General features: G+C 40.6%; 2 protein-coding genes and 3 long non-coding RNA genes across 6 annotated transcripts in view; 1 reads left to right on the top strand and 4 right to left on the bottom strand.

The window, feature by feature from the left end:
- Nucleotides 1-4,487, bottom strand: part of LOC130606555 (uncharacterized) — a 12,744-nt gene extending 8,257 nt beyond the window's left edge. The window contains exon 1 of the long non-coding RNA XR_008974009.1: nt 4,155-4,487. This is a non-coding gene — a long non-coding RNA (uncharacterized LOC130606555). The remainder of the gene's footprint in view (nt 1-4,154) is intronic.
- An 8,242-nt stretch (nt 4,488-12,729) lies between these two features.
- Nucleotides 12,730-18,216, bottom strand: LOC130606585 (uncharacterized). Its single transcript, XR_008974018.1, has 2 exons — nt 18,103-18,216; nt 12,730-13,195 (listed from the first exon to the last, which is right to left on the bottom strand). It is a non-coding gene; the product is annotated as an uncharacterized LOC130606585 (long non-coding RNA).
- A 124,167-nt stretch (nt 18,217-142,383) lies between these two features.
- Nucleotides 142,384-228,507, bottom strand: GALNT1 (polypeptide N-acetylgalactosaminyltransferase 1). Its single transcript, XM_057423045.1, has 13 exons — nt 227,961-228,507; nt 203,266-203,440; nt 186,253-186,482; nt 181,010-181,184; nt 167,300-167,466; nt 160,957-161,164; nt 159,218-159,388; nt 157,830-157,947; nt 156,726-156,906; nt 147,039-147,178; nt 145,959-146,057; nt 145,287-145,421; nt 142,384-144,047 (listed from the first exon to the last, which is right to left on the bottom strand). The coding sequence occupies exons 3-13, from the start codon at nt 186,389-186,391 to the stop codon at nt 143,901-143,903; spliced, it is 1,680 nt and encodes a 559-aa protein (XP_057279028.1). The 5' UTR covers nt 186,392-186,482; nt 203,266-203,440; nt 227,961-228,507; the 3' UTR covers nt 142,384-143,900.
- A 2,519-nt stretch (nt 228,508-231,026) lies between these two features.
- Nucleotides 231,027-251,974, bottom strand: LOC130606606 (uncharacterized). The gene is made up of 3 exons (XR_008974025.1): nt 251,748-251,974; nt 236,827-237,055; nt 231,027-233,166 (listed from the first exon to the last, which is right to left on the bottom strand). It is a non-coding gene; the product is annotated as an uncharacterized LOC130606606 (long non-coding RNA).
- Nucleotides 251,975-252,646: 672 nt separating this feature from the next.
- Nucleotides 252,647-283,525, top strand: INO80C (INO80 complex subunit C). 2 transcript variants are annotated; one of them, XM_057423066.1, is made up of 5 exons: nt 252,647-252,867; nt 273,411-273,521; nt 276,268-276,379; nt 278,069-278,136; nt 282,922-283,525. In XM_057423066.1, the coding sequence occupies exons 1-5, from the start codon at nt 252,730-252,732 to the stop codon at nt 283,051-283,053; spliced, it is 561 nt and encodes a 186-aa protein (XP_057279049.1). In that variant the 5' UTR covers nt 252,647-252,729; the 3' UTR covers nt 283,054-283,525. The 2 variants fall into 2 exon arrangements, with proteins under 2 accessions (XP_057279049.1, XP_057279050.1); XM_057423067.1 differs by lacking the exon at nt 252,647-252,867 and adding an exon at nt 253,448-253,495.
- The last annotated feature ends 4,833 nt before the right edge of the window (nt 283,526-288,358 follow it).

Raw genomic sequence — 288,358 nt, 5'->3', positions numbered from 1 at the left:
CTGAGTTTAAGCTGAGAAGAGCTGTTCATCTAGCAGAAATGTAGTCTTGCCTTGGGGTTGATGGCATGTAAGACTGTGAGCTGAACACATAATAAAACTGCCAGCCTTTGGCTACAACACTTTCCAAGGTCTGACCAACTGTTCAGACAGTGGGAGTGCTGCTTCTGATGGTTTTCAAGCTGGTTGTTTGCCTAAGTCTTTTCCCAAACAAGGGAAATATTGCATCAAATACTTTAGCCTGCTTGTTTGGGCTCTTCCACTGTTTACTACAGCAAAGGGTTGCTCAGATGACCCTTCCTTCTAGCTGTCTGTCTGCAGTGACTGGCATATGCTGTAACCCTTAACCCTCTGCCAGTCAAGCCCACAACACGCTAACCTGTGTGAAAACTCAATAGCAATCCCTGTACAAAAAGCCAATAGCCTAAAAGGAGAGCCCTAACAAGTAGAAAAAAATAGACAAGAAGGAAAAGTACCAAAGAGCAAACAAACAAATCAGGATGATTTGACTTGCCTAATTTTGTAATTTTGCTCTAGGTCTGCAATCTTTTCATTGCCCAATGAGGGCAGGTGAGGAAAGATTTATAACTAAAAATTGTCAACAGCACCTACAACAGAGGATGTTTTTTCTCCCTGGCAAATTTCAATTTCTGCACTAGAAAGGTGAATATCAGAAAATAGTCCAAACATAGTTATACTTCAGTAGCTTTTCAATGGAGAGCTTCAGTTCTCCCCAGACAGCTTTTGAAAGGGTATTCAGCAAAAAAGCAAAAAAAAAAAAAATGCCAAGAAAAGTAGAATCTCAAAGTTTGTTCTTAGCACAGTTTTCACTTGTTCTGTATCATTCCTGTTTGGTTTTGTCCTTTAAGTTGTGTCTCTGATACAGACTCTTTAGCTTTTTCCAGATTCCTGAAATATGTATGCTCCTTGGAGCCTGCTAACTTTTGTGTGCCCTGAAAAGCAGTACTTTAAAACTGATTTCCATAAAATCAGGCAGATAAGAATATGTCATGTTTCTCTGAGACAAATCCATCTTCCTATCAATTGGTGCATTACATGTCACAGAATCATAGAATCATTTAGGTTGGAAAAGACCTTTATTTTTCACTGTCTTCAGACTGTTACCTTTCAGGCAGTTTCTTCTATATGTTCCCCAGACTGCTGGTACAGATGACAATAATGAAGAGGCCACTCAGTAGAAGAGAGGCTTTTTAGTCACTGGTCTTTCCCCTTATTTTGGGAATGGCTGTTGAAAAAGGTGAGCTAGACAAAGGCAGTATGGAGGAAATCACATCAGCCTTGCCTTTCTTCCTATGCCGTCTTGGTCATAACTGCCAATCAAAATGTTGCCAAAAGCAATGATGTATATTCTGGCTTTGAAAAGGGTATAGGTTTAAAGCACAGAAATGAAGCCAGCTACAGCACTGTGTGCTGCAAGAGATGGCTCCTTCTATCTAGATGCCAAATTCCCATCAGCACTGAGTCACGACAGAGGAGGAATTAAGCCTTGGTAAATGTGCAGCTTGGGGAAGGTGTACCCAATAGACAGCTGTGAAAATGGATTAATTTGTTTTTCAAGCTTCAAGTCCAGAATAGGGTGTTGGGGTTTTTTTATTGCTCTTTGAGATGTTTGTTTTTATTCTTCAAGGTTTATTATAATTTGTAAACCCTTGATTTTGTACTACACCAGATTAAGAGTAACAGTTGTTCGTGATTTAGCTGCCAGGAACTTCAGTTTGCTTTTTGTGGCCTGCCTGGCAAACAAAAGGTGCACGCAAATTTGCTATAATCGTTAGGAACTGATGACTTCCAGAAAGATGAATGCATTGACAGAGTTTTTTTGCGTCCTGTTGTTCATGAATCATCCTGTCACATAATAACCATGACCAAAGTTTTCAAAAGCAGCTGGCAATGTGGGAGACTGTGGTCCCCCACCTTGAGACTCCTGCACTGGACTTCCTTCCCTGAAAGCATCCCTTCCTGAAGACATCTCCAATCAAGCAAATAAAATTTCAGATATACCCCATATCATTAGGCACCTTTGAAGCAAGCAACCTTAATCATCAGAAATGAAGAATGTGGTCTTAGTAATTGCCAGTGTGATCCTATTGCCCATGGCATCTGCAGAGCTCTTTCTGAAGGGTAAAAAATCTTGCTTGGAAGTCTCCTGGGTGATTCTATTATAGAGAAAATAAAAGAAAGTCAGTCCTTTTAAAGTGATAGCAATCAGAACATAGGCTGAGGTATGATCTTTTTTCTTGCCTAAAAGGAATGCAAAAGGAAGAGAAAAGACTACAAAATAAGGCATCTGCTTCTGTCTTAGGCTGGCCAAGGTTGGGGAGGAAGCTGATCTCCATCTCACAGTACAGCACCATGCTTGCAGCCCCCAGGCTTGACAATGGACACAGCCTGTCCCATGCCCTGCCATGGGGGTCCATCAGTGTGAGAGCAGTCCCGTGCTAACCTGACACATCCACCACTTGCTGCTGGCGGGAGCCTTGGGCGAGAGCCTCGAGCACTTGCACCTCACTGCTGGCAATTCAGAAGCTGAGTATCTGTGATACATCACCCACAATTCACCACACAGCTTCCCATCTATTCCCAGTGCTATGGAAATTGTTTCTTGAGGCAGCCCTGATTTTCCTTTCATCAATCAATTAGGGGCAGGCTTAGCACTGGGTTGTCTGTTCTCCCAGCACTGCACCATTTGATATTATTTTCTCCATGACAAATTAACCACAGCTGGACTGAAAGAAAAAAGAGAGAGGAAAAAAAAAAAAAAAAAGAAGGCACAGTAAGCACGAGAAGCAGGAATAAAGAGATATTTTGAAGGGGAAGGAATGGCAAGAGCAGGGACTTGACAGCTGCCCAGGGAAGAGGGTGTTCTCTGGTTGCCCATCTGGTCAGTCTCGCCATCTTCCAGGGTCAGGGAGGCTAACAGTGTGGTGCAAAATCCATAGCTCCCAGGTGTATTAGTGGTGATACTCCTTGTTATGCTGAGCTATGTAACCAGCTGGGAGCTTTGTGGAAAAGTCTGGTAATGAGGCTCTCCTTTATCCCTTTACCACAGACTCAGTCACACCAAGACTCCCATGTTCTACACAGGGATATGTTCTCTTAGGGAATAAAGGAAAAAAACAAAAAATATTCGTTTTGTTGTTTTCTTTTTTTTTTTTTGCTACTATAACAATCTGGTATCAGGAGCTTTGAAATTCTCACATCTTCAGCTCCTATAGTTCAAACAAACTTATTTTACATTTTCCCTCTGCTTTCCCCCACCTTCTACACTTCATTGCTGCAACAGTCTCCCATAACACATTCACAGATTAAAAACAGCCTTCTGCCACCCTTCATCTACTTTGGCCAGTTTAAAACTAGGCAAACTACCCTAGGCACTGCAGAGTAGAGAAAGCAATGTGTGCATATGGACTCTAACCTAAAGGGAACAATTCTAATAGAAAGAAGCAGCAGATTATTCGTATTTCCAAGATTTCTGATTTTGCACCCCCCTTTTCTGCTGCTTTTTTTTTTTTTCATTATGCTAAAACAGTCAGCCAAAGGTCCAGAAAAGCAATAATTACAGTTACTGTGTGGTGGGAACAATGATTCACGAACAACAGGACACAAGAAAATCCCATCAATGTGTTCATCTTTCCTGAAGCGATAGGGTCCTAATGATTAGAGCTGAGAGAGCAGCAGGGAGAGTGATGCATGAAGAGCAGAGCTGTGTTTTGAATTGGCCCTGAGTGCAGATGTTTCTTGAATAGTTCTTGGGCTATTAACTGCCAGCTTGAGCCATATTTTGGGAGGACCTTTGACTCACAGACATTAGCGAGGAGTGAGCACAGCATCATATGCAGTAGCAGGTATGACCCTGAAGCAATTGCAACCTGTATGCTGGCTATACCTACCTGCAAGGAAAGGTGTAAGGAATCCAAGGAATACAAGGTCCTGAAAATACATCTTAATATCATAGATGTTCTTGACAAATGAACTGTAATGACTGTATGAGAGGAGAATGTTGGACAGGAGCAAAAAACCTGTGGGGTATGGGACAAAAAGCAGCTGGGAGATGCATCTTCTGTCCAGCCAATGACTGAGGGCTCAGGTGCCTAGACAAGAGCAACCACAGCACCCCACTAGTACACAACACTCACCTGTAGAAAGGGCCATGTAGTTGGGCTGCGTAGCTGAGCAATTGCCATCCCAGCTCACAGCCACCACTGGTTTTTATGCTATGATACATCTCAGTCTTCACACAAAATGTTTTGTGAAGCAACTTAACATACAAATCCCTTTAGCAAGAACGTGGAGCAGGTTTTTCTCAAATGATTAATAATCTGGTTTAAAGATCACTTGTGCTGGCTATTGAGTAATGTTAACCAGGTTCAATCAATCTAGTGACCGGGCTGGATGGCAAATTATAGAAATTTCTGGGCAACCTGAGCTGACATAAAATCTGTTTCCCCATTTGCTCCCTTGAGCACGTGCAAAAATCAATAGCTCAGGAAGCCTTTCAATGCCTCTGTCCCCGTGTGAACTCCATTTTTTTCCTCAGCTGCTACTCATTTACCTACCAAGGCAGACAGATGCTTTCCTGTGGTTGCTGCCAATGTTGCGTCATCAAAGGTGAACTGCTGTCAAGACACTGCAGAATACACGCTGAGAGACTGAGCTTATTCGGAAACCATTGTTTGCTTCCCCAGATCTTCACACACATCTGTACTTATTCACCCATGCACATAATGCTTAGAAGAGCAGCTGTTATGGGGAGAACTGTCTCAAACAGATGCATCTTGTCTGATTCCCCCAGCCCACACCTTCTGCCTCCCTCCCTCTGTGAGATGTACCAAATTTCAGGGCAGACCAAAAAATCCTGCTTGTTTGGACCTATCCAGGAATTGAACTTGATCAAAAAGGCATCCCTGCCAAAACGATAAAGCAAGGAAGGTTTGGAAGATTGCTGTCTCCTCTGACTTGATATAGAGCTGTTCATCGCATGTGGAAAAACATAACATCTTGTTAGACAAGTCCTGGAGCACTCTACTCTCTCGTGTTGCTGCATGGCTTCATGTCTGGCATAAATCAAGGACCCTAAGCTGATCTCTTCTACTTAATATGCACAGTTTTTAATGATATGTTTAAGATTGTTTGTTTTGTTTTTTTCCCCTTCATCTGAATTTGAAAACAGTTCCTGGCAATGGAGTATTGAACAAAAACTTTGAGATTGATGGATTTGGTTGGTTTCGGGGGAGGGAGGTAAAAGACGTGTCAGATCTGACAATTGGACTTTATATCCCTACTTAGTAGGTAATTCTCCTTAAGATTTAAATACTCTCCCGGATGGAATTAAAATTGTACTTTTCCAATTTAGTGCCCATTAGGACTTGTAAATTCTCTGGTGGTACAACAGCCTGGGGACAATGCCCATTAATATCTGTTATTTTCTTGCTATCATAATTCCTAAGGCCTGTTCCACAAATACTTCACATAAATGCTTAGTGGCAATTCCCTCAGAGCACTTAGGATCATTAGAGTGGCAACAGAAAACAGTTATAGCCTTGGCTTTTTTTATTTGCTCTGCCAAATCATTTAGCAAAAAATATTAGAACCAAGATAAGAGCAGTCATCTCCCATTCCCCTGCTCTGCAGCTCTGAACTGAGAGCTCCCATGTTTTCTGCTTTGGGACCAATTATTTTGTGTTATTATACATTCCTTTAAAATTCAGCCTTTCTTTCATGCATGAAAATTTCAACACGGTATTTCTCAGCTTTCAGCGTTACTGAACAGCAACAAGAGTTCCTGGCCACCCTGATCTGCACAGCCCTGCTTTGTGTGGGGAAGATGCTCCCTACTCAGTACCGCCTGTCTCAGGGGAGAGGCGGCTGTTGTGGGTGGGAGTGTGGAGAAGACATGCCCACTGTCCACTGCTTTTCTGTGCAGGTAAAGCCTTCAGCTTGACTGGAGTCAATGGAAATCTGGTCTCCATGCCCACACGAATCACACTGCAGTCTTGGGGTTTAATTCTGCATAAACCAGAGGTTTCCTCCCTGAGGCACCCTTATGCTCTCCTTCTTCAGTAACCAGCCTCAGTTCAGGAACCTTTCTGCACTGGTTGGGTGTCAGCTGATTGGTACTGGGGTTCTGGAGGCCTGGATGATGAAATGCCTGATCCATGGCTGTCCACAGTCTCGTGCTGGTTCCTCTCTGAAAAAAACACTCCATCACTGACATCCACTTGCTTATCTAAATCCAGGCTAACTTTTTGTCTGTTTTCTCTGAGCTGCTGTGGGTTTTGTTTCCAGTAGGCGTATTACTTGATTAATGAGCTCTCTGTTAACACTTGCTCATATTCCATATGGGATCTTCTTGGGTTATCTAAATGCGCAAATACTTACAACAACCTCTTTTTTTTTTTTCCTCAGCTCAACTGTTTTCAGTAGCACAGTATATTTCTCCCCCCTCAATAGAAAAAAGAGCATTTTTCTAGCTTGTCCAAACTCACATTGAACATTACTTGTGATTCATGTTGTCACCTAGTGCAGTATTCCAAGGAAACAGCATGGACAGGCTCTGTCAAGAAGGGTTTTATAATGTATTTGTCATTTCTCTTCTGTCTAGATTAAGGGCTAAATTTTGTGATGGTAGATGAATTTGTAGACCCCATCTCTCTGAAATCACACCATCTATTCTAAAGAGGGACACTGCTTTTCTTTAAGCCAATGATAATAGCACTTTCCTGGATGCAAGTCGAAAAATATTTACATCAGTATAAATAAGCGGTGTGTAACTATAAATAAAAAGCACGGGTAATAAAGTGTTATCATTGAAGCTGAAATTAAAATTGAATCCTGCCAAGCCCTAAACATAGATCATGACAGAAAAATCCAATACACTCTTTTTTTTTTTTTTTGGAGGTGCTGTAATTATGGACTAGGTAAAGGAAAAAAAAAGATTATACAGCAGACATGATTTGCAATGATTTCAGAACATTTCTGATGTAATGCTGTGAAAAGAATGACCTCTTGTGCATAGCATCTACACATGCTTCTGCATGCCATTGCTGAAAGGTGTCATCCGCAGCATTTACCTTTTAACCCAAGCGAAGCCATGGGCTGCATGACCACGGGCTGTATGACCATGGGTTGTATGACCATCGCTGTATGACCACATGCTTGTTTCTGAAGAGGATGCACTGGGACCTGCCAGGGCTGTTCCCAACCTTGACCCCTGCAGCCTAGTCCTTCAACCTGGGGAAGCCCACAGAAACAAATTGGGAAGAAGTTTCCAAACCTGTGGAGAAGCGCCATGTAACCAACAGCGAGGTGACAGCATGCTGACTGTGATGTCATGTGGCTGTGGCATGGGGCCACCCCTCCATCCCCACAGCTAAGAGATTCCTCTTAGCCCACCACAGGCTGTCCTGGGGTCCTTGCTCTCAGCACAGGTCATGCTTGCCCTCCCTGTCTCTCCTCCTTGCAGGTAACTAAGTGCTTGCTGCCTAGTGGTTTTGCAAAGGGAGATAAACCAAGCCCTGGGGCAGAAGGGTTTGTATGTTGTCTACACTTAAACGCAGGCCTTTTATCTTAAAGAAAGTTACTTCTTTATCTCAAGAGCTTGGTCTGAGCTTTGTGCCCTTCACTGGCAGAGCAGGAAAAGATTTGTATCCTCTGGGAACATGGACTGGGGTGGAAAAGCACAGGTGGGCTCAGAAACGCCCCCAGAGCTGTTGGCTCCAAAGTGGAAAGCATTCTCTTTATCTTATCAGGAGTGGAGTCTCTTGTCACCTCTCTGGAAAGCAAGGCTTGAGGCCAAAAGCAATTTCTTGTACTTCAATAGCTGAAAATAAAGCTTTAAGAAATAAGAACATGTCAGGAAATTAAATGAGAACCACAATTTAGCAGGGCTAGTGATTGCCCAGGAGAATATTGAGGAAAACTGTATAGAAAAGAGGAGTTTTGAGGCACAGTTAAGTGAATTACTGGTCCCATCTGTAACATTCGTTATAGTCTCGGCTGCTGGATATTCACTTTCAAAGAAATCAGCTTCAGCTACTGTCTGTTGAGGAACCCTCAATCATATGTGCAAATGCAATTACTGAAAATGAATCTGTCAGAGCAAATCTTATGTAATGAAGGAGTCCTGTTTGGGCTCCTCTTCTGAACTTATTTAACCTCAGGGATAACCTAAACCAATGTTCCTGTAACCCACTGGGAATGAGCAACACAGGTAGAAGGCTGACTTACTAAGAGGGTTAATGAAACTCAAAAATACTTGCCATGAGCTGGTAACGGCATCTGGGAGTCAGCCATCCACAGGGGACATTGTATGGTGTTACCTTAGGATCTCTATAGAAAAATCAGGATTGTTTTAGTGCCAAGCAGCAGGCATAGCCTGATGCTGTTTCAGAAGCACAAGCAGCCCTTGTCAGACACCATATGCGCAGAGGTCCTTGCACCTTCATGCAGTAGCAGGTACTCAACTTGACAGGGCTTCGGTGCACAGCACATGACATGATCTGTAAAGTGAATACAGCTGAGGAATGGCCATGAGATCTTCATTTGGTCCTCTGAGCTAAGCCCATTGACTTGGATCTCTGAGGTCTTTCTTCATTTAACTAGACCTCTATTTAGTTGTGCCTTTCTTATTATACATGGGATTGCCCACAGCTTGTCTTTGATCTATACAAGTTTCTGCAGGAAATTATGCATAAATATATCAAAAGCTATTGACAATATCAAGAAAAGAGTATGCTGATATTTCTGGGCTTCAGACATATTTTGGAGGTTTTCGTTTTTCTGTTACTGTTGTTTTGGGTTTTTTAAATGAAACTTTGCTCAAGGGACTGCTGTTGACTGAGGCTACGCAGCATATGCTTGCTTCAGTCCCTACTCCACACAGCAAAGACTCATGGAAGCCCACTGAACCACAACTTCTGATTAACTTCAGGCAAATGTTTCAGAGTTCTTCTGAAAGATGATGAACTGTTTTTCAGAGCAATGATTTCTGTACTGCAGAAAACAAGGCAGGTATTGTCTCCTCACAGCCTTTGCTAGAATTACTCAGAACACCTTTGCCCCCAAAGACTGTGTAGCTCAGATGAAAATGCCCACATCAAAGTTTAGATTTTACAAAGACTTCCAACTTTGTTAAAAACAAAACAAAACAAAAAAAAGAAGATATTAGGGTTTGTTTCTTTACCTTCTCTCTTTTTAGCCAAGTTTGGGCAAGAGGGAAAATTTTAAATACAAGTCTCATATTTCATGAAAAAAAGATTGTCTTTTTCTTACTTTTCCAAAAAGAATATAAATCCTACTTTCAATTATTTATCCTAATATTTTCATTCCCCTCTGTACTCTGGACATTTCAACTATACGAGGCAACTATGTGTTTAACCTTGCTAACACTGAAAGCAATAAAATATGAAATGAATAGGTGAAAAGGGATAGTAAATCCCTACTGCAGAATTATCTGGCAGGTTTCAAGTCACAGGAAGATGTCAAACAACATAAAATATATTTAATATTGATGAATGTGACAGTAATGCACCTGGAGAGAAATAACAATCAGCACAGACATTTAGAAAACATTAATATAGGAAAAGACCTTGGGGTTATAGTGGGTAATGAAAAAAGTAAGAGCTCACATTGTGAGGAGAGCAATTATATCCCACCGTGTATAGAGTAAAGAGGGACCTGTTGTGTGACAAAAAGGGAGAGATGAGTGCAGCATTATACAGTCTGGGCAAGGCTGGACCTGGAGCACAGCACGCATTTTTAAGCTTCATTTTCTAAAAAGGACACTAAAAAGTGGCAGAGGACTTAAGGATGAGCAGCGGGAATGGTGAAGGGAACTGCAGGTGACAGCTGTGATGGAACGCAATTCACAGGGTGGGCTGGAGCACCAGGTAGCAATGGGACAAGAACTAATATTTGTGTGCCATTAAGATGGACCTTCCCTGCAACAGAGATGGTAAAAGGAACCTGTATTAAAAGTGGAACAATCCCATTTAGATATAACAGAAATGACTTAATCATAAGCGCTGATACACAGGTAACAGAATAAGCTGTCTGGTGAGAAACTGAATGCAAGTCACTGTTAGTTAAGCGTTTCCGAGGTGAGACTGGAAAACATAGCAGTGGGATTACTGTAGAAGAGGTCTCTCAGCATTGTTTGAGCACAGCTGATCTAAAAGATCCTTTGCTGTCATTTTCATCTGTGATTCTGGGAATGCAAAAAGTGACTTTACACGCAACAGGAAAGGCGATACACTCATTTTATTAGTTAAATCCATCTGCCACACATGATAAGCCTACACCATGATAGGGACAAAAGGTCTAGCCCTACAAGCCTCACCCCAGCTATCCCATCTGCTCTACAAGTGCTTGTATGCACAGGTCCAGGAGCTAGAGATGCTGTTTTCAGAGTCATCCTCAGAGGTGGCTTTTACCACACGCATTTGCAGAGGAAGCTGGCACAGCTCCTGTCTATTTTGAAACGTTTGCTTCTGGAATTTGCAATGCTTGTACCAGTTAAATACTAAATTATCATAAAAGTAATTTACATGTTTCCCAAATAAGGGAATGCGAGTGGAGAAGAGGGTTTTTGAATGTTCGTAGTTCCAAATTAAAGGAATGTAAATGAGCCTGCTGTTCAATTCAGTGTGTAATGTGTTATTTCACGGTTGTCTCCTTGATATTGCAGGCCCCTTTTACATTAGACAATGTCACACCCCACCCAAATCACCATGAGATAAAGATGTTCCCCTTTAATGTAATAAAGGACAACAACAATATTCCAACAGAGAAAACAGCATGCATACAGATTTGGTACAAATGCATCATCTCCTGCTGGAAAGACTCCATCGTGTCCCCTTCACCACAACATGCAGTGTTACGTAGCACCTTTCATCAAAAAGCTTTTCATGGCAAAGCTCCCGTTGGCTCCCCATCCCTTCCTACAGCTTCCTGAGGAAGCAGCTTCTTCAGCTTTCCACGGAGCGGTCTGTGTCCTGACAGCATGGGCGTGATGTTCGGAGCACAGCTCAGCCTGCTTCTTGACAGAGGATTTTTGCTCTGCTTGTTTTTCTCATGTCCTTATAGCCAAGCAGAGAAAAATTATAGGATGGCTCAAAATTCATTCATTAGGGGCTGCTGACAACTGTTCCCTCCCATCCTGGTTATCTTTAAAGGAAAAGCAGGCTCTGTGTGTAGTGTGGTTAAAAGGCCAGTGGGAGGAGAGCAAGGGAATGATTTATTAGACTTTAAGTCAATCATAGCTCAGTCTGGACAACCATAAAACATCTTTACATCTACCAATAGGTGAAATTTATAGGGCTGTTCATTGCAAAGTGGAATGCTCCCACAGGGTGAGGGGAAGTATCGAGAGTTTCCTATTCATTTAAGGGGAAATGTGTTGCTCCTTGCTCTTCCCTCCCCAGTTTTACTTTCCTGCAGACAGCCCCATAAATCTGTTTCAGTGACAGCCCTTTGGTGGTGTAGTGAAGCAGAGCAGGGAACAGTGCATTAGGGACCAGGCAGAGCTCACACCCTGCTGCTCATGCAAAAGCCAGTCCTGCAGGGCTGTTCCAGTCCCTGCCACAGCCTCAGGGTTTGCCTGGATGGCTGAGAACAGCCCAGGAATCTGCTTTGACCATTTCCTCACTTCTCTGAACTGCTGGACCTCTTCGGGTGCCCACAGTGACAAGGGCGTTGCAGCTGCCCCTGCTTGTCCCCAGTATGCCACGGGCTCCTTTCCGCAGGGCCTTGAGAAAAGTGGGAGAGGAGCCTCAGGTTCCCTTTGTATTACCGACTCCCACTATTTGCACTGTCCCTCCGGGAGAGATTTCTCCTTCTGGATCCACCGTCCTCTACTCTCAGCTGGGCAAGGAGTACCCAGCTGGGCAAGGATGCATGCGTCCTCCTCAAAGGGACTGACCTAGCACATTGAGCCCTCATGTCCTCCGGAGAGTTGTCAGACACATTGTTTTGGGAAGGAGGATGGCTTCCTCACCCAGGAGTGTAAAGAGCATCCAGAGCATGATGCTGTCACTCCAGGAAACGTTGGAAAGTCCTGCACCATTTCCTTCAGCTCCTGACACCATAGGTAAGCTGTACGAGGCATTTTCTTGGAGGGAAATAGGTGGCCTCCCAACAGCTTCCAGATGGACAAGATCCTCCTGCTGCCTGCAGGAGCTTTTAAACTGAGCTGGTGGAGGAGTGACAGTCTGGGGGAACTGACCCTTTTCTGTGCCTTAGTAGGAGCCAGCTCAGGACAAAATAATCCTGTTATCCTGGGTCCCTTTCACTTTCTAACATTTGCTTTGGCTGTGCGAGTATGTCTTTACACAAACAGAACTCCTGTGTGTGATTTTCCCATCTTCCTTTGACCATATTAACAGCTAAATGATGGGGCCTGCAAGGAGCACATCCTGCAGAGAGGCAAAACTGCATGACACAACACAGGCCAAATAATGACTGGGTGACCCTGATGTAAATGCAGCCCCATGACACTTATATTCATGTATCTTCCAGATTCACATCATTATCTCTGAAAACACCCACTGCTTTTAATACCGCAATATCTCCCCACAGACAAGGGTAAGGCAATGTGCTGAAAGCACAAGACACTGAGCACTTGTGTCTTGCGCTCAGCTCTGTCACTAATTTCACTTTAGCTTGCCATGTCTTGTCTTTCCTGTCTGAGAAGATGATGTTAAGGTGCTGACCTGGTTGGCTGGTTGGTAAAATAATTTATTCTGGCTGTAAAAGGTGATATGACAGAACGAGCCTTTCATAGGAATGTAACTGTCATAACAATTTCTGTGTGGCAGGCAAGGTTCTCTGGTCCATAGGGAGATGTCCCATTTCATCAGAGCAAGTGCTCTGCATCAGCTGTGGAGGAGTAAGTGAAAACAGCTGCTTGGTGCTCCATGCACAGCAGCAGGGAGTTGGCACATGTTGTAATTCACAAAGGAGAAGCAGGTGAAGATCATCTGCTCTCCACAATGTCACTGGGAGGGGTGAAGGGGCAGCATGGCCTCTCGCAGAAGATGGCAGACCCAGATCAAGCCTGCATGAGCCAAAAGAGGGATTCAGAAGTGCATCTTCCATCCTCCAGCCAACTGCTGGGCCATAAGCCCACAGAACTCCTCTCATCTAGTCAGTGTGAACATCTCTCTGGACAAGAGCAAAATGACTGCAAGCAGCACAGGAGTTAGGGTACATTTAAATGCAAGGCCTACTTTGGGCTTGAAGGCAAATCCCCCTCAGCTTGGATGTGCTTAACATATGGTGTGCTAACTGTCTTCCAGTTTTTATTAGCATTTTTGAAAGGCTGGGTTTTATCCCACTCCAGAATGGAAAAACCCTGGATTTTGGTTTAATGAACCTATATGTGGCTAGCTCTCATTCTGATCAGCATAAAATGCTTTGCAAGTTATCAATGAAGAGCACTATTTAAGAGCTGTTATTCCTTGGGTGTCCTGGAAGACTTAACATTTACTCCGTATGCTCTAAAGTGTCGTTAGTTTGCAAATACAAAATACCATTTCAGACAGAACAAAAGCAGTCCTCTTCAGCAAGTACTAATTTCACAGGAAGTTTTAACTTCCAAAATTCATCCATATTTTAGCGTAAGTTTCATTTGCAGTTATTTCATGCAGTTTTCTGCTTGAAAAAACTGTGTTAGCTTTAGGAGATAGTATATCTTGTCAGCCTTCATAATGCAAAAAAACAGTTAAAGCTATTACTTGGCTTAAACGCTTGGGAAGAGAATTCCTCCTCAAAGAAGTTTTGCAAAACTTGAAAGAAAAATGGAAACTGAAGCTCAGGATGGAAATAATTTTGCAGCCTGAATTGCAGTGGAGGTGAATGATATGGGCTGGAACATAAAATTCTTATTTCTGCTATTGCAATGCTGGAAGGCAGATGTTATTCACCAGAAAAGACGAACATCATAAGCTCCAGCCAGTCGAAAAATAAAAAGGCTGGGTTTTGGAAGGGGACTCTCTTTTCTAAACAGTACTATCATAGCTAAGTTATTCTGTAGTGTCAATTGACTGAGGCTCACAATTGCTGCACTCCCTACGGCAGCACAAATGCTGTCGGACAATCAGGTTAAAGTGAGCAATTGCGAGTCTAACCCATGAGCCACCATTAGCAGCAGTTCCCATTGCAGCAGAACCACCTTGAAAGTCTTCCTCCTGCTCCTGCGAAGTGGCAGCAGGCCAAAAAGGATTGAATCTGCTGCCTCTCATTGTTCTGACAAAATTGAAATAAAGGTATCCAAACAGAAGAGTGTCCCAGATCAATGCTTCCTGCTTTGAAAGTAAACATTCCAGCTTTCCTTCTATATTCACTGAATTTGCCATTTATGCCGCAGCAGGAGACCATTATCTTGTGACAATGTTCTGCTCTACTAACATTACCTCTTAATTATATCTTCATTAAAACCAAATTAGAAAGCGGTCAGGAAAGTTAAGCCAACTGAATTGCTCATTTGGCTGAACATCCCGACACCTTATTTTAGAAAAGTGATGCTGGCTCACGCAACAAAACATTTAATGATCCACCTCGCTGCTGGGAAGTGTTTATTTTCACTTTAAATGATGAACTTGCTGCTCAGTCACACTGCATTCCTTCTGAAAGGATCATGCTTAGTTAAATACTAGCATGGCCTTATAGCTGGTTTTGCCCATACCTGCAAGGTGGGGATGTTAGATTGTGTTTGCCACTGTTATCTCTTTACATCGTTTCTTCATTAAAGCTGAAATAACCTATGCCTGATGAGTACGGAAAGAACCAGGAAATTTCACTCCCCAGCAACAGAGAAATTGTGTTCCCCTGCAGCAGAGCCGGTACCTGCCCATCACCCTTCCTTCCCCTGCACTGGGAGGACAGCTACAGAGGGATGCCGGGACAGACATCAGCTGAGCCAGCCAGCTGTTGGAAACTTCTCCTTCTCTTGAAGGAGCCAGGCCAGCTGCAGAGGTGCTCCCTGCAGCCCCCCCACAGGAGAAGGTGCCACACACTGCCAACAACTGGCTCCTATGGCAGGCTTTTGGGCAGCCCTCTGTCCCCTGTCTGTGTGGACAACCCTTCTTGTCCTTCATGTACTGTGGGAGTTGAGCGACAGTGACCCATGCTTCACGCCCAGGACTGGACAGACTTGTGTGACCAACATGGGAGGCCTCAGACCTCCAGTCCTTCAGCTATATCACCTTTCAAGCCCTGCTCCTCTCCCCAGGCTGCAGCATCCCCTAACAAAGATTCCTCCATAACCTACAACAGTCAGACTCTTTGGGAACAAGTTGCAGCATTCAAACCTATCAGTTTAGGTATTACCTGTCAAGTGCATCCACAAGACATATCACAAATATCGTAAGCCACACGAACCTGTCTCCACCGGGAAGACAGAGATAATTATCCTCCATGAACCTATAGACTCAAAGTTCCACAATTGCCAGTATTTGGCAGCACAGGGACATGCTCCCTATTACCCAGTATTCTTGTCATCACAGTTAAATTTTGGGGAGCAATCAATTAATAGTTAAGTATAATATGGGGAAAAATACTTACAGAGCTATATTTTTTTTGAGGACCTATTCTACATAAAGCTATATAGGAGAGAAAAAGAAATGCTTCACTTTGAGCAGCTAATAGAAATCAGACCACTTATAACACAGGTCTTCAAGTGAAGAGTGTTTGCAGAGTTTCAGTAAAGAAAGCCAGAGGCAAAGTCTACCTGTGAACCTGGACAGCTCACCATCGTTCATGCTAAGCAGCTTTGACAGCCAGAACTGCACAGGAAGATGGGAATTCTAAAATCATGGATTCCTTGGTTCCAGTGATCTGCAGCTGCAGTTTAAGTAAGGGAAAATATACATTTTTGGTCCGAAAATAGATGGCAAAAGAAGAAGAGGTACTAGCTCCTTTATGTTCAAAGTTTAGAGTAGGAAAATTTGTAATTCTATTGCATGGATGTTACCATGTCAGATCATAGGGGAAAACAGCACCCAGCTCCCTATTATACCTTTGAAGGGTAATTTAATATGGAATTTCCAAAGACAATCGGTGCTGGCACTAATGTTGGTGAATGTACCACATACTTACAATGTCCAACACACATAAAGAGAAATTTCAGCAGTTTGGAGCTCTTGGTCCGATCCTGCTTGTCCCTCCACCTCTCAGATGCATAGCTGCAGGGAAATGACTTCACCAGTCACAATGTGCAGTAGGGAAGTAATTCTTAAAAGATGATAATCTGCCCAGGGTGTAGTGGATGGATTGTGTTGCGTTTGAGGCGGAGAAAATAATCAGAAGAAAAATGAGCACAAGGAGAATGATACAAACCTATCAATCAAGGAGTTATAATGGATCTCTTTGGTTTGCGTAAACTAATGCAAAGGACAAACATTGTGTGTCCAGCCAGGCTATTGTTTCTGTCAGGGCTGTACCTTACATTTTGTAGCTATATTTTATAGATAATTTTATAGATAATCTATGATGCTTCACTTCTGTTCAAAATAAACCTGAATTAGAAGGAAAAAATTCAGAGAGATAGAGAGAACATGCAGCACAAATGAAGCTGATGCAATCATTTCCAGTTCTAAAACAGAGCAGGTAAGATGAGGATGTGGCTGGTTTAGTGATCACTGTAATCAGCACAATTGACTGCTTACAGATGACTAATTTTCAGTTCTAGGGAGGTAAATTGAGACTTACATATTTCAGCTTTATCCTAGCACTACAGGTAATGTAAGACAAACGGTCTGTGAATTCCTAATACCAAAGACATTTGTGGGTTATAAAAGAGCACAGAATGTAGATACGGGGTAAAGTTAAGGAAATACAGATTTGTATTCAGATGAAATTTAAAACAAGCCTTGAGGTGAATTTTCTTTCAGTTTAATTATTCCTTGGATCCATTCAGACCCATCTGTATGTTAATCAAAAGTGATCATAACAGTTTTGTTGGTAAATGGAAAATAGATCTTGATAGATGCTCATTATACTTAATTTTGTTAACAGCTGAAGAATCAACAAGAGGAATGAACTTAATACAGCAAGAAATGAGGTTCTGAAAAAGAGGAATGAAGAGCAAGATAGAAATTATTAAATTAAAGAACCAAAGCTGTGCTGGACATCCTAATTAAAATATACAGAGAAATGATGGAGCAGGGGACATACAAGAACCAAAAGATGTGGATAAACAGCAGAGGAGGAGAGCATGGGAAGTTATCCTAGGAAAAGAAGGGTAAGACAGGACACAAAGACGAAGTGCCTGGACAGAATGTATTCCTTCTGTCCAACAACAAGGACAATGATGCAGGGAACAGAAGATACAGAACAGGGTGCAGGCTATGGGAGTGTGACCCCAAAAACAAAAGGATAAGTGGCAGCTTTTGGTCAGAATGAAGCAGGTGGGAGGTAGGTCAATGCACTGGCAGCAGCTTGCAGAGTCCTCTGACTAAGATAAACCACCGCTGCTATTTTGCTCTCACTCCACGCTGACATTACAGCCCTCTGACTAGGAGGAGTGACCAGGTTCATCCTAGAGAAAGGAACACATTCAGCTCTGTGCAGAGTTGAAACACTTCATAGGAAAATACACCAATTCATTTTTTATATTTGTACATACTTTTACTGAAAAAAAAAAAACCAAACCATGTTGTCTGAGTGTCAAACACAATTTTGCTAACAGATAACAGGTCATGCCTTTGAGAAATCTGAGCCTCCCTGGGTTCCATGAACAGCACCAATGCATCTAAACTAGTCTTCTAGGATGCTTTTGCATAAGGTCATGTCAAGGAAAATCACCAACATGTGCTTCTATTTACAGTCCCTACTTCATTAAGGCAAAATCTAATCTTACCCAAAGCCACTTCTTAGCAGAGGTGACATTATAAGAAAAGGGGATTCTTGCTCCAGCCCTTACCAGGTGCATTCTTGCATGGCTTGCTGGCAATGTGTGGTTGATTGGGCTGTGTCACCAGTGAGCCACAGAGTACAGAAAACACAGTGGTTTGGAGCTCTGAAACTTACTTCTAAAGAGGAAAGGCATTGTGTACTGCAACAGCCATAGAAGGAAGACATGACACTCACAGCCTTCCAGAAAGACGAAGGTCAGCCAGGGAGAGGAGGTGGGGAACAGTTCTCTTCAAAATCAGAGGAAGTGTGATGGCCCACAGTTTGAGGAGGATGGTGTCATCAGGTGTTTGACCGTGCAATGATGTCCCAGTGGAAAAGTACCACCCCAGCTGCCAGCACCCTGCAGGGACCAAGAGATAGGCCTGAAAGGGAGCATCAAGATAGCAATGAGGGGGTAGGACTTGTCCACAGAGGACATCAGGGGACAGGACTGGGGTAGGAGAAAGCAGGCTACCATGCCTTTGCCTTATGGCTTACCATAAGATACTGAGGGAAAATGGGCAACAAGTTATAGAGGAAATCAAGTTGAATGGGTGATCCATATCAGTCCACGCTGAACTTCCAGTTTTATGGGGAGCATTTCAGGAGTAGAGACAAAATCCACTGAAGAGAAGGGAAGCAGAAAAATAACAAAGCAGTGAAAATGGCACATAATAGTTCTAGGTGAGAAATTAAAATAATGAAGTGGAAATGAATAATGTTACAAAGTGATGTTTAATGACTCCAGCTTTTGAGTTGAAAAGACAATAGAGCCTATACACAGCTGATGAGTAAAAAATCTTCAACTATTAGCACATCTTTATCACAGGATGGCTCTGCAAACCCCCTTTTTTTTCCTCTACTGTCTTTCCCCAAATCATACTAATGCCACTAAATCCTAGCCCCCAGGAAAAATAAGTAGGTTACGTATGCCTAAATTTTAGCTGTTGTTAGCACTAATGTCACTGAAGTCAAAGCATGGACTTCTTGATGCTGGGCAGCTTCCTGCCCATGCTGATTCTCTTCTGTTTTGACGTGAGGTGCTTGAAATATCACAGTTTTAAATCAAAAACATTAGTATATTAGTACCTTATAGTGATAAATGTCTACATTATCCTCTTTCTTGAAGAAGGCATTGCAGCCATGAATTTTTCATGTCAAAGCTAATATAGTCACCCATGGATTAAATTACACTGTTGACAAAAAAAAAAAAAAAAAGAAGAAGATTAAAAGAAAACTATTTTTAGCTATTTAGAAACAAATTTATCTTAAAAGCCATGGCAAAGCTGAGGGATGGAGTGATGGGACAACATCACAAGCAATTCTCTGCACAGTGGGCAACTGAGATAACCACTGTTACTATTTGATTTTTCTATCTACACTGAGCATTTCACCTTTAAAGAACTGCATGAGGAGAGCAGTGGCAGTACCGTGATCACCATCCTCAGTGGATGGCACATGTCACAAACATATCAGTCTGCCAGTAGGATGTCCTCTGCTTTTGACTCAGCAGGGTATCTCACAGATCATGGGGAGCTAAAGGCTGGGACAGAAAAGGGACTCCTGCCACTGTTGGAACAAGTCCAGAGAAGGGCCACGAGGATGATCAGGGGACTGGAGCACCTCCCGTATGAAGACAGGCTGAGGAAGTTGGGGCTGTTCAGCCTGGAGAAGAGAAGGCTGCGTGGAGACCTCATAGCAGCCTTCCAGTATCTGAAGGTGGCCTATAGGGATGCTGGGGAGGGACTCTTCATTAGGGACTGTAGTGACAGGACAAGGGGTAACGGGTTAAAACTTAAACAGGGGAAGTTTAGATTGCATATAAGGAGGACGTTCTTTCCTGTTAGGGTGGTGAGGCACTGGAATATGTTGTGAATGCTCCATCTCTGGCGGTGTTCAAAGCCAGGTTGGACGAAGCCTTGGGTTGCATGGTTTTAGTGTGCGGTGTCCCTGCCCATGGCAGGGGGTTGGAACTAGATGATCTTAAGGTCCTTTCCAACACTAACTATCCTATGATTCTAAACAGGAAAAACATGAATTTTCCTTCTTAGCCATATATTAGTCTTACAAAGCGAGCTTGCCTAAAGTTTGAGCAAGATTGACGCAGCAACCCCCTTTTGCTTGTTGTCCAACAAAGATCAATTTATGAGTAATAAATGAGAATTTGCATATATGTCACTTCTAGGTCCTCTTTTTCCTCTTTCCCCATCATCCTACCTCTTCAAACCACAACTCTTCCCATGAGATGCCCATCCAGCTCTTCCCAATTTTCAAGCTTGCTGCACTCTAACCTCATGCCTTGATCCTTCACCACATCATGCAGTTCTACTGGGTTCCTGTAAGCTCATTGGTAAAAGAACCACTGCATTATTTGGAGGCAGGACACAAAAAACCAACCAAATAATTGGTGCTAATTTCCTCCTTTGACACTCTTTCACAGGGCTTGAAGAGATTCAGCAAGACCTAGGCATTCAGATGCATGCTGTGTCTTTTTTCTGTGATAGGCAGATACTTCCCAGTGTTCACAAATACACTTGAAAATTAATCCATTGCTCTACTTTTGAGTAAATATGTTGCATTTTCAGCCTTGCTGGAACCTAGCATTGCTGCTTGCAGACAGAAGGTGCTGTCATATTCCTGCAAGCATTTTTATTCCTACAGAATTAATTACAGCATCAAATAGAATTTGACTCTTCTCTGGCACCCAATTTGCACCCACAAGCCAGCAACTAGACACGATGACCCAAGTGAAGGGACAAAAAGCCCAGCTACAGCTGTAGCTGACAAACAGAAACCTGCTGTTTTGAAACTGCCTATCGCAGACAACAGCACTGTGCTCCTTTTGGCAAAGGAAACCATCCTGAGAAAGAATTTATCTGGTGACTGACAGGCAGCAGTGGGCTATGAGCCTAGAAGATAATATTTTGGCTACATCATTTCTCCTCCTCAGAAACTCTCTCCTGAAGAGCTGTGTGCTGCACAGCACTCACAAAGGTAACCAGTAATGAGGTTGCATTTTGATCTTGTTTATACTTTGTAGAGATTTTCCCTGTATATAAACCTACTTTTAAGGTTACAAAAGGTGAGTACTGTCTGATCATTCAGATAAGAGGGTGTGCTTTTAACACAGAAATTTCCTGTGGTGCTCATGCCATGTCTGGTCAGGATCCAAACTTGACGCTATATTTGGTTGCCCTGGAACATTTATGCTTTAAACATCACCTCACTGTTGTTTGTTAAGCTGACAGCATTGCAGAGCTTTCATTTGTAACCTCAGGTGGAAAAACTGAGACTCACTTTGATAGCAGAGGAGGATATCTTCACACCTGCTCATTTTGAAATGCTTTTATCAGAGGTCCAGATGTTATTACCATGCTTGTGCCACGATGAGGTGGGAGAAAGAAACAAGATAGGGAAGGAAACCCAATCCAGGACTTCTGACAGCAAAGCATGCATCGTCATTGTGCTTTGTCCTTAATGAGAAATGAGGCTGGTGTTCTGAAGCTGGGCACTGCTGTCAGATGGACTTGACCTTCTCTTTGCTGATGAATGGTGGTTAACCAGGAAATGGCAACTCTGCACTAAAAATCTTCCTAAGCTAAAACTGTCTGCCAAGTTGCTAACCAAAATATTGCAGAGATTTAAGGAAAGCAGACAGGTGGGAGTAAATAGACATTGCTTGATTGACCCATTACCTACGTTTAGACTGATGAGAAAGCTATTGCCAGTGCAGCCACATTGAAATCCGGGCATGGGTTTCCAAGGGTTACACACCTGCCCAACCATGCTTTTATTTCCCTCTTCAAGGTGAGTCCTGAGCAGGCTATATGGATTGCTCCACTGTGTTTGTCCTATGTCCAAGAGAAATGAGGTTGAAGATGCCTGAAGGAGCTGTCTATTTTCTTTCTGTCAAAATGCTAAGTTTTTAGAGCTGTATTAGTAAAGTCCATCAAGGTTATCTGAACAAATCTTTCGGTAACTTCATAATCACTTAACATATGTGTGAACTGAACTGTGTTATTCCTTAGCTAAAACACACAACAGCTGACTAACACACAGGCAAGTAACACTGTTGGTTAATGCAGTTTAAATCCAGAGGGCATGTGGGTAAAGAAGTCATCCAAGGACCAAAGTCATTAGAACAAAAGATGCCCGTCAGCTGTCGTGAATTTATGAGGACGTGGGAGTGGATTAAGAGAGGGATTTAGCCCCTTCAGAACATCTTCCATTAGCAGAAAGTAAAGCCTCTCTGAGTGGGCACCACAGCAGCATCTAAATTGCCTGATCTGAAAGTGCTGCTTCCTCTTAGCTGTCACCATTTTCTCCAGCTTTAACTCAGCAGCAGGTCAGCAGCGAGCACAACCTGACAGCCATTACCAAGCTACCTGTGACTGTGTGTGTGAGCATTTATCATGTGTCTACTTCCATTTACTGCCATTTCAGGACAGGGAGTAGAAGAGAGGGAACATTGACAATATTTAGGCCCCCAGTCTGCCTGGACTACAGTTTCCCCCACTGGATCACAGAATACTGTTGTTTCTTTGGGCTCTCTCCAGCTGTGTCTCAAGAAGAGCTGTGCCAGCGTAGAACAACTTGACCTATAGATTGTGGCAGGTAGCGCTTCACTTTCTGGTCTGGGTTCAGCAAGAAGGTATTTACATGGAGCTTTGGCCCATAGGGTTCACTAAAGGGAAGACAAAAGGCTAGTCAGATAATTCTCACCCATCCCTGGATCTTGTCCCTCTTCCTTCCCTCCCAACTGATAGAAAGCTCTGTGATGATGGATTACAGAAAATACAAGCATTGGATGGAGAGAGCCACACAGAGACAATGTTTTACATGCCTGGTCTTGGCATCAGCCTCACCTCAGAGAGGTGATAATGTAAAGCATTATCTCAAAGATTAATTTCACTGCAGCAACATGCAAGAGAGAGCTCACTGTGTGCCCCTGATGACAGGGAAAACTCTTCCTTTTAAGTACTGTCATCCAGAGCAGTGTCAAATCAAGGAGAGATCAGATGCCACCATCCCCATGTATACAGATGTACTGTGGAACAGCAGGTTCAGTGATTTTCCAAATCCCACTTCAAGATGATGTGAATGAGCCAAGGGAGCTGTGCCCGGGTATGCAAGCATAATGCTGTATGCTCAGTGTACAACCAGACAGCTGGTTTCCTGAGGAAGGTTGCTAAATTGGCCAGAATGAAGTGAAAAGAAAGAAGATAGTTTAGCAGCTGGCAAGGGGCGAATAGGAAGGCAGACCCTTTGGCACCATGCAGCAATGCCTCAGTGACAAGATGGTTCTTGGTTGGCACTAAGAAGAGCAATATGCTCTGAGACAGGCCCACACCTCTTCTATACCTTTCTGCAGCCAAGAAACTGCCTCATAAAATTATTATTGTACCCCTGCATAGAAGCGATTTGGGATATTATTAAGAGGCTGACTTAATCATCAGGATTTAGGGCACGGCTAGGACTTCTCCAAGGTGATAAATCAGAGCTTACCAATTAGAAAGAATCATGTGCAGCTTCAGCTTGATTTAAAAATCATCTTAAGTGAATCAGAAAGCAGATGTGCCTTTAGCTGATAACAGTGAGGAAATTAAGTCTCTAAGACCCAGCTAGGGAGGCTGAGTGGAGGAGAAACAGAATTAACGAGCAGCAGCACCTTGTGGCAAATATCTAGGGCAAAACCTCTTCTTTCAGAAGTAAATTCAGTTGTCAGGATTTAAAGGCAGAGTCTGGAGAAAGCCCATGTAAGACCTGAAGTCTCCTATAATCCTGTGTACACTTTGTTATACCAGATTATATACACGCAAGGGTGAACTTGAAGCTGGATCCTCACTCACTATGGATCAGTGCAACTGCCCTGAGGATCTGCGATGACACATAAGGATCTGCTTGTTTGCCTGTATAATATGGGTTTCAGTGTTAATGACTGAGCCCATTTTTACAGATATTTCACGGAGAATGGGATTTTTTCCTTGACTTCTAGGTAGAAGTGCCAAGGCTTCCTGCTGCATAATGTTTCCTCTGACTGCACGTAAGCAGTATCTTCCTCTTTTGGTGAGCAGAGTACTTAAGCAGTGTTTGCCATCAAATGGGAAAACTCCGGGACTCTTTTGCTTTGCAGACATTGTTTCTTCAGTTCATTATCTATTTATAGTTCTTGCCTTTGATCGATGTTTGTATTTAACCTTCTATTTCTTAATTTGTAGGTCAGTCCACATTTACCATGGTTAATTTATTAGGGCAGATTCTTCTTCTCAGTCAGCTTGTTGGGGGAGGAAAGTGTATTTAGGAACTGTAAATCATTCCAAGCAGATCTCATCTTGTAACCTTAGTAACCAAGTTACGTACTGAAACAAGCAATATTTTTATGGTGATATTTTTTCAGTGTGAATAATAGGAAAATAATGATAAAACAATCCATCTGGGGATGGACTTGCCAGTACAAATTGCTATACAAGCAGCAGCCTTGTTTCAGAGAAAAATTCTAGCCAATCCTTTTCTACAACCTCTGTAAATTGTCCCAGAACGAAGCTTTTCTCCTGTGTACACAGTAAGCTAAATCCTCTATTACTGGATCTTGTAATGCAGAATGCAAGCATATTTTATAGAACCTTGAGTCACAAGCATCAGTAAACTGTAATGCACATGGATTGTCACTTCCATCAAATACCACTTTCTATGACAAAGAATAGGTAAATGCTTTGAAAAACAGAAGGAATCTTCTTGACGTATGAAGATAATCCTGAAGGTCTATATAAGCATGTTCCAGTTCTCTGCATGATGCCAAATCTAAAACTGCCTTTAGAAAAATCTTCATCTGGCCAGGAAGCCCCAGACTGCTGACTTCAGAGGTGTGATTCCTTCCACGCTCAAGCGTCGCAAATGCCTAGAGCTTAGGTTTTTGCAAATACTCCTGCCTTGGGCTTAACACCTAGTCTATGGCCAGCTACAATCCCTATGGTGAAACTAGACCTTTAGCTATGATCCCCAACATAGCTGATCTGAGAGGTGGTGGCAGAACATGCTTAACTCATGTTGCATGCTCAGACATCAGGCTATCTTCAAACCAAGCAGTGGGAGAAAAATGGGGACTTCTTTTACAATAGCAGGCAGCCAGACTCCCTCTACCCCCCGTCTCCAACCTAGGAGGCACAAGACATCATCTGGGTGGGAGGCAGACCCACACGTGCCATGCCTTACCCCCAGTCTACACGTCCTTATTTGTGTGGATTTGGTCCCTTCCAGACAAATGAGGGAATGAAATCTTGCCTTCTTGCCTCTTCAGGAAGCAGCTCTAGCCATTGCCACCAGCACCTCTCTTCATTTCTTTTAAGGAAAAGCCAGAGATGCACGTTCTGGCCCTGAACATGACGACTCCTGAAGGATGGAGGCGCCACCCTGCTGCCCCACAAGCACACCCCTAGGCTCATCTACCTTTAGGTCAGCATAGGCTGTCTTCTCAGCATGCTGGTCTGGGAGCTCAGGCACAGGACTTCCCTTGCACACAGGTGTCTAATGCAGGTCTCTAGGCCTGGATTGTTCATCTCATTGCAACATCTGACTTTTAGACACATCGATACCTTTTTTGGGTCTAGCATGCTGGAGCTTTTCTCAGCATACTGTGAGGTTTTGAATACAAACCATAACCATGGTGACCCTTCACAGACACAAGTATTCTGCTAAATCAGTTCTAAGCTAAGTTTCATTACACAACCTATCATACTGCTACATCTGTGCTGAAACAATTTGCTATTCAGTACCGTGGCCCTCACAAAGACTGAAGAATTATTTGGGCCAAGAACAGCAAAATGCCATGGAAACTGAAGTGGAACATAATGTGTTCACACAGGGCAAGAGTCATCAGCTTCCTCTGCACAAAAAGTGCTGTCAGCTCTTGAATAACAACAGGCAGTCAGGACTTCATCTCCTGCCTCATCATAAAAATAGGCTAATTACATTTTCTATCGCTCTGCTCATTTACTCAGTTGTCTTTGTGGTCTTCTCTGGGTATATAATGAGCGTCACATTTGAAATCTGAAGCACGCACCAGGCTCTGTGTCCTATCTCTGTAAGCAGCAGGTAGCAGATGGGACTGATAAAGGCACTCAGCAAGAGAGGCAAGGCAGAAGGAAACAGGACTAAGGGTAGCCTTAGAGCTAGCACAGCTTTTCTACCTGGAATAGTGTGGCATGCTTGGTGGCAGAAGTACTCAGAAGCATCTCTGCTATTTCTGAGGTGTTGTATGATGGCAGAGAGAAATTGCAGGAGCTGAAGGCATTCAGCACCTGAAAAAATTTAATTCTTCAAGATTCAAAGCCAACTATAAAGATCTTTCCTTGCCCAAAAGGGGAATCACAGCACTTCTTTCAAAGACCCTTAGGAGAAATGAGGGTAACTTTTAAATGTTGCTCATCAGCCTTGAAGCTTTCCCAAGAGATCGTTTTCTGTTTACTTCCCCCATCCCACCTTTAAATATGGGACTGAATTGTTTTTCACCATATAAATGTCAGAAAATCCTTGCATCAGACCACTTGAAGTTTAGCTCTCCCATGATACCAAGACCGTGAATTAAAGTTTGCTTTTGGCGAGCTCAAAGTCTTGGCCCCTATCTGCTAAATACATTATGTTTCCAAAGAATTTCTCAAGCTGTTCCAGATAAGCACACAGTAAGTAGGTGAGGCAAATAGACTTATGGCTTCTGTTTTTTTCCCAGCCAAGTTTTTCATCTCAAAAGTTACAGCACAAAAATCACTTGGACATTTCTGTTACCAGTGACTTCTAGACTATGCTGCCTTTCAGCTGCAAGCTAACATATTACTGGAGAAGGACACAGCAGAACTGATGTGGCCACAGCACCACAAAACCCAGTAATGCCCTCACACAGCTTTTGTGGATGGGGCAATGGAGAAGCTCGCAAACTCAGGCTGGGATATTTGTGGTTGCTGACTTACTACAACAGGGGAGCCAGAGGAAGGGAGGTGGGAATTAAGGAGGGGGTCATTTCTGAGTGTGAGTTGACCACAGGTGCTGGTGCTTTTGCTCCTTGTCTAGCAGAGGATGTCAAAAACAGGGGAAAAGACTGCAGCTCTGAAATTTTAGTTCTTAAATTCACTCACTCATAATCGGTCCTGAGAGCACAGAGGTTACATTTATATTTGTTTAATATTTATGAGCCATGAAACAAGATGTTTCTGGTGAATAAAAGGTGAACTTCTATGTGAGCATGTAAAACTGAACTCTGTTTGGCCTTGATATTTTAAAGATAAAGTGTTGAATTTGAACCCAGAAGAGGAATTTGCCTAGACCCTCTTGACCAGAAAGGTGGCAGACGCTTGCCCAACTGAATTAAACTACTGCCTTTAACCTCTCGGTGCTGCTGTCGACACTCACATCACGACTTTGCTGTGAACAGTCCATCCCCTTCGTCAAGAAACTCCAGCTCCTGTCATCAAGGGGTTCATTAGTTTGAAATGAGAATCTCTGACCCAGTTTGGACTTCTTCATAACCCTGACCTTATCAGTGATCCCATTATTTTAAGTGCTTCCTTCTTGTCAAATTGCCTCCCCCGTTACTCTGATGTGCCTGTTTTCGGATGTGTCCTTCATGTAAGGAGCCAAATAGCTTCTGTAAATTTAAACACTATGCTCTCCCCTCCCTTTTCCTTTCACATCTCCCAGAAAAAGCAAAACCAAAGAACAGCAAAACCCATTCTATCTGGCACACAGTCCTGTCCCCCATTGCAGATCGTGCCACCCCCCCAGTGAGAGAGACTGAGACTTTACCTGTCACCTCACAGCCCCAGAGCAGCCAAGGGCTCAGACCACCCTGAAGAGCACAGTGGTGCCTGATGCAGCTCAGGAACACATTTCCAGCACACCTGCACTGAGTTTGGTTTCCCGAGAGCAACTGGTGCTTACATACATAAGTCTTATTAAGAATGGCTTCCTGGTCACTGCTTGTTTCTCTTGGCGTGAAGCTAATATTAAGGCTGCCAGCCTCTATTCCCTGTGAACACATGCTCAAATAGGTGTGGATCTCCCACTAGAGCACATTGGCACCAGCTGGCAATGACTGTCAGCCTATGCCTCTGTGCCTAATCAGTGTGGCAACTGCAGAGTATTTGCTGTGGGCACTCCACACCTAATAATACTTCAGCACCTCTTTAACTGCTTTATCCACTTTTACCCATTCAAAAGCCTCAGGCTCCCAATGACAAGTAGATGGTAAGTGGAGCTTGTAAATTAAAAACCTACCTGCTGCAGGCTTTTAGCATTAAAGGACTCCAAAGTTCCCTTAGTTCATACTGTCTTCCATTAACATCAACTCCATTGTCAGCATGTAAATCTGGTGGCATTATCTGCCTATTAAAAAGTTTATCACAGGTTTCAATTTGCTATCGCTTTCCAGTGTTAAAGAGCAAGTTCAGAGGACTGCAAATACCCAAAGTGTTCTGCCCAAGGAAGACAAATGTCCATTTTTAAATCAATGTTTGGTGACAGAGAACTAGAAAGACTTAAAGAAGAAATTAAATTTGTTTGTCCTGGGATAAACAGGTTGCACTTAATGGGCTTTTCTGATACCATAGAGGAGGCAGGGTGTCCAGCCACAGCCCCAGGAGGTAAGAACAATATTCTTATCTCAACTTATCTATTGATCTGCTGGGTGGCCTGGGGCTTGCTGTTACTCCTGGATCTCTCAGCTGATGAGAAGACCAGGAATCAGAACAAACTGAATGTATTTGAACAGCAAGGACAGTCATCCTAGCAGCCCACCTTTAAAACATAGATCAAAATCTTTGCTTTTTCCAGCTTTGTCCCAGCCTATGATGCTCTCTGGGAGACTGTTCTCACTGCAAGCTTTATCCAAGTAAGTTTATGATGGTGAATAAATGGATGGTTCCATTCTCATTCTGGTCTCAGTCATGTTTTTGAGAAAAGTAGAGAGAACACATGTAACAGCTTTGAAACAATGAAAAACTGGTGTCATATTGAGTGCATGATACGCAAAACTTTTTAAGCTTTGTGCTTTAAATCTTACATTTTCTGACCCAATCCATGGGAATATTGCATATCCCACAGGAATACTGTGAAAAGTAGCAAGGGAGTCACTGGCGCCGTCAATTATTTTTCAGGGGATGAAGTTGGGCCATGTTCTGTCAGGGGAGTTGGGAGAGCTCAATTACCATGTAAGTACAAAGTCCTTTTGAAATGTCAAACCTGGGTGCCAAGCCTGGCAGGGTGGACTGATTCAAAGGCACAGGGCAGAACACTTCTGGAGTGCTGAGGTAATGTTCGCTGCTTTAGTGCATATAAAAAGCATAGAATAAAACCCAGTTCAAATAAATAAGATCATCTTTCTTATGAAAGAGAAAGTGGTATTTAGTATTTCTCCCTCAAGGCTTATAAGCAGCTGCCACTCAGGCGGAATAGATAATACAACTTTCAGACTAATCCATGAAATCAGGAATTGGAATACAAACCTTTCCAAATGTTTTTCCTTCTGGGTACCTTCATTGCTCACTGCGGTGGCTCCACTGCAAAAGGGGGCTCTCAGCACTCTGCAAGATGCATTCAAAATTACAGTGGAAGAGTCTGTCTAAGAATGGAAAGTAGAAGAATATTTTAGATAGACAGAGATCTGCATACAAGAATCACTGAGGATCAGTTTATGAATATGTTCTGGTGTTATTAAAGTCTCCTCAAGCATTAATGGCATCCCACACTAAAACCAGGTAGATTTTATCTTTGTTGGCAGGGATCAAATTCAGATACTGAGCAAATTCAGAAGCTTGCAAATCCGTGCAGGTCTTTGCTAACTGCTGGCTTTTTTCTCAGTAACTTCACAAACTCACTGGAACTTTCCAGAAGCCCGTAGTTGTGGTAAATGTGCATGCCTTGTGCTCCTCCTAAGCTGGGTATGGAACCCTCGCATCAGGCTGGCAGCCCCTTCCAGTTCTGGCCTGCCCTCTGGTTACCCTGCTCTCCTAGCTGCTGCAACCGTCCTGGCACTGGGAGCATACCCTGTGCTCAAACAGGCTGGGAGCACAAGTGCCTCAACAACGGGCAATGTCAGGGACAGCCACAATGAGTTCCACATTCCCCTGAGCTATGGAGAACCATTTTCCAGGGTCTTCTGAGCCTTAAGCTTTGGGTGGGATCAAGGAGGGGGGATAACAAAGCTTGTTTTCAGTGACCAACTTACTTATGTGTGTGGAGAAGCATCATGGCAGGGACAGCTGTGATACCTATGTTGTCACTCAGGCATACAAATTCTGGCTGCTTCTCTGTCCTAGAGAAAGTCATAAACAGAAAACAGCCAATTAACTTTCTCAGTTGGCCAGGGAACCAGATTGATAGGTTTTGGAGAGAATCACAGCCTTCAGGCAGGGGCTGTGGGTGAGAAGAATAGAAAGCGGTGAAGTAAGGTTTTCCATTAGAAAACTAACTTGCTGATGTACTGTGAAAAATTGATAATGAGTAGTGGTATTGCAGCATTCAGCTGAATTGCTTCTCAACAAGCTCTAGAGTGAGCAGAAAAAGGGTGAATCTCCATTTTCTCTACCAATAGGTGAAGACTGAGTTTCTTCCTAGGTCAAAAGTAGAGAACTGAACTAGAGCAAGGTGGGAATGAATTCATTGACCTGAGGAGGCTTCTTTTGATACCAGAGTAGACACTTGCTTTCCTCTACTTTGTCTTTCTCTCTACTCTGCAATAGCACTTAATTGACTGAGCTGTAGTCATATGGATGTTGAGAGAGGTCTTTGCAAAGCCTGCATTTGTGTAGGAGCCAGCATACTTATACATGGGAAAAGTCATTCCTTACAGAGTCATTCTTTGTCTTATAATCAAACCCAGGCACCTGAGACCACACATTGACCTGGGCACAGCCTGGGCAGCATGAATGGATCAATGAAGTCTGCAGGAAATCTGCTGAGGAATATTTGGTTGGACTTTTCAGCAAGGAGAGACTAGAGATGCCTAGAGACTACAAATTACTTCATAAAAATAAGCCTGTGCATAACTCATGAAAAAGAAGATAAGTGAGTAATTCATCATTATTTGCATTGTACTTTAAACAAACTGGATTCAGTCATGTGGAGAAAAGGAAACCTCTCGCCTCATCTTTTTTCTTGCAAACTAAGCAAATAAAATCCAGGAGTTATGGAGAGATTATAAATGCAGAAGCCAGGGTGGCATGGGATAGGACAAATGTTAAAGATTAGAATTTTACTTTATGCATAAAATTCTAGAACTTGGACATTTTTCTTTCATTTTTATAGTAAATTTGGCTTGGAACTTTTCATTACCTGCAGTATCATACTGCAAGCCAGCAGACAATCCCTGCAGCAAATTTCCAAGGGTCTCCTCAGCATATGTTCCTCTAAATACGTTGAGAATTTACTTATAAATAAGAATTAGCAAGGCCTGAGTCCTGGGGAGGTCTTTCAAAATGAAATAATAATTTAAAAAGTTGGGAACACTAGAAAAGTATTTGATACACCCTGGTTTCAGCTGACTTTAGGTAATATCCTTTAACCTGCACTTTCATATGCAATGAATGTCATCTTGACTATACATTGAGAGGTGTCCCTGAGCCCCTGCCACTGCTATGACCCAGTGCGATGACACTGATGCGGATGGCAGTAGCACCATAGGGACTCCATGTAACATGTGCTAGCCAAAGGAGAGGTGTGTGCTTACTTTGACTCCAAAAGTAAACTGTCAAGGTTTACCGCCGTTGTTCGGAAGGGGAAAGGGAAAAGATAATCAGGGTAAACAACTGAGTTGCCAGTCAGTCATTATCTGCAGTGCTGTGTGGTGCATTACTGGTGCAGGCGTTGCACTCGCCAGTCCTGCAGGAAAGCATGCCTTCAGTATGCAAATATTGGATGCTTTGGAACACACTCAGCAGCAAGGAAGGGAAAGGTGTTTACCATTGCTGGAGAAGGTCCTCAAGTGATGCTCACCACCAAATTATTTATTTATTTATTTATTTATTTATTTATTTAAAAGTTAGTATTATTTTCTTTAAATAAGCATCCTCAAGTAATTAACTTTTAGATGAACAATTTCATACCTCAAAGAAAGATTGCCTGGACCCAAAGGTTGAACCCCAAACTTTCAATGACCCTTGCTCATCTAAATTCTAATTGAAACAGGAATGGGGACTACACCGGTTGCATTTAAAAAGGAGTTGAGAGTGTGCTGACTAAGTACGTTTCTTTTTGATGGCTTAAATCAGATGTGGAGCATCCCTATAGCATAGTTTGCCTCTCCTATCTGATGTGTGTTTTCTTCATGCTAAAGTTTTCTGTGGCGCATTCCTTAGAAACAGAGTTTTAGAGACAAAGAGCTCTCTGCTGGGCATATCTGAAACTGCTAGGCCTAGAAACAAAATAACTGGGACTTCATATTCATTGGGTTTGCTGGAAAACCCATGATAGAATTTACTATGCTGTTTAAGCAAAACCACACAACTTGTCCCAGGCCTGGAAGACTGTTTTTTGTCTGAGTTGTACATGTTTTGATTGTCTAGGAAGGATCGCAAACATAGCCAGGCGATTTTGGTAAATCAGAAAATACTGCAGTTCAAGCATGTGAAGCTGCAGCTCTAATAGCTGTTTCAAGCACCTAAAATTACATGCCAGCAGGTCCCCTGCTCTTGGTAACACTCTTATTCATTATTCTTCTGATGTGTCCAAGTTCCAAGATAAAACTATAAACTGAGTAACTGGTATTTAGAAAGGCCTAAATACCTGAACTCATTATGCAGGGAAGATTATCTCGGAACGGCATGTCATCTCTAAAGTGGATTTTTATGCAGCTTGGGATTCAGAACCGCATTAGATTTAAGATTATCTCACATTGGACCAACACATTGTTACAGAATCTATTTTAAGCATTCAGAAGTGTCATTATCACTATTATTATTGCTCATTACCTAGACTAATAGGAACTCCAAGCTCCTGCCAAGGTTGTAGAGCCAGTACAAAAGGAACTTTACAGTGATCGTATATTTTGCAGTTCAAAACCTCTAAAATCTTTCAAAAGAAGACAGTCCATTTTCTTCCAATTCAGCTCGGAGGGTTTTTTTTTGCTTTGTTTCAAAAGAACAAAGCATCATATTTTAAAAGATATGCAATCAGACCAGGACTGAAAACAAATGTAGCAGTATGACCTGCTGGGAGATAGAAGGTACAAGAAATTATTTTCTGAACAGTGTTGCAACAGAAAACAGATTTGGAAAAGATAAAGAGGAACTTTCTCATTAAATAACAGGACTAGAGGAGAATCTGAACCTTCAGAGCTCGCCTGCCTTTTCTGTCTTTTTTACACTTTGTCTCAGCCTTAGCCTTGGCAAAACACCTGCATTTGGTGTGGACTTGTTATCTTTCAGGCAGCCCATAGCTACAAGGAGAATTGGGAAGATAAGCACAGGTGTGACAAGATAACATATAACACACTTCAGTGTGTTATAGACAGAATGTCAAATGGACCCAGCATCAGTGAGTAAATGGTGTATGAATGCATCCCCCCTCAGCTGCAGATTTGGTTGTGCAGGGACTCCCAAACTGATGGCAATGTCTAAAGAGAAAACAGCTGACAACCAGCTTGGCACTGGTGTGTCAGGCTGGCAGAATACATCCATCTCCCTGTCTGCAGTGACCTACAGAAGGGTGCATCTCTCCATTGGATGCAGTTTAACCATGAGCAGCTTCCTTGGGGCCTTCACAGCCCTACTGTGAAACTATTGGTCTAGCTAAGACTGGGACAAAGGCTGCCTGAAGAGACTGCTGAGCTCCTGAGCCACAACAAGGATAGGTATTGGGAGCTGCTTGCCCTAAACATTCACACTCAGAAGTACTGCTGGGGGGTTTAATTGAGGAGCTGCTATGTAGGAAGAAAGCGTGGTGTCTGAAGTAGGAGCTGAAGGGAGCTCCTGGCAGATGGAGCACATCATGGAGTGAGGGAGTGTCTCAGGAGCTTTGTAAGGGGTGAAAAATGTTTGGGAGTTGATGCTATCCAGAAAAAGCATAAAAATGTCTTCCTTCCATAACATGGAAATTCGTCCACGAGGACTATACTAAATTCATTGGTGCCAGAGGACATACTTTTAGAACGGCAGGAATGTAGATTTAAAATATACAAGCAATAGGGAACTCACCACATAGGCAAAGACATTCAAATGACTAACTGCTCTCATAGCTAGAAATGTACTTCTTATTTCTGATCCAAACTCACAGCACTTCATTGCCTCAGTGCTGAGTTTCACTTACTGATTCTGTCTGCTGAATTTAAGAACCTTCTACTATCAGCAGTTCTATATGTAGCTATGAAATAGTTATCAATAAACTATGTTCAAGTCACCTCCTAACCTTCTCTTTGATAACTAAATTCTTGGAGGATGATGTTTTTCACATTCATATTGTCCCTTTTTCCATTTTTTGGTTTGTTTGGGTTTGTTTGGGTTTGTGTTTTTTTTACATTTCTTTGCAGCTTTTTATTATCCCTTCATCATCAAGGACACTAGAATTAGAAATAAATGGCAGGGCTGGCTTCAGCAGCCCTGCACGCAGAGACGAACCTCAGCTTCCATGGCAATGGTGTGCATCCTCCTAGGTGTTTATCCAAAGCCAGTGTCTGCTTGCTCTCTGAGCCCCATTAGAATTTGGGAAACTTCCCTTCCCTTGACCATCCTCCACAGGACCTCATACATTTCAAGTGGGAGTGCCTAATGAACAGGTAGGTTTTCAAACTGAGTATGCTGAGTATGAAGCAACATGGCAAATATTAATTGGGAGTCTATTCTTGAACGTATGAGACAGCAGGGAATAAAGAACAAAGTCAGTGTGGGTGAACTGCCTGGAAGCAAAAGACACTGCCACTGACGACAGCAAGTCACCTACTGTATTAACATGTTGGACTTCTATTATTTCTTTTGGATTTAGTGGGAATTTCTTCCATACATAAAAAAAATATTCAGTCATGCAAGAAAGAAGAGTCCAAGTTCACCCACTTTTTTCACGGCAATAAGGATGCTCACTGAATGTGAATGGAGTCCTGCTCACAAAATAATAGAAAAGCAGAGATGGGGCAGTATGTCCAGGGACCGTCATTGTGATTCTTTTAGCAGGGTCCTTGAAACACAGCTTTCTCTTTTGAGCAGTGACAGGATTTAAAAAACATGACATGAAACATGTTTGTTTCATCAAAACAAAGTACGGAAAGGTTTAACTGGGGACATGAGCTGCTTCTGTCAGGGCAAGATAATAGAGTAGTAGTAGTAATAGATGAGCAAGCAATAGAGGAGCCAACAAGGAGAGGTGCCATGCTTGACCTCGTGCTCACCAACAGGGAAAGGCTCAGTGGAAATGTGATGCTCCAGGGCAGCCTTGGATGCAGGGATCATGAGATGGTCAAGTTCGAAATCCTCGGGACAGTGAGAAGAGCGTGCAGCAAGCTCACTGCCCTGGACTTCAAAAGAGCAGACTTTGGCCTCTTCAGGAACCTGCTTAGTAAGGTTCCATGGGATACAGCCCTAGAGGGCAGGGGGGATCAAGACTGTTGGTTGATATTCAAGGATCACCTGCTACAAGTTCAGGAGTGTTGCATCCCAACTAGAAGGAAGTGCACCAGGAGAGCCAGAAGACCTCCTTGGGTGGATAAGGAGCTCCTGAGGAAAAAAGAGGCTTATAAAAGGTGGAAGCAAGGACAGGTGGCCTGGGAAGAATACAGGGATGTTGTGCGGGAAGCTACGGATCAGGTTAGGAAAGCTAAGGCCCAGTTAGAATTAAACTTGGCTAGGAATGTGAAAGATAACAGGAAGGGATTCTATAGGTATGTAGTGAATAAAAAACAGACTAGGGAAAACGTAGGCCCCCTCCAGAAGCTCTCGGGAGAACTGGCTACCCTGGATTTGGAGAAGGCTGAGGTTCTGAGTGACTCCTTTGCCTCGATCTTCACTGGCAAAGTCTCTGACCACACCACCCAAGTCTTGGAAGGCAGATGCAGGGACTCTAAGAATGAAGACCTTGTGCCCACTGTAGGAGAGGATCTGGTTCGAGACCATCTTAAGAACCTGAATGTACACAGGTCCATGGGACCTGATGAAATCCATCTGCGGGTCCTGAAGGAGCTGGCAAATGAAGTTGCTGAGCCACTGTCCATCATATTTGAAAAATCATGACAGTCAGGTGAAGTTCCCGATGACTGGAAAAAGGGAGAGTGCATATAACCCCCATTTTCAAGAAGGGGAAAATGGGTGACCCGGGGAATTACAGACCAGTCAGTCTCACCTCTGTGCCTGGCAAAATCTTGGAGCAGATTCTCCTGGATGGCATGCTGAGGCACCTGAAAAACAACAAGGTGCTTGGTGACAGCCAGCATGGCTTCACTAAGGGAAAATCCTGCCTGACCAATTTGGTGGCCTTCTATGATGGGGCTACAGAACTGATGGACAGGGGTAGAGCAGTTGATGTCATCTACCTGGACTTGTGCAAAGCATTTGACACTGTCCCACATGACATCCTTGTCTAAGTTAGAGAGACATCAATTTGATGGATGGACCACTCGGTGGATAAAGAACTGGCTGGATGGCCGCACACAAAGAGTTGTGTTCAATGGCTCAGTGTCCAGCTGGAGACCAGTAACGAGTGGTGTCCCTCAGGGATCGGTGTTGGGACGGTCTTGTTCAACATCTTCGTCGCTGACATGGACAGTGGGATTGAGTGCGCCCCCAGCAAGTTTGCCAATGACACCAAGCTGTGTGGTTTGGTTGATACGCTGGAGGGAAGGAATGCCATCCAGAGGGACCTTGACATGCTTGTGAGGTGGGCAGATGCCTGCAGAGAAGGACTTGGGGGTGTTGGTTGATGAGAAAATGAACATGAGCCAGCTTCAGTGTGTGCTTGCAGACCAAAAAGCCAACCGTATCCTGGGCTGCATCAAAAGGAGCATGACCAGCAGGTTGAAGGAGGTGATCCTGCCCCTTTACTCTGCTCTTGTGAGACCTCACCTGGAGTATTGTGCGCAGTTCTGGTGTCCTCAACATAAAAAGGACATGGAACTGTTGGAACAAGTCCCGAGAAGGGCCATGAGGATGATCAGGGGACTGGAGCACCTCCTGTATGAAGATAGGCTGAGAAAGTTGGGGCTGTTCAGCCTGGAGAAGAGAAGGCTGCATGGAGACTGTAGCAGCCTTCCAGTACCTGAAGGGGGGCTGTCAGAATGCTGGAAAGGAACTCTTCATTAGGGACTGTAGTGACAGGACAAGGGGTAACGGGTTAAAACTTAAACAGGGGAAGTTTAGATTGGATATAAGGAGGAAATTCTTTCCTGTTAGGGTGGTGAGGCACTGAAATGGGTTGCCCAGGGAGGTTGTGAATGCTCCATCCTTGGCAGTGTTCAAGGCCAGGTTGGATGAAGCCTTGGTTGAGATGGTTTAGTGTGAGGTGTCCCTGCCCATGGCAGGGGGGCTGGAACTTTATGATTTTAAGGTCCTTTCCAACCCTAACTATTCTATGATTCTACGATTCTAAGATGCACAACATGCATTAAACAGAAAAATGATGAGAGATGCACTTCTGGAGCAGTATGGTGATAGAGGTTACCCAGAAAAATCAAGACAGTGAATAAATTAAAAGTTGGAGATTTTTTTTCTTTTCTTTTTCTTTTCTTTCTTTTTTTTTTTTAATTAAGCTCCTTGTTTCCAGCCACACCATCTGTGATATCCTGCTTGGTCTTTATAAGGTACTCTCTAAAGACAGATAATTATGAATTTAGTAATAAGATAGTACTTTTAATATTTCCTGTAATGCGTTTCTGAAGTCACCCATATTTTCAGAAGACTGTATCAGAGATAATCAGTGGGAAGTCATGAAAATGGTAATAAATATGTGTGGTAGAAAAGCTAATCAAAGCATCTTGAAGAGAAAGAGAAAACATAATGGTGTTCTTCACCCAGCCCCCTTTCCTTTACTCCTCTAAGAGCTGGTGACATGTTCATGTCCAAGTAACTGGTCACAGGAGCAATAAAAGCGGTCTCCACCATGAGGAAAATGAGCAAAATAGAGGTATGTGGACATGAAACAACATCAAAGAAGAGAATAAACCATTTCCTCCCTTAAAATTTTAGGATAGCAGTGGCTCTAAATGACAAACAGCTTGTGTGAGCTCCCCAGCACACTATATTAGATCACTTTACTCTGAGGACAACACAACAACCCACTCTGCAATCTGCACAAGCCAGTTTGAGAGGTGGTACCATGAGTAGCAGGACAAAGAAAAGTCTGCCCTAAATCTGGAAAGAGTTTGTGACAATTATCTATTCAGAAATACTTCAAGCACAAGAATAGCGGCCAAAGCACAGCTTGTATACTGTCATCATTTATTAAAGTGAGAGTGTCTTGTAAGCTAGGAACTATAAAAGTGAGCCTCTGGGAAAATGAAATGGCCAAGAAATGAAGGAGTCAGAGGAAGATGTTGTAAAAGGTAAACCATTTCAAAGAAGTTAAAGATAGAAAAGTCCTTCTAGGCCATGTAAGTCAGTGCCCTTCTGAGTGCATGAGAAAGAGGCAACAACAGAAGAGCTCTGGGCTCGAACATCATACACTAGCCAAGGTCAAACAGCAACAAATTAAAGAGAAAATGGGCACCCACCTCCAGGGAGGGTCTCTGCCATGACCTGAGGGGAACTGACAACACAGGGCTCGCTTAATTCTGGCACCTGTCTATTATGTCTCTCTTGGAAAGAGAGAAGCATCTTGGATAGACAGTCATAAATATTTGCCCTAAAGCTATTCTTTTTCCATTGCTGATAAATAAAAGAAAGTGAAAAAAGTCCAGGTGTGAGAGGACACCAGGTCAGTGCGGGAGAGGTGCAACAAAATTTGGTGATGGGTTATGTCCTTCAAGCCCAGCTCTCTTTCTAACTATTTGCAGGAATAGATCAGTGATTGCGACACAAGCTGCTTCACTCAGAGGTTAACAAAGCTCAGAAATGAGCACAAACAAATAGAAAAGAAATTGAAGAAAACAGGAGCAAAGAGAAATAGCAGTGACAGGAAAAACTTAGCTGAATTTATGCTAAACAAAGTACCATTGGGGAATAAGAATGGCTTTGCAAATGTCTCGTAGGGGAAAGGAAATCCAGCTAGAAAGAAGTTTCATTAATAAGCCAGAAGAAGATGAAACAACCAGTTTTTCTTCAAAGGCCAAATTAACCCCTTACTATTTCTTTCTTGACTAAAAAGGGAAAAAAAGATGTAGCATTGGGAATAACAAATATCCTTCAGGAATAGCCATTAATGTAATGCAGGTTAAAGAAACAGCTGGAAATTTTGAATATCCACCATACATGTTGGCTGGGCTGGTTGCACTCATCCCAAGGTGATGAGGGAATTAGCCAGTTAATTTACTGAACTATTGGCAATTATTTTTGAAAGTCATGGAGAACTATGGAAGTCCCAAAGGCTGGAAATAAAGCAAATATAGTATTGATTTACACAGAAAGAAGAATGATCTTGGCAATTACTGCCCTCCACTTTTATCTTCAATCTTCAGTAAAATAATTGACCAGGCAATACAAAAAGAGCTATTAGAAAACTTCAAGAGGGTATTGGAAACACGAGCAACAAGTGACATGGAACAAAAAAAGAATCCATTCTAGAAGGAGTTATTGATGTTTTATGCATATAAGACTAGAATCAAAAGGTAAGGGATAAAAACAATGAAATCGAAATAGAAGACTCCCTTCAGCAGAGCACTTAAACACATGCTTAAATCTTTCCAAGTAAGTTTTGAGCAACCACTGGATGAAAGAACAGGCTTGTTTGCCTTCTCTAAGTTCAGCAATGAGCATAAATGATTTGCTTAATCAAGACCTACAGAGGAGCAGCGGCAGAAGGGAGACCGATAAGGAACTGTATGCAAAACTGCAGGAGAGAGATTGAGAAAGAAGCAGTAAAATGTTCACAGGGTTCCCCCCAGTTTTGACTGTGGGTAATACCTTCATTAGGGATACAAAGGAGGTTGCAAAGTTCACACTCAGGTACTGAAGAGAAAGAGCAAAAACATGGCAACACATAGGTATCTAGAGAATTACAAGTAAGAAGTAACAAAAGGCAATCCACTGTAAAACAAAACCTACATTCTACCAACACATCCAGGGGGAAATAACCCAAAGCAGAGTTAAGCAAGGAGAAGGAGAAAAGCAGAATAAACAATGATGTCAGGTAGTTAGGAAGAATAAAACTGGTCAACAAATTGTTTATTGCTTATAACTGACGATAAAAAAAACACTGTAAAGCCACCAGGTCATAGTGAAGAGGGGTGACAAACTTGCTCAGTGCAAGGGAAGGGAAGCCCACCCTGAGAACCCTCACTAGGTACCAGGCCACCTAATTAGAAAAACTGGAGCAGGTGCAAAGAACAAAAGGCAAAAATGATTAAGGTGTCAAGGTACTGTGTTTGAAGAGAGATTCTGACATTAAAGTTTCATTATACAGTGTGGCTGTGTTATGATAAGACTTCAATCGTGCCTTCCACTGCATGTCCTACGCAGAGAAAACTGCAGAAAGGATGCTTGGGGCTGGTCACATACAATCACTTTTTATGATGCCTGTAGCTCCATTACTAGTACAGACACAACTCTAACAAAAATTCTGAGTTTACCAAAACCCAAATACCTCCTTTGAAAATGGAAAAAGGCAAGGAGCGAGACTCTGTTGTGCTTCTTACAAAAGTAGAGCTCAGACTTTGCAGCTTAGAGGAAAGCAGAGTGATACAGATTTAAGCCACACATTCATGTTTCTAAATCTGTATGACTCCAACATTTTATATGCATACTACAGAGCTACCTTTGAGACTGCTTCATGGGAAGCATAATCTCCAAAGCCCTACCTGAGAAAGAAGCTAACTGTACATCGGATATGTTCCTGGTATTGGAGATTCCTCAAGAACACTAAGTGTGACTTCTGCAACTATCTTCTTACTTTACTTTGTCTTAACTGAAGCTAATTCCCCTTAAATTATTTCCTTTATTTCTTGTAATTTTCACTCAGGTCATCCCAATTATTCATCATTACTCCTTTCTTTTTAAATATTTAACATTTTTTTAAACAATGCTTACTTCAGCTTTGAAAATGAGTGACAAAGTAATTTTGACAGTTTGTTGAAGAAAATTGTAGGTAGATAATGGTGAGAAAATAGTGACAAAATAACATGGAAATCAGGGAATGTATATGGATGGCAAATATATGATATGTTAAATAATGATATAACTGCATGGCAGGAGGTCATGAAGGTGGTCAGCCATCATTTCTACACACCTGATTTAATTCAGTTACAGGTCAGAGTTGCCGGAAATCTTAATATCCATTAATAACTTTGTGTTGCCAGTTCAGCTATAGTTATTAGTGGAAAAAAAAGATGTGGGTTGATGCACATGCCTGGTTGCCAACAACTAAACAGGTCAAAACAGGTATGAAATATGCTTTTGATGGCTAAACATCAGCTCCCAGTTCAGGACTGAGAACTGTGCCTGAAAGACATGGAGAAAGAGCACTGTGGCTGCATTCACTCTGGTATTTCCCTTTGGAAGAGGATTTACCAGGGAGACTACAAAAGACACAGAAGCCTGCCCGTTGCTGCATGTTTGTATCCTGACATGGAGCTGGAAAGCAGCTGTGTTTCTACAGGGTCCCCCATCCTTATCACAGCTGCCAGCCCCATTTCAGTCTTTCAGTAGTAACATCAATCCCCCAGCTTTTCTAAATATCTAATTGCATCCTCCCACGTAATAATTAAGGCCACAATAGCAGCGCGCAGCTACGGCTGCTGCAGGATTTTGTTTCCAATAACTTGTTTTCATTTTCTCACAAATACCTGTACCCTGAGCCAAAACTTCCCAAGATTGCTTTATGCCTGAGGGAGGATTTTGTTTTGGTTTTTTTCCGAAAGCTTGATCAAATGCCGTGCAGCCAGGTTTTTAGAACAAGGAGATGAAAAGAAAATGGATGTGGTTTATATATATATATATATATAAAAAATAGTTGCAACTTTATTTGATCCTTCTTTATATTTTCAGCAGCAAAGAGATCAACCTCAAAAATATTTAACAGGATGGTAGCTTTTACAGAAGGTATTATGAGGTTTAGAAAGTCATATTTAGTGACGCAGGGAATTTTGTGCACACTCTCTCTCCTGTCTCAGTGCTAACGCTTCCAAATGATACCAGTTCCAGAGAGGGCTGCTCACTGAGTCAATCTTTCTGACTTTGCCTTTTTTAATTTTGAAACGCTTTGTTTTGGATTCAGACAGCTGTTGTGAGAGAAAGCAGCGCTCACACCTATCCGCATTCAAAACAAAGGAGTGAGAATGGGAAGAAGTCCAAAAAAAGCCATGTCACAGTATATATATTCAAATCCTCCAACACATTTAAGGTAATATTATCTCAGTGGGTTAGATCATAGAATCATAGAATAGTTAGGGTCGGAAAGGACCTTAAGATCATCAAGTTCCACCCCTCCCTGCCATGGGCAGGGACACCTCACACTAAACCATATCACCCAAGGCCTCGTCCAACCTGGTCTTGAGCACCGCCAGGGGTGGAGCACTCACAACCTCCCTGGGCAACCCATTCCAGTGCCTCACCACCCTAACAGGAAAGAATTTCCTCCTTATATCCAATCTAAACTTCCCCTATTTAAGTTTTAACCCATTACCCCTTGTCCTATCACTACATATGTTTACTTTTGACACTTTTTGGCATGTTCTCTGCCTAGATGAAGCACTAGCTTGTGACCAGTTATAGTTCTGTCCTTTTAAGGAAAGAAAAAGTAATCAGGAAATGGTTAATAAAAGCAAGCAATGGGTTATTTTCCATCAACTCAGCTGCAGTATTTTTTCAACCAAAATGCCTGACACAGCAGCCATCACATTTCTGAGAACTCTCCAAAGATTTACAGCAGTTTATTCTCCAAAAAATTAAAATCTGAAGAAATGAAATCTGATTTTAGGAGGAAGGAGATGGGGAAAGTATTGCCTGAAGGATTAAAAGCAAAAAAAACACCCTCAAACCCTCACTGAAAGTCTGGGTAATAAAGTTAGAGTCTTTCAGCTTTGGCTGGAAATAGCATTCATTGGTGGCATTTTTCAAATACATACATGTTTTAATATTGTAATATTTCTACTGCTCTGAGACGTATTACTGACTTTGCCATAGTCTGGCATTCCTGAGGAAGCAGTCTCACCTGCCATCAATGGGCCTTAGCAGCTACAGGAGGAAAGCTTCTAACCCACAAGGTGAATTAGAAGCCAGGCAGCACTGTGTTTAGTATCCCCCTTGGAAAGGTGCATATCTATTAGCAATATAACATTCAGGAACACCTTCAGAGTCCTAGCCTGGATATCCCTAGGCCATCCTATTTCCTCATGCCTTTCTGAGCTGTCTGCTCCCTTCCCTCAGATGTCCTGAGGCAAGCACAACTGCACCCTGAAATGGCTCAGAGCTGACTTCCATACTTGCCATGCTGGCCCATCCCAATGGTCTCTGATGCACAAATGAACCAGCAGTAGTGAAATAAAAGATGAGAATTTTTTAATTGCATTCGATGAACTATTATGATTTTGAAACCTTTTTACCTCTTCAGCAATTTTTTATTAGCTTTGCTGCAAGGAATATTTAAAGAAAAAGAAAAAGTAGTTCATGGATTTTTTTGGGCTTTGCTGTGATTTTAGGGTTGAGTTAAATGTTAAATCACAAAGGACTACAAATATTTCCTACCAGATTTCCCTTAAATTTAGAATGGTGAAGAACAGTGTCATTTCATCCCTCTTTTCTTGGCACTTGTCAGACTGCATGGCAAACACTGTGTCCAGTTTTGTGTCCCTCAGAAATTAGGATGCTGACCAACAGAGTGAGCTAAGCAAAGGGCCACCGAGATGTTTGGGGTGGCAACATTTGGTACATGAGATGAAGATGAAGAAACAAGGCTTGTTCAGCCTGGGGAAGAGAAAAGAAAGCTTTAATAGACCTACTAGCAGACTGCTAGTACTTACGAAGGGGTAATTGAGAGGATGGAGCCAAGCTTTTCACTGAGATGACTGTAGAACAGGATAGCAGGAGTAATCTGAAATAGGGGCTGTCCAGACAGGATGCAAGGAAAAACCATGAGGACAGTCAGACTTTGAAGCAGATTACCCCAAAAGGTTGTGCAGGCTCCATTCTTAGAGGTTTCCAGCACCTGACTGAGTAAAGCCCTGGGAAGCCAGGTCTGAATTCAATACAGACTCTGCTTGGCACCAGAGATAGGGACCTCTCTAGAGTCCTTCCTTTCCAGACTGTGTGGCTCTGTATTTCTCCTAAGCACTGCACACTACTAATTGATAGACACTGTGCCCACTGCATGTTTTGAATATATACAATGGTTATCTTGGTGGAGCATAAGGACTGGGGGGAGCCAGGGAAGTTCTCCTTTTGTATGCTGCACACCTGAGGGTTTCAGGAAACATTGCATTCAAGCCCCAGAGTTCCTATAGATATATCCTTGATGAGTCTGAATCACTTTGGCCCTCAGATTCTCTTTTGCAAGGCAGGAATACCCACAGAAAGAAGCAGAAAACTTTCAGGGATTTTTAAAATCTAGTGCCTCCCTTCTGAAAGCTTCTTTGTGTTATTTTCCATTTACAAAGCCTGTTTTAGCTGGCATACTCTTAGAGGCATGGCTGTGCAGCTAGGGCTCACAGGTAACAACTGTTTCCCTAAGTATTTATTGATGTGCTTTGTTGCTCTGTTTGGAATCACAGGCCATTTAAAAACAGTATTATTGCAAGGAGTTGCTTATGCAGTGATCCACTTCTGCAAAAGGTGCTTCTCCAGCCATAGCAATTCTACATCAAAATGTATAATGATGTGCACAAATCATTTTTGTGGTTACTAAGCAGACACATGCAGCACCACACCTGCCTGAAACTGCATGCTGAAAAGCCAGACATTTCCTCTTGCTTGACTCATTCCACTCATGCCTGCTTTCAGAGAGGAATGGGAAACATCAGAGACTTTTCTGTTTAAATTAGGAAAGTTATTTTCAGCACAACTACTCTCTGCCAGACCAGACAGTGGAGGTGATGGTCTTCAGGGCTTAGGGACTGAGCTCCTCCATGCTCCCCCTTCTGGGTAGAGCTCAGATGTTTTATCATCCTGGCCTCCTTGTCCATCCAAGCAACCATTTCTCCATGAAGCAACACACAGCTCTCTGCTATGAAATTAATGAAAGTCTGAGGGCTGTGGAGACAGTCCTGAGGACCCCAAGACCTGCCCTGAGCTGGAGTTAGATCCATGCATATACCTGCAGATGTGAAATGAGCGTGCCCCCATCCAAGCTCATGCTCCTATTTGATGTGCACATGGAGCCACCAGCTGACTGATGGGACAGCCTTGTTCATCAGTGCTGAGAAGCACACCTCTGACCAAACCCAACCACCGGGGATGGGGTGACAGAAAGGGGGGCTTCAGGACCAGTTTTAGCAGAAGTTCCCAGCGTTTGGTGCTGCAGCAGTCTCCCTGCCAGGGACACGGTACAGGGGTTGCTGGATTATTTTACTACAAAGTTTGAGGCCAAAGGGGACCATAACAGGGTTTGGATGTAATCTCCCATGTATCAAAATCACACCTTTTGTGCAAAATGCAGAATGGACCTGGATTTGGTTAAAGACACCTGCTAGAAAGGCACTCATGGCATAGAAACCTCTGTACAGAGCTCAGGCTTTGGCACCAGGAGCTGCACTGCTGTCTGCCTGGGGCAGAAAACCATCTGCAGGATCTGAAGAAGGAGGAAATAATAGCAGCCTTTTCTTTCCCTCTGCCGGCAGAGAGGAGAGAAGCACCACAGCCTTGTAAGCCTGGGCCTGCAGAGCAGGATGTCTCGTACTTCCCTTCACTAAAGGACGTGTAACTAAAAACAGCCATATGGGTTTTTTTTATCTTGTTTTTTTAAAAGAAAAAAAAATTACCTCCTTTAGCAGACTCTCTCTGTGAAATTGTTTAGATTAAAATGAATGTTTACAGCCCAGTTATACTCTCTTGACAACAGGGTTTTATAATGAATAGGCTTCACAGACCTCTAGCTACTGACTCTCACATTAAAAAAATGGACTGAGATTTCCAGCAGAATAATTATACACATGTACAGTCAGTGATTAATGAGCTTTTTGAAGAGAGCTAAAACCATTGAATCATAGCATGCGACTTTGATATCAAGGGCAACAATCACAGTATCAGGAATTTGTAGCCTTGCATAAAAACAAAAGGCCAAAATCTGTACTCTTTTTACAATCCATGCAAGCTATCAATTTCTCTGAAATGGCTTGGGGTGTGTGGCAGGGGGAATTTGTCCTGCACAGTTTTAAATCACTTTAACTATTACATCACCTCTGCATCATGAGACCGCCAGTTGGTCCAGCTGTCCCCGTGCTAATAAGCCTGCTCATGTAAAGTAATTATTCACCTCTGAGCACATCCTCTGCCAACTTCCAAACCCACCCAAAACGTTCTTGTAAGGCATAAAAAAAAGATACTTTGGCTGTCTCGGGTTTTTGTTTTTTGCAGGCTGGGCTCCTTGATGGACAGAAGACGGGGGAGTAGGGAGCCTGCCCCTGCGTACTGGAACCATCCTGTGCTTCTGACACTTCTTGCTCGCAGCAGGCAGGAAGGCGAAATATGGAAACAGTGCAGAGAAGGTCACTCTCAAGTCACTTCAAACCCAGCTGAACCTCTGATCTGCTAGATGTCTTCCGAGTGAGTTGAGGCTTTTTGTGACACTCTGTCTCAATTTCCACACCAAAGAGGCTCAGATAAACTTATGCCCCTGCCTGAACCTCTGAACCTTTTGAAGTTTTCTATCACTGTCATTTTCCCTCTGTACTGCTGGTTTCTCTCACGCTGACTGAGCTCTTCCAGAACTACCCGGCCCTGAAGGAAATTATGGGAAACGCTACTCAAAAATAGAAGCAAAAGTAGTGTTTTCACAAATTACAGGCTGACGCATGTAGAAGTATGACCAGCGATTCCAGGGAAATCCTAACATAGGGTATCTGGTAAGTATGGCTTTGAGAGCACATCATTAAACCCATGCAAGCAGTGCTAATGAACACAGACATTCACTCATGTTATTTTATGCTCTACTCATACCAAGCTGTCCTGCACAGCCATTTCATCTGTGATGACGGAAGGAAGACCTGGAAGCAGAATATTGTGGGCCTGGAGGTCAGGAAGAGACTTCCTGTTTCTGGCTAGGATCTTTACCTTTTTCTTTAGGACTGTAGATGGTGGAGCAAACTGAAAGCGCACAGGTGAAGTTTTGAATATTGAAAATAAATTATGAGGTTGGACTGCTGCCTGCAAACTGGAGGCACATTTACCTACAGTGCCTTTTTCTGGGGCCAGGAGCGCAACAGCTATTTGTTATCAGCAATAGTGTACTGCTGCCACAATAATTGAAACAGACTGCTCCCTCCAGGAAACACCAGGGAGCAGTGCTTTTACCGTGAATGAGGGCTAGACAAGTAGGAGGAAAAAAACATGCAAAATACAGATAAATACGGGTAAGAGTACCTGTGTACAGCTGAAAGCATAACCTCACTGCATTCAACATCACAACAAACACAGCAATGCTACAGGTGGCAGATCAGCAATGCCTTTTTACCTATAAGCAAGCAGCAGTTTTCCTTCCAGGAGAGCAGTGCTTGCCTTTCATTCACAGAGCTCTCCCTCAGGCTGGTAAGCTTGGCAATTGCGGCTTGATCGCTGTTGTATTTTTCCCAAAAGGTATCTCCTGCAGAGATGTGTCTACAAAGTCCTGGGGTTCTCTAGCTCTTCCTTGCCCAGCTATAGCTCTGAGCATGGGAAAGAGTTAGCTGTAGATCATAATCAAGACTTATATGGGCAGAAGACAAGAGACAGATTTGCTTCTGACTTCTTTATAGGCAGGAGAAAGATAGACAGGATTGTGTTGGTAATAATGTTTTTATGTTCTTTTACTGTATTCCTTAGAATGGTCCTATGTAATTTCTCACTTTGTAGAAAAAAGGCGGTGAGTTTCCTTCAGCCCCCTGCCAATATCTACATAAAACCTCCAGATACATAAAGGGATGTGGACAGAGCACCAAAATAAGCACTCTTGACACTTTCTTTTGTTGTTACTAGTTGGGAGCACAGTTGCTGCTCAGTATCACAGAGGCATCCAAAACATGTTGGATGCTGGAGAATGAAAAGCGAGACCACAGTTCCCACCCCAGGTGAGCATGATCTGGGATGCTGTGAGACATCCTGTGAAGAGATCAGAGGTGGGCTTTGATGAATTGGTATCTCTGGGCCCTGTGAGCTGCAGCCTGGTATTAGATATAGACTTCATGTCTCAAACTGTCCCACTTGAAAAATAATCTTCCTGGTGATGTTTGGACCAAAGAAACGATAGCAAATAGTTACAATTCTGCAATCCTTTTTCTTCATGCCTACGATATTTCATGAGATCTCAGAAGGGGTCTTGGATGTTAAATTCCCATTTCCTTACCAAAGGCTGTTGCAGGAACTCACTGGTGGAAGGATGAGAAAAGCAAGCAATTCATTTCATCATTTTGACTTTCAAAGCAGCAATAACAAAGCTCTGGGCTTCTGTTTTGTGATGTTTCCAAATGAACAGCACTTGTTTTGCAGTCACTAAACTGGGAATTTACTGCCTCATGCTGTTCTGGAAACTCACCAAGAGGTTGAGAACCACTCTGGGGTTTTTCTTCCCTTTACATCTTTACTAGTCATAAATGTTTTACAGGCCAGATTCTGGAGTGCTGCTTCCTTGCTACCACTCCACCTGTTAGTCATATGCAAGTCCACTTCTTCCATAACAGAAGTGTGGGATCTGCAGTGCTAAGAGGAGCAGGCAACAGCAAAAGTTGTTTTAATTACCGAAGGTAGAACACATTTGAAGGACAGATCCAATGGCTAGTGATCTCTGTGGAAGTCTTTTTCCACTGCCCTAAGCAGGCTTTTGATCAGATCCCCAGCCAAGGAAATTTTCTGCTGTTGCTTAGCTGTTTTTTTGCTGTAGGCTGATTGACCACTGCGTTTCTCACTTGCCTCAGAGTTGGCCCACTGACCAGCCTGGAGAGAAATGCTGGCTCCTTGCCTACTCTGGTCATGATGCCTTTTACATCCCCTCTCAATTTTCCCTGATTCTGTTCCTGTTTGCCCAACACTGTTTCTGCTGACTCCCAGGAGAAGGGATGGATGTTTTACAGCGGAGCAATGAAGCCGAATGCTGCTACTGAAAAAGAAATCCCTGGATCTCACAGCCCTACAGAACCACTGAAATGTACAGTCAAAAGAAGAGTGGTGAAGAGTATATATAAAAATGGAAATAGTTTTAAAGGGCCCACCAGATTGAAATTGCTCACAAATTATAGGGGGTCATCTGTGTAAGTTGCAGGGGTAGTTTCTGTACTCTTTGAGTGATCCCCATCCTCCCCAGGACTTCTGCAGGAGACCATTTCTGTAAATTCTGATTCAAAAGCCTGTCACCTGATGTGACTCCTGGGGAGCAAAAGCAGCATTATTTCAATGCAACTCCAGCACGAAAAAGTTAATGAAATATATGTCACTGAGAAACCAATTGTACCTTCGGGGTAAGAAAAGGTCACGCATGAATGCATGAAAACCGGGCATGCTGCATAAACTGTTGATTGAAATCTCTTTTCCACCCGTATGTGGACATATTGAGCGTAAACAAGATCGGCACATAAAAAGAAGTAAGACTGATGATTTTCCATATTAATAAACTGGCTGGATTTTCTTTCATTTTAATTTTCCTGCAGTACTACTTAGGTGTTAGGAAGGTCAGATACTCTTTCTCCTTCCTCTGTGAATTGAAACACTCAGACCAATATTTTTCAGGAGAAATAAAATAACAGGCGCTACCGGATTCTTCTTTCATGATGTGAAATCCTGGAAGAGTTTGACAGCCTCTCCTCAGAATTCCAAAACAAATGTAACTTGGTGCCAGCAGTTGGATCAGTCTGTTGCGTAAATGCTCATGAGCACAGTGACAGCGCCATTGATTTCATTAGAGGAGCTTCTGTAGAACTGTATCATACACCTCATGGTCTTACAAATGACAATTGCTTAAGCACAACCTGCAGTGTTATCTTTGGAATGAAGAAAGATGCGTATGGACTTAATGAAGACAAAGTGAAGTATTTGTTAGGACCATAAATGAAATAGGAAATTATCCTATCTAGAGCAGCATATTGGGTGCCATTGCTTTGTTATCTGGTTTCCTGTAGCACTAGTAGAAACAGTGTGTTTTAATTAAGGTTTCACTTAGATTTTGTTGAAAACATATCTATGGAATCAGACTCTGTTCATGTGGTTTTATTAAAACCAAGGGGTTGTGTGGAATTGCCTAAAAATTTTCCAGAATTTCCTTTTAAAAGCAAGCTGTGGAAAAGCTACACTTTAAAAATGCAGATATACCCTTTCCATATTTTTAAATGATACTTCAGTCACTCTGTCATCCTGTTTTGAAATAACTTGTCATTTAACTTTTTAACAAATTTTACGTTGTATAATATAGTAGATTATACATAGTTAGGAGCTTATTCATAGCACCTCAATTTGCCTTTTTAATGTTCTGCACGTAGCGCAATATAAAGAAAAACAAGTCAAATTTGTAAGAAAACAGATATAATGGTTTTAAAACCCTTTGTATCTGTGGGGAATTCAAATATCTTTTATATAGCTTCTTATTCACAAGAGTGATGTTCTTTGGCAGGTCAGAGGTTCATCTTCCTCACAGCTCAGATTAAAGTCAGGTGAAAAATGAAGAATGGAAAGTCAGGAAACCTATTTAAGAAGACAGGAAACGGAGAGAAAGATTTTAAACTCAGCATCAACAAAGTTAGAAAGGGACAAAAAAATGTTACTTGAGAGACAGTGTGCACATGCACACGGATATATACATGCACATACATACCCATGCAGTACAGGATAACCTGTACTCAGTCTTGTATACGTAGTCACTGACTCCATTTTGGTAGTGGATGAAAAGACACAAACTAAGAGAAAATGCGTTTTACCCAAAGTTTGCAACTGCAATACAGAGGATATGAAAGAAGTATCATCACGTGCAGACCCAGAAAGACAAGGCCCACACAGTGAGTTTAATCCATGAGAGCTGCATGCCTAAAAGTCTTTGAATATTTGCCCCTGAATAACACCTCCAAGGACCCACAAAAAGCATATAGCTGAGGAACATACATAAACCAGATTTTTTTAATGTCCTAATTGAATGCTTTATCCACAAAAATCACTATTTCCTCCCTGCCTGTAAGAGAATGTGCAGCTCATGTGGCATTCGCTGCCTTATGTTCCTCTGCGATAACAAGTTGCAACTGTATGCACAGTAGTCTAAGCTGCTCTCAAATAACAAAATTATCAAAACCCAAGTAATGCTCACTACCACAATTTGCTTCAATAGCCATAACAGTAGGAACAAAAGAAATCCTCTTTCATTTCTTATTAAATGCTTTGACAGTAGTAGAAGGACGTTCTGATTTTCTTTATTTATGCTGTTACATTAATAAAATGGAGAATTTCAAGGGACTGAAAAGCTTTGAAGGAAGGCCTTTCAATCCCAAACCAGAAAAGATTACTGGGAGGAAGCCTAAACTCTTTACAAAAAAATGTAATATAAAATGACCAGAGTAGAGTCAATGTCCACTCTTAAAGGCTGCATCATTCATAGAGTGCAAGGCAACCGCTGAATAATCGAAAGCTGTTAAGGACCAGATTTTGCTCAGAGTAAGGTCTTTATCAGAACTGGCAGAAGAAAAAAGTGCAAATACTGCAAAGCATACAGAGATAGTACGATACCAAAGAGGCCCTGAAATATTCCTCCTCCTAAGCTACATGTCATATATTCTGAAGGTCAGCTTACTTTCCACTAACAGCAAAAACTGTAATTCCTTTAACAGAAGAATTAATTAAGCTCCAAGCGAGAGGTGAGTTTTCATTAATCACTCTGAAACCACTAACTTTTCCTGAACCATCCTACTGGTATGTGAAAAGGTTGTTAGACATTTCTTAAGTCAAAATTGCTTAAATTGGCTTCACAACACTGACAGGACCATCCTGAAATCTCTTTTTATAAAGTACACTGTTCTTTCTCATTGAATTAGTGCCAAAAGTGCATGGATTCCTGTCCAGACAAATTAAGCAAGAAAAATGTGGAAGTCTTGGCCCCTTCAAAATCAGTTGAAGCACCCACACAGGCATCAGCGTGCCTAGAATGTTCTTTTGCCCAAGAAAGCTCCAGCTGAAAGTTATATTTATTCTCTCTCAAACATAACGAAAAAAGAGCCTTTCCCAAGGCAATTATTTTGCTCCTAAAGGTATTATTAAATACATAGCTGAGTTTCTCCAGGACTTGAGCCCTGGAAGCCTGATGCAAAGCTGCCTCTTGGCCATGGTGTCACCCAGTTGTATTTTTTGTTTGGAAATCAAAATATTCCTGAGGAATAAATGTTATTGCTGTCACATGGGTGAGCTCCTCACACCTTGCCCTCAAGATGCTCTGTGAAGGGTTGTTCCTGGCATTACGATGGCTCTGGCTCTTGCCCCTCCTTCCTGAGGGGCAGAACCTTCTTCAGATGAGATCCCATGGCTGTTGCAGGGAAGCTTCAATCACAAAACTGACTGAGACGTCTTCACTGGGAAAGCATTTCTGTTTCAGAGAGTAGAGTCAAGATGCACAAAAGGAGGATAACAAGTGGCACCGAAGTGTTCTAGGCATAGCAGCAGTGGAGTGGGGTTCAGAAGGGACACTGAGGCTTATCTCTCTTCACCAGTAATTCATGTTATTGCTATAGTTTTCAGCTGTGTGGGAAGAGCAACAGCAATGTAAAAAGGAGTTTCAACCCATGTCAGTATTGATGGGGAAAGAAGGGAGAAAAATTATACTAGCTAAGCCCCAATTAAAATTAGATTTTAAAGTGATGCTAAGTTAGACATTTAACCAAAATTCTGTGCACACAGTTAAAATGCAATCTTGTTTCATGCAACTGAGCTTAGGAAGCAAGACAAAAACCTTCATATTTAGGGTCAGCCTTTTCATCTGTTAATGAAAACATCATGAAACTACAAGGCAGGGGACAGCATTTTCAAAACACCTCAGATCAGTGGCTGAGATACTTAGACTCCTTTACTCCAGTTTTCAGTGGTGCCAATTATGCTTTGCTATGAACACATGTTGAAATCTGCATAAATTCATCAAGTTTTCATGCACATGAGTTTTCAGACACAGGAGTTACAGACCTTGCTGCATCAGTATCACATAGCTTCAAGGAGATAGTATGGTGCTCACAGGAGACATGAAACAGGCATTTAGGAATAAGGATTGCTGTACCTGCCAGTCACTGCCATAATACATGAAGCACAGCAAACTATCTTGTATCTCTTCCCCCCTCACCACAAAGCTTTCAGCTCTTCTGTCAGCAGTGCAGTGCCACCGCAGAGCTGCCACACAGCAATGTGTTGGATGCTGCTGACCACCTTGCAGAAAGCACATTCCTCAATACTGCTGCCTTCACCGTCACTCCTCCGCCACTTGCTAACCCCAGTTAGCTAAGCCCAAGAAAGGAAAGCAATACACCACTGCTTCCCTGCTGAGATGTAGAGGAAGCAAGTTTTCTTCCTTCTTCCTAGTTACTCACCAATACATATCTTGTGCGTGCACCTCCTACCTCAATGGGACATAGCCCCATGGTGCTGGGGTGAACTGGAGAATGAAGACCAAGAGTGCTCCCTACCACCATGGCTGGTGGCACAGCAGGGCTCGCCCCTGCTGTGGCTGACTTCACCACTGCTGTGCCAGTGCAATGCAAGAAGTGAGCTGGGACAGCCTGTCCAAAAACCACCCCATGCTTCAAAGCAAAACCTAATGTGCAGGACAATGGTCAAGACTGGCTTGGGTAAAGTCAGTTTAAACATTGAAAAATACTAGTGTATGCCTTTCCAAAATAAACGCCTTTGACTTCTTCATTCAGGAATTACAGCAAGCAAAACTGAAATACTCAATCTTTCCAGACCAGATATACTTAAACAAAAGAAAACTTTAATCCATTTTTACAGAAAAAAAAACCCTGTGAGTGATTTTAGTGCAGAAGTTTTCCTTGAAACATCTACTTCTAAGATGTTATTGGAAGTTGGGACTTAAAATGTAATTGAATAGTCACATAAAATAATCTGGAAGGCTGACATCATTCAATCAGAGAACAAGCAGAGGCTATACATCTTATGAATGCAAATAAAATTCAAGGAAATCTGAATATCAAATTCACCCCATGACTTGTTTTTGATTACCTACCTATAGCTTGAGACTCTCTTACATATTATATTCCTTACATATAAAACAGCAATGAAAATAACAAATGTAGAAATAGAAATTATTTTGAACAACTGTGGGTTTCAGATAATATTTTCTTCCTTGCAAAAAGCAGCTCAAGGATATCTACATCCTAAGGTGTTCTAAAATTCTCTTTAAATTCTGTATGATGATTACACATTTTGTTATATTTGATAACACTTTTCCTGGTCAGATGATTTACGGAAATTGTTAGTCATGTATTTCAAACAACTAAATTAGTCACAATCTATTAGTAGACAAACTGGCAAAGAGAAAATAAAAGAGAAATTAATTGAATAAATTATTCATTACAATTTATTCAGTCAGCTTTAATTTAAATGCTTGTTAATCCTTTGTGGGTTCATGTAGTACAATCTTATAGTAGCCCTGGTCAGGAATTCCAATATGTAAAGTGTGGTTATTTTCTTCTAAAAACCTGCACTTTCAGATTTACCATGCGATGCCAAAGCTGAAAGAAAAAAAATCAGTTTGAAGCCCTCAGAACATTTGTTTCACGAGTTGTTTTCTCCACTAAGAAAATAATCATTTGTTTCAATAATGTCAAAACACATACCAAATACTAATATGAAACAATAACATAATGCAGTATCGCAGAAAACAGACATATAACAGAGGTGTCAGATTTCCTCAAATACAAAATGTAATAAAAGCGATAGCTGTTCTGTGAAAGATTTGGACAGGCTGAACTGTCTCCTGACCTTTCTGGGCTGTGCCAAAACCTCACACTGTCTTTCCATGTCCATACCGTATGCTGAGAAGCCACTGTTCAACAGTAATGATAATTCATGAATTGTCATTTCTAAACTTCTAACTGTGAAGCTTTGCCAAGAAACCTCTCCGGTTCCACAGGCACCCTAGAAAATTGGCTTGGCTGGAGAGGTGTAAGAACAAATACCTTGTTTCTGTGAAGGCTGCCTCAGATCTACACATGGAGCTCTTAGTTGTGGGTCCATTGACATGACATGATCTTACAGCAAAACACCCAAGTGTCCAGGTAGAAATAAAGGAAGATTCACATTACACAAATTTAAATACAGATCACACATTTTAGAGCCCCCAAAAGGTGTAAGAAAGAGCAGAAAACTAAGTTTACGTATCCACCCTGGGTTTTAATGAGCCGCAAAAGGACTCACTGACTCTGTGCTTCCTGCTGTTAACAAGCTGTCTGAACACCTGGAAAGCCTCACTGCAAGAATTCAGCTCTTAAGCACAGTATCCCTCCCTGAGGACCCTCTTGATCTGGGGATATATGTTGCCTGTCCACATAAACTTTCTCTTGGCTGTAGTCAGGCAAAGCTCCTACCTCTGATATTCTCTAGTCTATGACTTGAGCAAGACGTAAGTTTTAACTCTCCTTCCAGAGGCTTATTGACTTCCCTCACCTAAAAATGAGCAATGCTCTTGCCTCTTGGGTCTGCCCATGTGGAATCACCTCCTGTCAAAATGACTAAGGGCTCAACTAACTACAGGCACACCAGTGGCTTGAAGGGAGGTTAAGCACCACCACTGACCCATGGTAGCCTAGCTCAGCTCCTTCAAACCAACATACCAAATAGACATAGAGAACAAGGTTTTCAGGAGGCCTTAGGGGAAAGCAATGTATGGTGTCCACAGACAGGCTCTGGATGCTGGACATGTTATGGGTGAATACCTGGAGGGCAGCACAGCTCCAGATGGGGAGTTATAGGAGACTCTAAAAACAAGGTCTCCTGGCTACCTGAACCCTATAGAGAAAGCCAGCAAAGAAACCTCAGTGGCAGCCAGGATTTCTCTCCAAAGCTGCACAGGCTTGGAAATAACACTCCTTTTCCAAGGAAATGGCATTTCTCCCTCCTCCTCCCCTTCTGGGCCTGTTTATGGGGTCCAACAAGGATAATGCAGGGTGGTGATAAAAAATGGTTAGTGTAGGCGAGCTGTCACCTTCTGCATTCATAGCCTGGCACCAGCTGGGACTGTGGCATGAAGTGCTGCCTGTTGGGCTGAGATCAGGATGGAGGTAGTGCCCAGACCCCCACATAGACAGAAGGGCAGAGATGCTAAAGCTTTCATGTGCTATTGTATAATTGGGGCCTAACAGAGTCTGGTATTTGAAAGCTCACTCATGCCATTCAGTAAATTATGATAGCTAATTTATATCTTTTATTGTTCTATGAATTTGAAACTTCTATTTTAGTGAGAACAGAGTAACAGCTGATGCAAAATGTGCTCATGTAAATAAACACGGGTTGTGGCAAATGGAGAGAGGATGCTCAACGACAACAATCAGTCTCAGTTAGGATATTGGGGGAAAAATTGCAGCACATTAAGAAAGCAATAATACTCAACAGGGTGTGCATTCATCAGTCAATATGTACGCACAGGGAGCATGCAGAAGTATGGAGAGCAGCCAGCCATGCAGGCTTAGGTAACAATTAGTGTGGTGTGACATGTCAGGTCCTGCTGATGGATCACACAAGCTGCTAGTGAGAAGAAAAATCCAGGATCTTGGCTCTTGCAGGCATCAAGTGCCACTATGGATTCGCCAGGCCAGCCTGGGCAAGTCACACACCACTTCTGTGATTCTCTTTTTCTTAAGGGTGAAATAGGTTATACTGACTGACTTTCCCAGGGGAGTCACTTGTTCTGTACCAGGGAAGACTGGCAGTACTTCAACTGCTGCTCACCATTAAATAGGGATAATGTGTTCCTGCAGAGGATGGTAGGGGAACTCCATGTTAGAACAAGTAAGTCACTGTGCAGGAGTGGTAGGTAACAAGTCCCTGGAATCCATCAGACTGGAGTCCTCAGTACAGGAAAGATAACGGACCCATTGGAGATGGTCCAGAGGAGGGCCACAAAAGTGATCAGAGATATAGAACACCTCACTTATGAGGAAAGGCAAAGAGAAGTAGGATTGCTCAGCCTGAAGAAGAGAAAACTCTGGGAGACCTTATTGCAGACTTTTAGTTCTTAAAAAGGGCCTATAAGAAAGATGGAGAGAGACTTTTTAGCAGGGCTTGCTGCAATAGGATGAAGGACAATGGTTTTAAACTCAATAGGGAGATTCAGGCTGGACATGGGGAAAAAATCTTCTACAATGAGGGGTAGTAAAATACTGGCACAGGTTGCCCAGAGAGGTAGTGGATGATCCCTGAACACATTCAATGCTAGGCTGGATGTGACCTGATCTAGTTGAAGATGTCCCTGCTCATTGCAGGATGTTGGACTAAATGGCTTTTGAAGGTCCTTTCCTACCCAAACTATTCTACGACCCTCCATTTAGTAATAGTGGCTGTAATGACTAGAAGAGACCTTTCAAAGATCAGAAGACAGAGCAAGGCATTGATATCTACCCAAGGCTGATCAGTCCTGTAGTTGCCCAGGACCATGCCTCCTGGTCAACCCCAGAGGTTAGCTCTGCAACATGGTACACAGGGATGTGGATTGCTCTGCTCCCCAGCAAAGATCCATCCTGCAACTGTGTAAGGAGGACCTCTGAGACACAGCCAGCCCTCGACACAGCCCCATCCCTGCACAACGCACTCATCCCTGACATAGAATCATAGAATGATTTGGGTTGGAAAAGACCTTAAGATCATCTAGTTCCAACACCCTTGCCATGGCCAAGGATGCCTCCTGCTAGACCATGTCACCCAATGCCCTGTCCAACCTGACCTTAAACACTGCCAAGGATGAAGCACTCACCACTTCTTTGGTCAACCCATTCCAGTGCCTCATCACCCTAACAGGAAAGAACTTCTTCCTTATATCCAATCTAAACTTCCCCTAAGTTTGAACCCATTCTCTTTGTCCTATCACTACAGTCCCTAATGAAAAGTCCATCCCCAGCATCCCTATAGGCCCCCTTCAGATACTGGAAGGCTGCTATGAGGTCTCCACGCAGCCTTCTCTTCTCCAGGCTGAACAGCCCCAACTTTCTCAGCCTGTCTTCATACAGGAGGTGCTCCAGTCCCTGATCATCCTCGTGGCCCTTCTCTGGACTTGCTCCAACAGTTCCATCTCCTTTTTATGTTGAGGACACCAGAACTGCACACAATACTCCAGGTGAGGTCTCACAAGAGCAGAGCAGAGGGGCAGGATCACCTCCTTTGACCTGCTGGTCACACTCCTTTTGATGCAGCCCAGGATACGGTTGGCTTTCTGGGCTGCGAGCGCACACTGAAGCTGGCTCATGTTCATTTTCTCATCAACCAACACCCCCAAGTCCTTCTCCTCAGGGCTGCTCTGAATCTCTCCTCTGCCCAGCCTGCAGCTGTGGCTGGGATTGCCCCAACCCAGGTGCAGAATAGGAATTCACATTCAAAATTCACATCAGAATTCACATTCAAAAATAGTATCAGAATAGAAAACAATTCATTTTGAAGTTCTCCACCTATTGTATTTGCAATCGTGCTTGTTTAGAAACAACTGCATTTTCTAGGTGCTGGGTTTTCTCTTTTTATAAGCAACAAAAGAAAATTCCTCTTCCTAAAGGGAGAATAAAATTAGCAAGGTGCCCTTCAGGGAACCTGGCTGGCAATCCACAAACAGCTTCAAATGCTCCAGTTGATTATTTCTCACACTTATGATGTATGTGCACATCATGTACATAAATCCACTTGCCTCATACAGAGAAAACAAAAAAGGAGCAAGTTCATGGACTACTTTTCATTTACCATAGACGTGTCATTGCTGACCGTATATATGCACAGCACATACACAGTGAACAGCAACAGTTACATATGGTGCCTACTGCTGTTAACAGCCTGTCACACGGCACTTCCCAGTGTTTGAACCAGGGTAGGCTCATTTGAAAGGGTGTTTCAAACCACTCAGACTTTCATTTTGGAGGAGATGGGTAGGAGAGGGTTATAGGACAGCTTTAATGTTATTTTTATGCACAATCATGAAGCTAAGTTCCTTTCCTTTCTCTCTCTCCACTCCAGCTGACATCTCAGCAGCTACTTGAGAGCACAAATTGACCAGGAGTCCGCATCTGCCAAATAACTCTCCTTCTTAAACTATATTCATTAGCCATTCCTTATCCCTCTCTCCCCTCACCCTTCAGGAGTTATTTCAATATATTCCTTTCTACAAACCACATTTCTTTTAGCTTAATGTAAGCCAACATCTTGAACCACAGAGAAAAAATTCCTCCTTCTACTGTCCTACCAATAGCCTAGCACAAGCACATCTAATATACAACACTGGGTGTGAATACAGATACAGGTTCTGGAATTAGTGGAGCACCAGGTCAAAATTTGAGAGTGCAATCTCCATGTGTGTATCCATTTCACTGCTCTATTCCTTCTCCTTTCCAGCTTTCCAGTCTGTTTTGACTCTGTACTTTTTCCATTGGCCAGTTTTCCACCTGCTCTTTTCTGAGGCTGTGTCCAGCCTCAGAAAGTCTTCCACCAGCTCATGACAAGGTCAAGTGACATTCACCTTGCCTGTGATACAGCCAGACCCATAAATCACTGAAGGGGTATCCCAACAGAGAGTAAGGTGGCTGCTCCTAGCCCTTGCGTACCCCCACAGAAATAGCAGTGATGCACTACAGCAGGTGTCAGGATTGGCCCTAAAGTGCTTGTCTCATTCTTACTTCCAAAGTGTACGTAGGCAGATTCCCACCCTCTTCATCTGTGCATGAGGAAAATGACAAAAACTCAGGAAGAACATGAATACAGCATTTTTTTTCTTTAATTTTAAATAGATGTAGCTATTGCCTTTTAATTAAAATAAATAAGTAAATGAAAGCAGTATGAATTAGAAGCCTCTGTATAGTCAGCACATATTATGCAGGAAAGCTAATATCAACATAGTTAAGCAGCAAATACCCCTTGTCTCCCTGTCGCTATTTAGCTTTGCAAAAATGAAACCAGCGTTCTTGAATTTCACAAGCTAGATTTGATGAGAATGTGTCATTTTATTAGAAAGTTTGGAGGCAAATGGGACAAGACATCTAGGTGAGGTGAGCTTTTGTACTTCTTTGTTGTGCTCTTCTCTTTGGCCATCTTTAGATGAATTAGCATGCTGTGAAAAGCTGCCATTCTCTCTTTTCCAAGGACACCCTAGTACCTCTTGAAAGGAAAGAAAAAGAAGCTGGTCCCATACTCTGCAAAGATATTTTTGTTCTGTTCAGGGAATGAGAAGCATCAGTTTGCTTCTGTGAGTGTTATGAACTTTCCGTGTGTAAAATGCACATTTGCTGTATGCATTATGGAGACATTGCCCCAGCACAGACTTCAGAAAGATCACACAGAAGCAGACAGTTATGTAGCAAGGAGCTGGCATCAAGGGGTGCTACTGAAGGCGTACCTAGCAAGGAGGGTTTGACTAGATAAGTGACTACTCCATAACTGGTCACCACTTCTGTTTGGTGAGCCGTCATAACCTGCTCACACAGTGGATGTTTTTGGTTTGGCTTAGGCTGAATTCAAGACGAAACACGAACGTTATTTTGGTGCAGGGACAGGCACTTATGATAGTCAGGAGGTTGGCAGCCTCTCAAGATCTCAACAACCCCAATCCATGCACAGCTTCAGAGGATGGGGCTGGTGTGTGTTGAACAGGAGAGGGAAAGCCACGTGAAGAAAGGAAGCAGGCCCATGCTTTGGTGCAACTCTGTCTCCTTTCCTGTATTTACACAGCAATAGGATCCCTTTATCCTTTTCAGCTTTGGATAAGGTTGAGCTCAGATTTCTGTTGCTGCAGGTCAGGCCCTTGCTTTCTGCTTCTGAATGCAATAAAGCACAGTGTTCTACTACTCCGTAAGCATTTTAAATTACTTCACATATGGTTTTGAATGCTTGACAGATTTATATTAAATGTAAATGGTTTTTACTACAAAAATATGTAAAAGAGTATCTTTGTAAATCAGTGTGTTGGCTGTGAGCAGAACTTAAACCTGGGGTTTAAGGATACCAATCATAACTTCAATTTTGTGTTAGGCTATTTGAGAAACCTCTGAGGAAAAAAGAAAACAACCAGTAAACAAAACCAAACCAAAATAAACGCGCAAACATTTCATCTTATGGTCTACCAAGGGGTTAAGCTGAAGGACAAGAACAGAAATGTAATTTTAATTGTGCATATTTTTCCTAGCTACTCTGGTAGCTTCTGCCTCATGAATTCTCATTGCAATTGCATAATGTTGAACCTATCTGCTGGGAATCCCAAAGGGAAGTCTTAACCCTTTTACTTTCTTGAAGTTTATAATTAATTCTATTTCTTTAAGTGATAAGAGACAGCTTACCCAAATGACCAGTCCCGAAACAAACACTGACGTAGGTACTGTACTGTACTGTACATGCTCTGTACTTTCAATTTCCTTGTCTAGGTCACAGAGGAATACGCAAACTGGTTCAGGTTAAAATTAGAATTGACCCAAACCTTGCTACTTAAATAGGTTTTTGAAACATTAGTGCCTATTAACCACTGCTTTGCAGGGCAAATTCAGGGACTTGCATTTAAGCTAATGTCCCACTGAAGTCACAGTGGGAAAGGTAGAATTAAACCCTGGGTTGTTTGTTTTCCCCAGCAGTGGCTGCCTGCTAATTGCAGCTGTTGAATGTATGCATATTCTTTACACCATGGAGCTCAGGAAGCTGCACAGTCTACAGCTGATATGCTGAATCGGAGAGTAAATCAGACTGATTAAGATAGATTCTTAGGTTTAAAAGAGAGTCTAATCACACAACCTTGTCTTTGGAGCTGTCTTTCAAATCATAACACAAGGGATGCTGTAGAGAAGATGGGGACCTGAAGAGGGGTCTAATGGCCACCTCCAGCAGCAGTGGGGCAGGTGGGGGGAGGTTGGGTGCATCCTGTGGGACTGATAACCAGCACAGCCACCACAGCAGGAGGACTGAGAGTGCTCCTTGAGGAAAGACCCAGCATCCTCTGATTTCCCACAGACTCTCCTGGTTGCTACCATGCTCAAGCCACGGCACAGATTCCCCCATCCTATGAGCAGATATTCTTGGAAGGCTCCAGCTAGGATCCTGCAGAGCAATATTTGCCAGCTAGGAGCTAACCCAGGCCAGCACTTGCCACTCCTGCTATTTGTGGCATTATTCACCAGGATTTTGGATGTGACAAAGCCTTGCTTTGTGATAAGCTAGAGAGCCAGCTGGAGAAGGTTTAACCCTATCACAGAACAGCTACATCAGAGAACAAGCACATAGCTGACACTATAAGCCATGCCTAATGCTTGGAAGCCTTGGTGACCTTATGGTATGAGATTTTGGGTAGTATGTGCAGGCACAGGTATGCTGGGACCTGTTTCTCCTCCTTTCATTCTGTGCCTCAGCAGACAGCACACATGAAGCTGCTCTGCTGTATGCCAGCACAATGGGGCTCCTTTTCCCCTTAATACTCCTTTCTTTATTCAGCTCTCAGGTACACTGTGGGAGTAAATGCTCTCTCAAGAGATGACTGTGAAGAATGCTTGTGGTTTCATTATAGAGCACCTCTGGAATAATATCTGCATTTGGTGTTAACCATTTCATGTCTCTGTCCTATAAGGAAGGAGCTCTTCCTTACACAAGTTCTCTATCTGCCTGGAATCCAAGCCTGGGAGAAGAGCAAAACCTCTAAAAATGCATTCAGTGAGTTGCTTGTTTTGTGATAAATAGCAGGCTATGCTGATACCTTCAAGTGTTTAACATTCATGATTCACAATTTAAAGCCTGAAGCATGTAGTGGTGTTTGCTTTCAGATTTAACTTTCTGAAACCCCCTTTGCTTGTGATCCAGACTTGTTTAATTTGAGAGTTATGTGAATCCAGCCACTGGGCTGAAATTACCATTCAGGTTTGCATGAGCAATACCTACCCTTTGCACAACAACAACCTCTGAAAAGGTGCATGCACACAGAAAAGGCACACTCTGATTTCAAAATCTGCCAAATGTTTGCAAATACATCTCTTTTTAGTCTGGTTTGCTCTCAGCCTGCTCTGTGCAGAGGTGAAAAGAGTGGGAGGAAGCGTTTCTCCTCTCTTTACGTCTCTGGCTATGCCATCATCACCAGTAACACACACAAAGGCACCGTAATCTGCAAGGTGAGATTTGGAGGAGACAGGGGACTTTATTAGTCTACCATAAGTTTCCTCAGACCCAGCAGCTTTGCCTTCCCTTCCTCTGGCACTCCTACCACAGAGATATTCAACACAGCAGTGTGTCTGCCTTTTTTGTGCAGAAGAGACTCATGCAAATGCAAAAGTGGTAGCAAAGATCATTTCCAGGAGAGATCTCCAAAGTACCATCAAAACCACAACAAACACTATGAATTAAACCATATATCAAAAGAATCTGCGTTTGGGATAAACTTGGATCTTATTTGGAGTATTAAGCATTTTCTTTATCCTAGGTTTTTGACACCAAACAGCAGTCTTGGCCACCCTTAAAGCCTGCAAGAGTTCAGAGCTGTACCCTAGCACCTCAAGCCGGTGTCTATAAAGTACTACGGCTCCTGGAATACTTCATCTTCCATCTCCAAATATCCACTATGTTCACTGCCTGTGTGTTACTCTCTGTCATTTGAATTACCCATAGAGTCAGGGTGGGAAGACAGCAGAGGTGCAAGTAAATGAATATGAAAAAAAGCAAGACCACTGAACATTTGGGCATGTTACAGTTTACAGTGAATTCATTCTGGTAGCTGAAGCAAAAGCAATGAAAGCATAAACTCAAACTTTTCAGGCAGTGTCAGTTTAGTAATCATCTCTAAATGGAGACTGGACCGCACTGCAAGAAGATGTCCAGATGGTAGCCTCAAGGGCATACAAAGGGTCAAAAGCTAAAGCAAGAGAGGTAGTAGACACTGTAGTTTCTTTCCTAGTCTTAATAACACCAAAGACAACTTTGCAACAAATTCATCACCTCTTCCTCACATGCTTTTGAAGAAACTATTTGAAGCTGCTTTATACTGTTAAGTGACCGTAGTACACACATAGAAGCACTATTTTCACCCAGATTGCTAACTGCATCAACATATTGAAACAGATGTAATATATTAGTCATCCTAATAGTAATAACCAAGGGGGAGAAGTACTTCATTAGGAAGCAGGACTGGAGAAACATATTTCAGCTGAAGTCTGAAAGCACAGGACACAGGATGGTATGTTTGAGACAAGACAGACCTCTCGCCAGCCAAAGTCAGGCTGTATGGCAGGTCAGAGAGATGGTCAGAAGCAGAGTGGGACAGAGGATTTATCCTGGAACAATCCAGAGAGAGCTTTGAAAAGGAGGAGAGCAACTTAGCCGTAAAACACAGCCTTGCTGGGCAGGCAGTGCTGTTGCGGTCAATCGCAAATTGACAGAGAACTCAGCATGGAAAACTGTGAGCATGCCTTGAAATAATACTGGAAAAAACTGGCAAAAAATGGCAAAGAGCAGCATACAGCATGTACCTCTGTGCCTGCAGGGCAGGCAAGAGGGACAGTCAGAACGGAAAGACGATGGGAAATAATGCCTACGCGGCGGGTTGGCAGAGTTGCACACAGGAAGGGAAGGAAATCTATAGCTCTCTTTTTCCGTCAATGCTGCTTATGCCACCAAGCAAGCAAAACCTCATGACTAGGAGGGGGATGACTGTGGTGAATGTGAATACAAAGAATGACTGAGGAGTGTTTCAGTTACCTCTTGACAACTATGCTGCTAGAGACTCTTTGTAGCGACCAGGAGGTGCCACTACTGATGCTTAAGCTGCCATTTCCAGCACCTGCCATCAGAGAGGATTGCCCTCTTTATCAACTGCAAGACACCTTCCTGGGCCTGTAGTTTCAACACTTGCTGCTTCTTCAAAAGGAATCTCAATGCTGATGTCCTGAATATTCCCTCTCTTTGCTCACGCCCTGAACTGCAGTCAGAGAAGCAGGAACAGAAAGTGCTACAGGAGGAGCATTTGAGAGAGAGCAAAACAGATAAAGGACATCCTTTGTGCCTTTAAAACCTCTCCCATAAAGTTCTGCAGGTTTGTAACAGCCACTGCCAGATATACCTCATACTGCAGAGAAACTCTCCCCATGTCTTAGTTGGCAAGAGGCTATGCCATCAAAGCAGATTCTTGCACTTGCTTGCATCTGCCCTCTGCAATCTGCTGTTGCTGTTAACAGGTCACATTTAGAGTACCACTGTATTAAACCATGCAACCTCACTGCCTCATGCAAAGCATATCTGTCGCAGGGAAAGATATCTCCTTAAGGAACCTAAAGAGTATGGTATCAAACTGGCAAATACCACTCCCTTTTTAAAGATGAAAATGAATGAGTGCTTCAAAGGAATTGGCTTTCAAAGTTTGATTTTCAAAAGCATATTTTGTAGGCTGATGTAGCTAGGCTGTGTTAGTAAGAAGATAGTCTGAAGCCCGGGGCAATGGGAGAGGAAGAAACAGCATGCTGCATAGGCAGATCCCTTGACAATGGCAGAGATTAAGTAGCAAGCAGATATACTTTATAAGGGTCCAAATGGATGTTGAGCCACCAAGAGAGACTGCAGTTAAGTGGAAATAAGCTTTGCTGAATACATGAAATGCCAAAGGATGTGCAGAGGAACTCTTAGCAGAAAGAGCCATTAATCACTGTAGCCAGCTGCATCCCATATACAGTGCTCACCTTCTGAACCTGAAAAATATTACTGTAATAAGAAAAAAGACGCCCTTCAAAAACTTCTTCAGGTGCCCTGTGCAGGGACTGCAGTAACTCTTTGGGACAGACTATTTTCTGGCTGTATTTTTTAGTAGGTGGATTCCTCAGCTCCACTTCCAACAGCAGCTGACATAACTAACACCATTTTCATCTGTCGCAGTCACCTTCCCCTATCTTTTTCCTACACAAAAGCTCAAACAAGTGTGGGAATGGAGAGGGAGGGGAAGCTGAGGGGGAGAGAAATGAATTGGCTGGTCTACTTGTAAACTTTACCACCTCCCCCCTGCCATAGGTAGAGCCAAAATTCCCAACGGCCTTTCATGAAGGGCAAAAACTGTGCCTTCTTTTTTTCTCCGATGCTTTTGATGTGGCTGTGATCCTAATCAAACAATGAAAAATAAAACCCCATGCATGGAAACAAGATCACCTCTGGCTTCAGTCTGGCTTACATTTCCATCCCCTGGAGTTGAGTCAGCATCAGTCACATCAGCTGCTTAAAGAAGAAAAAGGTGAGCCGCAAATATTAGTCACAGGCGGAGGCAGCAGCAGGCAGGGAACAAGTGACTCAATTCTCAGTTGGCTCCAAGAGTTCCTGTCATCCTTTCTACATCAGCATATTTTTAAGTAGGTTCAATACGACCTTGTAAATTCCCCCTTATGTTACCACAGGGGCTTTAAGGACCTCCTTCTTCTTTACAACTCTGCTTTTGTCTTTCTCCTGTTCTCATGCATATTGCACTTTGTAAGACGCTCATTCTGTAAAAGCAACAAAAAATTGTCCTGTGTATGGCAAGATGTCTGCAGAGAGGGGAATTTTCTGAGTGAGGGTTCTCTACCTGAGACTATTCCTATTAAATCAGAAGCTAACTCCTGAGGACACCAGGGCTGCTGCCTGGAACATGCACTTAATTTTCTAAATATAAATTGCCATTATTGCAAGACTGACTTCCAGGTGAGGTGTGTCTGGTACACTGGTTCAGACAGACCGCGCAGCGCAGGGCTCAGCTGCTTCTGATATTGCCTTGGGATAATCACATTCACTGAAATGTTCCTTATAAAATGGCCGGGGCATTGGAAAAGGTGAAAACCTGGAATCCCTCAGTCACCTCGCATCCAGACTAGGTGTGATCAGGGTTGCTAGAACTCTGGTGTACTCCACAGCTGCACAGCTCTTGCTGGAAAAGGTTGGAGATTGCTGACAGCTTTTATTCTTTCCCTGTGAGGTACTGTGAGCTTCTCTTCTTTTAAAACACAGGTCGTCAGCTGTTGTAAATTGCTTGAGACCCTCTGGTTTTCATAGATCACAAATCCAGTCTGCAGCAAGTGAAAACTGAGATGAGTTTCCGTGCTTTTCACAAAAGAAAAAGAAAATCGAGATCAACAGCTTGCCAAGTGGCAGACACTTAGAGAATGATAAAGCTTAGGATGTCTCTGTAAGCATATTTATCCATCGGGTTTTATGGCTTATGTCATACCTCTTGAACTATACATCTAGTGTTGTCCTCTGTCTAAGGCAGTCCTTGAAACGTCTTCTGCTTCTTGTCAAGTCTCCCAGAGAGATTTTGCTCTAAATGTGCTCTGCAGCAGTACAAGCTCTGTATCATAGGAGACCAGAACCCATCTTACTCACACAGGCATTGGCAAAGTTGTTCATATTTTCATAAATGGAAACATCTAGTAAATGTAGACTGGGTCTTGTTTTCCTTATTGACAGGTACCCTGACAGTTCATTTATCAGTTGGTAATTTCCCTCCCTCTTATTTATAGTGCAAATCCTTCAGGGCATATGCTATATCATGTTGTGAGTTTGTTGGCTCTCCTACACACCTCTTTATAACAAGCAGTAACATAAGAAAGATCAATCTCTGTCCACTGGGTTTATGGTGATGACTTCGGTAGTAGCACCCGAAGGAAAGTAACAAATGTTTTATACACAAGAATTATTTCACACCTACTAATGATGGGTTGCAATCACAGCATTGCTGTATGCTTCCCCTAGGTGAATCCTCCCCAGCAACTTAATAACCAAGGTGTTTGCCTCCAACAATTAAAAACTCCACGATACATTCCAAACTCATTTTGTTGCCAAGTTAACAAAACAGTAATGAAAGTAATTTAGAAGCATTAAATGTTCTTCACTTACCATTTTCCTTTGACTCCCCAGCTTCACAGCACTCTGAGGACACCTTGTTCCAACATGGGAGATAACACAAGCAGCTGAAGGAAGAGGTGAAATAGGTCTTCCCTCATGGAGGCACTGAGGGGCACCTGCTGCAGGCAGGGAACAGCCGCATCCTTCCCTCTGGCACAGCTGACACATTCCTCCTTCACATTGTTCTGCCCTTTATGGATGCAGTTTTCAGACACCCCATTGCAAGACTAACATGGCCTGGTCCGGTCTGTGACATTCAATTGGCCTTTTTGTCTTACACAGGTGCACACAATTTTTGGGGAAAAACAACATGGGCACCTGAAATGCTTCATAGGGCTAAAGAAGGAAAATCTTCCCCCCCAAGTGTGGAAAGTCCCTCTTCTGCAAAACTGGAGTTGCTGACCAACACACAGGACTGGTTTCTGAGATGTTTCCTTACAGCCTTTGAAGTAAAGCTGACTTTCAAATAAATAACTCGCCTTTCCATAAAAAAATTCAGAATGCGCTTTTGAAATGGAGTGTAGTAAGAATGTTTTTGCTGAAATTCGCAAGTTTTGATGGGGGGATTAATCAAAAACTGGGGAAAACTTAGCTCTGGGAAATGTCCATCTTGGTTTGAAATATGGCTTTTCTGGGAAAAGTTAAAAAAAAAAACTAAAATTCAAGTAAGTTTATGTTTAAGCATTTGAAAAAGTCAATTTAACATGGAGACCTGCAAGGTTATTATGACAGTAAGAATTAGAGGTACTCAGACTTGTAATTTTTCAACTAAATTTCCACATCACATGGACAAAAGGAAACCTTAATTCTTTACATAAACATTATGGCATTTGCAGCCAGATGTGAAAAAGGCTGGAAAATTCTCAAGCTTTCACAAAAATGTTATAGAAAATATCATGTTTAATAAGGAAAAACTTACTCTTCTGTAACTAAGCTTTGCAAGCTTTGTTGAGAAAAATGTGTATTTTGATATGAACAGCTTTGTCAAATCAGTGAAATAAAAACCCCAAAATCTCTGAAACATCTGTCACATCTGTAAGTCAATTATATTTGTAACACTACCATGGCCACCAGCCCTCACCCTTTGCCATCCATCTCACCTTCAGCAGGCTTTTTAAAGTGGTAAACATCTAGTTGGTGTACTTTAAGCTCAGTACTGTGGCATAGCATTTCCAGAAAAATTAATGACACAGCTAGGTGGGTCTGCTCACTTTTGCAAAGCACAGTACTATTTACTTCAAGGCAATAGTCACACAAAGTGGACATGGGGCGCATATAAATACAGACACAGTTTTACTCATTTCTCTGTATTTACCCCCTGCTATCAGTTCCATTTACTTTCTAAGTCACTGTATGGTTTTGTTCTTTAGGCTCTTTGAACCAAAGCAAGCAAGCACATATATTTTCCACCAGTGGGACAAGATATTTGGACCATACTATAGGAAAACAGGGAATAGGGTATTAATTGCCATCCCTGACTCCCCTCCCAGTCATTAAAAAACACAAGCTGTCTATTACATTCCTATAATTGAGATGAGTCTTTACTGAATGTTTCATGCACCAATATAACACACCACAGTGTAATAGCCTTTGACATCTTCTTGCTTCTATGGCTTTATGAAGGCTAGATTTACACTAATTTGCAATTAAAAGAAGGCCAACTTTATGCCAAATGTGCACTTTTGAACCCCAGTCGTGTCAGTTCTACAGCTGCTCAAATAAAGTTAAATATCCCTAATAATTGAAAAAGTGCTTTAAAAATATTCTAATGGCAAAATGTCTTCACTGTAGGCCTGGGACTAGTTAGACTATAAATGAGTTAATTAGTAAAAATCCTTGTAACAGGAAAATGAAGCTGTGCAGTTGATCGGATAGATAATACATGTGAAACAAAACATGAAGAGCATCAACACAGGCAGGTGGAGTATTCCAGGGTAGGAACCAGCATTAATGGGATACTCAGATATCCACAAGCTCAGCCAGCCCTCTGCTGTTCCAGAAATCAGGGAGAATAGCTTGGTGAAGGGATGCCTACAAGAGAGGAATTTGCATTTGCTGAATGGGTGAACAAACTCTGTGTCCAAAAGCAAATGTAAATGCAAACACATGCTGTATACAGTGAGGGAGAAAAAAGAGCCAAAAGCCTTCTGCCAGTTGGCCTCTATCCCTGCTTGTAGCAGGGTCCAGCGGTAGCCTAGAGCTATGTCACTTGTAATAAAGCTCTCTCCAACATAAGTCCTGGAGTATTTATGATAGAGAGCCCAGCTTGTGGCTAAAGGAATCGGGGTCCTGATCAGTGAGGAAAGCCTGCTCTGGAGGGAGAGCCAGCATTTGCTGTCACTGCTCAGTCTTCTCAGACATAAATCAACGTTTCCTCCCACACTGAGTCCAGCCGAGGCACCTATTTTTCATGGAGTCTTGTGATTTGGAGTACAGCTGTTCTTTGCCTGAAGTATCTTAATGATAGCTGTTTGGAGTACAGATGCTCAATATTTTTCTGCAGCTACTTGTGTCAAACATCATTGGACGTATTTTAATATGAGTCTAGACATATAGAATGTTTTGAGTTGGAAGGGACCTTAAAGATCATCTGGTTCCAATCACCCTGGTTCCAACACCTTCCACTAGGCCAGGTTGTTCAAAGCCCCATCCAGCCTGGCCTTGAACAATTCCAGGGACGGAAGAGCCACAGCTTCTCTGGACAACTTGTTCCAGTGACTCAATTACTCAATTACAATGGCAATAAGCTCAGTTCCAGAGCCTCAATTACTCGATTACAATATACTCAAGTACTCTTGACAGGAGATTATAATCCTCAACTATTAGATGCAGACCAACAGAATAAACTAATTTCTGCTACAAGGGTGTATATGCACCACACAGCAGCAGATTACCGACCGGTAATCTCATGACAGAGATTTAGTGTCTGCAGACTTACTGACTCTTTCAGACCAAAAACTGAAATGTTCAGAAATGTTTATACACATGTAAACATGGAGCAGTTTGATGCCATCCACCCATAAACTCACAGCTGAGGACCTGGATGAAGGGCAGTTGCCCTGCGTAGCCAGAAAACAGAAATAAGACTCTGAGTTATTTAGCTCCCTCAAGAAATAAATGACCTTGTGCCAGTGTCCCACATGGATGTTGCATAAACATCAGCCAAAATTTAACCTGGGACACCTTAGATGTAGAAGATCATTGCACAAGCTTGCTGGGAGGATGAAAAATAATAAATCCTGAGGCAGTCCACTCAATGTTTCTTTCCTGATGGTCAAGTTTGTCCCACAGCAGCTCCTTACAGGTGTTCATCTTTCTGCCAAATGTTTCTGAAGCTCTAAAGCCTACAGGTCATGAATACCTAATATTTCAGTAAGAAAGGCATGAAAACACTGGCAGCAGGGAGAAGTAGGCAAGGACTAAAACAAAAAGCCAGTTTATAGGTTTTCCAATCAGTCTCTCATACTTCATCAATCATCTGCTGAGAAGGCATTTGAGAGAGTCTTTGTGTGCCCTTCGCCCTCTAATCCACTGCTCAAGTCCAGTATTGACATGAGCGGCTACCAAGGTAAGCGTGTGCAATAGTTCATTTAAGGAGAAATCAGCTTGTACGGCTTCTTCCTGGCACCGTCCCCTGCACAGGAATGGCTGCAGTGCACCTTTTATGAGCTAGGAAGATGCAAATAGAAAATCATCTCGGCTTCAGGCAAGGGAGATCTTCACATGAGCACTATGTGACCAATTCTGTACAGTGCAGAGCCTTGTATGCTGGGTGTGAGTGCCATCTCTTCCTAATGTAGCAAGAGTGATATGTAGCAACAGCTGATCACAGTTGATGTATTTGCTCCATCTACTAAGCACACGTCTGGAGTAAGCTCTTGCTCTGTCACTTATGGAAAGAAATATAATGGATCTTATTCATTTTCAGCTCAACTGCACTGACACTAGTCAAGTTACAACAGGATACACCGCTCTGTGTATTCATTCTTGGCACAAAAGATATCTTAGCAACTCCAATAGTACCATGTACATAAACAAAAAGGGATGCAATGTAACACAAAGAAAATGTCATTTCCAATAATACCAGTTCATTTTTCCCGAAGCAGAAAAGAATGACATAGCTGTGCCTACTACTCGCTAAGAAGGCAAGAAACAGCCTTAACAACCAGTCTAAGAAGGAGTTCATAATCATACGTACAGTATCTCAAGCAATTTGATGTTTTATCTAGTGCCCCAAATGTGTCTGTAGTTTAGGAGTAAGCTACCTGTAAACTTAAAAACCTCCAAAGCTAAACATTAAAGTCTAGAACAGTAAATTCATGTAGCTTCCCAAAACAGTCTGAAGGTAAAAAAAAAAAAAAATAAGGTGCTGCAATTTCTGCAATTGTACAAGGTTCCTACATAACATACAAATTAAACAGGAACTATTAAGCTGATTGATATAACATTTCTAAGCCAAGTGTGTTACCAGGACAGAATCTAGCTAAGTTCCCATTTTGTTCTATTGATGGCTTTCAAATCTGTACCGCAGAGGTATGATAAAAAGACAGACAATGTTTTTAGACACCAGGACAAAGACCTCCATCAGCAGTCATCAAGAAAAGCCCCTGACAAGGTGCACACTGCAGGCTTCAGCATGTTTTATGCTGCAGAACATTCCTCAAAGGTTAAATCTTCTCAAGCTATAATGTGCACAGAGGAGCACTATCTGTAGAGGTAATTTACATCACAACACCACCCCAGGTAGATTGCTCGCCCACAGAAACCTACATAGGTTAAAAAGCCGTCAAAGATCAGGACCCAGTTCAGAGGTTTGATTACTCACTGAAATGCTAATGCTTGTTAAGAGAGTCTAACTCCCGTGCAACTATGCACTCTTCCTCTTCTGCTTCTCTGACTCCCACCCCTTTCAGTTTACAATAATTCTGATAACAACAACAGCTAATTTTGTCACTAGTAATTAGCCCTTGCAGAACAAACACAGGAGTCTGACCCTGAAATAATAATCACTCTTTCTAGCTTCCCCCCCCCCAATACATGCTGCATTCAGTGTGTAGGCATAGATATTCCTCTTGTTTCTTTCATGCTTCAGCCTCGGAATGCTATTTAAATATTGTTTTATGCCAGGAATCTTCATCACAGAACTCTTTATTGCTGTTCAATCCAAACAAGACATTTATTTAACTATCCCCATGCAGTAAAATGGTTCCTGCTACCATTCAACCAGTGCCACAACCCAAGCCCTGGAATACTAAAGAGTACACTGTGGCTTTGTAATTTAATTCTGTCTGTAAAAGGTGCATGAATGCCATGCTCTAGCATCGCTTGGATAGGCCTGAGACACAGAGGCTATTTGTCAAAATTCTTCAAATCACAAGGGGTACAATGAGAGAAACACTCAAAAAGATGTCAGAGGTATTTATTGTAAGAGTCAAGGAGTGGTTGTATGCTCCTGAACTTCATGGGTAAGATTTGCTTTCAAAAGAATTCCACAAGAATAGTTGACTGTATTCTGGGCATTGCCATTTTCTTTAAGAATAGAAGTTTCTGAAAATTACTACATCAGAGAGAAGAGATTTCATGCAATTTCATATGAGTTCTTCAGATTTTCCAGCTCAAACAGAATTATATACCTTTGACAATAAGAAGGGAAGGGAAGGGAAGGGAGACAAGACTGTTCAGCAACAGGTCACCAGCAAGTCCTGCAACACCACCCTGGAATTCAGCTAGTCCCCCTCTCCTTTAGATAATCCACAAATACAACAGAAGAAACTGCTTAAGCCCCAAAGGGAAGCATCTGAGTGGTGCTTGGAGCAGGCTGGGGATCACTGAAGGCCAAAAATTATCTCAGTAAACATCTCAGCAGGAATGTCTCATACATAGACATGTGATTTGCAGTGCTAACACAGATTTGCTAGAGGAAGGAAAGTCCTTAGCACTCACCCTCCCTCCCTAACCCACTTCCCCATCTGTACTCAGAGCTGGGCTGCATCCACCCCTGTGCAAGAAGCACATCTTCTGCTCAACAATATTCTGCTAATCTATTCATGTTTAAAGAGTAAAGGCAACTGCAGTAGTTTGGATCAAAAGTCCATTTAGCTTATACTTTTATTTCCAACACTGATCAAAAGCCATCACCTAGAGAAGACAACAGGGACTGGCCACAAGACTTTCCCTGAACACTCTCCCATGCACCATACATGGTTCAGAAACTCCCTGAACCAGGCACACGTCTAGATGTTTAGATCTTCATTGTGCCTTACCAACATCTGCCTGCCTTGTCCTCCCTCTTCTCTGTGATAAAGGAGGTCTTCCCCGAGGCAAATTAACATAGGCTGTGCTGACTGACTTCGTTCATTCTCTGGAGGCTGAAATGAGAAAGCAGAGTAAGTGCCTTGCTTATCAAATACTTCTCTGGGTTTTCCCTCATTCAAAAAAGAGCTTCCAGGAATATCTAAAATGGGGGAAAACCTCTACTTCAAAAGAATTCCTCAGGAGAAGGGTAAGGAGTTCCCAAGTGAAATTTGCCCTGAAATGTAGATGCAGTGTCAGGATCAAGACAAATATCGTACGGTGGCAGTTATAGGAAAAGAAGTGCTGGTGTGAGCAGACATGGCTGCTAGCCATGAGATGGCAAGCAGTTCTGAGAAGAAATAGGTTTGAAATTCAGCTACTCCTTACTTACCGCACAAAGTACTGAAAGGTTGTGTTATGATAAACCATATGGGGGGACATGATATATAGAGATTTTCAGATTGGAAATAAACTAGCTCAGTGTCTTAATGAGCAGTCTGGAGAAGCAGAACAAAGGACTGTTACTTAGTTTCATAATATATTGCAATGAAATAAGTAAGAAGAAACCGGGGAACTTATCAGGTGGCAGGTTTAAAAAGCAACACAAGGAATTGCTCTTTCACACGTGTATACATAAGCTGTGAAACTCTCTGATCTGAGACATTGCTGATGCCAAAAATAAAACTGGGTTAAAAATAAAATGGTTAGACAAATAAAAAATAGGTTCAACAAGGACTCTTAAACACCATGATGAAAATACATGAAGTCCATGAACTGCAAACTGCTAGAAGGTAGAACAAGATCAAGGAAAATATCACCCTGTGCTCCCTTTCTTCTCATATGTTTTCCTTAAACCTTTGCTTCTAGCCATTATGAAGAGAAGATATTGAGTGAGATGAACTTGCCGACTGACCCCGAATTGCTGTTCTTATTCCCTAAATTCAGTAGAGTTTTTTTCAGCAACCACTTGTAACAGCATTTGCTTCTGCTGTCACTGTTCTAATGGAGTGTGCCAAGATGTATGGAAATTAATTATCCTCTTTTATTTCTGGAATGTAGGCTGTGGGGATCTGACATTTAATGCATCAAATGCTCTGCATACATTCTATATCTGGTAAGTGCACTTCTCACAACTTCATCAACAAGTTATGGTTCACAGTCCTGATATGATTATAACATTAATTCCTACTGTCAGAGTGTGTTTACTGCACCAGCTTCATGAAGATGGCTTAGAGCCACCAAGTGCTGAGAAGTTCTGGTTCCTCTAATCAGCAACAAACCACAGTCTAAACTTGGAGGAGAAAGTCCTACTTTCTCACTATCTCACACATCAAGGGAAAAAATAACCCATTCCTCTGAAATAACTACATTTAAGAGAACCTCCATCTGAATTTAATAATGGAAAGAGATAATATCTTTATCTTTTTATTGAGCTCTGGTCCTAGATAATTCAACAAATGTTATCCAGCAGACTGGCAGGAGGGGGTAAAGTCATATTTTTCTGTAGGCCAAGCTCTTTGCAAACCAAAGTGCATTGTTCTTCTTAGGACATGCCTTTGTTCTGCCCTATTCCCTGCCACTTCAGTCCCCCCTCAGCCATCTCTTACTGTGAACCCCAGGCTCTGCATCATGTGCCCCCTTCTGCCCTGCTCCTTACCTCTTCCCTCGCTATCTGCCCAGGAACATGTCCCTACCTCTTTCACCACCACCTTGCCCCTGACTGTGTCCCCTTTCTGCCTGCCCCATGCAAGTGTGTTTGGGCCACCCCTTCCACACAAGGCCAGCAGGGGAACTGTGACAGAGCAGAGGTCAAGATGCTCAGGCCAGGAGGTCCAGAGCATCATCCAGCACCAGCCACAACCTCAGTTAAGTAAGTCAACTGCAATGTGTTACATGGGTTTGGGTGCCAGAGAGGAACACCCATACTGCAAGAAATCTCTCCCTCAGTCAATTGCAGAAAATGCCTATTACTCTAATCTCATGTGCTCTCAGTGTGGCCCCTAAGGCTAGGTTGGACACCTGAATCTGACCACATAGAGGTTTTCTATCATCCCTCTTCCCTCCCCCCTCCCTACTCCGTAATTTTTGTATATTATTGCTGTGTCTCCCCTTCCTTTTGGGAGATCCTCCAGTTCTCTTCCTTTCTCTGCTGATGGCTCTGTAGACCCCATTTTCCCCTAGCAAAATTATTTTTCCTTTCCCCACTGAGAAGGCATGCTCTGCACATTATGATATATTAATCAATAGACCTTAGATAAGACGGGAATAGTAGTCCGAGCGGGTCAGCTGAGGTAGCTACCCACCTCCCCCTCTTTTTTTTTAAACTGGAATAAAATCAAGAGAGGCTTGAAGCAGTGTGTGTGCCAAGAGGTTTAATCTCTTTCCTTTCTTCACTTAGTGGTTTACCACCCCCCAGAAATGTCCCTGCATTCAGATTGTCCCTGGAAATCCTGCAGTTAATCAGGTGCAACATTTAAAGCACATCACCACCACCATGCCTTACAGGCTGGGCCACCTTGTTCTAACAAACCCTCATTGGGGTGCTCCTAGAAGCAAGGTTACAAGGAAAATAAGTCCGATAGAAATAAGTCAGTGCTCTACGGGGGCCCTCATCAAAGACGGAAACACAATATCAAATGTCTTTTCTTCCAAGCCAGTGTTCAGCTAACACCACCTGCTCCAGCTATTTCAAAAGCTGGGCCATTTGCTGATGAAATAGCTACAGACATTTTGTGCACATTTCATATTTATCAGCAGGTTGCTAACAATGCAGAAATGAGCAGAACAGCAATTTGTAGCTGTGCTCTGATACTGCATCCCTCCTTTTGATTTATGATCTTTTTTCTGTATGGATCTGTCTTAATGACACTCATTTATTGACAAAAGTCTGCCTTTTATAGACTTGGAATTATTTAGAGGTCAAAAGAATAATTCTTTTAATAATACAGTTTCTGCTTCCTCAGCAATAGTATTTATGAATCCATCTTTCTTTTGCTAGATTATTTCCCTATCTTTAGAATAGCCCATTTCCCTTTCGCTCTGTTAGGCATGTTTTAGCAGAAGCAAATGGATTATTCCCTCATCACACTTGATCGTTCCCCTTGACCTGATCTCTGAAAATAACAAAGTGATGAGCAAGAAGCCACTTAGAGTTTAACTGATAATCCTTGCCAGAATGTCATTTTTACCTGTTCTGGAGCTGGAATGGCTTAGAAAGTTTAAGTAAACCCTCCACAAGCCCTTGAAGACGTATGGAGCATGCCTATGCTGCAGTAAAATATCCCCATCTCAGCACAGGGAGCTGGGCTGGCTGTCCCCAGAGCTTCGTGTTACCAAGACTGGCTGCACCCACACTTCTTGAAAGCTCATTATCACATTATTATCTTCCAACAGCAGATATGACCCAGAAGCACCAAGGTGAATGCTATGACGCGCATGAGAAGTAGCAGAAAATTGATGTTAAAACATGTTTTTGGTACACCGTAGAGAAAAGCATTTTTCCTTCATTTCAGTCAGTTCAGGTTTCATCTGGTCTTTGGGCAGTCCTGGCTGTGAAGCAAGCTCCATGGGATGATAAATGCTATTCCCAAACAGTATGGCTCAAATTGAGTTCAGCTGATGATGCTGACCCACTCTGCTGGCTCTGACGAAGGGCTTCAGCTCTCTTGCTGCTCCAGATCATGGACTCTTTGCATTATCCCTTCATCATCTACATGTTCACACTTGCAGGAGTGTAAGATATGAGACCTCAGACCTAAATTTCATAGCAACTAATTCCATAAAAACAATATTGTCACATAAATAATGACTGTCTATTAACAAACACTATGTCACGCTAAAGAGAATACGCCTATTGTTAGCAAAATAAGAAGAGAAAGGATTCCAAAGACAATGAAAGCCTCAAAAAATGTCAAGAGCCTCCATAAAGTCTCTAAACTACAGAAGTAACAATCATGCAAACAGCAAGCAAACCACTCTTGAAAATAGCATTTTAATTCCCAGCTTTGGACTAGCGAAACCTTTCTCAAGGTATAGGGTACACTAGCTAAATTCTCAAGATTTCCTAAGACCCTTCTATCTTCTACACAAAGATCATTATTCCATCTGGAAGATTATAATTTATCAATAATATGGTAATATTTTTTACCGTCCCTATTTCAAGAACTATCATACCAGAAGATAGGCTTATACAGGCAGACTCGACCTTTCAACGAAAAGAGCTGCTTAAAATTAAAGGTTTTGTAAAATGTATGTTTTAAAATAATCCGAATTATTTTTTGGGCAGGTGGCTGTTTCTCAGAACTTTGTTTTTTTTATAAAGATACAGCAAAACAAGAGTAGTAGTACCACTTTCCCACTCCCTTCCCAACCCAACCCAGTTTCCTTTTCATCATAATATCCCCTTTCCTTCCTTTGTTTTTTGTTTGCTTGTTTGAGGGATTTTTTTGTGGGGGTTTTGGTTGTTTTTTTTTTCCCAATTTTGTTTGCTTGTTTGGCTTGGGGGGTGGGGGGGAGGGGCAGGGGAAGGTTTCCCCCACAAGAAAAATGAAACAAGGAAGAATGAAGAAATTAAGAAAAGGTTGTAGCTGAGGTTTCCACTTGAAAACTTGTGATAAATCTATGCGTGAAACTTTCATACAACCCAACTCTCTTTTTGAACTTGAAGAATGAATGACCTTCATAAAATAATTGCAGCTTTTTTTGTTTCCAATTTTTACTGTTTCTAACAACAGGTTTCACAATAATTTTTGACTACCAGAGAGTCCAAACAAAGTCTGATGCAAGGTCAGAATAACCTGTAACCTCTCCACTTAGCCATACAGTGTTATATTCACAGCACTATTCATACCTGCTTATTTGTACTGTTGTGCCAGGGAGCAGGGCCAGTGGGGCTGCTCTGGGAGGGGGGCTGAGCATAAGTGACCCCACTGTGGGGTGCTGCTCCCTGGGGCATGAACCAGGAGGGCAGAGCTGTACACTCTTCAGTGACAGTCCTGACAGTTAGGTCTGAGTCAAACCCATTCAGGGTCCAGCTGGGGGCAGCAGGAGATGGGGCTGGAGTTGGACCCTCCTGCGCGATGTGTCTAAGGTATATCCCGGAGAAAAGGTCCAAGACCACCCTGGAGGCAATCTGCCCACAGTGAAGCAGGGCAGTGCTGGACAGGGTGCCCTAAAATGAGCTGAGCTAGAGCCCCCCAGGTCCAGGCGTGGTGGGTTGTGGTCCGCAGCAATACTGCCTAGGTCCACCATGACCTAATTAGTACCTTCAGGGCACCTAGTCTTTCAACGGAGATGTTGAGATGATGCTATGATTCAGCTCATTAGTATGACTCATAGCTTTTCCTTATGTTGCTTTTACTGGAGAAAACTGTAGGGAAAGATCCGAACTGGCTCCACCCTGGCCATGAAATGCAAAGCTTGCTCATGTAGCAAAATCTGCAGTCCCGAGGGCTTCAGTAAATTGAGACTGGAATTTAGGTTTAGGCCTATCTCTCTTATCTGTTGACTTTTCTTCAAAGGCTGTCCTGAGCTAGAGGGGAAAGAAAAAAAGCAAAACCAACAAGAAACTCTGAAGTTACCTGGTTTCAATCTGAATTCAGATCTAGTCACGCTGCTCTCTAATTTTTCTTCTCCATTATCTGAAAATCCCTTCCTTCTCTCTTAACATGAAACAGTCTAATAAATACATTGTTCGCTGATTTTCTCCCCCCCCCACCCCCGTTAAACTGTGCCACTTCACACCTGCCACCTTCTGACTGAATGGCCATTCTTAGCCTAAAAGTTAAAAAGGGAATCAGAGAAAGAAAAGAATGAGAAGTGGGATGGATCTCAAGCACTGCAGTCATGCTAATATAGCATGGAACACAATCAGAGCTGTCACAAAAGGGCTGATTAATAAGAGAGGAATATAAGTCTTAATTTTGCAGATGCACATTATTTCTTGCACAGATTTTAAAATTTAGGCCTCCGGGCTGTAGAGTAGCAGTTAAGGGAGCAGAACAACCCATAAAGCAAGCAGAGGTTATAGCTAGTTATTGACAGCACAATCATTGTATGCCATTATAAAGTAACTGAGCATAGTCATAAAAACTCATCCGTCACATTCCCAAGGCCACAGACCCTGTGTTAGGATTATATTAAAGGTGAGATGTGATGATGCCACAGCGTTTCCAATTTTTATTGACACCCTGGCTTTGAGGATTAGGAGGTGTCAGGATGCATCTGTGTATTCAGAGGAAAACAACGATATCACCTGCTCTATCTCAGTTATACTTAGCAGCTTACTTGGACCGAAGTGAAGGTGAAAATGAGAAAAGCAAAGGAATGCCACGTCAGAGTAGCAGCAGCCCAAATAGGACCAGGCAGTCCAGAGTCATCCTCAAGAGCATGGACCAGAAAACCAATTATTAACTACATGACAGTACAGTATGACCTCAATTCACAGTAGCAGGTACTGCACATGGGCATAACACAAGCCAGCTTTAACCCACAGAGCTTGAAATAACAAATGTTAGAGGACAAATAACAGGTGATCATAAAGATGGTGGAATGCAATACAGCAGTAAGATAGCATGGACCTAAACACTAAGTAGCATCAGCATATTTGTTGCTCACAGGATTACTGAGCATCACAAACACCAAAGCAAGTTTTAAGCAAGTTCTTAAATGGTGCCAAGGAGGAAAGCAGTTGCTCTGAAAGTTACTTTGGTCAAGACGATATATCTCTGCTACTAAACTTTATCTCCAAGTATCGCTAAACCCATTTCATTTTTAGTATTTTTCATTTGTAAGTTCCCTCCAGAACTATGTGCAATACTCAAAGGCTCATCCTCTGCTGTTATTCACTAGAGTACATCTCCAATAAGCCAGGGAGATCAGAGCCCACATTTACACAGTACCCATTCTCTCCAGAAACCACAGTTGTCACATACCCTTTACAGAGAAATCAAAATACAGATTTAAATCACTTGCCCACAGCCATTAGCAGGACTAGGCACTGATCTATGAGTCCTGCTCAGCAGTTCAGAGTTAAAATCATTTGACCACACTCCCCCTTGGAGGATGGGGTTCGGTAATTATTTTCTGTTTGTAATTACTGCAGGCCTCTTGCTTCTTTACACATTATTGTGGTCCACGTGGGCAGAGTGAGCTGTGACGCTTTTCTTGGTGCTCTCGCTGCTGAACAGGCTTGGGTAACACAACTCATTAGTTTTTGTCTGATGTCAGAGCTGATGAATGCCTTTTCCTTTTGAAAAATTGTAATGAGGAGAGAAAGCACAACAACATGAATTTACAGCAGTGACAGTGACTGTTTCCAGAACTGGGAGCAGCTCATGCTTAACCAAAGTCTGAATGAGTGCTCGGGATTGTTCTTCTGAAACTCACTGCATGGTAGAGATCTATGCACTTCCCAGCTCCCATCACCCTCCTCAGGTTATCCAGTGAGATGAAAAATAGCCTTATTGACCCCAAAGACCTCTCAGTGTCAGCAAAAAATATAAAGGGGAAAAAATACCCAAGCAAGTTTGACTGTGCACTGGGACATTAATTTTAGAAAGACTACTTCAAAGGCATGCAAGCACACTGCATGACCCAAAGCAGGCGGTTTTCTTCTGTTCTTCGAGGAAATTACTAACCCCATTTCAATCCTGCAGATAAAAGTATTTTGTGGCTCCAAAAAGTCTCTCTTTCAAGCTGGATTTAAGCACAGTCATGGGAAGCTTTGCATCATATGTTTGTGAGCACCGAATTCACGCAGCACTTGTTTCACCTCTGAGTTTAGGAAACTTCCTTGTTAATCTCAAAATTTATGCTGAATAAAACTAATCCCAAATGAAACAAGGCCCTGAGATTTGGACAGACAGACAAGTCTGGCACAAGGACGAGGAAGGCAGTGCTCCTGGCTAGAAGACTGACTGCTGAGGCAACATTTCTGTAACTTTGAATATGAAACAGCCTTCTCCCAGTAATTGTCTAGTGAGCAGTACATGAAACACTGTGTTACGCATTGGCAGTTTTTGAGGCCAGGTTGCTGCTGTAAGAAACCCACAGGCAGATCTGGGCTGGAACGGAGAATATAAACTAATTTATTCTTTTTATTCCTGAGGTTTTTGGAGCATTGCCCAGCCCCTGAGCTGGGACAGGGTCTGCCACATCTGGACGCCCATCTTCCCACCTGGAGCTGCTCATTCCAGGAAGTAAGGTCAGTTTTAGAGCCTCAGGGACAAGCATGTTCCTGCATAGATGACTGCCACCTCCTTTTGTGGTCCACAGCTGGCTTTAATATCTCAGCAAAATGGTTCATGAGTTGGGACATATCCTATGAATTGTGAAAGGGCATAATTGCTGAGGGAAAGCTCAATGTAGAGCAGCCCTAGAGGGGTGCAAGAGGTTATTAAATCCCAGATTCTTTTCTCCTCTGCTCTTGGATAAAGTAAAGCAAAAACTATTCATCCACTCATGAAAAAGAAGTCCCTAAGAAAAGCTTCTTGTGAGCTGTGGAGCAGAAGACAGTGTTGTGACAAATGTCCATGTGGCAGAGAGACCCAGCCTGTGCTCTTCTAGTTTCTTCTTTTCTGATGCTTTTCCTCTTTCATGGACTCCTGTTCAAAATATGCCATATAAAAACATATGTATAGCCTGGTTTTTCACACCACATTTCCAGAACATCCAGCTCACAGCTAACATGGAAACTTCTAGTCCTCTTCTCCTTGGGATGGTGCCAGAGCACACCACACACCTGATTCCTCAGCCAGGTGTTTTCTTTCATTCATACCAGGTCTCTTCAGCCCAATCTTGCTCTCTGCAAAATGCTCCCCCTGCCTTGTTCTCCTGTCCCCAGCCAGTAAAGCTGCTAGCAGCATCCAGTGCTTGCCCTCTGCCGGGAGGCTGGTACCCCAGGGCCCACACCCTGTGCTGCCCATGCATACAGCAGGGTGCCACAGCTTACATGTGAGAGCAGTTATTCACTTCTCCCCCATTTACCTCAATTCCCTCATCTGTAAAACATAGATAACATTTCTCCGCCTCGCCAGAGACCATGATCATATTATTTATATCCAGATACACGTTAAGACCGCACAGCTATAAACACCCAGTGATATTACATAAATGTCATTATTGTAACTACTCATGAGCATGTGGGAGGATCTGTTGTAAGGCCACAAATGGGGACTTTGAGCGGCAGAGGAATGCGTTTCTATTCTGCTTGGATCTGAACACAGCAGTAAGAAAATTAATCCTGGCATGCCTTTTTATTAGGTCCTTCCTGCCAACTATTGCAAGAAATCATTTCTGTTGGAAAGTTTAACATTTGCATTAGTCTTTGGTTTGAATGAGAGACAGAAACAAGATAATGAGAGAGGCAAATGCTTCTCTGGTATTTGCTGCTTCTTGTTCCCAAAGTCTGCTTTAGCTTACAATAGGCAAATATACAGATTTTTTTCTTCCCCCCTCTCCTTTAGAAATCCCATGCAATCCTGTTAAACTGCAGTGTTGACTGGGGAGGGTTTGAATCACAGACTGTCCCCAGTCTCACGGCTTTCGGAGCTGCTCAGCCAGAGCCAGGTCTATCGACACACCAGGCCATGCCCAATTAACTCCAAAGGTTTTCTGCAGAGAGTCCAGAAAGACGGGAGTTGCTCTATTGGATCAAACCAATGGGGCATGCAGCCCAGGATCCTGTTTCCGGCAGTGGACACCACCAGATGCTCCAGGGGTTAGATGCCATTTAAGACCCAGCAACTTCTTTGTACAATAAATTTGAATGGTGTAGAATTATACTGCAACATGCTGAGAAGAAAATTGAAGATATGGAAATTGCATTTTGTGGCTGAAATGCAATTCAGACCAAAGATATTACAAACTATAGAGGGCTGTGAGAAATGGTTTGAGGGTCTGGAAAAGCAGAGATGTGAAATCCTGTGCGCTAGTGTAGCCATCTAGTGATCATTTCCAGAAGTCTTTCTTTTTCTTGGGGAAATGTGAAGCAGCACATTGAGAGACAGGGCAAATGTTGCTGTTTGAAAGTAAAAAGTAAGTGTGAAGATCTGAGAGTAACAAGAAGCTGTATGTGTAGGGGTAACGTTTACAAACCTGGAAAACAAGATTAAAAGAGGTTGGTGATTCCAAAAGATCAAATGGCTTGTCTTCAGCATGCCTCCCCCCTGCAAGAATATTTGCACAATACAAGGAATCAAAAACTCCATCATCCAGAGAAGGGAGAGCTTACATGCCAGAAGATATTCAGAACTGTTCTGCTTGCAAATTGCAAGTGAGCACCTGAAGAGTGAGACTTCCTCAGCAGGACCAAAATTCTCTGCTTGGTTGCTCACAGGATGTTTATTCATTCTAAGCTAAAAAAAAAACAAAATCAAACCCAGACAGAAACAAATACTTTTTCCCTGTATCTCTGATGGAAGTTTTTTGGGGGGTTGGGGCTTTTTTAGATGGAAGAAGAAAATATTCCCCCAAGTGCAAACTCTCCTTGGGTACTGTGAAAAGGACTGTATGTTTGACTGATATAGCAGGGATAGTCACCATATCGATGCATTTATGTTTAGGCAAAGCATGGGGCAAATCTGTAGCATGCTGCTGAAACAAAAGCACTGTGCCTCTTTACACCACGTGAAGAAGCAAAAGCCAGGAAGGAAAGTCCAGAACTAAGAACTGAAGATGATAAACCAGAACCAAGGTGAAACAGTCCCATTCCTCGGCTCTGGCCATAGCCTGCATTTTACCCCACCACAGCTTTCCTCCAAACCATGTTCTGTCCCCAGCAGTTCTCTGGTAGCTGAAGATTAGTTTAAGCCCTGAAGCAGACTTAAGAAGTCTGTCTACCCCTCAGTATTTTTAACAACAGTCATTATGACCACCTTGGCTATTCCTGATAGGCAGACATGAAGATATGAAGAGAATGCAGTGCAAGCTACAGTAATTAGCATAATAGAATACAAACATTCAGGTTTAATAAAGTATTTCAGTATCAACCTATGGCAATCTGTTCTGTAGTTTAATTATAAGCAGACAAGTATTTCTTTTTTCCAGTACTGAATTCTCCTTTTTAGTCTTAGCATTCTTACTTTATGAAAGAGGGAAAACAGAAGTGCTAAACCATCTTACATCTGAGCCATTCTTTATTACATTATAACTTTAATAAATGCCTTTTTATTCATCTTCTTTCTAAGGGACATACTGCCCCATTCGGGCCACTTTCCTCTTGCCTTTAGGTCAACGCAATTGCCATTCTTTCTCTCGTTCTGCACTTTAGTGTAACATACAGAAAAAACTTACCTGGGACTTAATATTACTGGCTATACTGGTGCTATACTGGATATGTTGCTGCTATACAAGGCCTCTCCATGTCACGACAGTATCACAAGTCACCTGTGGGTTATAAGGACTCTCAGGTCTAGCTGCAGCTCTGATTTTTCCTCATTCCTAGACTACTCTGGGTTCAGGCCATATATAACAAAAGCACTGAAGAACAATAATAGTGTAGCTTCCACTGCGCAGTCACAACGTTCAGAAGATAACTACTCCCATGGAGGTCTCTGCTACTCAGCTGGTTGTTGCTTCCTTTTTCTTTCTGTCATGTCTCTAGTTCCTATGATCTAGTAGGGACTTTGTGAAGCAAACTTCCTCAGCAGGTTGTGACAGGCACTGAAACTCCTGCCGGTTAGTCAGGAGGGTTTGGATTTTCAGCTAGTCTGTAGCAGCTGACAGTATCTGGGCCCAGTCTTAGAAAAGAGGAAGAAAGTAGGTATTATGGACGGAGTCTGGAGATAAAAAGAATAATTGTGTGTACAGTCATGTAGGCTTTCTTAGAATTAGAGATAGGGATTGTATTTATCCACAACTGAACAATAAAGCAGCTAGCAACATTAAACCAGAGATTAATTTCCATCATCCTCCTCTGCCCAAAAGTTACATTAAATATGTGGTGCAAAACCGTGTAGTAACAGAAGAAAAATGATAACCAGCTATAATTCAAGTTTTAAGCCTATCCTTTACTTTTTCCTTGTAAATGCCTTCTGCTTCTTCAGGATTTTCCCAGAAACATTGCTGTTCACAGACTTCCACAAACTGCCTTGCTGGTCCTGCACATGGCAGTAGAAACACAGAATAGGGCTCTTAATTTTCTCAGTACATGTTCAAAGGCAGCTTTCAGCAAGAAGATCCCATCAGGGTCCAGTGGGTTACCTACCACGTCTTAGTGCCATTAAAGATTCTAATTACAGGTTAGCAGTGGGTAAACTAAACGTAGCAAGCACTAAATCCACTAAAATGTGCGCTATGTTTAGTTTACCCAGTGCTAAACTTTAATTAGAAGCTTCCATAGCACTAAGTCCAACACCTTGGATAAGTACATCATGTGAACTACTATCATTGTGAACTAAATCTGTAATCCCACAAAAAAAAAGCTGTCTAAATTCCACAAGAAATGTTCTCTACAAAACAATATTGAAAAGCATCAGTTGCCTTCCTTTCTCTCTCTTCTTCTAATCATGTCTCTTTTTTTGGACCAAATTTAATGCTAGGTAAACCATCCTTTATTACCTGTGGTTTCAAAGTATTTTTAAAACAAATGTTATACTCTTATGCAATCCTACTGCCTCTCACGTTCCTGTATGTGCACACCTTTCTCTGATGTGTTTGCTCACAATGTGTACTCTTCTGGACTGTGTCTTTCCTGAACTCCTAGGTGTGATTCATTTGGTCATGTATATTTTAAGATGTTCAATGATAGCAATGGCTCTCTAGCATTTTCATTACCTGCTTTCAAAACAGAACTTCAGTATCACTGTGACTTCCAAATGTATGATAAAGCACCTTTCCTTATCCATAATGAATATTTATCTAACAGTAATTTTTTTTTCTGCAGTCATACCAATTGTTTCAAGTAATGAGCCTATGTTTTCTTAAGGGATGGCTTTTATTTCAGTATCTGAATTCTTATTGTCCTCAACCTCTTTGCCATATGTACACAGAAATGTTAATTACTCTGCATCAATTTTGATTGAGGTAGCTGTGTATAACCCAGACAATTCCAAAACTGAAGTAAAAATCAAAGTCAAAACATACATGTTTCTTTTCAGCCTTCAAAGTCATTTTTGCATTGCACTCAGAATACCTTATGGTCTAGCTATTTTCATTTCAAAGCAGTGTATGCACTAGAGGTATTTTGCTAGTGTCTCCACAGAAATGATGTCATCCTAGCAGGAAAATTAAGTGTACCTTTGCTATTTTATGGTGAGCAGCACATTCATTTATTTGATTTGACTCACTCATGGGAAGTGTTTTTCATTGAGAATATCCACTAGCATTAATTCTACTAAAATAACTATAAAGAACATCTAACACATGGCCCTATAAATAGTTGGAAGTAAATATTCATAGGATCAGGTCATTACTCTAGCTAATCTGACAGCTATGCTTGACTGTCGTGCCATCCCCAGACCTTTTCTTTCCGAACCTCCCTGAAATCCCAGCTTTATTCCTCAGACACATCTGCCTTGGAGTCAGCAGCTCTCCTGAGCTGTCAGGAACAGAACTGGCCTCAGCTCTCAGTCCCACATGTGCCATTTTGCACACGGTGTCAGAAGCTTCCCCAGCAGCAACCCCTCCACTCTCTGTTGCTGTTGCCATCCTTTTACATTTCACACTTCTTCCGCTCTCCATCCTTCTTTTCCTGCCCACAAAAGCAGGCAAAGAAGGTAACCATCAGAGAGGCCTCATTTCATGTACATCATAGTGGCAGAGGACACTGAAAACTGGGATGAACAAACATGACGCAGCCACAGGAAGATCTGATGTGCAGCACAGCATAACTAAGAGCGCACTGACACTACTTTCTGGATTATCAGTTTGGCTATGGGCAGCACTTCTCCTTGGGGCATGTTAGGGTATAAAAAGGCAACAGAGACTGCATAGCAGTCACATTACTTCCAGCAACAAACTCAGAATGATTAGATGTGGAAGGTTGGTAAATGCTAATAATGCATAGCCACTTTTAGTGAGGATCACTCTTTTGCACCCTCTAAGGGACACTTTACAGTCTGGGGAACTGAAGGTTAAGTTTGTGTGTTTCTCAACCTGCTAGCAGATCCCCCTCCCTTGAAAAGTAACTCAGGGAAATTCAGGTCGTAACTCCTGGTCACCAGTTTCCCTTCTGATCAACATTTCCGTAGTGTGAGAAATAACATACTCTGGACAGCAAATCCATTTGTCAGTGGTGAGTGATTCAAGGTAGTATATGTCATGGGCACAAGTCTCCCTTTTCATCTCCTGCTTTTGAGCAGATATATTAATCTCTTCTCTCTTCCCTTGACTGCTTCAAGCCCTTTTCCCAGCTGTTCACCTTTAATATCTCTGTCTTGCCAAAGTAGGGCATGAAAACCCAAATGGTGCTGAACAGAAAGCATTGCTTCTATACTCCCAGTGCAATGACAGCTCAAAAATCAAAGTCTGTTTCATTGACCGTCATCACATTAATCATTAATTTTATCAATTTATGATATTCCTTGTCTTAAGCTGTGATATATACAGTTCTGGGGAGCCATTATGCAAATTTTTATTCATGTTTTTGGGTACCGGAAGTGGTCCTGACTGTCAAATTTGGATGCAGACCCCCAGCTCCTCTGCAGCTGAAGGGAGCTGTTTTCCAGGCTCTGGCTCAGGTGTCTCTCCTGTACAGTAGGAGGCTAAACCCAGCAGGCTGTTAACAGCCACTCTGCTTTCTATGCAATAGACAGAAACATTCCCCATTCCTGCCACCACCTCCCACAAAAAAAGTGAGAAAGAAAAATCAATATGATAATTTATATACACTGCCAGAAAACTCACTACAAACACACACAACAAATAACCAAGTGAAGACAGAGAACTTTACAGTGAGAGAGAAACCCATGTACAATTTAGCACAGACTACTTTCCGATTTCCCTCTGCAGCACAAACCAACATATCAACACCTCGGTCTGGCCATATTTCCTCATGAAGAGTGCTTTCTCTTAAAAAAGCAAACCCTTCTCCTTTCTTTCTCCTCTTTTCACTTGCATTTGCCTTTCTCTTGGTTTCTGTGTGCTCATCTGCATTCATTTCTTTCCGATTTGCCTTTTTAAAGAAAAGTGAATGTCTGAGCCTACACGTATCTGTTAATCTAACCCATCTATCAACAGCTTCTGAGCCATCTCTTCAACCTAAGCAGCCAGGGATTTTAGCCAGACTTTTATCATTTTTATGTGCACTGCTGCCACCCGCTGTCACAAGGTCACCCTTGGAAATGATACTATGCCTCAGTGGGTACTTTTTCACCTAATAAAGTATACGGCACACTGTATATCAATCATATCATCTAGGGACCAAATACTGAACAGTCAAAGAGGGGTAAATGCTTCCCTCTGGATCAATTTTTGACTGCAAAGCAAGGGTAACCTCTTTGCCAATGAGAAAGACAGAAAATCCAGCCTTAGACTAAGATGAGCCTCTCAAGTCGTTTTGAAAGCACAGTTCCTTCCTTGCTCTCAAAGGCTCAAGGAATCAAACTTGAAGAGGTTGTGAACAAGGTGTGTGACAGACCCAGCCGCCTGAGCAAATTTCAACACCATCACTTGGGGGCGATTTGATCCATCAGCACCCCTGGCACATGGGGCACCATTTGGAAGGACCCCTGCAGGGTTTGGAGCTGAGGCTTGCTGAGCTCAGGAGGGAAAATTCACCAAGCAGCATGTTCACAGTAAGACAGCCCACCCTGAGGAAATGCTCAGCAGTTTGGAGCTCCCACAGCACAACTCTGGAGGTGGCCCCTGCTTTTCATAAGCAAAACAGCAGCAGCTACAGGCAAACTTGCTTTAACCACTGTTGGTTGCATAAACTCCCTGAACACAGAAAAAGCACCTGGTAGATGTACAGTCAGGTTTTCTGGTGGCTTCCTTTTTCTCCTAAATTAACACCTGTCCCTCCTTTTCTTTCTTTTTTGGCTGTAATGCAGCTCTAAAAGCCACTAAAGCATAAAGAACGCCAGGAAGCTGTACCTCCCAATTTATATAAATCACAGTGATAGGAAATCTTTTAGACTGACAGAATTAAAAAAAAATAAGTCTAGATCTGTGCAGCATTTTTGGTTGAAACTCAAGTCAGGTGCCACACCAGGAGGAGAAGACAAGAATGGAGCTTTTACTGCCACTGCTCATAGCAACACATCACAGCTCACATCAGCACCAGGACCAAGCAAGCCTGGTAATACAGTGCATCTGGTCAGCAGGTACAAGCCCAACCCTGGTGTCCCACAGAGCTCACCCATACTTGGGCAGCTGTTTGTGCTAGCTGAGCACACACTAGACTCGAGCCGTCTTTACAGAATCAGCTCTGGACATGTAGCCCAGATGCTGGCTGCGGGTTGTGACGGCTCTGCATGCCTGTGTGTGCTCAGCCCCATTCAGCACCTACCCCAACCCTCCCATCCCTGAATCCACACAGCTAAGTAAAGAACAGCAAGGGATCCGCATATAAGACTTTTCTCATTCTCTGTCCTGCTGTCACCTCACTTCTCCTATTACTTCTCTACTCCAGGAAAGTAATGAGCTCTGTGCCTCCCAGAGCCAGCAGAATTGATTTACCCCCTTCCCAACAGGACCAGTGCCTGCTAACAGCACGAGAGGTTTCTCACAAGCATTGGCAGCCAGCTCCATGCTGCTTTAAATGAAACACTTCCATTAATGCTACAGGTGGGCTCCAACTACAAAGTTAGCCTCTGGAGCTGAACGTGACTCAAACTTGGGAGCAGCTTGCCACAGAGATGGGCCCAAACTAGTTGACTTTCCCTTCCTTTGTATTTAAAGCAGATGAAAGGCCTTGATGAACAGGGAAGCCAAATCCAGGTTCATTACAGCATGACTGCTCTGCATCACTAGCTCGATGCTGCTGAAGACTTTAGTATTCAGTTATGGTCTCTAAACAGGGAGTGCATACAGACCTTTCCTATGGCATAATCCAGCCAAGAGATAGCCTAAGGCAGCAGCCTGACAGAGACTGAAAAAACACTGACTTAAGCTCAGTCAGTGCCAGGTCTTTGTTTTTCCAGGACCTTCAGGATGGCAAAATTCACTCCTGTGAAAGTACATCTGTAAGGTCCCCTCCTCCCTGCTTGGCCCCAGCAATATTTTGTTGTGTGCTTAGCCAAGACTTACTTACCTCCAGCACTGATGGCTAGTCCAGAAGAGGAAGGATGATCAGCCTTCATTGTACCTGGCAGAAGATGCCACATCATAACAGATCAGCAGATGGGAGGGCAAGAGACAGGGACTGGAGACTGGATGAGCTCCTGCTCACCAAACTTCAAACCCAGTAGCCCTGGTATTCCAGAGGATGCTCAGCCAGGACTGCTGCAGGGAAAGCAGAGGTCCACTTCACCTCCCTGATCTTCTCTCCACCACCAGAAGCCACAGGCAGACAACATCCAGTAGCTGGGCACATGGAACGTTGGAGATGTTCCTCTTGCTCAGGCTGCTCTTACTTGGGATCAGAGAAAAGAAGGCAGCATGAGTCCAAGAAGGATACTGAGCAAGCAGCAGATGTTTCTCTCAGATGAGGTACTAACAATAAAAATGCAGACAAGAAAAGGCATTTCTATGTGCTGAAAAGAAATGAAAAACCTCACTTACTGGTCAGACACAGCAGGGGTCAGTTTCAGAAAACAGCACCGTTTTGCACTTTTCTTGCACAAAACACAAGTTGTGACTAAAGAAAGCAAGCAAACAAAAAAGTCAGCTTTTTAGCCAGGCACTTAAGCAAGTAAATCAGCATAATGCTTCAAATTCACCTCATGCAGGTGTAAATTCACTTCTAAGGACAAGGTTAGATTATTCCCATCTCACCATTGTTCCCCTCCAAATAATTGAGTTTATTCAATGGATTTTCTATAAACATCTTAGAGATATAAACTCTTTGAAGTAAGGAACACAGCTAAGTTTGCAAAGCGGCATGCAAATCCACAGTGCTATAAATAAGCTTTTATTAATACAAACAAATCATTTGTCCCTCTCCCCCCCCCCTCCACAGATCTCACAAGACACAAACTAAAGAAATGGCACAGGACAAAGCAGGTCACCTCCTTGGAATTTTATCTGCATGTACTGAGCACTGCTGACTGATAACTTCAGCCCCTTGCATCAGTCATTAGCCATCAGTCTCATTCCAGTGAGCAGCTCTCTTCTAGTGCCAGCACCATGGTTCATGGTCCCGGAGCTGCAGCTCCGCTCTCCACTTTCTCTATGACCTGAAATGAGATGGGCTAGGACATTAAATCAGCATCTCCGTCTTTTTCTCTCTGGCACCAAATCTGATTCTATCATCCTCTTCATTACATCACTGAAAGCAACCACAGAGATTGGTTTATCCAGGCATCAGCCAATGCAAACCATAGAGTGTAAGAGGCTAGGACTATGGTAGGGGTCCCACTGTGACTCTGTCTCTCCAAGGGCAGGAGAAACCACTGTGGACTGCATGTAGAATAAATATTTGCCAGCATTGCAACATTTTAAACCTCCTTCTTCTCCCTCAAAAACATCAGGGACCCCTTTGTCCCCCTCCCATACTGGCCCTAGGAGCATTATAAAATGAAATCAAAGATGCCTGGATGATCCCAAGCCTGGCTTCAGGTCTGCCAGACTAGAGAAGGGAACCCGGATTCACAGCATTTCAGGAGAGCAACGTTACACCAGGACAGTTCTGGGCACTCAGGGGTAAATTTTCCTCATTTTGTCCTCCTGCTGGAATTGATATAATTTCCACAAAGACTAAAACATTCAATGAGCCAGAGCAGTTGTCATCTGGTGAGGGCACCCGGCTCAGAGGAGAAACCCTTATGTTCCAGATTTTGTTCCAACAAACATTAAACTGCTTTATAGATACTGGAAATCATCAACAGGAGAGATGGCACTTCTCTATCCCAAAATACTGCCTGGTTTGTGGTGCTTGCCAGGGGAGTCTCCAGGGACATCAGAGTACAAGTGACCTCTCATGAAAGATGAGGTTAAGCTGAGTTCTCCAAGTGCTCCAAGCACCAGAGGAAGTGAATTCACATGAAGTTATATGGGCTAAGAGACAACCATAATCCACAACAGCCTGCAAGATGTGCCTAAACCCAGCATTTACTGCATTTGCCGTGCTTTTGCCAAGGGATGCTCTGATTAGAAAGAAAATCAAATTATTTGGATAGAGTAATCCCTTTCTGCCAATCTGCATTCAACGGTTTTCAGTTCAACAAGAGCACAATCAAACATTGTCATTCTGGGTTGGATCAAACTGGGGTTTACCTTTTTCACCCTCCACCCTGAAGCAAAAGCCTCACTGTTCACAGGAATGTGTCCTGCAGAGGCAGCATCCTCACCAGCTTTTGTAAAGATGCAAAGTAAAATATGGTGTACCATGGACACTTAAGCAAACCAGACAAGATTTCTCAACAAAATGCTTTTTGTTGAAAACTAAGATATTTTCAGTGGAACATGTTAACTTCAAATAGCTCACTTCAAGAGAGAGGAAACTTGGGTATGTGGGGCTGCAGTTTCAACTACCTCAGTTTGTTTAGATAGCATTTAAATACGTGATTTCGGCTTCATCAGCTTATTGGGCTACATTCTGCCTGCTGTCATATTTTAGAATTGTACATACCCACTTTATAAAACATGTCATTCAGTATTGTGATGGGATCAAAAAAGGGGAAAAATATAAACAATGAAGTAACCTGAGATGATCAGAACTCATGAGTATTTCTGAACTGTTTTTAACTTCATTTGCATTCCACAACTTTCTATTTTTCTCTCCAATTTGAAACAGAAGAAATTGTGAACTCTCTCCCAAGGGGTAGGATTGCTATAATCCATAATGATCTGTGTGGCAGGTTCTTCCTCTTGCAAATTATAATTTTTTCTAACTGCCAGCACTATGGGGAATGTTCTTGAGGCAGACTGATGGCCAGGAGTGATGCTTGTGGTCAAGGCAGAGAGCTGTGCAAGCACAGATCCATGCCTTCTGATAAGAAGGATGTGACTCTGGGTGGTTGGAAGCCATCTCTGCAAATTCCTGTGTCAGTGGCTGGCTCGATGGCAAAGCACACCCCTGCACACTGGCAGCTTCCTGCACCCCATGGGAGCGACACCTGCAAACTGCCATACAATGGGGCAATCTTCTGGTATCTATTTCATCATCCTTCAGTAGATGCCAAAACCAAAGAAGCTTCAAGAAATTTGGCAGCAGCCTCAGCTCCAGATCCTCTAACCAAGCCTTGCTGTGCAGTTCTACTTTCTCCCTCTGCAACAAGATAGGGCTCTGTGCTGCGGCATCACTAAATGCAGCCTAAATGCTTTTAAAGACCTTGCATTTTAAAGAACATTAGCTGCTTGCCCAGCTCTTGCCTTCCAGAAGAGGTTCCTCCTGAAGGCCAGCCTAGGATCTTCTGGGATCTGCCTTCAGACACCAAGAGCTCCCTGATACCATTTTTGGGAAGAAAAACAAAAGCAAACAAAAACCCCAAACCAAACAAAAACAAACCACACTCCCACAAAATAAACTACTATGTTGACAGGTGGTAGGAGCATCCCCAGTTTGACACGATCTTCAGCTAAGGCACAGGAATAGGTGCTCAGGCAGCCTCCTCACCCCAAATAAGAGGCAGAGTATTTGTGCCGGTGGGGGCAACCCAGCTCCCAGGCCACCTAATCTCCCAAGGGGACACACACTGTATAGAGGCTCTGGAGCCTTGGTCTTCTGTAAGCTGGCTGCACGTAGTGCCACTCCTGCCCAGCTGCTCCTTGATTTCAAGACAGATGTTATTTCAATATGAAATCTGCCACAACTGATTCTGTGTCAGGACTGGAGGTATAGCAGGAGGGTGGGTTGTTCTGCTTTGCTTTTTTCTCCTGAGAACAAACCCAGTCTCTGAAACGACCTGCAAATGATAATGATAATCGCAACATACATAGGGAATAGTAATATATACCATTTTCTATGCCCAGCTATGGGACATGAACTGAGAATGCAGCTGTATTTGCCTCAAATTTATATTATTTTCAACTTCCCTCTTGACTGCTGATCTGATACTGCTTGTGAAATGCCATTACCAAGCACGTGAGTTGATGTCCGAAAGGCTGGGATAGAATCTAGGAAAGGTAATAGCATGCAGCTGAGAGATCTGGAAGCATAAGAAGAGGTCTAAATGAGGGCTGGGGCGGGCATTCGGGGGTAAGTGAAAGGGGAAAAAGGGAATGGCTGGGAAAGAAAGCCTCTTCATCCTAAGTAGCAAGTAAACACAACAAGGGGAAAACAAACAATCAAACGTGAGAGGGGTTTTGTGGAGAGTTCAAAGTTTTAAATTATTCACTGAGAAGAAAATCACTCTAATTTTATTAGGCAAGACAGGGATTGCTCTCCTAAACTGGAAAAGTGGTATGCAAAGGGCTTTATGTTTATGTCTAAAAATGAATTTTATGCCCCATTTACATTTTCATTATTTATGGAGGTTTTCTGATAATCCCTCCTGTTGGGAAGGAGATGACCACAGTCCCACATCTGTTTACCTTTGTTTACAACTGGGAACACAGCCATGGATTTGTTCTGCTTCAACAAGAAGGCAGGCTGATTTGATTATTGCTCTCTAACACACACAAAGGTTGTTGCTAAGAGTCTCACTTAGGAAAGAAATGATGGAGAGCTGGTTCTAGCATGTTATGAGAAAAGTGGCAGCGAGAAAGCTAAGGGCCAAAGAGGTTCTTTCACCCTCTGGTCCCCAGGATGCCACCGCTGAGCTTGGTCAGCCAAGGTGACAACAATGCTGGCCCAGCATAACTCCAGGTCCCTGATTTCAGCAGAGATGGTATCTGCACACATCACTCGGATTTCTCTGTGCTATCGTGCTCCCCCCGGGCATGCTCCAGAAGTACATATGGTTCTTGTTTAGCTTATCCAAAAAAGCTATAGCCAAGACTTTCCAGTGAAGAGAGTCCCTTTTAGAGCTGGCACAGCAGAGGTAGGCAACCTCTGCCTTTCAGTTTGTCCTTGCCCTCAAAAAACCCCATTTTTTCCCTGAACGATTCAGTCAGTCATATGCCGTCCTTGCTCTCTCAGGCCTGTTTCAGTCATTCTGATTTGTGTGGGGTGGTTTGTGGTCCTAAAGGAAGCCCAGTGGCACACACCCAGGAGTAACCCCAAACTGGAGGTGAGAAATCACACTGGGATTTCTTTAGCTTTCATAAAAGATGTCTGGGAAGCAATGCAGCCTTTCCAGTGAAGGCTCCTTTGAATAACCAGGAGAGAGAAGAGAGAAATCTTAAGCACTCCCAGCTCAGCTATCATTTTCTACACTCTCGCATTGCTAGGACAAGCAGTAGATCAAAACCTGCTAGACCGTTGCTGGCAAACCGACAGGACTTCTCATAAAAGCTCCCAGTTATGTTGAGAAGCAGAAGCATTGATCCACATCCTGCAGCTGGGGTTGACCGATTCTCCCCAGCTCCCCCTCCTCCTTGCCCTACCCACCTTTCACCCAGCCATGTTTTAACTGCAGACCCCTGTGAAGGTCATGCATGTAATAGCAATTTGCCTGAGGATGAAACGCTGCACTGGGAAAGGGCACGTACCACAACACCAGAGCAATTCAGAAACATCATCAAAGCTTGATTCAGCTGAAATGGCATTTTTTCTGGTGACCTAATTTGCTTTACTTTCGTTTGGTTTTGAATGATACAAGACTGATTTTATATAGATCACAGTAACAAGCAGTTTTTCTATAAAGAATTGCATATTTAAGACTCTAATGTAATGATGCACTAGAAAGAACAGAGGTCTTCAGAGGTGGAAACACAGGAAGTGGTATAGAGGAGCACAGGCATGCGTGATAGTGCAAAGGGTGCAGGCTGGCACTGCAGCTCCACAGCTATAAATAACTCACCAATGGCCAGTTAAAGAAGTGCAGATCTGGACCTGGACAAAACTGGTTCTAGGGTAAGGACAATAAGAAAATACACAGTATATAATCCATATAAAAGGCAGCAGAAACAGTAAATTTCAATCTAAGATGGAGCTGTAGACAATGAGAAAAGAGCAAGGTCTAAAAGACGTCACATTCAAAATAGCAAATCAAAAGTGAGGGGAGAGAAAGAAGGAAAGAAAGAAGAGTGCGGAAGAAGAAACCATCTGAACCATGTTTCTCCCAGGATAGGACCCCAGAAGCAAATGGGTGGCCCTGACCCTCCATCATGACCAGACCGGAGCTACTGATCTTGGGCCCAGAGGACAGTTGAAGAGTAAGCACAACACCAAGAAAAAGGTGTAGAAATTAAGAAGGTATGTAATAACAACTTTAACTGCATTATTGCTGTTACTGAGTCTTTCTCTGTTTAGAAGCATTCCTTCTTTTTCTGTAACCAGATCAGCACTAATAATAACTCTAGTATTAGACTGTTAAGATTTCAATTACACTAATAATAAACTCTAGTCTTTATCTATTAGGCATGTTTGCTTTTCACCCACTAAAGTTTTTTGAGTGTAACAAGAGGAAGGAGTGAGAATCACACCCTAGACTTGGTCCTCACAGGGAAGGAAGGCAGTTGAGAAAGACAGCCCTGCCAAGCCCTGCCACCAAGAGCATCCTGAGCACATCACTCACAGCTTGAGCTTTAGACAACTATAGCACAGGGAGGAAAAGAGAAACAAGCCAAAAGAAGTCTTGGGTTCAGAGTAACAGCTGCGGTGATTACACTACAAGTGTACCTGTGGGCATGCTTTGGCACCATGTAACTAGTAGCACTGGTCAAACAAATGTTTTGTTTCTTTCATGATTGCTATTTGCATCATGAAAACTTGGTGTCCAAATGCTAAGTAAGCTCAAAGCAACAAAACTGCTCTAGAAAGTTTCTTTAGACTCTTGAAAAATTCTCAAATCTGACCCAAATTCACAAAGTAACCTTGGCTGAAGTGAGCTGAAAAGTTAAAAAGAAACATTCATCAAAAAAAAAAATCATATTTTAGTGAAAGCCAAGGATAAGACAACTGGAGGAATACTAGGCAAGAGTTTGAAAGTCTACAGGGCTTTGTCTGGGGATTTGAGATTGGGAAGGGAGTTGTTGTTGGAGCTTTTTGGCTTAGAGAAAGCAGACACTTTTTTTAACAAGTAGGTAATGAAGAGCCCATGCCTTCCTCTAGGACATTTACTATCCTAAAGCCTTACACAGGCTGCTCTGAACACTGTATGTCTGCATGAATCCAAGGTGAGAATGGACAAGAAAAATCATTATTAATTACACAGAATTTAATACATAATAATAAATACATTATTAAAGACAGGGAAAATACATCTGGCCCTACAACAAAAATGGTTGGAGAGTATTTGAGGAAAATACCACATGCTTGTCCTTCACCATTGCCTCATCATCTACCTGATGCCATTGCCAGAGGTCACAACAGGAGATGGGGCCTTCAGCCTGACCCAGGACAGCCAACACTTACACTGTATGCTGCATAGGTTGCCCAGGGAGGTTGTGAATGCTCCATCCCTGGCAGTGTTCAAGACCAGGTTGGACGAGGCCTTGGGTGATATGGTTTAGTGTGAGGTGTCCCTGCCCATGGCAGGGGGGTTGGAACTAGATGATCTTAAGGTCCTTTCCAACCCTAACGATTCTATGATTCTGTGGTCTTAAACAGACTGGAAAGAACTGTTACCCCTTCTCACTGAGATGAGGAGCAAGAAATAAGACCACACAACAAATCTGTGGTAAACTGAGATTACAAACGTCCTGTCCAAAGCCTACCCGAGGACCCATGTTATCTTTCCTCTCTCAATGGAGCACACAAAACAGATTTGAGGAGAGTATCCATAAACACACCACCTCAGGAGGCACCGAAATCTTTAATGAGAGTGAGCCAAGCGTCATTCTTGGAGCAACCCCACTGCAGTTTGTTTGCTCAAAGGTATTTACTGCAAACCCATGTCTTTGCACACCAGTTGCTGCTGCTCCTTCAGGCAGTTAGTCCCTTGTCTGTTTTCCAAATACTATTTATTACTGACTTGTTCCCAAGGTGATTCAATTAAGAAGTCAGAGAAGCAGCCACATTGCTCACAAGGCAATAAAGAATTTCTTTTATGGTATAGTTTGCCATGTGTTCTCTCCTGTATGTAAAGGGAATAATAGGATGCAGTAAACTGCACTAAGCAATAAACATCTGTTACAGTTATTTAAAAGCCTCGCACAGGCTTCATTGTTTAATTGCCTGCAAAGAAAGACATTTAATGCCCTCATATATTTTTTTCCCTTGCCAGAAACACTATACTTTAAACATAAGATAAAACATTTTGAAATGCAAACATTTCTTACAATCTTGCATTATAACTGCCATGCTGTAAAATACATCCTGGCTTCAGGTTTCCTGTATTCAGCATCACTCCCTCCTGCAGATGCACACAACTCTACGGCATCAAATACTACAGTAGTAGGGTGGGGGGTGATCATCATTTGCTTTCTCATCACCCTGCATTCCCTGCAAGAGAAAGAAAGATAAATTATATATTGCAACCAACCACGGCTGGACAAAGGCAACGCATACAGAAAAAAACTACACAAAAACCCGAACAATTGAAGTGGGATTAAATGGGAGGATCCAGGAGCATTCGAGGCAAAGCAAAAAAAGCCAACCAACCAATCCCCCCAAAAGATAAACCCATTCTGGCACTCAGTGCTGACTTGATAGGGTTCATGCTCAGCAAACACACTCCAGCAAAATACTTGGGTACCACAGAGGCTTCAAAACCTGGGAGAGAGCAGGGCTGGCAACCACAACATCAGCTATCAAACTGCCAGCTGTCATTTATGCTTCAGCCTCCTCATGTGGAGGTCCAAAGGCAGGGGATCAGAACCTCAAGTGTCAGGTCATTGGTGTTGGCTAAACCTGTGGCTAACCATGATGATGGCCCCCCCATGCTGTCCCAGAGAGCACAAAGACAACAACGAGAGAAATGGGGATACAGAAGAGATGAGTATCAGGAAAAGAAGGGTATGACTTGGTCTAGTGAGCTATGTCAGGTTTAAAGTAAGATGTGTGCTTTTAATGCAATATTCTTATGTTATGGAACTTATTACTATGTCATTACATACACAACTACATCTGAAAAGCTACCTATAAAAGCAGAAACTCAGTGACTATATGCCTTGATTTTTGTTGGGATAAAGTTATTTTCTTTTCTTAGTGGCTGGTGCAATGCTGAAACCACCTACACAGCTTCAAGTTAAAATATAGCTTTTAATTACATGATTGCAGGCTGTATTTTTATAGAAAGCCCCTGTCTGCCTCAGTGAGTGGCTAAATATTTCTATTTACTTTCTGCTACTACATTATGCAGCCTTTATCCTTATTTACTTCACATTATCCAAGTCCTGCCTCAAACAAAACTCGTATTTTCCTCCCAGTTGTTCCCTTTGCAGCATCTTATACTCCACAAATACTAAAGATTCCTCACAGTTTAGTTAGGATATCTAGGAATTACTTTCTTAATTTTACAACAGAGGACAAAAAGATAGGGAAACTTAAGTGTAGGCCTATTAAAAGCAGCTGCAAATATTGAATAATGAGGCTGCAACCCTCATTTTTGAGAGCACTGAGCTTTGCTATAGTTTGTCATCTAGACAAAGCTCCTACCAACTGCCTCTGCAGTTAGCTTCTCTGTAAAAACTAAGGTCCCTTCTGCCTTACCTTAGACATGGAGAAAACAAGCAGCATGCACTTTGTGGTCAGATTTTCAGTTTAAGGCATAAAAACCAAGCTTGCGGTTGAGCAAGACACAGAGCCCAGTTCTCCACAAAGGCATTGAGCCTCCCCTCTGAGATCATTTTATGACTTTCTGGAGTATCCTGTCTCATTTATTATGCATTTCCAGGCTTCTCCGGCAAGCAAAGCCAGAGCCTTCCAAGCAGCAAATGCCTCCGACCACACAGTCCTGCTCCGTTTCATTAGGTTTTTCTGCTGTTCTCTAGGGCACCTACAGAGGCAGCCATCTGCAGAAAAAAAAACAAGAGAACATGATATTTTAATTAAAGTCTACATTACTGTGTGTACAAAGGACCGAGTTACAGTAATATTATATTGCTCTGTCCAAGCTCCTGGGGGTTAGCATTTGAGCCCAAAACAGTTTTCCTATCCTTGTTTGTGCGCAGGTAGGAGGGGATCCTCAGGTTTTTAAAGAGACAGAAAACTAGGAGTCTGGCTAGGCAGAAACATGCTGACACATGCATGACCCCTCATCCTGCATGAAGCTGCTCATCACTCAAAGGATTTTGTACAGGAGCTAACACTCTCCCTGCTACTTGACAGGGAGAGTGTTATGTGGCGTGTAACTAGGAGAAACTCACCCAAACACAGATGTTGCAGTGGATTTCAGATACACCTGCTGCCAAGCACGTGAATCCAGGCAATAAATGCCCCATGTTCAGGGAACAAGACGTATGCTTATGCACAGTGTGAATATACACAATGATAATTTTCAAGTGCATTAGAAACCTTCAATGGTGGCAGCACAGCTGCATCTTAAATTACTAAATGAGCAGCCACATGGTCCTGGGACTGCTGTGACCTTCTGCCCAGGTTCAGCTTTGTTGTAGCTCTCACTTTTGCTCACATAAATGGCTCCAGTCCCTGAAGAAGACCTTCTTCAGCCATTAATTTGGCTTGATTTTTCTATTGTGAGCACTTCATGGGATAGGGGTGCTATCCAGGATATGCAGAGGGGAAAAATCAGTGAAAAAAATCTCCTGCTTTGCTTGACTTTACTAGCAACTTTTAACCCTGAATCAGTTAACCATAAAACAAACAAGCAGAACAATTCAGAATGTTCATAAAAGTAAAAAGCAACTGAATATGCAAACTGGTCTGCGAGCAGCAGAACTAATGAAACTCTTTCCTACAGATTTGCGATATGTTCCATAAACTTTCTTCTTCTCCTAGGTGCATTAACTTCTACTGCCTATTTTTATTTGCCTTTGATAGCACCAAGAAAAGGAAACATTTGTGGCAGCCCATTTGAAAACACTTGGAAGCAGGTCAGCCAGCAAACATGCACTCCGATGCAATGCCAGTTGCTGACAAAGAAATTCAATGAAATCTGACATCTTCTTGTCTTTCTCTCATTGGCTGCCCCTAGACCATCAGCAGAGACATTATTTTTAGAAGACTTTTATGTCCATTTCTTATGAGATTAAAACCAACCAACAGGTCAGGGACATGCATCACATAAGCCTTGGGAGAACTGGCCAACCAAGTTCCCAGAACCATTCCTTTGGTTCAACACTCTATGTGAGTATCCATATGGCTTAGCTGGGGAGATGCTGATACTGCAACTATTAATGTCATATAAAATTAATAAACCCAGGCTAATTCACTTGTCTTCTCTCCTATAAGCTTAGTTTAGCACAACATGCTTGAAAACTAACACCCATAATACTGGATTCATGCTATAACTGGGACTTTTACTTAAGACAACAGACTTTTTTCAGTGAGGCAGTCCTCAAACATTTTGGATGCCCTTGGCAAGGGCTCTTTTATGGTGCCACATTTAAATTTACACAAAGGGCATAGCACTGCTGTCTAGTCTGGCTTTACACCTCTCCTAGGCATCAGGATTTGCTTCTTTGCTTAACGGAACTCATTCTTTTTATCCCACCCTTAGGAAGTCTTGGGCTTTCAAAGGGTACAGACTAAAACAGTCTCCCTGCACATTGCAGGACCTTGGAAGCCATGCAAGAACCATAATCAGAGCTTGTCTGTTGGTGAAATCAATACCCCCAAAATACACATTAGAGACGGATCCAAATCAGATAACTTGTCAACAAAAGCAAACTCTGTGAAAGATACTGTTTTCAAAAACACAGAGGAATTACTGCTGTGCTCCCCATCTGGTAGAAACGATGAATCGACAGATATTCAATTTGCCCTGAAAAAGGGAAGAGAGAAAGGTTTCCAGCATGAACATGGCCATTATTTCGTCAGCTACTCTGTTTGCACATTTTAGAAGGAAACTTGGCCAGAGCAGCCTGGCTGCTCTGAGCACTCTCAGTTTTGCTAAAGTGCATTTGGGGCTGGGGGGGAGAGATCAACAAAAAATCCAACAAGCCAACAAAAGAAAAACCACTGACAAAGCAGGATCCTAGTCCGCTAATTAAATCAGGTTGCCATGTTTAGAATAGATGCAGACCCCAAAATGAGCAAAACCTCATTGAGACAGACAGAGGCTCTAGACCAAATGTTGTTTTTCTCTCCCATCTGTTAAAAATAAAACCTGCAAAATGGCATGCCAGTTTATCAAAGCCCATCCCACTAGCATATTAATCAGTGCATTGTATTTGAAATATTTATCTGCCTATAAACATTGCTTAGCATTTTGCCTGTCTTTGTGCATTTTCTGCTGTTGGAAGAACTCTGACTCTGCAGTCTCATCACCTTCTTCCAACAATTATCTTTGCTACCAAACAAACATAGAGCTTTACAGCTTTTAAGCAGGTATGGTCTCTGCTCCTAAGTGGAATACAATGAGGTTTCATGGATGTGGTTAAATTGGCCACAAAGAGAAGGGAAGAAGGGTTAAGGCAAAAGAAAGTGAGCCACATCATACTGTGGAGACAGCAGAACAGATTTATCTGGATATTCACTGGGAGAAAAGAGAAGAAAAAGCACAGCAGGATGTATGCATTCCACTGGAAGGTTAAAGCAGTAGAAATACAGGAGGGATGTGGAGAAGGAAAACAAAGAACATCTAAGGAAAACAGATTTCACTCTTGAAGAGCAGAAGAAAGATGAGGAGAAAAGCTAGGGACAGTGGAGTGGCAACACACAGAGGTGTAAGTGAGCTTGAGTTTTTGGTAGTGGCAGGGGTCTTTGATAGTGCCAGAAGTGGCCAAACCATTGAGCAAAGACCAGTGTTTGGGGCAATAAATGCTAGCCAAGTAAGAAACACAGTTGGACCAATCCAAGCTTGAACTATTGGTGGTGTGAGAAGCACAGGGACAGGGAGAGAGACAGGCTGTAGAAACTTGGGAGGAGAAGCAAGATGCATCAGTGTGGTTCAGTGGTGGGTGCAAAATGAGGAACTGTGTTAAGCATGACTGAAACCTCTGCATCAGAAAGAGCAGCAGATTTATCAGTGGCCATGAGCAGAGATGTCAGAGGACTGTGGAGACACCATGTTATACCCTGATCAGCCTGCTCTGTGCAGTCCTGTGGGAGATTAAAGGAGTTGGTGGGCGAGGAGAGAGTAGAGAGGGATCCAAGGCACAGAGATGTAATACTTCAGCAGTACAGCTGAGATGGGATTTGTGCAGGCTCCCCACCAGATCAGCACTGACTCACAGAAAACTGCTTTTCCTCCATCTGAGGAGTCTGGCTTAATTACCAGTTTTCCCACAACATGATCAACTACTATATCATTCTTTTAATTAATGTGCTAGCAATTGCATCAGGGGAGCAAATCACAGTTACAATAAGAACCAAATAGCCCATCTGCCTGCTTTGCACACCTCCAACACCTGTGCATTAGAATTTCTTATTTACGCTATGGTACCATTCTGGGTCATACGCCACCCATAGAAAATTCACAAGGTAAAAGCAAACTAATGACCATCATTGAATTTTAATGAGAGTCAGTCATCTTACCCAAGCTCTTATTTCCTCAGTCAGGCTTGGGCTGTCAAACACTCAAAGCTAGCTTGAAGCCTGTATTGCACCTGTAAATATTCAATCACAAGCAAAAGCTCCCGCACACTTCCTCATCACACTCCTAAAACATTCATCATATCGATTAATGTGAAGAGATTGCCAAGTCAGAATCTTGATTAGAAGGAATAGAGGGTCACAATGCAAACTAACGAAGAAGCCCACCACCAAACACAAAAAATCAAAAAAAAAACCCCAAAAGAAACCCAAACCCACAGCCTGGCAGCAATGCAACAGGAAAAGAAAAGGAAAACCTTGGGATCAAACTTTTAGAAATTTCCATGATTCCTCAGTTACTGACAAATTTAGGAGGCCAAGTTTCATTGTAAATTCATGGGAGCTGATCTGGCTAGACCACAGTCTTCCCCAGTGACACCATTTAGTGTGCCCAAAGCAATGGTGCCCTTGCTTTGAAATCCATAGTGACAGGCAAGGGGCCACTCTTACAGAGTAAGTCTGTCAGTGGGGACATACGCTGTGGGCACCCATTGTCAGCCTGGCTGCTGCAGGTATGCAAGCCTCCAGAGATGGCTGCTGAGGGGTACTCTGGAAGGTACTTAAGGCAAGGCAGTAGGTTTAAACAGAAGCCTGTACACCTTGTGCAAAATGCACATGTTCTGCAAACCAGGGAAGGTGGTGGAACATTACTGTGCATCACTGAACGGTGGTTTTGACATTGCCGTTAGGTGAAAAGTCTTCCTGCATGAAAAATGATCAGGAGAGCAACATCCAAAGGACGAGCAGGGCAGTTGAAACAGGTCCCTAGGCTAAGCCTTTCCCTTCCCCATCCATGTAGTGCAGGAGAAAAGGAGGACTAACCTCCACTGATGCACAACCAGGACCATGCTAGTGTATTGTTGCCCCCAGGATGCTCACCTCCCTTCTGCTCCTTCCCAAGGACGCATCAGGGAGCTACTGTTGTTAACATGGTATTCGACTGCAGAGGGAAACCTGAGCCTAGCACACTGTTCCAGGGAGGAAGACCCATCTTTAGCCAAAAAAGAATTCCCTGGAGGAGTCTGGGTTTTTCCATGTGAAGTGCTGCATTAGATGCACACGCAGGCAGACAGCTTACGCAGGGCCCAGCAGCCATGGGTGCTGATGGAGCTCACAACCAACCCTGCTCAATCTGGGGCTCTTCCTCAGCCCAGAGCCATGCAGGCACACAGGGCATCTGTCAGAGTTGAGTGGGTCTGCAGGTCCAGCTCAGTCTCACTGAACACTTCCTCACACCACAGCAGCCATTCTAGGAGCATCCTGCCATCTCCCAGGGCTGAACCATTTCAGAACTTCCCCAAGTCAGTGGGGGAATCTCGTTGTATTTCATCTGTAGTTTCAAATGCTGTTAACACTGATTTATGAGTGTTAATGAGACCTTTGACCCCTGTTTTGGGCTGCCTGGCTCTGAAGGCTCATCAGTTTTAATGACACTTGGAAGAGCCTTGGTGGGATTTTGGAAGTGATATGGGTCCAGGAACAAGGTGAGTTTCACCTGGTTACCCCACAAATGACTTTTTGTCACTTTGTTTTTAATCAAGGTTTAAATACACTGAGCAGATGCCACTGAACACTGAACTGTATTTCATAGTGCAGCCTTCCCATTCCCATTGATAGCAGCAAGAGCATATTTAAGAAGCCCACTTCAAAGAAGCATAACTCTCAAGATTCCTCTGACAAGAAAACCACCACAAAAGAAGTTTGTTATCCATGAAAGACATGAGGAAAAGTCTGCAGGAATCTCCATCTTTCCTGCACCTCCACTCTCCCCAAGAGGAGGGAGGGACAAAAAGCTGGGGATTTTTATAGCTAGATGGAGAGAATTTTGGTGAACCCCTGGGTCATGGCAGGGGGGTTGGAACTAGGTGATCTTACGGTCCTTTCCAACCCGAACTATTCTATGACTCTATGATATTTGCCCAGCCCAGCCTAGTCCTGTGTCGGAAGCAGAGCACCAGCAGTTTTCATAGGAAGCACTAGATGGGAGTAAAACATCAAGCAAAGTCTGCTGGAGGAGCAGCAGGAAGGTTTTTCCAAGCAGGGCAAGTGAGCAGAAGGTGCTGCTGGGAAGATGTGTGCTATTCTGATGCAGCTCCAGAGTAGTCTAAGTTAACTTAAAATAAATGTGTCTGGAAGTGCTGTAATAACATTCGGTGCACAGACAAATAAGCAGAACTCCCTTGACATGATGCATAGGGTTGGCCATCTGTCCAATGCAGAGTTGCTATAATTGGAAGGAAATAGAGGGGCTGCTTCATAGACTAAATATTTTCCTTCCTTAGGCAAGTGCCCAGGTGATCTCAGATGGTTCCCAAACGTAGGTGTTATCTATCATCTAGCTGGTTGTGGAACTTGCTGACCAGAAGTCACACACCTGGGCCAGGAGGCTACAGACTCAGCAATATGGGATTTTTGCAGGCTTTCCTTTAAAGGAATAAACAGCATTTACAAAGCAGAAGATGTTTACGCTCTTGCAGAATATTAGCAATGCAGCCTCCTCCTCCTCCTCTTAAGCCCATTACCAGGAGACAGCAGTGCTTCCTTTACCTTTCAGAAATAGCAAATGAATTATTATTTTTAATGAATCCTCTCAATTCCCATTTGCACAGAAGAGGATGAGCTCATTCCCCAGATATGTAAATCGTGTTTGCAACACTCCCCCCTCCCCTTTCCCCCTTCCTCCAGGAGGAAGTTATGTCTCCACACACACAGCCATTCTGAGGATGCAAGAGTGTGTCACATACCATACACATCACTACATTCAAAATCATGCACCTGGGCTGCACGTGGCAAGTGCGAGCAGGGTGATGTTATTTCTGCTTTGATTTCTTCTCCCTCTTAAAAAATATAACAACCCACAAGTTCAGGGCTGTTGGTGTGACTTCAGAGATGATGAGAAGTACCCAGGGCACAGACCTTTGACAAATAAATCCCCCACATCACAGCAGCTTAACACCTCTCTGCATGTAGGTGCTCTTAGCTATGCCCTGAAGTCAATCAGGAGTGAAACCCCAACAACTTGTCCAGGCCCTGTACAGTTAATGACCCAGGGGGACGAGGCAAAAGGTCCTGTTGGTATTTCAGCTTCCTCACCCTTTTTCTTCACTAGTTCAGTGAAGAAGGTGCAAGGTCAAGCAGGACCTCCCATTAACTCTCCAGACGGATCCACCCCCTGGTGAAATGCTCCCAGGTCCCACTGGTGCAATGTGCAGGACTGTTCATCACTTTGGAAACAGCCCGGCCCACCGTCATTTCCAGAGAGGAAGCACAGCAGTGTTTCATTAACAACAGACCCAGGCTGGGTTGTGTATAAGCGATCTCAGAGGAAAAGGAGAATCATCTCTCTGGCCTATCATCTGCATTTCAGAGCCTTGTGGGCAAAAGCCAAGGCTAACATCTACAAAAAACAGACAGAAAAGCAGGTTGGGGAGCAGTGTTGTGACCTCATCATGCAACAAGCCCTCACAGACCCAGACTAGGACCCCTTGGGACCCACCATCAGCCCTGCCTTAGGGAGTCCCCAGCTTCAGGGAAGCTGAAGGGTGGTACTTATCAGTGGCCAAATGAGGTTTTAGTAGGTATAAGCCAAAACACAACATCGGTGCCCTCATGGATCGTTTGAAGCCATTACACAGTGTGAGTGGGGTAGAAGGAGGAAGCTCTCTGGTGACACAAAAACACTGCCCATCTCTTGGCATGATGAAACGTGCCGGAATGCACCCATCGGAAAAGGCAGAGCACAACGTTGCATCCACATGTTTATCTCCAGGTGCCTGTTGGCACCCCAGGGTAATCCGTGCTGTTGGGAGTATAGAGGTCATGGAGAATTACTCCTCCTTCCCTAGCTACTGCCTTCTCTGCTGCTTGTTCCTCTCTCCCTCAGCACATTTCTATCCCTTCCTCTCCTCCTCTTTGCTGACATTCCTCTTTTTCTCTTGCATCTTGGCTCCTTTCCTATAGTTTATCCTCCAGAGCATCAGGCTCAGGTTAGCATGGTAGTGCCATCATCCCTGGAGAGGGCACCATGCTACACTCTGCACAGAAGCCCAGCAAGTGACTGGATCAACACTTGCCTGCAGCTCCAGGCTTGCAGCACTAAAAGAGCTGTGTCTCTTTCCCGCTGCTGAAAAAAAGGACAAAACCTGTTTCAAGTGAAAGCAGCAGCTGCTGAACCAACAGTTCCTGTAGTAAGTGATATCAAAGAGCACCTCCAACACCAGCTGAAGGACAGTTTTGCTGCAAAAATTTCCCTACTCTCACTAGTAAGCAACACATCAAGTAGAGAACAATATGTCATTGAGAGCAACACCGGACTAATGGGTGGGTGTGTGGGAGCAGTAACTCACAGGAGACAGAATTAAAAGCACCGTAATTAAATAAGCCTTCAACATCAAAAAGACATACGTCAAAGAGGGCCAGCGTGGTTTTATTAAATCAAGGCCAGCCTTTCCCAAAGAGATGGGTCAGTAGGTAATTCATTCTGCTTCTTTAGTCAAAGTTCAATTGTGTTCCACCAGTATTAAATATTTATTTAATTTCTCTGTGCATAAATGATGGGACATACTAGCACAAAACAGTGACACTGAAAGCTATATCCATTAACTGATGCTTTGCAGGGAGAGGGAGAATGCTACCGTGTATCTTGCATTACCATATAACATAGGAAATAGAGAGGAAATGGCCTTTTCAGTTCTCCAAAGCATGCAGTTTGACAATTCTCAGCAGCCTTATCTTGTGCAGAGATTAAGCTAGGCAAATAAGTTAAAGCAGTGTAATCAATGAATGCATTCCTTTTTCCTGTTTGTGAAGAAGAGAAAGGAAGGTGGGGTAACATCAGGCAGTCAGGTTAATGAATGCATTCATGGGCCAGAATTACAGAGAGTATCTGCACACACACACATACACTGAGATATTGATTACACATAACCCTATTTGCAAAGAAAACTCCTTTGAATAGTTTGTAGCTTTGATTAGACATTGGACCTGTGAAGCTAACTGTAGAGACTGCAATTAAAAATACCTGTACCAGCCTATCTTACCAAGTTTATTGATTTAACTGCACCAGCATAAAGAAAATATCTCTGCTGCAGGGTACTGAATGTGCACTACAGGTTAGTGCTTGTATCATTACATCAGGTCAGCTGAACACACACAGCATTGTCCTACCTGCGATCTGCCTAGATGAACTGTCTTCACGGATCACTTGAGACCCCAGCTAAAATCCTGAGAAGACCGATCTCAGCTACAAGATTTAAATGTTTATCAAACATTTTTAACCAAACTAAACAAACAAAACTACACAAGGGGGAAAAGCTAATAGCTGGAAATAGGTGTACAACCCAGGCAAATATCCTGCCTGAAGAGTTGCTGGCATGTTTGGGGATGAATTGTATTTTGCTGCATTTGCACAGTTGCTTTGGCTTCTTTGAAGAACAAGGTGAATTGGGGTTAACATAAACCTGGCTTTAGTGCAAATGTTCTTCCAAAAATAAACATTTCTAGATCAGAGACTCAGGGTTGAGACCCTAAAGCTTTCTGCACTGCTTCAGGCCCCCTCAGAGGCAGCATTTTCTCATCAGTAAACTCAGAGAAGCACACGAAGCTGTCTCAGCTCCCAAGCACCTGTAACTGCAGGGTCAGACCGCTCCAGCAGCCAGGCTGTACCCATCCCAAAAATGCACACTTTAACCCAGATAGCTGGCAGATATTTATTGCCATAGCTGAACTATCTGATCTGGCTAGCCTGTGTGCCTCCTCCCATGGGAGTGCAGATTATCTCCTCTCTAATCTCCTCTCCCCTTTCTCTAACCTGCAGAGGGCTACCTGCAAACACGTACTGTTTGGTCTAGCCTTAAACTGTTAGATATCCGCCTTAGGGCCCTACTTGTTATTCGTTTGCAAAGCCCCTGGCACGTTTTGGTGAGACATAAATAAAGGGAGAGTCTATTCTATTTGCTTCTCCTGTTGGCCGCAGCTTCCTCAGGTTACTTCTTTGTTTGGGGATAATGGCTCTTTTCATACCTTAGATAAATACAGTCAATCCTCTTATAATATTTTCCTGTTGTCTGTATATTCACTTCATCTCTTTGTCCTGGGACACCTCTAGCTATTTTCAGTGTTTTTCTATAGGCGTTCGTAGGCACGCCTTTGTCTCCTGCAGCAAGGTGTAATGCAGAGCAATGTCTGCACTGATACAGGAAAGAGGCAGGTTTTCAGATCACCAGAATGAGCAGAGGGCAGGAAGAGACACCGTAACACAAATAAAGGCCAATTTCTTTCCTTCCCAGGGCCCTGGCGGAGAAGATGGAACCAAACTGAAAAAGATCCCCTCTCCACCCTGTTTTCAGGATTCTTTCTCCAAGACCCCAGCTGAGTGAAGCCACCCAAATGCCACACAACAGCCTGATGCATCCACCATCAGCACCTTGCTGCTCCCCATCACCCCTGAGCCCAAATCAGCACCCCTGCTCTACCCAACACAAGCTTCCCACCCTCCTCCACAGGTGAAACCTGCCACCCCAGGCTCCCTCCACCACCACACCAGGTCTTTCAGCAACAACCTGAAGTAGCTGAATCAATTACCAGGGCTGTGCAGAGCTTTAGTGCAGAAGCATGAACTCTGCTCTTTGGTTTGTGATAACATATGATGTATTGCTAAAGGGAGACATTACAGTAGCACTTAAAACTGACCAGCTTCTGCCCCCAGCAGATGAAAGTGCTACAAGAAGAAAGCCATCAGGAACAGTTTGGTCGTGCACCAATGTTTTTTCCCACTTCACATTGCAGTTAAACCTAACTGAAAGCTACTTCATCCTAATACAAGCTTTTCCGAACATTATGGTGACATCAAGGGTTACTTGCTGTCGTTTGCCTAGCCCTCAACTGTATTGCCACTCAGCCATCTAAGAGAGAGTCATACTGAAAAGTAGTATTTGATGGTATAACTTTGAATAGTGTAACAGAAAAGAAAACCCAAGCCCCGCAGTGCTTTTCAACTGAATTTCTTATGTTCTATAATGCTTTTTTGGGGAAAAAATGCAGGGATAAAGTAAAAAGGAAATCAAAAGCACACCACAGCATGCAAGCTCCTCCATTCAGTCACTCCGAAGCAGCAAGAACAGCTCATATTTGTATGAGTCAAAAAGTAAAGGCTGCCAAACCCTTTCCTAGGAAATTATTTCAGGGAATACTACCGAATAGCAGCGGCACTGTTATTTAACTTAAACATAGAGCACATTATTTTAGTTTGATTTTGCCCTTTGCATCTCAGATCAGCCAAAAGGCAGCCATCCCTGTGGGGGAAAGTAGCAGTGCTTAGTGACACACTAAAGAACCCAGGGAAAATTTTGGTTATCCATTCACAGACAAAGCTGTGCTCTGGGAAGAAGAACTTTAAAATACCTTTACTAGAGCAGGCAGCCTTTGATTAATAAGGTCTCCTCCAAATGAATGTTAACTATTAGACTCATTAATAACTGAGACCAAAGGAAAAAGCACAGATACACCCAGGGTCTGCCTCTCTAGCTAGAGATAAAAGACCTGCCCCTGCTCAGACTCAAAAGTGACACTCATTCTCTGGAGCAGGTATAAGAATAGACCGCAAGTCACCTGCACTGATTTGTGTTTCCCTCTGAATGGGAGAGAGAGCTTGGAGAAACAGGCAGATGCCAAAACCTTCTGCTAAGATGATACATGAACCTAGCTGTTAGTGCTGACCTGCCCCATTGCTTTCTTTTTGCAGTACCAGCTTCCCTGAATAAATGATGTCTCTCAGTCTTTTACATCTGATTTTATTCTTCAGCACCCTTTGACTGGGCTTCTATCCTTAGGAACAGAGTGCCCACAGTGTTGACAGCCCAAGTCTCCTCTCACCACCTCTCCAGCTTCCCTCTGTGTTCAAGGGACACGTGGTGGGGTGCAGGGACTTCTGCCCAGCAACCCCTCTAACACAGCAGCTGGGAATTACTGCCTGGGCTCAACCAAAGTGCTCTACCAGCTTTGCTTTGAGGCTATAGAGACTCACTGGCTGCTACATAGATTAACACCTGCAGCTGAGAACAGAGTTTGTGGTCCTATGCTTGCATGAGTATTTTATGATAATTGCCCTGACACAACCTGATCCACCTGATAGGGGGATGCCTTTTGAGATGTGGTCTGCTGACTGGAAACAGCACCAAAATAAAGAGTAAAAAATAAGATAAAGTACACATTCAAAGGCAGAATTAGGCGATACCAGCCAGAAGTATTAAAATCTTACTGCAGGACCTCATTCTCTAGAATTAGCAGCAAGACAGTGGATTTACTTTTTTTCTTCTTTTAAAGCTAGTGTGTGCTAGCTCTGTAGTGAAGACACGAAGGTGAGGGAAAAACAAAAGAACACTTAGTGTTTTGTTGTTTAGCTGCGATACTTCAAGAGCAGATTTTTTCTTACGCTAACTATATATGAAGCACTATTGTAAGAAACAAGTTGGAAAATGTCCATCAAAATCACTATAGTTTCCGAATAGAAACCAGCACACCTGCTTCATTAGGCCTTTAAAACATGTTTGTCTGGAATCTTCCCTATAAAATCACCTAAACATGACACATGCATAACAATGCTTAGATTGTTACTAAAATATAAAATCTATTACTATTACATGTACAGTGTATGGTATGCATATTATACTATATATACATCAGAAGTATATATCTTTCTGAAAATCACTGTCTTACTGCTGTGTTTTGAGACACCTTTTCCTCCATATAGCCCCAGTAACTAATCCAAGCAAAACCAATCTTACCCTCTCTTTTAAGTTCCTGGGTGCAGCAGATCTGAGATAAGAAGGAGAACAGGGAGGCCATGGAGAAATTGTGTCTAACTAACTGAAATAAGAGCACTTGCCTTTATGGGTGATTTCTCCACAGAGCTGTCATCTTCTTTCATGAGAAAAGAGTATTTTTTTCACCCGAGTAAACCTCAAAGCAAATCAGGGTCTGATTTTCCTCCCCTCCTGAAACAGTGGGGTCGATGGCCTGTATAGTCATTATGATCCTACATGCAGTGGGTGGTTTCTCTGTGTTTCAAATGAAGGCTAAATTAAAGTGATGGGAACCTGCAGGTTGTCCAAAGGACAATACCCCTGTTGAGTGCTGAGGAGAGCATCAAGGGAACTAGTGGACCCAAGCTGGTGGTGCACTCTGGCTGTGAAAGGCAACAGTGAGGGAGAAAAGAGTGAGGAGGTGCTTTCAGAATGGTGTATCTCTGGAGAAGAATGGCAGACAGGGAATTTGGAGGGAAAAAGTGGGTATTAGTAAACAAGAGCAGAAATGGTGGTCAACAGTCCTGATTTCTTTAAATATATTTCAAATTTTAGGAAAAAACCACCAGTATTTGAAATGTAAAATCATTATGGACAGCTGGAGAGATCAGTGATGTGGACAATCAAGTTCACAGGTCACCAGCAGAAGAAATCCAAGCCTATTTATGAGCCCTGCCAGGATACAGAGCGTGTTTCCCATGCTGGAATGGCTGTTACTTTCCAAGGATGGCAGTCAAGCCTCTGCACTCATTTCCTCAGCAGTTATTTTCCTGGAACTCAGCGGAGTATTTCTTCCCTTTTTCTCCTCCCTGACAGAAAAGCATGTGATGTTATTTAATGTGACAAGTCAGCTTTCCCATCATTTTAATTTCCTTCAAGGAGAAGCACCCCACACAGAAATACACAATGCTACACAATAGTGTGCCAAAGGGTCCAAGTGGGGAGCGGGAAACTCACTCAGAGTGTTTCTAAGAGGGTGACAAGTAATGAAGGCTTTTTCATCATTTTCTGTCATTTCCCCCTCTTTGCAGGCTTTCAGTCAAGCGACATTTTGTTTGATAGTCACATCATTTCCCAATTACAGTTCTTCTGATATTCTTGTGAACAGCTGAATAATTCCTGCCGTGGCTTTGTTACAGCTCATTTCACTGCATTAGCTTCCACTGCCTCTTCTCTTCAGAGGCTGAACCTGGAGAAGTAGTTTGAATCTCCCTCTCCCACTCCACTTTCACAGAAGCAGGTTGCAACATGTCTATTACGACCTGGTTTAGTGTGATTCTTGCAACCTACAATACCTAACATAAAAGAAAGGCTAAAATGTGTCTTAAAGATATAATTGCCCCAGCCATTCAGCATTACTTACCTGAGGCATTTCTGAGCAGGCAGAGCATCTACAAATAAGAAGGATTAGGAGCCATAATGTGACTTTGCTATGTTCTAGACTCTTCAGCACACTTTCAAGTCGAAGGAGAGCAGTAGATTCAGGGCAGGATATTCAGAAACAGTAAAAAAAGAGCAATCCATCCTTTTTTGCCTTTGAAAAGATGGATGCTCATTGAACATCTCTTCTGAAAATGTCTGTAATCACCAGCAACTTCACAGATATAATGCAGCCCATTGAACGCCAGTGGCAGTCCTCTCTCAGGTTAGAATATTCACATGGGGAAGTTTTTATCCCTCATGCAGAGCAATATAGAGTTTGTTTGCTCAGAGGCCATCTTAAATGGATGGTGCGATCCTGGCCCTGCAGACCAAATGCTTATCAATCTGGCTTCTATCCTTTCCCTCCACCCCCTGCAAATTAAAATATCTCTGCAATAGTAGAGTTCCCCCAGTCCCTGCTGTCAAACAAAAAGCAGTAACACGTGCATCAACAAGAGCAGGAACTGGAGTCCTGGTGCAGAGCATGCAGATTCAAGCCTGTACCCCAGCCCACCTTTGCACCTCACACTTTGACCATCTTCCCTGTGTTGCTGTATTAACTGATTGCCAAGAAGTGGAGCACAGGGCAGGAGCTCACTTGGGGCCACTACATGAAGCCAGGCTACAATGCCTACGCTTGGGTGAAATTGCAGGTAGAGCTTTTGCTGCCACCTGGGCCCAGTAGAGAAGGCACCAGGCTGGAGAGTCAGGAGCCTTCAGCTGCTGTCTTGGCTGCGCTGTTAATGCTATGCAATGACGAGCATTGCGATGACCTTGTGCAGACAGGATCCTGCACCTGCAAGCTGGTCTCAAAACTGAGGTTAGCACCAGTTTCTTCACCTTTCATTCCTTCATTACAGTCAGGGAATGAATTCCTCCACCCAGAACCTGTGTCCCAGCTCACACCTAAGCCTTAACCTTAACCAACACACCCGAGCCGGGAGGTTGAGATGTGTTTCATTCCCCAGCCCAAAAGCTGAGCAAAGATTATTCTGAGGTCACCTTTGCCACAAGCGGCATATTTCTGAGAACATTCCTGACCACAGAGTCCCCACTGTGCTTTGCTTCTGCTGCACTGAGCCAAGAAGCGATAGATTTCCTGCTCTTAAAATACATTAACGTAATAAAAGTCAGAATTACACAGCCTGGTATTTGTGATTTACAGCCCTAGGCCAAGCACAACAAGTAAGAAATAAGAACATCCTGTGGCAACTCAAACAATCCAAATCTGTAATGGGTGGGGCGGGGGGGTGGCATGTGTGAGCTTTTTACCTGCGATAGAGGAGAAGAGCTATTGTGTTCATTACAGCCAAAACAAAAGCGACAGGGAAACATCTGCAGTACTTTTTTTTCTGGTTTTCAAGCGAGTAGATCAATGTTACTAATGACTGGCCTCGGCAGCCGTCCTGTCTGATTACCAGCTGTGCTCGGACATTATCATCTAATATTAATACCAATGGAAACCCTTATTACATTCAGTTTATCATGATGTCATGTCTGGCTTCTTGTCTTTCTTCTCCAAGTCTGCATGGTTAACCTAGACCCCTATCACCCCCTGCTTCCAGGCTGAGCTGGAATTTTCAGAGTCTCTTTGCTGAGCATGGTTTTAGGAAAGACATCACAGCACAAGCAAGACACTACAGACATTCAGTCTCTGCTCTACAATCAGCTTTGTTCTGTATCAGTATTTTATCTTTATGCATAAGCACAAACCCAGGGACCAGCTAATGAAGCTGAATTTTAGTTTTAATGTGTTTTGACCTGAAGAAAGGTGCTTTTACTGTCATTAACAAAAAGACTCAGATGAACAACCAGCGGCACTCCAGCACTGCACCTGTAGCACCCAAGAGGAGTGACCCAGACACAAGACCTTTGCCTTTCAAGTCTATGTATCAATGGTAGAGTCATGCTTTCCTGTTAACTTTAACAAGCAAAAAAGGTGAATTATTTGTATTTTAATGACTGAACTTAATGTTTCTGAAGGGAGACTGAGAAATCCAATTCAGGAGAAAATTTAGGCTAAGCATTACACAGTACTATGTGAGGTTCTGCAGTACTAAAGTATCTGCAGTAACTCCAGGTCCACATACTCTCCTGAGGACAACATAGTCGTTGAAGGTTACACTGAACCACAGAAAACCAAAATAGTGTACTAATCTCTAGGTTAAACAAGGGGCAGACAATAGGGGCTTGTTTTTTCTTGCTAGTGTGCTGCAGCAGCCAGAAACCCAGAGGAACACACCTGCAGGAATGAGGAAGTGGGTAGATCTTGCCTTTGAGGCCGAGACACATTTGGGCTTTGTGTTGGTATCATCTTCTAGGAAATGGGCCCTGTTTCCACAAATATGAATATGAACTAGGCATTTTCCATAAGCCAGTTGGCTTGTTGTCACCACTTAGGAGCTTTCTTTCCCCCCTCCTGCCAGGTCTCTGGGGAGATGAGCCCCACATCCCTTCAGCATTGCCACCTTGGCCCCCCCTCATCATGCATCAGTTGCTGGGACATCATTTCAGAAACCAGGTGCTTCTACCCCAGGGGTACAAACAGCATGACCCCATTCTGTATAAAAGGGCCATATTAGTCACGGAAAGTGCTTCCAGGAAGGCTAATGACAGGAAATGGACCCAGACACTGATGCTCTGCATATTAAGTATCTCTGATTGCAAGGACCCTCAATTCTCTTCAATTAAATAATATTCAGAGGAAGTACTGGTCGCAAAACTTCTCCACCATTATCTTTAATAGCTGGTAAAACAGTTACTTTGACCCCTTGATGATGTTGAATGACCACAAAAGCAATGGAAGAGTAGATGCAGTCTTCGGGCACAGTAAGCTGGAAATGACTGTGCATGCATGAAGTTTTCTCATGGACATCTGCTTTGAGGTCCTTTGCTCATGTGCACCCCTCAGCTGCCTTCCATTACAGTCATCTGCAAGAACAACAGCAGTTATGTCTAATCAGAACTATAAACCAAAACATGAAGTTGGTAGCAGCTGACAAGTTCAAACCACCAAGTAAGGGTCTGAGTAGAGTAAAACTCAAATGGACTTCAACAAGACAAAGCTGCTGGGTCTCCAGCCAGTGCATGGCAGCTGCCTGGAGCTCCACCATTGCCCTGTGTATTGAGCAGGGCACTCCCAACTCAGGCCTTCCCATTTTCTGCCTTGATTAATTTGCTTCCTTTTGCTGGTCCGTGGTCTCCCATGCATCTCTGAGAGGATGTCAGTGTTTGTAATGTTATCACTTGTTGAAGTAGCTTCAGGAGTTACAAAAAAAGTAAATTCTTTTGCTCCTTCCAATGAGATAAGATTTTCTTTAAGTTTCTGAGTTCAGGAGAGCAACTGTGCTGCATGGTGAGGAAGATCATTTCTTGCAGAGCAAGCAAGAGCCCTAAGCACCTCTGGAATTACTTCAGGCCCCATCACTGGTGTTTTACATGAATATCAGCCCACCAGGTTTTTCTCAGGTGAATATTCTTATTGCTGCTGGCTGCATATTCTCAGGATTAGCAACCCACACTTTTGTGAGAAGCCTCACAGACTGCGGTGCTCCCCAGCTGGCTTCTAGCTCCCTTGGGATGCGTGTGTATGCCTTGTGTCAACAGAGCTGTTCTCAGTCCACCTGTGAAGAGGAATTGTTATTTTCTTATTTGAATTTTGAAGCAATACCAGGTGAGAACAACAGAATATACCAGATGGGGAGGTCGAGACAGCACAATCCCAATTACAGGACTTCAAGCACATCAGTTTTTTGTCTCTTCTCAGCACATGAGTCCCAGCTGTGTCTCATTTGCTGGTGACAGAGGATGCCAGCAGTGAGAAGGGAGACATGATGCCAGGTGGGATAGACCATTTCACGCCCTCTACCCAAGCCCAGGTCAGTCTGACCAAGGCCAAGGTGGCACCAGTAGGTCTCAGGTGATGAAGGAGAGCAGATTCCCCCTCTGAAGTCTGTGGCTCTCACTGACCTCCCTTCCCAGCACCCCAAACCAGTGGGGTGAAGAAAACAGTTTCTTCCCACCCCCAGCATCGCAGGCATCTTTTTGGCTGCTATTCACAATGCCAGTCCCTCATACTAGGCCACAACATGAAACAGCAAATGAGGTCATGAAAAGCAGCAGTGTGCATGCAGCACAGCTAAAGGTCACTGCTGCATGTGAATTCACTTTTAAAAGTAATTAATTGAACAACAGCCTGACATTTACCCTGCAAAGGGATTTTTGAAAGTTTGCTTGCTGAAGCCTGATGTTCACAGGCTGCAGTGTTTACTGCTGGGGAGCAGAGGATCATTGTTATTCTAGAGCAAAGAAAAGAAAATGGATCAAATTCAACTCTGAGCAAAGAAAAGAAAAAAACAAACAAACCTATAGGCAAACCTTGCACTGAAGTCTCTCATCTTTGCTCTTTCTCCCTGCTACGTTTCATGGGACCAGTGAATACCATTATGGCTGAACAAACATTTTTAATGCAAAAAGTAATTTCCGCTTGCATGTAACATCTTTCCTCAGGGCTGAAGTTTCACACACATTTTCCTACCTCAGAAATACCCTTATTAATGTTATTTGCAGCTATGAGAGTCTGAATAATGGTCAGGTAGTTTGTTTTTTTTAAGATATAGAGGAAGAAAGAATAAAAGAAAGGAAATTGCGCTGTTCTCCTTACAGCTTCTTTTTAACTGGTAGCTCAGTTGCAAGTGTCTCATCTTTCAGTTTCACAGATGGGCTGAGCTGGGTGGCCTGATCAGCATTAGCTTTGAGGCGCCAACAACCTAAAGCAAATTCTTTTTACATACTTGGCTCCTGCATGCCCGTGGGCCATCCATTTCCCTCTGACTATGCATGCCCTTTTAAGCCCTGGAAGGACCAGGCCACAGACTCATCGAACACAGTGGTTGCTCACCCAGAAGCCTGTTTCAAACAATGCTCTGTAAGTATTTTGTCTCACAAGGAAGCTAAAATGTGAATTTTTCATTGTGGACTTGGACCAGATTATTCAATTTTCGAAACATCCGAAACGTGAACGGAGTGGGTATCAGAACATCTCACCCCCTCCCCAGCTTCATGTGCACTAAAAATAACAACATAAAAATTTAAACAAGTCTTTCCTCCAGTCCCACAGCAACTTCTTTTCTTTAGTTACCTCTAGGGTGGACCCTTGCCTAATGCTGTTGGAAACTCCCCATACGTTGTCTCTCCTGGGGCCTCCTTATGCACATACTTAGTGACAACCCCGTGCTAGTCTGGCAGGGTTTTCCATTAAAAAAGCATGCTGATTGCTTCCCGTGGGCTGTGTTCATATCTACCTGCCCAGCGCTACTGTCAGTTCTTTCACCTTACTGTGGCTAGGAGTCAGATTGACTGCCCTGTGGCTCCCAGGTTGCCCTTTAAAGCCTTATTTATAAAGGGAGTTTATAATTAAGAATTTCAACTTTCCTTTAAAGAAACAAGCTCTTTATGTGCAATGATACTGATTTTAAATGTTGGCAATGAAAATCTCAGTCTGGTGTTCGTATGTTCTTCTAGTCACAGCCAAGCCTGTGATTCTCAGCATTACAACTGCAAGAAAAAACTTAATTCTTCTTTACATATCATGCAATCACCTGCTATTTGTTGAGTAACACACAGGTTAAAGGAAATCTCATACACTTAGCACATTGTAGCACCTGGCATTAGAACGCATACGGAGAGACAACACATGCGTCTCCCAGACCCCAATGCAAATCAAACATTAAACAGTATACATTTTCTAACATATTTGCATAATAGATTTTGTATTATTTATCACATAAATCACAATTACAATCTGCTTTTTGAATGCACACCGATATACACAGCTTCCCACTGCAGGCTGCGTGGAATATAAAGATACTTTCCAGCTCTGCTATTGCATAGGTACTAAGAAAGCAAGCTTGCTACTATGTCAGGGTGGTCCCTGCAGTCACATGAGACCAACTGGATAATTTACCTCATTAGTTTACAGCTAGCTCTGGAATTAATGGTGCAGCTCTAACAGGCCAAGCTCAAGAAGCAGGTAGATTTGCAGATTTATTGCAAGTGCATTTAGGTCAATTATTTTAAAAAAATATTTTAATTTCCTAAAAGGTACATTATGTGGCCAGTTAATCTTATGTCTGGCAGGGCAGATGTGGCCTGGGACCTTTTGTACATCTTGGCTTTGGATCCCAGCTCTCCTGTCTAATGGCCAGAGTTATTTATGCTTAATGCCTGAGACAAATCTGGGTCCATCAGTGCTAGGGTCCTTTACAGGCTGCTTATTTCTGAAGCACACCTGATACACAGGCATACGTGACATGTTTCTCAACAGTCAGTACTAGCATTTCACAATGCCTTTATCTACATCTTTCATTGGCAGAGTTTCTCCTGTTAACAAACTCTGATCATGATGCTGAGCTCTTTTTTGTGTGCGTTAATGGCAAAGAATTTCAGAAGGAGCTGAGCAGAGCTGATCAGGAAGAAAGGTGGCAGGTGAGCTTGGGAATACACCTAGGGAAAAAGAACCTACCTGTGCCTACATGACGTGAAGCTTGGAAGATGCAGTTACAACACAGAAAAGACATCTTGGAGTGATCGTTGACAGCTCTCGTCTATTTCTAACTCCGTCTAAAGGAGCATAAAGAAAGAAAACACCAGCATATGTTGGGCATCATCAGCAAGGGTAATGAGAACAAGACAGAAAGGAAAGCTTTGCTGCCACATAAGCTGAAAACCTACATCCTGAAAATGGTGTGTGTCTTGCGTCTGCTCTGCATATCTAGGAGGACATAGTGCAATAGTAACGAACTGGGACTCTTCATATTGCAGAGAATAAAGCCAAGAGATATGCAGTATCATTATAATGCAATCTCATTGCAATACAATTAAATGTGATATCAGTACAATGCGATATCAGTATAATGACATAATATCAAAGCTGTTGAATTCTTCACCAAACACCATACTTCAAGAACTAGAGGATGTTCAAGGAAACTGGGTGAAAACCAGGTAAAAGAAGCTAGAAAACCAGTTCTTACATAGAAGGTAGGGAACTTCTGGGACTTGCTGCCACAGGAGACTGTGGATGTCAATAGTATCAGCCAGTTAAAAAAGGAATTAAATGAATTTACAGGCTATATATAAATAATTTCTGACAGGACTAGGCAAGGCTGTATTCTGTGTAATATTTATGACAGTAATTGTAGATGATTGAGAACTACAAAGGGCAAGGACCAACAGAAACAGCAGGGCTTGCATAATTTCCTTAAACAGACACTCCTGTTCCCATTAAAATCTATGAGAATTTTGCAATCATCTTCAAATGAGGCCAGTATACCACAGAGCCAGCGTAAGCTCCCATGTAGCATCAGTGGGAATTGTTGGTAGCCCAGTAGCTAAAGGCTGGGATGGATTAAAATCTGCTTGGTAAGGAGGCTCACTCTCAGGCTCAGAAACTTCAGAGGTCTTCTACAGTTTTGACTGAATAATCCAGTCCAGTCCTGGAATCCACATGATGCAGAATGGATCTCATCAGATCATAACCAAAATCTGAATGTAAACATTACTACAGACTGCTTACCAGAAATGCTGTTAACACTCCACAATGAACTTTGTTGTAATTGAATGCTGTGGAGCCATACATTTTCTGTCAATATCCTAAAGATACAGCATCTTAACTTCCAACTTTTACGACAAAAAAAACAACTCATCATTTGGGAAAGAGCCATGAGCACACTGGGATTCATTGGGCTGCATCAAGGTGTATCTGAGCTTTTTGTTTTCTTGATTTAGAGGGTTCTTTGGGAGTGCTCCATAAGGACACTCTCAAAATCAATGTTCCCATTTATAAGTATCTGCAAAAATTCCCCTAACCTCCCTGCCTTTACATCACATGTTTTTAAGCAGCAGGAAATCCAAACTACAATGAAAACCCCTGCATACTCAGCTCTTCCAGCAAAATGCCAAATCACATGATAGATTATTCATATGCTTCGAGTTGAGCCTGTCACAGAGAATGAGCAAAAAGAAGGGGCCATTCATGATGGTTTACTAAATCTCTCCTATGCCAGTTTTCTGTTGGAAGGATAATATTAGCCACAGTAAAGAGCCTAAATCATGCCCTGTGTGTCAACTGATAGTGAGTTATCTTTGACACAAGGGAAACATTGACCCTTGAAACTACTGTTGAGACAGAAGTCCCAGGTTACTGATGGGAAAAGAGATGTCTGGCAGCAAGAGGACACTAAGAAAACCTCAGGTAAAACCCCTAAGAACTTCTTGGTAACTTCATACTTGAAGGCCACAGTACATTAACTCTGCTCACTAGGGTGTTGCAGTCTCAGACACTTGGTAGGCAACTCTGAGTCTTCTTTAATTCAGGTAGGTCAACTGACAACTGTAAGGTTTGGTTTTGCTATCCCAGAGCCTGTGAGGGTTGCAGGAATTTTCTGGGTCTAATTTATGTGTGCCAGCCTACAATTTGCCACCAACCTATGCTGATAGGAGATCTGAGATGAGGCTTGAAGGAATGCACGTGAACATTATATCTCTAGAACCAGAGCTTAAATCATATGCTTAATCCACTTACAAAGCCTGTTTCTCATTGCAACACGAGCAATCACCCCCGTGACTCTCCTAAATTGACTGATGTGTCCCAGTTAACATCTTGTACGACCAATTCTGTTTGAATTCTTACAGATTGACTTTAGTTTTGAGAGTCAGAGATAGCAACAGTTAATTCTCAGTTATCTTAAACACTAATCAAAGGTACTCGGTACATGTGAAATGGTATTGAGATTTAGCTCCAGAAGCTGTGACCTTTTACCAAGACACAAAGACACCTTTTACTCCACATGAACTTGTGATTTGTGGGAAAATAAACCCAAATTGTTTGCTTCATTCCAACAATTCTTTTTTTTTTTGCATAAATTATTGTTACTGATTGGCTACAAACAACTTCACCTCCTTACCACAATGATGCATTTGTGTGGGAGCAATATCATCATTCCTCTTTCAGGTTCAAATTACAAACTCCCCCTTTACTCAGCAGCCAAATTACTTTCTGAGGAATTTCTTAGGAGATGAATGAAGGAACAGGTCAAAACAGGCTGCTGCCCAGTGCCATCCTAGATAAACCCTGGTGAACATACTTACCTAGAAACCCAGATAGAAAAGATCAGTTCATACCACTAAGGCTTTTTTGATGTGGTTTTGCATTACGACATCCTGAACACTCACTCCCCATTTCAAAGCCTCAGAAGCAGCAAGGCTGAGCTGCAACTTTCTACTCTCTTGATGGAAATTTGGATCCATGGGTTTTGTTGAGGGTGAGAGTGAATTGCTGTATTAAAAAAAGAGTTACATCTGTGGTACAGACATTTTCCATCCACAAGCCAAGAGTCTTTTATCATTTTACTTCCTTGAACAGATTAACTCTGATTAACCATTGCTTTATAGAAGCCCTTGTTGCAACATCAGTTCCTCCCAGATTTTTGGTTATTCTTCTCCACTTCATTTACAAACATATGAGCTCATGTCTGGTACCAGATTCTAACCTCTGTTCCCTTCTTGCTCAGACAGAGATTTTATATGCCTTCATGGCTCCAGAGGTACCCAGCTGAAAGCCAGCTCTGGAGCACATCACATTCTTCCACCATGAAACTTTTTGTCTCTCCATCAGACCGTACCAGGGCAGTTGGGTGTTACATATTCTCTTAATGCAATTTTCTCCATATGAACTCTTCCCAAGTCTCTCTTTTTGATAACTGTATTTCCACAGATACAGCCTACCCCTTAAAGACACTACTCAGAAGACAAGAGAGTGAATGGAGAAACATGGTGGACTAAAGGAAGAGCCTCTAAGAGCTGAAGCCAGTAAGCAAGGCAGCTGCACATGCACAAGCTAACACTGCTCCTGACTTCAGGAGCTTTCTTGTTTTGGTTTGGATTTAATATTAGATAGTCAGTAGAACAGAGCCATGAAAGATGTACTTCTCACTGTTGCTCTGATTTCCTGCACTCTGCCTCAACTCACACCCCTCTGGAGAAACTGGATGCCTCAAAATCTGAGCTACTTCAGCTGAAAAAGAGCCAGGATGCAGTAATCCCACCACGTGTGACAATGGTCTCTTTTATCCATAAATGCGTGCAATGTTGGCTGGTACAGATATCCAGGTGATATATGGATATTATATTAGTGTGCTGTACAATAGCTGTTCAGAAGACATGAACTTCAAATCTGGCCTGTTTAAACAAAACTGAAATCACAGTATGACACTATACCTGCTCCTTCTATACCTATATCTGCCTCTATTTCTGTTCCTACAAGTGCTTTTCCCAGTTTGTTAAGCTTCCTTTGCCATTCTATGCCTCTTGTCCTGTGAAGGACTTGCCCAAATACTTGGCAGGCTACACCAATGTGCATTTCCAGTCAATTGAAGGAGCACCTGGGCAGGGCAAAGAACTTGCAAATTGCAGATTGCCTAAAAGAGGAGGTCAGAATGAGAAACAAGCAAAGAAATGATGTTTTTTCCCTATAAATGACTGTTGTCAACACTCAGGCAAGAAAAATAAGATTCATGGAGGTTTTCTGGGAGGAAGAAAAAGAAATAAAATTGTGGGTGCTGCACATTAGCTAAACAGAAATGCACATTGTTGGTCACATTTATAAAGGCAGTCTGCACAAAGCAGATGATGTGCATTTAGACAACCATCTGTTTCACCTGCTGACATGTATTGACATGCATATACTCCTACCCATGGACCTTGCCTTGATGGAGGTAATGTAATCCAAACTGGGTTTTAATAATACAACTGCACTTTCAGAAAACTATTGACAACTTTGAGTGTTACTCAGAACCGTTGCCATCTCTGGAGACTTTCATTTAATGTGAAACCAGAGCTGATTTTCCACTCAGTTAATTTTCTTCATGTGAGGCCAATATATGCCTTATGAAGTCCAAAGAAGCTCTACCTCCAGGATTTGACATCTGATTTCATTAAGACTTTTGAAAGCATTTAATTAAGGATTCTTTCTCTGTCCACATTCCCGAGATCACAAAATCTTGAAGATACCAAGTGATGCTCTCATTTTAACTTTGTCCCACATAGCTTTCAAGTACTGCTCCTTGAGCTGAAACTCTTTCTGCTGGGCCCTGGCAACAAGATCCTAATAATGGCAATGATATGATGTACAACATGCGTGTTTGTCTCTGGAAGATAACAGAAGAAGCAACAGCAGCTCCAGAGCTTTGGGGCACAATAAAGAGGAAAAGGCCATTCAGGTCCAGTGCTTACCTCCAGCAGTCAGCAACTCTTCTGAGGTTGTGATATTGATGTAATCCTTCATGAAAAGCAGCAAAGATTTTATTTCAGCTGAAACCAGTAAACTTCTGAACTTAAACATGTAGACAAAGAGAACCAACACTATTTTAACAAACTTGATTTAACCCAGGATTTTGCTTTTTCTGATTTTCTTTTTTAAAGGACAATTTATAGTTCTGACAAGGTTAAACACTATGCCTGACTTGGCAGCAGTTTCACAGAAACAGTGAAAACAAAGGGTTACAAGGTCCAAGGCACAAAAAGTGTTAAGCTTGCAGGCCACCCCTCTGCTTCAGTCTAGGGGGTTTTTGCCTGCTTGCTCTTTACAGGCCACCAACAAATTAACTGCATGCTAGCAGCTGCAAATGCCAGCACACTGAGAAGGAGAGCAAGGACAGGGCGGAGGATATTGGAGCAAGGAGCCTCCTTAGGCTCTTTATTGACAGGGACAAACAAGAAAGACTGCCAGGAGACCCATATTTACCCCCTGGTAAGGCAATTAATTTACTTCAAGATGCAAACAACCTGAAACGGAGCTCAGGGAACACAAATAGGACTCCAGTGCTGCAAATAAGGCTGTTCATTCTATAAAATCCTTTATTGCTGCTAGACTCCAGAGGACCTATCAAGCTCCCTCACCTATTTGCTCCCCCCATCAGTGTCTCTATGTAAAATACAGGAGCAGGTTTCCCCTCCAGCGATGATCTTCCAGAGCTCACCACAGATACAACACCGTCTTAATCCATACTTTGAGAAATAAGATTCCTGCCTTGTATTCCTCAGATACAATAAATCAAATCCTATTAATCCATCATCGTACTGAAAAACAATCAGATGTATCTGAACAGGCAAAAAATACTGTCAGACTTGGTGGATAAATACACTCCTAGATATAAAGGTCAGAGTTAAGTGAGTTTCAGCCACTGCTGACCAGTGAAGTAGCCCAGCATCCAAAGCAGAGGGTTCTCTTCTCCCTGGCCCGGCTATTGTGGTGGTACCCAGCAAGACTCTATGGCACCCAGCTGTTGGTTGCAGCAGGGCCAGAAAACCAGAGGACAGATGGCTCTTCAAAACAATGCACCTCCCTTTGCCAAGCACATAAAATGTCACTGCTGAAATCCACAGATGAATGAACTACACACAGAACATTGATTAACAGTAAAATAGCCTGTTTGGATACATCTATGAAATGCCTATTTGGATATACTTCATTTTGCAGGCCATTTATCTATACCCTTAAAATAACTTCACTTACCAGCATACAATTTTCATCAATAAATATGGACAGTGATTCAATTTTCTAAATGGAAAACATGGTCTACGTGACCCTAATCCCTCTGTAAAATATCTCCCTCAAAACCACCATATAGATACACATTAAAGTATTTACATTATTTTTATATGTGCATATAGGCATATTTAATTTGCACACAGGAGCTTAGACTAAAAAATGGTGTTCTCCAGCCATTTGCCTTGTGGCATAGTTATGGCATTCTCCAGCCATAACTACTTGTTAGGCTTTACTGCACACAAAAATGGCTTTGGAACTTGCAAAATAAATGATGCTTCCACCATAGTCATAGAACAAGCCAATTCCTGTCAGAATGTAGCAGGTGAAGCCATGCACACAGAGTGGCCAGAAGGAAAGCGTGAGTCCACAAGCAGGTGGCTTAGATGGTAGAGGTCCAAACTGAGCAAGGGGACCCAGCAGGCAGAAATGCACATTTTGGTACTTGGGTGCCCTTGTGCTTGCTGGGTACAGAAGGCATGTTTCCAAGCACCTTTTGCCCCATGTAGGTCTCAAACATCATACCCTAAGAAGAACTGACGTAAAGAATAGTTTGGGTTCACACACATCTGGAAGAATGAAAGAGTTGAATGCCAGGGTATTGAGTATATGGAGTCCCTCTGGAATAGAAATATTAAAGCAGCATTTCACCCTGAATGAAGTGAGAACTTGCTTAGCAACAGTGGAGAGACCTGCATTTGGCAAAGTTATGCACGTGGTATGTTTAGCAGCTCTCAGATGAGTCAGGCAGAGGAAGGTAGTAGGAAGGGTACAGGATGACATAAGCAGTACACCACAGTTTTGAGTTTGCGACCAATCCAGAGCTGATCTTCAACCTCTCTGGCACTGTCAGGGCCTGGAAAGAAACCAGACTTCAGTGGGAACCCAAAGCAGCAGTCCTAGAGAGACGACCAGGAGACCTGTACGGATCCCTGCATAACTCAATTCCATTTCTGCAGGTCACACACAACCTAAAATGAAGCTCAGCCTCCAATGCTACCATCGCGACTGTCTGCCTTCAAAATCCTGCAACAGGAAGTCATGCTGAGCTTCAAACCAGTCAAGCAAGCTGTGGAGATTCCGACAGGTCAAGACAATATTCCTATATGGAGAATAAAAAAGGCATGCCATGGATTGCTTCATATTTGGCAAACACGCAGTGGATAGAAATGATTGCCTCGAGCACAGCAAGCTAAGGGGAATTGAAAATCTGTCCATAGCCTGCTGCAAAGCACTCTGAAAAGCAAATAAGATTATTAAGTGTCAGTTGGACAGTTGCACAGTTACAAGTCAGCTGCCAGAAACAACAGTTTTAAATGGAACAAAGAAGTTCCAAGCACTGAAAACCTGTCACGAGTCCAGGGTTTACTGTGAGGAGTGTGTCCTGTAAGCGGAGAAAGGGAGCTTGACATGCTTGTGAGTGAACCACCATCAATATTAATGAAGAAGAAAATATTTGTAGCAGTGCTTGGAAAAACAGTACCTTACCTTTGCTGGATAAAGGATGGGAGTGCTTGCTCATTGCCACAGCACAGAAGCAAAATCTGAAGTGTTTAAATATATAAAGCCTGAAGACCCGGTGAAGACAGCTACAAACTTACATCCTACAAAGCTTCACCTCCAAATACTTTCCTCCTACGATGACCACTTGATTTGGTTAAAAATACCAGGAAGCATAAACATTGACAACTGGCACGTCAGGAGAGAGCCAGAGCAAACACAAACCAAGGCAAGTTTCATGTAACAGGAACTGTATTAAATAATGAAGTAGCAACTGATAATGGATGTTAGGCTAAACTATGCTCAGAACAGCTAAATTTAGAGCAGATCTACAATATAACACAAATTTCTGGTAAACAAAGTGTTTTCATTTCAAGAAGGGGTTGGCTCCGATGCTGAAGTTTGATACCAAAGGAGATGGGGATTTACGGATATATAAGAGGTAGATAAAACTTCATAGAAAGCTCTCTGATGTTTGATTCTAGGTCCCACCTCCACTTTGTGCAACACAAGCCCGCATCTGCTGGGGACATCAGTGACTGCAGTCAGTGACTGATGCAGCCAGTAGTCATCACACCAGCCTGCCCTCCCAGAGGAATGTGCCTTGGGAGATAAGAGGTAACACCCCCCCCCCACACCCCGTGCCTGGGCAGAAGGACACCAAGAGAAGGGGAAGGGGAGGACAGGACTCCTGCTCACTTGGAAGGCCTCAGGCAATGATCAAAGCAGATTGATCTAGTGCCTCAGGTCAGGAGAGTGCTACAATAAGCAGGTAAGAATGTTCCAGTTGCAAGCCCAGGCAGCCATGCAAAGCAGCTCACAACTTATGTGAACACTGGTAGTAAACCCAAATGCAAGCTCTGGATCTTGTGTTGTACTGCAGCAGCCTGTGAAGTTGGATATAGCTGGGAAAAGATGGATGTGCTTTGGGGACCATCATTCTCAGGAGCCTACCTACCCCTCCATTTAAAGCCCTAGACAAGAGTTTTGCTTACAGCTTACTTTTGTGTTGTACAATATTTTCTCCCTTATAAGAAACCTCGGGATATAGGGCAAGGAGGGAGAAAAGGGTCAGCTAGCTCATTCTGCCTATTAGAAGGAGACAATAGTGATATACTCCTGCGCCAAACCTCTCATGCAAAACCATCCACAGCCTGAAGGAAACATTGCCTGACAGACCTCGGGAGGCTCGCAGGGAGTAAACTCCTGGTATCAGCAGGATGCAAATAGATGGACAAGTTCAACAAAAGCACTGCTCAAACAGAAGAACAATAATGCAAGTTTATTCAGTAGCTGGTGGTCAGGATTTTACTGGGAAGTTAATTACTCTGTGAGTGGCTCTTGAGACTGAAATACCACAAATACTCCTCTCATTTTCATTTTGGTAAGAACTAGATGTATAATATTAAAAAAAATAACAGAAAAGTATCCAAATAAGAACACAGCCACTGCACTCCTGATTATTTCCATATAAAGCCTTAATTTCAAGCAGACGATCATTATGTGAAGCAAACAAAAGTAAAAAATACTGAGTAATGGACTCTGAAATGAGATTATTTTAAACAACCTACTTAAATAATAACTAGCACACTAAATCCACACATTGGCCTTTGAGAAAGCAGAAGCATGAAAGACTGAAGACTCATGCTTCTTGACACAGCATCGAAGGTGCTGGTGGCCGATGGCACAGCCATATGTGCTGCTCCTTCTGCCTTTGAACTCTGGTATCATTCAAACACAGCTCAGGAGCTTTCTGCAACAAAACCTTGATCTAACTTTAAAGTGAAAAAGTCAGACTCACGGTCTGAAACAGTTTCCCACCTTGGGGCAGTTGTCAGAGGATGACATTTATAACCGGGCATCAGCAAAGGAGTCGTATCGTAGTAGAAATCCATTGCCCTCTGCCGAGGGTTTTGTTTAGTCTTAGCTTACAGGTTCAGAGCAGTTTTACTATTTCTAAGGTAAAAGCAGTCCTCATTATTTTATTCAAATCCTCTCCTGCTCTCTCCCTCTCTTTTCAGCATTCTCAGCTTAGTGAAAATAACTGAAAACTTACTTGCCTTCTTCAGCTGGATGATATGAGAAATCAAGTCAGTTCTAAGTCTCTTCTTGAGATACAGTAAAATATAAGCACAGAAAGGAAAGCTTCCAGGAATTACTACAATTCCCATCCTGAAAAGTGGACTGAAAATCACATGTGATTCTGCAGGTTTCTTATTTAGGTTTAGAACAAACATGACTAGGGTTAAGGTGCAATATTGTACACACACTGATCTTCAGGACTGAAGTTCAGCCCTATGTAACTAAGCCAAAAAGCAAAGGAACAGGAAAGTTGTAGCTCTTTCATTCCTACTTCCCCCCCATGATGAAGTGGGGAGAAGGACAAAAGAAAAGACAACCATCACAGATACTTTGAATTTACTTACCCAGACAAGCACAGGAGAGACCATTTATCAACAGTGCAAATAACCGGAGCCACCTCTTCTCTTTGCATTAGGGCATTTGCTGTCTGTCAAAGCAGAATCTGCAAACTAGATAGAAGTCTCTGAAAACTGGTTAACACTGTGCACTGGATCAAATTGTGGTGCCAACAGCAGGTTGGTTTCACATGGCCAGCTGTGAAGAGTTTCAGTGTCATCTAGAAAACTCTTTGGTACACGCTTGAAAGATCTGCTTTTTCATTTTATGTATTCCTCCACTTTCTGGGAAGGGAGTGGAGCTGAGTACCTTGGGTGGGTAATTCCGTGCTTACCCCTGCATTTAAGCCAGCTATGACAAAGCTTGACAGGACAGCTGATAATGACTGCTAACACTACAGGATCCTAAAATTTCAGATCATAGAACTTACAGCATTATTGGGCACAGGAAAGAGGTTTTAATGTCTTACACATGATTTTACAGCTGTCTGTGGCCTTCCACAGTTGTAGTAACTGATGTTCCTCCTGGCTTTAACTACAAAAAGGGGGGTGCCAAAAATGAGTAATACAAACACTTCAAATGTGTTTAAAGCAATTGTAAAATGTTTTCCTTGAAGAGTTGATCACTTGATGCTATGCAGCAGATTTTGCTTGCAATGCTTAGAAGCTTTCTGAAAGGCTTTCATTACACAGAGGAGAAAGACTGCACATCTTGGGAGAAACTCCCAATACAACTCACAAGCAAGGAGGTTGCTAAAGAAATAGACCTACTTTTGGCTGGTCCACATTCCCTGCTTTTTAAGCTAGCTTTTCACAAACGTTACTATCCGGACAAATGCCATGTCAAAGGCTAACAGCCACCAGCGAGATCAGCAGCACACTTCATAGCACCTTTTCCTCTCCCTTTAAAACATTTGATTTTAAAATCAGGATGCTCACAGGCACTTTATACTCCACCTGGAACCAAGGTTGGCATCAACCTGTTCTGCCTTTGTCACCAGCTTGCAGCTGTCCCTTTGAGAAGGGCTGTATCTCACGGGTATGCCCAGCAGAAGCCATGCACGCCGAGAGTCGCCAAGTGACCTGAGGCAAAGCGTGGTCCTTGTGGGAGGTGGTGTGGATGGCAGGAGCTGGGCAGCCACAGCACCCCAGGGCCAGTGTGGAGCTGGTTTAGCTGCGGCTGCCACAGTGATTCAGTCAAAAAGGCAGCCAGATGAAACCATGGATATGGATCTCCTCTCTGAACAGGGTTCCGGCTTCAGATATGTGGTACTTTTGCAATGGGGAGGGAAAGCAGAGGAGAGATAACATCAGAGAAATATACCCTGTATAGGGAAGGTTTTGAAATTTAATGGTGTCTTTGGTCCCTGGTTTGAGATCAGAAAGAGGAGGGTGATGGTTGCTCTGATTTGGTGAGTGAAAAGCCACATGAAGCAGCTGTAACAGCATAAACAGTGGGAGGCAGAGCTGCAAGAATAATTACAATTGGGAAAAGCACAGAGCAACACAAGAGCAGCAAGACACCACACCTGCCTGCCTCCTGCTCTGCCCAAGATTAAGCCTCTGAGGTAACCACAGAGTTGCTTTTTTTGGCATTCAAGACAAGGGGGAAAAAACACAGAAAGTGAAAATACACATTGTGATGCCAATAAAAGGTGACTAGGCCTAAGAAGGGAAAAGTGAGCTCTTTCAGCTGTCATCAACCTCAAAATACTCTGCCAGTTCTTTGCCAAATAATGTGTTGTGTGCTCATCTTTAAGCGTAAACATTTCAAAATATTCAGGGTTGGGTTTTTTTTTCCTGTTAAAAATTGCTTTATATATAACTTTTCTTCTCAGGAGCTGGACACTCATGCTGACAGCCACAGAATCCTGCCTAGCCAGGCTTTCTCTGCAGTTCAGTGGGGATGTTTAAAACTAAACATTGTATCTTAAGATTCTTTGCTTCCCCATACCTGCACCCTCCCTTCCCACAAAAAGGGAACCTGTCCATTGTTTTTCATTTGACTGTTAAGCAAAGCTTCCTTTTCTTTGAAAAATAACCTATTGTACACGAGAAGAAGGGACAGAAAGGAGAGCACTGCCTTTTCAATGAGAAGGATGGCTTTTGTGGGCTACCCCTTTTGCGAGTGAAAATTGAACGGGGTATGGAGCACTGATGGCCATTCTGACACAACCACCACTGTTGTGCTTCAGAGAAAGTCCCTGCTACCAAAATTCCAGTCCTGGGGCTGGTGCTGCTTTCACCCTTAGAAAGGCACTTCCCCAGCTTCAGCGCACCCACCTCTTTCAGGATCCTACTTCCTGTGAAGCAGACACGAGTGATGCCATGAGAGTGACAAGTCAGATCTTCAGAGGGATGCTTCTTCAGCTCACATTGTTTCATGTTTGTTTCTAGCTGTCATCCTGTTTCAACAGACCTGTGCTCTTGTCTCTCAATAACCTGCCTCTGTGCCAGCCATAACACTGGAGCCCAGATCTCTGGGCTGTGCCCAGCAGCTGCAGCCTGAACCAGAAGTTCCTTGTGCATCTCTGTGGTAGCAATGTGCAGAGCTAGCCTTTCTCCTATGGAGACCTCATAGCAGCCTTCCAGTATCTGAAGGGGGCCTATAGGGATGCTGGAGAGGGACTCTTCATTAGAGACTGTAGTGACAGGACAAGGGTAACGGGCTAAAACTTAAACAGGGGAAGTTTAGATTGGATATAAGGAGGAAATTCTTTCCTGTTAGGGTGGTGAGGCACTGGAATGGGTTGCCCAGGGTAGTTGTGAATGCTCCATCCCTGGCAGTGCTCAAGACTAGGTTGGACGAGGCCTTGGGTGATATGATTTAGTGTAAGGTGTCCCTGCACATGGCAGGGGGGTTGGAACTGGATGATCTTAAGGTCCTTTCCAACTCTAACTATTCTATGATTCTATGATTCTCACTGAGCTGGTAGCTCCTCACAGAGGTGACAGGCGCGAGTCACCTGCCTGTAAGAAGCGTGTGAGCTCAGTCACCTGTTTTAGAGGAAGGATGGTAAAATAATAGGTTTAAGTTTAGCTAAAACTTGTGAAGACATCTCTTTTCCCACCAGTGATCCAGATATGGTTTTTGGCTCTCCTAACTTAAAAGAATTTGTTTTTCCTATGACTCAGCTATATCTATTTACAGTAAATTACTTGAATCAACAGAATGACTCCTGGGAAAGCATAACTTGCCCCTGCACTGACCCTAAGCATTTCCCATCAAGAGCGACTGCATAGCACTATCGTGGACTTTAAAGAAAAAAGAACTGCTTTCAGTAAGTAGAGAAGCATTAGAACTTAGTCCTGGAGAAAATCAGAGAAGCAACATATTTGGTTGTTCATTGAAGTTTTTACTATCCCCCTAACTGTGAGGAATTATTAAAACACAGTATGGTCTCTAGCAGGGCTGGCTTTTTCAGTACCTTTTTTTCTGATGTGCCAGCAAGGAACAAATCTGTTCCAAGTTATGTTTACCCCACTATATTTTAAGCCAAACGCCATCAGGTAGAACATTCCTTCTCCCTTCGACTATATACAGCCGCATGAAATCTGTTTTAGCTAGTCAACATTCCTAGTCCAGGCACATCCTAAAAAAACCCAAGCTGAACTGTACAGTCACCAAGCTACATGCGCAGGATGCAAGACAATCTCTTCATTAGCCTTTTGCAACAGCTTGGTTTTCAATAAACTTCATGCTCTGAACAGTCAAGCTGGTCAGAAGTCAAAGCACACTTCATGGGTTTTAAAATATCATACACAAGTTTGCATGAAAGTGAGATTACCTCTAACTGGGTTTCTCCAAGCTGCAGTCTACTTGCATGTTTGCTTCTTGGTTGCACATATATACAACTGTTCCTTATTCTAGTATCCATAGCGGGAAAAGTCACTCTTCCACTCTTCATATTTGGGGTACAGACGTGCCCAGCAGCATCTAGGCACTTACTTGCCTGACAGCCACAAACCGTAAGGACTCTTATGGAGAGGGGAAGCAGGAAGGCACATGAGCATGCACATAATTAATTCCAGTTGTGGGGTTTTAACTATTCTATTATCAAAAGATATATGGAGTCACAATGTTAACATGAAGTGCCCAACACATTGGTAACTACTTGTCAGAGGGTTTCTTCTCACAAACAGCAACTTCACAAAAACCTTACCGACGCCATGCTGGCTCCAGGTACTCACATCATCTACTTGAGAAGTGGTAGGAACACTTACTGTAACACTTAATACAACCCAACTGTGCTGAAGCACTCTACAAAGGAGGACACTGCATACACAGAGGTGACCATTACCCCAGCTTTGCCATCTAACACTATAGACAGCCTTTAGTGGATTTGTCTAAAGACCCTCATACCATTGACAAAGGCAAAACTGTCTGTGGTAAGAGGATGAAGCACAGCTTTTGAGGTGAGCAGTTAATGAAAAAGCCAGGTACCTTTGTATCACAATTAAAGTAGACTTCAGATCACTGTGGGTAGAAATTGAATCTGAACCACTGTATCTCAACAAAGACTGGGTAAAAGTCGCTGGAGGGTAGGGGGGAGTTATTGCGCAGAAGTGCTTTAATCTTCTCTATATTTCCGTATATAGAATGTGTCCTTCTTGCAGACATCTTCACAGCTAAGTTCCATCATGGAAGGGGTGGGATTCATCTAGCTGTAATATGTAAACATAGCAAAGAACAGTATGCAAAAAAAACCAACCCCAAACCACAAAACAGAACTAAACCCCCTTACAACATGAGGTTGGAACATCACTGATCCCATTAGACTGAAGCATCAGAAAAACAAAACATGTGTTAGGGGACTGATCCTGATACATTCAAGAGATCCAGTCTCTGGCAAGTCCTTAGCAGGAAATAAAAAAAACCCAGATTTTTGTGGTCTGGTTTCTGCTAAACCCATGACTCAGAAGAAGACACAATTTCCTCTGGGAGGTGTTTCAGCATGGTTCCATGGGGCCAAAATGCACTTTTCAAGGCAAAAGAACACAGAGAAGTGGAAACAGTATGCGATGCCTCCTAGCAGTCCAGAAACATGAAAAGGAAGGGGAAAGTGCACCAGGGACCTGACTGAGCAGGCTTGAGATAGCACTGACTGCATCATATGTACCAAATATGACAAGCAGGCCTAAGCATACCTGCAACAGAAAATACAGAAGTAAAACAGCTTCTCAAGTGATAGGGTGTATACACTGCTGCTGTGGGGCAGAACTTCAGTTGTAATTGGCTGAAGTGGTTTAATGTGTTTTGCCTAAACTGCTTTATGTAAATATGCACATATGCACAATCTGTAATTAAATAATTCTTCGCTTTTTCTTTTAGCAATTCATATTCAAGATCATAAAAAAAAAACCAGGCCAGATCAGAAGAATGACTGGCTTTGACTACAAAGGGTAATTTTGAGAGCTACCACATTTAAGCAAGCCATAAATACGGATAATAGAGTTGGTTCCTGTGGTTTTCAGCATCTGGGAATGAGAGTAAGGATTTTGGGGTTCGAGACTTGTCTCCAGTTCATTCACTGTATTAGTGCAGCACATCTGAATGGAATTACATGTGCAACTTGATCTTACTGCCTCAAGGATACATTTCTTTTTTCATTTCACACGGGGAGAGGTTCTTTACGCTGGTAATGGAAATGACACTTTCCACTCCCAGCACTTCCCTGACTTAAAAGGCTACAGGAGAAATTGCAAGCAAAGGGTTCACTGGCATTCAACAAGCCATCACTTACCATATCATGGCAGTCACCTACAGAGAGAGCTATTATATCCTGAGATATAGAATACTTACCATCAGAACTGGTCATTTTTGCTGTGTTTATCTAACTGGCATAAATCTGAAACTACCACCTCACTAATCTGGTTAGCTACCTGCAAACATCTTCAGACCAAAATGATCCATTAGAGACCCAGACACACTGATTAATCCATTCACGTACATCAAAACCATGACAGAAAACAGTAGCTAGAAAATTCTTCCTGTTTTCACTGAACCTGAAACAAGGTCTCTGCTCTGAAACAATCCAGAACCCCTCATTGTGCAGCCAAGGCATCTACTGAACTTATCCTCAAATTCTTTGGTCTGAATATTTCTAATGCTGAAGCTGCTGCAGCAGTGAAGGCTGGGCTCCTTTCCCACTTCCTGTGGACTGGACACAGATCCAACAGTTTTTCTTGGACCACTTAACAGGATAGGTGCCTCCCTTTGACAAAGTAAAGTTTGTAGGAAAGGCATATTTCTAGAATTTAGAGGAAGCAGAGGCAATTTCTCTTAAAATACTGGTATAACCTCCCTCCTATTAGCAGCTCACTTTCAGTATATAAACTATACATGGCCATGTATATATACATTATATACATGTATATAAACTATACAGTCCCAGAAATAGCAAAGTGACAGAGCAGACAGAGTATCTGAACAGCAAAGATTAATGATCAACTTCGAAATGCACAGTGAAAGGATGAGAAGCAACAGACAAGTTGCAGAAAAGGGAATTCCAATTAGGTACTGGGGGCAGGGGGAAGGAGGGGAATCTTCACCATGAGGGTGTCAAACAGAAGAAAACTGGGCAGAAGATTTTTCAAGATACTGAGAACTTGATTGGCTAAGGCCCTGAGAACCTCATCTCACTTTGAAGCCAGCCCTGCTTTTGCATGGGTTTGGACAGATGACCTGCAAAGGTCTGTTCCAACCCAGGAGAAAAGTAAAAGTGGGAATGTCAGAAGCTTGTGACTGAACCAGTACCATTAAGTACAATGAAAGAAGTCCAAATTGTTTAAGACAGCAAAATAACTAAAGCTAGCTGATTAAACAGCATACACTGAAAGAAAAAAGAAAAAAAATCTATAACTTCAACTGTGAAAAAATGGAACAAAGCATTACTTCTATAGTCCTGTGTTATAAGCGCATGTTCAGAACATTAAAATGCCACTGAGGATCACTTCAGGAAAACATTTACTTAATGCACTATTAGAATGCATAATGGATCACACAGAAATAATGCACATCTCTAATGGCAATATGTGAACTTATCAGTGCCTTAAATACCATAACCCAGTCTTTGAAAGAATAAAAACAAAGTAGAAGACTCAGAGAAAGGTGATAGAAATGAGACAGAACTACACAAGAGATGAGACCAAAAAGCTTTTTCAAAGAGTACAAAGCATGAATAGTATCAAGGCTATTACAGAACTCCTACAGACATCTATCTATTGAATGATGATGCCTTTAAAGCCGAAGGAACTTCTTTGTGTCTTACTAGTTGCTTCAGAGGCAGAGGCAAAGAAACCAGCAATGATCATTTCAGAAGCAGGTTAAAATCTATGCTCTGAACTGGTGCTATGGAAATGACTTAGTTTATTGTCAGAAGCAGCAGTTTGCTTTCATCTCATTTTGGCATGGAGTAGCATCACCTGGCTGAATGGCTCAGCATGGTAAGGATCAGTTGACACTGCATGAAATGCAAGCAGAATGCTACAAATTTATTCTCCAAGATTGAAAAAGAAGTGAACAATGTTGTTAGTTTTCATCTCAATATCATAACTTCTAGTCTCTAGATAGCCCGTTAGCTATGTGCCAATTTTGCCTTCTACATTTAAAAAGCTTTTATTACATAAGAAGTGCTATTTTGTTATTCAAAGTACTGTACACTGTGTGTATCACCTTCACATATCATCACAGCTATGCTTAGCTGAACGATTCTCAATTATTAGTGTTTAGAGTAAGACACAAAGTTGGGAACTATTTGCTTTAAGATGATTGCAAGAAATGTTCTCACAGACCTGAGACCAAACAGCACTTTGACATTGTGAAAGTTCGATAATTTTGACATATTCATGCCTTAAATCTTAAATTCAAATAAGATGCAAGGCTACTAATGCTATTTAAATCTATTCTGTATTACTTCAGATTTCTCCCATTTCTTCATTTGAGAGCACGAAGGAATTGTTAATGTAGGGGAGGAAAGCTTTGAGGACCTGTTTCCAGTCAATCTTTTGAAGCATACTTCCATCTCCTTACTTAAATTGAAGGGGAAATATGGCAGAACAAATCTGCCAAGGTTCTGCTTATCTCAAAAGCACCTATCTGAACAAATAGAACAACTAAGCAGCTTTCTGAAGAGTAAGAATTAGAAAGATTATCTTACTTTTGCTGCTAACGTGTAACACAGAAATCCTCTCTTTTGCTTACCGTACGCATCTCAGATTAGGACCACTGCACAAGTACATGAGAAGAGATGGAGAACAGAACACTCTTTAGAGCATGCATAGGAAATTTATGCTAAACACACTGAGCACAGGGAAGAAAAAGGACAAAAAGAATTTACCAGTTCTCTTCAAAGTATGACTGCTGATTTCCCCCCCTCCCCCCAACTACCCTGCATGTATTTACTATCAAGATAAGTGATTTGGGTTTTTTTCCCTCCTATATGTGATCTGAACAAAGCAGCCATAAATGCAGAGGCACTGGAGAGCAGAGTGGGATTTCTATTGAAATTATTCATATGCCTACTAAGAGAGATATGGTATACACAAAAAGCACGATTTTTAATTTTTTTTAATCATAAAAGGTTAAATAAAAATAACTACAGATGTTCTAAAAATTCCACCTGAAAACTTCAATATGGGAAGACAGATTATTATAGACTAGTTAGAGTTGGAAGAGACCTTAAAGATCATCCAGTTCCAATGCCCCTGCCCTTGGCAGGGGCACCTTCCACTAGATCTAGTTGCTCAAAGCCCCATCCAGCCTGGCCTTGAATACTGCTAGGGATGGGGCATATTAGAAAAGAATTAAGTACTCCTGTAACTCTGAAAGGAGGAAGTCAACTACTATTCCTAATTCAAAGCTGGGACATAGAAGTACTATGTTTGTAAGTGGAGGACCACCCTTGGGAGACTACAGCTAAACAGTTACTGAGGAGGTTCCCTTTCAGCGGGGAACTCTGATGACAGCCACCACATTTGTGGTAACAGAAGCTAGAAGAAAACTGTTTGGGGGAAGCTTTTCTGTGGCCATGTCTGAAAGGCACTTAATACATCAGAGTATTTGAAATGCACATCACCAGAGGCACAGGGAATCTTTGCAGAAGTCCTGTGTTGTCCACCAACATGCTACAACTGCTGAGCATGTGCTGTGGCAAGATGGGCAGGCTAAGAAGAGCCCACTGCCAGTCAACAAGTAGCAGTCACCCCACCACAAGCCTGCCTGAGGTAAGGGGTTTTGAGCCAAACACCTAGAGGCTGCAGACACTCTCCATGTGCTGCTTCCTTGCTCCACATTCAGCAGGTAAGGGTCAGCAAGGTATAAGCTGGAAATCAGACTGCCACTTCAGATTTCTGAAGCTGACAACTTGATGATTTTTACTGCAGTTTTCTGTGACCAACATATAAAATGACTTGTGGAATTAACAAGGTTAAAGTCATAGTAACTCCGAGGCCTGCCTACAGGCTTAGTCACATTACAAGCCATGGCACTTAAGTTTGGTTAACAGGATATCACAGCAGTAATCATAATTATAAAGTGGAAATGTATTTGGCTTTGTGTGTTCAGTGATGTGCCACATACTTGCAAAAACTGAAACACTAAATTAAAAATTTGAAAACTTACTGGACTTTTACACAACACTTCTGATGCTCCTGCTTCTCACTCCACAAAAGGTTACCCACCTCTGATTTACAGCCTCTTGCTCGCAACATTTTTAAAGGGATGTATTTCCAGGTTAGGAAATTGTTTCTGAGCTAATATAAACACACTTTTACACATCAACACCTCCCCCTGCCCTGAAAAGTGCTAGTCTGCAAAGATAAATTGAAGCAAATTCCAAAACATGACCCAAAATACCATTCCCTGGTACACAGTAGAAAACTGAAAACAGTATTTTGCTGGCTTGTATCAGACAGATGCAAACTATTCTTGAGAAACAGTATAAAAGCAGGAGGGACTACAGAGCACCTAAGGAGCAAGAAATGCATCAATTACAAATGAAGACATTGTCATTACAAATGAAGACATCCCATCTTCTTCACTATCAATATACCCAAGGAATAAGTCTTCTCGTATCACCAGTAAGCCCTTTTTTTTTAAGTCATCTTGGTACGCTTAAATATCTTTCTGGTAAATATACCATACCATTATTTTCATAAATCCACTTTGACCTCGTAAGGTTTGCAGGGCTATCCAAAAACCGGGGGCAATGAGACAGGTAGACATTTAGATGTTTTATCTGCATTAATCCCACATCATCTCATTATGTTGCTAAAGTAGCAACATAATACTGCAATTTGTTAGCATTTCCCCCACTTTGCGTTCAAAACCTCTTGCATACTGCTGCAGAAATGATGCAGATAACACTGACTAGAGCAACTTGAAATAGGCAATCTAAAATGCTCATAACAGCCAAATATAATTCCACACAAATTTTGCATGAGTCTAGGTTTAATTTGCTTTACAGGACAGTTGGCCAAACAACAACATTTATCATAAAAATATCCTCTCCATTAGGCAAATCTCATTTTTCTTTCCAAAAGAAAATTCAACGTATACTCTGAGCAGTCAGTGGCTCATTTTCAAGATCAGCCCACACAGATTTTTCTTAACAAAAGAAAACAATTCAGTTAAAAAATGCAGACCAATGTAATGACATAGTCATATTGCTTTTGGCTATGTTAACTTTAAAAACCATGCCAATTTAGCTATTTTTCTTTAGGTTTTATTAGAAAAAAGTAGCAGATCAACATTACAGTTCAGAGTCTAATCTAAATATGCACTTGACAATGAAGCACATCTGAAAATGAAGTGAAAAAGGATCCCAGAAAACCTTCAGTTTGCCAATCCCCTGCTCCCTAATTCACATATCTTTTCTTCTGGCTTTCTGTTGACTGAAATCAAACAAGAAGCAAAAGATTTATTGCTATGAAAATAAAACTGTGGTATAGCAGTGTGAGTCTTGGGCGCTAAGTGTGCTCCAGCAAGATAACTTAATAATTTAATAATGTACTTGAATTTTTTGTTTGGCCATGAAAGTCCGTAAGCTGACTGACCCAAGTATAAACTGAAACGGCAGGTTTAGACAAAAAAAAAAAAGTTAGACAGCATGTTAAACCTCCAGTTTTCAAACAGTAATAAAAAGATACAATTCCAACAGCCAAGAAATTAAAATAAAAAAGAAGAAAAATGTTGATCTGACATTCGAGAGCTAAGTTTATTCTTATGCTCATCTCTGTTTGCGCCCAAAAGAATCTTAGAGTAGCCAGAAAGAAAAAAAAATTGTATTTATGGACTATCACACGATTGAAAAAGAGAAACAATTGCCTTTTGACATCGTTATTTTCCCCCACTGAGGTATAAAATCTACATATAAATTTGATACTTCACTATAACAAATTGTACTTTTCATAGTTCTGATTTAGTTTCCATTAAACCCTGTTTACTTTTTGTTTTTAAACCACAGAATTCTTAATTCATGTTACTGAATCTGGTTTCCAGCTGTCTTTCATTTTTTTGTGTATCTATATTTAGTAAGTCTGGTTACCACTGTTAACCAGGAGAAAAATATTCTTGGAACTTTCTTCATTACAACAGCACTTTCAGCAGAGGTTACTGATGTGCAAGCAAACTACAATGATATGCAGCTCTTCAGAGAAACTATTTCACTGATTATGTTTCCACTGTCCAAACATTCTCTAAATTATCTTCTGGAAGAAACTCTTTCGATCGTGTAAACATCAGTGGGTGCAGTTTCACTAGTATGTGTGGAAGTTTCACGTCCTTATGCAGGAAGGCTGGTTCACAGCTACTTAAGAAGCTGCAGGAGTTCTAACAGCTGACAAACTGTGGATTCTGCCGCGCAGACGTTTCTTCAGTTGCTACTTAACAGTGTAGTCAAAGTATCAGCTGAGGTAGCCCAGTCAATCTTTGCTTTTCTTTAGAACCTCTCAGAATATTTCTGGAAGGGTGACATTGCGAAGCAGCCACTGCTGGGAGCGGCTGCCGTTGCAGTCTCTGATGCTGGGTACCTGGCTGTCTTCTTCAGTGGCTTTGTCCAGGCACTGGTTACTGTTCACATGCAACAGGGTTAATTTCTTGGAGACAAAATAAAAAGAAATTAGTTTTACAAAAATCTCCAGGCATAAACTAACCAACTAGTGGCCATTAGAAATCTTCCATGGGTAAGCAGGAACTAGACGAGACCCCATGGTCACTGACTACAGATTCAAACCCCCAAGAACACTTAAATACGTTATTTGAAGTTGTAGATAATGAAAGCATTATGAAAACCAGAAAAGTCTGAACTTGTAAATGATGTTCTTTATCAAGAAATATCCACCATTCTTTAAATAGGATTATTCTGGTAAGATACACAAAATCAATTATTAGTTATAATAGTAGTTTTGATCAGATTAGAATGAACACACTGAATATGTATTCAAATGTATGTTTTTTTCTCAGTTAGGGACATAAAACTGACCGTACACTATCTTCTTTTAGTACTATGGGTTTATTTAGGTTTTTTTTTAATATTTCCTTTTTTTATACAACAAAAAAGGACATGTAGAAATTCATATACATATAAATCTTTTCTAATACCTACTAATCTTACTTATGCAATCACATTTCGCAACTGCCTTTTGTAACAACTGATTCTGAATTAACAAGCCTGAGAACTATTTTTTCTAACTGTCAGAGTTCTTGACTGCACTACTCAATAACAAAATTGAGTTTTAAGGCATGCAAATCAAATTAATGATGAATAGATCAACAGTCAATGACTCCTAGATCTGGCAGTTCAACATAGGACCTTCAAAGTAAATTTGAACATTACGTACAGGAAAGAGAATGATTAAAATAAAGTTGCTTTAAGCATCTCTACCTTAAAGGCATCACAATTTGGAATGTAAGATTTTCTTTATAATTTTGAGATGCTTTCTTAATTAGAACAGTTACTTCCTTTTAACCTTGTGTAAGATAAGGCGCCACGTGCTGAATTTGTCACAAGATTGTTAGTACTACCTTTTACTGGTCCAGTAGATAACTGGAACAAATTTCCAGTGTTGATCTCAACACTACACTAGCATACTATCTTTCTCCAGCTAGAAAATATTCTTCTAAAAGCTCCCCCAACACTTACCAGCTAATTAAACCAATACAGACACACACTGAGTGACTACATGATAAAACAGTAGCAGAAGGAACATAATCCTGACGCTGTTTCCTGTTTTGACCGTCAAACAGTGGCCTCATGCTGGAATATGTTGCTTTGTAGGCTCAAGTAAAAACTCAGGTTGTTTCATTCTAATGTCACAAGTCATTAGAAGACTTACCACTGGATCATATTCCCAAAGCTGATTTCCTTTTAGATGGTGGCACTTGAGCATCGTTACTGGGCCATTAAGTTTGGACACATCTAAACACAAATCATCTGTTCGAATTTCTTTATTGGCAGTATATGAGAAAACCTAGACAGAAAAAGAATGAGAGGAACTGAAAAAAAAGAAACAGGAGGATCCCCAGTGTAGATAATCTCTGCATATTGGAAAACAATTCTTCACAAAAGTGCAACAAGAACAACAACAAAAAAAAGATGTAAAATAAATTCCAGAACTGACACCCAGAAAAAAGTGTATTAAAACCAGTAGTTTGGGGACAGGCATTTTGTTTTAAAGTAATGATAACCAATCAGGAGGTCTAACTAGAAGATGGTTCCAGAGAACCTATGGGAGATGAAGTCTAGCTTACAGCAGTCATCTCCTCCTCTCATTCCCTTTTTGATGTGAAAGCTGGTCTAAAACCTATTGCAGTCATTCAAAAAATGACAAGTCCCCAACAAATCTTCTCATGCTTTTCCTCTTATAGTCATTTTCTTCAATGAAGGTTTCATGAACTTTAAGCATATTTTAACGATAACTACTGAAAGAATCAAATAATTGTCCCGATGAGAAGTAGTGTTCCAAATAATTCAATATATTAAGATAATTAAACAATACAATTATCACCTGATTGCCACCCATTCCATGGCAGTTAAAGATTCCAACTTTCTCATTTTCTTTTCTTGCCATGTTATCCAGACATTGATTTGTCTCTACATTTCTTATCTAGAAGTGAAAAGAGCACATCACCAAAGGTAGTTATTTTTAGAAAAGAACTAGGTCTGTAACAAACCAGCTCTCTCTGCTATATACCAGAAATTATGCAAATGAAATATCAAATACAGAAACCATACTACAACGATAGACCACTGTCCAAAACTCCCAAGCAAATTTTCAAGCTGGGGTACAGAACTATGTTTGTTTCTTTGCTTTCTTCTGGGGATCTTTCCATATTGGGGACTCTTTTTGCTCAAAAACTCAGCTACAACAGAATGGACACAATTAAGTCTCCAGTCCAAAACCTTCAGAAGTTTTAAAGCACTCTCCAAGACATGGTGAGTTTAATTCCCTATGAAAGTAAGGGTGACTGGGTTCAATTTCCTCACTTCTTTACAGCTTTAATCCTTGTATCACTATATAGTAGGCGGCATGAATATCATATCTCCTGATAGTCATGCAGCAACATAAAAGCCTGCTCCCATTTTGTTAAAAGCATTTCTTTTAAAAACAAACATACAAAGGAACAGAGAAATGCCCAGCAAGGCTTAGGGATCACAGGAATTTTCTGGTCACTGATGAGAGTTTTGGGGGTAAAGCTCAGAGCAGTTTTTAGGCCAAGCCCTGGCTTGATCTGGTCTAGCTTTTTCAAGAAGAAATTCTGCACATACTCTACACAGAGAATGTTACACATAATGTTATCCATAATGATACATTTCTGAAGGAATATTTCTGAAGCCCTTTTATTGGACACTAAGTACTGTAGTAAAAAAGCAAAAACAATCAAATTACAGAACTGTATACCAAAGTTCATTTTTCTGCCCCACTAAAAAGCCAGATGTGTCATTTTGCAGATCACAGGAGCACAGGTGCAAGATACCTGAACTTTGCTGGAGGTAATTTGTTTGCACAACTCAGTTCAGAATACAAACAACTTCCTGTGCATTGTCCTTTACACAGGGTAGATAAATACACAGGATAAAATCTTACCTCTCCCAGAGAAAAGTAATGACGTGGAATTTGGGAATCAGGATAAACATTCTCCAGGTACCAGGAGAAAGGCTTGCACTGGAGCTTGCGTCTCAATCCAAGTCGTGATGATATGTCTCCATAATCAACTTTAGTAACGCCTGTAGAAACAAAGAAAGTTTATTCTTCTATAATTCCACTTAATACAAAAATCATCAGTATAATTCACTGCGTGCATGAAACGCTTTTTTAGACAGTCATCCAAACACAAAGGAATGATTTATTTATTTAGTTTTCATGTAGCATTATGCTGTTTATATTCGCAGAGAGTATACGTCAGTCACTACCTGTGACTTCTCTTTCCAGATAATTCAAAAGATGGAATCACTACATCTGTGCTCACATGCCAATTTCTTACCTGTGGTTTCTGGAACAACTTGAATGCAGTTGATTACTAAGCTATCAAAAGGGAAAGGCTGAAACTGTGATAGTCATTAATGCCATTCTATCCCCTATGGCAAATGGGGTGCATATTTCTGCAGCATAACATAGCAGAATCCCTCTGTGGAGCAGGGAGAATTCCATTCTAATTTAATTCTGGAAGCCAGGTACCACATGCTGGACCCTTCATCATCTATCTTGTTGGTTAATACTCAAGGATCACTTGCTAACAAGCTCAGGAATGTTGCACCCCAACTAGAAGGGAGTGCAGCAGGAGGGCCAGGAGACCTCCTTGGATGGATAAGGAGCTCCTGAGGAAAATTCAAATGAAAAAAGAGGCTTATAAAAAGTGGAAGCAAGGACAGGTGGCATGGGAAGAATACAGGGATGTTGTCCGGGAAGCTAGAGACCAGGTTAGGAAAGCTAATGCCCAGTTAGAATTAAACTTAGCTAGGGAGGTTAAGGATAACAGGAAGGGATTCTATGGGTACATAGCAAATAAAAGACAGACTAGGGACAACGTAGGCCCCCTCCAGAAGCTCTCGGGAGAACTGGCTACCCTGGATTTGGAGAAGGCTGAGGTTCTGAATGACTTCTTTGCCTCGGTCTTCACTGGCAAAGGCTCTGACCACACCACACAAGTCTTGGAAGCAGATGCAGGGACTGTGAGAATGAAGACCTTGCGCCCACTGTAGGAGAGGATCTGGTTCAGGACCATCTTAAGAACCCGAACGTGCACAAGTCCATGCGACCCGATGAAATGCATCCATGGGTCCCGAAGGAACTGGCAAATGAAGTTGTGAAGCCACTGTCCATCATATTTGAAAAATCATGGCAGTCAGGTGAAGTTCCCGATGACTGGAAAAAGGGAAATATAACCCCCATTTTCAAGAAGAGGAAAACGGATGACCCAGGGAATTACAGACCAGTCAGTCTCACCTCTGTGCCTGGCAAAATCTTGGAGCAGATTCTCCTGGAAGCCATGCTAAGGCACATGAAAAACAATAAGGTGCTTGGTGACAGCCAGCATGGCTTCACTAAGGGGAAATTCTGCCTGACCAATTTGGTGGCCTCCTATGATGGGGCTATGGAACTGATGGACAGGGGTAGAGCAGTTGATGTCATCTACCTGGACTTGTGCAAAGCATTCGACACTGTCCCACACGACATCCTTGTCTCTAAATTGGAGAGACATCAATTTGATGGATGGACCACTCGGTGGATAAAGAACTGGCTGGATGGCCGCACGCAAAGAGTTGTGGTCAATGGCTCAATGTCCAGGTGGAGACCAGTAACGAGTGGTGTCCCTCAGGGATTGGTGTTGGGACCGGTCTTGTTCAACATCATTGTCGCTCACAGGTACAGTGGGATTGAGTGCACCCTCAGCAAGTTTGCCAATGACACCAAGCTGTGTGATTTGGTTGATAGGCTGGAGGGAAGGAATGCCATCCAGAGGGACCTTGACATGCTTGTGAGGTGGGCTGGTGCCAACCTCATGAAGTTTAACCATGCCATGTGCAAGGTCCTACACCTGGGTCGGAGCAATCCCAGGCACAGCTCCAGGTTGGGCAGAGAAGAGATTCAGAGCAGCCCTGAGGAGAAGGACTTGGGGGTGTTGGTTGATGAGAAAATGAACATGAGCTGGTTTCAGTGTGCGCCTGCAGCCCAGAAAGCCAACCATATCCTGGGCTGCATCAAAAGGAGCGTGACCAGCAGGTCGAAGGAGGTGATCCTGCCCCTCTACTCTGCTCTTGTGAGACCTCACTTAGAGTATTGTGTGCAGTTCTGGTGTCCTCAACATAAAAAGCACATGGAACTGTTGGAACAAGTCCAGAGGAGGGTCAGGAGGATGACCAAGGGACTGGAGCACCTCCTGTATGAAGATAGGCTGAGAAAGTTGGGGCTGTTCAGCCTGGAGAAGAGAAGGCTGCGTGGAGATCTCATAGCAGCCTTCCAGTATCTGAAGGGGGGCTACAGGGATGCTGGGGAGGGACTCTTGATTAGGGACTGTAGTGACAGGACAAGGGGTAACAGGCTCAAACTTAAACAGGGGAAGTTTAGACTGGATATAAGGAAGAAATTCTTTCCTGTCAGGGTGGTGAGGCACTGGAATGGGTTACCCAGGGAAGTTGTGAATGCTCCATCCCTGGAGCCAGGGGACAGAGCCTTGGGTGGCATGGTTTAGTGTGAGGTGTCCCTGCCCATGGCAGGTGGTTGGAACTAGATGATCTTAAGGTCCTTTCCAACCCTAACTATTCTGGGATTCAATGATTCTATATAACTGCAGAAGAAACAGTCAGAAAGCAGCCTTCATACAGGGAACTAAGCCTTTAATAATTCAGTATTTGTTCAATATAACTGCAGCATTTGCAAGAAGTATGTTCACCATTAGGACTGTTATTTTTTTTTGGTGGCATTTTGCTTGCCTTTTTTCTGCTTTACTCTTCATTTATCAAAGTGCTCATTCTTCCTGTATCTTCCCACTCCTTGACGGTTATGTTAATTCCTTCTGAAAATTATTTTGTGCAAGTTCCATCCGCATATGGGTTGAGAATGGTGTGCATGATCAGTAGACACTTTCGCCCACCAGAATTAAGCAATATTGTCATTAATATTCTAATAACATTAATTAATAAAGGGTAAGAATTTTCTAGTTTTCAGGCATCATGTTCTTTTTGTATTTTCCACACTAAACTCCATCTACACAGGCCAGAAGCAATACACTACCAGAAAACCCAAACAAAGGAAAAAGAACAAAACCAAATCCTAGCAATTTAAATTCCCCTCACAGACCACAAATATGGCTCAACTGGCCACAACACTAGAGACCTCCAGCTGCATACATTTTTCAGGAATCCTTCTATTTAGAGGACTGTGAATTACCTCCCCATTTTTTGACCTTTTGAAACTGAGTTGGAGTAATTTCTAAGTTGGCATACTGTTATTAAATCGACTTGCCAGCAGATGGTGTGTTTCTACTCAATTAGGAGAGATAATGGCACAATTTCCGCTAAACGTTTATAAATATCAATAAAAACATTAGTATTTTCAATATTCCAGAGGGAAAAAAAAATGTTAGCCAGGCTTTTAATTTAAAAACAACCCAAAAGCAACAACAAAAAAAAACCCAACAAACCAAACCAAAAAAACACCAAATAAAACCCAACAGAAACAATCCCAAAACACTCCAAACCCTAAAGACGTTTTAACAAAGATGCCAGATTCTAGTAAAGGAAAGCTTGTTTTTTAAATGAAATTTTGAATAGTGTGAATGAAATATCTCTTGGAACAGAATCCCAGAAAGTTTCAGGCTGTGCTTTTCAGTCACAAAATAATTCCCAAAACCAAAACCACAAGACAAACAAACTGCCCTGCAAAACACTGCCCTATCTTCACAAAAGCAAGTATTTGCTCTACACCAAAAGGAGCACTCTCTCAAAAAGTAATGAAGTAAGAAGAGAAAGGCTGTACCAATCAACCACAGCTAAGTATGGAGTTCTTCATTTTTCAGTGATAAAAAAGCAGCTGATGGATGAAACATCCATCCTCACAACAGCCTTAAGATATTCAGAACTCATTCATCAATTTCCTACTGACCTTAAGAAAACAACACTGTTAAGGCTTTGTCACATCACTGAATAGCAGTAAGAATTAAAGTTGTACTCAAACAAATACAAAGTGATACTTGAAAGCACATACAAGTATTTTGTTTCTTAAAATAAATGTCACTGCCTAGAAAGAAAAGTGCCAGCTGCTTTTCCCTCCATTACAATTGTGTATTATATTTTATACATTACATTAAATTCCATTTAATCATTTTTAGACTAAAAGACTTAAACTTCTCTCTGAAGTTAGATCTGCACCAAACCATATAGTGCACACAGACTACAGTTAGCATGAACTTAGAAGATGGACTGAGTAGCAAAACCAGTATAGTTGCTGTAGGGTTCTCCTCTAACAAGGCTGAATCACTCTATTTCCTAAGTTTCTATGCATACTACCTGATGTGTACTACTCAAAACTAGACTGAGTGTTCCTATACATATGCACTATACAGTTACGTATGGTTAACAGTTCTGGGGGCAAAAGCTTCAACCCAAACACAACCAACTCAAAGCAAACTAGGAAAACTGCAAAGTATAAAAGGTATAAAAAGCAAGTACATGACTAAATCATGATTCCATCCACAAACCATTAAAATTCATATACACAGTAATATATACCTTCCATTGCTTTAGTACACTTTAAAGGCTGAGAAAAACAAACAAACAAACCAAAACACCTAAAACAAACAAGCAAAAAATCCCCAACAAACCACAAAGCAAGACTGAGATCAAATCTTCCTCCCAAGAGATAATTATGCCAGACTCTTACAAGTATGTGCCTCATGAGAAGGAATCATGACCACTAGTTGTTCTTTCAAATACTTGGGTTTGGTTGATTTAAAAAAAAATAAAAAAAATAAAAAAAATATCAGAAACAGTATTTAACAGTACTTGTCACTGTTGCTTTTAACCAGACAATGCTGGCTTTTTCCCTCATCTCCCCACCCCTACCCCCATCCCAAACCCCAATTACATTAACAGCCTGGACCTCACTGATGATTTCATGTCTCACAGCTTGTTATTTGCTGCAGGACAATTTTATGCCTTTTCTTCTGACACATACACCTAAAGCTGCACTCTGAAATATATACTGATAAGGTAAAAAATCCCACATCAAACTATCGAATCACACCATCAGCAGTTCTTTTGAACAAATGTAAAATCTATCTCAGCACTTGCTTGTGCTGTCAGTATTCTGTTTGGTATGCAGTATTAGACTGCTCTGACTAGTAATATATAATTGTCTCTTTATACCTTTACAAAAAACATACATCTAATGCTGTCTCATGAGTACTCTTTCAGTTTCATTTTCTTTTCTTTAATCTTCAGATCTGTTGCAACAGATCTGCCATCCTCAAAATTTCAAAAGAGCTGAAGATTTTCTTGCCAAGTTCAATATGTGGCAATATATTTATGCTAAACTGCTTTGGGAAAAAAAAAAAAGGAAATGTTTTCATCATGATTATAAATTGCTCAATCATGTTCAGAAACACAGTAGGAAAACTGTTTCACCTAAAGCTAGTCTGTAAAAATCATAGAACCCATTTTTATTTAGTATTATGAAACTCAGTAAGCAATAATAATTTTAAATCAATTTGAATGCCTACATTATTTGCATTCCCAATTAATGCTAATACGGCATACGAGCTGAAAACAAGAGCACATGGAATCATTCAGTACGTATTTTGAACACAGGCTTAGCTACACTGCAAGATGTGGTCTCAATCCCTTCTCTGTCCTCCCTATCAACCGTGAAGAAAGACGTTACCCATTTCCAGTCTGTACACATTGAACTTTGACTTCCCATGCCTGGCTAGAGACAAGTGCATGCAGCATTAGAAGCTAGGCATACTGATGCAGCTTTTAGGATAACATGTTTACGTCTCTGTCTCAGGTAATTCTGCAACGCTATTTTCTCAGGCTGTCTGCCTGTCCACTTGGACCCAATGCCATGGAAGATAACCTCTGGGCAAACTTCTGGTCAACAGTAAAATTAATTTCCCTACAAGCTAGAACGGCTCTACCCAGGCTCACCAGCTGGGACGTGAGAGGCTGCTGAATGACAAAGATGCACGCTGAACAAGGTGCAGGTGGGTGCACGTAAGAGCTGGAACCCACTCACACACAGCATGGGGAGGCCACAGAACCTGAAAGTATCCACACTTCATCTTTAGATTAAGGATGCCAACAAATTCTACAACTGTCCGTTTATCATTCATTACTAGTTAGAAAGTCAGGCTGGCATACCACAGCTACCTCCCCCTAATGCTTTGCAGCTGCTGCTGCAGAAAGGGGCAGCTTTCTCCTCAGCCTCAGACTCCTGTCCTGCACACAGGTGCTAACATAACCCGTAGAGAGCCAGCCCACAGAACAAGCAATCCTGACAATTTCAGCAAATCAAAGCAGTTGACATAGATGAACAATCAAATGACTAAGGGGAGGTGAATCCCTGTCACCCACTTGAAAAGCAAGGCACTCTGCCCTCACAGCAAGCTGTTACACTGACATCATCAACTTATAAAATCTCACCATGGACAATCTAGTCCTAGTATTTCAGACTGGAGAAAGTAATGAAAGGCCAGCACGAGAAATAATGAAGTGTCAGAGTCCACTGAACAGAATGACTGGAGACAGGAATCAGACTATTCACCTGCACGTGCTGGATCTGTTTTCTGAAAGCCTAAGAGGAAATGGTCTGGGAAACAGCTCCCTGCTGTAATCCATGACTGTGAGGAAAACTGTTGGCTAATGAGAAAAGACTACAGCTAGTGCCATTATTGCCATGGAGAATAGCTGTTTCATGCAATGAGATAGGCTTGATTTTGGCTGAGCAACAGCTGCTGCAACACTTTCCTGCACAACCACCATCTGTAGCTAACCACTTTAAGCAGAGAGATGGCTTCTAAAATGCATGAAAGCTTAAAACAGACAAGTAACAATTTCTGCTAGGCTGTATTTACTAAAGAAAAAAGGATTACAGGCTTACTTTTCAAGAGGGCAGCTTTCCATTTAACTACATTACATCAACAGTAAAAAGTCTCTTGAGTTCCTAATCATACTAGCAGTAAGCTTTTTTTTTCAGACAACACAGATTACATGAAGTGGGAAAGCTACCTGAGAATCTTAGGTTTGCTTTTCTGGACCAGTCCCTCTGTGACTCAGTCTTAGGGGAGCAGAAGAGAAAGGATATAAAGGAGGAAAAAAAATTTCTTGTTAGCTAGGCTCAATGATGCCTGTCAGTGTATTACCTCCTCCAAAATCCAATTTTCTCATCCATGCCAACTAACAAGAAAAAACCTGGATGCACAGAAGATTGGCTGTTTTCCTTGTTCGTCTGCACCCTTTCTTGCAAACAAGCATCAGCTTAAAAATCCTCACCTTGCTCCTTGCAAGAACTTGTGACACTGTCACAGTAATACTGAAAGTACACACTGTACTAGGCAAAGAGTTTCACAGACTGCATACTGTACTCTGCCAGAGGATCACTACATCATCCTTCTGCAAGAACTAAACATTTACATTTTTATATTAGAAGGATACCTGGAAAAGCAGAGTATGGGTATATGAGCTAATGCAGCAGAGATTCCCCGAGTTCTTATTGGCCAGAAAGACTGAAGTTTACACTGATGTTATTTTGCTGCGAAAAGGTTAAGATCAGGGTCTGCAAGGCTCTGATAAGACTGGATATAGTAGAATAACACCAGCAAGGTGTTTGTTAACTTCCCAAAATAGTAGTCCTTTCTAGTTAATACCTACTGGCTCTCACAACTTACATGGATCTGGGGAGAGGCATAAGTAGCATTGAGTATATGTATCTATTCGTTCTCCGAACAACATCAGAAAGAGTGATCCACACTACTAGACACTCTCTTCACAGCCCAGGAAACAAATCAACTTCAGAATAACCCAACTTCTTCAGGTATTATATGATCCTGTGCTTCAAACACTAGGAAATTCTAGTATCTTCATTGCAGTGTCAATATGGGTATCGGTACACAAATGAGATTGTGCGCCAGCCGGCAGGCGCAGATGCTCCGAGAGAAGCTTGGCAAGCACACATCCCTATCCAACACTCATTCAGGCTATTAGCATACAAACTATGCAGACAAGCGTCTTTTGAAAGAAAAGAAAATATACAGTGCAGTTATAGATAATTGCTGAAGTTACTTTCACCATTTCAAAAATCTTACCATATTCTATTTTAAATTAAATTCCTTTTCTCCAACAAAAGAACCCATACATATACCATTATACTGCAAAGCTGTGAAATAAAGTCCCATCAAAATAACAATCCTACAAAATTCAGTGTAACTCTCTGTAGCTTACACTTACCACATGGAATGGAATGACTATACAGATTATATATAAAGTAACAAAGCCTGATCATGGTGTTCATTAATTTATATTTGTTTTTAAGAATCATTTTTATAGTTAGGCATTCCAGCTACTCAGTACAGTTTAGAATCTACCTTGACATGGATGTATAAAACCAATCTTAACCAAAAATGACTGCATCTATTTATATACAACTTTCCTGAATATCTGTCTTGTTTGAATTTATAATGCTTCATTAATAACAACACAGAGCAGTAATCATAAGCTGTTAGCTTCTGATTTCGCCTACAAGGCTTTGACTAGTAGCAAGAATGTTTTTTTCCCTTAAAAAAACACCCAAACTTACAGTCTTGAGCAATGTGTTCTCCTAAGACAAAAAAACCACCATAAATCCACACTGTCACTTGTCCTCATAAGTATTCTTAAAATCTGTAATCTAAAATTTGACGCTGTTCAGACTCATACTGCATTGTATTACAGCTTTTAAATTTCAATACTACTGCAGGTTTAATAGGCAAGTCAAAAGGAAATACTAGTTTTAAAGATGTCTTTGGAAAAGCAGATGTGGCATACAGAACTACCACTTGGTATTTAAGGTCAAACATCTCTAATGTCTCAAGTATTTAGAAAGGATGTCTGATGCCACCCAAAGCTTGTCTCGTCTTTTTAAAAGTGACAACAAAAACATCCTGTAGTGGAAAGTAACAATTCAGTATCTCCCAAGGTTCCTTTCTTTTCCTGATGGTTTTTGTTTTTTTTCTCCCAGAAAGTTTGAGTTCATCGGAAATTCAGCCACGTATTTTACATCCTCTTGTTTACTTAACACCGATTTTAAGAAACATACTAAATACCACCATAGTCAAGTATATTGGCAACTTGCCCCTACACTCTGGATAAAGTGCAAACTCCACCAAGTCAAATGATGTTAACTTCTGCTACTCCTGCTACAGCATTTCACTTCTGATCTATTCGACCTGGAATGCCTACAACACAGAAGTCAGAGGTTGAACTCTGGCACATTATGAAATATATTAGGATGGCTAATTTTTAGCACTATGGGTGAGCTCTTTGATGTTCCGCTGAGCTTTAATTCTATTGCATAGGAAGCTCATTCATAAGTTATGTACATGTTAAAAAACAAAGACTACTTCAGGGCATATTTTCTGGCTAACAAAATTATTTTTCAATTAAGACCTTCCTTTGTGTACATCTTACTTGAGCTTTGTCTGACAAACTTCAAAGCAGTAATATTTACTCATGTTCCTTCCCAGCAGTAATAACATTAAAATTCTTAACAGGTATTTCTCGTAACCAAAGACCTGCTCACCTGGGGAAATGATGTAAAAAAAGTTTTTGAACTCATCCATCCAGACTTCTGCAAGCCGCCTGTTATTTTTGTTGATTATCTGCCCTGTACCTCCTGGAAATGTGTACGGTGTTGCTTTTCTGAACACGTGCCCCACGTGTGAGCAAGTTACAATTTCCAAAGTGCCACCACACTGCCAGATCTGAAAGTGACAGAACAATTAGCTTCAAGTTGTTAAAAAAAGTTTTAAAAATGTTAATCACTTGCTTCTGCTCAAGTTGAAGAAACAACATTAGTTGAGGTCTAGAACAAATACATATACTGCACGGGAGAGGAATATATGCCTGCTTCCTGCTCAAGAGATAAAGATACTCATAAGCCTGGGTAAGGTCACATACGAAAGAGTACATCAGGCCTCACAGCAGTAATGCACCAGCAAGAGACTACTTTAGAGAACTGGGCAAGCTGACAGCGAAGGAAAATGCTCACATGAATCACAGGAAGTAACAGGTGGTTACTGTTTCTGTCCAGAAGTGTCCATTATAAAATAGAATCTCCATGTAAAAAAACCACATATACTTCCCAAGTACTTTGGACCTCTACCTCTAAACACGCAGATTCAGAAAGCTGAAGTACTTCAGAGGTACCCACCTACACACTCTGAACTGATAAGGAAAACAAAAGGAAATAGGAAATTTGGTAGGAACAAAAGTGAGAACAGCTCTGGCTAAGTCCACATCCAAATGAACACATGCAATCATTCAGTTAGGAAACAGCAAGGAGAGTTGGTACAGAAGCACACATTTCACTGACGTATTAAACCATGCACTGATGGTATCACCCCTAACTTATGCTCCCCCATTAGCTTTTCTAACAACTCCTTTTAACACACATACATTCATTCTTCAGAATGAGCACCCCAGTATTTTGATCTCTGCAAACTATTCACCATGCACTTTTCACTGACAAATAGAGTCTTTGTGTATCACCACTGGAGGCACTTGACAGGAAGTAAAGTGCTAACTGCAACATGAGAGGACACTGATGCAGGCAGCAGATAAGATTTTTTTGCAGAACTCAGGATGCACTGTCCTGAGTAAAAAAACACTGAAGAGTTTTACCTACCCTGAAAGAAATTTCTAAGTTTTCTCCACCCCAAATATCCATTCCAGCATCATATGTTCCAATTTCCTGAAAGTAATCTCTGTCTATTGAAAAAAGACCTCCTGCCATTGTAGGTGTCCTGGGATGGGGCAAAAGAAGACAAAAAAAAAGTGTCAGTCACTAAAAACAAATACATTTCACACTTTCAGTGACAAAATAGCTTTTTATTTCTCAAGTTCCCAACACACTCCTTCTCACTGGCTTCCATCCAAATTCAGTTAATGTACTTCCTAGCTCAAAATTTTCCAGAGATGGAACCAGTTAGTGACAGTTCTCCTTACTGAAGTCCACACAGGGAAACAGTCCATAGAAAAGCTGCTGCCATTCCTGAGAAAGACTTCTGTCTCCAATGGTGATCATTTGTAAAATATCAAAACAGTTTCTTACAGGAAATCTATACTTCTGGCAACTGCTCGTGAAAGTTATGGGGTCCATGAAGTGGCCTGCTTGCTTTCACTATTACTGCTTTGTACAAGAAAATTATACAGTCTAGATTATACATCTAGATTTTCTTTACAAATTCCTTAGTGGTATGGAAAATAAAACTGTGCTGGCTTCTCCTGTGCTGGGTTTCTCCCAGACTTCTATCTTTTTTTGGTCAACAATTACATACTAGCCTATATATCAGGCTAACAATACAACTCTGTAGTTCAAGTATATGAGTTATTTACACTTTTAGCACAAATTATTTTCTACTACTAGCCATTTTCTTGAAACACTTTGGGCTTTTTCTGAAAGACACCTAAAACACAAGCTAGGTCACAACCTAACTAAAAATTTATGTTGCTTCCTTCCCCTAAAAAGGGAATCAGGGTGCATGTGTGTCGCAATTTGCCATATAACGAGAAAACCCTTATTTCTTAAATGAAAATCAAACAAAAAACAGTAAAGGCCATATCCTCAACTTTATGGTAAGTAAGGTTTGTCCACTTTCAGAACTGGCCAGTAAGACCAGAAAATAAGTCTACAATTGTTAAAAAGTACACATTACACACAAATTCTCTTTCTTACTACCTAAGATGCTAAGTTTATATATGTATGCACACACACAAATACACAAACATACCATAAATGGATGCATCTTTTCAAAACATTGTTTACTTTGTTAGAAAAGAAATTTCAATAAAAGCCCATGCATCAGTATAAAAAAACCTAGTTAAAAGATAGTAATTAATTGCTACCAAAAGTTGCCAACAACCAAGCCATGTAAAAGAAATTTTATGCTGTTCCTTTGATCAGTCAAAAATGATGCTACAATACAATTCATTAAGTACTCACAAGATTAACCTAGAAAGGATACAAGCAAACATCAGGTAAACATTGTAACTCATTTAATAATTTCCCATTACCTAACAGGAAGAGTTCGGTCTCCTTTCCGTCGATCCATTTCTCTCTGAGGGACAGGATACCAACGAAAGTTCAGCTTCCAGTTGAATCCACCATAGGTCATGTCAGAACCTGCCATATATTCGAAGGTGTCATCGCTAATTACATCAATGATCGGACACACTACTGTCCTCCTAGGGAAAGGAAAGAACCAAAACCTATTCATTAAAGTGTCCAGAAAGGTGGGGCTTTTGTTGCTTTGGTTTGTTTAGGTTTTGTTTTTAACATATACAGTTTAAATTTTTATAATGCCATCTCTTAACAACGGTACTCAATAGATTATTGCCATGAAACATAGTCTAATTCTGTCTTGCTAATTAGAGTTAATTAATCTAAAGGAAAATGTGTTTTTCTAATAAAATTTTCGCAATACTAGCTTTTTTTTAAATAGCATTTGTATTATTACCATAAATAAATATTCATCCCTTTGCAGACGGAAAAATTGATTACAGCTCTCACAGCCACATAGTGATTGTACAGAAAAGGAGGTTTTTTGTTTCTAGTTAAGTAGTCAAAGTAACTTACATGTTTTGAAATTAAAACTTGGTCATTAGCTCTGGGAAAGTATTCTTATATGCTTTCAGGACTAAGAAATTTTAGGCATTACTAACAAAGTAGAACTACTGCAATAAGTTTGACAGAAAGAGGCTTTTTTGTCCACTGTCCTGATGTTGCTAAGACACAAACTTGCAGAAACTAATTCTAATCATCATAAGTAACCATCCTCAAGCAGGCTTCCTCTCATGGAAAGCTCAGTAAAAAGATTCAGCAGTTGCAACTAAATTTAAAGGACTTATTTAGTTGAGCCATTTGCACAAATTGTAAAAATTTATGTACTGTAGTCTCAAAGAAAGTCTATTAATGATAACTTAAAGGTTAGTATTATGTCTCAGCACAATGCTGAACAAAGATTCTTTACTAACAGCTTTTTCATTGTGTAATGCTATATTTCATTTTAAAGTGATTTTTATCTACAACCATAAGAACAAAATAGAGATCTGTAACACCATATTTAATATCTAGTCTATTTAATATGCTGTTTACTAACAGATGTTAGGCAACTACAGGGTAACTGTTTAGATATATGAATGTTTTATAAAGCAGACCATTCTTTCACTTTCTTTTTTCCCCCTCAACACAATTTCCATCACACTATCATGGACATAAGTTGTGAGTATTGACTTATGATAGAAACCTAAAGCTATGATACTGCAGTAGATCAGTATGATTCTAGTAAGTATTCTAACTGTTGCAAATATACATCAGTAGAGTTAAGACACAGTACAGATTTCCACAATACAAATACGTTACAAAATAATCAAATAAGAACCTGAAAACAGTAAACCTGACAGTTCTTACCAACAGTGTTGGTGTTATATGAGATCAGGGCTCCATTTCTTCCTCAATAATATCTTCCCAAATTCATGAAGGAATGAGTAGGGCTGCAGACTGCTTTCTCAACTACATTCATGCTTACATCTTCCGTTGTGCAATACATTATGCCATGCATCCCAATGTAAGTTTCACTTTAAACCAAGTTTTACTTTTTAAAAGTTGTTCTGAATTAGCCTTTTATCCTTACACCAATGAGAATTTATCCAGCTGTTCAGAAAGCAGATATTGCTGGTAGGCTGCATTGTAATCCTTAGAACATTTCTTAATAACTGAGAAAACCAACATGGACCAAGAAGTGGATAATTACCTGTCAGCTTTGATCCTTGCCAGCAGAGGTTCAAGCCAGCCTACTGTACATTCACAATGAGCATCCAAGAAGGTGATGACCTGGCCTTTAGAAGCAGCAGCCCCCTTTAATCTGGCTCTAATCAATCCAGAACGCTGTTCCATTCGAATCACATGAACAGGTACTTTTAGTTTTTTCACATAATTCTCCAATGGTCTTTTCAAGAAGTCTGCAAAGAATGATCAAAACCATGAAAACTGTCAGTCACGTAGTTCAGCAATATTTTTTCCTCTTTTTTTTTTAATAAGAAGAGAATTAAATTAAGAGATGTTTCCTCATTTATTTTCTATCCTTTTCCTACTTTCTCAGCTAGTTTCCTCTGATGCTTATTCTACACTTTACAATATGCCCTTCCACATCTCCATGTGTTTCACTTGCTAGAGCAAGAAGTTCTTCCTCCTCTTCATTTCTTCACTATGGAAAACACAAAAATGAAGAGAGTGTAGAATGTTTACACAGAAAGCAGATGGAATAGGCAAGTTCTTATTTTGGAGTAGATGCGACTCTTACTTTCAAAAACATATGCATAAGTGCTCTTGGACAAAACACTACCAAGAAAATACAGAAGATGATCCAACTAGCTGAACATAAATTACCTCCCTTAGGAATGTAACTTCCAGGTAATTTCTTTGCAAGCTGTTTAAAACATGATCAAGTTAATTTTTCAGTTGTGTTTTCTCTAGTTTTTTCTAGCTAATATTTTTTCTGTTAAATTAATCACTGCAACACCTCAAAACATAAATAAGGACAAAATCATACACACATAAATGACTGACATCAACAAGCCTCAGTTTAGCTGAAGGACAAATTATTCAAAATAGAACACCCATAACCAACTACCATATGCCTAGAGACTTAAAATTACTTGCATTACAAAGAGTTATTAGACTATGATGGATGATGCCAAAGGAAGAACGAAGAATTAAGGGAGAATGCAGTTGACAGCCACAGAAACAAAATTCTGCAGTAACTTGCAGATTTCAAATCTTCATAAAAAGAAAAAAAAAGGCAAAACAGTCTTATAACACATCTATGGAATATATTAGACTATATGCTTAAAGCACATGGGAGTTGTACTACAATAGTGCGAAGCCTCTAGCACGATTTAGCATAAGATAGTAAGAACTCATACGAGAATAAACTGGGCAGGGGGAGAAGGAGGGGCAGAGGGGGGGAGAAGAAGCACCACATGAACTCTTAATGGCTGTTTTGCAAATCTCAAGAGGCAGACCTGACCTGGGGGTGATTACCATTCCTTAGCACTGCTCCAGATGAATGAGTTCTAATTGCCTCTTCATTTCTTCTTTTGTGCATTTTTGGACTGTCACTAAACCCCACAGAAATAAGTTATGACATCTTGAAAGCTCAACTGTGCTAAAAGAGCCTAAGCAGTTGATAGATCTTAAATATTTGTCCCCAGAGAAACTCAAAACAAGTAAATTCTTATTTTGCATATTAACAGAGACTGAAATGAATAAATGTTTATTAGTACAAACCAAGTGTACATGTCTGAGCATTTTGTAGGCCTTTTGAAATTGAACAGAGAGATCATTTGGCTGACTGACTATGTAGCAAATATAATCTCACCTCTTACAGGGTGGCTTTCCAAAGCCACTAATTTAAAGGAACTAGTACTATGGTAAATTTTATTGTTTTAATAAGCTTTCATGGTATACACAAATTGAATAAAACAGTGAAGCACCCCTCTCTATGCTAACCATCTCATGAGCAAGTCACACAGATCAGTATGTTTCTCTGCACATTTCAGGTATAGTACTGACAAGTTTTTAAAGCAATTTTAACTGCTTTAAGCTGAATGAATACGGGTTGGAACACGGTTCTTGAATGCACAATTAATGGTAAAATTCTGCCAGGAGGAAGAGAGAAAGAAAGATTTCAATAATACAACTGCAGCAGTCAAGAACTAGCATAAAGCAGAAAGTTACACTTTTCCAGCAAAATAAAAAGGATATTTTATCCGTACAAAAGCATGGAAAAATAACACAGGCATCAAGATTTCTGATGTTCCTCTACTACAAGCAGTCAGGATTTAATGCTCAAATCTAAGTAGCATATTTTCTCTCCAGAGCACTGTCTCTTAGAGTGACACACATCCCTCACAAACTGCTCCCTTAGTTTAAGTAGCAACAGTCTAAAGACTTGGACCAGTCGCACATCCAGGAACTAGGAATAATTTCTTCTAAGTTGACACTTTTTCTTTAAAAGAAAGCATGCAATATATTTTGGCCTACCAGGAATGCCAGAATCAAGCTGCAGAGATTATTTTCTAGACAAACCTACTGGTTCCCCTGTATACTACATTCTGTATTAAAAACAGTAAATAAAAAGAATAAAAAGTTTGATGCATTACAGAGTCAGCTGTTTACAAGTGACCTAGAATGATTGCTGAGTAAATTTTTAGCACTGCCTCATACACTTCCAACAGAGTAAGCTTTGACAGTATTTAACCAAAAAAAAAAACCACCCCCCCACCCCCCCCAAAACAAACAAACAAACAAAAACCACCAAGGAAACAAAAACCCACCACCCTTCCTCCCCCAAATGCTTCTACTTGGAAACAATATTTTTTTTGTATTTTCAGAGGTATAATTTTTGTTTCATTTAACTCATTGTTCTGGATATTCCTTTCAAACTTTTTCTGTATCGAAAGGGTTCATAATTTTACCTAAGACTATGGACAGTTTAAAGAGCACCCACTGTGTCAATAACAGAACTAAGAAAGCAAAAAAAAAACAGATGTATTCAGTCCAAGTCAACTAAGTGCTTAAGTTGAAAAACATCTTGCCAGTTCTGAGTCACATTTATATGAATATAAATGAAAAATTAAGTTTCAAACAATGCCTCTTTTTATGAACCAACAATAAAGCACAGATTTATCACATATAAGTATACACAGTTTTAAGTATGAATGTTTTATAAGACATTACTGTCAGCAATTTCGTTTGTTACATTGCCTTGATCTGTATCTATGTAACCAAATTCTGAGAGTGTATTCTATCCTAATGTAATCTGCCTACCATGCTTGGCCATTGAGTATTGACCCAGTTTTAAGTACTGGCTAATCCTGATTTCTCCCGTTACATTTTTTTTCTAAATAGTTACCGAAGATCAATACTTAAAACCATATAATTCTGATCAGTAACTAGAGAACAGGGTTACAGATAGGTCTTGTTTCCCCAAAGTTTTTCTTTTTGGTGTAAATAATTGGGTGATATTATGCAAATTCATTCTTCTAAGAGCATGACACTAGCAGGTACAAAGTGTGCTTCAGGCAAACTGAATGCTTACTTTATTCCAATTAAATTGCCTCTGATGCTAGAATTCAAAATATACTATCCAGACTTAACATTTTCTTTTTCTGGGAACGTCTGCTGGTTTAGTTCAACACAAACAGAATGCTTAAGTAGCATATGCTAAACCCTTCAAATTTTGAGGCACCATACCCTTCCGTTTTGTTTAATGCAAAAGCATGCACACAAAATAACAAGTTTTTGGAAAACAAAATAAACCAAACCCTTTCAGTAACTGTTGAAAATAACTGGGAATAAAAGATGCCTGAGTGATCTGAAATGAAGATCACAGATTTCAGAACTGTATGTTGGAATAACAACATGCAAAAAAGCCTGAAATGTTGTATTTTTCAGCCTGGAATTAAGTTCCCTTGCTTTCATTACCTAGCCTAAACCCAGAAAACTTATCTAGAGAAAGTCACAGGCTTTTTTAACTGGGCTGTAATTCTGTGATTCACAATGACAACACAGCTTCTGCTATGTTAAAATTGATTTTTTTCTGAAACAGAAATTGGAAGGCAAAGACATTAATACTATGTCTATATTATTTTAATATTAGTTTGCTCTATTTATAGGTCATATTGAAAGCTGACCTGTCACAATCATTAGCACTGATCTGAATTACTTCCAATGACTGTTTTAACAGATGAAACAGAGCATACTTGCGAAAACCTTTGCCTTCCTAGCAAAAGTCTGTACACAAAATGTACTACCTCTTTTCCATTAAGGAAACATATACCTGCACAATAACCTAGTATATGTATTCAGAATCCAAATATCAGCATCCATTAAAAAGAGGATTGTTCCCTGGGAACAACTCCAAGAGAAGTGAGCAGTTTCACATACATCATCAGAACCAAAGAAATACAGATTTCTTTACATAAAGGTTGCAAAAGGACAAGAAATTGAGGGGTGTCATTAAAACTTCCCCACAAGTGAAAACAATGAAAATTTGATCTTGTGCCTTTCTAAAAGCAAAAATTAATCACACCTCTCTCATCTAATCTGGGACACATTTATGTAGTAGCCTTTTGCACAGGCATTCCTCCTCTGCTGCCAAAGCGTAATTCTGTTTAAGGCTTCTGTCCCTTCTTCCAAATTGCACTGAGACTGGCTGAAGCAGTTAAGAGCTAGGTAAGAAAGCCAAAACAAGCAAGGGTGCCACAGAGACAAGGACCACAGACAGATAAAAAGTACAAACACAGGCTGAGTGCATGAGCTACACTTCCTTAGGAAAACAGGTTGGTCAGAGCACCACTAGTCGATACAATCTTTCTTTAGTTCACTCAGCTGCTCCCCAGTCAGCTACACTCTATACCTACATGTTTTGTAATAAGCAAGTTAGTATGTTCAGGCATCATACACACAATCTGAAGAAACTCATTATGCTAACAGGTTAGACAAAGTGCAAAAATCCACTTCTAAAGTTCTTCAACTACAAATATTGTAATGCTTACTAACTACTATAAAACCTCCTGTTAACCACTGCAATCCATGTTATCATGATGCTTCCACGACTAAACCATGGTAATTCCTGCTGATACAGATAATAGGCTATAAACAGTGGCCGCCAAGACTTTTTTCTAGTGGCCTACTAGCTATTAGTCCTAGTGGAAAACTTTCAATGTAGAAATACAGAAAAGGAGGGTGATTCAGTATAAAAAGATAGAAGCGTTTTAAACAAAAAAGACATAATACCCTCTCATCTCCATTTAAAACACACACACAAAAATATCTCTCAATTTGTATTTTATAACCCATATCACTAAGGAAGATTAAACCAGGAACAAGCCAAATATCAACTAGTAACCAAAATGAAATATCACACATTGTCCAGAATATTATTTTTGTTTCTACTATATTGTAATTTACAAAAAAAAAAAAAAGAAAAAGTAAAATCTGAATAAAGTTATTTAAAGAAAAACACAGCTTCAAGTTTCACGTGTTAATTTCATTATACATGAAAAGTTTCATGCTGCAGCATGGAGTTTTCATTCAGAGTGGAAGCTCTTACAGCACAGAAACTGAACTTCAGCTTCCCATGAACTGAATAACCAAAATGAATCCCTCTGAAGACCAACTTTAATGGGGGTAGTGATAGTAAATTTGGATGCATATGACAGTCATCTTTGCTACTATTCACCAGGTGATTCAAGTATTAAACACCCTCAAAAGCTTTAGGAACGTGTTAAAATTCTGAACACGAAATATGAAACCTGTGATAGGATAAAGCCTCCAGCAAACACAAACTCTAACCGCATCTGGAGTATTGTGTCCAGTTCTGGGCCCCTCAGTTCAAGAAGGACAGGGAGCTGCTGGAGAGAGTCCAGCGCAGGGCAACAAAGATGATTAAGGGAGTGGAACATCTCCCTTATGAGGAAAGACTGAGGGAGCTGGGTCTCTATAGTTTGGAGAAGAGAGACTGAGGGGTGACCTTATCAGTGTCTATAAATATATAAAGGGGGAGTGTCACGAGGACGGAGCCAGGCTCTACTCAGTGGCAAACAATGATAGGACAAGGGGTAATGGGTACAAACTGGAACACAAGAGGTTCCACTTAAACTTGAGAAGAAACTTCTTCTCAGTGAGGGTGACGGAACACTGGAACAGGCTGCCCAGGGAGGTTGTGGAGTCTCCTTCCCTGGAGACATTCAAAACCCGCCTGGACGCATTCCTGTGTAACATTATCTAGGTGTTCCTGCTCTGGCAGGGGGATTGGACTAGATGATCTTTCGAGGTCCCTTCCAATCTCTAACATACTGTGATACTGTGTGATACTGTGATACTGTCAACAGAAAAGTAAACAGACAAACTTACACTAGTTTTCAGTGGAGAATGACCCACCTGTGTTTCACAATGGGTACTGCTCACTCAGCCTTCCCCTGCCTCAGCTACTGTGTTTTGCCAAGGAAAGCTAAGCCTGTAGAAAGTCAGTCTCAATTTTTTTTTTAAGTATAAAGAGCAGCAAGCTACAGCACTGGCATTATCATTACCTCTTTCACTGGCATCATCGACGAGGACGATCTCTTCCAGCATGTGTCGTGGTGACCTGTTTATCACACTATGGACAGTTCGTAGAAGCGTGCTCCAAGCCTCATTGTGAAAAACAATGACAACACTTGTTGTGGGAAGGTTGTCTGCATACACCTTCGTTTTACACCTACGAACAGGAATAAGGTAAAGCATCATCTATATGTAAAGGTCAAGCCTTCAGTCAAAACTGCAATTTTGAAGTTTACTTCTGAGTGTCAAGACTAACATTCACAATACATCAGTTGTATGAAAAATATGACAAAGGAGCAAAGGTGCACCTATTTATATTTTTACCTAAAACATACCCTTATGTACAGTTATGTATACATCTATGTATTCCATCATACCACTAAAAAAGGAGAACCTCGATTTAATAACCAGTACTAGAAGAGACATCCATACTGCTAAGACACAGAGATAACATTGTGCCTCCACTACCCCTGTTTTGTGAAGAGTATCATGTCCGGACTAATCCAAACCCCTAACTTAGGCTTGCATTCCCTTAGAGTGCAAGGGCGAAATCATAGTACTCTAATGGGTACAGAGGGAGAATTGAGAGAGAGACACAAGAAATGGCAAACAAACTAGGAAGTAAATGCAATAAGAAGTCTATAATGAACAAAACCAAATAATAAGAGAAGGAAAGACTCCTGGGCACAGCTGACGTTTGGAAAAAAACAAGACCTGTAATACTGGTGAGTTAAGTGTATTTCATAATTTAATGTGTTTATATTACACAAAAAGGGCTTTTTTCCTACTTATTGTATACATGTTAGAAGTACTATATAAAGACTCACTAAGTTAAAAGAGAATTGCATACATTCCAAAGACAGCACAAAAAGACATAGGTTTAGCTCTCCTAACAGCAGATGCATGATACATGCTTCAAGGAATCCCACATGCAGCCAACATTTTACACTCCATAATACTATTTTAAAACAAGTGATATTTTCAGCATCTCCTAAAAAAAAAAAAAAAATCAATATGCTGTACATAAGGTACTCTTAACAATTCCGAAAATACAATTCTGCTCTAAAAAATAACCCTGCAAATTGAAGTGTTCTCTGCGCAGATCTGCTCCTCCTGCACATTCAAAATCACACACAGAGACTTACACAAGATATGATGGCACAAATCCTTTAAGAATCAAAGATAAGAGATGTATGCAGATCACAAACACAAGGAAAACATTGGAGAGGAAAAAGAAATACATCAAATGGACCTTCATTTAAAAAAATTTTATTAGATCCCAAATTCTTGAGTTGATTCACTGTCCTGTAACCTAAATGTTATTAAAGTATAGTAACAAGTATTTATGACTATCACCTTAACAGCAGTGCTGTCTGAGAGCTTGAGAAGTATATAGTATGTATCCTCTACCCTAAACATATAAAACCAATGCTGAAAGAACAGCCCGCCAATATAGGATTATGATGTCAGCATCTAATCCCATTCAAACCAGTGACACCAGAAATGTCAGCCAAAAGCGGGCTCCCAAAAGGAATATTTCATTTGGTGGATAACTTGGTTAGCCAGAGCTCTTTGAAGTGAGAGCAGCTCTCACAGCACAGTCATTTCAGCTCTGAGGTGGAGACAAAAGCTCAGTGTGCACAGAGATCCCAGAAAAGATCCGTAAATCCAGATACAACTGAAGAAATATCTGAAAGGCCTTCTGTGGCATCATTTTTCATTTCTGAGAACTGATGCTGTAGGATCAATATTATACTTATTATACATTTATGGCCAAATATAATTAATCGCTGCACTGAAGTGATCATGAAAACTTTGGGAAATATCATAAAATCTTAGTGAAGTAGCCATATATCCCTGTGTTTTCCAATTTAATTCACACGTAAAAAAATATTGCAAAGCATGCCAGCTGAAGAAGTTATTTCTTTCTGTGGTATCACTTGAAAAATAAAATAGCCTTTTAAAAAGATGCTATGAATTTCAGATGAAATATTAGATCACAAGCCAAATAATCTTTCCCCCATATTTGTCACTTGTTCAGCCTATTTTGCTACTTTAAAACCAGATTCTTAATGTTTTATTCCTTCTGCTGCACTGCTCCCTAGACTAGAAAAGGAATGTCTGATTGTAGACCTTCAGCTACAGTAGGAACACCGATCCACCTATTGCTCCTCTACTTTTTGGCAGAATATTTGTAAAAAACCTGAGAGGAGCCTGCAAGCAGTTCTCTGAAAAGCGATAACAATGTGTCATTCACCAAGAATATCTTGCTGAGGCAGCCACAGGATCTACCATTGTAATATGAAATCTCTCATCTCCAGCCTTGCCTTTTTTCTTTCACGGTCTTACAGAAGATTTTATTTGAGCTCAGATCAATGAACTGGTATAATAAAAGCTAGGCAAGTGATCAGGGACTACCATGCTTATAAACTATTACACTGTCCTAAGTATAAATATAGCAAAACATTTAAGACCCATCTTTGAAGGTGAACTTTTTAGTACTAAGAGGCAGGCTTACAGGTATCTTTTGGGATGCCAAAAAGGCATTCCCACTGCCCTGTCCTGCAGAAGGTGAACATCCTCCTTTCCTTAAGAGGAAAGTCTACCCTCAACCCCACAGATCAACCCTTTCTGGGGTAACAATTTAAGAGCCACCCTAGACTGGCTTGTTTAGCAATATGTAAAAGGCCGCCATGTGTAACACAAGGGTATTCCATAATAAAACTGGCTTGAAATTTTTGAATGCTATTCTTAAAGGGTTTGGTGTGAAGTTATTCTGGAAAGATCCACTGACGCAGGCAGAATAAAGGACAGAATAGCATGATACCTGATTTTTCATATTCCTTTCACCTGCCTTTCTATAAATACCTGTTAGCTATATACTCCATTTTTAGTTTTGAAAACACTGACACACACTCCTTCCCCCCAAGAATGTATTGCTGTAGAATATCAGACAAATAAAATGGAACAGTTGATGTCTATAATTAGAGTATTAACTTTCTATATAAACCTTGTTTTATCCTTACTAATATATAAATTAAGAATCTTTTTTGTCTTTCATTTGAAAACAAAATAATCCACAAAGGGATTACTACAGAGTTTAAAATAACCTATTAGTTTCAACTGTTATGCAACATTAGTAGCAGAATATAACCGTGAGTGGTATGACACATAGTGTATGAATTAAGGACAATTTGAATTTTAATTAACAACTAATATATTATGTTCCCTTTGTTGGATCCTGCCTCAAACAGTTTCAGAATTGAGTGCATAATATTAGGAAGGCATACCATCTCCAGGAATTTAATGAAGACTCCAAACAGCAGCTGAGAATGTCTACTTCGCATGGAATGCATCATTCTTTCCTTCATCTACAGCATTCATGATGCAAACTCTTGGCTAATGTGACTCCATATATTATTTAAACTGTGGAAACTCCCCAGAAATGTCAGACTTTTAAAACACAAGCAGAGACTTACTGCCCTATTACCTGCAGGTACAGGAAACTAATATGCCAGATTGTTAAAATATGATCAAGACAAAAAGCCTAATTAGTCTACATTTCTTCATGTACACATTCCAACGCTTAAAACAGTAATGTTCTTTATTTCATAGCAAGTCTCCGTCTCATGCACTGAAATCCCCACCTTCAGCTGCTTTAGCCTTATATTCTTCCCTAATTTTTGATTTCTTGCTTTCATGTAACTAGGAAATAAAATGGAAAATTAGTTAGGAAATGAAGTTATCCAAATTTTTAACGCCCAATCAAAATCAGATTTCAGAAAAACAAGTTTAGAAGCTACACTTTTAGAAGCTGCTTTACTAAGGAGTCACAGGACTATAAAGACATAACTCTGCTCTGACCTCTCTAAAACAGCCATACATGTTCTTCACAGAATTTCACCCTTTTGCAATTTTGCATCACGCATTCAGAATACTTTAGGCTCAGTTCTTTAGAACTACATAGTTACTCTCAGGTCCATATCTCTCCAAGGGCACAAGGCAGTGTAAGATGTCCAAATCCTTCACAACTTAAATTCAAATTTAATGGACTAAAAGCAAAGGAAGGAGAACAGATCCTAGCATATATAACATTGCTAAAGAAGAACAGTGACAGCAGAATAAGCTTAAGTTGTCCCTAACACCCTGTAGCCTGATTTCAAGAGTTTAAATCCACAAAAGTTTTTAAGATGGAAGTCTAAATAATCAACTATGGGTTGTGTTATACTTCTGTTATCTTGATTTTTTAATGAAGGTGTTAATTGAATCTTATATAGAAGCTCTGCATGTTTTAGATAGGGGGATATTCAGGAAAACTAAAAATAATCTCAAAAGAGAACTGTATTCAGCAGGTTACACATCGCCACTTGGAATGTACCTGATGCTACTTCAAATGCACTTGAAGAACTTCTGAATAAGCTGCTTTTCTACTTTCAACACAGGGTACAAATAGGCCACAGAAGACATTATGAAAATAACCAGAAGAGACAGCAAGTAATGCAATTCTGTCCAAATAAAATTAAGCCATTAATCTCAAGAGTTTAACTGCTGCTTCAGCACAATCTTGCATGGAAGGAAGACAACTCTTCATTTTGCACTTCTTGCACCAGCACAACCATATAATCTCAACACCTCTCCACATCTAGCAGAACTGGAAGCCTCTCTCTCCTCTGATGCCAGTGAAGGAATGAGAAAAATGTACTTTACCACTGTGGGGACAGAAGTAATCTACCAGGTGATCTTACAAGTTCCTTCATTTGAATTCCTCAGAAGGTAAAATTCTTCTGATACCTATCTGCTCTGCTCGGTGCCTGACCGGGAGATCGACAAGGCTTACCCACTCTAGCCATTGGCACCCCAGACACAGAAACACCAGTGACTCGGGACACCACCCGTCACTATCCTAACACCACCTTTCAGTTTGCTGTTGGAACTTTCACAAGCACTTCAAATTTACCTTAAAAAAATAAAACTGTGCATCCATCTTAATACAGAACAGTACTTGCTTGGCTTTCTATTGAGACTATGAAATAGCATTCATAGATCAATTTACTTAGAAATTATTCCTAAAACCAAAGATTGAATGCTACATGTGTAATATTCTCAAATCTCAAAAGACAAAATATTTACAATGTTAGCAGTGATCTGTTTGCACACCCTTCAAAGTCATGCTAAATAATTTCTGAAAGTAACATAATACAATGGGATTTAATATCCCAACAGCTACTAAATGCTTTTGTTTCATAGGCTAAAGAACCATGCCCCCCCCCCAAAAAACTAAACAGGGTAGAGGTCTTGTAGGAAATTAATCATTCACTGCCATAATGTTTATGCAGTGTGATACAATTGAGAAAAACCTCATTCACTGAGGCAATAAAAAACCCAAACAAACAACAAAACAAAAAAGGTATTTTTTTATAAAGATTTTGTCATAATTATACTCTGTACTAGAAATAAACACGAAATTTCTAAATCCTACAGGGCAGATCTCTTCCCCTTCCGATGCTGCCAACAGGTTATTCTCCGCAGAGGAACAATGAGAGCACAAGTTCACATTGAAATATTCTTTTTGTTGTCGTTTCTAAACATAGCTTTCAAAACAAAGCCTCTTATGCTTACCCGAATCACAAAAATTAATAGACACTATGTGAGCCATCACTTGCTATACCTGATACCCACTTTATTTCCAGATTCCACCAGCCTTCCATAGGTTCAAGGCATGACCAACAATTTACAAGGACTCAAAAACATTAACAGCAGTAAACCACCTATGTAATTCTTGTTTACTAGCCCAGTACTCACAGCCCTGAGCACTGTGATAAAGGACAGAGGTTGAACACAAGCAAAAGTGTCTCCTGTGCACTAAGGAGCTCAGTTGGGAAACCCCAGTAGGGCTTAGAGCTCATATGTGCAGTAGGATAACGAAGTGCTGATACATATTTGAAAGCTGTACTAGCAACAGACTGGGGCAGGAAGGGAAGCATACTTAGTCATTTTACAAATTTACTACAATCTTTTATCTTGCATACTACAAACAAGTTATAAATAAAGGCTGAAGTTATAAATAAACTGCATCCCAGAACAAATTTGTAAAATTTGACAAAGGAATAGTCCAAGTCTAGCTGAAAATCAGGTTAGAGCTGAAACTTTCAGCAAATACTATACAGTACAGACCCTGTATTAAATCTGTTTAATATTATTGACGCAGTACAAACAGTATACTCTTGAGTATTCAAATATATTTGAGTCTCTGGGATGTAAGCATCAGTATCCTTAGATATTGAAAATACACATTTATTTTCTACTGAGATTGCCAAAATGAATGCCAGACCAACAGAGAAGAAAAGCAGAAAATCTGAACACCTCTCAGGCTTTAATTACCGATATCGGATGAATATCACCATAGCGCCATAAAATGTCAGTAATCCATTGTTTACCTGTCCACTTACCGTAAGTTACAGCCTGCAATAAACTTCATGTAACAAAGCTGGGGCACAGCTATGTCTAACACAAAACCTCCTCTCTACTTAAGTCACGGATGAAAACAGTTTAGAAATAAGAGGCCTTAAGCTGTACAAACTGACCTACATTTCCCTCAGATGATAAAGCCCTGTAGCAGGGGTGGCAGAGAAAGTGTCAAAACACTACAGCAAGAACCACCAGCACTCAAGTGGTGTGTTTCTGACTTCAATTTTTCCTGTTTATAAGCGGCAGCCTCATGATATCATTATGAACAAGAGTGTCAATAAATCTGCTCCCAGTATAAAATTTAAGAAAACCCCAGCTCCCAAATTGAAGACAATCAAGATGAATAAAGATCTCATTTTCACACAGAAGCAGCACAGCTAGAAGGGCTAAAAGCAATACTTCTGAGAAAGATGGAATCGCTGACTGTCATAACATGCCAAACCACTTTTCACTACACAGACTGCATGCAACCACAGTTCTAACTTGTGGCTGCACAAAGAGAAAGCACTGCAGATAAAGTTACAACAAAACTTCATGCTACTCCTGAAACTGCTTCTTCCAATCAAATCAGAACAATTTGGCTTACAAAGAGGTCTTCATTTCTGCAATTCATATCACAACTCCAATTAATCTTTTTGAACAAGTGACTTGAATGCAGGCAAATCCCTTATTCTTACTTAAGCATTTCCATCCAGCCTGCTTAATGTCTGCCTCGAATAGTATTACGTAATTTACCTGACATCAAGAGTATGAAATTTTCCTTTCTTCTGATCTCAAACATTTGGATATAAGAAAGGTCGCATTATCTCATGAGTCAAGTAGAAATCTTCTTTAGACCCTGGAAACAAAATCCAAAATGGTCCTTAAAACCATTGTGGTTACAGAATTCAAGCAGAATTTCATAAAATAATTAGCTGCAATTACTATTTTCCTTATCCTGAAAGCAATCACAGGAAAGTGTCTCTTGACAGAAACAAACACAATTCTGTCTTCAAAGACTGAAATTGAACCCTAAGTTCCCTAGCCAAATTATTCTCCATATTTGACCTATCAATTTGAATATAGTTCTGGATATGGCTGCTTATCCAAAATAGAAGACACTCGTAACTAAGAATGAGATTGCCAAGTGTTTGTGTAAAGATGCACACACGTGTATATATGTATGCATATACAGATGTGTATATATATATATAAAAATATACATATTTATATATAAAGAAGCAAGCTGAATTTTTATAGTGACTTCCTCCTCACCTTCTAAATTTTCCAGGGAAAAGATTTATAGGTAATTTCTTCCAGGCTACTCATTAAGTCGACATGAACAAGAACATTTCCAAATGTTGATTCTACAGTGGGCCAGTCTCAAGCGATAAGCACCACAAAAGCCAGATGAAAAAATACTTCTGCTTGAAAGAACTGCAGTCTTTAATACCTCGCATGCTTTCAGATTTCCAGCGTGGCATTGCTGAATGTTACAATACCCATCAGATCAGCAGATTTCTTTTAGAGATGCCAGGTTAATGAACAGCCAGGATTTCTAGCTTGTAACGAAACACTGAATAAATTTCCGAAGTCTTCCATCTATGTTGCCAACTTTACTCTTTTTTATTATCTCTTACATCAGTACTACCTGACCTAAATGAATACCAAAAGTTCACGCAGCATATCACAATTTATGGAGATATTTAAATCTCCCAGACCTTATAGGTAATTTAAGACCCTTTCTGTGTGTACACACAGAACTTTTAATACAAACTTTTTTTGTAACAAAGTGTCTTGTTGCTCCTCTTTCCCTCCCTCCTCTCCCATGTTCCTCCCAGTTCAGTGGAACTGGGGGCTGCTGCCAAAAGCAATAATCCCACTTTTCACCATTAGAGTTTTGTCCCATCCCCTTCTTTGCACCAGCTCTGGTAATTGCACAGCTGCTGGGTGTGCATTGCTTCAGTTTGCTGATTCAACAAAATATGCTTTTTTCCCCTTTTTGATGTGCAATCTTCCATCCAGTCAGTGAATGTGAAGGCCACACAAACATGAGATCAGTATCCACAGAAGCAGTGAGAAGACTTCTTTTGGCTGAAGTTCACATTTACAGCAGATTATATATATATAAGAGTACATGAATATATCCCTCCGCTATTCTCCTGAGTAGTTAAAAGCAAAAAGAGCACACCTTCACTAGCCTCACACAGAAGCAAATACTTCATGTACTGCCATTTAAAGCCCCAGTGTCACACACGAGTTCCAAGAGCATCCTCTTGCATGTGTGCCTTTACTGTTTTTCTATGAATAAGTTTACTCAAACTGTTTTCCTCATGCAGGGATTATGCAAATTTTGTGAATGCATCATACTATGATTCAACTGTAATATCTTAAAGTATACAGCAAATCAATTTGTTCTGAGAAGTTAAAAATACCAATTCCAGTGTATTCTTACATGCATACTTCAGGCTTAAAATCAACAATACATTTTTAAGCACATGTATGAGAGCCACATTGCAGTCCCATAAGTGCAAAGCATTATATTGCATCATACAATTATAGTGCCTAAATCTAAATACAGTTCTTTGAAAGCAAAGACATAACAGAATTAGTCATTGAAAAACTTCTTCAGAAAGGAGACCAGCATAACTGCAACAAATTCCACAACATTCATATGTTAGACTTAGAAGAATGGCTTTTAACCCAGAAAAATAATTGCCTACTTCCTCCAGATTGTGAAACCAAACTTGGCAACAGGAACTGAGGATGGTAGTTTAAGTCAGCAAAAAAGCCTTCATCAGTAACTTAAACTGAGCACATTAGTGTACTAGCGAAATATTAAGCTCTCAGAGGTCTGCATCTTATTTTTCTATTAAGTAGCTGAAGTAACAGTTCATATGAATTTAGACCCAGTTCACAAATATGTAGGGCCATCTGGCTAAAAGCTTTGATTATACCCTATCACTATCTATACTTCTTAACTCTGGCAAAATTATACCAACTAAGGAACAAAATAAAAGGAAGATTTTTATGGTCTAGATTTTTAAGTTCTGGAGAATCTATAGCCTTGGAAAACGGGTTATTAAGGTATCCCAAAGCTATCCACATACCTCCTTGCTGCAGGTATGCTTGGGGAAGCCCACCCCTTTCCAAGAAATCACAATCTGCAAAATATGACACTCTCCTAGCTCCAGTGACAACCAAAGCTGACATGAACGACACTGTTCTGTCCCAGCTATGACTCTCGTTTTCAGCCTTGATCACTTGTGCCTGGAAGAGAATAGCATTTTAAGATGCTCTTTTCTAATGTAAAAAAGTCAGAATTGGGTTTAAACTTTCACACCAGGGACCCACATGTCTCCTTAACGTTTTATATATTCCACAAATTATTAAACAATGAATGCAGCCTGGAAAGCTCTGCCTTAGAACACAGTACTCAATTATTCATTTTGCAAAGCAGCTTCCAAATCACCTCAAACAGCATGAGAGCAAAACCAAGTCCTATAACACATATAAATTACATGCACTTAACAAACCACTTTCTGGCCTGAATACTGGCCTAAGACACACAGGCACAGCTGAACACCTATTTTAGTTATTCACACCTATTTTATTCATTGCCTCCCTCATCTCCAGCAAAAATCAAGGCAACACTCTAGTGCTCCTAATCACCCATCTTTTACTCTTTGCTGTCATGTCAAGCCCACAGCTGCATATTTTCCTGGCAACTGTGAGTCAACTCCCACTTTGATGACTGATTCACAAACCAGAATAAGACATGCTTACAAAAATTATTCTACTAACAACTTTAAAACCAACCTGTTATCCCCAGCTGCTTGCTCCTACGCAAAGGCATCCCTCCAGAGGTTGTGGCCCTGTCAGTTATTAGTTACATTAACATGCCCCAGTCCAGATTTGGAGAAGTATCCAAGCTAAAACATTACTTCTGCTGTAGCTTTTTCTGTTAAGCAAACCATTCAATTGAGATAAAGAAAAGAATAAGTAGAATAATATTCCTGCTTACAGACACAAAATGACTATCGATTCAGGCACATGTCTTTTAAATGCATGTATGTGCCTCAGTAATTTTGTGCCAAATAATGAAAATAAATATAAGTCTGTTAAGACCACTGCGGCATGGCTCAGCAGAACACAGATTTCAGCTTCTGTAGAAGTCTTGCACTGAGAAGTTCCCTGAGCTGGAGAAGTGCCTAGAAGTTACTAAAACAGCTCACATTTTTGTTCTTCTAGTAAGGAAACAAAATTTCTTGGCCAAAACATAAACATGATGCCTGGAGTGTGTCATCTATAGAGATTAACCTATGAGCACCCAAGGACCAAGCAGGTGCTTGCCTTGGCACAGGTGACAGGGAGAGTTGACAGAACTAGATATTAATGCAAAGGATAATGCAAACTACTTAAAGATCTGATGTCCAGCTGACAGGTTATGCCATCCCCATTAAATACATATGGCAAATTGGTCCTGGCACACCTAATTCCACCAGCTTTTCAACAATTAACCATTAGGCAAAGATTTAAAGACTTCTGTATTTCAGAAGAACTGACATGCCACAGAACTGTCCTGTTCACGTCACAGAAATCTTCCCCCCCTCCACCACACTAAAGAAAGCAACCCACAAAACCTGTGAAGAAAATAATTACATGGTTGAACAGCTAAGTGTGCCTTTGAACATATCCCTTTTTCTCAAAACTATGACTGAAAGTGCTACTGGCAGCTGTGCTGTAAGCACAGAAATGTGGTTAGGAACGATTAGAAACTATCCATTCTCTTTCTCCACAAACTATTTCCATATTAGCATGAATATTAGTATAGATAGAACAGGTTATAACAGAAGCAAATCCACTAACACAGCAGAAAGTGTTTCTGACCATGTGATTATTTTGGCTAATGAGATAAATACTTTCATAAGACATACGTGAGTATATTCATAGTTTTCACAAGTCTGAAAATGGCTGCAGTGTTCTTGAAAAGTAGCATTAATAAACACATACAGATCAAGATACCCGTGCATTTTAAACACAATACTGTTCTCAAATTTGCTGGGGAGATGTTAACACACTCCCCAACTTCTTCATTAGCATGACCTGACAGGGTACATACTGAAAAGATGAAAAAAGGAGTATCTTTCTGGAGACCATCTCTCTCTCAAAACCTACTAAAAATATACACAGCAACTAAATGTTAAAATTCTTGACAGCTATTTAGAAAAACAGGAAATCCAACTCCCTGTGATGTAACCTAAAATTCTATTCTAAGATTCCACTTTCATGCACATAGCATAGTCACAGTATTTGTGTCAATACAATGGAAAAGGAAAAAATGCAACATTACTAAACTTACAACGCATCTTTTACTGTGAAACACTGCAAAGCACAGCCAAGCGTGCAATACAAAGGATTACAATTTTAAACCAAAGTTCAGCTATAGTAATTTAATTTGTCTACAAAAGCTTGAGTGATGCTTAGGTAATAATTTGTAACAGTTTATAACAATTTCTCTTCCATTTTTTTGTTACTTTGAAGTCTAGACTTCACAAAGCTCATCATTAATTCAGCTTGTTAGCCCCACAAATTTGCTTTCTTATGTTTGTACTTACACTATAAAAATGATGAATATATACATACAAGTTTTCCAGTATGAATACGAATAAACAGGTGATGCTATCTAGTTTATTCCAGACTTGAGGGTCATAAAAAAACAAATTACTCATGTTTACCTATCAAATAACCAACTGTTGTAACTATTATTTCCCAAAAGTTTTGTTTATTCTTTCCATTCAGCTCTTCCAGAAAAAGCATAGAAAAATGACCCCAGTTAGCATCCCATCTTTGACAAAAAGCCTCCAATGAAATTCACAATTTTCTCCACAGCTAAAGCAAGTTGAGAATGCTAACTACAAATTCTTAACCAGTGGAAGTTACCACTTTACACTGAGGCAATTTCTTATCACAGAGAACATGTGATAAAGGGTGCAGACAGTGAATATGAATCTGCAAGAATGACAAGAAATTCCATTGGAAAGTTACAACCATGACCAGAACAATAACATAAGAGAGAAAAGGATATAAACACCGCCACCCATGCCCCCTGACCCTTCCCACATCTGTTAGTTTTGAAAGAAAACCCTACATGTTCATGATTCACATTCTTCCACTATACTGAGAAACAGGCAAGTAGTGGCCATAAACTCTGACTAATGATACATCTGAAAATCAATTGAAAGTTACATTAATTCAAAATTACGAGATCACATTCTGAAAAATACATGGCTCAATTATTAAAAGCATCAGCGCTACCAGGAACCTGCACACTACAGATCACACTCATTACAATAGATTAAGGTACCTACAAACCAGCTCTTTATCACTCATTAAAAATGAAAAGTGGTCAGAGCTTCATCTTACTCGGCTAATACTGCCTTCTGAGATGAAAACAGATTAATCCAGCAGCTAGGTCTTGTGTATACAGAAGCAACAGCAGAGCTATTAAAGAAGTGGAGTTTCCATAACATCCAATTCTTGCAAGAGAATGCAGATAATTGATTAGGAAAACCTTGTTTCATGTGCTTTATTTAACTTGAGAGTCCCTTTCATAAACAAGAGGGCCTGGGGATGGAGGGACTCATCAGCTACCCTGACAGAGTAGCCCCATGAGTAAAGCAATCTTAGTTTTATTTAAAACTAGGCTACAATTTTCTCTCTAATTACTTATGACTCAAATAGCTCTGAAAGGATCAATATTTCAGAGGCAAGATCAAAAACAAACCAGATGGATATTAGAAAACATTATAATGCAATCTAAATGAGGCTTTGCACATTTCATCAAGTAAGAATTTTTTTAAGTATTTCTCTCATAATCAAATCTTTTCTATTTCATATCATGCAGAATTTTACTCTGCCTCATTACAAGCAATGCATGAATTTTTCAAGTAAGTAATAGTTTCCTGAAATGGCAAGTCTTAAGTTAACTTTGTTTTCCTTCAACCAAATTAATTTCTATTCCCCAAACAGGCTTCATATTTGTAATCATATTCAAAGTCAAATAACACTGAAAAAAACCTGGTTTCTGCTGTTCAATCTTGTTTCCCAAGTACGTACCATATATACAGGAAATCCTCCTACTTGTTATTTCAACAGTAATATCTTACAGAACTAAACTTTTGTTTTGCATCACTCTTGGCACATTCTTCATTTAAGTAGAGTACATTTTTAATACAACATAAAGCACTTACCCTTCTAACCTGACATCAGGTAAAGATCTGTTGAGTGCAATCATTTCACTTGCCATTAAATTAAACTGATTTATTTTAAACATTTCTTTCATTTTTTCTTGTTCCTCTTTCGGAATGACCACAGGCTTCCCCATCTCTCCAGGTCCTTCATGTGGTTTTTGTATGGGTTCTGGAACTAAGAATAAATAAAATGTTGGTAACTACTTTTATGCTTGCTTTTATTTGCTTATAGTTTATTTTACACTGTAGGAGTGTTCCTGTTTAAAACAGAGTTCTACACCCACAAGGTTCTGGAAGTGAAAACAAATCCTCATACTGGAGTTTAACAGAAGTAGTTAACTGCTACTCTTGGACACAGCAATTCATCTGAAAAAACAGTAAGGGTCTATGTCTATCCATCATCCCGTCTTAATTGACTTTACTGTTAAAGCTCTGGTACAACAGACATTTAAGTCCCAGATTGCTCTTGCACACAACAAACTTTCCAGGAAAAGTTAAATTTTCCTTTACGGGAATAATAATCTTATGCCAAAAGCAAACAGAAATGTAAAGAATGAAAATAAAATTAAAAGAAAACAGAAAAGCCCAAGCCTTCCATACCTGCTGAAACAAGACTTAAAATATGTACTTACTAATAACTGAAACATTTTGCTAGTTTGCATTTAGGGTTAAGCAGTTACAAGCACAATGTGGTCCTTGAGAAACTTTCATTTTCAAGCACCTGAAGCAATTGTTTCATTTGCATTAATGAGGTTACATCTAGCACAGAACCCCCACCACCACAGAGACGTTTTCTTTTTTACCAAACTCCCCTCGACTGTCAGTTGAACTATACAATTCTAGAAGTCGTCAGCCAGCCACTCAAACACTGCAAACTGATAAATATGTCCAAGCAGATCCTGAGCAGACTGACTTGGGCACTTGTTTTAATCATTGGCTACAGCGAGCAAGCAGTTTTGCTTTGCATCTTTGCCTCCTAAGAAAGTACGGCTGAACTCGCATTGAAACTTACTAATTTGCAATTGCATAACCTTTTAACTAGAATATGTGCCTTTTGGGGGATAATTAACATAAAATTATGGTATACAATAAGGCAATTATTTGGGCTTAATTTAATATATTCAGCTTGGGTTTATTACGTGGGATTATCACAACTATTTTTATTAAGTGTATAGCAATTAGTATACAGGTTCAATTGGACAGAAAATGATTAAATGATGTGTTCCACACACCTAAAAGGAATGAATAAAAGCAACCAGAATACAGTTATTCTGATGTTTTTCAGAATTTTGAAGAGTGAATGTCTTATCCTATCATATTTGCTATTTAGAGAACTATATAGTTTCCTGTTTCATTTACACTTCCAATTGCTTGTTAAGTTTGACTAAACCAAATAGCTAAAATAACTGAAAATTTATCTTTCACATTTGCAGATCTTGCTGTTGCATGCTAGTTCAGCACATCAGTGAGTTGTACCCAGATGTACCAAATTCATCAATTGAATTTTTAAATTTCATCAGCAAATACACATACTACTTGATTACACATTTTATCTAAATAAAGTACTCCCTTCTCCTGCAGAAAAATCCAGCAACAACTGATTAGATCCATGGATATTTTATGAAACTCAGTAAATACAAGGCCATGCAAGATTGGTGTGCAGGGAGAGATGACTTCCAAGAAAAATTAACCATCGTTTCTCAGGTTTCTGTGTTTATGGTCGTCTGTTTTCCCACAAAAGCATATAGTTTTCACATAAACACAAACCAAAAACATTCTCCCAAAATGACTAATACACATTGCTAAAAATTCAAACTGCAGTGCTCTTTTGTCAGTTAATTCTGAAAAGAATACTTCCTTTAGAGAACTGCAGACATGTACTGATGACATACTTCTAACAAACAGAAATCAAGTTTACAGATAGAAGTTTCAGAGCTAAATGAATGACTTAACCATCACCTTTTTCAACGGGAAATCTAGTGATGTTTTTCCAGACATTTCTGATTTGTACCAGTAAATCATTAGTTTCCAATAGGGCTTGATTTCTTCCAGATCTTTGTTAAAATTCAGGGACTCTTCACATGTGTGGGCTACAAATTTCTTTTTACCAGGCAATATGCTTGATGAAAACCAGATACTTCAAAACCTAAGACCATCTAAGCCAGAAAAATGGACTGATTCTTCTTTGCCATGTCTTTAGGTGCCACAACAATAGTAAACTGACCAAACCAAAGTCATTTTTAAAGGAACCACCCTAATTACAGGAAAGCTGTTTGGACAGGTAAAAAAGTTCAGAGAGGTTTTGTCTCTGATGATGCTTACCGATGTTCAGTGACTTTCTTTCCAACTCCTAAGAACCTTAAAACTTACAGCAACAGCCTTCCATCAACAAGTTACTCTTTGAATTTCCTGATGAGCTATCAGGAACACCTGAAAGGGAATGTCACCTAGAAGATGTACCGACAGAAAGAACACCTGTAACCACTGAGGCAAAAGGTGTACACTCTGGATTGCTCAGAACAGGTGAGATACAACATCAGAGATGAGCACTGGAGAGAGCTATGCCTGACCTACTCCCACCTCTGGAGTGGTCATGGTGGGGAAAAGAAAGAGCAGCAATATCAGCCAGGACAATCATAGGCTCCCTCCCAGCTCCCACAGATTGATGCTGCAATCAACACTGCTCGTTGTTCTGATCCCACTTCCCTAGGCTTCTCCAGCCATGGTGGAGGGGATGGGCAAACGCTTAAGCCTACAGCCAAATCATCCCACACAACTACAGTCACTAGATTCCAACTATCCCTCCTCTGGTATCATTTCAGTTCCCCAGTTCAGTACCGCCCAGACCTCATGCCAGGCCCCCTTTTCCCAAGACATCTCCACCTCAGTTCTTTTACTCACCACGCAGTAAGTACCTGTCCCTTTTCCACATCACTTTGTGTTCCCCGTTTCCACTCTCCCATCAACTACCAGCCCCTAACCTTTACGAGAGTGAACACAAAGACCTCATTCTGCTCATCTTACAGTTCCCTATAACTATGTACACAGATTTTTCTGTAGATTCACATTCTCATTCCTTTACTATTTCTTATTTTGTAAAATGTAACAGCAGTATACATACAATCCAATATTAGATACATAAGCTGAAGCTCATGATTTAAGATGCTAGTATCTTATGCCATCAAGACCAAGGAGAGATTTTTCCCAAAGGCAATTTAGACCATAGCTATAAGTCTCACTCTGGAAAAGAAACTTCCTCCATTTTCTGTATTTAAAAAAACCTAAGGAGCGCATCCTTCTAACTTCATTAAAGTCTGAACTGCCCAAAATTATCCTCAATATCCTTTACTCCTGCTGAAATATCTGAAGACTAATTTTTCTAATTAGGCAAGCACAGCCTAAAATAAACATACAAACTCTTCAGAAAATCTTACTCATATGTCAAATAGGTTCATTAAGTGCTATGGAATTCTTCCATGAATTGCAAAGAAAACCTATATACCAGAGTGACATGGACAAGAGACTATAAAATTCAGCATACTTGCATAATTTCTGCTGAATCAAGAAAACTAAATCAATTATAGAAATAAGGGGGGGGGGGGGGGGGGGGGAAGTGACATGAAAAAGCAGATTTTGATAAAAGTTTCACAGAAAAAATAGCTGCAATGTTATCTAAGGAGATTCTAGATATTCTGAGCGGGAATAAATGCACTACTGACCCCAAGTCAGTAAACAACCTGAACAATCAAGAGTATCTAAAATCAGAAATGAAACTAAGTTGTAAGGAAGCATCACTGCCTCAACTGCTACCATGGTTTCTAGCAGACATTTCTGCACATACCTCAATACAAATCATCTGCATACAAAAACCAGGAAACATATAGAGAACTATAGACAAAGCTTTGTGTGGTTGGTTGGTTGGTTTGGGGTTTCATGTATTTGTTCAACAGCCAACTATAAGATATTAAAAAGGTATCAAGGATTTTAGCAAACACATGTTAGGGAAAGGCCAGAGGGAGTTCCTATAAGGCTATAAAAACATACTTTCTACATAACCCTAATTCATTTCCTCATCATGTTCTTTTCCATTTATTGCAAAAGAAACCCAGAAGATGAGATGTAAGTTACTGAAAATTTAAGTCCCTTCTACAAAACTCATGTGAACTAGAGCCTTTCCAAAATATTTGCATCCAGTTGTGGAACCAACAGTTCAGAGGTACTAAGCACAGAAATTCTACATTCCTATAAATAGTTGTTCTCTGAAGAGGTTTATCAGCTTGTTTCCATCATACGGAATACAAAACAAAACTAGCATTTCCTAAATATCTCCCCTGTGTTATTCTGTAACAGAGCAACATGGTTCTCAAGACATTTCAGAAAATCTACCAGGGACACCAAAGTTGACCACACCAGATGTCAACAGGTGAGAAAGGTTTTTTGTGATGGAAAGCACATTGAGCATCACTGCCTAAGTTTCCTATAGCAGCAGTGAAACATATAGACACAGCCCTTCCAGTGAGAGAGACACCATACTATAAAATTCAATGTCTCACAAATGAACTGGAGGCAGTAGCTGCCTGCTGTTTTAAATACCTGTACTGAAATACTGCAGGGATTAGAATTCCCCCTTCACCAACCCTTTCTCCCACAGGATCAAGTACGATGACTTCCCTAAAGCAAAGCTGACATTAAATTTATGAAAATAACTACAATAAACTTGATTTTCATTACAACATTCACTGTCCCTTATTGCTATAGTCACTAGTCAAATTTTGGTCTTGTTTTTCTTAACTTCTTTCTTCTGTGTTTTTTTGTTTGTTTGCTTTTTTTTTTTGTGGGGCAGGGGACAAGTAAGGTTCTTTGTTGGTTTGTTCTACTACCAAGTCTAGTGAAATTAATAGTGCCTTTGCTTCCTCACTGGCAGAAATTTAGAACATGCTTTAGACTGTATTAACATAGCTTACAATCCTGAACTGCTTGTTGTATAGTTTCATTATTTTTCCATATACATTACTGCTTAAAATTCTTCATCTAAACCATTTAAGCATGCAACATAAATCCCAGGCAACATGCTTATTCCCTAGTCATCCAAAGAAACATTCAACATTCTGCAACACATAAATGCTGATGCAATACTATATTTGGGGGGGGGGGGGGGGGAGGCAGTAGGAGTTATCAAATATTTAAAAGCAGTGCAATTTTAAATGAGCATAATTTAAAGACTACTCAGGCAGAAAACTTACCATCTCCAGCAGGCAAGCCTCGCTCTTTTTTCTCATCACATTTGTTGCATTCACTGAAGTACAACAATAGAAACATATCCAGAAGGACCCAAACCAAAGAGGTGGCAAGGACCACCTTGCAATATGCAAATTTTTTCATGGCACTTTAAGTCAAATACAAAAATAAAAAAAGTATAAATAAAAATATCAACAGGTTGCTTTAATCCACTTTGAGACACCACGTTCTATACCTAGGAAAAAGAAAAAAGAAAGAAAAATGTCACGAAAAGCCACCTGAGGACAGCAGCTAAAAGCAGAAATTTTAAGTACTTTTTAAAGGTAACAACTGTTAAATGCTGTATGTATCAAAATGAATGCTCCATGCACTCCAATAAGATTAAGAGAACAGGGTGAATTAAAGCAGCATTACTCCAGTCATTTCCTGTGTTAACATTCACCACCTGAAACATTAAAATGAGTGACAAGGAGTACTCTGCTGAACCACTGGAGAAGAGGGCAGGCACATCTAATTAAATTAAAAGAAACATTCTGGGCCCTCTGGAAATCAGGGCAAGATAACTGAATGAAAACCAGGAACACATCAATAAGCAAGGTATCAATTTGTGCTGTGTGAAACCCATGGTTAATATTCCTCATGCTCCTATGTCTCACACACTGACTTTGTGGTGCCATCACTAGGAATGCAAACGCCTGTATTTTGCATGAAGTCTAACAGCATATTACAACTTTGTCACAAAGACAGAATGCTTTGCTTTCAGCAAATCAAAACCAAACATCCCTTTTGGTCAAGTTAAACAGTAGGCAAAGTGAGGAAAGTACCCACAAGACACTGCGATCACTTACTAGACATTCAAAGCTCAAGATATCAACTAAAAATGTTAATGGTTAAAGTAACTTAAACAGTTTAATCATAAGCCATGATTACACAAAAGCCTCACCAAAAAGACTTTATAATTAAGACTACCTTCCCTGCCATAGTTTGATTCCTGCTCTCCCTCTCTCCACCCCCCCACCCCCCCACCCCCATCCTGCATGGGATGCCAGATGTTTTGTTTCGGGTAATCTCAGTTTGCATCTACATAATTTTGGTACATAGGGATAGCTACATAAAATTAGGAACTGCAAAAGTATCTGTAATCAATGACTTGATGATAAAATAACAGATGAAATTACCACAACAAACATTAAGTGAGGTATGCTAAGAAAAAGTCCTATGGGTTGTTTGAGGTTTTTTTGTTTTATTTTGTTTTGCTTTCCTAAAATAGACACAAGGATGGGGTTCAACTCTGGATCTTGGAGTTGCACTATAAAGCTCTATAAAACCATCAGTCTGGTGATCAGCAGCACTGAAAGAAAAATAATTTGTTACAGACTACTAAGGAACAGAAACCAAACCACCACTGTGCCATTGCACATTATCTGCTTTCTTATCTTGAGTGCTGTATGAATATCCAGTCTTGTCATTTCAAAAAGGATACAGAAGTATTAGAGAGGCCAAGTGAGAAGTGCAAAAGGATGAAGGCAACAAAGAATAGCCTCATTATAAGATCTAAGTGAAAAAAGCAGCATTCTTCCTGGCTGGACAAGATGTAGTCTAAATCAAGTGCCAGGTCTACAGCTGCATGGAGATGGTAAATTGTTGCCTGTTACTCCTACTTCTTGTTTGGGCAGAAAGCAAGTGAATTTAGTAGCAAGGGGTTAAAAAAAAACAAAAGAAAACAAAGGAAGGTATTCCCCACAGTGTGTAGTTATGCATGGGAACTACTTGCCACAATATACTGCCAGTGGTGAAAGTCTGTTCACTGGCTATTAAATACCAAGTCCTCACCCCTACCTCAGGCGGTCCCTGACTGACTTCTCAAGTCACTGCATGCTAGGAGAGTACCGTGAGGAAGAATCATTACAGTCTCCCCTATTCTCTTCCCTAGATATGCACTGTCCACCACTGGCAGAAACAAATAGTGTATACAGATGAAATCTGTCTGACATGGTATGACTGTACTTACTTGCCATACAGTTTCTTCTTTTGCTCTAATTCAGGACACCATAGAAATGATCTTGCAAAAAAATCAAGCCACACCACCACCTTGCTTGTACTTAAACAACAAATTGTAATTCAAAATAACATGTTGTAAAAGAAAACTAAATAAATTATTATAATCTCAGACTTCTTGAAGTTCAGACTTGTGAGATATTGGGCTGTAAAAGAAAGTGTGAAACAGAAGCACAGTGCTTAGGGGTCCTAAAATCAGCAAGACACAAAGAGAATTGTAATCCAGACTTTCTGGCCATAAAAACACCAACTATATTAAGTGTTTTAAAATGCACAGGCTGGTGCTATATCTGCCTCTGATGTAAGAAAATTCCTTTGAACGTTCAGTGAAATGTCAAAGAGGCACTTTTTGAACCTTTTGCACCCTTTGAGAGTTCAGAGAAGTGATTATGAGACAGCAATGTTGTAGTTCAACACACCCTGGTTACCATTGACAAGGCCCACCCCTGTACCTCTAGAGAAAAGCTCTTGCTCCCTTTGGCCATTTACCATCTCATGAATTACACTGTACCTCTGGTTTTATGACAGCACTTCCACTGTGGACCTACCAGCAGGAATTCAGGGAGCACAGCAGAGGAGCTCAGAACTGCTGAAGCAACTGCTCTTAGCATACCAAAGCCCTGGCCCAGACAGAGCTCCAGAAAGAGAACTCCCCCATCCAGGACTGAGGCTTGACCACCAGGCTCTGTGGGTTTTGACCAGCTGACAGACATTCGTCAGTGGTGTCCTTCAGAGGTCAAAGCTGGAGCTTATACTGCTCAGTGTCTTTAAGGAGAACTTAGGGGATAGAACTACATGCACACTCAGCACAGCTGCTAGTGACACCCAGTGGGGGTGGAGCATGCAGTTTATACCCTGAAAAAGTACCTCGGAATGGCCCTGGCTGGACAGTTCACGGGACATCCAGGGGCTAGAAAGACAGGCAGAGTGAACACCTCAAGAAGTTAAAACAAAGTCCTGTTTCCAGTCCTGCTCTCAGTCCATTCTCTGCCCAGCCTGTATTTGTACTTGGGATTGCCCCAACCCAGGTGTAGGACCTTGTACTTGGCCTGGTTAAACGTCACGAGGTTTGCACTGGTCCACCTCTCAAGCACCTCAAGTTCCCACTGGATGGCATTCCTTCCCTCCAGTGTATCGACTGCACCACACAGTTTGGTGTCATCAGCAAACTTGCTGAGGGTGCATTCAATCCCACTGTCCATGTCAGTGGCAAAGAGGTTAAACAGTGCCAGTACCAATATCAACCCCTGAGGAACACCATTCATCATTGATCTTCACTTGGACATTGAGTGCAGCCATCCATAATGCATCCACAGTGCAGCATAAATTCTTCATCCACCGGGTGGTCCATTCATCAAATCTATGTCTCTTCAACTAGAGTGTCAAATGCCTTGCCCAAATACACATAGATGACATCAGTTGTTTTTCCGTTATCCACCAAAGCTGTCACAGAAGATCACTGAATTTGACAGGCATAATTTGCCCTTAGTGAAACCATGTTGTCTGTCATCAATCACTTTCTTGTTGTCCATGTGCCTTGGTATAGTTCCTAGGAGAATCTGCTCTATGATCTTGCTGGGCACAGAGGTGATACTGACCAGCTTGTAGTTCCCTGGATCTTCCTTTTTTCCCCTTTTTAAAGATGGGTGTTATGTCTCCCCTTTTCCAGTCAGTTGGGACTTCACCAGGCTGCCAGTTTCCACAAGGCCCACAGAATCATTTCACCAGGTCCCATGGACTTGTGTACCTTCTGATTCCTTAGATGGTCTCAAACTTGATCTTCTCCTATAGTGGGTGGCTCTTCATTTGTCTAGTCCTTGCCTTTGCCTTCTGCAGCTTGGGCAGTGTGGCTGAAACACTTGCTGATGAAGACCAAGGCAAAAGTCATTCAGTACCTCAACCTTCCCCATGTCCTGAATAAAACCAAGTCTCCTGTCTCCTTCTGGAGAGGGCCCACACTTTCCCATACCGGGTGGGTGTCAAGAGGCTAGGAAGCTACTCTGCAGAAAGAAACCTCTGGAGCGTGATAGCAACTTTAATATGAATCAGCAATATGCCTTCATAGCAAAGTTAATTGCACATATAAAGAAGTCCAGTAACCAGAGCAATAATCCTCAAATGCATAAGTTTAATAATTGCTTTTGCTACTGAGTAATATAATAAAACCAAAGATTTGCAAAAACAGGTATTTTTCCTCCCTTCAACATACTGCATAATAGATAACATAACCTTTACACCATGGAAGTAAAAAGTATTAAAAACACCTTAAGAACAGTAGAAACAGAGGTTGTAACTTACCAAGAATAAAGTGAAAGGAGGAAAAATGGTTATGTTCAAGTTGTGTTACACCTAAAGGTCAAGTGATTTATTCCCCCTGCCACCACCTCCCAGAAAATACATTTATACTTGACACTATGGAAAAAGGTAATCTTTAAAATTACTGCTCCTATAAAGTGCATTGTTTTACTTTCCCACCTCTTTCACCAACACAGTTGGCAAGAGAAAGAATGTTTATTCTTTCAGTATGACACACGACTATTCAGTCATTTTTATCTTTGGACCAACTTCATCTTTGTTGATACTAGCAATCAGTCTTCAATATGGCTTTCTAACAAGACTTCACAAAGGACTTCGTTGCCATTATTCAATTGAATCAGGATTCTACACTGGATGTGGCATGTAAACAGACAAAGCTGACGCAAAGTTCACTTTCCAAACTTTCAGATATGAATAAAGAAAAGTTGGCACAAAGTAAGGGCTCACCAAAATCTTGACACATTTGCTATTCCTAAGTTATTAATATCAATTTAAAAAAAATGGAAAGTAATTAACTAAGTAGCATCTAAGAGAAGATTGATGGCCTACATGAAATTGATTTTTCAGCTTCTCAGTCTACATAGTAATGATTGAGAAAAGACTGGCATATTCTAAGGTAACATATTAGGCATTTGTATGGATTTTGCATGTATTAAACTTCTAAAAATTGAAGCAAATGTAAGTTGTCATGTAAGCACTGACTAAAACTTCATATATCTGAACTACTAATGAAACTTATCCACTCGAATATGTCTATATCTGAAAACAGAAGCGATACCAACACTAGAATCATGTTTCAAAATAATCTGCTACTGTGATGATATTTTGTTTTGGTTGTTTTGTTGTTTTTTTTTGGGGGGGGGGGTTGTTTGTGGTCTGTTTTGGGATTTTTTGTTTGGGTTTGGCTGCTCTGGGTTGGCTTTGCGTTTTGGTTGGTGGGCTCTGTTAAATTGTCTTTAGTGCTTGTTTGCACAATGCTCATCATTTCCATCAGCTCGTCAGTAAACAGGTCTGAGGAGAAACAAAGCGTCACCTAGTTTCAATGCTATAAAAGCAACTGGGAAAACAAAAAAAAGCCATTCAAATCAGAAGGTCAACCCATCACCTGTGGAAAACAGGTACAGTCAGCATTGTCATCACAGAAACATGAACACATCTGGTAAATTTCATCAGACAAAGAGGATATTCATGAGCTTGGCGATGCCAGTACTCTTTTCTGCTCAGAAGTTTATGCAAGAGAAATACTCTTTATTGGACTACACTGGTTTGATGGATTTTAAAAGGTTTTAGTATTCAGAAGTCATCTGTTCAGTGTAATTCAGCAACATTAAGCTCTGAAGAAATGATGAGAGAAAACAGATCATACTAGTCTGAGCAGTATGAAAATAATTCATTAACAGCAAGCCTACTCTTCAGGAAAATTTGAAAAATGTAGGTCAGTAAAATTGATTTCTATTCTTCACGCTCTGTGCAGGAAGAATACACTTAATTCATCAGAAATCTATTTTCAATGCAGAAATCAATTTTTTTAATTGACCATTTGAAAAAAACCCTATCAATTTTGTTTCTAAAACTGGTATGCCTCAGAATGAAGCAAGAATAAAACAGAAACATAGAAGTAGCTGATTACATTTGAAAACCAAAGATGAACTTCCTACACAAAGGCAGAAGTTACTGGTTCATGACACAGGTTCCCTCCAGATAAATTAGCACGCATAAATATGCTTATAAAAGTAGAAGCTCTTGTAAAATGAAAATCCAGCCAATCACATAAAAAAGCAATACCAGAAACTGAACAGCTACGCACTCCATCCACAGTTTTGTCAGACTGTTTATAATCAAATGGAACTAAGTCACTGTGCACTTGAACCTCTGATTCTTCTGATTTAAAATCACAGAATAGCTTGGGTTGGAAAGGACCTTATCTAAAGAGTTTTCAATTAACCTCTAAACTTTTATGGTTAAGTAACTACCACAGACACATAGTAAGAAAATAACATTTCTAAATTGAATAGAAACAATATCAAAAACAAGCTCTTTCAGTTACTGTAAGAAAACTGAAGATATTGCTATTTTGCTACCCATACTTTTCAGAAAATCTTAACTACTATCATTTAACTTATGAAAACAGTTTATCATTTTGCAAATTAATGCTTAACAATTTCTCACATGAGTTTGTAAGCAGTATGTATTATCTTGATTAAACCTCCTTAAACTTTTCCAAGAAAATAAGCAGGCATTTGTCAACACTTTCAAGTAGTTCCCACTACTACACAGTCCTTCTTGATTCTCTTCCTAACCAGCACTACTCAAATGAAAACTCTAATTTTCATATTAATAATGACCTAGTATGGCCCGAGTATTAATTATACTATTTAATAAAGATGAAATATGTGAAAATTAATTGCAACAGGGACAAGGACGTAAAAATAATTAAACCCAAGATGAAATAAAACCAGCTGGGAACACCTAGTCTGGTAAAACCAGGATGGCTTGTCTAATCCCTTCTATGGGACCCAGAAAGAACTGCCATGTGACATTTCAAAGTGTGATAGGAGTCTGTAAATTTACTACACATGCTACCTGAAAAAGGCATAAATACAAGGATATTCAGAAGGACAGCAAGTTGTCCAGACATATACAGTTAGCTTAATAAAATACATTAATAGTGTTTTAACATAACATACGTTAATGTAGTAATTAATATACTATATAAATACTGCAAATATTTCTAGAACAGATTGACTGAACAGTCAGGGATATAATTAGATCAGAGGTTGAATAAAAAGCAATACAATTTTGATTAAATTAGAACATCATAAATTTTTTTCAATCTATAACTGACTTTAAAGTTACTGCTGTCAGGCAGTGCAAAATGTTTTAAATATAGCTCCCACACAAGGAAAGTTGTTATTTAAAGTGAGGAAGATCAGGATGAATACAAAAAATAATGTGCATAAGTAAGATGATTATAAGACTGTGAAGGCTTATAAAAAAAACTTAGTAAGCAAACAAGGATGCACCTTTGATAATGTAGCAACTATTTTCTTTAGTAATTTTAGTGCTAGATCTAGATGGGCAATCTTAGACCTATTGCTGTTAAAAGGGAACAAGTGATAAGGTAGGAAGCAAGATGGGTTTGTGAACAAGAATAACAGAATCAAGGTGACATTTAATAAAATATGTTCAATAGTATGCTTGGCGTATGTAACTTTGCTATCAGCTGAAGAGTTTCAATAAAGCAAAGGCTCACAAGGGTGACAACAGTGAGCTGCCACTGTCACTCAGTCATGGATAAAAGGCCAATTACATTTTTGGATGCATCACTTAAGTGTTCTCCTTAAACATAAAACCAGAAACCATTGTATTGTGCACCAGCATTTCACAAGGGAAGGGCAGAGGGAGAGCTGTGTATTCAGCAAATATGTTTCAGAGCAGAGCCTTGTGGATTTATGAGACCACTGCAGGTGACTGGACACAGTGATCAAGGCAGTCCTTCCTACTCCCATCCCTCCAGCCCAGAATTCATAACAAGAGTAATGAATACAAATGAAAAGGCCTAAACTAACTGCTTCAAGAAGCAAACTCAGATGCCAAATCTTTGTCATAAAACAACTCCGTACCAGCTCAGTGTCTGGGGAAGAGAGGAAGGAGGGAAGGGAGAAGGGAGGGGAAAAGGTGTCAGGTTTGGGTTTTAAGTTGGTCTTTTTGAAGGAAAAAAGAAAACCCAAAACTCACCTCAAACCAAACACGAACACTCATGGATTTCCCTAATGCCAAATTCTCCTAATGTAATGTTTGAGAAAAAAAAAAAAAAATTATTTACAGAACTCCTCAAATTAAAGTCTCTGAAAGGCTTTCTTGGGTTTTTATTCCAGCTGTAGACAATGCTTCTTAGACTGACTTTAAGAAAGCCCTATCCTGTTTGCAGGAAAAAACTGAAATGGGCAAGGTTTCAAAGGACCAGATGAACAATGTTTTCATCAAATAAAAGTTCAAAACCAATTTAATCAACAGATTTTTGATTTACATTCATTTTTATGACCATTCTTTCTATACAAGAAAAAGAATAAATAGATCCAGGAGGGAGGCAAAATATTCTGTATCAGAATATCACTGTGAATATTACAAAGGACTCAAGAGGACAGCTAAAATTTGGAAACCAGGAATACAATAAAAGTACAAAGACTACTGCTGTCATATAAACAGCTGAGATTCACTAGACACCTATTCTTCCATGACTTTAAGGTAGCTTTCAAATGACTGAGGCAACAATTTCATTTTTCTGTCTGCCCTTCAAGATGAATGAAAATTACCTAAAAATAGACACTTATTCACGGATCCTTCAGACATTTCCATTCTCTCAACTGCTTTGAGATTTAAAATATGCTTCTATTATGCCTAACAAACAATCAGTATACATTACCTAGTATTACCAATCCTATACAAAAAAAAACCCCATACATCTTTCTATAGTACAGCTTCAAATATTAAAAGTACATCCTCAGACAAATTTAATTACAATATATAAAAAAATGAATACACTTATATAATATCTTGAAGCCAACGGCAGTAAGTTTTTGCCCAGGCATTAACTTATTGGGTATTACAGTACTGGCAGGTAAGTTCAAATCACCATTATTCAAATCTTTTCCTTCTTACACTGAACAGCAGATATTGCCTCTCCTAACAGCTACAGAACAGGCAATCCTTTTCAGAAAGCAGATTTATAAGACAGTAGACAGTTATTTCTTTTCCTGAAACAACTGCAGTCTTAAATTGGGCTACTGACATCTCAGATGCTGAAAGAGAGCAAACATTCTTCTTCAAAGCCATAGCTATTTCACATACACACTCTGGGAGGGCTACTAAGTGTGCCTGACTTAGAGTAACAGCCACCTAGAAGACACAGACAGTATTTTCATCAGTGAGCATCACAGGCAGCACGAAGACAATGAGCAACTGACAAGTGAAAAGCTTTTGTTATTAACAGCAGCAAGATAAGATTTTAATGTCACTGCTAGCAATGCATTAAGCTCACAAAGGCCCAACATACCATAATGGCTGAGATACATCAGTAAGACCTATTAGAGCTTTCTGCTACCCTTCACAGAGGCCTAGGAGGCTGAGGTGAAATCTTCTTTTTTTGTTTTTGGCAGATCCACGGTTGGTGACCAGCACTTAGCTTTTTCAGTACAGAAGCACTCCTGCCAATCAGCATCCCAGAGTTATAAACTGACTCCAGTCTTTAATAAATTACTGGAGAGCTGTGCTAGCTGGTCTTCCAACCCCAACACTACATGACTAGCAGAGGAAAACTCAGGTGTTCTAGGTGAACACCTCCCATTTCCTCAAGAAAATGAATTTTTGTCATGTGAGCTACAGATCTTGCAAGCTCGCCACTACTCAGAAGAAAGGTAGCTTCCCTATCAGAGCTAAATGCCAGTTGCAAGGCTCTTAGGAAATAAAAAGCTGAACTACTCAAGATGTGTATTACAGCTTCATATTGTCAAAGTTGTAGAGATTAGGCTATTAGTATACTATTCGCTGTCCGCAGCAAAACCTGTAAACACCTCCACATATTTTAGATGCTTAGGCTTGTGACTTGATGCAACACAGCATGAAGGCTTCTAGCCAAAAGCAGCATCACTTGGCCTTACAAAGCATATGTTCACTAAGACCAAATCATGCAAGCAGTCAAGAATTTCTTATTATCAAGAAGTCACACATTCCAAAGACTATTTTAAATCATATGGCAGGTGGAAGATGAGCTATAAATAGAGCAGACTAGATGACAGGACTTCTGTTAAGGTTAAAATTCCTGCTGAAAAAAATTAATTTACTATTGCTAGCAACCTCCTTTAGGAAATCATATGCACTAGGTAAGGTTATATAAAAGTAAAAACACAGAAAGCTGTTCCATATTCAAGGCTCATATTTTCCATCTTCCTTTATCATGTTTCTGCATAGTCCAGAAAAATAAAATTTAGTTTCAAATTTTTTTTTTAAAGTTCCACTGCGTCAAATTGCAAACTTGTTTTTTACCAGATGAAACTGAACTAAAATGAATACTATCCTTATCAATAGATCACTCTTCATACAGATGCGTCAAATACTCAATGGAATTTTCTGCAGATGATACCTTCTTCAGTCTGCACATGTCAGAGAGCATTCACAAATGTCAGGTAGCATTTGCTTTTGAAGCATTTTGACGAAATAAGGAGATCCTTCCTGGAAACACTGATGAACACAGAAAGGGGGTTAGAATTTACTCTTTATTCCTGCTATTAGGATAGAAGTTAGAAGAGAACTAGCAACTCGGGTGTCAGTTGGACAGGGCTTTGAACAACCTTGTCTAAGTGGAGGGTGTCCCTGTCCATAGCAGGGTCCCTTCCAACCCTAACCGTTCTGCGATTAAAGAATTACAAATCTCAAGGAAAAATCTTTAACTACTTAAAAGTCAGACAAATTCACTATCACCAAGCTAGTTATACATTTTTCATAGACAAAGACGACTGTGAACAATGAAGTGCACAAATCTTTTACAAGAGATTCTTGAAACCTTCCTCACATGTTAGGAATCATTGTTACAATCTTGTAAGCTAGGTCTCAAATGTTCTTAAACACCCAGCCTTCATACAGCTTCTGATTATTTTTTAGATATGTATCAGAGCCAAAAGCTGGAGTAGAATAAAATTATTCATTAATTCTTCAAACAGTTTTAAAGACAGCAGAAAATTACACAGTCAAATAGTCATCATTAAGGATGAATCACTAATGGGCAGGAATTTGAATTAAAGAAAAGCAGAGTCAGCTAATTAAAGAAAAGATTATAAAGGAGATTTCTGGAAACAGTAAGTTGCAGTGAACAGATTCAACCATCTTTATGTGAGTAACTGCAGAAGCCTCGAATCCTGAAAACTTCCTACTGTAAATTAAAAAAAAGAAAAAGTAAAACCCAAACAACAGAAGGGGAAGCTGAAGAAACACCAGATAACCAGGACATTTTTTTCTCTGCCTTCAATATATGTGGACAATACTAAAGTTTTAAGTGTTCAAGAAGGAAAACTTTGAAAACAATACAGGTACAGAAAAACTGACGTTACATATTGGGACCATACTGCGTGCTTGTCCTAGAGAAGCTTGCTGAATTCTGCCTTAAGTAACTACAGGACTTGCTGACAAATCAAATGTAGGCAGATACCAAGCTAAAAACTGCTGAATTAGATAACGCATGTGACTAAACATGAAGACTTAAAGAATTAGTAAATATAATTTGACAAAATAAGGGTTACAATAATTTAACACATGCTGAGTTATATTATCTCAGGTAAAGTGAATAATGGTAAAGAATTCAAAGGTTTGTTAACAGCTTTTACTTCCTATCCCTTTAGCAGTAATGCTGCCGACAGTTTAAAAAAAAAAAATTAAGAATCTCACACAGCCCACCACATCCAGGGAAACTCCAAAAATCTAACCAAAAGTAGCTCAGCAGTTTTGCAGGGTGAAACATTTTTCGAAATACAGAGAAAACATCAGATCTGCATCCAAAAAAACTAGTATAGGAAAAAAAAAAGAAAGAAAGAAAATTTCAGAACATATGTTTGTTTCTCCTTCTCTAGAAAGAAAAGCCTGATCAGATATGGATTAAAAAAGAAAAGCTATCATGGTCGAACTTCGTGATACATTCATGACATTGTTGCAATGTTTCTCACGAAAACTTGTGCCCCTTTGCTGTATCCATATGCAAATATAAATTCTATGCAGAAAGCAAATAGCTATATTTATACAGACAGGCCATATAGCTCTTAACCATACATTAACACATGAAGTCTGTTGTCACATCGCAAAGCTGTCTGCTCAGCAGGTAACTTCTGCTAACAACTGCTTAGTACTTAATTAACACATGCAGTATTGCACTACGAGATAAAGATTCTTCACATCCATCCTTCACTTTCTCTCTTACTCATACTTACTTGCTTTAGATTGAGTTTTTCTTAATTCTACCTTCCCAGCAATCTCTGAAAACATAAGCTTGAGAAATACCATGCTTTTAAGTTCTTTACTTGCATTGTCAATCCATGCAAATGTACACATAGTATAAAAAAAAAAAAAAAAAGAACTATGAGATTTTCTTTAAGGACCCATAAATTTGTTCCTGTAAATGAACATTTGTTCATGATTACTTGCACCTCCATGGGAGCTAAAAACCAAGGTATATTTACATCTATACTTGCTGTTGCTTTATGCTGTACCTTGTGATACTAAATTCTGTATTGGCTCTCGTTCATATATGGATCCTGTAATTGTAACATCTTTGTCTAACATTGAAAATCTTCCTGATGATTTCTTTCTTGAAATACAACAGCTTGTGAAATTGTGTTAAACTCCTTTTCTTAACAACAATTCCAGAATTATTCATGTACCTTGGGGAGATCATTATCTAGATTTACTAAAAGGATTCTTGGGACCAACAACTGCATTGTCAGTTGTCCATCACTGCTGGGCAATTGGATGGATCTCCAGCAACTCCTCCTACCAACCTTAGTGACTATTATGACCCTCAGGGAGATTGGAAAACCTTATTTGCTAAGATTCAGGAAGCTATTTCTAAAGTTGATCCGAATTTTCCTATTCTGGGAAGAGTAGCTGTATTAACGCAATAATTATTTAAGATAGAAGAAGAAAATGTTCAGAAAACAAAACGATTACTCTGGTGGCATATTAATGAATTAACTTGGGGTAAATCAGTAGTGGCGGAATATATTGCAAAACTACAAACTCGGCTGCTGACTCTGTCAGCATATAGAGGAAAAGATGCCCCAACCATTGAAGCAATCACTAGGTGCATTAGAGTGGCACTTGCAAGCAGAACAGGTCCTTCTAGATCTAGAAGAGAGGCTCAAAAAGGGGGAGGAAATAAACCATCTTACAGAAGAAAGACCGTTAGAACTAAAACAAAAACAGTGTTTGGATCTTCATCCAGACATGCCTCTTTGGGATCGCACATGGCATCCCCTTCCTCTAGTTCTAGAAGGGGTTGCTCAAAATCCCCCGTTCCTAGGCGACAATAAAAATAGTCGTCATACCCTGGGTCTCTTAAATGGACTGTACAGAATGGCAGACTGTACATTTAATCCCAGCTGGAAAGCTGGGAAACCCTATCCCCATTCTAGAGCAGGCAATGTTTGCATTCTTGGTTTTACTTTGATTAGGTAAATAAGAAGAAAAAAAAAAACAAACCTGTCAGATAAAAAGCTAAATAGGCAGAATAATAAAGCAGAGTTCTAGAAATCCTTCAGAACTTGGGATCACTTGCAGGACTGGACAGGAAAGAAGAAACTGAAAAGGAGAAGTTGCTAAACAGTTTGCAATCAGCTCAATACAGCAATGGCTCTTCTTCATGACTAAAGTCCTGACTACTTCCTTTCTCCCCCTGGAATCTTGGTCTTCAGCTCTGGTACTGATATTTCCACATGACCAGAGCTTAAACTCTACTATTCAGACTTCAGCTGAGCTACAGGGGTTTATGTGCTTAAGAACCTGTGATATCTGTGATAGCACAAAAGAATCCACAGATGTACCAGTACTGGTCATTTTGAACAGTTGCAAAGGCCACTTTCACATTGAGGGACATTTTTACAACACAGGTCTACTCACTCTTTAACTACATTTTTCCCTTTGATAGTGAAACAAGCAAACTATCCTTAATTCTCAAGCAGGCAGAAGCTCTGACCAATTCTGTTCCACACAGAATGGAAGCAGATGCACTCTCCTTCTCCCACTGCTCTTACATCTACATCTCCTATGTTGCTACTATGCAGACAAAAATTAAGATAACAGGTAAAGTAGAGACAGGATGAAAAAGTAATCAGCTGCTGCTGCTGGAATCAAGACTATGTAACAAAAAGAGGAGGAATGATGAGAAGACACCCCCCACACCCCCCACCCCCCCCCCCCCCGGTCTAAGAAATATACATCTACCCATATGATTAAAAAATATGACACATGACACACACAGTATTCACCTATTCACTGAATGTCCTGTAACTCTAAAAGTAAACAATTGTAAATGATGGACCTAAGCATAGAAATTGTAATTGACCACAGATGTTCACCTAGCTTGTTACACATTATCAGCAGGCAGAGCTTCCATACTTCATTAAGTGTATGGGAGAGAGCTCAGTTTGATCCTCCCAGGTCATAAGCCACTCCTAATGCAAATAAATTAAACCATTTTTATATTAGCAGTCTCTTCAAGTATGAATATGTGAAAGAGCTAGATTAGTAGTCAAACAAAAAGCCCAACTGAATAGCCATGAAAGATTAACACAAGTTTGATGGGGAAAAAAAAAAAGAATATTTAGAAACCAAGACTTTATTTGCCAGTATATCCAAATTAAACATTGGCTACATTAAGACTTTTCTTAGGCCAATCTCTGATACTACAGTAAACATTTTAAACCTCTTCATGTTCACTGGAATAGTACTTCCAAACACTTCAGCAAGGAAAAAAAAGTCCACTACTTAAACTTAGTTTGCTGAAACTTGCTGAACATGGAAACCAAGAACATGTTGTATTTAAATCCAACCAAGTATGAAAAAGAACATCTTGGTTTTATAGTTTTTCTTCTGCATTCTGGACATACCACTATAAAAAGCATTCCATTATCAATGAAAGAAAATAAAAAGAGAAAGAAAAAGGTCTACATCAAACAGGAGGTTATAATTTTAAAGAAGCTGTTGGGCAGCTATATCAAGTCACTGTAATCACAGCATTTGCGCCTGAATCAGATGCACTGTTTGGATTTCCAAAAGTTAAACTGGGCCCTTCTCCCAGCTTCCAACTTCAACAAAAAATAAAATAAAACAAAGACACTCAAGTTCACATTCAATCAAAATGCATAATGGAAACTACTATAAGCTTATTTCTATAGCAAATAGCAATCCTGTTTTGTAAACAGTTGCAAAAATCTCAATTTTTTTTTTAAAACTATTGTGTTTTTGGCTCATTAGTAAAAGAAAATGCTAGAAAAACGGAAGTCAATAAAACTACAAAAAATATTTTAACTTAAATCATGAGAAGTATTTAAATAAATTAATTTTCATAAAAAATGCTACATTTTCAGCATTCTGTATTAAATGCTTCTCAAATGCTGCTGGATTTTATTTGTCAATACTTTAGAAGGAAAATGGCAGATTCACTCTTGTTAAATTTCAATACTATACTCTTACAGCTAGTGATTCCAAAAAAGGTTTTCCATCTGGCTTAATTTGTAAGTTTTCTCCTAATGTGGAAAAGGTTTGGCAAATTTAAATAAAATAGCCATATCAACATACAGGTGTTGCACCAGTGAGAGAAAGAAGTAAATAAAATTTAGAATTTACTTGTTGCACTGTGCAGTAGTTCAGAGAAATCTGAAAAGTGTAATATGGAATTTAAGGCAGAAAAATTATTTCTTGAAAGAACTCATTTTTTTTCCCCTGGTTACCTGTAAGACTGATACTAACAATTTTCTGCATAGTTGAATAGAGGAAACCATCAGTAGAACATTAGATATGGCAGAGATATATTAGACTTCACTAAATTAAGTTTCTTCAAATACTTAGGTGCTTATTACTTTGCCAATTTCTTCCAGAAGTTGTCAGGCACCTTGTAAAAACCAGCTAATGTATTTAATTTGACACATCATTTTTGAAGGTAGCAACTTAAGCTTTTTTACAATTCAAAATTCATATCTGACTAGAACCCAAGACAGAAACACATCACCATAAAAAAAAAAAAAGGTTAAGCTGTCAGAAAACATTAAAAAAGGGAATGTGATGGAACTGCTTTGTAAATTCATATACATTAATTGGAGAGTACAGCTTCTAATACAATCACTTTTTAGATTAAATCAGGTATTTTTAAAAGCCTCTTTCAGAAGTCTGTGCTCCAATGCATTTAAAATTACTCTCATGAAAGATTTTCAACTTCTCTGAAAATAACAGAATCTTTATAACAAGAGAGAGTAGACATGCCTGAGAAGCCATACCACATGGTTAGACAATGATTAAAGATTCACCAAAGACTACTGAGTAAGTAGCTTCTACTCCATCTTCTCTCTAATTCCAACATGCCAACCTTCTTCTTTGCATGGTGTGCTGGTGGGTATCTGCTCCATCATGCAGCTCCACGGGCTGCAGGGGTACAGCCTGCCCCACCATGGTCTGCACCATGAGCTACAGGGGAATCTCTGCTCCAGCACCTGGAGCATCTCCTCCCCTCCTGCTGTACTGACCTGGGTGTTTGTAGAGCTGCTTCTCCCACACAGTCTCATTCCTCAATCTGGCTGCTGCACACTAACTTTTCACGCTTCTTAATGATGTTGTTCCACTGCTGATGGGCTCAGCCTTGGCCAGCAGAGGGTCCGTCTTGGAGTCAGCTGGCATTGGCTCTACCAGACACAGGGGAAACTTCCAGCAGCTTCTCAGAGAGACCACCCCTGCACCTTCCAACTACCAAAACCTTGCCACACAAACCCAATGCAGCGATAAAGTAGTACACATGTAATCTCTAAGTGGTCCCTTTGCTCTAAGGTACATCCAAAGCAGACAGACCTGACCAAAATGTCAAAAATTCCTGGATCACATTTTGTACTAACCTCTTCTGCAGGTTTACAGCCATCTGGATGGTCCACTAGCACTGGTGTCAGAACCCCAACACATTGCTGTAGAGTGCCTCTGCTAGAAACCACAGAGCAACGGACTGGCCTAGGCCATTCTGACGTGACCGTAGAAGCAGAAGAGGCCTTCCATCCACAAGGTCTTAAGGCTGTCCTAGAAGAAAAACAGAAATTCACGTAAGTTCTAGACTCAGTTCTGGCAGAGCCTGAGGTGGAAATGAAGGGGAGGAAAGTTTTCCCAGCATTTAAGACTTCAAAAATCAAAAATCCTGTCCAAGGGAGAAGGAGCCAAAAGACTGCTTCTAAAAAGAGGCAGTGAACTAAGCCTGTGAGGTAAACAACATATGCAGGATAGAGTGGAGAGGTGGAACAAGTCATCAAAATTTTTTAGCCTTTCAGATGATATGATTTAAGTGGGAGGACTGCCTGTCCTCCCAAGTAAGCAGTTATCTATTTTTGAGTTCTATATATATGTCGCTCTCTATCCAATCATCAACACTTAGCACAACAAACTATGAATTGTTTTGGATAAGGCTAGAAAACAGCCTCCTCAATGGCACACATTCACATGAGCAGCTTCCCAGATGATCATACTTTCTATTCTTTCAGACCAAATTTTCCCCATATATACATATATATATATTCTAGTTTATAGAAGTGGGAGTTTGTTACATTCTTTCATCTCTTCCCCACAAGTTAAACATTAGCATTTATAATGACAACTATAGTGGGGAAAAAAAAAAAAGGTGTTATTAAACTAACACAGACATGATGCTTAAGTAATATATTCTTCACTTCTAAAAACAAAGTGTCACCTGAAAATGATGCCTGAGCCTTTTCAAGTGTTATCTGTTAAAATGCTAGCAATACTGAATGAATACCTTCAAAGCTTTCTTTACCCAGTTTATACAGCAGAAAGTGAAGGAAATTCTAAGCAGCTTTAAAGTAAACAAAATACCGTAACAGAAAAGAAAGCAGATTTTTCCCATTTTTAATGCAATTCTAACTTGACTACAGTGAAGTAATATTTGCCATATGTTATGAGCTTGTGTGTTGCATTTGCTGTATTACATGAGCCTACTAAGTTTTTCAAGTTTACTCCTCTACCAGTTAGCTTTATGCATTGCCTGTCCAGATGAAAAATTACATACAAGGGAGATGCTGACACTATGATAACACAACAGTATGGAGGAAATACATGGTAAGGAAAGCAAAGACTGGCAGTACTAGAAAAGATGTTTGTCAACTGCTGATTCTGAAACAAAGTATTACCCCAGTACCAAGGCAGGTGAAGCATAACACTTAGCAGTTTCACTTTTTTTTTGCATATCAAAGAGGAAAAGGGGAAATATCTCAATTCCTAGTTTTGTTCTCCATTTGAGGATAGATTACCAAACTACTAATAATGCATACTGATAGAATAGGTATAGCAAGCAGTTTTATACCCCAAGTGGCTTACAGTCTGAATTTTAACTGGCTAAGGATCTCCCAGAAATAACACCAATTTTTACCAAATCTGGAAGAAAAAAAAAGGGACATTTCAAAGGGCCAGAAAAATACGGATTCACACAATGATCCAGGACACACCCAGTACAAAACCTAACTCATTGCTACCTTTCTGAAAGTGTTAAATATTAAGAAATCAGGACGTAATTCTGAAGAGACCTAACTGCCTTTACCAAAGTAAATTAGTCACAGCCCTCAAGAAGGTTAAACACAAACTTCTAGGATACATCCAACTAGGCTCTACACATTGCACTGTAACATGCAATACACACACAAAATAAAATCAGTGGTGCTTATGTTAAATTAGCTGTTTTTAGTATCACTTTTCTCAGTAAAACTCAGGAGCCTTACAGAGGTGTGGAACATGATCCATTTTTTCATATGAGGAATCTAGTTCATTACTGGCTAAGTGGTTGGCAAATCTGAGATCAAGTTTTCTTCCGTCTGCTCAGCAGTTTTAACTGAAGTATCTAGATATACATCCCTCTGGTTAGAAGAAATCCATACTTTAGTGATTTTGCTAATTTTTATGTTTCTTCAAAGAATCCTAAGACCAGACACTGGACAGAAACAGCTCTAATAAAACATACAAAAAGTGAACAATGAGAGCAGGACACACAGAGAGCGATCTACATTGCCATTAGTAAGCAAGGCACATCTACCAAGGGCAGATGTTCACTTTTTTGTAGTGAACTGCTACACACTTAAAAGCTTATAATTTCCCTTGATCTTTTCCTTGAGTTACAAAAATACTAATTCAACCATTCCTTTTGCACATACCATCTTCTCTAAATCACCAGTCATTTCCATTACCCTCCTGAGGCAAATTAACTGCGCCTACATCTTTCTTGAAATACAATGGCCAAACAGATACAGTACTTTAACCTTACAGCACAGAACAGAGCAGATTCAACTCTACATGCCCTTCAGATTATACCACCGTTTACTCACGCCAGTATATACACACAACTCTTTCTGAACAATGCTGCATTGTTAACTCTCATTTTATAATCCATGGCTTGCCCTAGATCAGGGTAGGGAATAGGGTGGCAGGAGCAATTTAAGCACTTTTTCTCTATTTTTTATTTTTATGCTAAACATAAAGCATTTCATTTACTCTTCTAAATCATATCCTATTCTTTCAAGCCATCTTTCCAACAGTCAAGATTCTTCTGCACTGCCATCACCTCTTTGCGTACCTGCATCTGTTTCCAAACACATCTTGTCTTCATATTCCAGAACTATATGTTCATTCCCCAGTTCCTGAACAAGAATAGTAAGCTGAAACAACTGCACAAACCCCATACAAGTATGCTTTCTCTTGCTGAAAGTGAACTACTGAAAAATAAAACTGCTGTTAACATAATGATTTTACACATATCTTAAAATAGCTTTTTTTATCTAGGCCATGTTTCCTTAGCTTGCTCTGTAAGAGTATCACATGTGGCTTTCTCCAGTCCACAAGCTTCCTGTTGTAGAGGATGTTAGATCGGCTTGATTATGCATTTGTGATCTTCATAATAAAGCTTCCAAATCTGCTTCCCTAAGCTGCATGTTTAAAGAGAGGACTGTCTTACCTGTAACTACAGCTCTTTACTATCTTTCTACTCTTAGCTGTATTTTCCATTACATCGTGTCAAGAACAAAAATTAAGGCACAGTATGCACACAGAACTAGCTGTTAATTTTCTCACGGTTCCAACTCAAAACAAAAGCTATTAAAGCTAGAAACAAGCAAAAGAAACCAAGGTCAAGAAGATGCACTGCGCCCTTTTATTTTCTTGATATAAATTCAAAGTAACCCAAAAAAAAGTAAGAACCTACACACACTGTTGATGTGGACAGGCAAGTGGATAAGCAGACCTGGACACCAATAACAAAATATGTAGGTGAAAAAAAAATAAGAAAGCATCTGCTGCAATAGCAGTTACGAGTACAGAGATTAAGGCTACCAGTAGCCATTAGCTTTCAATGCTCATACTACTACACAATTTAGACTGAAGGCTACTTCAGCTTTAAACCATGCATACAAATGGCCTACTGACTTCAAATGAAGTTGTTGGAGGTGGGATTTTGGAATCTGGAATCCAAGCAGCTTCTGTTAAGAAGTTCTCACATCACCTCCAAGTATTTCACAGGATGAAAGTTAGATGAGGATAATCTAGGCAGAGATCTCCACTGTGAATAGTTTTTACTGTCCTATTTTATACTCCATTACCACCATTCTGTCATCACAAGCACCAGACCCACTGAACAGTGGGTGCCTTAGCTTTGTATAAAAGTGGCACCTAACACCAAAGAATGGTTTCTTTGAAAATTGAATTTGCAGGAGAATCAAATACTCTGAGTCTTTATTTTCACATAAAGATTTTTGCTAGCTACTCTGACATATTGACCGATTTACAGCCACATTTTTGTAGAGTGTAAAATATAGTTGTCTCCTTTTCAAGCATCTCAGTATTTGATTAGTCTCAATATTTGCTTTCCGCTTATTCAGAGACCTTCCTTCTGACACATTTAATGTTAATAACAGCAATAATCATGTAGATCTATCTATACACAATGACATACCTATTCCTAATTGTCACTCTTTAACCCACTTACCACTTTCACCTCTTCCTAAATATAATATGGATTGACTTCATGATTTTTAGTCATGCATGATATTCCCAATCTGTACAGTCAATTTCTGTTTATTCAGTGACACCTCCCCACAGACACAAAATCAAACAGTTCCCAGAATGTGTGCGGCCAACTCCATTTCTTCAGCTTACTTTAGTACCAGCTCAGTCTAGGGGTATGATCCTGCACAGGGTCAGAAATATCAGAGTGAGCAGGAAAGCATGACAAGGACAAAATATTATTAGCTTGCTATGAAACTCCGGGAAAGCAGATATATAACACTGAGAAAACCATATCTTCTACCCGTTGGTCTTGAAGTGACCAACAATATGTAAAAAATCCAAAACACACAACAAAACCATGACAGTTTTATTCCATAAGTCTCCAAGGCTTTATCTGATATAGCAAGGCAGCAAGGGAAATAATAATTTGAATAAATCTTTCTTAATGGAGACAATCCAAAGATGTTTTTCCTGCATGCAATTTATCAAAGGAAAAAAGGTTTCACAGACATCATTTTAATGCAATTAGCGAAACCATAAACATAGGTATGTGTTTAACAGATGTAAAATGCATACTGCTATCATACTCTTCTCCCAAAACTTACAAAAAAAAAATCATCAAGGTAACAGTTATTTCAATCAGACTGATATCTAAAGTTTATGCTCTTCCTTTTCTTGGCTTTCACCAATAGGTTGTTCACCAATCAATCAATGATTCTGGCAAGTACAGCCATGCAAAACAATGCAACAGTGCCTCTATCTCACAGGCTGCCTGCCTCCTTCTGTCTTCTGGGGACACTGACTCAAAACAAAACAAGCCAACACTAGCAGTGTATGAAAGAGACCAAAAGTAATTGAACCTTTAAGTAAATATTATTTTTAGAATTCAGCTGTAAAATGCACCCTCCCACCACCAAATCAAGACTGCAGCAAAGCTCATTTTCACTTTCCTTGAGAGTACTACACCGCTGAAAAGCACAAGAAAAAAATAAATATACAAGGCAATCTACTGCTCTCAACAGTAAAGTGTCTACTATCATAATCAGCACCATTATGGTATTTCTTTGGACTGTAAGAAATACCTTATTCATAATTCAAACAGTACCTACACAACAGTGCACAACTCAAAGGAAAAAAGCCATCTTTTGTACCTTCACAACTGCTTTCCACAAAGACAAAAACCAAATTATTGGCAAATCAGGAATAGCACTACAGGTCTGTAAAGACAGAAGAAGCCTTTCTTAATTATCATGATTCAAAAACATTAGTAAAGCAAACAGCAAATGCAGTTTCTTTTGATAGTGTTAATGTACATCAGCCTTAAGTATGAGCACAGAGCATCAACAGTCTGGGTATGCTTGCTTTCAGTGGGACTATCAACAAAGAGTGTGTTGACCGTTGCGAGCTGGCAGACACCCTCTGCACCTTCTCTTCAACCACCAGGAAACACTACCCTCATTGTTTTGCAAGTATGCAAAGCAACCAGCACAGATTCATATGGAGGATGTGAGACAGTGCAAAATGCATTAGACACCTCTCAGCTCCTTCAGTTGACAAAGCGCTCGCTATGAAGAAATACAGAAGTCAAAAAAAATAAGACTTAGGGTCAACCACAAGTTTTCTGTTTGTTTTGTTTGTTTATAAAGAGGGGGTAATTTAGTTTTCCAGTAATATTTCTATTGTAATGGGCTGCTGAAGGACTGAGCCGTACTTCTTTCTCAAAATCTCCATCTTTCTATACTATGCTGCTACAGTTTCAACTCTTCTTGTCTTCTCTCCCCCTGCTCACAAGAGCTCAGGTGGGCCCAACAGCAGATGCACATCCCTGACATTGAAGAGAATGCATTTCCTGTATACAAAGTACTGACTTGGACCTCACTGACAACTCTTCACCACAAGTCACATGAGGCTCAGGAGACATCAGATAACTACTACTTACAATAACAGCTCAAGTAGTCATCTTCCTCAAAAAAATGTGAGTATGGTAACAGCCTTAAACCAGGCAGCAGCAATTTGGCAGAATCAGCAACCCCCTCCAGTATGCCAGCTGGCATTAACTCCCAGCTACATATACAGCTGTCTGCATGTGTGCGCGTGCATAGGTACACACACAAAGTGGATTTCTTAATTTTTATGAATGTGGCTCAACTTCCACTTCCAGAATATTGTTCTTTGCCAGAAAATGGGTATATGACATTAACACTGGCAAACAAATACAAGATCCCTTCAACTGAGAAGGGCAATGCTTTCTGTTTAACCTTTTCTAGTCTTCCCTGACTCAACAGAAAAGAGTAAACGTTCCCAGACCTACCTACTGAGGAAAAAAATCCTATTTAGTTATGAGTACAAAATGTTTAAAATAAATAACTGCATTTAAATCAATCAGTTACCCCCATAAACATTCAGTAAAAACACATACCCTATGCTGATCAATTCATTCTTTAACAGGGAGCACAGTGCTTCAGGAAAGCTGCCTGCTATTTTCTCAGGTGTAATACTTAACTGAATAATCTTGTAACCTCTCCATTTTTTATCTGTTACAAAAACCCAAACAGCAGGAAAGATTACAGGGGGAAAGTGTGGGACAACAGAGTCTAGGGGGGAAAAAAAACAACATACGCAAGTCAATGTCATACCAAGTTTCTCCATTTCCACTGATAATTTTTAATGGAAATATAGAGAGTGAGGTAACTACAATACTGCTCATTACCTTGGAGATGATCAAAGGGATACAAAATCATGGATATTCAAACATGCTGCTTAATGATGCTTAAAGGATCACAACCTCAGCCTTCCAAAAGCCAAGAAATCAGTCTGCAAGTGCCAACAGGAAACTGTGGGACAATAAAATTGCAGCAACTCTGCCCTACATGAAGAGAAAGGGAACTACAGAATTATACTACTTCTAAAGAAAGCCATAGCTTTTTTTGAGATCACACATACATACAGTATCATAGTATGCACTGGGGGAGTGGAGCAAACAGCTACGCGACACTGGGCTTAAATCACAACATATAACTTAAAGTGAAAAAAGTGGGGGTAAGGGAATCTAAGCAAGATCTTAAGACTTGCCATTCACAATAGGCAGTACTTGAAATAAATCAACTGGTAAAACTGTAATAGCAAATGTCAAATTTACACAATACTTCTCAACATTTATAAAGGATCTCAATGATACAGTATTTTCCCGTGAAGATAATAAACAAAGTGCTAAGTGGTAGAAAATCCCCAAAGTAAAACCACTCCTTCAAGCATCTAATTATGTCTCTTTAGACATTGAGAAATCGTTTCTTTCAGCACCCTGGCATGAGTGACAGTCTACTGCCTATTCAGCTCTATACCTCCATTGCAGAAGATGTATTAGACTCCTTACTCCAAACAAAATAATTTTAGCTGTATACAGAGCTAAATAAGGCTATTTATATATTTACTAACTTAGGAACCAAATGTAAGCATAAAAAACTGTCACAAAACAAATAGGAAGTATTCTCTTCCAACATGTAATTAGCAGTTGTTAATCAAAGAGGAAAATGAGAAAATCCTATTCTTGCCCACAAGCTTTTACGAAGCCCTGTATTATCACACATTACAACATTAATCCCCCAGTGAGTAATGGAAATATTAGAGGCAGCTGTTTAAAAGCTGAACAAGCATATCATAACTCCAAAGTCCACAATGACACACTGCTTATTAGGAGGACTTTAAATCATGGAACAGTAAGTTTACAGCACGTAAAAGTAAACCTTCAGAAAAATTTAGCCTAGAGCACAGCAGTAACATGTAGAACCTCCCCTAGGAAAAAAAAACATGGCCTGGGACTCAGTTCTTTGAAAACATACTTGATTTAAAACAAAAACTTTGTGGTGAAGGAAATAAACAAGAGGGAATCATTTGCTGTCTTCTGCCAGATTTAAAGCATTTCAGTAAAACTGTCTGTCAGTGTCAGTGGGAGAATAGATACCCTATACCAACAAACTGCTTGACTGAGCATATGTCTTCATACACAAATACTAACCCTCCCACAGAAATCCTCATTTTGAATATCTTCATCTGCCTCCAGGCAAAGCTCTGCTGCTTGCAACAGTAGCTGAAATTTGGCTGAGCTGACAAATGACTACCATTTCTCATTTGCAAGAGTAGGAAGATCCCTAAACGAAAAATTCTTCCATTCTTCTAAGCAGGCAAACATTTTCTGGCTTCAGGTGAGATAATGGTCCCTATTTCAGGAAGTTCTGTTTACCACAAAGGAACACAGGAAACGTTACGTTATCAAGTTTCCAAAACAATGGATTTGGTTTGTAATGCGGATCCTAACTTCTTTCTTGTCCCTTTTTGTAAAATCAGTAACAGTTAGTTGAAACAGAATACTGAGAGCTATTAACACTGTCATAACAAGGATGAGGAAACTGCAACAATAAACCAATGAATTAGCTTTTCTAAAAAAAGCACTGCTGTTTTAAGGCAGCTTTTGGCAGAGCAGCAGTCCAGCAGTTTCCCAAATCACGCTGCAAACCTTAAGGCTTCTCCCTAGAAATACCCTGCTTCACTCAGTTTACTGATTGCTGAGTCAGTCAGCTGTTAGCAGTGCCTTTCTTTTTCCAAGCTCGAACTCAGAAGACAGTTTGCTGTGCAGGAAACAAGGTAAGCAGTTTACATATACATCATGCCTAAAGTCAAGTAGCAAAAAAATCAAGAATACTGAAAATCAGTACTGCAGCTCAACGCATAATCCCCTACTCCCTAAGCATTTGCTTTTATCCCCGCACTCTGTTCTGACAACATCACATTTGGGTACAGGTTAGAGCTAATTTAGCATGTGCTACAATCCAAACAATTTTGCAATCTATGTCACAATACGTGCCTAAGGAAGGGAAAGAATAGCCAGGAAAAGACTGTTTACATCAGCAGCAGTGGCAGACTGGCATGCTCGTGAAACTAACAACCTAATTCTTAAATTTTGAGACATGCTGTTGTTGTTACACTAAATCTCAACAGCCCGTTCATGTGATAATTATGTCTTCTGTTTTCTCGAATTGCTTTTTGGAGTTTGGCTTTGGCTGGTTTTTGATTGTTGGGTGAGTTTCCCCCCCCAAAATTATTATATATGTGTTTTCTGTCTTAATTTATAAACATCTCTTTAGCAGATGGACCAGGAATATTGTGAATTACATCACAATATCATGAGAGAAGGATTATTAATCCGATACCTGGCAGAATGCTTCAGGATATGAAAAACTTCCACTACTGGAAAACTCTAATAGCTATTAAAATATAAATTCAACCATCTAGCATTTTCAGTAACTGCAAAGACATCAGTTGTATAAATTCTTGTTTCCCTAAAACACCTGTCTGGTTCAGGGTTGAGGAATAATTCTTGTTTGAATGTTCTAGAAAGGAATGAAACAGAAATCTTCCATATAGAAGCTCATCCTAGGGTACATCAAAACTTAGGAAGCAGTAAGAAAACATTCTTAATGTTTAAATTTCTAATCAACCCCTAAAACCAAACTTACTGAAGATAAAATAATGTAAAAAATAGGCTAGGTATTTGCTATGTTGAAAGGAAGGTCAGGATATAGAAAGAACTATGACATTTTATCTGACAGCAGGTTACGTTATGAACACTTCAGCAAGCATCAAAGTGAAAGAAGGCACCTTTTAAAAATACAGTTAAATATAAAGCAATAAAAATATCAATGTACCACTTCTGTTCAGTCAACACAGAACTAGTCTCACTCCTTTAGACAGATGGGAAAAAAAAAAAATCTTTGGAAATACTATACTGTCTTAAACCACTTTACCCCAGAATGTCTGACATCAAGTAAAGCAAGCAGGAAACTCTCAACACTTTTGCACACCTCATGATAGGCCAAACCAAAGCTTCCCAACTCACTCTGCTTTCAGCTAAACTGTTTGACAAAGTCATACTCTTAGCAAACCGCTTCTTAACGCTGGCTCACATGGAAAGTATCAACTGACCTTTTTGTATACATTAGGAAACGTACTATGTTTTTTAAAGACTCAACTTCAATTCATCATTAGTAACTAAACTAGAGGAGAAGTGCCAGCTGAAAAAGCAACCTTCCTCTGCAACTGAAAACTGGAGGCTTGTAATTACCTCCCTGTGGGGCTCCCACCAAAACAGAAGACCAGCCATTTGTCAGGATACCGAAGCTGGATTTCCGTAGTATGATACATGAACAGTTAGCTTCAAATTACTTTGATATAAAATTAATAAGAACCAACTTACAAGTACCAGCTCAAGTACTTCATCAGCTTCAAAAGAATAGCAAATGCTGAGAACAGTTATTTGCTTTGCAAGATGAAGTGTTCTATAGGCCAAGTATGCTCAAACCACTGATTCGTCAGCATTGCTCTTGTATTTGCACCAAAAAGCATTCCATACTTCCAGAAACTAAGCTCTAAATAAAGATGACTTAAATATGACCCTTTCAACAAAAGCCTTATCAACTTTCATATTCATGGAAAAATTATATACAGAATGGATAATTCAATTTGATTTCCATACCATAGCAACATTCTGCTTACTCATCAAGAATGAATATGGCAAAAAAGTCTGTAATAGGCATAAAGTTCAGTGCTATCTCCAGCACATGTATATGAAAGAAAACTACAAGAATTTAGAGAGCTGTTTATACAAGACATTAAATTTACCTGTCTTGCCTGTCTGGCTTGGACTACCATGTAATTTTTTGCTCACGAGACATCATATCTTATCCAAATACATCAACTGTCTTGTCTACCTCCTCAACAATTATTCCAACATGCCCCAGGGCTATAGCAGTGTGCCCCACACTGTAAATGAAAGCAGACATTATGCCTATTTTACATTTTAATGGGGTATATATAAATCCCTCCCATTTCTTGCAAAGATCCCACAGCTATTTTCCTGCTAATCATAGCTCATCCTCATTTGTCTGAATTATATCAATATCTTTAGCTTTTAAAACTTAATTTTTTGTTGTTACTTTTATGCCTCCATTTCCTGAAAGCACAAACAAGCACAAAAAGGAAACTAAGTCTATGTCAAAAGTAAATTTTACTCTTGTGAAAGTCAAGAGGGGTGGTAAAGAAAAGGTCAAACCGACTTTTTCCTACCTGCAATTGGCTAGACAGGCTAATGATGCTAGTTAAACCTTAGGCCTACCAATAGGCAGATTCTTCCAGTAAACACTTCTAGATCCTCTTAATAGCTCTGGATTTGAAAACTCTTTAAATAATTAGCCTGCTATACAACCATAACTGTTACTATTTGCCAAAAGAAACGGTGAGATACTATTTAGCAATTTATGTGTTTTGTTATCTTCTTTCAGTGAAATACATTTACATTTTATTCTCTCTCCTCCCCTTCCTCTACCAGTTTTCTGCTGCCCATTCGTTTCCTGTCTGCCTGTACTTGGAGCTCCCAGTGCATGCGTTTAGGCAAATCACTGACTCGGAGACTCCCGTGTTGCTCATAGCCGCAGTAAATCAAGAAGTTGAAAAGAGGAATGTCACTACTTCCTTCACATTACTCAGTACAGTTGTCCACAGGAGGTTGATGATCAAAGCTTTAGTCTCATCAACAGGACCTTGTACAGCAGTTCTTATTTCAAAGCTATTCACATGCTACCAAAGCCTTTAATTCTGACACACCTTCAACTACTTTTAATCATTAAAATGCTTGGTAACATCACTTATGCACCCAGTCCCAATTTTCCTCAGTCTCAAACATTTGCTTTTTGAGGAAACGGTCTTTTGAAATAGCCTTCAACAAAGCAATGTCTCATTATGAGATTTTATTTTATTTTTTTAAGCAGAGCTCTGGCCTTCGACCATTTACAGCTTGCATACTGAAATAATTAGAAGCTGCGCAGCCAACAGTACAGTATTTCAATATTGTGACCCAGTGATTTACTTACAATGTCAATGATCCATGAATATTACCAGAATGAAGTTTGAGCGCAACAGACAGTATTACATGTAATTTGCAAATTTTTGTTAATATACTAAAAGAGAAAAAAAACAAACAGATCTGCCACCAGGCAGATCAACAAATATGAAACTGAGACACCATTAGCAACAAACAAAAAAAATACACCTTAAGAAAAACTATGCTTTTTATTAGAATTTTGAGGCTTGAAGCAAACAACTCTTGATTATCCTTTTTTTATGCTGAGAAAATTGTTATATTGTTACATACTGCATGTGGAAAAAGCAGACAATTCAGGTAAAAACTGGAGTAAAAGTATAAACGACAATGTTAAAAATTTGTCCACACTTAACATTTCATTTCTTAGTAAGTCAAATCCTTAAAATGATATCATTTAGTAGCATTCATTCAGGAAAGTGAAAGCATATTAGAAATGATTACACTATTGCTCATAGTATAAAAAGTCTTTCCTAATAGTTTCTGTGACATTACTATGTAGAACACATATCCAAAGAAACTAGTTCACAACTAAATATTCAACAAGTGAATTGGAAGGAAATCTGAGCAGACAGTTGCTTTATTATTTTTCTCAAAACACGTTTCTGTACAAGTAACTGCCGCAGTTCAGAAATAAGGCCCGGTTTTCCCAATGCAGTAAGGTGCCTAGTTTTAGTCTAGAAAATATCAGCATAACGACACTGAATTGAACATCTTTCATTCCTTTTCCTCATGATATTCAGAAAGTAAATAAACTAGGTTATCATGCTCCCTAATTATATCAGCTTACGTATTTGACATGTATGAACAAAACATTAATCATCTTGTCTGAAATCTGCTTTCCTTTTCTTTTTTCAAGAGAACAGGAGATGATATACTTAAGGGATAACCACTTTATAAATTAATTATGTCTTCTATGAGTTTATTTCAAACTATAACCATTAAAAGAAAGAAAAACATTCAGTAAATTCAGATTGAAAAGTTCTTAAGTGAACTGTGGAAACTTGGTGCCAGGGAGAAGAAACACAACCAACTACTCATTAATACAGGCAAAGTAATTTAACTTTTACCACTGTATTCTTCTAAAAAACTATCCCATAGCAGCAGCTGACTACACATTTATAATTTAAAATGACCAGGAACACAGCAGAAGTAGCAGCACACTGAAAAATATCTGATGGAACGCTGACGCTTAGAAATAAATTACAGCTAATCTGCAAGCAACCCTTGACTGCCAGCCTGCGAGTTATCCCACCTTGTGGAAAGCAGAACTTGTGGCCTGACCTCCCACAGTGAACAGCAATAACATCAGCATCTTGCTGCTGCTGCCCCTTGCAAGTTCTCCTTTATTCCTCCACCCCCAAAACAGCCATTCCCCACACGATACTATTATATCTTCCCTCTTTTTCTTAGTTACCAAAGCAACAAGAGGTACCACATGATAGGATTTGTTCCAAGGTTTAGGTATGCCACCTGATCAGTTAAACCATGTCTTTGCTGAACAGGCAGGCTAGGGAAAGAATAGGCAACTGTTGAGCTGTTCACTTTTCTTCCTCAGAATCAATTTTCTCCAAGCTCATGCCAATTCAGTATTTGGGGGATTTCTGCCCATCAAGTATGACTAAAAGCAGCCTACAAACTGGGGGGGGGGGGGGGAGGGCACAGGGGAAAATAAATGAAAGGCTCAAGGTTAACAGAGCACGAGATCAAACGCTCAAAAGGCAACTCTTCCTCTCCTGCAAAAGAGGCTTTTGTTGCCTGGCTGGAGAAAGTATTCACATAAAAACACTATTAGCTTTTATAACAAGGACTACCACAGGGCACATTATTACCATATTTGACATGTGGTGACAAAAAAGACAAACTGGGTAGAGGACAGAATGCCACCAGTGCTGGTACCACCATAGTAATGCCCTCCCACCACTTTATATCTGGACATTTGACATTTGATCCACAGAATGCAGCCCCAGCAAGTGCCGTCAAGTTTTCCCCAAGGTCCTCCAAACCTTTTGTGAATTTTGTCTTTAACTTTCTTCTCTCCTAGAAGAGCCATGTAAACAAAATATTTATAAATATTAAGCAATCTATCTTTCTGAAGCTGAACAGAAAACAGTATTATTTCCATAAACCTTCATTTACAGTAGATACAGAGATTTTCAGATGTACACATAGTTTCAAGATACAAGTCTCTTAAAATTTCCTAGTCTATATACAGTTGATTTGATGGGCTTGGAGGTTTTCCAGTAATGTTCCTCCATAAGCATTCAAGCTTTTATAAATACTTTCTTTTTTCCTTCCCCTCCATCTGAAACAGATCCCTTTTGGAATAGGAAGATAACTCTTCAACAAGTATTTGCATAAAACTGGCTAAACTTTCTCCTTGTGCAGGAAACTGACTGCTCAGCCCATAACAAGTTTCACGATGCCAAAGCAGTAGCAGTTCCAGATGCCTCCAAAGAGCCAAACTAATACTCTTTCCTCCAAACCGCAAGAGTCAGATTTGGAAATCTTTAAACACAGCATTTGTCACTTGGGCCACTGTGCTCACTTCCTCTTCAATATGCCCGGCCATAACCAGACTTCAGTTTACTGCAAAGATGCCAGTCATCACTCTTCTCTTAAAGAGATCTTGTCTCTCTCTCCTGACACATACTAGTTTATCAAGAAATCCAAATTACTAGCCATTTCTATTATTTTGACTCCTTTCAGATCCATTTCTCCCCTCCCATTCTTGAATCATTACCACATCCTTCTGAATAAAAATTAATGATATACCCAAAAATTAATTATATACCCATACCATGCATTACACACCCAAACAAATGGAAAAAAAAAATGGAGAAATCACAAATTATGGGAAACTGTTAGGCTGATATAATACAGCAGTAATTGATAAGAGCTGTTCTAAAGTAACAATTAGCCAACATTCTACAAGTGACAGATATAGAAGCAAACACTGTCTCTTAGAATAACAAGAAGTTGTTCTTGTTTCTGCTCCATAGAAATAGACTGTACAGCTCATCCCCACAGACGGAAGCAGTAGTGAATCATAATTTCATTAGCTTCCACAACAAAAGATGGTTTGATTTTAAGAAAGTTGGTAGCAAATGGTTTTAGAGTCTCAGAGTTGAAAATGTAGCTACAAGGATCCCAAGGTCAAACATTTGCTTTGGAAATCAGTGTCTGGCTTGCATGCTATTTAACTCTGGGCACTTCTGCATAGAAGCTGTTGATTTTAAAACACATCCCATTCTGGATTCTTTGTTTAAATGCTAGTGACCCAAACTAGTGGATTAGTACAAACTACTGACTGCAACTCCGTGCTATTCAACTCCAGTGCAAATAACATGAGGTATGCGATAAAAAAATAAAAGGCATTGTTTTCCTGGCATAAGCCAAGATGTTTTATCAAGTTTTCAACAAAGGAAAACGTGGTCAAAATGAGTCCTTAGATGTTTTTCAAATACATAACACTCATGAAATATAGAGAAACCATTGTTTCAGCTTTAACAATCTCCGACTGTGTTTGAGAAAGAACAGTTCTGGAGAGAAAAGGAATAGTCATGATAGTCTAAAACTGCATAAGAAAGCTTTGACATAATCCAAAGCAAGAAAATTACATATTATTGTACTTCTTTGAATCAGATCACAGCTGAGATAGGGACAATTGGTTTCTGGCACACAGCAGATTTCAAGCATTTACTGGTTGCAGAAGAGTGATTAGTTTTCTTGGACATGGAAAGACAAAATAAAAGATGTGATTTGACAACTTCACAAAGGAGGCAAGGAGGCAAATAACACTCAGAAACACGGGGCTTGGTCTTCTGGGAGGTTTTATAGGGTTTCTTTTATAAATATTTAACAAATTCAGTACAAAAGACTACTTGGTTTCCTTCGGGGACTGGTTAACTTGCATTTTTTAAAATAAACTGCTGTAGACAAAGTTTTTGTGATTTAGAGCTGTGATGCACAATTAGATATATAGGCTGATGAGCATATTTTGATAGAGAAAAGTTTTGTGCTGGGTCTGCATACACAAGATGCACATTGCTTTAAAATGTTTGAACCAGTTCTGGTTACTCGCTAGACTCCAGGAATTGTTCATAGCTTTTCAACACCTTTTTTCACTTGATGGAATGACACCATAGCAGAATAATGTTATGAAATAGTACTTTCAGTTGAAATACCAAAACCACCCACCCACTTTCAACTTTAACAACTGCTCTATATGGCTTTTGAATATATAAGTTAAGATTTTTCCAGACGCTTTTGTCAGAGTAACTCAGATTCTGCTGTACCGCATTCAGGTATCTTTCTTTTCACTACACTTTTACAAGAGTTGATGGAGTGTTTAATATTTTCTTCAGGAGTCTTAGTGTTACTGACAGTCACGGTACTGAATTCTGCCTCGTTCTTTACCATTTTGTACAACAAAGTAGTATTTCAACTACAAAATACAAATTATTTTAGATTTGATAAAATATTAATGCAGCTCCCAGCAACTCAATGAACCTATTCACAGCTGAACATCAAATACAGATTTTAGAGCATGTAAAACTTATAATGAACACTATTTTTTCTAAAGCTATACCACCAATACTTTTTAAGCTCTCAGCACAGTTATTTTGAAAGCTTGATTATTGACCGTTTACTTCTGGAACTCTGCACGGCTGAAGCAGTCAGTCCTTAAGGCTGAAATGTTGATCTATACACTTTGAAAATATTTTAGTCCAAGGTTCATAAAACCTGCAACGCCACAGGTTAAAACCAATTTGAAGCTGAAGAGGAAAAAGAATGAGAAGACAAATCAAACAAAACATTTTTGATGAGTATGCCATCTAATGTATCAGCAGTTGCCCCATTCTGTTCTGCTTTAGCAGGGAACTTGAGCTTTTACAAAGAATAAAGAACTCCTGTGTGTCCTTCCTGCCACATTATTCCCCCTATTCACTTCAGTGCCCAAGTAAACCACAGCTAAAGCTGAAGAAAAGGGACTGCTGAGCAGTTTGGAGTTGTGTTCCCCACAGCTATCTAGCCCACATTTCCAAAAGGTTACCAGTCTGTTCTTGAAAGAGGCCAGATTTTTCAGATTAAAGGCAAGTCTCAAGCAAATGCAAGTTCAACTTCCTGGACTTCCCTCTGCTACCTGTAACCTTTTTCATACATACACAGCATTGCAGCAAGGAGTAAGTCATGGTAAGAATCTAAAGGCCTTTCAAAGTTTGTGAGAAGATACAAAGAATGTATAACTTCTAATCTTCATTAAGGCTCCTGAAGGTGGAACTGTGCTTTCCTACTCCCTGAAGTTACTGGATGATTTTGTACTTTTCATGCCATTTCCAAGACTTTCAGTTCAGGAATATAAACCACAAAATCAAATATTTACCAATGTCAGCCTGAAAAAGAACTTAAATTTTATAACCTCTCTTGCACGCAGAGGGCCTCAAGGGGCAAGGTTCATTTTTCTTGAAATATGTATTTCAAATAAGCATATTTAAATTTTAGTACCTCTGCTACACTTTAGGAAGCTTAATAATTGTAGTATGATGTGTAAATATCTGCAGCATAGCTATGATTTGAAAACTGAAAAGGTTTACTAAACTCTTACTAATTTAAGTACCTATATTTCTTAAACTTCTGATTGCTGAGCCCTGAATTAAAAAAAAACAAAACTTGTAAGAGTATCATGGGAAAAGTGGTGAAAGAAATTACACACTGCTTGCAGGGGTGTTTTTTGTTTTCCTCATTCTCTAAGTATACCTGCTATTCCAAGTACCTCTTTGGAACAGGACTATTCTGTTATGCTGTCTTCAACCATTTTTCTAAGAAATATTCATTTCATTCACATGGTACTTACTACAGGCAGCAGGGTTTAAAACAACAAAGTAGTCTTAAAAAAAAAAAAGTTCTGTGGAAATGTGTCCTTAGCCTCTTTCCAACAGTCACCAACTCATAAACTGGACACTCAAAGTAGGATTCCAATCAGCAGAAATGGAAGTAATTTCTTATAGAAGTATTGTCTGGAGACAATAGTCAAAGCTGAGTTTTGCATCTAGAATTAGGATTCAGCTTCTGTGTTTGAAAAGTGTATCAATCCTAATTACCCTGAGTACACAATGAACTGAAAATTAAATAAATCCATTAGTTTAATTTTAGCTTATATGAGTCCTTAAAGATACTTGAAAAAATGCCCCATCAGTGAATGTTGAAGAGAGCTTTAATGTATTTAATGCAGAAACATCATGAACAGGATGTGCACATAAGAGCCCAGATTTTTCTTACTGATAAATTATTCATAGGGATAATTAAACTGATGAACTTCACCACAACTCTCACCAATCCTATTTTTTTCATCTACAACTGATTTGCACTTGCAGCATCTGAAGATTCGGAAGCCTATTGTACTTGTGGGGGTTTTTGTTCGTAGGTCGGTTTGTTTTGTTGTGTTTTTTTAAGCATCGCCTAGCAAAGTTAAGAACTGAACACATGAAATTACATCCTCTGGTCACCCACTTTTGGCTGGGGTGAGACACAACTTTATGCTTGATCTTAGTCCCTGCTTATCCGGGCCACTCTAGTTAAACTCATTTTAGAACACTGTTGTGGAGACATCTGATTAAGACCAGTACTAGATACCTCTCTCTCTTTAAGGAAGTCTATGGTCATTTAATTGATTTTTTATTCTGCTTTTCAGACAGCTTCTCCATTCAGATATGTAATAAGCCCTTCTAAATCTCTCTCTACACATGGACAGTTGATTAAAATCCATCACCAATATTCCCATCCCCTGGTTTGCTCCTTACAGAGCCTTCAAAAAAAAAAAACAAAACAAAACAAAAAAAAACAAAACAAAACAAAAAAAAAATCCCAAAATTCATTTCCCTATCCATGGAAGAATCCTGGCGTTATCCCTTTTAACTTTTAGTGCAATTCTGGTTATCATTGACAATTTACACTAAAGCATTGCTAGCATACAGAATGCAGGCTTAAATGGCATGGAAAAAGATAAGATATTGATGACCCATAGCTACAGAAAAATAAACAGGTTCAGATTCAAGTTCTTCAGGCTCTGCTGGCCTTCGTCATGTTAGGTCTGTACAGTGAGGCTAGTACTCCTGTCTCCTGTAGAACTACTTAATGCGAGACATCTATGCACTGTGATACTATGGTAATTCCAGTGCTGACAGGAAGCACCAGCTGAAGTGCTGGAGTCTACTCTGATGCACTACAAAAAAAGAAAAGTCAAAGAATAGAACATATCCTCCCTCTCACTTGCCCGTAACAAGTTTTCACAGGTAACATGGTTGCTGAATGTCATCCTGATTCAATTGTTCCACATAACTGGGATGACAAATTTTGTCATATGACTTCACTTACATGTCAGGAATTCCCTTACATGATGGGATACTGTGGAACTTAACATGAAAAAAGTACCACACCCCATTACAAAGAAATACTACTACCAAAAAAATTGTAAGAGTTTCTCTGTAGTAAGAAAAAAAAAAAATCCTAGAGATTTTATCGCTCGCACATCTTAAGCAATATTAGCACTACTGAAAATAAAGCAGACTTCCCAAAACATTTACAATATTACACTGGCTTGCAATTTACAGGACAACGTTTTAAAAAGCAAGATGAGCATTATGGAACAAAGAGCAGTTCACACATTCTGCCTCCAAAGGATGCTAATGCTCTTTCAGCTAGACAGCAAAACACTGAACTGGCTTATCTTTTGGGTAAGTTTTCTAACAGAATAACGTTTCTGAAAGTTGATACCAGCATTGCACAAGATAAAAAAAAAAAAAAAAAGGCATGAAACACTTCCCTCCTTAACTAGGAATGAATTTCACAGCAGCTGTACATCAGCTGGTCCCACAGTCTGAACCTCCACAGCAACAAACTGCTGCTGCTTTATACCATTCTTCTCCAGCAGTAAAACTTGCCACATGAGAACAAACAAAATGTCTTGGAGACCATCGGGTTATGCAGAATAGCAGCCTGCAACATAAATTGTGCTCAATGTCCCTACCTGTGTATCTTTCAAATGCTAGAAAAGATCTGATAATGAAGGAAAAATACACAAGCTGAAACCATCAATGAGAGTTGCTGTGGTCATTAAACACTGATTCCAGTGAAAAGACGTCATTACAAAGCTCTGCCTATTAAGGGTAACTTTTTAATTCCACAGAAATGAAGCTGTCTACTCCAACACCAAAGCCAAATACCTTGGATTAAAAAAAAAAAACAACAAACCTAAAGTTGTGAAACCACTTCACAAATGCCATACCATAGTTATCTACCACTTAAAGGCACAAGAGAACAAGAAAAAAAAAGTCATGGATTTTTTTTTCGTGATTGAAAATGAAACCCTGGATCACAGAAGCAAGGATGGTAACTGATAGCAAGAGGCAATCTAGGGAGACCACCCTGCCAAGGGTAACTTCTCTTAATGGACCAGGTCTCCAAGTACATTTGCTTTCACTGACAGCTAAGGTTACCAGCTAAGCATACCTTTTTATGTTAACTTCTCAGTTCCACTGGCCTTTCAAAGAAAACGTGAGGAATCAGAGTCACGTATCCTACAAGAAACTACAAACCACAACTCAGTAACTTGCATAGTGTAGGGCTTTAGAATTAAAGTTAATTCTCTTTAGTGGATTATAACAAGAGACCTTTATGTCAACCTGATGGTAAGAACGCCTCAATCAGCTGGGAGTTACTACAACAGTACATGCACTAGATATTTATGCGGTGCTCAAAGTCACAAGCTTCTATTCAGCCGAAAGTAAACGCCCCTTAAAAACCTTCATATTTCATAGTGCAAAACCATAGTTAAGTAATCAAAAAGTGAATAATAGAGCAGTTAGCCAGCTCTTTAATACATTAGCTAAAAGTATATCAATTCCATTGATTTTTATGATGGGCTGATTTCGCATAATGGATTGAGCTCACTAGAACGACTGTAAAGGGGAAAAAATGCTTTGCCAGAATTAGTGGAAGATGGTGTCAAAATGCTTTTATGACAAGCCTACTGTTAAAACATTTTATCTGGGGATGCTAAATTTAGAATATAACTGTCAAGAATAGATTTGGTGCTAAAACTTGAGTAAAAGCTATGATTACACCTCTGCAGATGTATCTCACAGATTTCAGTTGTATTTTGCTTTAAAGATTTTGTTTTATTCCTAGCTAAGAAACAGGAAGCTTGGACTATGAATACATAGTCAAGCTTCAACACAGCAAAAGGTTAACAGCAGGATGCTCCAAGGATCCATAAAGCAAGCAACATTTAAAGGCATTAATTAATGAACTGGAAAGGAAAGTAGAAAAGTTAACAGTTATATAGGTTAGCCAAGTACAGAAGACCAAAAATATAACCAACTGGGAGCTAATCAACTATGATGTACAGGTGTAACAGTGGCAGATAAATTCAATGTTAATAAAGGCAGAAGAAATGTCACTGAGAGTTAAAGGCAGAATTATTAGTATGGTCAGCAACCTTCTAAATTGAGTAGACCTAGTGTAAATGAGAAGATTACAAGCATCCCTGTGGAAGTCAAGGAAGATCTCTGTTCAGTATAAGAACATAGCTGATGAAAATTAAAAATATCAGGATTCAAAAGCAGCAGTGGCAAGCACTAGCAAAACTGTATCTTCATACTAAAACTAGTGGTTAGTTCTCAATCATTACCTGCAAAAGGTTGCTGCAACATTAGATTAAGTGAAGAATTAGAAATTAATAATGTTAATACAAAGAATCACAAAGCAAGACATGAAAAAAATACATTGTTATGGACTAAAAAACGTAAACAGGAGGGAAATAATTTACACTCAGAAATTAAGATGCTGCTCACTGAAAGGGGGAATACAGTTCAGAGGTATGCTCTTTTGATACAATGCATATGCAAGGTAATCTCTAGTTCATCTTTATAATGAAGAAGGACAGAAAACTGGACTGTGATGAGGAATGTCACATTTAAGGATCCAGGCCCACTTCTATTAAGTATTTGTGTAACTGGTGCAAGCCCCATACCACGTCAGAAGTATTCAACATTGGCCTCCTGTAATACTACTTATATCTGCATGAGCTATTCATCTAAGTAAACTCCAAATAAACGTCACTGCCATAATTTCAATGCTAAAATCACAGTGATGGCCCTTGGGGGGAGGGGGGAAAGGGGAAGAGAGGAGGGGATGAAGTGGGGGTCCTAAACCACCACCTTCCAAATAAAATTTAAAAATCGAGATCCTGAAGAGTAACACTGGAATGCAAAACACACACTGTAACTGAAAGACAGCAGAGTACAGACTTCCAGGCTTTGGTTAATAATTTAAGACCACTAAAAGAACTCTGAAACTCTTGATAAAGCAATTGGTTTATAAGCATGAAACAGCACCATTCTCAAAAGCCCCACTCCAACTGCTAAAAAAGAAACTATATTTCAATTTGTGGGTCAGTCCCTTGTAAGCACTGAAGGCTCCCAGTACAGGTCAATGTGCATCCAGAGATGGTTCCTGCATTTCCACATCAAACACAATTAAAGAAAAAGACTGAGGATGACTGCAGAGACAAAAACCTTCCCATTTTGGCCCTGTGTATCAAACTTTTGTGCCAGGTGGATCATCTGAGACTTAGCATGTGCACTAAAAAGAAAAAATAAATCACTGAATATATAAAATGCAAAATCTGTCAAGAAGCTCTTGTCTCTTGAACTAAACATAATGTAAATTGCATTCAAATCATTTAAGTATTTGGAAGTACCCTATTTTTAGATGAGTGTTCCTGGAGCTACTTTTTGTTCTCATTCCAAAGACAAACATCACACCCTTTCTGCAACAGCAGAAAAAAAAAACAGTTAACAATTTTACACCTAATGTACAGCTTATCCACATATATGCAACCAAGAAAGGACAGCGGGGTGCTATTTCATTAAAGCAGCAATCTGGTACTGAAATCTATTCTAATCTTTCTCTGTATAGCTTATTCCTGAACTCATTTGAACAAATGCACCCTAAGATGATGAGGGAGAAGGAACAAATCATTGTGTAAAACTGAAACAGTACCACCTCACCACTAGGCTAGGCAATGACTGTCACATGGCAGCTTTAAACCATTTCCATAACTTCCATTAGTGTCTTTGAATTGCCCTGTTCCCACAGGAATGAGGTACATCAGGAGTAAGGTATCCTCATTCACACAACTTACAATTCTGAAAAGCCAGACAGCATCCAATAATAGTCTGAGTGTTATCATTGCCACCCTGATCTGACGGGTGACTTGTATGTGGCGTCCTTGACAGGCACCATTCGTACCATTTCCAAGATGACCACGTTGCCACAATCTCCCTATCGCCAATGATTTTGAGTTGTCTCTGATGCACATTCATGCTTCACAGACAAATTAAGCCTGATAAAAAGTGCTGGCACTACCACTTAAAAAAGACCAACATCACAGAAGGACACAGACAAAATTCCAAGTCACAGAAAATGACAAAGCTGGCACTAGAAAGTGAAATGCTTTCTCCAATATAAGCAATCCTTTGTATTTAGGAGAAAAACGAGTTCTGTGGTGTTCCAAGTGTTCAGAGCAACATGATCTTCACTGCTTTTGCAAAGGAGCGAAGTTGAGAGCAGCAGTGTATAAAAATACATGGTTAGCTACATAGTTTTGGTTTGCACAGCTGTTGGCTATGTTCATTTACAGTTCATGTAGTGCCAACATCATTTATATAAACAACAGAGGCTGGTTCTCTCCTGCTCATCGCCATAAAAGTTATTTCTCTCAGCAGCTGCTGCACAAAAATTAGTTTCTATTTCAGTATTGCACATTGTTAAGTTTACAAAGTGGCGGATTCTGGAGACCGCTGAAAACAGGTAGGACCTAAAGAAACTTAGCCGTATTTAATAACGAAGGGGAGGGAGGGGGAGATGGACGGCATACACTGCTTTCTTAGAGTGCAAGGAGGTAGTAACCCTCTCTTAACACGGATAAACTGAAAACTAAGTTGCTTTAGGCAACTACTTGAACGAGTTGCTTTAGGCAACTACGAGGAACGAGAACCTTGGTTTCCCTGACCCTCTCCAGCTTTATGAATTAAAAGGAAATATAAGGATTATCCGGATTCCGGCAGATAAGAGAGAGTACAAAATATTGACATATTATGTAATAAACATTAACTGATAGAACTTGATGTGACAGCGGTGCAGAGAGGTAGCGCCGCGGATGCTGCCAGGGTACTCCCCCCTGCACACACACATACACAGAGGCAAGCTCCTGGACTCTGCTGCTGACACACAGCCGCTCCCGACCCCTGGAACCAGCAACAGGACGTCCTCAGCCGGCCGCACACCCTTCTCCCCGGCGAGGATCGGCCCGGGAGCCGGCTGTGCGCGCCCATGCCCCCGCTCCGCTGGTCGGCCGGAGGAGCAGGCACCGCGGCGGGGCCGCCCCGCTCCCCCAGCCAGCCCGTGGGGAGGAAGCGGCGACCGGCCGAGGCGGCGGCGGGAGCGCGGAGAAGCCTAGCACCGCCGCCTGAACTTGGCGCTTCCCCTTCCCTCAGCTCCAGCGCGGGGCGGGGGGAAGCGGAACCCGAGGCGACCAGAGCCCGCACTCACCTCGGCCCTCTCTGTCGCTGCGGGGCGGCCGGACGGCCGTTGTGTGTGTGGTGGGTGGGGGGGCACCGTGCGGCGCCTGTCCCGCCGCTCCTGCGCCTGTCACCGGGGGCCCGGGGAGGAGAGTCCCGCAGGGTAAATCCTCCGAGCGGCGGCGGGGACGGGCACCAGCCGCGTACCGCCCGCTCGTCGCGGCGGCCGCTGCCTCGCACGAAGTTGAGGCGCGGCCGCCGTTGCCGCTGCGCGGCCGGAGTGCCGCCGGCGGCCGCTACAGCCGCGGGGAACCGGCGCCTCCTTTCGCCGCCTCGCTCCGCAGCCGGGGAAGGAGCGCTGCTGCACCGCCGCCACCGCCGCCCCGGCCCCGCTCTTCCTGCGGCTGCTGGGAGCCGCGCTCCGGGCGCAACGGCGCGGTCACACGGAGCCCCGCGGGAAAGCCTCCTTCCCCGCCGCCTCCTCCTCCCTCAGCGCCCGAGAGCCCTCCGCTGCAGCCCCGCGGCGGCGCCCGCTCCGCATGCCCCGTCACTCCGCGCACCGCCGCTTCTGCTGCTGCTGCCGCCGGCGGCGGCGCCCCCACCCGAACCCTCCTCAGCGCCTCGCCTCCATCACCGGCGTGGGGGCGTCAGCAGCGGCGGCGGGCGCAGAGAGAGGGGCGGTGACTGCCCGCCCCAGCGCGCGCGGGCACGTCCCCCGCCTGCCCGCGCCCCGCCCCGCCGCTACCCCGGATGTGTGTGTGTGCGGTGTGAGGGGAGGGGGCTCCGCACAGCGGGGTGCCGCGTACCCCGGTACGGCAGCGGCGGTCACCGCCTGGGGGCTGCTCGTTAAGGCCGGTCCCTGTCAAACATGCGGGTGGAAGCGGCTGTGCCTGCGCCCCCCTTCATACACGTACACTGTGGTGTGGGTGGGGTGTGCAGTGCTCGGGCTACCGGTGCGCGGCGGCCCGCGGGGACTGCGGTACAGGGTTGTGGGCAGTGAGCAGGTGCGGTGTGCTCCTGTGTCATCCCGGCTCCGCCTGCGCCCGCCGTACCTGCGCCCTAAAAGGAGCTCTGGCCTAGGAGGGCGAGCAGGAGCTGTGCGACTGAATTGACCTTGCTGCGCCTTTCAGTGGGGGTCACCAGCACCAGCCGGCCGCAGCTCCTTGCTGGGGCACGGGTGGCTTTGCTGGAGGTTGTGTGCTGCGCACCATGGTGGACAGAAATGTTGCGTTGGGTTATTGGGCTGTAGCAAGACTCCGCTAGCACTGGACTCCAAGCAAGGCAGTGCGATGTGAGTATGGGCCCCACTGCAGCATCAAAATGTTAGACGTGGACAGAGCCTTGAGCCACATGGTCTAGCGTGAGGACACCCTGCCGGTGGCGGGGGGGTTGGAACTAGATAATCTTAAAATCCTTTCCAATCCAAACCATTATATGGTTCTACACGCCCTGTAAGCGTGTTTGTGTCCTAAGATCATTTAATACAGTCAGAACATCACTTTGTCCCCACCCCCAAAATATATTTTTGACACTTGAATTCTGGGAACTGTTTTATCTTTCCCTACTCTTATATTCAGCTTTTTAAAGTTTACAGATCAAAGTTTATGTTCCCTCTTAAAAAAGTCTGCCTAGCAAAGTTTCAGTGAAGAAAACACTGCATTTCCATTGACGAGTGAATCTCAAGTCTCTGAAATGATGTGTAACTTTAAAGAGGTATTTGTTTGCAGAACCCCAAAACCATGCTGTGCTCATTATAAACATATTTAACATGTTCCTTGGCAGAAAACCTATATTCTAAAGAGAATTTAAATAGGGAAATGAGAAAAATAGAAAAAGAAGGTGTGCAGACAAAGTTGGGTGAGTGCTGAACACTGTCATGCTGACACCCTGCAATTCTGCTGGTGCTTCCATCTATTTCTCTCTTTAGAAAGATCTTTCTGTTCAGATACTGACTGGTTCTAGTCCTTTACCCACCACACACTTGCAGCTGCCACTAGCCCTGTGGTATGTTTGTCTAACCATAAGGCTGATTTTTCACTCTGTTTAGAATCATAGAATCATATAATAGAACATAGAATTTGACACACATGCAAGTACCATTTACTCTTGCCTCCCTTGGAAGTAACTTAGACTTTTTTTAAGGGCACTTAGTTCTCCCAACCATTCCTTTGGGATACTTCTTCTTCAGACAAAACCAGTGAGCTCAGAATCCCTGTGTGCCCCTACAGATCTGTTGAGGATGAGTACTTAGTTTTCTAGGTAGAGCGCATACAGAATCCTATTACTCCATACATTTTGATGTACACGTAGTCTGACAGCCCTATACTTGCCTACTTTTGCAAGCATTAACGAAGCTGTTTCAGTCTCAGTTTTTTTTAGGCAGGAGAGTGCAGGTAGCAGCATGGTGCTTGTGCTTGGACTCCATCTACCTGTTGTCCCCTTGCTGGGAAGAGTCAAAAAGTGCAGGATGGACTCTGTGGAGAGGAGACATCTGGCTAGGGTAAGCTGAGGATTAGACTAAAAGTGCCTTTGACTAATGTTGACTGAAATAGTTGAAATAAAAAACAGTTTGAAAAATGCTTAAAATTGTAGTCAGGTGACAGAGTAAACACATATGTAAAAATACCAAGGTAGCCAGTGCATAAACAGTAGAACAAGGAGGCATTCTTTGCCCGGTACAGGACTCATGCATACGTTCATCTCCAACGAGCTGAATGGGATTCCTTGTGTGCTTAAACAACTTAAATGTTTGAGCTTCGCTGCGCTGCTCAGCTGATACACTCACCAGAGACTGTGTACTGTGACAGGCATCTTCCCCAGGAGAGGTAATGCACACCACTGCAGGAACCATAGAGCTACCTTCATTTAGCATTTATAGGCTGGGGATTGAATACGTGTGTGTTTATACACAGGCAAATAATATGAGAAGTATCGGGCTTCCTTATGCCAAAAATGCATGGTTTCAATTTACGCTAAAAAGTTTTAGCAAGAATGATCTATTGTTTGCAAGCAGTTCACTGTATGCAAGCAGCTTAAAGCTTGTTCCGTTATGATTGATGATGCCGTAGAATGTATCCCAAACCCCTCTGGTGGAATGTCTTTATGACACCTCGATTATCTATTATATTGCATTGCAACCGAGTCTAGGAAACTCACTTAGCAAAAATGTTATCAGTTTCATGAAAAGAAGAAGTCAGCGTGAGACATCTAGATACAGCCAAAGACACTTTCAGAAGTGATATGAACTCACTAAACCATGTAGGAAAAAAAAAAAAGTAATTTTGGAGTAAGTGTACATTCAAAAATGTAGTCTATAATTTAAGGACCAAGTTTATGGCATGTGTATTAGGAGAAGTACATTGAGATTCAGGTTTATGGCTTGTGGAGCACTACTAAGTCAACTTCGTAAAATTATTATTGGAGGAATCTTTTAAAATACATACATCTTCAAGTCATGGCAACAAATAAATAGATTTTTTAAATCTTTGGATGGTTTGTAATTACGGTCAATGCTATCCTTCTGATTGTCCTGGAGGGGAGAAAGGGGAAAATAAAGGATTTTTCTTGCTTTGGTTACACATTTGTCCAAACCGTGCCACCCCTCTGATGTTCCCAGAACCTTGCAAAATGCCAGGTCAGGGGAAAATAGTGCCTGGAGAGGGAAAACCTCCTGTGTAATTTTTACTGTAGCAGGCACTCATGGGTGCAGTCTCTCTCCTACACCAGCGGCCCACTTACAGCTGCAGGGAGATGAACTGGCCAGGACAAATGCCAAAGCTGCCAGGCTTTGGGCAGATGAGGAACTGAAGTTCAGGCTACCTGCAAGGTAAACAGAGGCACTAGGGGCCAGATCCCACAGACAGAGTATGTGTCACCATCATTCATGTCAGCAACATGGCTTAGGGCCGTGAGGACAACAGCCAGCAGCAGCCTTGCCAAAGAATCCTCACAGAACTGGGATTAAAACATTCCCCAGCTGAAGCAGGTCACTGTGTCACGGTTTGGCAGTTTGCTGCACCGGAATATGAAGCAACATCCCATCTGAACTGAATGCAAACAAGCAGTACCTTGGTGGAGGTCATTTTACACTCAGTATTTAAATGGTGTTTTTAAAAGAAAACCTCAGAAATAAAAAGTATACATACAAGCCAGATACAATCTGCTTTGTAAAAAGAAAGAGATATGTAAATATTGTCTTCACGTCAACTTTGGGGAAGCGTCTGTCCCACCAGAGCTAATTGCCAATGAAGAAATTGGCCTTTATTGTTGAGGTTGTTACAAAGGGTGTCATAAACTAACTTTATTACAGCAAATGTTGAGCTGTATTTGCATTTTTTTCCATCACATTGTCTTTGTTTTACAAGCTGTCTGCAATAGCTGTTCTTGGAAGGTCTCCAACAAAGCATTCTCTTTGGGGCATCTAACTGCAAATAAGATTAAAGCTTAATATGTCTGGTAATCAGTTTTCTTTTAAAGAGCACAATTTGATTTCTTATGGTCAGCTGGGATCCCACATATCTCTTCTGTTTTTCAACTTGCTGCTCTCAATAACCCAGAAAGGCAATTTGCCAACAGATGTCCTTTCACCACTTCTCCTGAATTGGAGTGTCATCTGAGAGGTAGTCATACACGGCTTCTATTCCAGAATCCAAGACTTCTCTCTATTAAATGCAGCTTTTTTTTTAAACCAGCCTGGGCAAGAGCAAAGCACTTTATGCCCTCCATTTGTTCTGGTGACGTGCAATGAATAAAGATGGGTAAAGCTTGTTTGCTCAAAACGAGCAAACAGGAGCAGGTAGTCTCTCTAACTCCTCGCTATACCACTGTTTGATCCAAGAGAGGTGCAGCTGTACTGGGAGAATTGTTCTTAATAACAACAAAAATACCCTTTGAGGATATGGCAAGTAAGAAAGAGAGAGAACCACGAGAACTTGACTGTCTTTGATGAACCTGAGCCTAACCCCCAGCTCATCTGATCTCACCTCACTTGTAAGGGTGGGAGAAAGAAACAGCTGGACTCTCTACTGGTACCCTGGAGGGAAAGGTAGAGCACCTTCTCATCTGCCAGGGTACAAGGGTTCCAGCGCTTTCACTTCCCAGGGATGCTCCCTGAGCCCACAACTGCACAGCTCTTTTCTGCTTTACTCCTTTGCTGGAGAGGAGTAAGAGGGAGAAGAGTCCTCCTTTACCCCATTCCTTCCCCTGTATTGGACTGCAACTAGGATGCTGTCCTGTATCTGTGGAGAAAGTTTAAGGACAGAGAAACAGCAAGACTGGACCAGAAAAACTGGACTGGGTAACCCTTACCCTACGGATACCATGTGAGTTTGACAACCAAACAGTTATTGGGTCATTTGGTACCAAATGCAAGCTGTAATCGCAGCCACACTGTACTACTGTACTAACGCTATCTATGCTGCACTATTGTACTATAGAAGGGTCAGGAATGGCAGGAGACCACAAATCTTAGAGAAAGGGTTTGGTAAAAGAGAATGCTGTTGATGCTCTTGCACTTTCTTTTTTTCAGTATTCCTAAAAGGCATCTTGACTGCTAACTATACTTATCTATCTTATTGGGCATATGGAGCAAACCACTGGAGGCTTCTTCATCAGAAGCTAGTTTCTTAAATCCCATTCCTTAATTTTAACTTCTGTTAACTCTCCTATTCAAAACAAGCTTTAGAACAACATCAGAGCATAAAGAGATTCGTCAGTTTGGTTGTCAGAGGTCCAAGATGGTTTAAACTCAGTTTGCCAAGGAAGGATTTTGCTTCTAGATATAAACATTTCAAAGAATGTAAACACCAGTTTTCAAAATGTTGGTAAAAGGCTTTGGCAGGTATGAAAGTGTTTCTATTTCCATCTACATTAAACCTGGAGCATATTCATAATTCTTACACAGCCTGTTGTTATTCCATATGTCATAATTTGTCATAATTTGTTTTGATAGTTATTCTAAATTCTGTTACAGAAAAAAAAGAAAAGTGCTGTGTTTCTAGGATACTTCTGTCTCAGCAATGATGTGGTTCAATATATGACAAATCAATATATTACAAAATACTTAATTCACAGCTACAAAATGTGGATGCTTAAATCACAAGAGAGAAATAACTGTTACACTTTAGTCAAATAGACGTGACCACAAGGACTGAGTATTTATCACAAACAGCTCTAGCCTTTACAGAGTGAAAGTGACTGGTCTCATTCTGGAGGAAATATGAATGAGCTTTCTCCCAAGAAAAATAGAAACGGCCTGAGGGCAACATAAAGGTGCAGTAAACCTCTGAAAGATGAAGTCTCTATTTTTACCAGAGTAGCTTTATGTTATGGATAAGCAAAGACAAGATACAATTTTATGTATCCATTTGAAAGTTCATAAACCTAGTTAAAGCAACTTTTCTCAAGCAGTCTTAAAAATAACAGTAAAACTGGCAACTAATATGTTTGCCTGATAAACTGTCACGTCTACATGATAGTAAGTTCTGTCTAACATCGTTCTCTCTGCAGATGGGATCCCAGTGTTCCTATTTCTGCAGGATGTTTTTGTCACCGACTTAAAAACAATAAGCTATTAAAGTGAAAGCAGATACTAAATGTTTTCACATAAAAGCCTGTCACAAATTTCTCACCCAAATCTAGCCTTCCATCTATCCTTCATTATTTACCATTGCTGTTAACGCACTGGGTCAGCAATATAATTTGTTGCCAAATGTGAAACAAGGCAATTTTTTTATGGGGTGCCAGAGGCCACTTGGAAACCAATTGCTTGGAGGACAAAGTACCTTCTGAAAAGGAACTGTAAAAATGGCATCCAAGGGTTTCAGTTTTGTACCTCTAAGGCTCCTTTAATAAATAGGCTCTGTCTATCATATACAGAAGAGCAAAGGAGAGAAAGAGGGCTTCCCACAGACAGGTCTGCAAAACAAAGGTACCTTCTGCTCCACGCATCATAGACTAACCACAGTAAAAAGGCTGAATTCATCAGTGTAGAGATACACTGCATCATTAAATTATGCCTTCAGTGACAACTGTGTAGTCCATTTGCCTTCAGCAGGTTTCTAATGGAGGCGGTGGTTGGAACTTAATAAACAATTGTGTTAGAACAGCACTATTTGTTATATACATGGCTTGTGAAGAATAAGCAGCAGAAGAAAGCAGGAACATTTCTTTTTAGTTACAAGCATCAGAAGAAATTACTGGCAGGTAAAGGAAGTGGACTGATGTGATGAAAATACACTAATTACCAGTCACTTTTCAGGTAGAACAAGCCTTTCCCATTAGTCCCTACCATGAAGTGTGTGTTGATTGCCATTATTTCCAGTCGGAGGACTCCACCCATAATCTAGATTCCAGTTTTATTGCCCAATTAAGGTTTTAAAATGGCCAACACAAACTGCAGTTCAATGATGTAATTACATCTACGGTTTACCCCAATGACACTGCAAACAAGCCATGCCTGCACAAAGGGATGATTTTGGTCAGACCAAAGGTCTGTCTAGCTTCATATCCTCTCTCTGACACCTGCCAAAGTGGGTACCCAGGAAAAGATTACAAGGCCCACTACAAATACATGGTGGCACCTCCCCAGCTTCCAGCTGAACTCGGGTCAATTTCTCTTTTCGGTACAAAGGTGATTTGCAGTTCACTTATTTTCTGCAATTTGCAGAAGTCCACAGAAGCAATAGTCCTGAAGGTCATCTTCAGCTAGGTCTCTCCTTAAGTATGGGCTTAATTGAAATGTACTGTACATAATTGCTGCAGGTGAGTTTTGTAGACATGCAAGTGGCTGGCAAAAGCAACAGGCAAGTATCACCTCTATGTCTTCATTCAGTTTCTCCCTTATGATCTGGCCCAGACCATAGGAATTCACATACTTTTACTAGGGTTTTGATTTCTGGATCCAGGGGACAGCATGGAGGGTGTCTGTGTGTGTGTCAAATAATTTATCCAAAGTATAAAGAGGCTTTCTTTAAAATCAAGGAATAATCCATCACTCAGACTTATTTGCTAACAATTTTCAAGCATTAGGAAATCGTCTGACCATTCTAACAGCTCCGTTCTTATTCTTAAATCCTTCTATCCCACAATCTCAAAGTATATGCAAACATGAAATGCATCACCCAGAATACATTTGAGTAATAGGGGCATACTAACAAGTTTCCTTCTATCTTGCTGCACAGCAGTGATTTTTGATAGTAGTACATTCACTGCCTTTCTTCCAGGGTTGCACTGTTTTTAGACAAGGTGGATAAAAATCTCTGTCTGGAGCTGTTTTAATGCTTATTGCCCAATTCCTAAATCCTGCACCATAACCAAGTACACTGTGGCTGAGCAGGAGCCCAGCATGGAGGGATTAGAGGAAAAAAATTCCAGCACCTCCAGGTAGTACTTGGCAGCTGCTGTTTCAGCCCTAGAGCTACAGCAGCTGCCACAGCCAAAGCAGTGCTGCTTGGAACAGACAAAATAAGCAAGATCTGCCTGTATTGTTGATCTCCTTCCCACCTCACAGTTTGCCTGCATTTTTTAATTCTTCCTTTATGCAGTGCAAACAGTTCTACTTGGAGAGTAATTTTGTACATCTACGAGAAAGATTATGTTTTTATCCCTATTACACAGTGCAGCCACAGAAACCTCCCCTCCTTTTCTCCCATCCCCACCCAAATATTATGTTGTTAAATTAAAAATAAGCCTCATTATTTTTTGTATATATACTCAGATATCCTAGCACAGGTGGGTAGTACAGAAAGATTATTTCATCGAATGTAACAAGCATGGAGACTGTGCGAGCAATGAGCTATACACTTAAGAGGAGATGAGAAAAAGATGGCATATAGTCTAGAACCAGCACAGCATCATCAAATTCATGTATTTAATTTTGTATTACTCTATTTTCATACCTTTCTTTTCCTCCAGTCTTTTCTAAAAAAAGAGGTTTAACTCTCCAGAGTGCCATTTCTGAGATGGTTTCCCATGATGCAAAAGGGAAAAGTCTATGAGATTTCCACTGTAAGCGAGCAGCAGATGTGTGTGAGCAGAGCTCAGTAAGTAGGTATTTCCACAGACCTTAGATAAAGTACTTAATACAATGTCCAAATACCACAAGTTCCAGTGGGATCTTGAAGCTTGCTATGGAAAAGAGACAATGGCAGAATGTCAAAGACAGGGCAAGAATGTGATGTTTCCTTTTTAAACTTTCAAAGTCCAGCGACCTTTGTGTGAATCTGACAGTCTGATGAAGTCACCAGCAAAACACAGTTGGTGGCAGTGGGTGTGGAAGGTAATATAGTACCTGCTTGGGGTTATAAACTGCATTCCAGTTACCTGGTACTAATCCTGAGGCTAATCAGTTCATCAGAGCCAAGAGTAAGCACAATATCATAATTTCCAAAATGCTGGTTTACATTTGCATCTTTACAAGAACATCTTGCTTTTTTCTACTTCTCTGAAGGTACATAAGATCTCAGTATTATTAAATATTGGGAACACTGGCACTGTGGTCAGTGCAAGCTTTAGGTGAGTAAACATGTACATCCAACATCCTAAGAGTAGGATGTACTCTTAGCCTGAGGTTCTCTATGCTTTTGCTGATACAACTGTCTCGGTCCCATTGTTGATAGACAAACAGCTTCACTTACACCAAGGCCAAGAGACACCACACAGTATGCTAACTAAACTTCATGTGACCCTGTAACATAAGTAAGGTTACCCTTCTTTTTGGGAGGCAGACCAGGGTCTTGCCTCAGGCTGCAATGCAAGTCGGTGACATAGTGCTAAAAGGATTCAACGTCTTGCCTCCCTTCCCATTCCTGTGCTTCATTATTAAGTTGTGCTCCTATTTTGTTACATGTGTCTCACTTTTCACTAGAGCATACTACGGTTTAGAACATTTTTTAACAGTAAAACTTGCTTTATGATTTGAAATATCCTTATTTGGATAAAAAGAAGATCTTTGGATAAAGAGAAAAGTGTTTTCTTCAAAGAAACACTCTGTCTTGCAAAGTAAGTGTTAAGTCTCTCTAGCTGAAAGACTATTTATGGTTTGCATAGTTATTCTTTCAGGGTATGACATCATCCTCAGCACATGCATATCCCAGAACACTAAATTATTCTCCCTGAAAATTCCTTTCATTACTCTCAGATTGTTAAACATCACCTAGTGGCAAATTGGTAACTGATGTCTGTGGCTTGAAATGGATTTGCATGCTTATTTCTTTTGTGACACACTGGGGTCTCTTACCTTTTGTGTCTACAGTAGAATTAATGATGTAAACATTTTAGAATGCAGGTAATAAATTATGCTAGCCTATTTGCCTTTTTCTAAACCTGTATTTATTTACTTTTTAAAAACGGCTTTTTGTATTGCAAACAATATGTATTCACACAGTTACACATCCTCTGGTATTATCTCAGCTACAAAATACAATTTTCTACCCAACCTCTGATGTGGGACTCCAACCTTGTGTGCTGCCAACTCCTGCCCATAGCTACTCTCTGACTTTGCAAAGTAGTGACCTTTTGAAGTTAACAGTTTTATTCATTCATTATCAGTACTCCAACTAGTTGAACAGTTATCAGTCTGCTCTGAGGCCTCTGAAAGAAAAAGGTTTAATCAGAGCACCTCATTCAGTCTTTGGGAGTATTCTTCAGAAAGACAATACAGGCTTAAAATTGGTATCTTGCAGCACCTCTGAGTGGCTGCTGTAAAGAATAAGGAGATGCCATTGATACAAGTCCCTTGAGGGGAATCACTTTAACCTGAAGAATGCCGGGATTCCCAAAAACTGAATGGTGATGAATGCAATTACCTGAAAGCACAGGCAATGTTTTGATGGTTTTGCTGTTGCCTTTTCTTCCTGGCTTTTGAAGCTGTTTTTCTCTTAGTTTCAGCAGTAAAGCCAGCATCTGGAGCTTGCTGTTGTCTGCTCAGCTAAGCAAGTGGCAAGTATTACACTTTGTTGTAGCGGATCAGGCCCTTAAACTGAACAGTACTGTCTGTCATGAGTCAGATAATCTCCAAGGCATTTCTCCTATATATGACACAGTTATTTACTTCCATATAAATCATGCATTCAGGCACAAAGTGCTCCACTGCTTCTAACACTGAAAGAGTGATGAACACTTGGTCATGTATTCAAACAGAAAAGGAAATGTCCCCCTTCTTAAATTTCTTCTAGCTGTGATGTCAAACAACCACAGTTTATATTTCTATTAAACACGCAGGTTTTCCTTTCCTCATGTGTCCAATGTATTTTTGGGGGGGGGGGTCCTCTCATAGTTGCTCACCTTACTGAACCCCAAACAACAGACCCTGATGTTCTGAACGGCACCTTTATTAGAATTGTAGTTCTAGAAGCACTTCCCTGGAAATCTGATTGAATTTTTAGATGAATACAGATACAGAGGTGAAGAAAGGAAATGTATAAAACTGATTATTTTTCTATTTGAAAACTAGTTTTCCTGCTGTTCTAGACAGATGGAGAGGAAAAAGATGATACTTAATGAGGTGGGACATATTGTACTTCTTGACAGCACTGCTGAGCCAGAATACCATTTTTTAACATGAAAACCAATGCAGTAGCTAATGTGCCTTTCAAATATGGTTTTAAAGTGAAAACCAATACACAAATCAACTTGTCTCACCTAATTTTCTCATAGCAATGATAGAATAGTTTGGATTTATTGCCTACATTTGTATTTATTACTGCTCCCTCTTCCTCCCATTTTCTACCCCTCTTCTTTTCCCCAAAGAGAAAATGAATTGATGCTAGCAAAGTAACCCCTCAAGATAAAAATACCTAAGAAACCTACACAATTTTCCATTAACTCTTTCCAAGCATGCTGCTAAGGACTATGGTCATGCACTGTAACCCTCATACTGAGCTCTGGCCAGCATGGGACATTGTTTTACACCACTGGAATAGAAATGCTGTTCTAACAAAATCAGAAAGCTTACAAAGTTTATAAACTTATAAAATCTAGAAATTCTCTGCTGGCAAGGTTAAATTATCCTCTGCTCTGAAGCTAAAGATTGAAACCATCTGGGAAGAAAAAAATGGTGTGTCAATTATCTAAAACGAGCTTGTGCTTTACATGTAACTTAATCATAAATATATAGTCAGACCACATTAATTCTACTGAGCAAATCCAGCCTCCAGGAAGCTTATTTTAGGCATGTGATTTGAGAAGCATGCAGAAGAGGAGGCTCATCCGAGGCTGGTGCAGTCAGTTGGAAAAATGCTGTTAACTGGAATGGATTTTGAGAGGATCCCGATGGGCAACTGTCAGATACCTTTGGCTGTCAGCATTGGAGTTAACAAAAGCTGTGGTTTTCTACACTTACTCCCAGACACACAGAAGCCAGAGTTACCTTGACTATCAGCATCCATCTGTAGGCTGGTGAGTTTACTAACTGAAGTCCTCTCAAAGATCCCAATGGCTGTAAAAGTCTTTTTTCCAGTTAAGGCCGAATCAGACAACCCCTGCAGCAGCACTCAGAAATGCAGCTTCTGAAATTTCACAAAGCCAATTCAGATTCCTCAAATGTAATTTTGGAATAATTCTAATTTAATTGTTGTCTTTTGCCTCAGAGTTTTTCTGCCTATGTGTTTGAATTAGCATTTTCAAGCCAAAAAGTAAAAGCCTTGTGCTGTAAGTAACAGTAGATGTTAATGTAAGAGCTAATGGAGATTGCGCTTAGCACTGAATAAGGCACAAAGGAAAATAAGAGCCCCAAAGAATTTACCATCTAAGGGCTCATTAAATTCAGTGGGACTACTTCCAAGATTAAATGAACACTTCTGGGCTAAGTATTTGTGAGATCAGTTTCATTTTGCAGACATAAGATACAAAATTGCCCCTTGAGACTGGGAGAATAATTCTGCATAACAGAGGGCATGTTCTCACTCTCATTACACTCTATAGCAAAACTTTAATGATAGTAGCAAAGCCCTCTGAAGTGCTTTTTACATACACTCACACACACACTTCTCTGTATGCGTATAGTTTTATCTCATTTTTATATGTATGTATGTCTGTGTGTGTGACTTCCAGTTGCACAAATATTAAAATTTATGTTCATATATATTAAAATCCAACCTATCAGTGCTGTATAGCACATGATAAGACGTAAGCTAACAAAGCAAGGGGGCAGTTAGAAGGCGGAAAGGCTTTCATACAGGTTGCAACCTCATTCTCATAAGACATTAGAGGTTCTAATTCCAATTTTACAGTCACATAGTCTTCTTGAGTATATGAAGGAACTCCTGTTTCAGGAGAAATTCTAGCTCTTGCTATGGTAAATGGCGAGTTTTCCTCTGCTTTCAAGAAGAATCAGCCCAGGCCTTGCTTCATCCAAACAGAAACTGTTCAGACAATTGATGTCTGATATGATGTCACAGCTGATGCAGAAGTTGGGTCCTGTAGTTACGTATTTTAAGGCACTGGATAATTCATAATCACTAATAAAGGAAAGCAAAAAAAAGAAAAACCAAAAAACCAAACCAAAACCAACCAAGCAAACAAAAGCCCCACCCAACTAAACATATTTCTTATATAGATTGCTTCAGATGTAGCAAAATTCCCTCTTTCCAACCTATGGTACAATTTTAAACAATCAGTTAAGAGCTCTGTGAAAGTGGGATAGTGGATATTGACCACTTTTGGGGGATTAGGCAGGTTAACATCTTGGCAAGATAGAAAGAATTAAACCTAAAAATTACAAGGGATTCTGATCTTCAGGAAAACCCCTACATCTCACCGTGCTGTTCAAAGTAGTTGCTGGTATTAATACTGAACTCCTACCAGGTTGGTTTTTTATTAGTTTTAATACTAAATTGGGATTTATGCAAACATTCCTGAAAAAGGATGAACTTATTATATCTTTTTAAGTAGGAGATTGAAAAGTGCCTACCCGCCTACAAAATCATCATTGCTCCATCAGTTAAAATTATATCCCATATTGCTCTCATTTAATCAAAAGCCAATCTTCTTAAGTCATTAAAAAGAACTGGCTTCTTGACATTAGCTAATACCGAATTTAAACAAACAAACAAAAAAAAAAAATTAATAGCTCATCCAAAAATTAAGGCAAGTGTGAAAAGGAAAAAATATTTTAGTAGAATTGGAGTAGCCTCTTTTCTCCAAGAAATAAAGAGCAAATATTGGCAATTTTCAACAAGCATTGGCAGACTGCACATTAAGAAAATCATTTAAGATTTCATCATAGTAAAAGTATGATAGTATCAATATTTTAGTTTTTGCAACATCTGTTTACAGTCATGATTTTTCTTCTAAAGTACTATAAATTGGCAATTGTTTATCTACAGTAATGGACTCAATTACTGCTACCCCAGATTATGCAATGAGCATATTCAGTAACTGTGATAATTAAGAGATAAACATATACTTTGAGCTACAGTAAAGCTTTGCCAGCATTAATTCTGCCAAATTAGAAGACATACATTGCAATGTCACTTATTTGCACTTCATTTTTCAATACTTCATCCTTCACTGTTCACTTCTGAAATGCTAATGTATTACTGCTTTGAAAATAATTAAAATTGTGGTCTGACCACATGCAGTCTGAAGAAATCGGTGTGTGACCTTCCACACTACACAGAAACACGTACATGCCAGATAACACAGTTATGCAGCATTAGAGAAACCACTACATGCAAACTTACACGTACTATAAACGTCAATGCACTAAGTAAAATTTTGATAGATTCTGACTGCACAGAGATGTGTACTCTACAGGCTTACATTACAGAAATAGATTTTTTTTACAAGTCTCCCTCAAAATCTCAATTTAACCACTATCATTTGTCTCCAGCCTTTAAATCTGTCAGGAATATTCTTTATTTCCATTTTTTTTTTAATTGTATTTTTTGTAGGACAAATACTTAAATTGATGATGGTTGCCTTTGAAGGCCTGAACCTCCTTAACTTTACTAAATCCATGGGACAAAAAAGAAATGCTTCATACCATCAAACTTGCATTATCTGACATCTCTTAGAACTTGCTAATTGGGAGAGACAAAACGTCACTGCAGATTAATGCACCTTCTTTCACTCTGAGCACCTGAATTGAATCTAATCTGTAAAAAAGTGACTAAAAATCAATCTAATCTGACAGTGGTGGAATGATTAGATATAATTATATGCATTCTCAGATCCTTACCTGGAGAAGACATTCCTTGGAACCTTTCAAGAGAGGAATTTAAATGATACTTGCAGGGTTGTTTTTTTAAATTAAAATCTTGCAGAAAACATTTGCTTTCAGTCATGGAAGATGAAAGGTGATCAAGCCAATATCTCCTGTTCTTATCAGCCCTTAATATTTGCAACAGGAAACAACACACCCCCATGCCAGACATGCATTGGAGGAAGGAAGGAATTGGGGGAAGGGTAAAAACTTTGAAAAGTACTCAGATACACCATTTTTAATTACTCCAAAACTTGCATTAAATTTTTAATTATGGTCTTTTCTCCATTAAAGGACCGGAGATCTTTAGCTTGATCATACAATGAAGTAATTAGTAAAATTCCTCATTTGCAAAGGACTGTTTATATCCACCTAATGCAAGCAAGTAAACTCATCCCTTTTGCCAAACTTTGACATGACTAGGACAGCATAACCCCAGCTTAAAGATACTTTTTCTTTTTCCTCTTTCTCAAGTTTGCTGAGCCATATTCAACTACAGAGTAAGAAATAAAAAAGACACTACAACAGGTTGCCCCCATTTTTTGTCAATAATCTCAGCAATAATACAACACTAAACAGTGCTGAAATAATAATAAAAAAAATAATATCTAGTTTGCTTAAATACTAATCATGGCTATTGAAAATATTCAAATGGATTTGCACATTTTTTACTGTATAACATGACATCCTCAGCAGCACACTGTTAACAATGTTCTTCCTGAAAATCTTTCTTCAAGCGGTAAAATACATCCATTCATGATTCCAGTATTCCAAAAATGAAGACACAGATGATGAAATCATTGTATTCTAATCATTGTATTCTTCCACAGCAAATCTATGCATCAGAACTAGGAACGTAATACTGCGATTAAACTGACAAATTTGCATGTGGTGAAAAGAATAGTTTCTCTTGTACAAGAGAACCACACTGTTTGCTACTACTGTTGCATTTTTATACCCACAAGCACATGGATAAGGAAAATCCAGTTGATACAATCTATCCAGAAAGATTAAGGAAGCTAAGTACCTACCAAAAATAATGAATGTTCTCACACAGATAAAACTTGCAAAAAAAAGTGAATATAACCACCTAAAAGAGTTACGGAACTAAACAGTCCTCATAAAGATCTGTCCTGGGACTCATGTTGGTCATTGTATTTATAAGCAAGTTGGAAAAGGGGTGCAGCAAGGTGGAAAAAGTTGCTGGTGCTACTTTATTTTTTATGGTAGTGAAGGCAAGGACTCATAATGAAGAACTATACACAGACCTTATGTGACTTAGCACTTAGGCAATAAACCAGCACAGGAAGTTCAATATAGGTAAACATAAAAAGATACACAGGAGAATAAAGCTGTCCAAATTTCAAATACACAGTGAGTCAACTGGTATTACTCAGGAAGAGAGACCCTGAGGTTAGGACACACAGATTATGGAAACATAAGCTTAGTGCTCAACAATAGTCAGAAAATCACTTATTCAAAAAGGAATTGAGAATGAAACAGAGAACATCTCTTTGCTTCTTATAGAGTGACAGCATCTTAAATATTGCATGCATTTTTTTTTTCCCTCCATCTGAAAGGATGTAGAGGTGAAAATGTTCCAGACAGGGAAACAAGGAGAATCCAAGCATCATCTTCCATATAAGAAATAGGTAAGTAAGCTAGAAGCCTTGAGTCTAGAGACAGGAATTTTTAAGACTGAATAAGGTAAAGGCCTATAAAGTATTTAGTGGCAATGGAGATGTGTCTTTATTGTCTCTCCAAAAAACAAGATCCAAAAACCAACAAATGAAGCTAGAAGGGAACTGGGTTCAAAACAGAGAAAGGTGGGTCTTCACACAGGTGATTCAGCCATAGTAACTTCTGTTTATAGGTTACCATGAACACCAACCACCCAGACTTGTTCAAGAAGCACTGAGCAAATTCATAGAATTGAAATCTCCAAGAGCAACTAAATATATGCACAGAAACCATCTACAGAACAAGTATCGTCCTGTGTAGCTGGCCTGTTAGTAGAGTCTTCCCCACACTTTCAAGTCCCACTGAGGATGGCGTGCTGGGTTAAACCATCTGACCCCGTACAGCCAGCCTCACATTCTCATTTCTCTGTGTGAAAGCACATGCCTTTCACAAATAACAATAGAATTGATGCAATCACAGAAAACAGAACTGGAAAAATTCTTGAGAGGTCATCTCGTCTACTCTCCTGTCTCTTGGTACCATCAGTTGCGTGTGACCTTCTGTGGGAGATGTCTAACCTGTTTTTCAGAACCTTCAAAAGCAAGCTATTCTAGTGAGAAGCTGGCCTTCTCTGAAAAAAGCTCTTTGTAATACAACCTAAATCATCCTTGCTGCAAAGTTAATCCTTTTATTCTTCATTGTTACAGACACAGAGAGAGATGGTCCCTCCCGCCTTGCAGTGGCTTTCATGTCCTTGGACTTATCTACCAAAACTAGAAAACAAAACCCATGCATCCCAATTTGTAGTCAATCATTGAAAGAAAAAAATGCAAACACCACCACAAACACCTTCCCAGTACCAAAACTCCTCTACATATTACCCACTTGAGTGCAGCACAGAAAGTAACAAAACAGATTCTTCTAGTCGGGTCATTACTGTAGAAAAAAAAAAGAATAAAAATGTGTGGATTATGGTTAGTGCATAAAGAATAGTCTTTACTTCTCAGAAAATTGAGTTCATCTACAATGAGAACAGACAACAGTTCTTCCTTTTCTGCATAAATCTCCTCCACCTCCCTTCTCCTCCTTATGCCCAAATTCTCAATCATTCTTCACAGATCATGCTTCCTAGACCTCAGAGCATCCTCTAATTCTTCTTGAGAAAGATACAGGGGGTTTGGAGAGAGTCCAGAAGTAATGCCCAAAGCTAGACATAGCACTCAAATTGAGCCTAATCAAAGCTTTGACAAGTGAAGGGATTACAGCATGTGCCTTGAAGGCTTCCTGCTTGTGCGACGCCTGTTTCACAGCACTGCAATAGCGCTGATTCACATTTAGCTCATAATTTACCCAGGTTCTGCAGTGCCTTCTATTGTGACTGTTACCCACTCATTTTTACTCCAGTCCATGACTTACGTAGTTCCAATTATTTTGTGTGGGTTTTTTGTGTCTTGTAGACAGACACTTTTTACTGAAAAAGAGATGATCTTTTTTAGGAATGTCACAAAAATTACTCTGATGCTAAGCACTATGGATTTGCTTCTTTTGGTCACCTCACATGGACTCCAGGGATTTTTCAGGATCAACAGACATGACTCTTAAAAATCATTGGGTGTAGAAATAAACTATGAATTTGTGCTTGTATGTGCTGATATATATTTTACAAAAACAAACCCCAGCTTTTCTCTAAATTCTAATCTCATGCTCTAACTACAGTCTCCACTTGGATTGGGAGCATCTTCAAATTCAGTTAGGGTGATTATTGCCTATTCCATTTCTGCAGAGCAGAGACGTTGGCTAAGACATTGTGGTTTACCTCACACTTAAATTCCTAGTTTCCATACGGAAAACAAACAAGAAAAAGGTGAGACTGACAGATTACCAGAAAAGTCAAGATGTCCTCAAGCAGGCATCACACAGTGTTTGCGCTCTGCATCCTCATCTTTTGTGGGGAGGGTTTTGCATCGAGAAAATAACAGTGAGCAAAGCTGTAACATTCACAGATGGCCCACTAGTACAGATACTGTTGACAATATTAACTTACTCAAATTTATATCCTAATTGCAGTAAAAATATCACAGCCTTAATCTACAGGCAAATGAAGAATTACCATAGAACTAAAAGTGCTGTAGCACTGGAAGACTTGTTCTAACAAGCGAAGATGCATGAGCTAATCCCTGTGAGCAGTTTATTAAGTCACTTCAACCCCTGTTCTGTTAAGTAATTCAATGGGACACTTTTATTTCTGTGAATTTATTCTTTATTTAAAATTATTAATAAATTAATTCTATGACCATGCTCAGTCTCCAGATTGCTCACAAACTATTTGCCATTCCACAGAGCTCTTATGTTCATAAATCAGGTTACTTACTCAGCTAATCCACATTTTTTGCAGTCTACAAACCTACAGCATTTTCAAGGTGGTTACTGTATTAAAGATTATGCAAATGAGTATCATGGCATTTTTATCTTTCTCAGCTGAGCATTTCAGAAATGAAGAACTTGTTCACATGAATAACTGCGGAAAACATTCATCAGAATCTGAATGCAAAGTAAATAGGGAAATTCTTAACCCATTTTCACTTTCAAAAAGATAAGATTAAATCTGGTATGATAAATTAATTCATAAATCTTTTGAGACAGTGGGTAAATATGTTAAATATTGCATAATAAATAATTATCCAGAATATAGAGAATACAGGGTTCCATTAACTGCACAATGGCCAGTTTCTTCCTCTCACAGTATATGCCAACAGTGTAGCATTTGGAATCAAAGTCAAACACTACATGTCACTTGTTTTCCAGTGTAGAACTCTATTTCACCATAACAAAATCTGTATTTAACCTAACATCTTGTGATAGATTTCTCTTGCCTACACAGTATTTCGATTAAACTTGCCAGACACAGCATTCACACAAATTTTGGTCAGTCGTCCACACTTCATGTAACAACATTGATAAGTGGCAAGCGTGCTGCCAGCCTAACTTTACTATTAGTAGCAAAAAAATTCAAATTAAGTACAACTAAACTGCAAACAGAACAGCACTTTGACTCCTCTCTTACTGCTCATTTCTGATGTGTCAAATTCATCACATTTTAAAATAAACCTAGAGAAGGAGAGGCTACTAGGAAAATGGCACAGAAGGCATTTCTAAAGACCTGCTTCTCTTTTTGTGTTACTAAGAATACAGAAATGTCTTTTTCAAAACTTCTAACAGGAAGATTGCATTGAAAATTATATATTTGATGTGTGCAGTAAAAAGGCCTTTAATATCACACAAGTAGTCTCCTTAATCCAAAGTTCAAATACCTATTTTAAAGGCACTTGGCATTATATTTAAACAAAGCTAGTGCAGCGCCTGCAGCTGCAAATTGCAGGGAACAAATGCAAATCACAAGAGTTCAAGCTGCAGGCTCTGAAAAGTCATCAAAGCCTCCAAGTACTTTTAAAGAATAATGTACAAAATGCCACCAGACCTCACAAGCTACCCTGCATGAATCTATTGCTTTTTACCTGATAGAGCAGCGAAGCTGAGAACTTCAATCCTTTCTTTTTCCAGAGCCTCTATAAAAATGCAAATAACACCTGATAGACACATACACAGCTTAAAAAAAAAGTTATTTTTTAAAATAAAACGTGTCTTTAAAAAGAGTTAAAACCTTACAAATTATAACACAAATTACATATGTGCAATGCTTCTAAAGATGGCTGAATTAACAGAAAAGTTGTCTGATACCATGGCCAGTCAATTGTAATGGTACAAATCACTACGTAACCATCACTAGACAATGTATCTAACTGCCACAACTTCCTACATTGAGTTCAATTTACCACCTAGTAAAAAGTTATCCCCACTTTGTAGATACCAAAAGAAATGCAGAAGTAGGTTATGTGAGAAATTTAAAGCCTTCAATTTAACTCAGTGGTATACAGAGGGATTATGTATATGCTCTCACACCATTTTGGATACTAAATCACTTTATAAACTGCAATATGGCCAGTAAGTAAAGCCACAGACAGTTTAATTTTTAACCCCATTTTTCTGGTAGTACAGAAGTAAAACTAGCAGGAATATTGAAAGCTTAACAGGCAGGTGGGATGTAAATTATGTACCGAGTTAGATTTAATTGCAAAGCTTAGAGCAAAACAAATTCATAGTTGTGGATACTGGCTTTTCCTTTGGATGAAGCAGAAGAGTACCAAGGCATTTGGTCCAGCAGCGTCCAAGGCATTTGGTCCCACTCAGCCCAAATGTGGCAGTTGTAGGGTGTCTCTCTGCAAGCAGCCACTCGCTGGGCCAGTTCACAGTACAGGTAGGAAGGGAGCTGGCAAAGCTCTCTACTCACTAGCAAGCTGCTGCTGGGGCTGGGACAGGGAGCTGCTCTGATGAGGTGTGACCTGTCCCAACACTTTTGGCCTATGGATTTTCACCAGCTGCTGCTGCACCTCTAGGTACACACTAGTGACATTCATAACGGCAGCATCTTTTTCCACTTCAGGTCAGTCGTTGCTGATGTGATGCCTCTCAGCCCACAGCAGAGCCCTTCCACAACCCCCACAGCTCACAGACACATCCTGCACAGCGGCCTTGCTCTCTACTCTGCCTTATCTTAATTCATGCTAAAGATCCTTCTGCTGGTTTTCCAAACATTTTCTGCTGTCATCATTTTCTTCCTCCATGAAGGAAAAAATAAAATAGAAAAACTTAAATTATCCTAATCATGAAGCATCCCCCACCCTTCATATGCATCAACAGCTTCACAGTGATCCCCTCTGTGTGATGAGAAAACTATTGTTTGTGGCCACTTTTGATTCAGTGAAAGGAAAAAAACCCCACACATAACAAAACCAAAACACCACCTCACAATCCTGGGCTAGGAGCCTGAGATCTTCTTCCCTAATTCAGGAGACTCCTGCATTTTTCCACACCTATTACCAAGAAAAGTACAAGGAGCCTTTCCAGTTCATTGACACTATTACTAACAGGCAGATGGGTGACTGTTCACATCAAAAAGCTTGCAGGATTATTGCTGAATGGTATTTAATTTTTTTTATTAGCCAGGTAGCATATAAAAAAATAGGCACTGCAGTACTAATGAGGGAAAGGGGGTTCACCTCAAGACAGGTTTAGAATAAGCAGGAGGAAAAGCCATGTCACACCAAGGCAGACTAGCAATTGCATGTGCACTTCTTCAGGCAAGCCCTCATCCATATGACAAAGGAATTGCCTGTTTACGTGTGTAACAGGAACCTAGCAAGATACATATGCACTTACTCACCAGAACACCCCCTCTCAATGTTCAGCAGGGCCGGGTGTGGGCAGCCACTCAAGGAGCAGGGAGATGGCTGCCTTGCAACTCCACAGCCCTTCCCACATCCCTAATTCCATTACTCATCTCCTGCAGACACTCTCACCGTTTACATTGCCATTAATGCTATTTTCCAGTGAGTTGTAGGCCTCCTGGGATTGTAAAGCATTTGGTCCCATGTAAAATTGCATTGCATTTAATATTGCTGCAACAACACATGGGCCTTGTGATCTTGTTTCAAGACAACTGATTGATAAAAATGGGTACAGATAAGAAAATGCCTGGGTAAATGCTATTTAAAAACTTTCACTGATGCAGCATGTTCATTCACTGCATGACTTACATGCAACATCTACTCTGCAGTGGCATTAAAGTTGCTCCTCTCAGTAAAAACATTCCTCTGATAAGGCACACTTTCTTTTTTAATCGGGCATGCTGGGAGCTGAGCACACAGCATGTGCGTGGGAAAGGGATGGGACCCAGCCCTGGGAACAAAAAAAGGCTGACTAAGATCAGTGCTCTGAGCACACAGCACAGCACATTTGGCTTTGTCCGCGAACATGACTCCCTGGAAATTCCCAGTGTTCCTGCTAATTTCAAGCTCAGGTCACCATGCTGGGCATGCGACAGGAGGCTGTCACCTGAAACAGGCAGAAACACATACTGCATCACATGCAACAGCCAGGAACAGTCACTGAGGGCAAACACAATCATGTTTACCAGTTGGCTTTGCAGTGCTGTTGGCAGCCCACACACTCAGAAAGAAAGACAACAACTACCATTGGGGAGGAGAAGATGGGACTTGGGTGTTTGTACAAGGCCTCGCTTACACCCCTGGAAAGCAACTCTTGTCCTGCTTTCCTGCTACATACACAGGTGCCTGGAACACAGCCTGGAAGTCCAGGCTTTTGTCTCCAGCTCTCTTTCAGGCCACCTTCGGAGCTTTTGTTTTACACAGCCCTGCCTGGCACCCCTACTGTGACCAAGCTCAGCCCTCATTACAGCACTATCTATAAATGTGACCTAATTTTTATGCCTGAACTTCAACTTGTTGGACCTCTGCCTTCCCACAAAGCACATGCTGGGATAGGATCTCATACAGCTGCAGCTAGAAACCTAGTAGTGAGGCATTGTATAGAGGTGCCTCAAACAAATATGGTAATAAGTTGACCAGTATGTTGAATGCAGATGTATGCAAGCATAAAAAGACTAAAATCAGTTTTAACAGCCATCAATGAAGCAGCTCCAGGACTGTCTGCAACCCCTTACTGCCACCAACTTGTTCTCTGGGGTAGGGTATAAAACAGCACCAGAGAGCAAGAGGACTGCAAAAAAACTTTGGAGTTCTGTCCGAATCATCACAAATCTATTCTGGCATGTTGCTCCAGTGCAAAATTACTCCAGATTCCAATAAAAGGAAAAAAAATTGCTGGACCAGGTCACTAGCCATGTCAAAACAGCATGGAAGCAAACAGATCTGTAGCAGTAGGAATTAACCAGAAAGACATTCATTATCAGCTCTCTCGAAAATACGACTACCATCTTTAATGACAACTGTAATTACTTGCAACTTGCATTTTAAAGGTGGTACAGTTTAAGTGTGGACAACCACATAGAACACTTACAGGAAAGCTTCTCTGAGCTCATGATCTCAGAACCGAGGGACGCAATTAAAACCAGCTGCAGGTTTTACCAAGGCAGCTGGAAAACGCTGACACATTTGGGACCCACAGACCCTTCTTGTGGTCTGAAAGTGGTGTGCATAAGCTACCTCACTTTGAGGAGGCTTAAGATAGTGACTGCCTGCAAACACAGCACTGTACTCCAGATCTCAAGCTGTGCATGGACTAGATCCCACATGTCCCAGACTACAGACTGCATTCATTCAGTCGAATCTTATGCAGTCTTTTAGTTTGCACATCCCAAGTGACTGCTCAGTGCATATCTGAAAAGCCTCTGTGATACATGGGGCTTGGTGAAAGCACCCTTTCCAGCCATGCACACTTCCTACCTCTGACAGTTAGCAAACCCCAAGCTTACCACATTTTGTCACTGCCTACACTCGGGAGCACTAGGGCTATGCCAAGGTGAGGTGAACTGTGCACAGAAGGGGCCTGAGCTACTGCAGGCCTGGTAGAAGGAACACAATACAAAGGCAGGCAGCTTCCTGTGAGGTTTGCCCCCGCTGCTGAAGCATTGGTCTCACGCACCCGTGGTGGAAAAACTTGCAAGTGGGGCCAAACCGCCATGACCTGCCTGAGAATGCTGAGACCCTGGCACAGGTTGCCCAGAGGCTGGGGATGCCCCATCCACGTCAGTGCTCAAGGCCAGGTTCGACGTGGCTTGAAGCAACCTGGCCTAATGAAAGGTGTCTCTGCCCATGGTAGGGGGGTTGGAACCGGATGATCTTAAGGTCCTTTCCAACCCATGTGATCCCCACATGATTAGCACCTTCCCCCACACAACCTAGACGAGAACGGCGAAGCGGAGGTCGCGCCGCCGCTACTGCGCATGCGCATCCCGCCGCCCGGTACGGGGAAGGAGCAAGCTCTCTCTCTCGGTTCCGCCCCGCCGGCGCCCTCAGCCCGGGCGTGGAGGGGGGGAGCAATGGCGAGTGTGATCCCCGCGGCGGCCTCCTCTCCCGCCGGCGGCCCATCCCGTACCAAGAAGCGCCCAGCGAGCCCGGGCACAGGCGGCGGCCCCACCAAGAAGAAGAAAGCCACAACAGCACCGGGCGGCTCGCAGGTACTGAGGCACGGGGCGGGCAGAGCGCGTGCGCGGCAGTGGCCTTTCCCGTGCTGTCCCCATCGCGCATGCTCCTGTGCGATTGACGTGACGCGAGCGGGGCGGTGTGATCGTTATCCTATGCAGAGGGGATCGCTGCTGCTGTCGTTAGCGCCGCAGGCCGCCTGTGTCCACCGGGGCCGGCCGGCAGCTGCCAAGGCCCTTCGGCTGGCGGCCCTCGGGCCGACGGGTCCTTTATAGGCGTTTGGACTCTGAGGTTCAGGCTGCTTTCATCCTCCTGTAGTGAGGATGCTGTGTAACCTCCGTCACTAGAGCTAGGGACTAGCGCTCGGGTGAGCTGCTAATTCTGTTGTGTGCAGCTCAAATACGGTTTTGCATTATGGCCCTCTCTTCGTTGATCTCAGTAGATCTAAGAGTTAAATGTGAAATGAAGACGTAACGTCAGAGCCTGAGTTTTGGGGAACAGGGTCAGGGGAGGGCTGTTAATGTGCGTTTCTCCAAACCACTACTCCCGCATTGTGTGACACCACCGTACAGCTCCACAGACCCATCCCCACCTGATGACAGCTGCCCCTTGAACACGACGGAGCACCTCATGCTCCAAAATAAGTCCGGGAAGAGGGTCAGAGTTAGTGTGTATGTGACAATTGTAAAGACTTTAGATGCAATATGTCTTGGATTACTTATAGAAAGATTTTGGTAGCTAAAAAAAGGGTTGGAAAAAATGGTTGTTTTTTTCTTGTTATTGCTTCCAGAACGATTCTTCTCAGTAATGTTTTATGAACTACACCAGTAGTATACCTACAAAATATGCCCAACTGCCACTTAGGTTGCTCATTTGCACATGAGCCATCAGATCAGGGGAGCATTGCTGCATTTTCCATCAGGTCTTCTCTCCAGCCAATTAAAAGCCGTTGTGCACACACTGGAGGACAGCCGCAAACCTTTCCTCATTCTGAATGGTGCTCTTGTAACACTTGGTTTTCACCTTGTTACATAGTTCATAGTTTATTTTCCTTTCCTCCTGGGCTTATCCCTGCTAGAAGGCTTGTGAACTGTAGCGCTGAATGTAACTAACAAACTGCACTGCAACTGTGAAAAGTTACTGCCGAGCAGGATCAGGTTTGACAACTCTGGAAGGTCTGCTAGGGATAACAGTCTGGATTTTCCAGTATGGAGAGGACTGCTGTGTGCATGTGTGTGTGTCTGTGTATGCAGATATAAAATATGATATATATAATTTAAATATTTAATATACAATATTTTCTATTTTAAAAAATCCTTCAAACCCTTTAGCCTCTAAAACTGTCTTCTTAAGTTCACACCAAACTTAAGCTCGTGGACAGCTTCCAGTATTCTGAGACAATCCGTGATCTCTTACTCAAGCTGGGTTTTGGTAGCTTGTGATAAACAGTTTTTGTAATTCTTCTCACAAGTGATTTCAGTGGAGAAAGGAGTAATTTCTCAATGTTATGTCTGAGTATGCCATCACTGACTTCAGCAGTGCAGATCAATCCCATAAGGAAAAGGAAAAAAGATGAGCCTCAGAAAATGTGTAACCTCAGGAATGGGGCACGAAACAGCTCGTTGATCTTCTGGTAATCACATTCAGTGTTGCTGACTAGCTCTGGAGCGAGCCAGTTCAAACAGAAATTAAATGGGGGCTTTGCATTTTTTGAGTGAGAAGCATTGATCATTGGGCAATTTCTTCTGCAGAAATCTCCAGAAGTCCTTATAAAGTCCTTAGCTAATTGCTGAGTAATGTACTCTTTCTGGATAAGGAAACCTGTGACACAATGAAACACTCAATAATTCTGGTCTGCTGAGCTATTCAGAACATAGTAGCAAACACTTAACACTCTATTTTATAACTTACCCAATCTTTAGGTGGCCAAGCCAGTCAGAGACTAGGTCATCCATGGATTTTAAATACTTTTCCTAAATATGTTACATACCAAGTATCTAGTCATTGTGGGATTTTTATTTTATTTTTTTTTAACTCCAAACAAGGAACATTCATCTAGCAGTCTAATAGGTACTCACCTTTAATACATACCGCTTTCAGCACAGGTTTGCAGGTAGCACTTATTAGTCCTCTGACTGTTCACTTTCCTAATTAACCCTTTTAATATTTTTAACCCTTTTAATATTTTTTATATTTTTTCTTAACCCTTTTAATATTTTAATATTAATTTCAGCCTTTCAGAAGACATATAAATTGTGCTATTGCTCAGCACCAAATGGTTTCTGTTTGAAATAGACTGACATTGTGAAACAGAAATAGTGAATTATTTCCTTGGTTGACTAGCAAACTATAGGCAAGAGGATTCCTGTGGAGAGTTTTGTGACTAATTTCGGGGGTCAGATTGGGATCTGGGAACTCAGATAATATTCTCATGATATTAACTGGTAACCTCTGCTGAGGACCTAGTGCCTGGCCTACATGAAAATACACTTCACATTGTGCCAGCTGTGAACGTACCCACATCTGTGATTCCATCACTGTGAAATTACACAAAAAGGGGCTTTTGTAAGTTCCGCAAATCACACAGTTTGTTTTTCTTTTGCATACTTTATGTCAAGTGGCTCTCTCAGTGCTCGCCCTGAAAGACATGTTGGTCTGGTAAAGCTGTAGATTTCAAAAATGTGTTTATTTTTTACATATAACAAATTTGCTTAAGTATAGCCATGTAATCAAGTAGTTTGTGTAACTGTGTGTATCCTACAAGAAGCCACAATTATCACACAGCATGCAAATTTTTATAAACCCAATATTGATTATGTTTATCCAACAGACGAATTGCTACTTTCTCTAAGATACACTTTAGGAATATTACCAAAAAACATTCTTCATCATTCGTATGAGTTACCGACCCAAAGGTATTGAGTCATGTTTGTTTTGGAAGCATATTGCACACAGGCCTTGTCAGTCATGTCTGCAGAAGGAGACACATGCTTTTTTGGATATAATGCCTATATTTGCCAAATGTAAAATTAAAAGCGAGTTTACAGGAAAACATGATTGCAAATTGATGACATCATTTTCATTAGCATTACAGAATTATTCCTCCCATGCAGTTGTGTCACTGAAAAATACCTCAGTCTTTGCTGCAGGAGAAGATTTTAATGTTGAGGATTAGTATATATATTAAATGGTAACATTCCTGTATCAAAAACAATGCTGTTGAGTTTATGTAGCACCGTTCAGTTAGAGGTCCTTGTCCAATGATTCTCAATAACTGCTGTGCTGGCTCAGCTCTCGTACAGATTTGTCTTCTGGTCTCCTTTCTTTTTGATTGCTGTCACTTAACCTGGGATAGAATCTTGACACAGATCTTAAAATGCCAGCAGTTCTTCTCCTTTAATGTTCACACCATGATTTTTATAGATTGTACAGCAACAGGAACCTTTTAAGAGTATATGCCACATCATGATGTAATTGATGAAACAGAATGCTTGCCCATGACAGATAGCAAGCTTTAAAGATAAAATTTGCAGTGAGATAAGACGGTGATTTGGAAAAAAAAAAGTCTCTTGATTTTGTTGGATGACAATTAAAGAGAGAAAATATGATAAGTACTATAGTAAATATGTATCTACTTGCATGATTTGTGAAACAGCTTCAGAGTTACGTGATAAAGTGAATGTCTCACTTTGAGAATGACACCATGTTTCATCTTACATTTTGAATTGATGTAATCTACCCTGTGGACTGTGGAAATACACAAAGAATACCTTCTGCTTCGTTCTTCTCCATCACTGTAGCAAGGGCAGGTCTTGGTACCATTTAGAAAACAAATTCTTACTTGCAGTGGTATTTAAGAGTTAAATTATCAAATACGCTGATTTTATCTGTAATTGTGAATATTGCAGCAGTACTACTGGTGACCTTCCATTTTATGTATCTGCTCTCATGTATACTTAACACTTTATGTGTTTCTTGTTCTATGCTTAAAAACAGAAGCTATACAACAATACTGGAAAATAAAGTCAAAATGATTTAAAGTTATTGTCCTCTAAAATAAGCTTCTCTCAGGCACAACATGAAAATAAAAGGAGCTTAGAAATCCATTTTTATTTTAAATGTAACTGAACAATGAAGTTTTATATCATAAACTGAAGATCAGAGTAGAGTTTAACAAGAATAATTAAATACATACACATTAACATGGTTACCGTTAGGTATTCCAAAGCTGTCCGCCAAGACAGAGAGCTTACCCTAGTACATAAACAGCATGCAGTTGGACTGCAAACCATCAGTAAGTTTAATCAGTTCTCCTCCTGTGCTGTTTTAACAAGCCCGTCACTGTAAGTAGGAAACCATCAAACCAATTTAAAAATAGCTTTATTTTAGGGAGTCCATTTGATCTGGCTGTAATTTCCTGAAAAATGAGGTTAGGGTGAGTGAGTGTAACTACAGAATCAAGTGAATACCACTACAGCTGCTGAGCTGAACTGCTGCTCTCACCATGTTCTGGGACAAGTACCTCCTCTTGTGCGTCACAGTATAATAACTTTCCGATCTGAAATTAAAAATTGCCTACTTAAGAATTCAGACCTTCTTTACTCCAGTCATTATACCACTAAACCTATTCTAATTATTATAACATTATTCCATAAAAGACTGCCTGTAACAGAAAAGCATGATTTTCCTTTGTAGTTGGAAATTTAGTAAGTTGTGTTTCTTACCAATCCACCTTCCTTGGAAGAGACATCAGGACCCTGATACAGCATGATAGTAAGCATATATAAGTGCATAAGTATTTGCCAATTTATTAAAAAGCTACCGTGTCATTATACTCTAGACTACACTTCTTGGGTTTTTTAAACATCTCCCAGCCCTTAAGGTTATGACAACAGAAAATATATGAATTTAACCAATGAAGCAGTGCCAGTCTGAAGCTAATGCTTGCCTGGAATGATATCTTTCATAGATGTAATATGCTCCCAGGGGATGTTAACTCAAACCTAATTAAATTTACTTAAATGACACTTTCATTGGATAAATTACAGATATCATAATACAGTGCAGTTGCTTGGTAGTTACTGATAAGAACTTTTGAGGTGAGCTCTTTAAGTTCAGCTGCTTACACACTTACATCCCAAGAGTCTTGTCTCTAACAAAACTAGCAGCCAGTTTAGAACAAATTGCCATGTCTTAACAAGAGTTTTAGCAGGTAGTGTTTAAATTGGGGCATCTATCCCACAGATGGGTAACATACTCTGGCATCATGCTGCATGTGATCAATCCACAGAGCACTGAAAATCCCCCAGACTTGCAGTTCTCTGAATGATGCACTCAAAGGGTCATCGCTTAGTCTCCTAATCCTTTCAAACAAGACCACAAAGATACTTTCTGCAACAAAGCAGATAGTGAACAGCTGAAATATTAAGCGTCTTTTCTTCCATGGGTTTTTGTACTCTTCCAAAAACCAGTTTATATTTAGGCAGTCCACTAATGAGGGTCAGGATTATCCTCGGGTACCAGCTTTTGTATCTTGCACGTTTGAAGTCAAATATGTTAAAGAACCAGAATCTCTTGAGTCCCTGATGGGGAAAAATGTCAATTAAAAGACAATTAACAGATTTCACAGGGAAATCTGGTAAAATGTATGTGTGCTTTAAGTTTACCTTTATTTAAAAAAAGGCAATTACTGTTATAGAGAAATCTAGATTGAAAGAGAAACTGTCAACACTGAGAGCTAAGAATTTGCTTTGCTTGTCATTTATCACATACTGAAGACTTTAGATGATCTGTAATCATGAAAGTATGTGAATTTCCAAACCAGACTATGCCAGGCTCAGAGAATTACCAGCCCCCCAAACAAATGTGATTAGATTTTAGAGTAAACACAGATGTGTTATGTTGTAGAAAGGCAAAAGCATATGTCTATTGACTTCTACTTTGGCCGTCAATATGTTGGTGTCATGAGGGTTTTTACCCTTCTCCCCTTATCCTAGTAGAGAATTTTATTTTTTCCTTTAGCTAACAGAAAATAGAGAGTTATACTTTAAGTGATCCCACTTAATTTCAGGATTCATAATAAACATGCAAGAAACTTAGGAGAGATAATAAAGGTGGTTTACTGGTTCTATCATAAGGAGATAAAATAGGATGGGTTATTTTTTGTAAAGTACTGTATGCATGTGCTTTAGCATGACAATTTGAGACATAGTGCTCCTAAAAAGCAATCTCAGAATCCAGTTAGTGCATTAAAGGGCTCAGATTGACAAAATAAAACTTGGAATAAATTAACTGTCTAGATATTGCAGATCTGAAGAGGTGTCAGACTGTTTATGTTTTGTAAAGTGTAATGCTTATGTTAGGTAATAACTTCAGTTCTTGCTTTAGCAAGGCATTAGTAGTTCCGTAAATATATCAATTTTGGATTAGAAAGGCTAATAGAAATATTAATTTGGTAGCCTGGAATGGTTTTGAACACATTTTTAACATTCCAAGAAAACAGAATGGAGAGATTGGCTATTTATGTAGACCTGCAGAAAAGCCATTGAAAGTTGTGATACTCCGTGTTGTGAAATATACTTGATCCTCACAGAATTCATATCCATGAACAGCGTGTCTTGTCTCACTGTAAAGCATACCTGCAACTTCAAGAGGCTCAATTAGGCAATCTATAGAGTTCCAGTCTCCTATCTTCCTCACTCTTACCCATCTTCACTAGTCTGAGCTGCATGCTCACAGCCAGCTCTGGTACTTGCCAGACCTGCTCAGCCGCTGATGGAGGGCAACTTCCCACCTCTCCCAGGAAGCTGTATTGTCTCCTGCTGCACTGGTGAACCCCACTGAATCACAAGGAGGTCTAACAGGTGTTGTAGGTAGTACAAGGAAGTAACAGGACCACGTGGCAAGGAAAACCACTTCTCCACTACAAGCAACTTACTCTTCACTGCGATTTCATTAGTTTACTGTAGAAAAATAAATAAGTTAATCTCTAAGTACCTGAACTGATTCTACAAATGCTGGCAAGCCCTGTGAGATGTCACCAAAATAATCTAGCAGGAAATCCTATGGACTAGTCCTACTTCGCCCTGAAGATTCAAGCAACTCTTTCCACTTAGGAAAGAACCATGAACATCTATCAGCCTTCTTGAAAGTAGGTACTAAATCCCTTCTTTCAAAAACAGAACACAAGGCACACTTCTGGCACCGACACTTCCTTTTTATATCATGTATCCTTACAGGTGTTTGCTGTGTCCTCCACTTCAAGTTAGTCCTGTTCGTGCCACTGCCTGACGGGATTCCAAATCTCTTTTTGCCCCATGTGCACCCTAACCACCAGGCTGAAAGACAGTCTCGTGTGATGGGAGGGGAGCATGGAAATATTTTCTCCTATACAGCCAAGGATGGAAATTCTGTCCGTTTCAAAGAGAATGACTCCATAGTCTGGTATTGAACACATATTGAACTGCTGTAGTTGTCAGAATGGTCTGCTTATGTATTTTAGGCATTTATTTCTGTAGCATGTTTTATCTAATAATTTTAATGCCAAATACACAGTTGTGCAAACAGGGATCAGAAATATTTTTCGTCCAAAACTGTAGCTAAAAAGCTACATATTCGTGCCATCTAATAACATGCATTTATGTTGTAATGAAAATGCATCACTGTTAATTCAACAAATTTGAAATGGATAGGAGGAAACTATTTTGTGAGTAATAATGTAATTTAGCAGAGTCCATCGTGCTGGGAGGATGAGTGTCTATAGTTATGTTGTTTGTAACCATCCTTCTCTGGAAGAACTGTTCTTGCTGATTATAAGACCCTGCTGGGGACAAGGAGCATTTAGGAAAAAAATCTTTACTCTGAGGATGGTGAGGGACTGAACAGGTTGCCCAGAGAAATTGTGGCTGCTCCATCCCTGGAAAAGTTCAAGGCCAGGTTGGCTGGGGCTTTGAACAATGTGGTCTAGTGGGAAGTGTCCCTGCCCATGGCAGGGGGGACAAAATATGTGATATTTAAGGGCCGTTACAACCCAAACTATTCTGTGTTATGTCCTTAATTTTCATTAAACAGACAGAATGTTGCACTACCATGTACTTCCATGCACAACCTGCCTAATATGTGAATTACATAAAATCTGATATAATTTATAAAACCCAAACCCCTAATTTTGCAAGTATCCACAGACCTAGAGATGAAAGCATCTATACAATTTTAAGCAAGTTAGTTTTTTTATTTTTCTACTCTTAGTGTTGGCATGCTTGTAGCATTACTTACTCCTGTGTTCATAAGGATGCAATGTGCTCATCACAACTGCCTTGTTTACTGCTTCCTCAGATTTATGCTTTTCTGAGTTAGTGAAAGAATGAGAAGAAGGGCAGAGAAGGCTGAGAAACTTATAGTTTCTGCATAAATTACACAAGATTTACAGGTATGCGTAGTGTCATTTAAGTGGTAGAGCTTGCAAGCATAGAAGTCTTTTTTAAAAATCTGAAAATGAAACAGCAACTTCCCAAACTAAAAACAGAACAACTGCTTAGCGTTTGGTTAGGTGCATATCAAGTAGACCAACTTTGAAGAAAAGGTTAGTGGCATTCCAGAAGTACAGGGATGTTAATCAGGGAAGGGAGAGAGTATTACGAAAATACTCATCATCTAGGAGAAAGGAGCAGGGAGTTAAAACCTGTTGGAAGCTGCATGAAAGTTATGTACCATAAAAAGCCTTTCTGTTTAGTCAGTGGTGTATTGGTATGCAGTCCATCCAGAAGTTTCTCTTAATTTTCCAGATAAACAGGTACATTTGATAAAAGGTGACCGGTCTGCCTAGAAACTTTGTTACATTTATACCCTGAAACCATCAGGACTACAGCAAAATAGTGCTGAAATGGAACACGCAGAAATTAGGGCAGTAATTAACATGAGTTATATGACTGTTCATGACAAGAAGAGCTTTTTGTTAATAAACCCAGTATTTTCTATTTTACAGGATATTGATTTCTAGCTAGGGAGATGGAGAGTTGCCCAGAGAGCTGTGGAATCTCTGTCCTTGGAGGTGTTCAGGACCTGCTGGGACAAAGCCCTAAGCAGCCTTGTCCAAGGTCAGTTCTCACCACACTTTGGATAGGAAGTGGGCTAGTGACCTCCAAAGACCCCTTCCAGCCACAATGAGTCAGTGTTACCATGTCTCATTTCAGATGTCTGATTTATGTGATTAAGATGGGTGCGTCCTCTCTCTAGACAAGCAGTCAGAGACTCCTGCATTAATAAAGCCCAAAACTCAATGGCTACATTCAGACAGTATATAATTCTCCCTACACTGTAACAAAGCTTTTGTTTCAGTAGAACTGCTTTTCCCTGGGAGGAACAGCACAATGTTCTTACAGCAAAATTAACTCGTAAAATCAACATATTTGAATAGGAGAACTTCATTTTTCCTTGATACATGCACAGTGTGTTCAGGCTTCTCAAACCAAGTGATTTGCTGGGAAGTCCTTATTCCTTAAGTTGCTTATCTTTGTTTACACAGTCTAGAACAAGCAATGCAAGTTTGAGTCTCACATTAACAACCTTAAACTTTGTCAAGTCAGAAATTCCTTTTTCTCCTTAATTTTTGTTAAGCCTATTTGTTGCAGCCAGAATTGCCTTTTATTGCAGCCTCAGAATTGCCCTTTTTACCCTCCTCCTTTCCATCTGTCCCAAAGTTACTTTATTTGCTAAATAATTCATTGTGGGAAACTTCTTTAAAACTCCTGTTGAAGCCATCACAAAATATCAAATACTAGTTTCCCGCTCACCTACAATTGCAGATGTGATACCAAAACTTCACTAATTCTAATGTAGTGGAAAAGTCAAGTCTTGTAATAGTTCTGTTCTGTTTCAAGTCCAGCAAAAAAGGCAGTTGGGATACAAATTGATATGCAAAACACTGAACACACTTTTCAGATGTGCTGCAGTTTCTGAACCTCAATATATTGTACCAGGGCAAACTGGCTGGCCACAGAACTTACACAGGTGATTAACCAGCCACCTACTTGTACAAATGTTTCTGAAGAAATGTTTCAGAAATCTGCTTTGAAATTAGCATCACTATACAACTCTCTCCCCCCTTTTCCTCCTGAGCAGCCCCAAAATAGTCTACAATAGATACCTCTATTACCTTATTTTCCTCCAAATTAGAATTTACCGCTCTTTATTTTAGTTCAGTCATCAGTTTTTTTCATTATCCAGTTAAAAATAGGTATCCCTAGGATAATGCACCTACAATTTTGCTGAGTTCAGGAGACTTGGTGTGCTATTCAAAACTCAATGGTTGTGTTGAGTTTGCTAGGTGAAGGAAAGCGAATGTAGTAGTGAGGGCATGCCAGGCTTTTTTTGTGCCATCATATGAGACAAACAGTAAAGATGACATTTGTAGTCTGAAGATTTTAAAAAAGCTAAAGTATAGTTTATTTTCTTGTCCTCTTTTAAAGACCTTTGGCGCATCTTATGCAATTACTGCTCTCTGATATGTTATGCCTTTGATAACTTTTTGAAGGTTTGCTGAAAGAACAGTTTTATTCTGAATTGCTTTAGAAGTGAAATGTTCCATATGTCAGTGTACTTAACGTTTATCTTTCTGACATAGTTTTTGGTCATGGCAGTCTTAGGTACTTGTACAAAAGTGGAAAAACCTTCTGAGCAACTTTCAACTGCAATGCTAAGCCTTTGCAGTACAACTGCCAGTGTTAACTGATGCATAATGGCAGCAGTAGGTGTAGTTAGCAGAAACATAATAGAAATAGAATTTTTGTCTACTTAAAATGACAATTAAGACAGACAGAAGGAAGTGTTAAAATTTGCAAATGCTAAATATGCATTTGCAAATGCTAAAGTTAAGTTCTGTTTTCTGTATCAGTTTACCAGTTCATAACATCCAAATGTAAAATTTGACTGTACTAATTCAGGTCTATTTTTCCTAAGGACATCAGGTAGAATAGAAGCACTGGAAGAAAGATATACCCTGTCTTTACTCAAAACTAATTTTAAATGAAGAGGTGTTTTTTATGTTTTTGTTTGTTACTCAAATGTTGTTTCCTGTCAAAATGGGTGCTATTTTACAGAATAAACTATAGAGTCAGGAAACTGAATATTTTTTGCAGAATGGAACTGCTTTCCCATCAGCTGCAGGAGCGGATATCTTTTTGCTTTCCTTGTTCCTGGTTCAGTCACGTTCAGACGAATGGACTTGGATCCTTCTCTTGTCTTGGCTGAAGCCTGTTGTTCAACAGAAGGATTTTGATATACTCCCTGAGCAGCATTATAATGTTAACAGCACACAAGCATATTGTAATCCTCCAGTCTTTTCTCCAGAAATACTTTGACCTTAACTGTTCTGTATCAAATGATGTATTTTAAACTTTGAGAAGCAGTTTAGCCAAAGTCCTTAACTGAACTGAATTTTTCTGATAGGGAAAGGAACGTGCTGATAGTCTGTATAAAAATTCAGTTGTGATTTACTCTGGTCTTTTTTTGCCAGTATGCTTCCATCAATTTTCAGTCTTAAGGCCCATCAGTTTAGAAGACTTTTTTTCTCTCGGGTAATCAAAATATTCTGTTAGCTGGGCTCAGTTTTACCCTTTGCAAAAGTATGAACTAACATGTGCTTTTGCATTGCATATATACTGAAATTGTTAGCTCCAGAGCTGCTTCAGTGTGCCATTCAGCTCATGAATTTGTCCAAGTTACAATTTTATTAATAAAGAAAACTGTCAAACGTTATAAACAAGAAATAGTCCCAGTCCACCAAAAGAAATCTAAAAGTGAGAGATCCTTTGCAATTATTTAAGCCGAAGGGAGTTTTATGGCAAATGCAAATTAAGCCAAGCTTTTCTGGGATAGTGAGAAGCTATTCACAGTTGCGTCCCAATTACATTTTATTTGAGGCTTTTCCCCATAGAAAATAGTAATTTTTTTTTCCCTTGAAATAACTGTAAGTTATAAAACTTTGTCTATCACAGTTTTTAAATGGAAAAACATGTTTGGCATCTGAAATCTCTTGAGAAGAAATCAAAGCGTTTTACTGAAGCTTGTTAGAATCTTTCTGTGTTTGAAAGTTTAATAATTCTGAAGAGAACAAAGTAAACTTGAGTTTTTCGGATTATTTTTTTTTCTTTCTTAATTGAGCAGTATACCAGTAAGAAGGGAGTTCCTGTGTCATGAAATTCCTAGGTCTTTTTCCCCTAGGTTTTGAAGAAATGTTTGAGAGCTGGGGAATGTAATTAAAATCTTACTCTCCCTTTGGCTGCATTTTTAATTTTGAATTCAGACCCTCACACAGCGTAATAGAGCTTTGCTTTAGGGTGTTTTATACCTCTATCAAAGTGTCTGAAGTAATTAGTACTTTATACATTTTGGTAAGTATTTTGCCACTGGACGCACCAGTGTGGGGGAATGATAATGGTTTGAAGCTCTGGCAGTGACAGGACCCTAAATGAGAATGTCGCCTTTTAATCAAGAGCACTTGGAGTCTATGGTATTGAAATGCCCTACAGAGAACATAGAAAAGCCATCCATCACTTTGTGACAGTCCAATCTTTTAGTGCATGAGTAAAATTTTATTCAGCCTTTCTAAGGCAGTTGGAATGTAAGATGTTTTTACTTACCTCAGAACAGCAGTGTAAAAATTTGAAAACATAATGTACAGATTGCTTTCTGGACATCATATGTGTCTTTATGCATTATCCTTATTTAGATTGCGGTCAAAATGTTTTCCATGTCCTGCTTCAAACATCTCCTCCCTCCCTGTAATACACCCAACAGCTGAGATTATGTCTAAACTTTGGTCATATATTTGGAGTTAATTTGCATAGTTGATTAACTCTTAATGCTCAGTGGAAATACTCAGCAAGTTAGAGGGAAAGAACTGCTGCTTTAGGAAGGGCAGATTTTGTAAGTCTCGCACAGAAAAGTAGTTTTACATGTGACTCAGAAGTCCTCTGGGGAATGTTTGGAAGAAGCTGAAGTACGTTTAGCAACACATACATGGAATTATAAACTATTATTGTAATAATTCAGTGATCTATTTCAAGCTTTGTGTTGTACGTTTGTTTTCAACAGCCCTCCCTCAGCTTTCTTTATAAGTGAAAGGAGCAGCAGCATTTCAGGACAATGTCATAATTTAAGCAAAAATATTTTTGATGTTAGGCATTTGGGAGATTAACTTTTGATGTCAATGGAAGCAGAAACCTGATCCAAGAACCCTGTCTTTTAAGATGAGTTGGCAATGACGAAGTGATGAAATCCATTGACTTCAATGGATTTCCTCCCAATTTACACTGTACGCATGATTATGTTGCCCACCCTACTAGCTGCTTGAAATCAAGAACATTGATCTGCACGGTATACTTAATGCTTTTTTTTCAGGTGGCTACTACTCAGGTGTTTTGGTTAGTAAATTGAGTTTTTCAGTATGCTGTGGAACAGAATTTGCTGTGAATATGCAAGTTTAGGGTTTTGTTCCTTTCACTTCAACATTTTCAAGCTGAAGTAATTTTTTTTTTTTTTTAATCCCAAAATAAGGCAGGGCCTTCTGTGAAGGATGAATGTTCCTAAAATGCTACCATGTACCAGAGTGCTGAACGAGAAAAGGCTGGGGAAATTGTATTGGTTTTCATTTTAGTGAGTGGAAACAAAGAGAGAAAAAGTTTTTCCTGCTGAATTCAAGAACCAGTAAAATGCAGCCAGATGGGGAAGACACGTTCATACATGTTACAGAGTAAGTCTTCCCAGCAAACCTTTCTGTCACAGACATGGAGAGAGTTAATCTTGTTCAAGAAAGCGCTGTTTCTTCAGTCTTACCTCCTTACCAAGTCTTCAGTGAGTTTGCTTTCAGAAATACACTATGCTAATAACATTGGCGATGAGAAATTTTTTAGCCATCATATTTGCTTCAGCTTAAGCATGTCTAAGTCTGACACCTTTCTATGCGAATTTTTCCCAGCGATGTGAAGAGCTGCATTTTTGTCTTCTAGAGTGTACATGTTCAAGTTGTAATGGCTCCTGTCATCATTTAAAGTTAAATGAATTAAATATTCAGAATGTGCAAGCACCTATGCCAGGCTTGTTATACAGTCAAAGTTAATATATTAATCAAGTGGCTGAATATATGTTCTAGTATGAGCAGTATTAGCTGGGACTCTGTTAAAAAGCTGACATTCAAAGTCTACTCCTAGTTTCGAAAAGTCTGCTGGTATCATCACTGCTGTCATCTAGTGACATCCGTGCTCTGTTTCCAGATGGCATTTTCACTCACTGCAATTGGCTGCTAGTGAAAATACAGGTATTATCCATCGATTTCATAAATTAGCATTTCCTTTCCTGGCTGCATGCCAGAGCTTCATCAGGATGTCACAGAACTTACAGCTAAAAGCTGAGAAAGTTGCTACAAGTTGGATATTGCTGCATTAGAAGTAACCTACTACAGGAGTAATTAGACATATACCATTAATGAGGCTGAGTTAAAACAACTGTGTCAATGAAATGAAGAATGTCATTGTACTATTATTGTACTTACGAAAACCAGCTGCCAAAAGTAAGTAAAAATAATTTAAACTGGTTACTGAATTTCACATGCAAAAGTTGGAGACCAGTGGGTTCCTCAGCAAGCCAAACTGGGAGCTTGGGGCAAACTTGACACCAAGTGTGAGGGCTTGACTTACAACCAGAACTCTTTTCTTACTTTTCAATAATGACATACAACCTCCTAATTATCACTGTAAGACAAAGCCACTGTATCAGAAATATTGAATACAGAAGCAAAACCAAACCAAAACCCTGCGTACGTAGTCACCTTCATCTACAACTACTGTACTCAGTATAGTGTTAAAACTCACTACTGACTGATTTCCAGAAAACAAAACAGAAAATAAATACTTATAGTATTGGGTTTGCTCCTTTAAACTAGAAACTCCCTTTCCAGTTCTTCCAGAATTTATGCATTTAAGTTTTCCTTCACCAACACACTGTTCAGTTTACCTTCTATTTGTAAATCCTGTTTTGCCATGTAAAACCATAACATCTACCAAAAAGGGCTTCTGACGATCATATTGTACTTTCAGTGATGTGCAAATCCATTCTTTTTCTAAGCCATGGCATGCATTCCATGTAGTGATAGGATGCCAGAAATGCAGAAATTTACATATCTGACTTTTATATTTCATATTTTTTATGTTTTTGATACATTGTAAAATCCTATTAGTCTAAAACAATGAAAAAAAAACTTATAGACCATAATCCAAAAGTAAATAGGTAAGAAATAATACTTCAGCATGTATTAGTTACTCAGTTATGCAGTTTTAATCCTTGCTGGGAAAAAAAAAAAATCCAAGAAAAAAACGGAATGATGATTCAGACAATAATAAGCTAATTCAACCTGGTATTTAGTCCCATCACAGACACCCATCCCAAACCCCACAGTGCTGATTCCACCTAGAAATAGCCAAAACAAAGAATTCAGCTTCCATGGTCTACAAGTTTTGCTTGTCCTCTCCCTAAATAAAACCAGACAGATGGAGCAATCTTTGGAAATCCTGTGAAAACTGATACATCTGCAGTAGGGAATTTGGAACAGACTGTATTTAGAAAAACTAATAGATCTACCAAAACCTAAGACTGAAAGTAGTATGTGAATAGGCAGCCTCGCAGTGTGTGTTTTCTCCCACCACAGAAAGCATATACAATAGGGTCCAAACTAAGCTCATTCCTGGGGTTTGGCTTTATTCGAAAGAAATCAGTGTTAAGGTAGCTAAGCTTTAGCTCAGGTCTCTTTCCCAGACTTGGCAGGTCTTACAACAAACCTCTCAGGACAACCAAGCGTTTGCTGCAGGTCTTCACTCTCTCCAATTGTTGCTGTCTCCTCACCAAGTGAAGTCCTCAGCCAGCTTCCTCCCTGGTGACTGTCACCCAGTCCTGCTAGGTAACAGGGAGGACAGTGTCCCACTCACTAGGATACATTGAATACTTGATACATGGTCTTGGGAAATTAAATGCAAAAAAAGAAGCAGCTCCCATCACTGTTGCTCCTTTTAATCCCAGGAGGGATAGAGGTTGCCAACCTGTCACACTGTGGTTGTAGGTAAAATTCAGGTAAAGCACATAAACTCAATTTTATAGAGGGAATAAAATTGCACAAATGGTCCTGTAAGAAGCTTTTGACCTGCTGTCTACAAATGTAAAACATGCCATTCCAGTCAAGGTTGCTCTACACCTGGCTAAATAGGATACTGGGAGAAGGAGAACAGAGAGAGGTAGCATGGGAAGAGGTGGTAGCATGGACTTCTGTGGAGGTTAACAGCCAGAGGAAGGAAATGATGAATTTACTGATGTCTTAGCTGTAGTCTTTAGTGTTTTTATTGTTATTGGGGTAAAACTAGCATAAGCTGTACTTAATTCACGCCTTCATTTGCCAGTGCAGATGTACCCTGTAAATGTAAAGCCACTCTAAAGTCTTTGTTGTTATAATGTTCAACAGCCTACAGAGAAAAACAAGTACTGCCTAGTAACTATTGTACCGCAAATTCCCCATAGCCCTAGTTACATAAACCACCATTTAAAGGGCCCAATTTAGTTATAAAGTGCATATGAAAAGCTGCTTCACTGACTCTTTCCTTGCGGTGTATACTGAGCTCCTCATAAGAGTTGTTTACATGACAAGATCAGTTAAAAGGAAACTTTAAAGAAGCTATTAAGAGTATCATCCCATAGTTACACTTTCTTTCTAGCCCTCCTGCAAAGCATTTGGGATTATCCTAGGACACTGGGAGTGAGGAAGTTAGCTAAGAGACTGGCCAGGTACAGAAAATGTGCTGGGGACTGGTTGTGAGTTGGGCAGGAAGGGGAAGTTGTCCCACACGTGACTGGGGGTTACAGCACACATTGAGCTGTACATGTTCCCTGGTGACAGGCGCTTCCTCACTGTGCTCACGAAACCGCCATCACTTCACAGGACTACAAAGGGGAGTTGAATTAATTCCTGTTTGTTTGCCCTGACACGTGTCAGTGAAGAATGAAATATCTTCCAAACTAAATGACCAAGCACATTTGGGAGAGATTTGTTCAACTAATGTTAAAAAGATAAATGTTACCTTTACTGTATAGCAATTGTTCACTGAGCAATCTTCTTTCAGGCTGTAAATAATGTTTGGTATAATCCCTGTATTACTGACTTTCAGGAAATTTTCATTAGGGACTGTAGTGATAGGACAAGGGGTAACGGGTTAAAACTTAAACAGGGGAAGTTTAGATCGGATATAAGGAGGAAATTCTTTCCTGTTAGGGTGGTGAGGCACTGGAATGGGTTTCCCAGGGAGGTTGTGAATGCTCCATCCCTGGCAGTGTTCAAGACCAGGTTGGACGAGGCCTTGGGTGATATGGTTTAGTGTGAGGTGTCCCTGCCCATGGCAGGGGGGGTGGAACTAGATGATCTTAAGGTCCTTTCCAACCCTAACGATTCTATGATTCTATGATATGGGGTTTGCAGTACAAAGGTAGATCCATATTGGTTAAAATTAATTTGGCATCTCTTCCCCCCCCCACCTTCTGCCTTTAAGAAAACTTTCAGAAAACAAACCTGAAACATTAAATGGTGTTTCTTATACTTGAAATACTAGCATTTTTAAACACAGGCTAGATGGAGTTACAGATTGTCGAGACACTTTCAGTTTGTGGCTATAAGACTGCCGAGGATATTGGCCGAGACTTCTGCAGGCTGCACGGAAAGAGCATCTCAAAGCTCTGTGCAGTAGCACATTATTTGGGAAGCAGTGCTTCTACTCCATTCTTTAATGTTTTTCCAGGAAGAAAAGCATATTAGCTGTGTACCTCTCTTCCATAGTGCTACTGCTGAAATCTGAGTTTTCATACAAGTGGTGCTGAGTGAGGGAACTGACATGCCTCTAAAGTATGTCTGTATCTCAGTTCCCAGAATTTAACTGGGATCATAGTATTCAGTCTTACTTGTTTCCCAGTCTGTCACAGGGCTCTCAAGTCATGGTATCAATTGCCTTCCAGTATGGTATGCAAGCTGCTTTACAGTTCTGCACACCAGCCTGCACCGTTTGCCTTGAAGAGGAAAGCACTGCTGTTAAATTGTCCATGACAGATCCAGAAGATGCTGCTGGCATTATGTTTCAATGGGACTGGAGGATCACTTGGGTGTTCATGTGGCCCTGAAAAGCAGCAGCTGCTGCTCCAGATCCTGCTGCCTCTGCCACTGTGCAAGGAATACTGGCAAAACCAAAATTAACATCTGGTCTGTAATGTGAGTTATCCCAGCTCTTAGCAGCACTAATACCTGAAATCCCTGAGGGGTTGGTCTGGAAAAGAAACGATGTGTAGAATTTTCAGTCAGGAATTGTCCTGCCAGGAACTGTTCCTTACTTTCCTTTCCAAATGCGCCAGCAAGGTTAGTGCTGAATCCACACAGAAAAACCCACTGAAGACAGTGAGTGGAATATGTCAGTGTACCCAGCTGTAGAAATCAACAACTGTATGTATAAGGAAGCTTCCTTCCCTTTACTGTATAACTATTTTCATTTCCTCTGTCTTGAAAAGCTAGGTACTGTTTTGAGATGTTGAAATGCTAGTCAAAACCCATTTCATGAACAACAGAATACTTAGGAAAAGATCACTGAAAAGGCAAAAGTGGTAAAGTAATTAATAAAAAAAAAAAAGAAAGATTGCATTTAAAACTGACCAAATTGTACGAAATAAAAGGCAAGAATGCTTTGAAGAGTAACTAAGTGCTGATTCCTGCACTTAGAGATTTTATAGTGATAATGAGCAGTATCAGAGATAATTTAGTCTTCAAAAATAGTCTTGTATCTCAAGCCTTGTCTTTCTCAAGATTGACTTTAATGTTTGCTGCTGAAATCCAAAGTGTTGGAAGCATGCGTGTGCAAGACTATAGTTTGAAACCTAGCAGCTCATTGTACAAAGACACTTTGCTCAGGATTGCTGAAGGTATTTTCTCTGCTCATTGTCACACAATGCACATATTTCTAAACATCCATCTGCATTTCTTCTGTTTCTTTGACAGCCACTGCCTTTTAATGTTGTCCTCAGCAAGGAAAGAGTTGAGTTTGAGCTACAGACTTCAGTGTTGCTTCCACTGATGTTATTATGGTAGCATCCCCTGCACTATGGGGAGGGGACTACAGAGGACTGACTGTTGTTTTGAAAATAGATCATCATATGTTTTATTTTAATAAGACTCTATAAACATGACTATTTTGCTTGAATACTTCTTTATACCATACTTTGAATATTTAAGACGTCTCTTTGCTGTGTTAAAAGCAGATACTGTTGAATAACTGATGTATTTCCCCAAAGAAAGTTCAATTTGCCTAGTTCCTAATCCTGCAATTACTTATGCATGTAATTAAGAATACAAACACTTCCCTTGTAATCACATGGAGAAGGATATGCTGAATCATGGTCTTTGCTATATACTCAGTTTCTAGATGTGCTCCCATAATTCAGTAATAAGAATGGTCCTTCTTTTTCTCCTACTTAAAGGAGTATTGTATCAACACAGAAGGATTTGCGTGCAGGTTTCCACAGGAAAGCATTGGTTTTTTTTTGTTCTAAGAATTATCTGTCTGAAGGTGAAGAAACATTTTAACCACCCATTCAGTAAATATTGATTTAGCTTTTAGCCAGGCTTTGTGTTCTTCAAGAACAAAGAACCAAGGTATGAAATCCTATTGCCTGAACTGCCAAACTCAACGGCAAAATTCTCATTGGCTTCCGTATAGGTCAGGATTTGATGAGGAATGTTTATGTATGTCATACAGGCCACTTCTGGTAGTGTGGAGACTTACAAGGTGCTCACAAAATACAAACCAACATAAACTCAGGCATGCAGAACTATCAGAAATTGGTTAGACCACCACACAAATTTTTAGCTTCCCAGTCACACACACACCTTCCCTGACTGTTCTTCCTGTTAAATAAATAAACCACAAAGAAAAGCCTAGAAAACACCAACTAGTACCCAAGTAGATTTTGTGAGGCTTGTATATATATAATACTAACTATATAATACTAAAAATAATATAGATATATGCTTCTTTTTTCTCTCAATTCTCATTCAGGCATGATTGAAGCCAAGGATGGAGAATAAACTGATTAATCAATTGTTTCTTCAGAACCTTAAAAAAACCTTATAAATAAGTTTTATATATTGCTATTAATGCTCTAATATTGAGCATTCTGAAATAGATCCAGTGTACCAGTGTACATTTCCGCTGTTTCAGGTTTCCCATGCAGTCTTGCATTATGTAGAGATGTCTTTCCTTAATACTGAAATAAACCCAATGCTGTTTTTACATAGTAGGCTTTGGCCACTCTAGTCCCTTCCTCCCTTTATATGTCAGTTGTAAACTGCTTGACAAATACTCAGTTTCATGCTTCTCCACTGCTGATATACAACATCTTTAAAGATTCAGAAGAGGTAGGAAGGCTAAAAAGACAACAGGTAGGTAATACAGCAGATGGCTCTGTCTCCAGTTAAACTTGCTTAGAGTAACAAGTATTTTTTTTTCAGAGTGCAGGTGGAGAGGCCATGAATGAAAACAAATTTCTGAACACAGACTCCAGCACAGGATCAGTGGAAACAACCGTCAAGCCGTTACCGTTTAAAGATCCAAACTTCATTGTAAGCAGATATTTTAACAACTTGAAATTCTAAACTCTTCATATAAACCATTAACTAGGATTCTATTTAACCATACTGCTAATGTAAATACGAAGAAAGTCAGCTTAACAGCCAAATAAAAGGTTGACAGTTTTTAAGAAATTCACCTCAAGCCCATGCCACACTATGGTCCAAAGCGCATGGTGTGGTATCTCACAAACTACCACAACTGTAGTTCACAGCTGTGAATGTAGAAATCCCGTCTCCCAGTTCCTAGCCAAGGCCGGCTGCAACGCAAATTGAAATCAGCCAGAGAGTCATTAGCAAATAGCATTTTCTCCTCTCCTGGTCTCTGAAACTTTTTAACAGAGCTGTGGTGTCTGTTCTTCCAGTAATTGCTAGATTTAGAAGCAAAGGCTCCATGCTCCCCAGAAGCCCGGCCTGCTGGCTTGCAGAAGTCATGTAAACTCTGACGGCTGATGAACTACTGGCTGCTAAAACACTCTGAGCTTTAAATTGGGGGAGAAGGTGAAGGAAGACTACAGGTAGTAATGCTGTCGCTGCTGGGTTTTTTTTTAATATCTTTTTATCTCACTGTGCCAAGGCCAACTCATTGGCACACTGTACAACTGCTTTCTAAACAAGCAAACTTCTCAGACTGCTGGTCCTAAGCCAGTACTTAGAAAGAAGGATTTTATCCCAGATTTCATTCTGTATTAACAAGATCCACTATCCCATAGTAGGGGATATAAAATTAATCTCTGACTTGCAAGTTGTCCTCTGTCTGCTTTGCAGAAGACTTCTGTCACAAGAGGGGCACTCAAACAACCATATATTTTGCTCACTCTAATGCTCCAGTGAGTACCAGTGTCTTTGAGAAATGGGGCTTATTGGAAAAGCTACATTTGTGCCCAGAGGCATTCCATATAGCTTCCGTAAGGGATTTAAATGGCCATGATGCCTTGTGCTTCTGTTCTTAGAGGATGTCACCATTTCCAAAGAGGCAATACTAATGCCTGCATGCTCAAAATTGTGAATGTACAAGGCCTTTGGAAACTGCTGCAGAAATAATAGACAATTATAATAAAAACATGAAATTGTCCTCTCCAGTACTGTAACTAATTTGAGAAGAAATGTATTGAGTTTTAGCTAGCTTTTTGTCAATATGAACTGGTGGTAACAATTTGGATGATGTTTTGCATCCTGCCAGCCTAACTTGCTTTTAAAGGAAGAAAATAAATCACATAATGTCTATCTCATAAACATACCCAAGTTTGAACCACTGCTGAGGATAGCCTTAAAAGCAGAGAAGAAAGCAATTACCCTCTTCTAACCTGAATGGAATTTGCATCCCTTTGCAATGGGGATGGGGAAGGACACCTTCCAACTATTGTGCAGAACAATGAGTATCATCACCTGTCCTAGTTCCAGCTTTCCCTGAACTTCGCTAGTGCAGAGCTTGCTTGGTTCGTTTGCACTTGGCAGTCATTGCCTTTTGACTGTAGGTATGTGAGGTAATACCTCAATTCCTAGGAGGTATAACTTCATAGAAACCCAATAGTTGCTTTTGATAAACCAGGTCACTGAAAAAAAAAATCATTATGCAATGATTTGGGGGGATATTAATTGAATTAATTGAATTACTATTGCAGTATTACATCTATTTTCATTTCATATTCCAGCAGTCTCTATTTTACAATTATCTTTAGATTACTAAGATGTTACCCTCAGAGTAAACATTTGTATGAACTTTCTATACTGGATATTCATTGCCAAAACACAATATATCATCAGCTTATGAGCATCTTTTCTGAATATATCTTGCATCTACAGAAAAAAGCTTTCTCATTGAATTCTTCCTTCTATCATCTTCAGCAGTTTAACAAGCTAATTTAGAAACCAATCACAGCAGAAGTGTTTTTGCAGAACTTTGCCGAGTTCTGATAAGACTGATGTGGCAGGTGGTAATTATTAACAGAAATAACAACAACTCCCCAGATGTAAGAACATTTTCTTTTCTGAAGTAAAGCTGTAAATCCTTGTCCTTTGATCATTTAGAAGTAGTACAGTATGTTGTGCAGCTTCTATCTCTGGAGGGACATAAATAAATTACTCTGTAGCAATCACATTTGATAACTGAAACTACTATTATAGTACCTGTGGCAAGCTTTCCATTAGTGTACCTTTCAAAATGCAAAATTGTCTTGGCAGCCAACATTCTATTTATTACTCCTTTTCTGTTCTTCTGTCTTCTATCCTTTGAAAGAAAAATAAAATTTCCAGAAACTTTCTTATCAAATTTATTACATTTTGCAAGATCAGTTGCGTTTTCTAATCCCTAAAAGGGCTAGAGCTGCCCCGTAATATGCTGTAAAAAGGAGAGAGAAAATTTAGCCATGTAATCACAACTTTAGACAGAACTTCTTAGTAATAAGTTCCAATAAGATGGGAAGTATATACAGAATCCTGTAATCTCAGGCTAAACCTGACTGCGTTGATTTTCTATTTCCATGTAAAAAGGAGATTTTCATTTCCTTCAGTTAATTGTACGCATAGTAGCTTTGACACAGTCCAAAAAGCTTTGTTTTTCTTGCAGCCAGGATTAAAGTGTACAGTATCTTAGCCTGCTGATGAAATAAGTGAGGATAACAAATGGTTCATGACAAGATAAGACATATCAGAAGGACTATGAAATAGAAGTGTCATGCTCTGAAATAGCATTCTTCATTTATTTTTTTTTTTCTAAACACCATATCTTTAATTCTAGCACTCCGGCATTGGTGGAGCAGCAGCTGGCAAGAAGAACAGAACTTGGAAGAACCTAAAACAAATTCTTGCTTCTGAAAGGGCATTGCCATGGCAACTAAATGATCCTAGCTGTAAGCTGCTTAGACACTTTGCATGTATTTATAAATAATAAAATCCATACAAATAACTTTCTTTAAAACAAACCTAAATTGTTTCATCAGTGCATGCAGTATCCTGCTTGAACAGGGTCCAGTAGTACGTTTAAGACTAGTATAATCACACTCATCAGCCCTAAGTGGAAAGTAGGGGGAGGCATATAATTTGGAGTATTGTGACAAAGTTCAAATACATTCAGGGAGAGTTTAATCAAGGGAATGTATTTATCCAAAGCAGGTCAGAAACTTCTTATTCCCATTAGGTTTTGATCACCTCTACTGCTAAGGAGCCTTCTCCTCTGCATATAGCCCAGATGTCTTCTGATGAGTGACTGCTGCTTGATTACCTGTATTTGAACAATTTTCAAATAGATTCTGCTAAGCCACATACCTCCAATAGTTTAGACTTCAGCCGAAGGTTCCTATCCAGCTCCTTATCCTAGATTCTTGGGAGGTTTAAATCCTACATCCCCTATTTAGTTCAGCACAGCTGAAACTACACTGCTAGCAGTCCTGATTAGCAGTTCTAACTGGTGCACATCTACAGCAGTAGAGTTACAGCGGTGGTCTTAATCTAGATAAACTTCAAATCTACTCATAAAGTAGGATACGACTGAATGCAGCTAGAGGAAGAATGTGATCCTCAGATTCTACTTGAGCAAGCGGAGGCATTTCAGAATTGAGCATATGCATACACTTTTTGTCAGACTTGGTGCTTTATCCAAAAATAGCTTGCCTTTTTTTGAAGTGCTTTAGACACAACTGTTGCAGAAGAATGCAAGCTACTGTGTGTTCCTGGCTATTGTAACTGACAATCTGCTGATGTTGCTATTTCTATTACGTTCTGTTTGCAACCATCAATTTACGGGATTTTTAAGAAGGAGGGAAAAGAAATTCAGTTGCATATTTAAAACCAGCTGTCTGTGGCATTAGTGTCTTTTGAATTATGAGATGATGAGTTAGAAATTTGGTATGCATGGAGTATTTGAATTGATCATAGCATCTGAATGAGGTGCAAGAAAGATCAGGAAGGAGGAAAGAAATGAATCAGGTACAAGATATTTTTGTAAACATCTAAAAATGGCAATTTAACTATTTAAATATACCAAATGTGTCCTAAAATAGTTTATGAATGAGAGTTGCTATCTAAAGGGCACCAAAGAACAGCAATTTCCATCATTTAATTTAAACATTCAGACAATTTTCTAGGTCATTGGCTGGGCTTAAAGTGGTACATGCTTAAAGATTTAACTGATTTAAGAGATTATTTTGCTTTTCTGGATTATGGTATTTCAGAGCTGCAATCTTGAGCAACATTTTGTGGCCTTAACATACAGCATGCGTATGATAATGGCCATTCTTTGCAAATAACTGGCTGCAAAGGAATTCGTTGAGACTGAAATCAACACATTTCAAATAGGGGAGGGCAGTTCTGCTTATTAAACTTGTACTTCAACAGGTGAGCAGAACCAGGCTCTTCTGTACAGTGCTAACAGGCTAGATATTTTCTGCTTCTTATTTCTTTGCCTTAGTGTTGCTAGTCAATAGAGACCTCAGATCATAAAGGCAGCCTTTTAAAGAAGTACTGTTACCTATTTACATTATTTTGGGTTATATTTCAATATATATATAGCACACTGAATTTACCCCTTTGTTTCTCTCTAGATTTTAATATTGATGCTCCTCCTTCCTTTAAGCCTGCTAAGAAATATTCAGATATTTCAGGACTTCCAGTAAGTATTTTGTTTTTCTCTTAAAAATTGGCATCTCACTTTCCACAATGAAATAAAGCTGATGCTTGCTTTTGTAAAAGGTGTACTTGCTGAGGTTCCTATTCAGCCTTGTGCTTAATAGCTGTCCAGTGATTTAGGGCCAAACCCCAAATACTGTCACTACATCACAAAATCCTTTGGTTGTTAATAGATGTCAGGACAGATTAAATCCCTTTTCTTGCCAGGAAATGGGAGATAGGTGGCTCTCCTATCACACCATGTTCCCAGCTGTAGAGGCTGCATTGGTCCCCATCATTTCTGATTCTTTAGTGTTACAGGGAAAGCTGGTAGCCCATAGTCTCCATGACTGCTAACTTTGTCAAGCTTTAACCACAAAGTCCAAAACTCGCCATGCTGAGAGTTTGTCTGAGGCTGATTTATTTCATTGTATCCTTTAAAAAAAGTTTTAAAAAGATGGCAAAGCAATTTCCAAACATGAGATGAGGCAAAATCACATTGATTGGCTCAGGTTAAAAAACCTCCAACCACTTGTTGTCATTGCTCTCAAACTTTCCCTCAAACAAATGAGCCTGAGACAGACACTTGGCATGGACTTTTGAGAATGTCAGATACCCCCATGCTTCAGAGCTGGAACTTGGATTTTGGCAGATAGCCTGTGTGTCACAGATGGGCTTTTTTACATGGTTTTGTTACAGAAAAGGAAAAAAAAAAAAAAAGAAAGGAAAATGAAACCAGCCCACATTTGACTTAGATATGGTTTTCACATGCTTCAAAAGTCTCGGTAGTTACAATTTGGCACCTGAATTCCCCAAAGATTCTGTTGGCACAAAACAGGAGTAAAGACATTGAATTCTGCCCAACAAAAATGTTGTATCTGCTGCAGACACTGCTCCTATGTGACATGAATAATTTAAATAATACTTAAAACAAAACAGGTGTTGGTAACAGCATATCTTTTCACTTTTCGCCCTCAGCCCCCAGTGATTTATTTTGTAGAATCCCATGCATGTATTACAATTGAAATGAATGGGAATGTTGTATTTTGGACTACAAAAAGCATGGAGTAATGCTTACACTAAATAACTCCAATAACGAAAACTTTGTCACGTCAAAGAGTGTTAGACAGAATTTCTGGGTCACTTCCCACAGTTTAATCTGTTTTCCATCCACAGGGCGCTAGCCCACCTCACAGGCTTGATATCATCCCATAGAGATGCTTATAAAAGTGCACATTTGTTATGTTGATGCAGGTTAACACACCTTGCATTCTGTACACTGAATTAGGTGAAAGTCTCTGTTGGGAAAAAAAAAAATAGGATGAGCACTTAATTAAGGACTGCCTTATAGTGGATACACAGTGGATACACAGTGCAAGGCATAAAGAATGACTATAGCGCCAACTGCAATCCTCATATCCTATCATTTGAGTTCTTGATCTGTAGCATATATTTTCTTTGACTTCTTTATTTTTCAAGTAACACATTTAAATGAGACGCACCTAGGAAGTGGCATGGTTCCAGCCTGTGCCTTTGAGCATGATTTGGAGATGGAGTGGGTTGCTCGGATTGAGGCTGCTAACCCTCAGTGTTCAAGAGGGAATGGAAAAGCAACATCTCCCTTGCAGATGAGCTGGCAGACAGCAAGTGGAAGAGACTGCTCAAAAACTCAGGGAAAATAATTCACTCGAGCCAGGCAGACTTACAGTCTTGTACTCTTAGGATACTCCTGCTTTGATGCAGTAGCGGCTTGTTTTCAGACTAGGAGCAGGGGTCAGCTGAATAAGGACCCTTGCATAAGTACTCCTACTCTATAAGATGCAGTGGATGGAGGAAAAAAGATCAGATGGACATGTGAAACAACAAGAGATTTTACCAAAACAGCAAAAATTCCACACTGGGTCACTTAATGGTGTTTATCTGTTTCCTGTCCTCTCCCCTCAGATTTGCTTTGCAAGTATTAGTGGCAATTAGTAGCATAACCCCAAGTATTACTAGAATTGCTGGAACGTCTGTGACCTGTGGGGGGGAGGGTTATGTGGGGCAGAAGGCATAAGTGTGTAAGTCCCTTTCTCTACCGCATCTCCAAGGAATGAAATAATGCTTTCCAGCATTGGCCTTTGATGCATTTCAAAACTAGTCAGCCCTTGCACCTAGCAAGATGATGGTGCAGGTAGGTTATAGATGTGAGTGAAGACCGTATCCCTACCAGCTAAGGGTCAGTTTAGCCATGGAAAATAAGTCTTCCTCTCAGTTCCTGAGTTTTTCTTTGTCAGCTCCTCCTTTCTATCATTGATTTATGTACTCTTAACTACTTCAGCTCAGTATAAATACTCTCCTTCCTATATGAATCCGTTCAGTGCTGCTTTTGTTTCCTTTTTTTGTCTTTCGTCTTTCCACTTTTTTTTCTCCCCTTAATTTTCCATCCTCTAATTGCATTGTGAGTCAAGTTTCCTATTTTACCTGGCCTGCAAGGTTTCTCCAGACTGTGATAAAAATACCGTGTTTAAAAAAGATCTTTTTTATTAAGATAACTGAGACAGTGTGTCCTTTAAATTGCTAAACTGGAAATGTTTCGTAAGAAGCACTAAATATATTTTCAAGCTAATTCCCTAGCAGGAAGATATGTCGGATAATATAATATTTTAGAAATATAGTGTAAGAAAAGCATTCCTTTATTTTCTGTGTAAAATCTGGAAAGGTTTGTGTAAGAATATATTTTCTGTGGGAATGCTGGATTCCCCATGGGTGGAAAAAAAATTAGTAAAATAAATCCATTAGCATTACCTAATATTGGAAGAATGAAATGGCCTAACAGGCACAAAAAAAGGAAGTGTATTAAAACACTCTTGTCAGTATATCTTCAGTTATATTAAACCCCACAATTAAATTCTACTGATCCTCTTCTCTTTCTGTGTATAACACAGCTGGAATTAAATTTACCAACGGCCTGAGCAGGGCTGCTGGTTTATATTTGTAAGGCAACCTAGAATTCAAAAGCTATTATCTACTATATTGACAATGCAAAATAGAACTATTCTTTCGAAATTTGCAAGATGAGTATTTAGATATTTTAACATGCAAACCAGAGTAATTTATTGGAAAGCAGATAAAATCCTCAAAAAAACAAACATTCAGATGTTTAGATTTCTCTTCCTTTTTTGAAAATGGATCAGCCTTGTTACTATAGAAACAAATCAAGATAACTTATTTATTGTATTTGGAGAGCATGTATTTGTGGCCTTTGACTCAGTTTCTAAACACGGCAGAGGTTTTTCTTTGCAAAATCACCTCACTTCTCTAATCTGTTGTAATTATTGCTGAAGTAGCAGTAAACTTTGTTTTTAGACTGAAGTCATGGCATAAATGAGGAGTTAGGATTCATTAAGGTGTGCAAACAGTACAGCCCAATGTGAAGTATCAGAATGGTGAAGAGTTCTGCCATATTTTTAACCTAGATTGATGTGCAATACAAATTGCAGATGTTGCTTGGCTGGTTTATTACAGATTCATGCACAATTGAAAAGCAGTCTACTTGGTTAGGTTTTTCTTACAAAAGGGCAGAATTAAAGTGTGAAATAAAGATAAATTTATACATGAATTTATGCATGGTAACATCAAGTTACCACCATGGATAAATTTACTCATAATGCCCTAACTTTGTTTGAAAATTAATTGATCACTTGACTGTTAGCTCACTACACTTTTTTAATCTTGTGGCATTTCTTTGTAAGGAAACAAGCTACAAATAACACTTAATTTACTGCTAAGTCTTATCAGGGCAGATGATTAACTGGATTGTTACCATAGTCAACAGATCCTTTCCAACGTAAAAGTGGCAGAGGGCTCTGCACTTACGAGGGGAATGCTCTGGCTCTTCCTGGCCTTTTCTTTTTTAGTAGCAGTCTCTTAAGGGATATCAACTGCCTGTGCCTTGCAGCCTGCCAGATAAAAAAAGTTACAGAAGAACATTTCTAGAACCTTTGCAGGCACTTCGCAATCCAGTGCTGAACAAGCAGTGATTGCCCTGAAGGCTGAAGGTGGAGAGGCAATACTCTGAAGCTTCCTTCTTGCAGCCTAGCCTCCTGTGCTGCCCCGGAGCTCAAGGTTTCTGTAGCAACATGGAATGGGAGAAGATGAAGGAAACTGGCACTGCTTCTAGGCACCCAGGGTCCAAATATAGCAGGGGATACAAGCATAGCCCAGGGTGAGCTGGCCAGGCTGCTATTCTGAAAGCAGGCATCTGTAGCAAAGCACTAAACTGAGTTCAAATTTCTTATCAGTTCAGTCACAGAACCATAAACTGAGACTCCCTTGCTTTAACAGCCACTTTAAAGTAAATTAAAAGCTAAGTTGTATGCAGGAAGAGAAAATCAGTCCAAAGCTATCGGAGCACCCATAATTCAGCCTCTTTGTGGGTAATTTATTGGCAGCAGCCTGACTCTTTGGAGAGCTGCCTTGAGAGAGACTGCACAAGGCACAGAGTTGCTAGGGTGAGTTTAGAAAGTTGAGGAATTTCTTTTACACAGTGTTTTGTATGAAACTATTTCAGCTCTCTGTTGTGTTTAATGCATTTCTAATGTGATTTTATAGGGGTCTGTTAAGATCTCTTAAGTTCTGACATGAGGAGAAAGAAAAAAGTACAAACCCTTGGTCACATGGTAGAACAGCAGTGCTGTTACTGGGAAAAGAAACTCATTATTTTGTAGTCTTGTAATTAGATACTTTTTTTAGTATTCTGTTTTGAGATTTGATTTGAATAGTGCCTCTCCTTTTGTTTGTTTTTCAGGCAAATTACACAGATCCCCAGAGCAAGCTAAGATTTAGTACTATTGAAGAATTTGCCTACATTCGGATGCTCCCTTCAGATGTGGTTACAGGATACCTGGCTCTAAGGAAAGCAACAAGTATTGTTTCCTGAAAAGACCAAATATTGTTGTGTATTGCTTGTGAACAGTGCTAATTTTGCGAATCATGGTGGAAAATGACTGCGGGACTGAGGTTCCTTAAAAAACTATCCATGCATTTTTACATCTGGAAATAGTTGATATGTGGATTTGAAGAACATATGGATTTAATTTTGATAAATGCTGATATTTGTTAGTTTGCCAATTTGTAAGCAATTTGGTTTGGTGAACAGAATAACTTAGACCTAAAGGGTATGTATGTGCACCATAATGTCTGAGTTTTATTAATTTCTGTAGAGAGGGGATTTCATCCCCACCCTGTATATTTTATGTACTGCTCTGGCTCAGAAGAAACAGTCATTTGAGTTAAGGAAAAGGTACCAAGATATCCCAACTTCTAAACCTGCCTTGCCAGATGCACTTGCCACTTGGCTGTGAAAAAGGTTGTCCCATTTGTAAAATAAAGCTAAAATATTTAGTAAGTGATGGTATTGTGATGACTGTTTATGGTACTGAGCACTGTGGAAATGAACAGCCTCACCAAATATTTGCATTGAAGAACTGTCACAACTATAGACTCTTGTTTTAATCTGGACTCCCAAGTTAAGGCTCAGCCAACCCTATCCTCCAACCACACAGCCTTCACACCCATACTCCACCAACTGCCCTGTAGCTGTGACGCTTGCCTCTCTTATCACTCTAAGCCAGTGGGTGTTAGTCAGAAAAGCTGCTAGGCAAGTTACCACTTGCTGTGAGAATACTTCCTTCCCATGTGCAAAACTGCCAAGTGGAAGAATTGTCCCATAGCTTGTCGGTCCTGAACTGCCCAGGTCACTGAGGAGATGAGACACTGATCATGGGCCAGCATTCCTGTCTCACCCAGGCTCTGTCATGGACATCAAGGATCTTGTTCAAGGCCCCTCTTCTCTCTGATTGCACAAGCAGCATGCGGTGATAACTGGTTAGTGTCTAAGCTACACTTTGAATGTACTTTTCTATAGACATGATAACTATTAGAACAGATTTTTTTTTCTCATTGAAAGAAGAAAATATACAGGGTGTTACTAATGGTAGTTTCATTTCAGTTCCAAAACAGGAAAAAACAATAATGGAACACATTGTTTAATGAAAGTCTGTGGGTCTCATTCTTTGGCTTTTGTGATCTAATATTTACAAAACCAAAGTAATTTAAAAAGTCTTTGACAAGCTTACAATAGATCCTTCAAAGTCCTGGATACCAGATAATGCTACAACTGTATCACAGAACAAAAAAGAATAAGACAGGATATCTCTCTTCATGCCAGTAAGCATCCAAGCCACATTCTCTTTGCATCCGAGTTTTAGAATGGATGTTTTTAACTTACTTTACGTAGTGAAGATATGTTTATAAGATAAGCTTAACACTGATAAGAAAACACGTAGTACTGCTGTAAGATCATTCATGCTTTAAGCAGACAGCAGCTCAGAAATAGCATTTCACCAGCTTGTTCTGTCCCACAAATATTTTTAACGTTCTTTGGAAATGACTGTTTAGGAACCCAGACTCCCTCACCATCAGAAGTGCTCTGTGAACTCTTGTGCTGTATATTAAGATGTTGCTTCTCAGCTAATTTCTACAGTGTGGTATTTATGCATTCCATTTTCAAAACCTAAGTGTCTTACTGAGAAAATGGGCATCAGGAAAGTAAATACAGCTTAGATTTGGCAAAACGTTAGTGACTTGCCTCTCAATGCTCTCTATCCATACCACGGCTTCCCTTTTCTCTCGTTCCTTGTTTCTTGCTTTGTTAGCTACTGGCCCTTTTTTCTTAGTGATATCTCACTTTTACTCATTAGGCTGTGCAGTAGTTAAGCCAAGAGTGGTGAGTCAGCCACCAGCACCATTCAGCATTACATTGGTCAACAACAGTTTACTGTGTGAAGCAATCAAAATGAATTTGTTTTAGCAGGAAGCTGAGGACAGAAGAGATCTAGCGGCCAACATGTACGACGTTGTTCAGTCCTACTAGGCTGTCCTTGGGAACAACATGTGGACCTGCTGCCCTCATCAGTGCTTCTATGAGAGAACTGAGCAATACCTCCCTTGCTTTATGTAAAATATGGATAAGTGAAGAGCTCATCTGTGTGATGGAATAATTTTAAACCATGTTTTATTCACAGCTTTAGAAGAAGTGAAAACTGAGAAGTACATTTATATTTGAAAGTACTTACAGGATGCTATCGAGATAAACACAAGTAAGTTGAATTAAATTGAAAGGAGGACAAAAGAAAGGCATTTGAAAAGACAAACAGCAACAAATACCATTTCAGCTTTGGGGAGAATATATTTTGACTAATAGTACTGTCACATCTGTAAAGCAGAAAGCCAGCGGTCAGGGTGAGGACTAATTTGTTCAAGTACAGCCGTTACTATCTGTGAAGTATCACCTGAATGCATTATTTAATACAGACCACAGATGGCTTCAGCCTCACGTGCATCTGCATTAATATGTTCTCCTGTCATCCCCCTTCATTACCCTTATAACAGCTTACAGCATACCAGTTGCTAAGCTCCCACAGCAATCTCACTGACATTAATGGGAAGTGAGCTTCTCCAGCAACTCACAAGGTACAGTCCAATTGGCAAAGCTTTACCCTTAGTCTTTTTGGCAGGTAGAAAACATATTTTACTTGCCTTCTCTGTCTTACCCCTCAGAAAGAATGAGGATGCTCACCAGAGGCCAAGCTCCTGTTTTACCGCGCAGCTACCTACCCTGCTTGCTGCTGGAGATGAGGGGTCACCTCCAGCTTGCTGTGGGGTTGTCTGTATTGGTTTTAAAGACTGTAGTAACTTGTATTTACTTCATGCTTGCTCTGGATGTGCTTGCTCTGGAAGGCCTGGACAAAGCAGGCAACTGCCTCTGCAGCTGTCGGCCTCAGGGCAGCAAAGGTGCTGTAGCTAAAGTGCCTGGTACAGCCAAAGCCTGGGTGCTGCTGTGCTGCAGCTGGGGCAGGGACTGGGCAGCGTGGGGCTGTAGGACTGCAGCACCAGCTGCCCCGAGGGAAAGGGAGTACTGCGGGCCATGAGAAGAATGAAGCTCTCAACTGCTGCAGCTGCTGCCTCCATCCTTCACATCCTCTCTAGTGGATGGGACAGCAGGATGCTGGAGCTCCTGGGCTCTTGCCCTGGTTATTCCCTGCTGGTTCATACGGCAGGTCTGTGCCCATGGAAACTTCCTGTCCCAGCCTCAGGGGCATCTGTACTAGGAATGACCTTGGCCCCGTGTCCTGGAAAGCAGCAAAATTCTATTCAGAAAGGCCTGGGGCTAACTCATTTTGGAGCTAGTGTGTTTCACTGTCCTTTATTTCCCAGCTCTTTCTCATCACAGCATTCTGGATCCCTACAGAGTTGCTATATATGGGCTTCCACACAGGACAAGAGTAGCACATGTGGGGAGATGTGCCTTAATCTCCTTTAACGTACGCCTGTAAGCATCAAACCCCACCAGAGCACAAGGAAATGAAGGTAAGCAAAAGAGAGGGCTTCTTACTGGTGAAGAGTACCAAAGTAAAACTTAACTAGTATAGACTAAAAAGATTTTTGTAGGTTCACCTCTCTTCAGAAGAAAGCTGCAGGTCCTGCATGATTACAGTCTTTTTCCTGAAGGGCTAAGTAATCTTTAATAAATTAGTACAATAATTTATTACTAGAAACGGGTTTTAAGGCCTCTTACAATCTGACAATGTACGTGGTTTACATATTTGAGACAAGCTGGCGCATAGATTTTCTTTCTGAATCACTTCAGGGCAGTGACTTTCACAGACTTGATGTCACGTTCTGGCAGAAAACCCCTGACTTGTGCCCTTTTAAACAAGAAAAGTCAAGTGTATCTGTGTTGTTACTGAACACTTCAGTTGTACTAAGATGATGACAACACTAATACTAGAAGTCACAGAAATCCCTTCGTATTTTTCTTATTTTAGTATGTGTGCCCCAACAAAAAACACTTTTCCTGTTGGAGGGTGTATGGGTAGGATATAATAAAATAATACATCATCTTCAGGTAAGAAAAACATTTCTTCTGTAAAGATTGCTTGACTTGGTTTCTTATTATCTGAGAAGCTTAAAAAAATCCAGTCTTTTCAGATGATTACACTACTGTAAATCACAGCCTACAGACAGCAATAGCAGTAATCTCTTGGGAGAAATAACAACAACAATGCTGTTTACTGGGAAGTAGGGCTTGTGTAATTGTATACAGTTTATGACCTATGAGATCACGTGTTAAGTACAGAACATTGCTTTCTTTGACGCTACAGCCTAAAATCAATAATCTGTACATAAAAATGGTAGTACTAGTGGACTAGACAACAAGTTGGGTTGGGGCTGGCCGTGGTTACTGTTTACCAGTGTGTTCTCTGGGCAAGAGCTGCTCTCATCTGCTTTCACACTGACTGCTGTGGCTCTGTTAATTGACTCCAGTACACCAGCACAACACCCCAGAAAACTGTATCTAGTTCATGGACTATCTGAAGTCTTCTCTAAAGTCCCAAATCTGGGATGCAAAAATTACTCCTCTCTCAAGTGAAGAAATCATGCACAGCACATGCAAACAGTGCCCCTTTTCTCTGCTAGTCTTGAATCCAAAGCATACTTTGGACACAGAAAAGAAAGTTCTCAGCATCAGGTTTTAGAATGTCTGAAGGCAGCTGCCTACCCATGCATGGGAAGAAAGGACTTCCTGCCTCATCCCATGAAAATAGATTGGTATCCTTATACATTCAGTGCATCTCTATAGATCTGAAAATCAACTGCAATAAACCCTTATGAGGGGAGATACAGGCCTGGTCTGCTTGGTCAATACTTGACGGGCATTGGGTGCTGGGTAAGCAAGGGTAATGGGGAATTTTAGGGAACTATAGGGAATAGTTTGAATTTTGGTTGTGATCCCATTTATACCCTGAGGGACAGCAGATTTACAAGACAGCTTCTCTTGGTTCTCTCCTCCCAGAAGGAGGAGATGATTTTAAGAGGACACAAAAAGCATGAACACACATTGCCTACGTACTCTGTGTCAGGTCACTAGTTTCACAACTAATGCATCAAGACGACATAAAGGGGACAGAAGTAGGACCTTTTAATATAATTTTCTGTTGGCCCAAATCCTCTCTCATCTTCCAGCTTGCACAATTTGGATGCTGGTAAACCCTGCATGCTCACAGAAGGGCATGAAGGAGTGACCTCACCCACACAGAGGAGTGTTCCTGTGGTCTGAACTCCATCCAAACAATTAGAGCAGTTAACTGCGTGAAACCTTCAGGCCACGGCTGCTCACCAAG

This window comes from Pezoporus wallicus, unplaced genomic scaffold (genome assembly GCF_028554395.1).
Source record: "Pezoporus wallicus isolate ANWC-B61680 ecotype Strahan unplaced genomic scaffold, APGP_CSIRO_Pwel_v1 contig_749, whole genome shotgun sequence".
NCBI classification, from domain to species: Eukaryota; Metazoa; Chordata; class Aves; order Psittaciformes; family Psittacidae; genus Pezoporus; species Pezoporus wallicus.
This window is presented reverse-complemented; position numbering and strand designations above follow the sequence as displayed.

Coding starts and splice junctions, on each gene's coding strand:
- GALNT1 (XM_057423045.1), bottom strand. CDS start 186,391: ATGAAAAAATTTGCATATTGCAAGGTGGTCCTTGCCACCTCTTTGGTT. Junction 181,185..186,252: donor AGGCTTGCCTGCTGGAGATG/GTAAGTTTTCTG, acceptor ATTTATTCTTAG/TTCCAGAACCCATACAAAAA. Junction 146,058..147,038: donor ATTACTTTTCTCTGGGAGAG/GTAAGATTTTAT, acceptor TTTCACTTCTAG/ATAAGAAATGTAGAGACAAA.
- INO80C (XM_057423066.1), top strand. CDS start 252,730: ATGGCGAGTGTGATCCCCGCGGCGGCCTCCTCTCCCGCCGGCGGCCCA. Junction 273,522..276,267: donor TTAAAGATCCAAACTTCATT/GTAAGCAGATAT, acceptor CTTTAATTCTAG/CACTCCGGCATTGGTGGAGC. Junction 276,380..278,068: donor GCAACTAAATGATCCTAGCT/GTAAGCTGCTTA, acceptor GTTTCTCTCTAG/ATTTTAATATTGATGCTCCT.